Source organism: Lissotriton helveticus, chromosome 2_2, assembly GCF_964261635.1.
Source record: "Lissotriton helveticus chromosome 2_2, aLisHel1.1, whole genome shotgun sequence".
Lineage (NCBI taxonomy): Eukaryota > Metazoa > Chordata > Amphibia > Caudata > Salamandridae > Lissotriton > Lissotriton helveticus.
In genome coordinates, this window is record NC_136060.1 from 330,134,178 (window position 1) to 330,422,535 (window position 288,358).

The window sequence follows — 288,358 nt, forward strand, 5'->3', positions numbered from 1 at the left end:
CTCATATTACCACATGCTATCAACGCACCACAGTGCATACAAGTATGTTTCATGTGGCCAAAATTCTCTTGTATGTTTGGCACAGTTTCCCGTGCCTCTGCTGGTGTCAATGAAATTGACGATCTTGATCTGGCCACAGGAGTTGATGTTGGATTTTCCTCCAAATCCCGTATTTCCGCCCGGCTGTAATTAAGTGGATGCTTCCTGGTCATGTGCCTATGCATAGTATAGTTCCCATAACTATACTTCTTATCCGTCCCTCTTGATAATTTATCTTTGCAGATGAGGCAGGTGACATACCTCGCATTCACTTTTTTTTGGCCAGGAGGGATTGAATAAAACTGCCAGATGAAACTGGGTTTCTTATGGGAAACCCGGGGCAACTCTTCTAAGAACTGTGGTTCTTCTCCCTCCTCTTCCTCCATTTCTTCCTCTTCCTCCTCTGTGTTGGTCATGACCTGGGGAGGTGGTCCTCTCTTCCCATGAGGAGGTGGAGTTGGTGGTGGAGGTGCACCAGCTGAAGCAACTACTGAAGCCATTTCTGAAGTATTAATAAAGGTCTTCCTCTCACAATGATGAAAGTCAGAGTGAGGAAAGAAGGAGGGGTTTTCATCATTTGGGAAAAACAATAGTTCTCAACCAATGAAAAGTGTTATTTTTAGGTCACCTGACCTAGCCTTACATGATTATGAAACCAAAAGTGAAATGAACCAATGAAAAGTTTTATTAACAAGTCACATGACCTCTCACGCTCATGTTACGCTCTGCGGAACGCGCCCCGGTTAGCTTCCGGGTCGCTGCGCTTTGCACCTCGGTCCGCGCCCCGGAGCACTTCCGGGTGCGCTAACGCGGTACGTCACAAGACGCATTACGCGGCAACGCGATACGTCGCGCTTTCGCGACGCGCCGCAGATCGCTTCCGGGGAGCTGCGTTTCGCGCCTCGGTCCGCGCCCCGGGGCACTTCCGGGTGCGCTAACGCGGTACGTCATAAGACGCATTACGCGGCAACGCGATACGTCGCGCTTTCGCGACGCGTCACGATGTTGATTTCTTACCGGTTCGCGGACCGGGTCGCGGCATCAATTTGAGCTAACGGAAAGCTTTCCGGTTCGCGGACCGGGAGCGAAACAAAAAAAATATATAAAAAAAAAATTATTAATAAACATATAAAATATATTTTTGGATTTAAAGAAGAATTAATTTTACAGCTATAGATATTAGCTTTTAAAAAACCAATGAAATTCACTGAAAAAACCATAGGTTATAGACCATATATAGTTAGGAATTAGCATTTACAAAACCTTGAAAATTCACTGAAAAAACCATAGGTTATACACCATATATAGTTAGGAATTAGCATTTAAAAAACCTTATTTTACTCACACAAAACCATTGAAATTCCATATATAGTTAGTTGTACTAACTATATATCGCGCACCCGCAATCCACTGCTGATCATGTCACTTATTACATCATTCATGACATGGTCAGTGACATCACTGATGACATCACTGATGACATCTCAAATGACATCACTGATGACATCACTGATGACATCTCAAATGACATCACTGATGACATCACTGATGACATCTCATTTGACATTACTGATCACATCACTGATGACATCATTCATGTGATAATACGATGAAGCTCTTCAGACTCTAATATAACCTTAGATACACTCAGTGTAAACAGACACTCACAGACTGTCACTCATCCATGGAGTTACTCACACACCTAGTCAGTCATGCAAAGAATCAATCACACCTCCATTTCCTCAACTATACAGTTATACACACCTTACTTATTCAAACATATACTAACACATATTTACTCTCTTATACAATCCCTGATACAAGTTCACAATGATCCATACAGCCACTCACACATTCACTGGCTCTTTTGCACAGTTATTTATATATGTCAACTCTCACATGTACTGTGTTTTACATATGTACTTACTTTGACATGTAGCACTGAGATATCCATTCACTCACCAATACACTCATGCACACAGTCAACCGCCCATACAGCTGTTTCCACATGCACTTTTGAACCCATACATCTAGTGAATCAACTGCTCACACATCTATGCACAGAGTCATACACCTCCCAGCCACCCATACACACTCTCAGTCTCCCATACAAATACTTGGGCAACCAATCAATAACCCATATAGTTAATCATATAGCTAATGATCAACACATGCAGCAGTTTATAGAACAACAGACATAATGATGCACAAATTGAGACAGTTTAGTCACTAATCCATGCACTCAGTGAGACACATTTAATCACTCACTCATACAGTCAGTCATGCACCTACTAAATCCTTCATCCAGACATTTATACATCCACTCATTCTTAAATATGTAAGACATATTTTAACTTTACAGAAAAATACAGTCACTGGATGTTGTCATCAGTGATGTCATCAGTGATGTCATTTGAGATGTCATCAGTGATGTCATCAGTGATGTCATTTGAGATGTCATCAGTGATGTCATCAGTGATGTCACTGACCATGTCATGAATGATGTAATATGTGACATGATCAGCAGTGGATTGCGGGTGCGCGATATATAGTTAGTACAACTAACTATATATGGAATTTCAATGGTTTTGTGCGAGTAAAATAAGGTTTTTTAAATGCTAATTCCTAACTATATATGGTGTATAACCTATGGTTTTTTCAGTGAATTTTCAAGGTTTTGTAAATGCTAATTCCTAACTATATATGGTCTATAACCTATGGTTTTTTCAGTGAATATATATATAGATAAAAACAAAACCCTTTCAGGCATAGAGTGACGCATAAATTATGTAAAAAAGAAGGAGAGAACTCTGGGTAGTTCTCAAGTTTAGGTGGAAAGCAGCCCCTGTTAGAGCACTCTCAACACCAGCGACACTCTAGATCTGCTCACCTCAAATGTCTGTTTTTCTATCAAAGTTTTTAAGCATAGGATTAGCACAGTGCTATCTTTTTTGCATAATTTATGCGTCACTCTATGCCTGAAAGGGTTTTGTTTTGACTTAATACTGGGTGCTCCCTTGTGTCTGGACAAAGCTATACCTCTCTGAAGAGCTCTAATTAGAGCGAAACACTGTGTCAGGGGTTGCTTTTACTCATTTCAGGTTGGCGGCTTGAGTTGGTATTTTACTAATTCAAAGCTGTAATATTGTGCCTGGAGTGATGAGTGGCTTTTGTAATTTTACAGCTCGGCAAGGACAGCACTGTACTAGTCCTATGCTTAAAGACTTTGCTGTATAAATTTCAAAAGACTTTGTCATTTTCTATCTCGGTGTGGATAGCACTGTGCTAATCCTATGCTTAAAAACTTTGATAGGAAAACAGACATTTGAGGTGAGCAGGTCTAGAGTGTCGCTGGTGTTGAGAGTGCTCTAACAGGGGCTGCTTTCCACCTAAACTTGAGAACTACCCAGAGTTCTCTCCTTTTTTGCATAATTTATGCATCACTCTATGCCTGAAAGGGTTTGTTTTGACTTAATACTAGGTGCTCCCTTGTGTCTGGACAAAGCTATACCTCTCTGAAGAGCTCTAATTAGAGCGAAACACTGTGTCAGGGGTTGCTTTTACTCATTTCAGGTTGGCTTGAGTTGGTATTTTACTAATTCAAAGCTTTAATATTGTGCCTGGAGTGATGAATGGCTTTTGTAATTTTACAGCTTGCAAGGACAGCACTGTACTAGTCCTATGCTTAAAGACTTTGCTGTATAAATTTCAAAAGACTTTGTCATTTTCTATCTCGGCGTGGATAGCACTGTGCTAATCCTATGATTAAAAACTTTGATAGAAAAACAGACATTTGAGGTGAGCAGATCTAGAGTGTCGCTGGTGTTGAGAGTGCTCTAACAGGGGCTGCTTTCCACCTAAACTTGAGAACTACCCAGAGTTCTCTCCTTCTTTATATATATATATATATATATATATATTACCTACTGGCGGTCGCCAGTAGGTAGTTATAGTTAGGACCTAGTTTCCATAGGAAATCGTCAACATTCTATTTGGATTAACTTTGGCCCTGGTGGATGAATCTTTGCGAATTTCTCAAAGAAGATGGCTCGGTCCGCTGCGCTCCTTCCCTCAAAATTTGGGGGGGATTGGTGAAGTGGGGGCTGAGATAAAAGGGGGTCCCAAAACGTGTTTTCTCCATGTTATTTTCCATAGGACGTTTAGACACGGCTACAGGTCGAACGGCTGAATGGATTCATAAGAAATTTGGCAAAACTGTAGAGTCCGGCTCGCAGATTACGCTTTTTATGGAATGGTGTAAATCCGTTCAGTAGTTGCTGAGAAAATTAAAGTTAAAGTCAATTATATATCTATAAGCGCGGACGGGTGCGCGCACTCAAGCGGCTGCGCGCGAGCGCAATTTTTGTTGTTGCTGCGTGACGTCTGTTAACGTTCGATTCGAAGGAAATCAGGAAGTGTTGACCGCCATTTTGTCACTGCGAGTAAATATATTGTCATTTCAAAGCGTTGGAACATGGAAAGGGGAGAAGGTAGAGATTGTTTTGCTGTGTAGGTTCTCTCAGGGTGTGCAGTAAGGCCCTTAAAGGCGAAAATATATATATATATTTTTTTTTTAAGTTGCGGGGTGCGCGCATTCGGGCGCGCACACCTATTTACAAGAGTGTGAAAATGGAGATAAATCAGAAGTTTGAGTACTTTGATATAAGGTGGCTCTGAAAAGAGCCCTTGTGTTAATTGAGTTGTTTCTGCATTTATAAGTAAGTACCGATGCAGAGTCTGATGTTGCAGAGGAAGATTCTGTTTCCCTCATCCGTGAAATGAACACCATCTGTCCTATAGATGTCTTGCATGTGGTAACGCAAGTTGTTGTGGTAAATAGAACCCATGCTATAATCTCTGAGGAAAGCAGAAACAGATTTATTTACATGTCTCCTTGCTTTCTCAATTTGTGCACAATGTTGATTGGACCAATTCCATTTCTGTCTTTGGCATATATTGGAATATACCAAGGCAGTTCGAGGAAAAAGTGTCATCAATTGTCGAAAGGTGTCTTTTAGAAGCATTTCCAGACCTACCCCAGTCAATGTGCCTAGATCGTTCCCACCACAGTGCACAATTATAAGGTCTGGTTCTGGGAGATGCATAAAAGTTTTCACCAATGGTATTAATTGGTGACATCTTAATCCTCTTTGCCCAATCCACGTTATCTGCACATTTGGTAAATCAAGGTTGGAAATTCGTCTGCTTGCTGCATATTTTCCACTCCAGTGAATTTAGCTGTGTCCTAAAAGCCAAACCTTCATTTTCAAGGCAGATGCACTCGTACTCCGATGGGTTCTGGAAGTGGAATGGCAGTTAGAAGCTGAAAGTCAGGATAAAAAAATGGATGAGGCTTGGTGTGGTTGAAAAACAAAAGATGATTGGTTGATTCTAATACGTGAAGATTGAAGACTACGTTGCATGTTAATGTTATGTAAAAGAAAAAGTAGTATTGGGTGTGAAAAAAATGACATGTAACAGAGCTGTGGATAGGCAGGTGTTTCTGGAGGGAAAACAGTGTTGTTAGTTTGCTGTAGAACGTTGAGATATGAACTTTTGACCTGTGCCTTCAGCCAGGTGCAGAATGAGGTGTTACCATGGAAACAGCCAGAGATGGCAGTGGGTGATGGGTGACTTTTATGTGACATTGAAAATATTGTGAGGGACAACGAACTGAAATGTATATTTGAATACAAAATTTTGCGGGAGGAAATATGATTGGCTGAAGAGACATATATGAGTCTGTATTGACTGGATATCTGTGCCATTGAATTTTGGTTGCAGTGATAGCAGCATAATTGAGACTTCCGTCAAACGAATATCTATGTTGTGACTGTCACTGTTGTACATCGTACAAAGCATTGGTAAAGATAAGACTGTAATTGTTTGTTTTGTCATGTACCGTAAAAGAAAGGGTTCACGGGCTGTTATAGGTCTGTGGGTTCTAGTATGAGTAAATCAGGTCGACAAAAGAAAATATTAAGTTAGTACAGCTGAAGTTACGTGGAACACATGAATACTGTTTCAATATACAATCATTTTAGTTGAGATTATGGATTAAAAGAGAGAACGTGTATATTCGAAATGTTTATTCAGAAATGCACTGTTTTCAAGGCAAGTTTCTTATCTAATACGAGTGCAGACATTGCAAAAAACAAAGTAATCGGTATAGTCACTAGTACATGAAATACAAACGGTATAGTTGATGAAAAATGAATATGGTTTAGAAAAATTAATTATACACTCTTATGAGGAAGTATATTGGGGCAGATTTATGAAGGCCTTGCGCCGCCGGTGCGTTACTTTTAACATAAATAAGGCTCATTATATGTTAATAAATGGATGAAGGTCTCTGGCCTTTCAGTTTAGGAATGATACATGAAAATGCTAGTGGTTAGATCAGTGTTTCCCAAACTGTGGTCCGCGGACCCCCAGGGGTCCTTGACCCATTCCCAGGGGGTCCGCAGGCAGCAGTTTTAAAAGCACGTCAAAGTTTTTTTCAGAATTATCAGTTTTGGAGCAACAATAAAAGTGTCAAGATAACACCAGTGATTAATGTACCTGCTGGAGAGAGGAGAGTTTTGTCCAGTGGCAACTTCAACTTATCTAATGTAGCACAGAGGGTTACTGCAAAGAATATGTACCATGTATTTAATTTAAAAAATTTTTATATGCATAGGTCAGTGGGTTACTTACTGCTTTTGTAAGTAACTTATTTTTCTTCCCAGATTGTCGTATCCTTGTGCATAATAAGGTCTTCATTTACTATTCTTTGAAAGCTAATAACATTCAATCTGTAATGATAACTGTGTTGTAGACTGCACCATTGTTTCCAAAAAACCTTTGGGGGAGAGCATTCCAAAGCCCCCTCTGTAGTGGTCAGGCTCACTCATTGCACTTGGTATGCACCGTATGGGGACTGGTCTGAAAACATTTTCTAGGGCTGCTTTTGGTTTCCAGACTAGCCCTTGCAGGAGCAGGAGCCTCCAACAGCAAAATAAAACCAGCCATGTAAAGGTTTGTCACTGGGATGCAGCACCAATCTTCCCATTAAATTATTTAGTTTTTTGTAAATTCACAGAAGTGGAGGAGCGTGTCGTTATCCTCCTTGGCTTAATGACACGGTCCACCACTTCGGAAACGAGGGTTTGCGCCATATTTACAAGAATATGGTGCAGCCCTGTGTTTCCCCCTGCGCTTGCGCTACACTTAGCAGGGTAGCGGTAATGCAGGCACCCTTGCACCATAGTGCAAGTGTGACTGCGTGCAGGGGAAGATTGTTTATGTACAGGAAGATCCTCCTTCCTGAACATAAAAAATCCAAGGCGTTTTGCTTTTTCCATGTGTACTGCATAAGGCAGCACACATGAAAAAAGCAAAATCGAGGAGAAATAAAGCATTTATCCTCGTTTCGTCAAGTTAAGTCCAGGTGTTTCCTGGTTTTAATTATGGCGCAGTCTCCTATTTACGCTGCCCTTGTAAATAGGAGGCAGCGTTAAAAAATCAATTGCTGTTGCAGTGGAACGCCCATCGCAACACCCACTGCCCACCTCTTTCACGTTAAGTATTGCATGAAAGTGGGTCTTATTTGCAAAGCAGCGTTAAGCCATAGTAAGTGGCTCAACGGTGCCTTGTACATAGGGCGAAGCCCATATCGCCACAGGAATATCGCAAAAAGTGACGTTCCCATGGAGATAGGGGTTTGTAAATCTGCCCCAAAAATTGTTAGTAATTCGAGTTTTTCTTTTGTGTACACCTGAAACAATTTCCCTGAGATATGTGGCATACAAGGTAAAACAGAACACCGGGACCTTTATCGATTGCCTTATGTTGCACAAAAGAAAAAAATACACGTAACAGACTTGGATCATTTACATTTTCACTATTTCTGGGCACTTTGCTTTTTGACCTTTCAGTAACCGACTTGCTTTATTTCGCCTGTATTTTACGTAGATCGGCAACAATGGCTATGTATTCGAACTTACCAATTCAAGAGCTACTATTATATTTGGTTTTCACAAAATCTTTATTAAAAAATGATGACGTACAAATGCAGGCATACAACCACGTAAGTGATGACGCACAAATGCAGGCCTAAAACCACGTGGGCCAGCCACGGAGCAGACTGGGGCTGTACATGAGGGCATATTTATCTGAGGAAAACATAACTGAGTCGGTGGTCATTTTATTTCATCAAGGTACGATAAGTGCAATAGAATCATATCAAAAATTCATTGTGGGCAAGTACCATCAGTGTTGAAAAATCGCCCTTTCAATAATACTGTAATTAATGATGCGTCAGAACTTAATATCAATTCATTGTCCGAATGTTCAAGCAATACTCATCCCCTCCCGCCATGTGCTTCAGGAACTGCATCCATATTTCATGATCTGAAGTCTGAGCATCCGGAACACAACGGGGAATTGCGAGTTTCGTTTATACCGGCGCCATTTTGGGTGGGGTCAGGCGGGCCCAAGTATAGTCAAAATGTCTCCACCAACTCGGGGTTGGACCAGAATCTCTTTCGGTAGTACAGAAGTTCCGTTAAGGGGCAACAGAAGGGACCGGTGACATGAACCATCAATCAAAGAAAAGGGAGGGGCAACAATCTTTCCTACCGGGTCATACTGATGTTCCACCGGAACCGATCGAATCAGTAGTCTGCAGGATTTTTGGTCATTGAAACTGAGGCTGGCGTCAGCATGAGAGCGCCAACGTCTCATGGCTACGCTTTGGTCGTTCTGCGGGCAATCATGGCAGTCCTTTTCCATCGGGGGCGGTCGGAGGCCCGCAGAGGCCGAGGGCCCTCCGCAGCTCTCGTAGAATCTTCAAAGTTGAAGAGAACGCCTCTGGACAGGTCTCTTCCATTCAGAAAATATTGGTGGCAGCATTTTGAAAGGAAAGACAGGGGCTCATTTTCTGGTTAACAGGCGACCAGGCCAACTTTTCACGCCAGGCCCATTCCTGCAAAGTCGACCGCCATTTTTAGGAGATCTGCAACCACCGGCAGTCACTGGGTTGCAGGAGCAGATGGACTCAAGCCTGTCGGGGGAAGCATCGTTGCACCGCCACAGTGGACGAGACCCTGCTGGGTGAGTGGAGCGTCGCTGTACCGCAACAGTGGGCGAGTCCTTTGCCAGGTGCGTGGAGCGTCGCTGCACCGCAACAGTGGACGAGTCCTTTGCCGGGTGCGTGGAGCGTCCCTATACCGCCACAGTGGACGAACCCTTTGCTGGGCTCGTGGAGCGTCGCTGCACCGCAAGAGTGGAGGAACCCTTTGCCGGGTGCGTGGAGCGTTGGGGGTGCAGCTGAGGGGCCTCCACCTGGGGAGGCGGGAGAGGCTCGTCCGCACCGCCTCTCCCTCCCAGTGCACCCCACGGCGTCTTGCTGACATTTGTTATGGCCGGACCAGGCGATGAAGAGAGGGGGGGGTCGGAGGCATATGCAAGACATCCCCCCCTCGTGGCCTGCAAGGCGCTGAAAGAGGAAGAGAAGGGGAAGACAACTACATCTCGGGTCGGGCCCATGCCTTCTCCGGCCGATGGCGGCCGGCTGCTCTTTGCCACGGCCCCAGGAACGGATCCCTTGGTTCATCCTGGGGACAGGCCTTGGCGCGTGGTGTCACCTCCGGACTATTCGCGTAATTGTTCTCCACCCCAGGCCGTTGCCGACGGCTTTTGTAGACTTTCTGACGCTCAAAAACCCTACTAGAAAGCAGCCCAAAAGTAGGCCAACATTGCTACTTTGGGGAAGGAGGGACAGGGACGGCGTCAAGTAGACGGCGAAATGCATTGTGGGTTTGTTGCTGCGGCCGTTTGTCATGTAAATAGTTGTTTTAATATATTTTTGTTCAAGAATAAAAACGTTTTAACCTGTTATTTTGCTGTTGTGTGGTATATTTCTAATATTTGTCGCACTGATGTCGTTTCCCCTCCCAAATGTAACATGTGATTGTAATCTACAGCCGGACATTCCGACAGGACATGAGAGCAAAAGGGGGGGGGTCAGATCTGAAGTTGGGCAGGCGATAAGATCACGTTTTGCTATGTGGGGCTATCTATGTTCGTGATGGGGCCTAAAAGGGGGCAAGATGGCGTCGAGCTCGGTTTCTCTCACTAGTTTCATATTTCTCATGAGGGGTTGTTCCTAATGTTTCTATTTTAGCGAGGTCAAAAAGAGATCCTATCAGTGGCCTACTGATTTTGTTCGATTCCTTTTGTTTTCTCTAACGATTTTTAAGTTAAAGTTTGCTAGTACGATACAGCCGCTAGTCCGCATTTTATATATATGTCTTTTTTATTAGGGGTGTCCTCCGGTGGAGTCGGAGGATCTACCTCTAATAAACGGTAAGTGTTCCTCTGAAGGAATGCGTCTTGAAAGTGGCTGACTGTAATGTATGATATTTCACTCAGTGACTTTCACGCCCATGCTGTTTCAAAACTGTGCATGTGTTTGAAGCAGGCGTAGGTATTGACGCAGCATAGAAACTACTAAGAACCAATTGGAAGTGTTGTTTTCAAGTCACATGACTTCACATGCGCGTCTCAGGACGTGTACGCGGTGATAGTATCTAGTCACATACGCCATTTGGAAGTAGCGGTCTAATTCAGCGAAGTTTCAAAACGTGAAAAGGAGTAAATCCAAACACATCCGGATTGAATATATCTTCTGAGCTCGATTCAAGCATACAATTGTTAAAGTATAAAACCTTTTATATATTTTTTTTAAAATACCAAGGTGTGTACATTCGGTCATGCACGAAAGTTTATAAAGACATTCGGCTCCATTTAATGAAAATTTTCATAATATTAAAAAAGAAGCCTAGGTTTAGTCTCTTTGAGGTATTATAAGTTCTTTGATGGGTCTATGAAGAAATTCAATAAGTTCAGATTGCAAAGTTTTTACGATATATATAGGCGGGTGCGCGCAGTCGGTCGCGCACGAAAGCCTGGAAATGCGCTATCCATTTTATTGAGAACTGTTGCCGAGAGTGCGCACACCAGGTCATGCACGAAAGTTTAGAAAGGCTATTTTTATTTATAGACAAATTTTAATGCGTTGAAAAAAGGCAAGGTATTCCCAGTCAGTACCCTTCCCCCGCCCGCAATGTGCACAAAGACCGCATACATCCCCCATAACGTCAAGGCTAAGTAACTAGAACGTCATAAGGAGTTGCAAGTCACTCCCATACTGGCGCCATTTTGGACGAGGCCAGGCAGGTCCAGAGTATAGTTCAATGTCTCCAATAAGTAGCGGCAGGACCAGAATCCCTTTCGGCAGTTCTGGCTTCGTCATTACGAGCACTAGAAAACAAGACATTCTGGGCAATACCACCCTTGACGCAGTCCTTTATTCTACAAGATGGTGTCTTTCAAAAGCCAGGGGTATAGGAGTATGTCACAAGCGAGCCATTTCATTGAAAAAACTAAACGTGACAAACGGTTGCAGGATCAGTGAAGGTTGATTTTATAATTGAAAGTATAACAGGATCAGTTACAATAAAATCGTCCATACGCACACCATGGGCGAGTATCATGGGTAACATTACTTCGAAGCTTTAATAATACAATAATCAATAATGAAAAATTGACATCAATAGGGTTGTCCGTATTCCTAGTCAGTACCCTTCTCCGCCCGCCATGTGCACAAAGTCCGCATACATCACCCATAACGTCAAGGCTAAGTAACTAGAACGTCATAAGGAGTTGGAAGTCGCTCCCATACTGGCGCCATTTTGGTCGAGGCCAGGCAGGTCCAGAGTATAGTTCAATGTCTCCAATAAGTAGCGGCAGGACCAGAATCCCTTTCGGCAGTTCTGGCTTCGTTAGAAAACAAGACATTCTGGGCAATACCATCCTTGACGCAGCCGTTTATTCTACAAGATGGTGTCTTTCAAAAGCCAGGGGTATAGGAGTATGTAACAAGCGAGCCATTTAATTGAAAAAAATAAACGTGACAAACGGTTGCAGGATCAGTGAAGGTTGTTTTTTTAATTGAAAGTATAACAGGATCAGTTACAATAAAATCGTCACTACGCATACCATGGGTGAGTATCATGGGTAACATTATTTCGAAGGTTTATTAATACAATAATCAATAATGAAAAATCAACATCAATAGGGTTGTCCGTATTCCTAGTCAGTACCCTTCTCCGCCCGCCATGTGCACAAAGTCCGCATACATCCCCCATAACGTCAAGGCTAAGTAACTAGAACGTCATAAGGAGTTGCAAGTCGGTCCCATACTGGCGCCATTTTGGTCGAGGCCAGGCAGGTCCAGAGTATAGTTCAATGTCTCGTTGGCGCTGTGGTTGCGGCCGGAGGTCCCGCCTAGTCAACGCCTCGGCCTCTCCATGTCGTAGGCCGCAAGAGTGGTCGGAACTCAGCTGGCCAAGCGAGACTTGGGGACGGGGCAGGAGCCAAGCGCCCCCTCCCAGTCCGCGCCACCACACCGCCCCTCGGGGGCCTCCATCAAGCGGTTCTGTGAGGCACCGCAGGCAGCGGTTCTTCACATCACAACAGAGTCTCATGCTCGATTTTTGTCTGCATAGCTTCAGCAGCAATACTTGAGTCAGCTTTGTGTGAAGCAGCCATCTTGATGCAATCAATACCGTCCCTCTGCACACATTCAGGGACCAGGCCGCATTGCGAGGGCACCGCAGGATGTGTGTTCAGGTCAAACGGATTGTGGGACAAGGTCCAGAAGACAAGAGTCACCAAAAGGCTAAAAGTCCCGCCGGACCCCGGGAGCCGGCCGCCTATGTCGGGGGCGATCTCAGATGGTGTCTTCCATTCAGAAAATATTGTTGGCAGCATTTTGAAAGGAAAGATAAACGGCCGTTCTCCTAGTGAGTCTCACATTGTTATATTTATGAAGAAAAAGCCTGAAGAATGTACAAACTGAAAACCAGTTTTTGTCTGCATAGCATCAGCAGCAACACTTGAGTCAGCTTTGTGTGAAGCTGCCATCTTGATCCAATCAATACCGTCCCTCTGCACACATTCAGGGACCAGGCCGCATTGCGAGGGCACCGCAGGACGTGTGTTCAGGTCAAACGGATTGTGGGACAAGGTCCAGAAGACAAGAGTCACCAAAAGGCTAAAAGTCCCACCGGACCCCGGGAGCCGGCCGCCTATGTCGGGGGCGATCTCAGATGGTGTCTTCCATTCAGAAAATATTGTTGGCAGCATTTTGAAAGGAAAGATAAACGTCCGTTCTCCTAGTGAGTCTCACATTGTTACATTTATGAAGAAAAAGCCTGAAGAATGTACAAACTGAAAACCAGTTTTTGTCTGCATAGCATCAGCAGCAACACTTGAGTCAGCTTTGTGTGAAGCCGCCATCTTGATCCAATCAATACCGTCCCTCTGCACACATTCAGGGACCAGGCCGCATTGCGAGGGCACCGCAGGACGTGTGTTCAGGTCAAACGGATTGTGGGACAAGGTCCAGAAGACAAGAGTCACCAAAAGGCTAAAAGTTCTGCCGGACCCCGGGAGCCGGCCGCTTATGTCGGGGCCGATCTCAGGCCACAACAGGGCAACAAGACTGAGATCAATTTGCTCATACTGATCCATAACGCCCCGGCCTCTCCATGTCGTAGGCTGCAAGAGTGGGCGAAACTCAGCTGGCCGAGCGAGACTTGGGGAGGGTGCAGGAGCCAAGCGCCCCCTCCCAGTCTTCGCCACCACATCGCCCCTCGGGGGTCTCCATCAAGCGGTTCTGTGAGGCATCGCAGGCAGCGGTTCTTCAGATCACAACAGAGTTTTATGCTCGATCGATTGAGCTGACCGAATCAGGCAACATGAAGGTGGGGAGGGGGGGCACCTCTTGCTCAACTACCACCTGAGGAGGTGTGGTTTAGTTCTAAACCAATGAAAAGTGTCACTTTTAGGTCACATGACCTAGCCTTCCATCATTAGGAAAGCAAAAGTGAAATGAACCAATGAAAAGTTTTATTAACAAGTCACATGACTTGTTATGCTTAAGTTACGCGCTTCGCGCCGTGCCCCGGATCGCTTCCGGGAAGCTGCGGTTCGCGCCTCGCGCCTCGCTTCGCGCACCGGATGCGCTAACACGGCGCGTCATATGACGCATTACGCGACAACGCGATACTACAGTGTTTCTGGATGTTTCAGACTGAAGCTGGCGTCAGCATGAGAGCACCCCGTGGCTACGTCGCGGCCATTCCGCGAGCAATCATGGCAATCGCTCCCCACCGGAAGTCTGCGAGAGTCGGGGGCCCCGGTGACTCTTGTAGTATCTTCAAGGCTGAGGGGACGCTTTTGGGAATGGGGCCCATGCCCTAGGAGTCAAGCGTCCGAGTTCCAGGGTTGTCCAGAGCCATCCTTGCAGGCCAGGCCCAAGTCTGTGGAGACGACCGCCATTTCGTGAGCTCCGTGGCAGCCGCCTGTCGCTGTACCGCAAGAGTGGGTGCAATTCAGCCGGATGGCGGGTGAGACGCTGTAATAGCAAGAGCAGGCGCAACTCAGCTGGCCGAGCGAGGCAATGTGCCGCAGGAGCGGGCGCAACTCAGCTTGTCGAGTGAAGCGCTGGGGTGCAGCTGAGAAACCTCCACCTGGGAAGGTGGGGGAGGCTCGTTCGCGCCGCCTCTCCCTTCCAGTGCACCCCACGCCGTCTCCTGGCGCAGGTATATGTGATGGTCGGACCAGGGCACCGCAGGACGTGTCTTCAGGTCAAACGGATTGTGGGACAAGGTCCAGAATGGAAGAGTTACCAAAAGGCTAAAAGTTCTACCGGACCCCGGGAGCCGGCCGCCTATGTCGAGTGAAGCGCTGGGGTGCTGCTGAGAAACCTCCACCTGGGGAGGTGGGGGAGGCTCGTTCGCGCCGCCTCTCCCTTCCAGTGCACCCCACGTCGTCTCCTGGCGCAAGAGCGGGCACAATTCAGCTGGCCAAGTGAAGCGCTGGGGTGCAGCTGAGAAACCTCCACCTGGGGAGGTGGGGGAGGCTCGTTCGCGCCGCCTCTCCCTTTGGACGAGACCCTGCTGGGTGAGTGGAGCGTCGCTGTACCGCAAGAGTGGACGAGTCCTTTGCCGGGCGCGTGGAGCGTCCGTATACCGCCACAGTGGACAAACCCTTTGTCGAGTGCGTGGAGTGTTGAGGGTGCAGCTGAGGGGCCTCCACCTGGGGAGGCGGGAGAGGCTCGTCCGCGCCGCCTCTCCCTCCCAGTGCACCCCACGGCGTCTTGCAGACATTTGTTATGGCCGGACCAGGCGATGAAGAGTGTTGAACGTTGTTCTCTTTTGAGAATAGAAAAGATAGTGAGAGAAGTGGGTGGAGTGCTGCGTGTAAATTCCAGAATAGAAACTAGTAAGAACCAATTGGAAGTGTTGTTTTCATGTTGCAGCAGGCTGCCATGTAAATAGTTATTTAATAAAACGTTTTACCCTGTTACTTTGCTGGTGTGTTGTATTTATTTATAATATTTGCATAGGGTTTGTCGTTATTTTGGGCGGGGTGGGCGGCGGCGCCGAGCTATGTTGCAGCAATCATGGCGTCGAGCTCGGTTTCTCTCACTAGTTTCATATTTCTCATGAGGGGTTGTTCCTAATGTTTCTATTTTAGCGAGGTCAAAAAGAGATCCTATCATTGGCCTAATGATTTTGCTCGATTCCTTTTGTTTTCTCGAACGATTTTTAAGTTATAGTTTGCTAGCACGATACAGCGGATAGTCCGCATTTTATATATATGTCTTTTTTATTAGGGGTGTTCTCCGTTGGAGTCGGACGATCTACCTCTAATAAACGGTAAGTGTTCCTCTGAAGGAATGCGTCTTGAAAGTGGCTGACTGTAATGTATGATATTTCACTCAGTGACTTTCAGGCCCATGATGTTTCAAAACTGCGCATGCGGTTGAAGCAGGCGTAGGTATTGACGCAGCATAGAAACTACTAAGAACCAATTGGAAGTGTTGTTTTCAAGTCACATGACTTCACATGCGCGTCTCAGGACGTGTACGCGGTGATAGTATCTGGTCACGTACGCCATTTGGAAGTAGCGGTCTAATTCAGCGAAGTTTCAAAACGTGAAAAGGAGTAAATCCAAACACATCTGGATTTAATATATCTTCTGAGCTCGATTCAAGCATACAATTGTTAAAGTATAAAACCTTTTATATTTTTTTTTAAAATACCAAAGTGTGTACATTCGGTCACACACAAAAGTTTAAAAAGATATTCGGTTCCATTTTCCACAAATTCAATAAGTTCACATTGCAAAGTTTTCACGAAATATATAGGCGGGTGCGTGCACACGGTCGCGCACGAAAGCCTGGAAATGCGATATCCATTTTATTGAGAACTGTAGCCGAGAGTGCGCACACCGGGTCGTGCACGAAAGTTTAGAAAGGCTATTTTTATTTACAGACAAATTTTAATGCGTTCAAAAAAAGGCAAGATACAGACTTTCTAATTCTGTATCGCTTTACAAGGAGTCTCTATGCAACTTGAACAGTGAAGAAAACGGCTTGTTTCCGAAAAAAATATTGCCAAAAATGTATTGACAAAAGTATAGGTTGTATACACAAGATATTTATGAATTAGCATTTTAAAAACCAATGAAATTCACTGAAAAAACCATAGGTTTTACACACGTTATAGTTAGGAAGTAGCATTTACAAAACCTATGAAATTCACTGAAAAAAACATAGGTTTGACACCAGTTATAGTTAGCTGGAAATTTTACTGATATAAAACCAATGAAATTCCACATTATAGTTAGTTGGACTCACTATAACTTGCGCGTGTAATGCACTGCTGATGACGTCACATATGACACCCTGCCACCCTTGTAGGTCTTCCCCCTCTTACCTATTTGGCATTTACTGATTCGGTAATTCCCATTTATTCCTAGTTCGGGCTGGACTGTTCCCATGAGGCACAGGGTCAGACTGATTTGCATATAGCCATGTCTGAACTGGGGTGGCAGAGTGGGCTAAAGAACGGTGATGGATTAAACCCAGATCTTTTGACTGGGTGTGAGTGTTTGATTGGTTCAGATGCTCCGTCCATTACCACCCCCTTTTGTACCGCTTTTGGCGCCCATAAGTGTGGCAGGGTTTGCTAAGACGTGAGTCCCTTGCTCACTTTGCCACTGGATTCAAGCAAGCTGGGCTGAAGAAGGCTGTAATGCCAGAAACCGGTCCTCGGAAGCTTGTTTCCGGTCCACGGAAGGCATGGCTTGGCAGTTCAGGCTGGACTGTTCCCATGAGGTACAGGGTCAGACTGATTTGCATAGAGCCATGTCTGAACTGGGGTGGCAGAGTGGGCTAAAGAACGGTGATGGATTAAACCCAGATCTTTTGACTGGGTGTGAGTGTTTGATTGGTTCAGATGCTCCGTCCATTACCACCCCCTTTTGTACCGCTTTTGGCACGCCATAAGTGTGGCAGGGTATGCTCAGACATGAGTCCCTTTCTCACTTTGCAACTGGATTCAAGCAAGCCGGGCTGAAGAAGGCTGTAATGCCAGAAACCGGTCCTCGGAAGCTTGTTTCCGGTCCAGGGAAGGCATGGCTTTGCAGTTCGGGCTGGACTGTTCCCATGAGGCACAGGGTCAGACTGATTTGCATATAGCCATGTCTGAACTGGGGTGGCAGAGTGGGCTAAAGAACGGTGATGGATTAAACCCAGATCTTTTGACTGGGTGTGAGTGTTTGATTGGTTCAGATGCTCCGTCCATTACCACCCCCTTTTGTACCGCATTCATTCCTATGGGCAGGCCCATAGGAATGAATGGGGAAACCGAATCAGTAAATAACGAATCGGTATTTACCGAATTTTACTGATTCGGTAAAAATTACAGAGTGAATACCTACATCCCATTTATCCATTCTAAAATACTGAATCGGTAAAATTCGATATTTTAGATTCAGTAAATGGTATTTACCTAATGGTTCTTCTTTGCTTGAAGTTGATATGGCAGTTAAGGCTAGGGATGAACCTTGAATTTTTACTAATAGGTCTGTTACCTTATCTTAACCAAAGCTCAAATATTTCTGGTAGTACTACACAAGCATGGCAAAATAGGTGACATAATTCTCTGAGGATCACTGGAAGACTGACACCCTGGCAGTCAAACTTAGTAGCAACTTTCCTTGCTAAGAGAATGCATACTGCTTATGAGGGAGCTTTTCATGTTCACAGGGCCTTTTTAAAAGGACAGCAGGGCAAAGGGCCATTTTCAGTAAAGTAACTTTGCATTTTCTTCTGTGCACTGCAAGGTCGTGAGCAGACAGTGTCATATGCCAGGGCTCACATCAGAGCCGTAGGGTTGTTTTGAAAAACTGCCAGAGGCAGTGGTTGTCTACCATGCCAATAAGAGGGATTACAAGAAGTATGCAGCTCAATGTATGAGATGACACTGATCTATGCTGCCTTTATGGGGCCTTTCATATTGGTAATCTAGTGCAGTAGACTAAGCAGAACAAGTTGGCGTTGGTGCAGTAGCAAAGATGTGAAGGTGTCTGATAAGAAGTTGATCATGAAGTTGCTTATTTACAAGCCCCTTGAACCACTGATGTGTCACTTTTTATATGGGAAAATGTGATGGACTAGCGGTGCAAAGAGCTTGTTCATAAGCCCCCAAGTTATCATGGTCAAACGCTGATCATTTGAGAAAGGGTGCCCTCAATGAATTGCAAGTTGCTCCCTCAGCCCTTATTTGCCTGCTTTGATTCATAAAGGTATGGCCTTGCAACCTGAATGGTGAGTTTTTCTCGCAATATCAGTTTTCTGTGGTCTTCACCATAGCCCTTAAGGTGGCTGGTATTTTTCTAAACAGTTATTGCTCACACACCTTTAGGAAAGGAGAAACCATGCTTTCCTGAAAGGTAGGGCAAGAATGTTGGTCAGTGATTTTCTTCCTGATACAATAGTGCTAAATCGTTATAGGTGCTTATTTTGTGCCTTTAAGGAACTGGTTATTAATTTCAGGTGGACGACTACCTACATCAAGGAATAATCACAACCCCTGTCATAGTGACCTCTAAAAGTCCCTAAATTAATGCAACTCTCTGTCAGCTATGGCTCAAAGCAGACAGGCTTAACTTGGGGCAATGTGTAAGGTATTCATGCCGAACCCAAACAGTAATAAGGTGAAAATGCAAAACAATAAAAATTTCAAACCATTACACCAATAGAGAATACTTTAATAGACCAAGTGACAAAAAACAACAACAATCCAACAAGGTGAACCGTAGATATGAGTTTTCAAGGATTTAAGGGAAAGTAGCATCAAAAGCACAAAGTGCCAATGATATTCATGGTAGAGTGGGACCTAGGCATAATTTGAAGCTGACAATGATGGAACGTGGGCTAGATACACCAACCTAGTCACAGATACTTGCTGACTCAGTCCTTTAAGTCCTAGTCCACCTCAGGAGCACACTTCTAAAGCCCTCCATGAACTCAGGGAACTTATAGACTCAGTGAGTGCCAGGCAGAGGCCAACAGTAGGGTCCAGGTCCATTTGCCACTGGTCAGCTGGCCAGTTGCAGGAAAGGCCTCTTGCAGCTTGCTGTAATCCTGTATCGTGAACCGGATTCCTATGATGTCACAGACAGCCGGTCTAGTATTCGTTTTGTTCTTCCTCAGATACAAAAAAGGGATCTTGAAATCGTCTGCCTGTAAATGCCACATTTAGGCCTGACTCGAGCTAGTGGTTGGGAGTGACTCCCGGCCATGCCCTAATCAATGGGGTATAAGTTCAGGAGGCCAACCCTAGCCACTTTGTGCATTTTCAAGATGGCAAAAGTCTTTGACCACACTAAACCTGGGCTCTGAGCTCTGTGGGTGTACTGTGGTAATCCTAGTGTCCTCTCAATTCTAACAGCAAAATCCAGTTTGAAGAAGGTACTGCAACTCCGATATATCCAGAGATAGAAGTCTGAGAACGAAAGCAGGGGTTTCCAGCAACGGGACAGTGAATACACAATAAAAGTCTTGGCATCATGCTCTGATCCTTTCTAGTGTGCCCCCAGTATTATATGTTAACTCAACAGACCTGCCAATCAGGATGTGACTCTCTGGCAGGATTTGGAACTGCAGAGTCAAAAAGATTGCTCATAGTCCCCATCCTTCTGCTGAGCTCAAAGAAGTCTTCCCTGCACATTCAGGTTGATCTGTCGCAGTGATCTATGATGTACCGCCTGAGATGTTTTTCAGCCTTATCCAAATGCTAATTACTTGCGGGGAGGAGTTGGAGATCAAATGCAAATGAGTCTCTAGGAACTTGAGGCAGGGAAATGGTAACATTCTAAAGGTTACTTCTCTTAAATCTTTATTATTATTTTCCTACCTGGGCCCATTACCACAATATTGGGATCACAGAAATTAAGATGTTTAATCTGAATCCTGGGTTTCGACATAGGACAGCTATGCCTGCCTCAGCAAAAAATAGCTTTGGGGTCTATGCATTGTGGGGAAATGTTAACATTACATTTCTACATGACCTACTTTTAAATACCATGCACCTACTCTTATGGGTGATAATGCCTATATACCCATGACGTATACATATGTAAAAAGAAAGGTTTTGACAGGTTAAAAGGGTTTATTTTGACCGGTCTAATTTAAGTTTTTACACTGCTACAGCCAGGCTACAAAGATAGACCTGAAGCCACATTTTCACTGCCACTGTAATACTGCAGTCCACTAGTGGCATTTCTTCCTGGCCCTGGGTACATCTTGTAACATATACAAGGGACTCATAGGTAAGTTAAATATACCAATTAGGAATAAGCCAATTCAACCATGTATAACGGGGGAGCACAGGCACTTTGCTACTGATTAGCAGGGGTAAAGTGCACAGAGTTTTAAAGCCAGCAAAAATATGGGATTAAAAAACGGTGAATATTCAGGGATGACCACGCAGAAAAGGAAGATTCCCTACAGTGCCTCGCCCTGTTTACTTTCTCTAAGTGATGATGGGCCCGATTCACAAAATCCTAACTTTACTACTCCTAAATGCCCTTTGTGAAAACCGAAAGTCATAAAGTTAGGATTTTGTCTCAGTTAAACTTAAGTTTTGGTCTTAACTTAAGACCAAAACTTACGTTTAACTGAGACAAAATACTAGCTTTACTACTCCTAAATGCCCTTTGTGAATACCGAAAGTAGTAAACTTAGGATTTTGTCTCAGATTACTTTTGTGAATCGTGCCAGTTGTCTTTCAAGATCGAGTAGGTCATTTGTCATTGCGCCATTTGGTGGGTGGAATACCGGGTGGTTGGATTTTGGTGATTTGAAATTGTTGTAACTGTGCATGATGTGGAATGTGGTAATGGCTTGGTGAAAATGAGTCAGAAATATTTGCAGGAATATATTCTGTGGGAGTTTTCTTTGCTAGGGTAGGCATCCCAGAAGGTCTATGTAGCTTAATCACATATGATACTGAGGCAAATGTGGGGCAGAGTCACAAAGTCAAGGCCAATTAATGCCTGAGGCAGGTGCCTCAATTCAGAGATAGCCAAGTTCTGTATGCAGACAGGAATAGCTTAGAACACATTCTCCATAAGTTGCTGGCAGGTTGAGCAACGGTTCCATCAGAATAGGGTTCAATAGCCAGACACAGGAACATATTTGTTTATTGTTACTATTTGGGCCTTTGCTGCCTTCCTGTTGGTTGGGGAAGGGTGAAGGACCTTTAAACATTGGTCGTCCTTGTGGTGGAATAGCAGGTGATAACAGTAACTCATTTTTTATGACATTTTTCCTTTACCCTGTTGCCTTTGGAATAAAGTTCAGAGACAGCAATCTTCATTGTGCTAGGACAGTCACACTGGGCTGAGATTAAGACTGACAGTTCAGACAACAGTGTTGGGCATGGGGCTGATGAGCCTGCTTTGACGTCATGGGATAGCCTCCTGTTGCTTAGGAGGAGCAAAGTCATGGCAGGTGGTCAGTTGGACAGAGGTTGTGGATCACCCCTCAGAGAAACAGGTTGATTCACTTGTATGGTCCAGGTAGAATGAAAGTTAATTCTGTACCTGAGCATTTTCTAAATGATCATGCAGACGAAGATTGTAGATGTACAATATATTTAAACATTTGACTGTACTTTTTAAGGAAGATTGTAACTGTTAGTTAGAGATGCACCATGTGAATAGAGATTTTTTAAGGCACTTTATGGTTTATTGAAAAGATTAAGCAATTTGGCCCTTGCTGATATATTTTTAAAGTAAAAGAAAGTGGATCTGTGTGTTCCCAAAAAATGTAGACAATTGTGTTCTGTCATTGTTTCGGTTGACTTAGAAGGGGTGGGGGCTCCTGACTGGGTACCTCCCTGGCCTATCTCCTTTTGCCTCTAAGATACATATATCAACTGCCAAAATTATTCCTGTAATGAATACATAACTTTGGGTTTACAAACTGTGATTAATTAATAGGCTATGAACCAGATGTATTATTCCCATACCATACCAGGGATGTGCAATTTGTGTACTGAATGATTTGTGAATTGGAATGCAATTTGTGATTTAACCTATGTATAAATAAGTGTGATTGCAAATGGCCAATGCACAATGGCGTCACAAACCGAGCTACTGCATGAATATTAATCAGGCAGGTCACCATTGCAATCCCAAGATTGACTGTCAGTGTAGGGATGGGGGTCTAACTTGCCCAGTAGACTTTAGTCCCGACATTTGCTTGCTAAAATTGGATTTTTTGTTAAAAAGCTGCCTGTGTCTATTAATGACACACGTGCTGCGCTTAAAAAAATGTTTCCCACTTGGATAGACATCGGGGATTGTGGCAGTGTTCCTCGGGTACACTGCCTGTTCTCTCCTAAATCATCAACATGATTAAAAAAAGAGAACGTGTTCCATGGAAACACCTTCCCCTTTGTGAATCAGTTATCACCCCATTCTGGGGTCGGTAACTCATCAATGGTGTGCGAAAGCACATGTAGTCTCAAACTATTGACACATTTCTTTCAGAATCAGAAATAGGAGGGGATGCCCCTTTCATGTCCCCTTCTATTTTTGATTCGGAAAGATTCACAAAAGCATTTTTACAAGTTGGGAAAAAAAGTCTGACTTGTAAAAACCTTTTATACATTTAGCATAGCCCTTTTGTGATTGTAAACCCTGTAATTTTGTTAGTCATATGGTTTACAAAAGGGCTTTGTACATCTGGCCTTAAGTGAGAAGGTGTGACTGATCCATTGTGTTTCAAGTTATCGTTGAACCCTCAGGCATGGACTATCCATATGGGTCACATGCAAAACCAGTGGTTAGGATGAGGATCAGGGTAGCTATTTTCAGGGTTCAATGGACAGAAGAATCCCCAGCTAAATACGCCAGTAAGCTGCGTTGAGATAAAAAAATATTTTTTTATAGACAAGTATATAATGTACCCTTCACACTACAAATACTTCTGGAGACTATCTAACTCACTTAGTAGACCATATGGATGGCATAACCATATTTCCTCGGAGTCGTTATATCTCCCCCGTAGTTTTACAAGCAATTCTACCATCACGGGTGTTTGAACTACAATACCATGGACGTAAACAACAGAACAATATATTTTTTTTAAATTATCGGTTCAATCCATAGATAAGTAGATGCCCAGATTCATTTTTAGAAAATTACTGTTTGGCTTATTATAGTGCTCATTATTTTAGGTTTAACTCTTTTAATTTGAGTGCTCATTATTTTAAAGCCTTTAAATATTCAAGCCTCACATATCATTATCATACAATGTTTTGTATATCCCAAGTGGGTAGTCAAACAATGCTGTGTAATTCATGTCCATAAATATTCAAACGTCACATATCATTGTTGTGCATTATTTTGTGTAAAGCCCGAGTGACCTGTCACATAGTGCTGAGTAATTAACGTCCAGTACCAGTGTAAAAAAGAAACAAAGCGCTGCATTTTTAAAACGCTGCATTTTTCATTTATACATATATATATATTTATGTATATTACCTACTGGCGGTCGCCAGTAGGTAGTCATAGTTAGGATATAGTTTCCATAGGAAAAGCGTTTTTTCTTTTGCCAATATCTTTGTTGTCGTTTGACGAATCGTCGCGAAATTTTCAAAACTAATGGGGTGCTCCGGTCAGCTCCTGTCTTGAAAGTTTCGGGTTGGTTCGTCAAGCAGTGGCTGAGAAAAAAAGGGAGTCCCAAAACATGTTTTCCCCATGTTAATTTCCATAGTAAAAATTGGAACAGGCTACAGCCTGAACTGCTGTATGGAATTACACCCCGTGATGGCCCTGGGGACCGCCATCCCCCAGGGCCAGCTCCTGCAATGTCCCGGGTGCCCACCCCAGGGACATTGATAAATTATGGTGAGTAGTGGCCCACCTAATCATGCACTGTTCACTTAATGCTATGCACTTTAAATCATTCTCAAAATGTTTTACCACAATAAAATTTGTTTATAGTAGTAATTGTCACATTTATTCAACAATTTTTCAAGATGAATTCTCAGTAATTCAAATATTTGTTATTGTGTCATCATAACAATTCACATGTATATGTACAAATCAATTGTAGAAGCATGACAGTTATACATCATATTAACTGCATTTTACATTTCAAATAATTGACATGAAGCTGTACGAATTCCTGCAGGTGGTAATCAATATATTGTCCGAGGGGGTCAAAAATTGACCCACATCCCGAAACAATAGGTCTAAAAGGTGGGTTAATAGGGTGTTTGTGGATCTTTGGGATCATGTATATTAATGGCCGTCTTGGGTGTTTTTGAGTCAAAAATGCAGATGTCTGCTCATCTATCCATTCATTCTGTGTGGCTGTTGTTAAAATGGTGTGCAGCATTTGTTGTAACGTAGTTGTGGGATCAGATGGTAATTTGAAGTAAATATTTATGTCATTCACATGCTCATTGACTTTGAGTTCATAATAAGATGTGTCCATAAGAACCAAGGCACCGCCTTTATCTGCCGGTTGTATAGTGATATTTGGATCGGTGGCCAGGTTGTTGATGATATTCAATTCATTTTTAGTCAAATTGTTGTGGTGAGTACTTGTGTATTTTAGTGCTCGTAAATCTCTTTTGACTAACAATTCAAAGGTGTCCAGCATCTTGTGTGAGACCGGAGCTTGGAAAACACTTTTGGGTTTAAATTGCCTTTGTGAGATATCCTGGTTAGAATCTGTAGGTTCCACCACATTTTCAAAATAGTGCCTGAGTTTCAATGTCCTCATGAATCTGAAAAATGCTCCTTCTGTTTCAATCTCGTTGGTGGTGATTGTTGGAACAAATGTAAGTCCTGAGCTACATTCAATGTTTATCATTACAGCTAACAGAAATCAGACCACCAGGTATGTCATTTAAATATCACTATTGCTCATCATTTATTTAATGAGTATACAACAGCATCACCGACCACATATATTTTCTTGGTTGTAGAATCGGCATTCATCAATATTAGACCACCTGCAGTCGAATATTAAGGTACGCCAACTTTCATAACATTCAAACACCCCCATGTCTCCTTTTACACGCAGATACTGACATACATCACTTTCTTATTTCTTTTAGAACTGCCCCTGATGAAGGCACCGCCTGCGTGCCGAAATGCATTGGGCTTCATGTCAATTATTTGAAATGTAAAATGCAGTTAATATGATGTATAACTGTCATGCTTTTACAATTGATTTGTACATATACATGTGAATTGTTATGATGACACAATAACAAATATTTGAATTACTGAGAATTCATCTTGAAAAATTGTTGAATAAATGTGACAATTACTACTATAAACAAATTTTATTGTGGTAAAACATTTTGAGAATGATTTAAAGTGCATAGCACTAAGTGAACAGTGCATGATTAGGTGGGCCACTACTCACCATAATTTATCAATTTAGCACCCAGGATTGACTCCCCTGAGTAATCATAGCACCAGTTGAATAACTTGTATGATTGGTAATAATTATTTTGCTCAAATCGGAGTGCTCCCCACAACCCCAATTACTATTACACCCCAGGGACATTGCCATTTGCTATGACACGGTGGGAGCACGCCTCCGGCCCTGTCATAGCAAACTCCTGCTTTGCTTCATTGAAGCGAGAGCAAGAGACCTGCTCTTGCTTCAATGAAGCAAAGCAGGATTGATTTTGAGCAAGGGGAGCTGCATGTTACCCTGCTCAAAAGCAATGCTGGCTCCCGCAGGTGGCGGGGAGCCAGCAGAACCCTGGGGCTCCCCCCATGGTCCCCAACAGTGAGGCCAGGCCCCAGGGGTTGGGGTCCCTGGGGCCAAAAGTGGCCCAGAGGGGTGCCACGTGCCTGGGGGATGGGGAGCCCCGAGCCCCAAAAATAGTAAAAGAAGGGGGGGGCCACACTGCCCCCTTCTAATTTTTTTTTAAAGCTGGCAAATCACCAGAGGCCCTGCCCCCTCCCTGCACCATTCTGCAAATGCACCCCCTGGCGCGTTGTAAGTTGGGAAATTAAGTCACCATGAATACTGAGGGTCCCTGGGGGCCAACTATCCCACCTGGTAACTTTTGTAAACACCACCTAGCTTGTTTGCAGAGAGGTGGTCCGAGGCCATGCCCCTTTTTACATCACACTGCAAACGCCCCTCCTGGCGCACTGCTGGTGGGGCGATAAGGTCCTCTTGGTTGTTTTTTTTTTCAAATCTTTATTTCGGCTTTACGCCATAAAAGACCAGTTTAAACATTACAATTGATAAAAGTTATATAAAATACATTCTATATAACTATGCAACACATATTGGAAAACACTTGGAGCATAACAATAAAAATCATATGAGACAGGAGGACACCTCAATAATTCTATGAGCAAATTCAGTTAAATAGTGCTATTTGTGCCAATATGACAATTTCAACTCTTACATCAAAGTCAAGGCTGTCGGGAACTCGATTCACAGCTGATGGCCCAGTTTCTTCCTACAGTAGCAAATAGAAAGTAAAAATCTACTAACACTAAAAACTATCTGTAGTGAAGTGTTTGTAGTCAAAATTCTCAATGCCTGAGGGCAGGACCTTAACCCCAATAATAGGCATATTGGTTTAATCCATCTTTTTCTTTCATGGGCGTAGATAGGACAGAAGAAAAGAATGTGCAGCTCATTCTCTGTTTGATTATTTTCACAAAGTGAGCAAGCTTCGTCCAATACCTCAGCGGATGGATCACGACTCCTTGCCCAACGAGCCAAAGTTGATTTTAATAAAAGATTGCCATATCTAAACTTTAGAAATAGTGTTTTGGCAAGTGGAGGCTCTATTTCGTCCATAAAGGGCTCATATAAAGGTTCGTCCTTAAAGCTGAAGAATTTTGAAACTAATGAGCCATTAGTACAAGTATTTGTGTTTACAATCATATTGGCTATATAGGACCAAAAAGCTTTTTTCAGGGCTAATTTGGGATTGGGTGGTAACAGCTCAGGATGCTCCCAAAAATGTTTCAGGCCTATGATGTTGAGCCAAGTCCTAACATGTGTGAGCCATAGGATTTTTTTGTGACTGTCCAACGCCATAATCTCTATCAGCCCTTCTCTATATGCTTGAAGCTCAGGAACATGCCACAATCTTACCCAGAGCATAAGCGGTCTAATTAGAACGTGATGATCTGTTCTTTTAAGATCAAGGTCCAATTGCAGAGGTACTAATGGGGTTCCTCGCGGGACTCTTACCAAACTTCGCATAAAGTTGTTATCGTTGATACTAAAGGTCTCCTTGGACCCTGGCCCCCACAGTTCAGCTCCATATAGCACTGATGATTGAACCTTAAATTTAAAAAGTTCCATAACTGGACGCACCGCTTTACTGGTGCTTAAGCTTTGCTCTCTAAGTATTGGTTTGACATTCTGAGCATATAGCAATTTGCTTTTTTCCAATTGAGCTTTCCAGGTAAAGTTGCAATCTAGCGTCACCCCTAAATAAGAAAAGTGAGGCACTGATTCCAACTTTATCCCATTTAAAGTTAGACAACCCTTGTCTGGTTTGGTTGGATTAAGGGCCATGTATTTCGTTTTCTTTACGTTAATCTCTAGCCCCTTTTGACTACAATAATCGTTAAAAGTATTCAATAAAGTCTGCAAGCCGTTTTTTGTTTGGGATATCAGAATAGTATCGTCAGCAAACAATAGAGATGCTACCCTCTCGCCGTTCAATTTAGGTGCATCATTTTTGCATCTTTCTAAATATGAGGGAATATCATTCACGAAAATAGAGAAAAGAGTGGGGGCCAGGACGCATCCTTGGCGAACTCCACGCTCAATTGGAATTTTCCGTGATAATTCGCCATTTTGTCACCATCTAATTCTCGCAAAGTTCCCATCGTGTAATTTTATAATCTGTGCTACTATATTGTTTGGCATACCCGCTGCACTCAACGACTTCCACAGAAGATCACGTGGGACCAGATCAAATGCTGCCCTTAAATCAACAAAGGCAACATATAAGTGGGCCTTCTTTATCTTTATGTACTTCCAATAGAGGCAGCAGAATCTAAAGCACTGATCTATAGTGCTGACTTTTGTTCTGAACCCGGCTTGAAATTTAGTCAAGAATAAGTTTTCATCCAACCAATTACTCACTCTTACTAAAATATGACGTGAGTACATTTTCTGAAGGATGTCCATTAAGCTTATCGGACGATAATTACAGGGATCCTTCCTGTCTCCTTTTTTATATATTAAAACAATTTCAGCTCCTTTCCAGCTTTCAGGAAAATCTAAGCTTTGAGACAGTTTGTTGCATAGATGATTGATGTATGGTGCCCATATTTTCAAGTCATGCTTGTAAAGATCCCCGGGGATTTTATCCAAACCTGGGGCTTTCCCAGTTTTTACTTGGCTTATAGCCAGCTCTGTTTCTCCCAGGGTAAAAACAAGCGGATCTGCTGGAATTTCTAAACTTGCTGCATTGGATGTTATATAAGGGTCATCATATTTCCTGTACAAATTGGTAAAATGGGTTACCCAGGTTTGCTCGTCTAAAAAAGTATCTTTGACCACCCTACCTACTTTATTCCCATTTGCTATCAACTTCCAGAAGGCCACTGTATCGTGTGATTTTGCGGCTGACAACAATTCAGCCCACTTCTCTTCCTCCCACGCAATTTTTGATGTCCTTTGGGCAGTTTTGTAGTTGCTTCTTGCTATTTTTACATCTAATTGCGACCTGGATTTGATAGCATTTAACAGTTCCCTTTTGGACTCTCTACAGGATCTGTCATACCACGGCTTACTGTGAGACAGATTCTGAGTCGTCTGCTGAAGTTTTTTAGGCATTTTGGTTACCAGTAATTTTAATTTTAGAAAGAACTCCTGATGTTTGGTCAGAAAAGGAGTTTTTGCTTCCTCCTCTGGAGTTAAACTTAGGTATGTAGCAAAAGTCCCAGCAAAAAGTGAATATATTTCGCTGAGAATATCGCCACGATCCAAAATAAATGGCCATTTTAGCGATCTCCTGTTATTACTAATATGAATATCATTACCATCTCCAACGCTTTCCTCGGAGGGGAGTGGTAAAAAAGGATCGCTAAATAATACAGCATTTAATGACAAGTTTAATGGAAAGTGGTCACTTTCGGCCCTCTCCATTATTTCAAGATCTATAAGATACGACCAAAGGGGGATAGAAACCATCACAAAATCCAAGTTACTCCTATATGTATTCCTTCCAAAGGTTGTTTTTTTTAAGGTGTCAGACGGTAACCGACCGTTACAAGCCCTAAGGTGATGCTCTGTACATAATTTGATCAATTGGAGAGCCAGAGTGGAACATTTCACCGATTTGATGTTCCCGAGGAGGGGGATGTTATTTGCCTGATCTTCCTCCTCGAAAATCTCACTTATACCCAAAACAGGTTCGTAGTTACAATTCAGATCCCCAGCCAAGATGACAAAATCCTCCCCAGGGTCCAACCCTCTCAGAAAGCAATCCAATTTAAAAACAGTCGGAGATTCCTTTGATGAGGGCGTTGGCCTATTATAAATATTTATTAGGAATAATTTATTCCCATTGGAGGTTGTTATTTTTAATGCTAGGATATCTAAAGAATTTGTGTCTATCACCTCAATGTTAACCCTTAGGTTGATTTTTGCCCAGATCAAGAGACCCCCAGATGACCTTCCACTCCTAGATGGGATTGCTCCAATACCAAAAGTCTTGTTGGCCACCCTATGGGGAGTATCAACTGCCCATGTCTCCTGGAGTAAGCAAAAGTCAAAAGATTCCATAAAAACAGCCCACTCAGGATCCCTCAAATTGCTGGCAACCCCGGCTACATTCCAACTAACCAGCTTAACCGTAGCCCCTAGTACAGAAGACGTAACAGTGTTAACCCTTGGCATCTCATCACCAGCATATATCACTTGTTCGGTTGCCAAGGGTATTCCCTCAGAAGGTAAGTGTCTTAAAATACATGTTGGTTCTAACAGTTCTTCAGGAATGTTATCGCTACATATTACATTTTCTGCCAGAGATCGAAGTACAGCAGTTGGCAATAAATTACACTCAGTTACAACTCCCATAGCAGTAAGGTTCCTTATGTCTCTTCCCTCATCCCCCCCCACTCAAAAAACTTCAATCGCAGTTATCGAGACCACTGAAAACATCAAATCGATTTGACGTTTCAAGTGGTGTGAAGGGTTTTAGATAATCCATCCTTCTATCTTGAGCGTTTTGGAAGTTTTGATGTCTAACTGGGACAAAGTTCCATCCCAAGGGGTCTAGGGCTGTTACAGGGCAAGGGACGCAAGACATATTTCTCATATTCTGTTGAATCGGGGGGCACTGAGCATATTGACTACTCCCAACATTCTGTACAATTGAATAATTAGGTGGCTGGGTTTGGGATATACAGTGAGAAGGGGGAAACTGAGATGGGAACACCACTGACCTTGGATAGAAATACGTTAGAGGTCTTGGGATTATAGTATTATTAGAGTTGCCCATCTGCCAATTCAATATAAAGTGAACAGCATTTGGATCCCTGAAATTAACAACCACTATGTCACCTTCGATATCTTTAGTTCTGCCTCCCAACCATTCGAGGCGTCGGACATGAACTATTTCCCCATTGATATAATTTGCAATAGGCCTATGTGTTCTCAACCAATGCGTTATTTTGTTTTTCAGTTGGAAAAAACCCTCCCTCTTATTTTGTTCAAGGACCGGCACACCTGTTAGGACTACCACATAGGGTAATGCCTCTGGTGGAAGTTCAGGCAATGGAACTCTTTTTGGTTTCCCCCAGGTGCGTCTACTTTCCCTTGCCTCCCTTGTTAAATCTGACAAACCCAAATTGGTTGCATTACCAGTACTTTTAGATGTATTACCACTGGTTTTACTAACAACAGTACCCAGCAGTTGATCACCAGTTTTGGCTTGAGATGGTTTAGTAGCTGCATGGTGATGAACAGTAGCTGATACTGTATTCCCCAAGGATTTGGGTACAGATACAATTGAGGAAGGAGTAGGAACAACATAAGGAGAAGTAGGTGGAGGAGGATGGACAGTAGATAACAAAACCTGTGATGCACAGTTAGATGTCTGACTGTCTACGTTGTTAACATCTTTATGGCCAACAAGATCTTTTTTGGGCAATGCATTTTCAATATTAGACAATCTACACTCCACCTCCATTAACCTCTCCAGAATAGATGCAGAGTATGATCTAATCAGATTCTCAATATCGAGTAGGGATACAGGACCCTTATTCTCAACATGAACATCGCCTCTTGCACTAGTATCCATACAGTCCTCCTTATCTACAGATGTGTTCAATGGGAGTGGGGGTGCAGGTATGGTATCAATCCTCACGGAACCAGATTGAACAACACAGGGATTCTTGGCAATTGTGGTCAACTTTTTACCAAAATCAGAACAGCTCAATTTGGGTTGCAATGGATCCCTCCTTTTCCGTCGTTTTTTGTTCGGCGGTGGGCCATAAATTTTCCCTGTAGATGGTAATTTTTTAGCCTTATTGCGAGCTGCATGCAATTGTGACAAAGCGTCTCCCTTTGATGACATTAAGCTACTTCCAATAGATGTTACGGACAGATCGATCATATCCGCTCTAGATACGGTTTCTGGTGAAAGGACAGCCGTATTTACATCCAGGAGTATACTATCTAATAAAGGGATCGACTCGTTGACTATTATCCCAGTTGCATTAGCAGGGGGTCCAATCACAGGAGATAAAGGTGGTAAACCGGACCCATTCTTCATACTTTCCACTGAACGTCGGCGGTCTGCACGCCGCTCCGCCAAAACAATCTCCCTAGAGATATCAGGCGATGATTTGGAGAAGTAACTGTCCAGAGTCCCATTGAGCAACAAACCCTGTTTGTCCTGCACATGCAGCTCAACATTAACAGTTGCCATGTATGAATAACAGGGGTCGGTTAGTATATCAATTGATGAAGGTGATACAAAGATTCAATAAATAAACTGTCAGTACCTGTAGACAAATGTAGATAAAATGGCTATGCCCAGTCCGGTCTCCTCGGCTCTCGGAGGGTCTCAGAGGGTCCGCCCTTAGTCCGGGCTTTGTCCCGGGATATGTCCCGCACACGCGTCCCGCTAACGCGTTGTGAATCCAAGATACATATGGGGCTGTAATTAGGGGGCGGAGACACGGGAAGAGGCGGCAGGTGTGCTGGCTGTTACATGCACAGCCTGACGAGCCTCGCAGTCCCGTCCTCCTGCAGCCCTTTCACCCTCCAAACAGCTTCTGTGCCCTACGGGGCTCCTGGCAGCAAACGAGCGAGCACAAAACACACAGAGCGCAAAGTCCAACACTCCTTAACGAGCGGCACCCGCGGAGCGGGGGCCGCCAGGAGTTTTCAAGGCTCAGGCAGGGGGGGCGGAGACACGGGAAGAGGCGGCAGGTGTGCTGGCTGTTACATGCACAGCCTGACGAGCCTCGCAGTCCCGTCCTCCTGCAGCCCTTTCACCCTCCAAACAGCTTCTGTGCCCTACGGGGCTCCTGGCAGCAAACGAGCGAGCACAAAACACACAGAGCGCAAAGTCCAACACTCCTTAACGAGCGGCACCCTTGTGTCCTGAGGAACTCAGATCACAAGTGGCCTACATCCCCCGAGCAGCAGTGCAAGGCATGTTTGCAGAGTGGTGTAACAAGGGGGCATGGCTTCATACCATCTCTCTGCAATCCAACTGTGTGGCGCTTACTTAAGGTACCTGGTGGGCTAATTGGCCCCCAGGGACCCTCAGTATTCAAGAGGACTTAATCCCCAACTTAGAATACGTCAGGGGGCCCGTTTACAGAGTGGTGGAGAAAGGGGGCATGGCCTGTGTCCACCTCTCAGCAATCCCACTGTGTGGGGCTTACTGGAGGTAAGAGGTAGGCTAGTTGGTCCCTAAATGACCCCCAGCAGCGAAGGGGACTTCATTCCCCATCCAAGAGAGTGCCAGGGAGCGCGTTTGCAGGGTGGTGGGCAAAGGGGGCGTGCCCTTTTATGAGAACTTAGCAATTCTGCTGTGTGGTACTTACTGGAGGTAATAGGAGGGGTAGTTGGCCCCCAAGGATGTCTTTGGGGGCCAAGTACCCCTCTTGTTACCTCCAGGAAGTCCCACACAGTAGGATTGCTAAGACATCTTCGGGGGCCATGCCCCCTTTCTCCAACATTCTGCAAACGTGCCTCCTGGCACACTACGGGATGGGGGATGAAGTCCACTTTACTCCTGAGGGACTTTAGGGGCCAAGAAGCCCTTCGGGTACCTCCTGTAACTCATACGCAGCGGAATTCCTGAGCGTTGATCAGAGGCCCAGCACCCTTTCTCCACCACTCTGCAAGCGCGACTACTAGTTAAAGAAGTGCTTGCAATGTAATAGGTTTTGCATTTGCGAGAGTTTGAGCTATTGGCTTTGTAAATGTAAACGTTTTTTACTAATATTTTTTTTAGTGGAGTGGATGTATGTTGTGTGTAGTGAAATAATGTGGTAAGTTTTGCAGTGAAATTATGGGGATAGAAAGTATGTGGTATTTAGTGTATAGGAATTTTGTAGAGTGGGATTATGTGTTATGGAGAGTAATTATGTGGTATGGTAGTCTGTGTTGTAGAGTGGTAACCTCAGGTTTAGTCTTCCTCATTTCCATAGAAGCTTCACTATAAACTCAGTGAGAGAAAAAAAGAAGGAATCACTGAGGAACACTTGTGGACCTAGTCAGAGGTCTGAGCAGGGCTACTGGAATTATGCTACTGTTTGGCTGCACCGACTTTCGCACAGTTATACAATTTCTGCATTAGCCACATAATTCATCATCTGCTCCCTAATATGCAGATTTAAACAAAAAAGCCTTTTTTCTTGCTCGAATGGCTCAAATGTTACCAAAAATGCAGTGACAAGTGTTACAGCATGGTGGAAGGCCCTTTGCAAACCTACAATGGTCACCTGTTACTTATTGCTAAATGTGGGTGTTAAATTGGTACAAATGATTTGCAAGCCACTCTTGCTTCCTTCTGCGCATCTCTTGCCTCTTTCTACATTTCTGTTGCTTCTTTCTGCACGTCTTTCATTTTTCTGCATTTCTCTTGCCTTTTCTGCAAATCTCTTCTACTTTCTGCACCTCTTCCCTCTTTCTGCACGTCTGTTGCCTCTTTCTGTACCTCATTTGCTTATTTCTGTTACCCTCTTGCCTCTTTCTGCACCCTTCCTACCTCTTTCTGCACCTCTCTAGCCTCTTTCTGTATCACTCTTACTTCTTTCTGCACCCTTTTTTTCCTATTTTTGTACCTGTGTTACTTCTTTCTGCACCTCCCTTGTTTCGTTCTGCACCTCACTTGCCTCTTTCAGCACCTCTGTTGCTTTTTTTCTGCAGATCTCTGGCCTCTTTCTGCACCTCATTTGCCTCTTTAAGCACCTCTGATAGTTCTTACTGCAATGCTATTGCTTCTTTCTGCTCCTCACTTGCCCCTTTCTGCACTTCTCTTGCTTCTTTCTATACTTCTCTTGCTTCTTTCAGCAAGTCTCTTGCCTCTTTGTGCACTTCTATTCCTTTTTTTACACCCCTCCTGCCTCTTTCTGTACCTCTCTTGCCTCTTTATGCACCTCTCCAACCTCTTTCTGCACCCTCCTTGCCTCTTTTTGTACTTCTATTAGTTCTTTCTGCATTGGTCTTGCGGCTGTCTGCACCTCACTTGCCTCTTTCTGCACTTCTATTGCTTCTTTCTAAACCTCTGTTGCTTCTTTCAGAATTCTCTTGCCTCTTTCTACACTTCTCTTGCTTGTTTCTGCACCTCTCTTGCGTCTTTCTGCACCTCTGTTGCCTTTTTCTTTTCTGCACCTCTGTTGCTTCTTTCTGCACCCCTCCAGCCTCTTTCTGCACTCCTCTTCCCTATTTGTGCAACTCTCTTGCCCTTTTCTACACCTCTCTTCCCTCTTTCTGCACCATTCTCTCTGTACCTATGTTGCTTCTTTCTGCCCTTCTCTTGCCTCTTTATGTACCCTTCGTGCCTCTTTCAGCACCTCTGTTGCTTTTTTCTGCAGATCTCTTGCCCCCTTGTGCACTCCTCTTTTCTCTTTCTGCACCTCTCTTGCCTCTATATGCACTTCATTTCCCTCTTTTTGTACCTTTCCTGCCTGTTTCTGCACATCTCTAGCCTATTTCTGTACCTCTGCTACCTCTTTCTGCACTTCTCTTGCTCTTTCTGCACCCTTCACGCCTCTTTCAGCACCTCTATTGGTTCTTTCTGCACTGTTCTTCGTTTTATCTGCACCTCCCTTGCTTCTTTCTACACCTCTGTTGGTTCTTTCAGCAATTCTCCTGCCTCTTCCGGCACTTCTCTTCCTTTTTTTGCACCCCTCCTGCCTCTTTATGTACCTTTCTTGCCTCTTTGTGTACCTTTCCAACCTCTTTCTGCACCCCTCTTGCTTCTTATTGTACCACTGTTGGTTCTTGCTTATTTCTGCACCTCACTAACCTCTTTCTGCACTTTGCCTGCTTCTTTCTAAACCTCTGTTGCTTCTTTCAGCAATTCGCTTGCCTCTTTATATACTTCCCATGCTTGTTTCTGCACCCCTCTTGCATCTTTCTGAACCTCTGTTGCCTCTTTCTGCACTTCACTTGCTTATTTCTATACCTCTCTTGCCTTTTTTGGCACATCTGTTGCTTCTTTCTGCACACCTCCTGCCTTTTTCTGCACCCCTCCTCCCTATTTGTGCAACTCTATTACATCATTCTATACCTCACTTCCCTCTTTCTGCACGACTCTTGCCTCTTTCTGTACCTCTGTGGCTTCTTTCTGTACTTCTCTTGCCTCTTTCTGCACCCTTCGTGCCTCTTTCAGCACTTCTGTTGCTTTTTTTATGCAGATCTTGTGCCCTTTTCTGCACTCCTCTTTTCTCTTTCTGCATCTCTCTTGCTTCTATCTACACTCCCGTTCTCTCTTTTTGCACCTTTCCTGCCTGTTACGACACAACTCTAGCCTCATTCTGTACCTCTGTTACTTCTTTCTGCACTTCTCTTGCTCTTTCTGCACTCTTCGCGCCTCTTTCAACACCTTTGTTGGATCTTTCTGCACTGCCCTTGCTTTTTTCTGTACCTCTCTTGCCTCTTTCTGCACTTCTCCTGCTTCTTTCTACAACTCTGTTGGATCTTTCAGCAATTCTCTTGGCTCTTTCTGTACTTCTCTACCTTCTTTCAGAACCCTTCCGGCCTCTTTCTGTACCTCTTTTGCCTCTTTGTACACTCCTCTTACCTTTATTTGAACAGCTCTTTTTGCACCTTAGTTGGTTCTTTCTGCACTCTCTTGCCTCTTTCTGTACTTCTTTTCCTTCTTTTTGCGCCCCTCCAGCCTCTTTCTGTACCTCTCTTGACTCTCTGTACACCCCTCTTACCTCTCTGTATACCCCTCTTACCTCTTTCTGCATCCCTCTTGCCTCTTTTTGCACCCCTTGCCTCTTTTTGCACCTCTGTTGCTTCTTTCTGCACCTCACTTGCTTATTTCTGCACTTCTCTTGCTTCTTTTTAAACCTCTGTTGCTTCTTTCAGCATTTCTCTTAGCTCTTTTTGCACTTCTCATGCTTGTTTCTGCACCTCTCTTGCGTCGTTCTGCACCTTTGTTGCCTCTTTCTGTACTTTACTTGCTTCTTTCTGCCCCTCTCTTTTCTCTTTCGCCACCTCTGTTAATTATTTCTGTAACCTTTCTGCCTCTTTCTGTTCCCCTCTTCCCTGTTTGTGCCTCTCTCTTACCACTTTCCATACCTCTCTTCCCTCTTTCTGCACCACTCTTGCCTCTTTCTGTACCTCTGTTACTTCTTTCTGCACTTCTCTTGCTTGTTTCTGCACCCTTTGTGCCTCTTTCAGCACCTCTGTTGCGTCTTTCTGCCCTTCTCTTCTTTCTTTCTGCATCCCTCGTGACTCTTTAAGCACCTGTTGCTTCTTTCTGCACTCGTCTTCCTTCTTTCTGTACCTCTCATGCCTCCTTCTGCACCTCTTTTGCGTCTTTCAGCACATCTGTTGGTTCCTTCTGCACTGCTCTTCCTTCTTTCAGCACCCTTCCTGCCACTTTCTGTAACACTCTTGCGTCTTTGTACACCCCTCTTATCTTTTTCTGCACCCCATTTGCCTATTTTTGCACCTCTGTTGGTTCTTTCTGCACTGCTTTTACTTCTTTCTGCACCTCACTTGCCTCTTTCTGTACCTCTGTTCCCTGTTTCTGCACCTTTACTGCCTGTTTCTGTACCTCTCTTGCCTCTTTCTGCACCTCTAAGTTAGAGGTACTTTTAACCCCCTGCCCTATTATGTACTAGGGCCTTACAGGGGAGGTCAAGCCAATCACAGGAATACCCCAACCCGTAGTGTACCCTAGAGCAGCGTTTCCCAAACTGTGGTCCGCGGACCCCCAGGGGTCCGTGACACATTCCCAGGGGGTCCGCCGGACTGGAGTGCCTTCCGTCATCAACACTGAAGCGTTAAGTGAATCCTGTTGATTCAGGTGCAAGCTTTCAAATGAAATAAAAGGTACTTCACCTTTAAATCTGCACATCTCCTCTTCATAATTTCTTCAAAAACACACGCACCTTTCAAGCGCCCATGCGCTGCTACAAGCCCTGTGAATGACAGCGCAGGAGCGGCTGGACCACAATAAAATCAGGAAAATCACCCTTCAGCTTTAGGTGCAAGCTGAAGGGTGATTGGCTTTTTTTTATAGTTGTGCGTGCACGCACGGGAGTGCGTGTTCCCTCGTGTTGCGGCCCGCACAGGAGCATTTTGCCGCCCAATGTCGTCTTCACTTCCTGCCCTGCATACAGTACTGCTGTGCCTCTTGTTTCAAGGCCACACACCCTGCCCGCTCCTCTCGGGTGCGCGCAGATGCCTCGAGAGGCAGTGTACTGGTTGTTGGCAGGGGCTTTGGCTGCACAGTGCGCAGAGGCTGGGTGTGGGACGGACTGTAGCAGGCAGCTCAGATTTAGAGCTCCGGTCTCAGGAATTCAAGCATAGCGAACCGGTAAGTTTCTTAGAAGTTGCTAAAAAAACCTTCCTGAAACTTTGGATTGCAGAGGCTGCAAGCAGTGTTTGTCTCGTTGACGCACGGTGATGCGTCTGCCAGTAAAAGCGATACCAGACCAAGTTATTGGCGGACGTGGCTATTACAAGTATAACATAACGGTGTTTGCAGCATTACACCGGGAAACCGCCCTATCACAGGCCGAGCCTTCCTCGCCACTCTTACGTGTTTGAGAATAAAAGTGCATTTCCCAAACTCTCCTGCTCTGTTTATTTCCAGACTTGCAGCTCCTCATCCCCAGAGAGCACCGGTAGAACGAGTCTACCCCGCCATAGGGCAGTGCTTCTGATTATGTTATGTTTGGTTTTGTCTTACAGTGGACGGTATTTATGTTCCACACATTAGTAAAGCCATCTAAGGAGCGTACGGGGCCGCTGCCAGCGCTCTCTGCTCGAGGTAGCCCAGATTCTTGAGGCCTTCATTGGTGACACATTAACCCTTTTCATAGCGTGTAGAGAACATTCTTGGAAAGGGGCCCTTGCAGCTAGGCAGGCGTTTAGTGTCAATCCTTATCTCTGGTTTCTATCACAGTTAGTCCTTATTGGACAGCATAATCGGGTAGTATTGTCGCACCACTCGTGGCCTGAGGCTTGTGGATTTATTTCACTCCAAGTTATGTTCTCTGCGTGCTTGACTTTACAAGGTTATTGAGGAAGTGTAGTCAAGACTTGCACTCCGGGGATGTACAGTATTTGGAACTCTGATAAGGTGTGACAGAAATAATTACACTCTATAGTCTCTATGTACAGCCAGGGCTGTATCTTTGAAAAAGGGTAGGGATTTTATTTACAGGTAGGAAAGTCCTGCAGTTAAAATAACTTCACAAAATCAACAGTTAGTAAAACACAATAATATCACTTATCTGGTACATTTTTCACCTGGGCACCATATCGAATGTCATCTAATGAGTGTGTTAGCTTTTCTTGGAAACGCAATTTTTTGCTGCAGTCTGTTTCTACAACTGTTCAAAGGGGGCATAGGTGGGTGATTCAATGTTTCCTAGTTTGCTGTCCCAGAATATTACCTCGGCTTCTTAGACCAGTCTGAAGTTGGATCATCAGTTCTGGGTGGCAAGTACCCTGTGGGTTCTGGATGGCTCATTTATTTGTGACAATCTCATGCAGGCTGCAGTCCACAAGCCTTCCTTTCTAGATCTTGGCAGACAGGGCCCTCTGTTTTTTCACACTGGTCCATAGAGCTACCTCCTTCAAGGTTACTGTAGAGGCGATATAACCAGTATTTATGTCTGATCCTTGCAGATAAAATCCCTTTGAAACATCTCTCTGGGCACAGCTTTCTTCTAAGTCCAGATGACGTACATCTATTGGCTGGATCGGGCTTGGGAGACTGGTTGGATCTTGGGGCCAGACAGAACCCAGGCAGTCTTTAAAATATGTACACTTTCCTTATCAGGGCCCAGTGCATGTTTCCGTACTTGCTTCCAAGACTCTCTGGAAGGCAGGTTGTGAGGCTGGTATTGATTCCTAAAGTTAGGTGAGTTAGATTGACCTAAACCGGATACCCTCAGCCATAGACTCTGGATGCTAGATTATGGCCAACACTAAACAAAGTGCACAGTTTGTTTGGTGCAGCAACAGAGATGCTTCTGTGCAGGGTCTGGATTGTATTTGCACTTAGCTCAACAAAGACTACAAGGCCCCAGAGCTTAGATTTTGTGGACTATTTGGTAAGCAATTTGTTATGTCAGCAAGATTAATAAAGATATCCTGAAAGGGAAAAGGATGTGTGTGCTGCTTCATCCTGTTTTCCATATTACACTTATCATCTTGTATACACAGACTTCCTGCAGTATCACAACAGTCGTATGAGATCACTGATTTTATTGTCACTGACATGAACAAAAATGAATGTTTGTCCCCATGTAACGTAACTGGTGCTATGTAAAGCGCTCTGATACCCGATTCGGATCAAGTTTGCGCTACATAAAACTCTGCAAAAAAAAGGAAAAACACCAGCATTCCGGCACCTCGGACCGGGAGGAGCACGTGAGTGTTTAATTAACATTGAAAAGTTAGTCGCCGAGATGCAACACCATCCTTGCCATTAAAATGTTTTTAATTTTGCATACTTTTCAAGATAAAATAATAAAAGCTTTAGTAATGCAAGTATTTGTTTGGTGTGTACTTGTTTGTGTATTTTTTGCAAATTACGGTTTTAATTTTTTGAAATTTAAATTGTAAAAATTGCCTGGGGGTCCCCGGCTTCCAGTAGTGATTCAGTGGGGGTCCTCAGGAGTCAAAAGTTTGGGAACCACTGCCCTAGAGTATGTAGGTGTTTTCACTGTATTCTAAGTGTCTTTTTGCATCGCATTGGCTCCGAGCCTGGTTACTCAGAGTCAGTTACAACCAGTACCAGTCAGTAGAAATTAGGGGGCACAGGATGACTTTGAAACAAGGCCTCTTTCTGCACCTCTGTCGGTTTTTTCAGCATATCTCTTACTTTTGTCTGCACTTTTCTTCATCTTTCTGGACTTCTGTTTCCTCTTTCTGCTTTTCTCTTGCTTCTTTCTGCGCCTTTCTTCCATTTTCTTCTCATGTCCCACCTCTATAGTCATAGTTAGAAATTAGCATTTAAAAACCCTTTGAAATTCGCAAAAAAAACATAGGTTTCAGGGATGTTATAGTTAGAAGTTATCATTAAAAAAAACTTTGAAATTCACTGAAAAAAACATAGGTTTCAGGGACGTTATAGTTAGAAATTAGCCTTTAAAAAAAACATAGAAATTTACTGAAACAAACATAGGTTTCAGGGAAGTCATAGTTAGTTGGACATTTTATTCGTACAAATCCAAAGAAATTCGTCCATTATAGTTAGTTGAGCTAACTATATCTCGCGACCCCTCAATGCACTGCTGATGATGTCACATATTACATCATTCATAACATGATCAGTGACATCACTGATGACATCTCAAATGACATCACTGATTACATCACATGAATGGTTTTTTCTGTGAATTTCTCTTTTTTTTAAAGGCTAATTTCTAACTATAACGTCCATGAAACCTATGGTTTTTTCAGTGAATTCCAAAGTTTTTTAAATTATAATTTCTAACTATAACTATATATATCCAAATCCTTCCCGGTGCATGCAAAGGTAAATCACGGCTCGGGCACAGACTCCAGATTATGTGAAAAGTTTTATTTCAACGACATCATCCACATGGTGCGTTTCGGCTAATGACCTGTGTCCTTGCTCACATAACATGCTACATACAAATGGCAAGTTTAAATAGGATACAGTCTTTTTACCATTTCATCATTCTATTCGTGAAGTGCACAAGTGAGAGAACTTTTCCCTACCCGTAGGTTATGGAAATGACAAGTTAGTCATAGACAGCGTGAACAGACTCAACTAACGACCAGGAAAATTAAACATAGAAGACATCTTCATTATTAAGTTTTGTAAACACAGGGTGGCAGATTTACAAGCCCTGTGCGCCACTTTTGCACCGCCGTTGCATCAGTTATGTGATTTACAACGTGACGCATCTGGGGAGATGTGTCACGTTGTAAAGCCCTACACCACATGAAACCTGCATCAGGTTTCATGTGGGCGTTCCGGCGCAGGGTGCCGTTCTGGCACAGAAACGCCTCAGAAAAGTGCCTGAGTGAAATCTACATGATTTCACCCAGTCACTTTTCCGACGCCGCTGCGTCAAAACCGTGTACCTGTTTGAGGCAGGCGTAAGGCTTGACGCACCACGTTGTATATGGGCAGGCCACGAGCATTGCTGGAGTTCCATCGCGCTTGTGACACGACTCCAGCAATGTGCCACCCTTCCGTAGGGAGATGCGTCACGCATCCGTTTATCCTTGTGCCATGATGCGCCACATTGTAAATGTGGCGTATCTGTGGTGGCGCAAGGGTAAACTTGCATGACGCATCTTATCGGGTGCCTCTCTGCTGATTTGCAGGGATGCGGCAGTCATCATAAATCTGCCCCTGGGCCGTATTATTAACTCTAACTGACTCAGATTGAAGAAATGTGGTTAGATAACTAAAACAATATGATAAACATAGCTAAATGAAAAACATTATGTCTAGAATGCCCACAGTAATACATTTCTGCATAGTGCACAGTATCTGAGGACCACAGATTTATGAGACAAATGACAGTGTAATACAAATTTGCTACCTGAATTGTCGCTCAGGATAACTAGAAGATCTACACCCAATGAATCACACATCATGTAGAGTTCAGTCCAAGCATCTGGATATAAACCGTCAGGTGGTAAAAAAATAAAAAGAGAGCGCACATCACCCACAACATGTAAATCAGACAAAAAAGCTATGAAGCTCAATTGAGTGTGGTGATATGCAACTAGGGTGGCAACACCGTACGAGGTGTTGGTGCATCAAATACAAATTGACCATCCCACTATTTGAGAATTATCCCGGGTAGGTATGGGAGTGCTACATATGCAGAGTGTAGAATAAAAGGAGCAAGTGCTGCTATAACTCTCAACGCACTTACAACAAAACAAGTGTTCACGTGTGACACAGGTTTAGAAAAGGTAACCAAGTAATAATGTATACTGTGCAAAGTTAAAAAGCTGCAAATGCACTAATCTGGTCATCCAGAGATGGGTAAAATGGAAGCCGGAAACCATCCTCACCACAGAAGATGGGAACTGTGTAGTAACTGAGTCAGAGTTTTACCAGACATTATTATAACATGTAAGAATTGCCTTTCATAGAGTCCTAGACAGTGATTTGGTGGCATTTAAGTAAATGTAACTTACAAGAACTATAACCTTGCCTAAGTATAAAATGGTGATGCTCAATACAAAAAATATCCCATAGTAACAAGATGCTGTATCATTCAGCTAGCTGTACTACCTAAGACACACACTCATCACTCGTGTAACAATGAGAGGAAAGTAAATGATTAGGAAAAAGAATGTGATTGCGGAAATGTACAACTGTCAGATACACAGTTGGGTTTGATAAAACTTTTTTGTAGATATCAGTACAGTGTGGTAAATAAATAAATAATACCCTATTTTTGAGTGCATGAATGAATAACAGATAGCTCAATAAATAAGAGTCAAGATTCGAGGTAGTGGGAGTGTTGCAGGTTTAATACAGCATAAAGGACAGGAACAGGACAACCTGCAGGGACAGAATGGCAGCTGCCGGGGGGCAGAATCGGGCAAGAGCTCTCCAACAGGATCAGGACTGGGACAGGACTGGACTAGACACACTTTTTAATAACAATACATGAGCATATATACATAATGCAAACACATAGCATTACATTGCAATAGGCGTAGCAGTGGGTGGAGCAAAGGGTGTGACGCGTAGCAGTCGCGAAAGATAAGGGTAAAAAGAAGGTGTAACAGGGCGTATACATAGACATGTGATGCAAACGTAACAGAATATGTCATGAATGGGGCGGAAACCATAGAGGGGGCTACCTGAGGAGCCGGGACCTCTAACCTAATGGTGCGCGCAAACTGGCAATGACGTATTACTAGGAGAAGCTGGGGGCTATGAACTCTGTGCTAGAAGCAGAGACTGAAGTCTGGAGGGTCGGAGCGACATGTACCTAAACCCTATCTAGTATCTGATGTTTAGGGAACATGTTGATATAAACTAGAAGTCAAGAGGGGAAAGGCTAACAGACTCTAAGACTGGAGCATGCATTATTCTACATGTAGTGCGTGATGAAGAATATTAAATGACCATTAAATGCAGTATTTCTCTTAACATGGAGCCCTAAAGGCTAGACAATGACGGAAACTATTGATGCGATTCAGTAGCTTTAGGAATGCAGAGAAGGAGGGCTGGACTGATAACTGGACTCATAACATAGTCTTGGCAGACTCAGAGGCAGAGCCAGGCTGCACCGGGCACTGAGAGGCAGGAAGTAAGTGAAGGGTCGAGGATACAGGTGGGGGCTGCATCGCTCCTCAGCGAGGGCTTCAGGAGACAGGAGCTGAATCTGGTGTCCGGGCCCTTTTGAGGCCTAGAAACGGGGACTTTCAATGTATTAACGTGCACACTGAGAAACGTGGCAACATAACTTTACATAGGCCTGATACTCGTATTATTCACGAGAACTGGAAACTGACATACTAGAGGTGGACACAACTATAATTGCGTCTTTAATCAAACATGGGGAATAACATATGCATATTAATCATGCACACATAACATATGATGGAGCGTAGGGACACAGAACATGGCAAAATTTACTTTTCCACATTCCCTCCTTGTCACTACGTTTCCATCAGGAAACATCAATATTCATGATACCATCTATCACTTCATACAGTATCATTTGCTCATCTCGAATCCTCTTGGAACGGGATTTAGAACGGGACTTGGGACTAGGAGTTATACTAGGAATACAGGATGTAGCACACATGCCGCAAATCGCAGGGCCACATTGTATACAGAGGCAGCAGCTGAATATGATCGCTACTGCTATACCTAGAAAGGACAAGACTTTCCATCCCCAGGCGGAAATTATACCCCAGAGCCAACCGGACCATGTCCAGGTGCCTGGATTTTGGTGGATCAGATGGGCAATTTTATGGAGTCTGGTTATAGCGGAATAGACAGACGGCGCGTTATTTGGAATGAAAATGCAGCAACTAGATCCGATGATTCTACAAGCTCCGCCCCTATCGGCCAGTATGACGTCAAGGACGAGACGATTCTGCAAAACGACAAATCTCATAGCAGATTGCTCTTCAGTTAGGTTACCTAGAGCAGAGGCAGTCTCATTCACTACAGCTTCAAGGGTTCTGGTTAATCTACGGATTAACTTACTATTCTGGACAGGGCCTATAAAGAAGAAGAAACCTTTATTGAAGTCTGTATACTGTTCTAGAGTGGTTTCAGTATAATCGACAATTGGGGACTCGATTTCCCTTCTATGTCTAATGTGTACTAGATGTGTGTTTCTATGATAATCAGATGGGGCTAGAAAAACTGGTGGCAGTAGGAAGGCAATGTAACAGGTTCCCTCCCAATTGAGGGGCAGACGAACATATGCGGTCTGACCACAAATAAAATATGAATGACGTGAAGCTTTGAAAATAGATTTCCCATTGTCACTATACTTGACAATAGTAGTACAATCACTATGTCCTACATGTACGGAACCATTATTTCGAACACATAATTCACCTTTGACTGGTAGTACTGAAATAGCGGGTAAGTCTGGAGTAGTATCAGACTGAACATTCAGGACCATAAAATTCGAAGAATAATTACCTAAATTGTAAACTTCATTCTCTAGATCTAACCCGGTTCTGTGGGGAAGACCTTGCTTGTCTGGGAAACATGTACTGTTAAGAAAAGACATATCTGTTGAGGATGACGTTAACGTGGACCATGCTCCACACGAACCATTATGTGAAAAAGGATAAGGAAAAAGTGGCAGAACTCCCTTCGGTGTCTGGAAAGGGGGGAGTCGACCACACACCCAACAATTAGTGGCATTGCTGGTCTGGTGTGAGTAATGTAACATGCGGATAAAGGAATTATTACGCATAGCGAGGCGGTAAGAGAGTTCATGAGGAGGCAGATCACTAAACGTGTGCTCTGCTGTAACATCGGAAGACATATTTACATGAGAAACTGGAAAGCACAGGTAAAATGCATAACTGGTGCAGGAAATCAGAATGCTGAGAAATAATATGAAACTTAGAAAAATGATACTTCGGATTGAGTTTCGACTGACTCTCTCACTATGGGGGTCTATTTTATACATGTCAGAAACAGTCTAACCGTTTCACCTAGGGGAGGACTTAGACAATCAAACTGGCTGACTTATTTTACTAGACCTGAGTTTCTGTTTATACTCCTGCTGCGGAGTTTTCTCTAACAGGGAGGGTTTTGAATCAATGTCATTTGCGGGACAGTCCTTAAGAATAGTACTTTGGCAATCCTTCAAATCCTGGGAAATGTTCTTGGAGATGGGTTTCAATCCATAAAACTTTTTCACGTGCGAAAGGTGTACCCAGCCTTTGCGACCTTCTAACTTCACGGCTGTACGGGTGGTGAGGAGGACTTGTCGGGGCTCCTTCCAGCGTGGCTCCAGCGGACTTGAGCGGTCGAAGTTGCGGACAAGAACCATTGATCCTGGAACGATTTCATGCGGTGCCACCTCGGTATTGTCTGGAAATGCGGCGGCAACCTGTGAACGACAAGAGTTGAGGGCAGACATCAAGGAAGCTAGGTAATCTGTCAGCATATTACTTGAAACATCGGTAATACTTCGGGGTCTAGGTGTACCCCACATGTTAGGGGGGCGGCCGAAAACGACCTCGTACGGGGACAGACCTGATCTGGAATGTGCGACCATGCGCATGTAAAATAGAGCAACTGGCAGAGCTACTAGCCAGTCCACACCTTTCTCTTGACAAACTTTGGCGATGCGGATTTTCAGGGTCTGATTATGTCTCTCAACGAGACCGGCTGCTTCAGGATGGCGTACACAATGGAACTTCCACTGGTACCCTAACAAAAGGGAAACGTGCTTCATTAACTCTGAGGAGAATGGCTGGCCGTTATCAGAATATACGACCCTAGGGAGTCCATAACGAGGGAAGAATTCACGAACCAGCTGCTTGGCAGTGGTCGCGGCTGTGTAATCTGGGACTGGATATGCTTCTGTCCACCTGGACAAAGCGCATACAACTACAAGAACATACTTGAAACCTCGACATCGCTCCATCTGAATATAATCCATCTGGAGGACTTCAAAAGGGTGGTCAGGAGGCTGGAATCCCCCTTGTTCCACCGGGACACTTTTACCTGGATTAAACTGACAACATATCATACAGGTACGGACTTTCTGCTTAGCTGCAGCTCGTAAATGCTTGTTGAACCAAATGTTTTGGATACTGTCTAACATAGCTTTTTCTCCTAAATGTGCTGGACTGTGTGCGGTATTGATAATGACTTGAACCATAGAGTCGGGGAGAAACCATGCGGTTCTACCCTTCGTTACCCATCCTTGATCTGTCTGGACCCCTCCTTGTTCGGACCATTTCTTGATTTCATCGGGAGTAGCATGTAACTGGATATCTATGACATCTTGAGTAGGGTCCTTAACAGTCATACATGTAGTCGGATCTGGAGTGTGTGTCATGTTAACTGGAATGTCTGGAGTCTGGGCTGTAAGCTTGGCTGTGCGATCTGCTAGATCGTTACCCTGGGAAATAATGTCAGTGACTTTCGTGTGTGCCTTGCATTTCATGATGGCAATGGATGTCGGTAAATGTATTGCATCTAATAGAGCTTGAATAAGGAGACCATGCTGAATCTTGGTTCCATGAGAAGTCATGAAACCTCTCTCCTGCCAGAGCACTCCAAAGTCGTGTACGACTCCAAATGCGTAGCGTGAATCTGTGTAAACATTAACTTTCAGGTTCTTGGCGTGTATGCAGGCTTGTGTCAGAGCAACTAGCTCTGCTGCTTGAGCGGACAGAGTGTCAATACGGTGTGTCTCAATAACTTCAGTGTCAGTAGTCACTGCATATGCGGCGACTAGATCTCCTGTACTTGTTCTCATGCATGAACCATCCACATAAAGTGTCAGGTCAGGGTCTGGTAACGGAATATCTGTCAGATCTTGTCTTGGCTTTGTCGTAATGTTAATTACTTCCACACAGTCATGTGTGTCAGGATTTAAGTTAGCTGATGGTAACAGTGTAGCAGGGTTCAGAATGTTGCAGCGTCTGATTTCTATGTGTGGCTGGAACAGTGTCAATTCTTAACCTGTTAAACGTGCAATTGTCAAGTGCTGAGTTTGTGTTCGGTTCAAAAGAACCTCCACAGAGTGTGGAACTTGTACTGTCAGGGAGTGTCCTAAAACTATGGAATCACTTTGTCTGATGGCTAGTGCTGTGGCTGCAACTGACTTGAGGCACGCAGGCAAAGCCTGGGCGACTGGATCTAATGTGCTCGAAAAATAAGCACAAGGCTTGTATTGTCCTGCTTGATCTTGTGTGAGAACAGATAATGCTGTACCTTCACGTTCTGTGACGAAAAGTGTAAAAGACTTACTGTAGTTCGGTGTTGCTAGAACTGGAGCTTGGCATAAAGCTTTCTTTAACTCATTGAAACTAAGTGTATGTTCAGATGTCCAAGGGAGGACAGTCGATACAGCTGCCTCCTGTGTGGTTAACTGTATCAGTGGCTTGGCTAGAAATGCATACTGAGGAATCCATTGTCTACAATAAGAAGTAAGGCCGATAAAGGCACGTACCTCCTTCTGGGTCTTGGGCTGTGGAAGACTCGCTATCAACTGGATACGGTCTGGTGTCAACTGCCTACCCCTCTTGGACAGTAAGTGTCCTAAGTATACCACTTGCTGGACACAGAATTGAAGCTTCGAAGGGGACACCTTGTGCCCCATCTCGGCCAGGAAATACAGAACCGTCAGTGATGCTCGCTCGCAATCACGTTCAGAACGGGCTGTGATCAGTAGATCATCGACATACTGGAGCAGGGCAGTGTCAGTTGGCATGTGCACGTTATCAAGTTGTCTCTTAAGTGCTTGACTGTAAATACTAGGACTTTCTGTGAAACCTTGAGGAGCGCGTGTGAACATATAGCTCCTTCCATTTAAACAGAATCCGAAAAGAAACTGGCTGTCTGGATGAATTGGAACACTAAAAAATGCGTTCTTGAGGTCGATTACTGTAAAGAACGTGGCTTCGGAATCAATGGCTGTCAATAGGGAAGAGATGTCTGGGACAACTGGGTACTGAGGAATAATACATTTATTAAGTTCTCGTAGGTCGATCACTAATCGATATACTGGGGGTGCATTTGGATCAGTACGTTTCATGACTGGAATGATCGGGGAATTACATACGTTGGAGTCAGTTTCTACAACTACTCCTTGAGCGATGAGCTCGTCAATAATTTTGGATAAGGCTGCTACAGCCTCAGGTGGCAATCTGTACTGTCTGATTCGTGGTAACACTACACCTGGTTTGAGAGTCACACAATGGGGTGTGATTTGCATGTACCCTACATCAGTTGGACCTTGCGCCCATAAATGCTGCGGAACATTAGACAATCTTGGATCAAAATCACGTAAAACATAGTGACCCTTAAAGTCACGTAGGAACAGACGTATTCCCTCTGGGGAACAACATATAACTGCACCTAACTCTTTCAGTGTTTTAATGCCTAATACATTTTCTGGACATGACTTAGTAAGTAACAGATCAGTAGTACGGGACAATGGACCTACTTCTAGAGTGACTGGCTTTGATATTTCATTTACAATGGGTTTTCCTGAAAATCCAAGGGAAACATTTCTAGAGCCTGAGAGCGGAGCCCCTGGAACTTCGGCGTGACTAATTGTGGTCCTACTTGCCCCTGTATCAATCAAAAATTTCCTGTCTTTCCCTAATACTTGACTATGAACATAGGGACCATCTTGATCTACAGGTATCTCGATGAGAGGCAAGCCTACCTCCCTCTCTAGGCTGTTTCATGAATATGGCTGATACTCTGGATACTCGGACTGTGCATACTGGTACATCTGCTGTGTAACATGCTGTGTTGCAGCAATAGGCTGCGGCACTGTAACTGTCTGTGGTACATTCTGTGGCTGAGGAGTCTGTGGAACTTGTCCTTGTCTAGGCGGACGTGGTCTTTCTTTTGTTTTACCGGTAGCTATGTTGTGTTTCAGAACTGCACACTCGTTTATAAAATGACCTGGCTGTTTACAATAGTTGCAGTTCCCTTTAACGGGAGCCGCAGGATGATTGGCTTGATTCGGACCCCTCTTCTGACTGTCTTGAGGAACGGATTGTGCAACTAGCACTTTCATTTTCGTGTCTTTCATACGTTTTCTCTCGTGTTCTTGCTCTTCCCTGATTCTATTCTGGTGGTACTGGAGCATCTGTAACATTTGGGACGGGGTATTAGCTTGCCAGGTACTTTCGACTTTTAAAACTCGATTTTTAACTTGTGGACTTGAATTCTCGACTAATTTAGTAACAAAGAGATGAGGGTATGACTCGCTACTTGTCTTGAGGCCACTGTTGATGCTAAAACATTTTTCAAATCTAGAATAAAAATCACTAATATCTTCCTCTTGTTTCTGTTTACAGGCTGAGATTGCATCCCAGTCTTCCTTTTTCGTTATTAACAATCTGGGTAAAACTTGAATCAATAATTCTGGTAATTCTTTACATTTCTCTCCTAGACCGGTACCTGGTACACGTGACTTATCTTCAGCTTCTAGAACTGCCCAATCTATCTTTTTCTCTCCCACCTCCCATTCTTTTTCCTTGAGCTTTTCATACACCCCTGCGGGCAACAGAACTTTTAACATTTTAATTATATCTGGATAAGTGTATTCTCCCATACGGAGCATGTCTTTTAATTCTCTATGGAACCCTGCTGGATCTTTGTCATGACAGGGAATTAATTTCTTCATCTCAAGGAGTTCCATCTTTGTAATCGGGGTGTAAACAAACACTCGTTGCATTTCACCATCCTCTGTCTTAACTGGATGCACTTCTCGTAACGGGTTCTGTCTTTCTATGTAAAATGGTTTACTTTCTGGGGGTGAGACATGAACGAAATGCGGGTTCAGAAACGTTCTATATTTGTGGCGCTGTTCTAGAATGACACTAATTAAATCGGTACCTAGACCTCTCCATCTATACTGGAGTAACTCGTTCAGGATATCATGTAACGGACCTGGATCAGAGTGCTGACCCTCATACAGAGTAATGAGGTGCTGGATCATATACATACCCACCAGTCGCTGCTCGGCTGGGGGCAATTTCAGAAACATTTGTGCCACTATTTCGTCTGGAAAAGTGGTAGAATCAGTAATCCATCGGACTGCTGATCGGGCTAGTTCCTGTTCATGCATGGTACTTAACTCACTGTAACCGATTCGTGATTTTAAAATGTGATCGGTAGCTTGAAATACTTGTTCTAGGGAACCTTGTTCTGGTGCTGAATGATGGGAAATTGACTTGTGTTCTAGGCGTAAATGGCGATCTGGAAATCTAGATTTTCCTACATACGCTATTCTGGCGGTATTCTCGTCGTCTTCCTCTTCAGGATCAGAGTTACTTTCTTTCTCGCTTACTTGTGCTGCTTTACGTTGTTCGTGTATCTTTATTATTTCTCTACGGATTTTCTTGTACATACTCTCCATAGCACTGATGGTATTATGTTTACCCTCGGCTATATTATCACTCCACTTTGTCAGGATTTTCATTTCGGCCTGATCTTTAGACGGGTAATCTTGTTCTCTTATTAGACAGTTAATTAAAAACTTTAATATCATACGCTGGATCTCAGCTTTCCTTTGAGACATGGCATCACTAATACTTTCTGGATCATCCCCTGTACGGATGAAACGATATATTCTGTCTAGATCTTCTTTCATGTTTGGTAGGGTGACTAGATACTCGGTCACCCTCCTTACGCGTACTGAATATAAAACCATATTATTCTCGCCTGGGACTGGGTCATAGGCACATTCGCCAAGGGCTTGCCTGATTTCTGCAACAGACTTATTACTCTTGGGAGTACGCTGTGATGCTTGAGCATGTAATTCGACTGCTGATAAACGCTTGCGTGGCGGCGGGGTTTGAGGAGGACCTCCTCCTGCGGCCCCTAAACTAGAATCGTCGACTGATATTCTTCGTGGCAGAGGGGGAAATTGGAATGTTGGCTGGACCGGGGGTACCGTAGCAGGTACTGCAAGGGGTGCCCCGGTGTCTGGAGGTGCAGGAAGTGCCTGATTTACAGGGACTGGCGGAGCGCGAACAGGATTTGCATATTCAGGGACTGTGTCGTCCAAATAGGACGAAATAAAAATATCAGCTGCGGTCGGTTTGTGACGTAGCTTGATCGGAACTAATGGTGGCGGGAAATTACTGGATGCCTCCGGGGTTGCTTTTGGCAAGCCCTCGGCGAGAAGAGGGTACATACCCTTAATAAGGGCATTCCTCTGTCTGTCTCTCTGTTCAGTTTTGACTTGTTCACCTATCTCGATTAGTTCTTTTTCTTGGGCTCGCTCTTGGGATTCTCTACTTAATTCTGACTTTCTGATTTCTTTTTCGGTTCTTTTATGAGATTCTTTGCGCCATAACTCGATTGCATCTTTCTGTGATTGTCTGGCTTTCTTTTTCCATAATGCCTCTTCTACTCTCATGATGCACTCGGCATCCCACGTACCTGATACGGGCCATCTATACTTTTCTTCCAACTCCTTGGTATACTCTACCCATAAATCTAGATATAATATGGCACTTATGCCATGTTTCTGATACATAAAGTGACCTGGACTGTCCCTGGGCGGGACGGGAACTGCTGCTTCCAGCAGACCCTTTCTAGTTTTTAACTGACGTAACTTGGAAAATATGGGCATGACTGAACTGTAATCTAGACACAATACAATACACAATGAACACGATACTTATTCCCCATTCATACCACGACATTAAAATACATGAAAAACATTTAAAATAACAGTTCGAACAGAATACTACCTGGAATACTGAGAACAGAACACATGAATTTTCTCGAGAACAGAACTGACTAGAACAGAAACTAGATGCACTGCTGGAACAGTACGAAACTTACCGGTCTCATAAAGAGACACGTCAGGACCCGTATCCACCGAAGTGGACACTTCGTTTGTGGGACTGTGTACCACCAACCCACAGACCAGAGTCAATTAAATTGACCCTGTCTAGATACCACCCCAGTAACGGTACTCACCGGGCAGCAAGAACGGAAGGCCTCGGACTGGACTGGACTGCTACGACGACGGACGACGAACTTCGGACTTCGGACTTCAGTTACGGGCGGACCTCCGGATACCTCGGACCTTGGACTCTTGGCTTGGGCTCTGGTCGGGACTCGCCGCGTTCCTCCACCGTCTCGTCTGGATGCTGGACCGCCTCCTCCGTGGGCCTGAGGGATACTTGAGCAGAAATATCTGCCACTGCGCAGAAGAGTTCCGTCACGACTGCAGAGGGTCAGGGGGTCGGCGTGGCTTCACCGACGCGTGGGGAAAGGGCAAGTCCCTATTCGGGCGCCATTATGTGGTAAATAAATAAATAATACCCTATTTTTGAGTGCATGAATGAATAACAGATAGCTCAATAAATAAGAGTCAAGATTCGAGGTAGTGGGAGTGTTGCAGGTTTAATACAGCATAAAGGACAGGAACAGGACAACCTGCAGGGACAGAATGGCAGCTGCCGGGGGGCAGAATCGGGCAAGAGCTCTCCAACAGGATCAGGACTGGGACAGGACTGGACTAGACACACTTTTTAATAACAATACATGAGCATATATACATAATGCAAACACATAGCATTACATTGCAATAGGCGTAGCAGTGGGTGGAGCAAAGGGTGTGACGCGTAGCAGTCGCGAAAGATAAGGGTAAAAAGAAGGTGTAACAGGGCGTATACATAGACATGTGATGCAAACGTAACAGAATATGTCATGAATGGGGCGGAAACCATAGAGGGGGCTACCTGAGGAGCCGGGACCTCTAACCTAATGGTGCGCGCAAACTGGCAATGACGTATTACTAGGAGAAGCTGGGGGCTATGAACTCTGTGCTAGAAGCAGAGACTGAAGTCTGGAGGGTCGGAGCGACATGTACCTAAACCCTATCTAGTATCTGATGTTTAGGGAACATGTTGATATAAACTAGAAGTCAAGAGGGGAAAGGCTAACAGACTCTAAGACTGGAGCATGCATTATTCTACATGTAGTGCGTGATGAAGAATATTAAATGACCATTAAATGCAGTATTTCTCTTAACATGGAGCCCTAAAGGCTAGACAATGACGGAAACTATTGATGCGATTCAGTAGCTTTAGGAATGCAGAGAAGGAGGGCTGGACTGATAACTGGACTCATAACATAGTCTTGGCAGACTCAGAGGCAGAGCCAGGCTGCACCGGGCACTGAGAGGCAGGAAGTAAGTGAAGGGTCGAGGATACAGGTGGGGGCTGCATCGCTCCTCAGCGAGGGCTTCAGGAGACAGGAGCTGAATCTGGTGTCCGGGCCCTTTTGAGGCCTAGAAACGGGGACTTTCAATGTATTAACGTGCACACTGAGAAACGTGGCAACATAACTTTACATAGGCCTGATACTCGTATTATTCACGAGAACTGGAAACTGACATACTAGAGGTGGACACAACTATAATTGCGTCTTTAATCAAACATGGGGAATAACATATGCATATTAATCATGCACACATAACATATGATGGAGCACGCGTAGGGACACAGAACATGGCAAAATTTACTTTTCCACAACAGAGACAACTCTTTATAAGAAATTGTAGAGATCCTCACTCATGTTGAGGCTTCACAGTGTCTTGGTGTTAAGGTCTAGTATATATTGTGACTCCAATTGTCTAAGAGGTTTCTCATGATTACAACCTCTTCTTGATATTATTGGCACATTATCGATGAAAAAATATTTAAGGTGTTGAAGGTTGTTATTATGAACCTCTTTGAAGTGCTTTGCTACTGGATAGATTTGGTCATTTTTGACAATGGCCCTGAGATGTTGTAGAATTCTCACATGGATCTGAAGTTTGGTGCTACCCACATACATCAAGCCACATGTACATTGGAGTATGTAGACCACAAACTCAGTTCTGTAGGTATACTTCCTCTTGATAATGATAGGTTCAGACCGAAAAGTGGCATTAACCTGAGTGGTGTTAATCCCAAAATGGCAGGCTTTACATGTGCTGCATTTGAAAAAACTTGTTATGTTAGTGAGCCAGTTAGTGGTGCAAGTTACCTCTGGGCTGCTTTTAACTAGAGCATCCCTCATGGAGTATGCTTGACAGTAGGTAATAGTGGGTTGTTTAGGAACAACGGGACCTAAAATAGGGTAATTTAGGATAATACGCCATTGCCTGTTCATGATTGATCTGATAGCTCTCTCTTCTTTGCTATAGGTGATTACTATGCGAGTATCAGCAGCATCAATATTCCTGTTTCCAGTGGTAGCAGTAGCCCCCACCTGAGACTGATCAAGGTTAGTGCAGCCCTTGAGAAGCTGTTCTTTCGGTATAGCATTAGCTCTCTTAATGGCTTTAGAGACAGTCAGATTGGCGTAACGCCATGCCAAAAATCTCCTGTATGCATCATGTTGACACTTAGTAGGGTCATACTCAAGGCTGCAAATTCTACTGAGCCATAGCATTTCACCATAGGAGATACTTGCCACGAGATGCCTTGGGTGAAAGCTTGATGCGTGTAATGTAGAATGGCCTGCTGTGGTTTTGTGGTGTAGCCTAGATTGCAGTGAATTATTATCAGTGTATGCAGTGACATTGAGATACTCAATGGTAGTGGCACTGATAGTAGCATTGAAGGCACTTTCTTTTGTGCCCTTCCAGATAACGAAGACATTGTCGATATAACGAAGCCAGGTGATCACATTGGTACTAATTGCCTGTTAGGGTTGGTACTAAGAACATAGCCCAGCCTCATACTGTGTAATGAGGATTGGCCCTGTGTGTCTTTTGTTTTTACTTTGTCATGAATAATGTTCCTTGTTTTATATTTTACTATGAGGGGTTTTCAAGTTGGCTCCTTTTGCACAAGCATAGACCAAAGTGACATTTTTGTACAACCTGATGCAGGAATAAACTGGATATTCAGTTTGAGCTCAGGGGCTCATTTGAATACTCATTGTACAACCTAATGCAGGAATAAACTGGATATTAAGTTTGAGCTCAAGGGCCCCTTTGCATACTCAGCACATTGCCTTAATGGCAGTTGAAGCATGCTTCCCATGTTTATCTAACCACATCCTAACTGGAGAACCCCGCCCAAAGAAACAGTATATAAAGCCTCACATTACAACAGAACTCTGTTGTGCTCATTGAATCCTCTTCCTCACCTGATTTCCAGGGCAGCTCCAGTCCCGTGTGTTCCTCTGCAGTCTTCAAGGCACCTTCCCAACACGAGAAGTGTTTCGGTGGTGATTCAGCTTCGGCAGGGTTTCCATGCTGACACCAACGTGGGGAATCATCCTTTCCGGCGCCGAGGGGAAACCTGTCCGATCTGCAACAAAAGAAATAGAAATCATAAATCAAGTAAGATCTTAGAAAAAGCTTGCATAGAGAGAAGCGCGCATAAAGGAAAAAAGGTAATTACCAACTCCATTTGTTTTTGCGAGTGTGTATTCTTTGATTTTCAGAACATTGTTTACAGAATCAAGACTTTGGTAATAACAAAGGAGCTACAAAACTGAAAGAACAGATATTTGTGCTTAATGAAACTTCCGATGACTTACCTTGGAATCCCTGAGCATAATCCAGGACTCTTCTGTCACCACAATCACAAATCTGAGCATAAAAAGAAAACACAAGAGGAGAGAAAGAACTTTATTGAGAGCATATTAAGACTCAGTGAACATTGTGAATATTATTTGTATGTTTTTGGAAGTTAATATTTAGTAAGTTAGTGCGAAGGTCATACTATATAGTGTACTGGAATAACAGTGCAGGTCAGTGATTGTTGTCATTTTATTTCCAGAGATTTAAAGATAAGGATAATAGCATTTGTCATAAAAACTCCTTATGGTCAATCAGAATCACGTTTTATACAAAGGTATCTTCTTGACTAATGTTATAAACATATAAAGAAAAAGACAAGACATTGTTTTTATATGAGAAGTGTGATAACATATTTGCTTATGTTTTAGATGTACTTGTCAACTCCCAGAAGTAAGACTTGCTGAAGACTTTAAGTTAGAAAGGAGTGACGTCTAATCAACATGAGCTGTAACCAGAGGAGTGTTTCTTTTTTGTTTATTATTTTTTCCCATTTTTCCCCCTTCCCCTGGGAATCTATTCTTGCCAAACTGAGTTGTACACCAGTTGGGCTAGTATAGGTTTTAAGGGGCGGAAGAGAATTAGCGTCTCATCTCTCAAGTTGAACAACCTGGGGCAAGAAGTGGCCAGGGAGGGGGCCACATGGCCCTACCCCCCTTTAAAAAAAAAAATGTAGATGTGGGCATCACTCAGGGGATGGGGTCCCCGAGGCGAATGCAAATTAATGAAAGTGATTTTTTTTTCAAAAAAGATTGGAGTCACGACCCTAGCGTGGCCCTCTAGTGTGAACACGAAGGTTGCACGGCCCCCTAGTGTGACTATGAAGGGTGCACCGCGCTCAGCGCAGCCCCCTAGTGTGAACGCGCTGGGTGTGCCGCTCTCAGCGCAGCACTTGAGTACTTCTTAAGTCTTTAAAACACCTAGGGGCATATTCTCAAGGACACATCGCTGAGTTAACAGCATTTTATCATAGCCAAAATGATGATACATTTAATGCACCATTCACAAGCTGGTGCTAATAGCCCATATCACCAGTTTACCAGCGATAGCAGCCTCAAAAACATCATTCCGGATGACCCCGGCAAATATTGATAATGAGTAGGCATTCCCGTGCAAAAAGCAGCGAACACACCACTTCACAACATTCTCAACGACCAGCAAGATCGGCGAAGAGAACACAAGACAGGCGATAAGGTGCGTTAGCACCAGGAAGTTTACACCTGCTCTGACCTGGTGTAAAGTCAGAATACAACCTGCAACATGAAAGGGAGCCCAGCCCACAGCCATACCCGAATGACAACAGATGCTATGGAGCCAACGATCATGCAACTCGGACACCCAACAGTGCCCCGACACCCCTCGCCACCACCCCCTTGTCCGCCATCCCCCCGACAAACAAATGTGACAGAAACCTTCCGAAATCTGGAACGTAACAGATCAGCTGATGTCGCACAATTATAACAATCAAGATGCATGTGAGGTTGGACAAATGAGAATCACAGTCATCTATGGATTTACATATAAAACATTTTATTTAAACAAAAACAACAAAATAAAAGTAGGTACAGCCATGGCGTGTCATCCCTCGACAATCTGTGAATCGCAGCCTGCAAGACAAAAAGCAAGATAAGATTGTGCGTCATGTGCCCATCAAAGGAGAAAGAGAGAGGCAGAGAAAGAGAGAACGAGTGAGAGAGAGAGAGAAAGACAGAGAAAGAGTGAGAGAGATAGGAAGAGAGAGAGAAAGAGTGAGAAAGAGCGGAAGAGAGCGAGACAGAGAGAAAAAGTGAGAGAGAGAGATAGAGAGAAAGAGGGAAAGAGTGAGAGAGAGAGAGGAAGAGAAAGAGAAAGAGAGAAAGATTGTGAGAGAGAGAAAAGAAGAGATGGAGAGGGAGAGTGAGTGTCGACACTGCGGACAAAACCCTCACAGCTCTCCTTTCTGCCACCGGTGTCAACCAACCACGTGCCGGGACATACTGCAGCCCTCAAGCTCACTCATCTGAAACATAGTATAGAATCAGTAATGTAGAGTACATACAACTGCACACGCCTTCATAGCTGTCCCGCCCCTATGTACCCAGGCTGCTGCACCCCAACCGCCCAGAGGTGTCTGCCTGCCCCTGTGCACCCAGCCTGCTGTATCCCATCTACTCCCGCTGCCCAGAGGTGTCTGACTGCCCCTGCACACCCAGGCTGCTGCACACCATCCACTCCCACTGACCAAAGGTGTCTACCCGCCCCTTCACACCAAGGCTGCTGCACACCCTCCACTCCCACCGCCCAGAGGTGACTGTCCGCCCCTGCGCACCCAGGCTGCTACACACCATCCACTCCCACCGCCCAGAGGTGACTGCCTGCCACTGAACAAACAAGCCTCTCTGCTCACCTTCTGCCACCGGTGTGTGTCCAAGAGAACTCACCACCTGGTGAAGCGAGCTCCAAGGCTGGGGACCGCGTCCTTGGCAGCCAGAAGGTCGCACATTTGATTCTGGGTCTTGATATCGCAATGGGCGAGAACATATTAATGCACCGCGCTGAGAAACAATCTTTGTGTGGAGTACACCAGGGATTTATTTTTGCGTATTTGTTTTTAGGGTGGGGGTTGCCCGAAATGGGCATGCCAATGCCCCCACTTTGTCACCATTACAGCCTTTCTGCCCCCCCTGGGGGGCAGAAAGCCCACTAAATACCAGGGATTTTTTTGTGAAATTTTTTTTAGGGTGGGGGTTGCCTGAAATGGGCACACAAATGCCCCCCACAAAAATGACAGTCTTTCAGGCCCCCCCATGAGGCAGATGGGAGCTTTGCCCCAAATCTGGCCACCGGGGGGCAGAAAGCCCACTAGAAACCAGTTTTTTTTTGTTTTATTCATGTAGGGGCTGCCCAAAATGGGCATGACAATACTCCCACCACACCCCCGGAGAAATGTCAGTCTTTCTGCCCCCCGAGAGGGCAGATGGGGCAATGGCCCTGGGGGGGGGTAGAACGCCCACTAGGCGCCAGCGATTACGCAAGCTTTTTTTATGTGTGGGGGTTGTGGCTGCCAAATTGTCATACCAATGTCCCCTACCCCTACAAAAAATATTCACAGTCTTTCTGCCCCCTTTGGGGGCTTATCGAGGTTAACCCCCTCCCCCAATTCCCCCCCAGGGCGGCAGAAAGCCCACTAGGCTCCGACCTTTTTGTAGCAATGTGCCTAGCGCAGCTGGCACGTAGGGAAACCTAGCAAACCGGTACATTTTTGAAAACTAGACACCAAGGGGAATCCAGGATGGGGTGAATTGTCAGGCTCTCACCAGGTTCTCTTACCCAGAATGCCTTGCAAGCCTCAAACTTTGTAAAAAAAAGATTTTCCTCACATTTATGTGGTGGAAAGTGCAGAAATCTTCATGGATCCACAAAATTCCACCCACCTTGCATACCCCAAAGTCTTCCATGAAAAATGGTACCTCAGTTGCATGGATAGACCTAGTGCCCGTGACAGGAAACAGCCCAAAACGCAACGTGGACACACATTTGCACAGTGAAAACTGACCCTTTTTTTTGCAAAGTGCTTAGTTTTAGATTTTTTACCCTAGCTCCTCCGGCACCTAGGGAAACCTAGCAAACCTATACATTTTTGAAAAGTAGACACCCAGGGGAATCCAGGATGGGGTGACGTGGCTGGCTCTCACCAGGTTCTGTTACCCAGAATCCCTTGCAAACCTACAAAATTGTAAAAAAAAAACATTTTCATCACATTTCTGTGGTGAAAAGTTCTGGAATCTGCGTGGATCCACAAATTTCCACTCACCCCGCGTTCCCCAAAGTCTTCAGAGAAAAATCACCTACAAATGATCCGTGGGGGGATATAGTCTTCCAGATGCCATTATCAGATTCAGGATGTCCGACCTTAAGATAGAAAAAAGTAGGAATAACAGCACATGTGCAGTCAGAGGCAATGGGAAAACTCCTGATTACTTCACATAACTCAATTCAATTCAATTCAAGAATCTTTATTCGGTGATTAAAAAACACCATAAAAGCACACTCAAATATACATAGTAAAAAATCATTAAACATTTCAAGATTCTTTGTGCAGTAAATTTGCAAAACATAATACAACAATATATCCATAATTCACACTTAAAAGTTAGAATTAAAACATTTCAATCTTCTCCTCTAGTAAGCCTTAAACGAAGTGCTACCTTGATAAAATTCATAATGCTACACAGTATTAATGGTTCCGCAGCTTTCTGTAAGAATACTAGTGCCTCCCTAACGTGGACCAGATTAGCTTTTTTCAAGAGGTTTACAAGGTATCTGCGTCTGGGCATTGAGTAAAAGGGACAGAGTAAAACAAAGTGAAGGGAGTCCTGCGGAGACCTATTGTCGCAGCCGCAGGACCCCTTCTGTTCTATTGATGTAGCAAATCCCGCTGGTGATGCCAGCATAAATGGGAGTAGGTTCAATCTGAAACGGCACATCAAGAACCTGTCCTGTGCATTATGCATGAGGTACAAGTATGGCTCCATACCTTCCACACTCTTCACTAGGTGATGGGCCCTCACTGTCTTTTTGCACCCTTCAGCCTCATCTCTGCGTAGGTTATTCCGCTCTAGAAAAATTCTCCCTACCTGCAGTTTGTTCTGGGCTACAATAGTTGCAGGATGAGTAAACAGGTTCCCAAAGCCTAGCTCCTCTAGGGTATTCTTCACATAAAGGAGCCAGGGGATGCGCATACACTTGTCCCTCTCTAGGCAGTCCGATAAAATTTCTCTACTTAGTGTCGCATCAGGGTTGACCCAGATTTTTAACCAAGCAATAATGGGCCTCAATTTTATCAGATCTTCTATATATGGTCTCCCTAACTCCCTATGGGCAATCAAACCGGCAGTACTTTGTGGTGCCCTTAAGAGTGATTTCAAATATTTATTTTCTTCTCGTTGGATACTAGTGGTATTGACAAAGCCCCATACTTCTGCCCCATAGATTACCTTGGAGCATGATACAGAGCTGTACAGGTTTATCACCTGTTCCGGGGACCATCTTCCTAGCCTCCTGCCATAGCCAGCAATTGCCCCGTTAGAAGCAATCATTTTACCACAACGTTCCTCCACCAAGGTATCAAACCGCAGGGCACCATCAAATGTTACACCAAGATAGGGGAACGTTTTAACCTCTTCCACGATGTGACTACCTATTGTGTATGTAAATTTAGAGGTGGTTTTTTTTCCCGCCTGGAGCACATACGATTTGCTCAAATTAACATAAAGGTCCAGGGCGCCCATGAACCTAACAAATCCATCTATCAAGATTTGTAGGCTCCTTGGTGTGCGTGCGATCAGAACCGCGTCATCTGCATAAAGCAGAACAGGGATATGACGCGACCCAACCCTTGGGCAATCTGCCTTTAGACCTAACAGAAACTGCTCCAAATTATTAATGTAAAGGGAAAACAAAAAGGGAGCAAGAATGCAGCCTTGTCGGACTCCACTCATACAAGGAAAAGAACTAGTCAGTCCCCCCTCCCTGTTAAAGCGAACCTTAGCGGTGGTGTCACTGTGCAGTTCCCTCAATATATTAATTAAACCACTCTCTATCCCCATACTAAGCATCATACCCCACAATTTTTCCCTATTGACGTGATCGAATGCTGCTGCCAGATCCATGAAACCCATATAAACGGATTCGTCACTAGCCATAGTATACTTGGCAGTCAGCATATAAAGGTTCAGGCACTGGTCGCTAGTGGACCTCCCTGCCCTAAATCCGTATTGAGTGTCCGAGAAGATGTTATTTTCCTCGGTCCACTCGGACAGTCTATTAAGAATTGCCCTCCCCAAAAGTTTTGCTGACACATCGATCAGGGAAATCGGGCGGTAACACTTTGGGTCATCCCTGTTGCCCTTTTTGAAGATCGCCACAATTACTGCCGTGGACCAAGACGGGGGCAGGCCACAGGTAATGGCAGTATTAATAACCCGTGTCATTAGAGGGGCCCAGAGTTCGATATTGCTCAGGAACAGATCTGGGGGAATTCCGTCAGGCCCCGGGGCTTTATTTTTGGTCAGGCCCTCAATCCCTGCAGTGATCTCCTTAATGGAGAATTCTACCAGTGGAGCCTCAGTTGGAATGGCCGATAGCTCTACAATAGAACCAGGCTCATGGTTGTACAGGCTCCTATAGTGGGTGACCCACTGCTCTGGGAGAATATTAGCCCCTATATCCGGGGTATCTTTTTCCTGGAAAGTTGGATTATTAATTATTTTCCAGAAACCTGCTAAATCCTTTCTTTCCCCTGCTTCTCGTAAATCTGCCCACGCTTCCTCCTGCAAAGCAAGTTTCCTCCTCTTAATCTCCTTTTTGTAAGTATCCCTACACTTCTTAACTTTATGGGGAACCCTTGGTTTAGTTTTAAGGCAGCTTTTCAGCTCCCTCAAAGCTTTAGAGCAATCTGGTCGAAAGCTTCCAATATCCTCGACCCGTGGACCTCTGTGTCCAGACAATCATTGATAGCAAGTTTCCCTGCGTCCACCAGGCCCTTGTAAAACTTTTCCCCATCTATTTTAGCCCATTTTAGTCTCCTGCCCTGGTCTGTTACTCTCTCAATAAAGGTGCGTTGGACTCTAATGCTTAGACCCACCCTGTACAGCAGCTACAGGACAAGAGGGTTATGGTCACTGAAGCCACTCCATTCAATCCCTGCACTGGTTGTCTTATTAATTAGGGACCTTGAGACCAGAATGTAATCTATAAAGGAAGAGCATCCTCTACCCTTAAATGTGGGGGGGAGTGTGCCATCCTCCTGCGTCTCTACCATGTTAATGGTGTGTTCTAGGTCATACTTAAGCCGTAATGTTCTAAAAGCTGAGCCCAACAGCGTGTGAGAGAAGTGTGGTCCCTTCTCCATGGGGCATCGGGACCAATCTGTGTTTGTTTGGACCAGAACCGGGCACAAGTGGCAATTATAATCTCCCATGACCACCAACCCATATGACTGCCCCTTTTTTTGGCTTGTTATAACCTGGCCCAACCTGTTATCTAGTTCAGAGACGAGAGAGATGTTAGATCCCGCTGTCTCGTTGTTATAGAGATTAACTGCAACAAATCTAAGACCTTTCCCAGAGAACATAACTGCCTGAATCCTGTGGGAATTCCAATCGAGACAGGTATAACTTCCCGGAAGGCACAGATCTATATAAATAGTTAAACCTCCCATGGCTCTCCCTGATCTTGATTTTAGAGCGGGTACAAAGAAACACTTGTACCCTTGCAAATGGTAGTTATTCTCCTGGGCCCAGGTTTCCTGCAGACAGATCACATGGAATTTTCTGACATAGTCAAGCCACTCTTCATTATTAAATTTTCCAGCCAAGCCAGCTATATTCCATGAAATTATTCTTAGTGCCTCGCCCCCTTGAGACACTCCTCCCTGGGGCCCTCCTAATGCTTCGTGCTCTTTTTTTCTGTTTCCAACCCCTGTGCCCCTCCAATACATGCAATATCTACAGCCCTAGGTTCATCCAGCACATGCGTCCGGGCAGAGCTCATTGACGTTTGCTTTGCCTCAGAGCTTTGCTTTTCCGGATCACCCTTCAGAACCACTATACCCCCTACTCCCCGTGTACCATTATCTGTTTGTCAATCTACCCCCTCAAGACCATCCAGACAATGAAACCGATTAGATGTATGGAAGAGTGGCTCTGGGCGGCTAAATAATGGTCTGGGGTTGGGCTCGTAGTAAACACCCCTCCGACCCACCCTTTCCCAGTTGCCATGTGGTCGTGTCACGTGTACAGGGGCAGGGATGGGGGGAAAGAAAAAGGACACAAGAAGAGTTTGGATGGTTGACTCCTGCGATCTGTTCTTTCCCTGACATATGTAAGAAACAGTTCTAACATCCCTACAGCTCACTAATATGCAGTCCCCTAATATAGATTTACGCGTTCTCCCCACCCATGGGACCCTTCTAACCATTATAATTTCGTTATTTAAGTGCGCTGGTAAGGGTCTATTGAAGTTTAGCCACTTAATTACCCTACTTTTTAAGGCACAAAAGTCCTCAGCTTCACCTGCCTCTAGTGGGGGAACACCCGCCATCACTACGGTGAAGTCATTTGCCTCTGGGGGTAAATTGGGTCTACGTGGCCTGGGGGGAGGCTTCATTAGGGGTATTGGCACAGCACTATCTATGGGCTGTGCTGGTGAAACAGAGTTTACAGAATGAATAGGCCCAGTAGAGTTAGATGTTTTCATTCGGGCGGGGCTGTTCCTCTGGGGATGTGATGGGGCAGCCACAGTCGCAGCCTGCGTCGGGGCTAAGGTCACTCCTTTTTTTGGGAGTTGTTTGTGTGGGGCTGTTGGGGTGGCAATGGACTCTGGCACTCTTCCTTGCGAATTAGCTGGGAGTTTTAAGCTATTTAGTGTGGCCTCAAGGATGGTTAATCTAATTTCCACCTTTTTAATGCTTTCACTAATTGGAAGCAATAGGGACCTTAAGAGAAATTCCAAGTTGCCTAATGGGACGACAGAAATGGGGACGTTGACAATATTATTTACTGTGTTTCCCAATAAACCAGGGGCCGAACCGGTCTGTGCAGCAGATTTTAACTGTGGCGCCTCCACTGCTGACACAGTCGGTGTGGTGGGTTTAGATAGCTTCCCAAACTCAAAAATTAGGGGTTTGGGTCTATTTTTCCCCTGTGCCCCCTTCACCTTTCTCCTACGTTTAGGTGGAGGCCCAGAGGCTGCATATGCAGCAGCTGGCTTGGATTTGGCTTTCCTAGGTTGCAAAGCTGGGGAGGGTTGGGAAATTAGATCAATAGTCACCTTGCTTGAGCATATGCTGCTCACTGGGGTAGAGCTCATGGGAGAGGTTACGGGAGTTTTAGTGCCATCTCTCAACAGGATTGGGACATCATCTATTGGGGTTAATTCTACATTAGGCGTGATACGATCGTCACCCAGAGGTCTATTTTTCAAATTGTCCATAGAGCGTCTCCGTTCAACCCTGAGCCGGTTTAAGGTGCTCTCTTTGTCCCCCTCGCCCACAGCCCGAGGAAAATAATTCTCTAAAGTTTTATTTTTAGCACCACACTGTTTCGTGGGGGTGTTATCCCTATTCGGGGATGGCATGGCGTCTACGGTTTAGTGACGAGTATGGGGCACTATATCATTTACTGGGATCAAACACTTACTAATACAACCAAGAGAGTAGGCCCAGCCCGGCCTACTCCGGCCTAGGACGGTCCCGCCCTTGTCCCGGGCTTCTCCCGGTGTGCTCCTGCGCGCTCCCGCGCAGCGGGTCTTCCCAGCACTGAAATAAGGTCTATGGGAAAAGAGGAGGGGCCGTCAGGGAGAGCAGCCCAGGTGGTGGCAATTCGGGCAGGCAGCGCTCCTGGGAGATGTAGTCCCCAGAGGTAGCGCTTGCACCTACTCGCAGCCCTTGACGTCGCCGCGCCTCCTAAGTCACCGGCAAGGTCCACTCCTCAACAACAAGGTCTCCCCACGCAGCGGGACCCGCGGAGCGGGTACCGCAAGGAGTAGAGAGAAGCGGGAGGAAAACAGCACACACCCCGTGTAAGGTTCCAAACTGCAGCAAAGCGTCCCGTTGGAGCACCGGCGCTCGTGAAATTTAACTGGTCCAGGTGAGATGGGGCCGTCAGGGAGAGCAGCCCAGGTGGTGGCAATCCGGGCAGGCAGCGCTCCTGGGAGATGTAGTCCCCAGAGGTAGCGCTTGCACCTACTTGCAGCCCTTGACGTCGCCGCGCCTCCTAAGTCACCGGCAAGGTCCACTCCTCAACAAGGTCTCCCCACGCAGCGGGACACGCGGAGCGGGTACCGCAAGGAGTAGAGAGAAGCGGGAGGAAAACAGCACGCACCCCGTGTAAGGTTCCAAACTGCAACAAAGCATCCCGTTGGAGCACCAGCGCTCGTGAAATTTAACTGGTCCAGGTGAGGAGGGGCCGTCAGGGAGAGCAGCCCAGGTGGTGGCAATCCGGGCAGGCAGCGCTCCTGTGAGATGTAGTCCCCAGAGGTAGCGCTTGCACCTACTCGCAGCCCTGACGTCGCCGCGCCTCCTAAGTCACCGGCAAGGTCCACCCCTCAACAACAAGGTCTCCCCACGCAGCGGGACCCGCGGAGCGGGTACCGCAAGGAGTAGAGAGAAGCGGAAGGAAAACAGCACGCACCCCGTGTAAGGTTCCAAACTGCAGCAAAGCGTCCCGTTGGAGCACCAGCGCTCGTGAAATTTAACTGGTCCAGGTGAGATGGGGCCGTCAGGGAGAGCAGCCCAGGTGGTGGCAATCCGGGCAGGCAGCGCTCCTGGGAGATGTAGTCCCCAGAGGTAGCGCTTGCACCTACTCGCAGCCCTTGACGTCGCCGCGCCTCCTAAGTCACCGGCAAGGTCCACTCCTCAACAACAAGGTCTCCCCACGCAGCGGGACCCGCGGAGCGGGTACCGCAAGGAGTAGAGAGAAGCGGGAGGAAAACAGCACGCACCCCGTGTAAGGTTCCAAACTGCAGCAAATTCGCTCCATTTTCACCTTCTGCACGTGTGCATTTAAAATGTGCCAACTCATATCCTGTAGATTGGTGTTTTTTCAATTAAATCCTGAGTTTGACTTCCATGAGTTCTTAATGCCAGTTCAAGCACTTTGTCTGCTTATATGATGCCAATGGGGAGCTTAAACCAAATTAAAGGCTACTTGGTTTCCAGTAAATATGTCTCTTTGCTCAATTGCCTCTTAGTGTGTACATGTATCCCTGCATAATTTCAGTTTTAGTTTTTTCTACTCATCAAGTTATTATATCATGTGAGACTTGGCTTGAGCACTAAAGTTCTTGGGGCCGTAAAATCAGATGTGCGCCAGAGGTGCTGCACTGGCAGCCTTCACTGCTTGCATACAGGAACAGGATTAGGTGTGTATGCTTATTTTGTCTTCTCACAATTGTATTATTTAGTACATCTTATTTTTCAGTGAATGTATAGCCCACAGGCACAATTGGTGAACTTTATCATGCAAATTCTGTGTTTTTGTTTTGGAGTGGGTGTGCCTTAGAGACTACTGTACATACAGTAAAAATGTCCTCCTGTCCGCCACACTTGTGCATGGTGTTTGTTGACTGATAGGTCGTTTTGATTGAGATACAGGAAGCAGGGCATTACTCATCATCGTTGTCTGCAACATACCTTATATTATTGCTGATCATCTTTTGGATAATTATTTTGCTTTGGTGCAAGGGGACCTGGAAAATAGGGATGCAGGTCCAGGGCAGGCATTTGAGGGGAGTAAACAACAAGAGGGACTGGTGCACATCAAAAGCAATAGACATTTTTTGCACCGTGCTTGGATAGAGCACTGATCTGTGATGATGGTGATACGGTGATATACCCTATTTTGTCTAGAGTAATTGACATTGTGTAGCATCTCCCACATTAATGAAGAAGTGGCTCATTGAATGATTAGATAGGACATTTAGAAAAAGCTCACTCCAGTTTATTTATTTATTTTATTTATTTTTGTTTTAGATGCTTGAAATAGGTGGAGCTGGGTGTTACTGAGACCCAGACAAATTGCAATAATCTAATAACGATCCTATCATTGTGGCAATAGCTGTGTGCCATGGGTTCATGGCCTATAAAGGTGAGATCTTATGCATTTTAAAAAGTTGGAAACTGAAGATAGCTGCTACAACAGACACCTGGGAGGTCAGATATTATTTGTTATCTAGTTCAACTCCTAAGCTCTTCACTACCGTTGGTGGAAAGGGAGGCTTTCTCAGTTCTGTAGGCCTGAAATAAGGACCAGAACATAGGGGCATATTACCAAGGGCCTTATGCCCGCTTTAGCAGGAATTTTTCCCGCTAAAGCGGCGATATTTTAATCGCCCTTTTTACCTAGCTGTCGCTAACACCAGTTAGCGACAGCTAGTAGGAGATAGCGAGCTTCTGGGGGCCCACTTTGCATGGCAGCGATATATATCGCTAATGACATGCAAAGTGGGCGTGCCAAGATGTTAGCGACTGGAAACAGTCGCTAACATCGCTAACTCCTATTACCAACTTTTAGAAATAATCGCGCTAAGCGCGATTATCTCCAAAAGCTAACGCCTGCCCAGAGCAGTTCTTAGCCATGTTATCCAATGGGGAACAACCTTTACAACAAAGGTTTTACAACGCGGTACTGTTACCACGCAACTTTTACAACGCATAACGACTTGCGCTGGGGGGAGCTCCAGGATAGTAAATAGTTTAATTTACTATCCAACTCCTTCCCTACTATCCACGGGGACTGGAGTTGGAATAGTAAATTAAAATATTTACTATCCAGCGCCCCCCAATGCAAGTCGTTGTAACGACTTGCATTGTAAAAGTTGCGTAGTAACGGCACGCGTTGTAAAAGTACACGTTGTAACGTCGTACATCCTATCCAATGGTAGGTGGATAACATGGCTAAGAGCATTTGCTCTGTAATGCATGAATATCACTGGCTTTCCAGCGATATTCATGCATTTCGGCCGATTTTTATCGCTTAGGAGATAAACCTTGATAATAGCAAGGCTCCCAAGCGATAAAAATAGGCACAGCATGGCGATATACATGTAGCCGCTAACCAAGCTTAGCGATATTTTTCGCTTAAGCTTGGTAATATGCCCCACGGTACTTAAACCCACTACCAAAATATTTGTCTTGTCCGAGTTGAGTTTAACCCAATAATTGTTCATCCAGAACTTAATGTGACAGAGGCATTGATGAAGCTCTGATGCAGTGTGGAGCACAGTTAGAATGAAATAGGAGCTGACTTTTATCCACGTAGGTGAAGAAATTACACAGAAATAAAAGAATTAAGAGGGCACATAGATGAACCTAGATATAAAAGAGGTAAGGTGGCATAAGAGATCCCTGTGGCACCATGTACTTCACAGGATAGATAAAATACCAAAGAGAGGCTTTTGGGTTTGGTTGCTTAGGAAGGATGAGAACCAGGTCAGGACTGGGCCTAACAGACCAATGTCATATAGTCTCTTGCAGTAATAGTGTCAAACGCTGTTGATAAGCCCAACAGAATTAGTGTGTTGTAACTTCTGACATCCGTCCTTTCCAAACATAGTCTGAGAGCTCAAACATTGCCAGCTCTTTGTGAGTGTGTGTGTGTACCATTAAGGCTTTTAGATCCTGTGCACAAATCCTAGTCTGAAGGCATCCTTCCTAACAGTGCAATGACACTCTGGGCTGTGCGTTTGCACAGCCTCAAAGAATGTGGGAATTTATGAAACATTTATCCCTAGGCACTTGAATTAGGGATTGCTGGATATCAGGAAGTGAAGGTGCAATAAAGACACCTTTAAATCTTTCTTTTATCTTGTCACAATGGTCAGTTATTAGGCTCTGACTTTTAACGTGAAGATTGGTGTTTACTTTTCTTTCTATGACTGCAAAGTGAGAGGATTTTGTAATGTGAAGTATGTGACAATCTTGCTAAGTGTGAAAGGAAAGGCTGTTTATTTTGTCCTTAATTGAGCTGTACAAATATTTAAAAATATATCAACTCTTATGAGAGTGCACATGAAGCACTTCCTGTTGTAATTCAGAAATGTAATGGAAACAAATATTCTAAGAAGAACAAACCAAATTAGGACACTTTAATGGTTGATGCGCTAATGAGAAATATTTAATGAATCCTTATTCTCAGATATTATCATTTGTGTACTGTATAGTTGCATCAGCAAAACTACAAAGCTGTGCAAATATAGTGGCCTTTTCAATGGAGAATATGCTGTCTGTAAATGACATCGTGCTGCCACACCCTGCCTTAGTATTACATTTGAGACAGTGTGCTACAGAATTCACCACCAGCTAAATACCAAACCCATACCACTCTACTGCTGAATGGCTGGGCTCATCTTTTCAGAATCCCCTTGACTTCAGTGACATAACACTGAGAGCAGCACCACTGCGCTGACATTTATTCTAGCACCACTGCATTTACCCCTAAAATGCACTTTTATCAATCATGTGAACCATAATTTCATCAGTTTAAAGCTACCTCCTGTGAAGATGAATAATCACGAAGATAGAACACTTCAGTTATATTTATTCTTCATGGACAGCATGTAAGTAGAAGTAACGGGTCCCTACTCCTCACCCATACCTTGTGGTCTCTGCGTATCGTGCCAACAACGCCCATTGAATTCCTCTTAACCTAACATATGCGGAAATCGCTCCTCCAAAACCTCTTCCTTTATCTGTCAGCCAGTAGTAGGACTCTGCATGGAGAGGTGAGAGGTAATGCGGGATCATTGGAAAGGGTGATGGGGGATGGCAGTTCGTGCAACGTTAGATGCTGTTTTGCCATTGCGGCCCTGCTTTTGAAATAGGCAGGCGTACCCAGACAATGTTATCCCCTGGTGCGCAAATTTGAAACCCAACACTCATCCCTTGAAAAGGGAAAGTCATGTTGAAAGCAAGCAAGGCTGGCTACAGAACTGGGGGGCATATTATCAAGGGGGTTTATCTCTGCTTTTTTGGCTTTAAAAGCCAAGAAAGCGGAGCTAAAATTATCTCCCTATTACCTAGCTGTCGCTAACACCAGTTAGCGACAGCTAGTAGGAGATAGCGACCATCTTGGGCCCCACTTTGCATGTCAGTGATATTTATCACTAATGACATGCAAAGTGGGCGTGCCAAGATGTTAGCGACTGGAAACAGTCGCTAACATCGCTATCTCCTATTATCAACTTTTGGAGATATTCGCACTAAGCGCGAATATCTCCAAAAGCTAACACCTGCCCTGAGCAGTTCTTAGCCATGTTATCCAATGGGAGGTGGATAAAATGGCTAAGAGCATTAGCTCGGTAATGCATGAATATCGCTGACTTTTCAGCGATATTCATGCATTGCGGCCGTTTTTTATCGCATTTGCGATAAACCTTGGTAATACCAAGGTTCATCTGCGATAAAAATCGCCGCAGCGCAGCGGTAAATTTTTGTCTCTAACCAAGCAATAGCGATAATTATCGCTATTGCTTGGTAATATGCCCCTGGGTCTTTATGTTTTGTATATGGGTGTGACTGGGAGCAAGTGAGGGAGAGAGCTCATATTAAGGCATTGAGGGGAGACCAGGCAAAGAATATGACAAGAAGAACTGAGAAAGACGAACAACATGGACGAAACCGAGACAGTGTTGGATAAGGGGAGGTAGCTGGAAATAAATCGTGAGGAATTGTTTTAGACAAACAGGCGTGTTGTAGGTATACCAATATTGGGGCTTTATGTTAAAGAAAAGGAGGGAGATTATAGAGTTGGAGAGGGCAATATTAGCAGTGGAGGATTGGTTAGAGAAGTGCTTCCTAAACATTTGAGAACCACAAGCCAATTTTTGGAACAACAAACTTTTGTGACCCCCCTAGCTTTAATGCACATCAGGTGGGCCATTTTTTAATTTAACTAAAGCATGGTGTGGTAGCTCACCATCATTTTCAATTGAAATGGCCACTAAATTTGCTCAGACAGTTTTACTGAAAAAAACTATATTGTACACAAATAATAAAGTGAGTAAATCATGTTTCATATTTATCATTTGTGCATTGTCAAGTAAAATGTCTTGATTTCTTTTGATTCTATTGAAATGTTCTTTTCCATCACTCTTCAGAAAGTATGAAAAATGTGCTTCATTTTTGCTTTTCCTACTGCTGAATGTGTACAGTTAGTTTACAGGTATTTACATTTTGTTGTGTTACAAAATATGAACTCCTACAAACTTTCCCTTCACAATCACTTACTGAAGCAAGATTGTCACATGATTCACTTATCTTTCTCTGACTGTGAAGTGAAAAGAGTTTGTAAACACCAATCTCCATGTTAAAAGAAGCATTGGCAAGACAATAAGTCTCGCCTATGAATGATCTATCTGTATTGTCTTTCGGTGGAGTTAGTGAATTGTTAATGAATGGGAGGGCAGGTGGGGTGGTGAATGGGAAAGCAGGATGGTAAAAAAAAGTGCCAGCACTAGCTGCATCATAGCTCTTTTGTATATTGAAAGGGGAGAAGAAACGGGCAGGGCAGGTGGTGGAGAGGAGATGAAACAGGGATGGGGTGAGTGAAGGGGGAGAAGAAGCAACATGGATGGGGCAGGTGGGACAGAAAAGAAGCAACATAGACTGTGGAAAAGAAACAACCTGGACGGTGGCCATGGGGATAGAAAAGAAGCAACATGGTCGAGCAGGGGGAGGAAAATAAGCAACTTGGGTGGGATGAGGGAAAAGATGCAATATGATTGAAACGGAGGGAAAATAAGCACATGTGGTGGTGTTTGAGAAACCAATAAGTGAGACGGATGGAAAACACAAGCACTCACATGTAGTGATTTAACATAATAAAGTAGATTCAAAAACAGGAGCAGTGGACGGACACAAGTACTTGGTCCATGCTCCAGGAGAGAGCCAAACATAAGAAGAGGACATGATGCAGGAATGTCGTGACAAATGTGAATGAAGCAAATGAGAGTCATGCTGAAGCTAACCAATGGTAAGCTATGGATGGGTTCTAATCCCACTGTGAATGAACAAAATGTCTCGCAGAGACAGTGTGTTGTGCCCTGTTACACAAGTAGACGCTGGTAGCCAAGTAGAGTTCATATGTACCTTTATTCAGTAGTTGGTCCAAGTACATCCAGAAGGTATACAAGTACATCAGATAGGTAGTCCAGGAATAGACAGGTGATGGAGATGTAGGTCAGCTTGAAGTCAGCCCTTAGTCCCATGTAACAGCAAACTCCACTAGGAGCAGCCTGCCTGCTGCTCCGCCTATCTCTAACTGTCATTCCTCACTCACACAAACAGCCAACATTCCGTGCATCACAGAATTCCCAACATTCTACAGTAAACATACACACTGGCTGAGCAGCAGGAAGAATGATAAACTACAAGATATGAGTAAAGTATGCAGGGCATAACACATCTCCCTCCTTTTAAAATGAAAAACAAAAATTGCAAATAAAGAAAAATATTGAGAGATAAACTACACACATAAGTTACAAATGCAATATACAGTTCAAAACCCAGGTATGTGCAATAATGTAAACATCACGATAGGGTCAGAGCCATTAGAAACAGAAAGAATTGATAACTTACAACCAATAAATTGAGTAAAATAACCCATCCTCTCCCAATAAATATAATGAAAAAACTTTGTTGCGAATTGCAGAGGGCAAAAAACACACCTGCAACTCCGATCCCTACTGCAAGGGAACAAATGAATAGACAAGATTCCTCACGTAAGGAAACTAACATACACTGTGAAGATGGAGCTAAAACTAATCTTTCACCCCCTCATATATGGTACAAACACTTGGGATTGCGACCTATAAAGTCCACCCACCTCTAAGGGTCTAAGACTTTAACCATATATATGGGACCATAAAGCATGAAAATACACCCATTGTAGGGGAACCATACCCATGAACCAAAACCAACCCATTGTAAGGGTTACATGTAATGTAAATTGGAGAAATCTCCATAAACATACCCCACGTAATGGTTACCACTCGAATAACTGTTAATGGGAATTGTACCCATGACCCAAAACCAACCCAGTGTAAGGGTTGAAAGTTATGTTAATTGGTGGAGCCCCAATAAACATACCCTGTGTCAGGGTTACCAAATAGAACAAATAAAACAACTATGAATGGGAATCATGCCCATGAACCCAGCCCTGTGTAGGGGATGCGTGTAACGCTTAATGTGAAAGGAACTCCTATTAACCCACCCCTGTGTAGGGGGTGCGTGTAACACTTTATGAGAAAAGGACTCGTTCCCAAACCCATGCCCTTCCCTAATGTAAGGGAGAATGTAGTTCAGCTACCCACTGAAACAAACTAGATAAGGACGTCCTTTGGACAAGAAAACCTAAACTGTGGAAGCTGATACATGTGAACTGTAGACTTAAATCCCTCAAGCATGGTTACTAAACAATACAACCACTTTGTACTAACAATGAAAAACCATTACTGTAGGAAAAAGTAAAACCAGTAACGCCGGTGAGCGACTTCTCACCCAAGTTATGTGTACACTCCCAACTTGTGTACACCACAATACAAAAATGAGTCTTGGCTAAAAAGGTAGTGGAAGATGTATTCATATGGGAAGACAGTCAAATAACATGCACTTGTGAGCAAAAGAAATGGAACTAAAAGCAGCTCCAAGTATTGTAAATTTACCTTATAAGTGTTGTTGAGCGTCCGGTCAAGAATAACTCCATGAAGATTCATAATATAGCTCTTCAAATCTTGCAGCAGACCGTTGTACTTCGAGTATACCAAGTACACAATACTCACTACACTAGCAGAGACAGACTCAGAAAAATCAGAGCCAAAACAAAACCTTCAGCAATGGCAGCATGACAATGAAAGAAAAACGTGGCATAGAGTCCTGGCAGGAACTGCTGTTGCCACCAAAACTCTGCAGAAGCATTCCGACGAGGATAAAAGCAAAGGAAGAAAAGTACCTTGAAAAATCTTCCACTGACAAAAACATACTGGAGGCACACAAACAAGAAGCGAAGAAGCAGCGGGCTCAATCCTCAACACGATATGCTTGTCAGTCTTTTGCAAACCATACGACACACATGAGAAGAAAACGTGGTTGGCAAATTGACGTGCAGAGAACCAACAATTCACATGGGCGATTGCCAACCCAGCGATGGCGCCATGCTGTCTCATGCCGTGCCGGGTGGTTCACGGCACGCTCTATGTGCAGAGCGTCCATTGGCAGGCAGTGAAGACTCCGGGGGACGTCACACAAGACACCACAGCTCCACGTGACACCCACAGACCAGGCAAGGTGCGCGCGCTGTAATTTGAACTTGACAGTGGCAGTTGCAGAGATCAGGTCTCAACGTAGACCAAAAATCAAAGCTAAATACCTTCTCACTTGACTCTGCCCCTAGTGACATCGCATCAGTGAAACGCCAAGCATGCACCACAACTTGGCCCCGCGCCGCAAGCCACTGGCAGGGAGAATCCTACAAATGCACAAAGATCGTCAGTGGGGCTCTGTGTCAAGTCCACAGCTCTCCCTCGTGTGAAGTCCCAATGCTGAGAATGTCCAAAACAGCCATTACACCCCCACAAATCGAAATCCTAATGTGAGATCAACTGTAGAAATCTCCACACACATTGTAGACATGTAGCACAAAAACATTTCCTTGCACCTCCAAAGTAGTGTCCACATCTGGCAGCTGACAGACTTCGTGCAGGACAGATGCCCATGAAAATCTTGACATGTGCTGCATTCAAGCACAATTTGTAATTGTTTAAAGTCATATCCAAGGAACAATCTTCCCTTGATTGTGCAGGTCTTGTGGCAAACGCACAGTACAGCATGCTTTTGTTGGGGGTGTCTGATGTACAGGACACTGGTGGGGTTGCAGAGTATGCTGTAGCAGATTATTTTGCACCTTTTTGTGGCAAGTTGAGTTGCGATTATTCCTCTTGTATTGCTTGTTGTGCTGCTTCTTGTATGCTTGATGTATCGAAATTTCATAGTGGTCTGCGCTAGTAAGACTTGTGGCTCCTTCTCACCTTCTGGACTGATTAAAGATGTCATCTTCTGCTTCTTTGACCAATTGTGGAGATGTAGGCAAGTGGGAAAGTCCCCAACTCTCGCTCGTTGCCAAAATATGTTGTGCCCTGTGACACAAGTAGACGCTGGTTGCCAAGTAGAGTTCATATGTACCTTCATTCAATAGCTGGTCCAAGTACATCCAGAAGGTATACAAGTACATCAGATAGGTAGTCCGGGTAGGCAGGTGATGGAGATGTAGGTCAGCTTGTAGTCAGCCCTTAGTCCCATGTAACAGCAAACCCCACCAGGAGCAGCCTGCCTGCTGCTCAGCCCATCTCTAACTGTCATTCCTCACTCACACAGACACCCAACATTCCGTACATCACAGAATTCCCAACATTCTACAGTAAACATACACACTGGCTGAACAGCGGGAAGAATGCTAAACTACAAGATATAAGTAAACTATGCAGGGCATAACACAGCACATGCATTTTTTAGGTGAGACCTAAAACTACAGAGCAATCAGTCAGAAGACACAGGCTGACATTTGAGCTCTGTTTTTGAATCTCAGCAAATGTGGCATGATAAATATAGTGTTTAAAGGCATCTTTATTTATTGCTTGAACTTTCGCTACCCACCAAAAATCGGCTTGTGACCCACTAGTGAGTTGTGACCCACAGTTTGGGAAACTCTGGGTAAGGAACCTAGTATGTGTGGTTTGGCTGAAAGTTGTGTTTGTGTGAGCGCTGCTTGCTTCCAAATAAAGCAGCCTTTTCCAAACTAACACGAAAGTCAGGAGTCAGCCATTTCCCTATGACTTCAGTGTCACATTTTGAATATTGTTGTACATATTTTCCGATGCTTACTTTATTGCATTTTGAATGTCAGATAATTGGAGCTCCAAAGTACTGAAAGGTATTTGAATATGAATATCTCTATTCATTTCCCATGCTAATATAAAATGCAGTTATGGCTACACAGTCATACAACTCCTTTCATCTATCCAATGCCCTTTTTGTGTTACAAGCTTGCCTTCATATTTAAAATATCACAAACAGTGTTCGGTGTAATGAACACTTACAGAATGCTTAATTTGTTTAAATATTTAACAGGAATGTGGTTTGCCATTCATGACTGCAGGCTGGTTTGCATACGAAACTGCTTTAAATTGCACAGTGATTATAGTTCCATAAAAACCAAACCACAGTTTCCACATGCCCCATCATGCTTTCTGTTTCCTTTACTGAATATTTGCCATTGAGTTCTGTTTGCATTTATGTTTTTATTCTGAACTACAAGAGGTAAAACAATCTTTTTCAATAAGTCCTACTTAAAACAACTAACGTTCTGCCTTCTTGTTTTTTACACTTGACAGTAATTTTTTTTCTAATAGGACTGCTCCACTTTGTTATTTCAAATAACCGTGTTTATTGTATTTGTGTTTTTGGTTTTCCTGAATTCCCAAAAGGATAAGGCGGTCTTAAGGTGCAGCGGAAGGTCGTTCCAAACTTTGGTTGCCAAGGTGTGAGAAGGAGCATCCTCTGCTGTTGCTTCGGTTGACTCAGGGGATGTCTGCGACGAGGAGGGAGGCAGATCATAATTGTCTGGTCAGTTGGTGGAAGGTAATGCCTTTGTTTGTGTATGCTGATCTTTCATTGTGTAGGGCTTTGTAGACATGTATCAACATCTTGAACTGGCATCTCTTCTTGATTGGAAGACAGTGCTGCTTCTTGACGTGTAATGTGATGTGGGTCAATCTGGCGAGGTCACGTATTAGTCTTACCAGTGAGGAATGTATTGTCTGTTGTCTCTTCAGGAGGTGTGCTGTGACTCCTATGTAGAGTGTGTTCCCATAGCCCTGTCTGCTGGTAACGAGGGTCTGTGTGATAGTCCTTCTGGTGTTGGTTGTGAACCACCTGAAGATCTTGCGAAGCATGCGCAGGTTGTGGAAGCAGGTGGATGAGACTGCATTTATCTATTTCGTCATAGATTTCCTGCTGTCCAAGATGATGCTGAGGTTCTGGGTGTGGTCTGTCGAGGCAGGGAATGGGCTGAGTTCATCAGGCCACTAAGCGTTGTTCTATGACGAGTTTTTTTTCCTAAAGATGAGGACTTCTGTCTTGTCCAAGTTGAGCTTGAGACAGTTGTTCTTCATCCAGTCAGCGACGTTCAACATACATCTATATAAGATGCTCTGGTAGTGGAGGGGTCTTCTGACAGCAAGAGGATGAGATGGGTGTCATCGGCGTAGGAGATGATGTTGAGTTTGTGAGATCTGACGGACAATCCTTGGGGTTCAGAAAAGGGGGTGGTGATGAACAGAGTGTCTGAATTAAGCAGACCACTCTTACCCAGTCCAAAGATCAGGGCTTGATCCATCACCGTTATTTATCTCACTGCTCCATCCCAGCTCAGAACCTGGCTATATGCAAATTAGTCTGTCCCTGGCCCAGTGCATCACGGGAACAGGGCAGACCAAACTACCAAGCCAATTCTTCACCAGAAAGGAGACAAGCTACCGGGGACCGGTTTCTGGCATTTCAGCCTCTTCGGCCCGGCTTGCTTGAATCCTAATGGAGCAGTGAGAAAGGGACTCATGTCTGAGTATACCCTGCCACACCTATAGTGGCCAAAAACGATTCAGAAAAGGGGGTGGTGATGAACAGAGTGTCTGAATTAAGCAGACCACTCTTACCCAGTCCAAAGATCAGGGCTTGATCCATCACCGTTATTTATCTCACTGCTCCATCCCAGCTCAGAACCGGGCTATATGCAAATTAGTCCGTCCCTGGCCCAGTGCATCATGGGAACAGGGCAGACCAAACTACCAAGCCAATTCTTCACCAGAAAGGAGACAAGCTACCGGGGACCGGTTTCTGGCATTTCAGCCTCTTCGGCCCGGCTTGCTTGAATCCTAATGGAGCAGTGAGAAAGGGACTCATGTCTGAGTATACCCTGCCACACCTATAGTGGCCAAAAACGATTCAGAAAAGGGGGTGGTGATGAACAGAGTGTCTGAATTAAGCAGACCACTCTTACCCAGTCCAAAGATCAGGGCTTGATCCATCACCGTTATTTATCTCACTGCTCCATCCCAGCTCAGAACCTGGCTATATGCAAATTAGTCTGTCCCTGGCCCAGTGCATCATGGGAACAGGGCAGACCAAACTACCAAGCCAATTCTTCACCAGAAAGGAGACAAGCTACCGGGGACCGGTTTCTGGCATTTCAGCCTCTTCGGCCCGGCTTGCTTGAATCCTAATGGAGCAGTGAGAAAGGGACTCATGTCTGAGTATACCCTGCCACACCTATAGTGGCCAAAAACGATTCAGAAAAGGGGGTGGTGATGAACAGAGTGTCTGAATTAAGCAGACCACTCTTACCCAGTCCAAAGATCAGGGCTTGATCCATCACCGTTATTTATCTCACTGCTCCATCCCAGCTCAGAACCTGGCTATATGCAAATTAGTCTGTCCCTGGCCCAGAGCATCATGGGAACAGGGCAGACCAAACGCTCCGGTAAGCTCCTATCTTGCAAGTTTTGGGGTGACCCGTCAAGCGGGGGCTGAGAAAAAAGGGGGACCCAAAATGCGTGTTCTCCATGTTAATTTCCATAGGACACTTTGTTAGCGGCTATAGCCCGAAGTGCTGAATGTAATTACACCAAATTTGGCAAGAATGTAGCTCTTTTGGTCCAGAAAGCACTCTTTTTGTTAAATGGTCTAAATCCATTCAGTAGTTCCTAAGAAATTCATATATTTACAAACATAGATATCTGGTGGCCACGATAGATCTGCGAACCCTCCCGATCTTGAGCCTGACTCTGATTGGCTGTCATCATTTCAAACCAGGAAGTGTTGCCAGCCATCTTGTGACTTGGTCAAACTCAGTCACAAGAAACAATGAGAAAAGGGGGCAAGGTAGAAACACCTTGACCCCTAGGCCTGCTCACGGGGGTGCTCCAGGGACCCGCCAGGCCCAAGAATGCATTAAAAAAGAATTTCGGCTGGATTCGCATGGGGCCTGTGAATCTGGCAGCACATTTTTAAAAAACAAATCACAGGCTCCCGCCCTTCGTTTATTTTAAGCCCCTGGGTGGGCCAGGTCCCTGGGGCAATGCTTTAATGTGAAGCCCCTCTACTTCCCCTGGGTGATGTTAATGATATGCAGTGGGCTCACAGCCCCCTGCAGCCCTAAGGACTGCCACCTCCCTGGGGCCTTTTATGTAAAGAAAAATGCATGGGTGGCCCCTGCCCACCCCCATGCTGCGCTGGGGACCGCCACCTCCCTGTAGCTGTAATTATTAATTGGCGAGGGCCTCGCAGGCCCCCAACCCCCTGGGACTGCCACCTCCCTGGGGCTTATTTTGAAAATAAAAGATATGGGGGGCTCCTTACCCGCACACTGCCATTGGGACCACCACCTCCCTAGGGCATACATTATGTAAATGCGGGATCTGTTGCGGACCCCCAGCCCTGGGGGCCACGACCTCCCCAAGGCTTAAAATATGTTGGAGGGGGGCCGTGTGGCCCACTCATGGAGCCCTTCATGGCCCTAAGGACTGCCACAGCCCAGGGACAGCTCCAGCAATGTCCCTTGGTGCCTACTCCCGGGACATTGCAGTTTGCTATGGCTGGGTAGGAGTGCTTCCGCCCTGCCAAGCAAACTTCTACTGGAAGCAAGAGTATGAAAACTGCTCTCGCTTCCATGAAGCAAAGCAGATTTGCTTTTGGGCAAAGGGAGCTGCATGTCAGCAGCTCCCTTTGTGCAAAAGCAATGCCGGCTCCCGCAGGATGCAGGGAGCTGGCAGGGACTGCAGGGACATTAGGGCTACCCCATAGTCCCCAACAAGTAGCCAAGCCTGAGGGCATGGGTACCACAAGGCTGAAAATGGACCAGGTACGGGGGCTGTGCAGACCCCCATATTCTTTGGGGGAAAAAAAGAATTGGGCAGGCCACGGGGGATGGGGTCCCCGGGGTATAAAATGACCCTGGAGGGTGGGGGCCAAGCGGCCACCTCTCCCTTTTTCAGTTTTTTTTTAAGTTGCCGGGCTTCGGGGGACAGGGTCCCCGGGGCAGATATCAGGTAAAGGACCTGGGTGGACATTCATTATTTTTTTTCTCTTGTGACCCTATCATGGCTCTCAGCACGGCCCCCCATGTAACGGCGCAGTGGATTCGCGGATCCGTCTTAAATAATAATAATTTAATAGTATATAATTCATAAGGTAGCTGTGAACTTTTTTATAGAGCTAGTGAGATTGAAGTTAATAATCACATTACATTTGATAGTGTTACAAATAATATAAAAAAATGAAAATTAAAAGTTACATTTGAATAGTGTATTGTGTTGTAGTACATTGAATTTGTGCTGTTGTTTTGCAAATTCACAACGGGTTCACGAATCCGGAAAATATTTAAAAAGAGTATGATAAGATTCACTGTTGGGCTATAGGGTGGTTCTAAAAAGAGTTGTTGTTTTCATTAGGACTTTGTTGGAGCTACATGTAAGTGTGAATGCACAGCTTAAGGTTTTTAAGAAACACTCTGTTTCCTTCATCTGTGAAATGAACTGCAGTAATTCTGCAGATGTCATGCATATCAAAACGTAAATTGTTGCTATAGATGAAGCCCATCCTATGGTCTCTGAGGTAAGCAGAAGCAGCTTTATTGACATTCTTCCTAGCTTTCCCAATCGGTGGACAGAATTGATTTGGCCACTTCCATTTCTGTCTTTGGCATATATTAGAGTATACAAAGACAGTTTGAGGGAAAAGCAACATTAAATGTGCAAAGGTATCCTTCATTAGCATTTCCAGCCCTACCCCAGTCAATGTGTCTAGGCCATTGACACCGCAGTGCACAATTATGAGGTCAGGGGAATGGAGATGCCAAAAGGTTTTAACAAAAGGGATCGATTGGTGCCACTTTAATCCTCTCTGTGTAAACCATTTAATATGCACATTTTGCAAATCTATGGGACATATTATCAAGACAGGCGATAAAATTTTCGCCGTTTTATCGGCAGAAACCTGTCTCTAAAACGGCGATAATGGGCATGATAACATGCTCTATGGAATTCCTATTGAAGCCCATGTTAAATGTCCTTCACATTTAACATGGGCTTCAATTGGAATTCCATAGAGCATATTATCAAGCACATTATCGCCGTTTTAGCGGCAGTTTTCTGCCGCTAAAACGGCGATAATTTTATCGCCTGTCTTGATAATATGCCCCCTAGTTCTTTGTCAATATATCTGTGTTCAGCATACCTTTTGCACCAGAAAACATATGTGTGCCCTAAAATCCATACTGTAGGCATTTTGAAGGGATATCTATAAGGAATCAAAAGATGTCTGTAGCTGAGGTAGTCAGTTGGTAGAATGAGAGGTATCTAAAATGGTGGAGAACATGCTGTTTTTGAGAAAAACGATAACTGAGTGGCTGGTCATCAACAGTGTGCACTTAAAAATAGGATGTATGTTACTTTCCTGAAGAAGTATGCTTTTGGAGGGTTATTAAAAAATGTTTGAAAGGTACAGTAGATAGGATAAGGTAATATTTTTGCAAACGTCAACAACACTGGCTTGTGCATTTGTAAGCTACTGTGCTGAACTTGAAAATTTGGTGAACTTGTGACCTGCCAATACAGTTGAATGTTACAGAAACTGTTACTATGGAAACTGGGATTAAGCAGAATGGGGGAAGGGTTCAAAATTAACTGTGGTTTTAAAATATGAAATGCTAATTTAAATATAAGTGATATGCTATTATAGTTAGCTTTTCCAATTCAGTAGTATATTTAGAAGTAGTGTGTTGTTAAAAAATAATACTAGTATTATTGGAAATAGGTTTTTAAACTCCCGGTTTTAAACCACAGTACAGAAGCCGCCCTCCTCGCCACAACAGATGACATCCATACCCTACTGAACAAAGGAGAAACAGCAGCCCTCATCCTCCTCGGACTCTCAGCGGTGTTTGCCACAGTCTTTCACTCCACCCTAATACACAGGGTCCACGACGCCGGGATCCAAGATAAGGCCCTCGACTGGATCCGCTCCATCCTCTCTAGCAAAACGCAGTGGGTCAGACTCCTCCTTTAAACTCGGACCCCACACCAACCACCTGCAGAGTCCCCTGGGGTTCCTCCATCAGCCCTACGCTCTTCAACGTCTACATGGCTCCACTCGCCCCCAACATCAGAACCTACAGACTCAACATCCTGTTATACGCAGATGACACCCAACTCATCCTCTCCCTATCCAAAGAACCCAACACAGCCAGACACAACTTTTGAGAAGGCATTGAAGCCATCGCCAAATGGATGAAAAACAGCTGCCTACACCTAAACACCAAAAAAACGGAAGTACTCGTCATGGGCCCAAAACCCGATGCTTGGAACGACACATGGTGGCCCCTCCCCACCCTTGGAAGCCCGCCCACCCCCACGGACCACGCACGCAACCTGGGAATCATCCTGGACTCAGAGCTCAAAATGGACCACCAGATCAACTTTGTCTCGTCCTCCAGCTTCCACACCCTCAGCCTCCTATGTAAGACCTTTAAATTGATCCCCTTCGAACACAGAAAGACCGGCACTCACGCCCTGGTCACCAGCAGACTCAACTACGGCAATTCACTCTATGCCGAAATAAACAAAAAACCTCACCTGCAAGCTACAGAACATCCAAAAAGCCACCACAAGACTGGTCCTCAACCTGTGAAGACACTGACACATCTCCCAGCACCTGCGCACACTCCACTGGCTCCCCACCGAAGCTAGAGTCACCTTCAAGATGCTCACCCACGCTCACAAGGCCCTTCACGACACAAGACCAGCATACCTGAACAGCTGACCCAAATTCCACACACCCCAAAGGACCCTACGATCCGACCAGCTCTCCTACACTGCAGTCCCCTGCACCAGAAAGACCAGATCGGGAGGCCGCTCCTTCTCCTTCCTCGTGGCTAGAGCCTGGACCGACCGTCCGGTCCACCTCAGACAGACAACATCGCTCCCCATCTTCGCAAGAAACCTCAAAACCTGGCTCTTCGACAAACCCCCCTCCTTAATGGACTGGAAACTGCGAAACCCCCCATGCCTTGAGACCCTTACCGGGGAGTAGTCATACTTAACAAACACCTTGATTGATTGATTGGTAGGGTTCGCAGCTCCATCTTGACACTACACTGCGACTCCGTGGTGGAGTCACGACTCCAGTAAATTGTAGAACCAGTTTAGGCACTTTAAGAAGACACTAAGAAAGGGTTAATATGTCTAAACAATAGAAATGTGTTTCAGAATTTGAAATAATGAAGGAAGCATTTTGATTTGTTAATTACATTTATTTGTGTGCAGAAAGAGAAGGAAAGTTTGCCATTACTGGTTTTATCTTGTTGAGAGTGGTGCATTACATTTATTGTGTGAGAAAGAAAATCTTTTGAGTTTCTGATATTTCATATTCTGCAATAGCATTTCAGTGGTGAGTTGTAAATTTGTAAGCTGTGTTATGTATTGTGTAGTGCGGTGCCTGTCACGTTGTGCATGCAAATGCACAACATGCTGTTTTACATTGCTGTGGATGCTGCTTGCATCACCGCCTGCCGCAATGTAAATTATGCGTGATGCGCCCGCCACTGTGGCGGGCACCTCGTAATCGGCACAACGGAACTGCCGCACCCCTGGCGGGCAGCACGCATACCGTTACGGTGGTGGGTGGACTTTGTCCGCCCTCCATCGTAATAGTGCCCAATGTTTGTATTTGTTGTCGACGTACTCACTATAGAAGTCAAACTAGGAATGTTGATTTATATTTGAAAAGGGAAAAGGAAAATACTGATAAGTGGCAGCAATTTAGTGCTTATTTGTTGATAGGTCAGTTTGAGTTGGCTACTGATCAAGTTATTTGTAAATATTCCTACGACAAATTAGAAGAGAACAGAATGCCAGCTGGAGCAGTACATAACAACCTAGATTTGGTAGCTATTCCTCAGGAACTGGCATATTTGAATGCACACAAGTCCATTCTTATTCAATCTGTACACCCATTCCAAGCCATAATTCGCATGGAGCCTAAAACATATAAGCTGCCACTAACAGATTTACAAAGAGGTCTGAATGGAAGAGTTGTGTACTTACCTTTAGATTTTAAGAAAAATATTGAAACTCTTAGTGTAGACATGGAGGAAAATACACCAGTAGTTATTCTAGTAAATTGTGTACCAACAAAGAGTTGAAAAATATGGCAAGTGTTTGTAGACGTTAATAAACTTCAAAAGGCTACCTTTTAGTCCAGGAGTGAGGAGATTTATGAACATTATACTATACATCCTCTACATTCAAAAGAAGGTGAGGAAACAGCATTGAATTATTTCAAATGAAGGAAGCAAAGGGAACTCCCATGAGTTTATGGTAAAAAAGTTTAGAAGCTCTTTGTTTTTCACAGTTGTTCCCCACTGGAGAAGGTTGATGATTTGATGAGTGAGCTGTATGGATTCCAGCTCCAGAACACCGCTCAACAAGATTGTACTCTGAAGATCCAAGATTTCGACAGTGCATTCCATATATCTATATATATATATATATATATATATATACATATATATATATATATATATCAACTTCTATTTAAAAGTGATTTGTCTGCACTTTCATATGCAGTGAACCACATATTAAAAACAGGAGTTCATCTTCCACAGGTTTCTGCAAAAGAATTAATGGACAAAGTTCAACAAAGAGATGAAAATTTAGAATCTCAGTTAATTATTTATTTTTTATTTTGGGAAATCTTTTTATTAACATTGATCACAGACTCGCAAAATAGATCACAGTGTTCAATTATCTGAGAAACTTTAGCAATATATTGCGCAGTCAAGGGCACAACATACATTAACGGATTGTTATCACACTTGGCACTCCTCTCCGGCCTCCCCCCGGCACTTCTATACTTCCGCCAGGGACCCCAGATCTTCTTCCATTTCTTCACGCTTCACGCTGCCCTTGGCCTTGTAAACTGTCTCCTCCGCCCTCTGACACCAGTCCAAGTCCCTGCGCCACTGGAACCATTGCAGTGCCTCCTGCGCCCCCCAGCTCCTGGCCACATTTACTTTCGCCACCCCACTGCCAAGGCCATACAGATTTCGTTGTACCTTCACCAGTCCGCCGGGCCTTTGATCATTAATAAAAACCATAGTGGTTCCACCGGGACTGGCAAACCCACAACTTGCTCCATAGTGCGAGCCACCCTGGTCCAGAAAGGAGATACATTTGGACAGTCCTAAAGAATATGAAAGAACGTTCCCTCTTCCTGACAACCCCTTGCACACAGAGGGGACAGGGCTCTGCCCCATGAGAACAGGTGCGAGCAGGGGTAGTACACCCGGTGCAAGATTTTGAATTGAACCAATCGGAACCAAACTCGCACCACAATTTCACGTGGGCTCTGCAGGGCGTCCTGCCAGTCATCGTCTTCTAGGCCACCTATGTCACCCTCCCATTTCACCCGCAGGGACAGCAGTGGTCAGGCATGTTAGAGTATAGGAGAGGTTCGCAGTTGCCATCTGGCCTGGCGTACCTGTCCACCCTGTAGGCTGGCTCCGAGGCCTCTTCCTAGACCCAGTCATTAATGACCTGGAGCTGTGACGCCCAATAGTACAGCCGCACATCCGGTAGGGCCAGCCCTCCATCGTGCACCCCCTAATGAGTTTGTTAAGTGTGATTCTCGGGTTGCCCCCATCCCAGAGCAGCTTCCGCAGGGTCTGTGATATACACCTGAACACACCGTCTGGCACCGGTTAAGGGGAGTTCTGCAGGACGTACAGGAGGCGCGGTAACGCCAGCATTTTGAAGAGCACAGCGCACCCCATCAGTGTGAGAGGCAAAGAGCGCCAATGAGCAACATCCGACGTCAACCGAGCCAGGTGTGGCTCCAGGTTTTTGTCGAAGAACTCTGCCCCGTCCCTAGTGACATACACTGCGAGGTATTTAAATCCCTCGGTGACTACCAGGCCCGGGCAGCGTGACGGGACCCTCGGGGGACCCCAGAGAGAAAGGGTAGATCAATGATTTGGTCCAATTAATCCTGTAGCCGGAGTAACTGCCAAATAGCCCAAAGAGGGGAAGCGCCTGCGCCATAGACTGGTGGGGTTCAGTCATGTAGAGGACGATATCATCGGCGTAGAGGGATATACACTCCTCCCAGTCATGGGATCTATTACAACATTTGCCTGCTGTTTGTATATCTCTACTCGGAGCCCGTTGGGCCCCTGCGCCTTGCCAGCCTGGAGCGCGTGCAGGGTGTCCCCCAATTCTGAGGCCGTTAGGTCTGCCTCTAAACTGTCGATCTGTTCCTGAGACAGCGTGTGAAATGCAAAGTCCCAAGGAACTCCGTACAATCTGATTCGGATCTGGTTCATACCGGGGTGTACACCGCTTCATAGTAGGACGCAAAGGCCTCCACAATGTTGACGCTCGCTGAAACCAAGGTTCCCTCCTTGTTTCTCACCTCCACAACCCAGGAGCGCTCCCGATCTCTTCGTTCCAACCAGGCCAGCAATTTCATGCTTTTATCCCCTGCATTGTAAATCCGATGTTGCGTTGCCAGGGAGTAGGCACGCGCCTCACCCTCCGCCAATGAACGAAGTTCTCGCTGCTTAAGGGTTAGCCTGTGTCTGTGCTCTGCCGATGGGGCCCCCCTCCCGCTCCCGCTCCAGCGCCTCCACCTCTTTCTCCAGCTGCGCCACCTGGAGCACCTCCTCCTTCTTCGGCGCCCATATCAACGCCTGGACCTGACCCCGCAAGACGGTCTTGGAAAACCTCCCACAAGATGACCTGGGAATCAACCAAGCCCTGGTTTTCTGCAAAGTACAACTGGGAGCCCTCCCTCAACTTGTCTGCAATGGAATTGTCCTTGAGACGCCATGGGTCAATCCGCGGGAAGGCCGGCTTAGCGGTCACCGCCCCTCTGATGGTGACACCCACCAGCGAGTGGTCCGATATCCCATGGGCTAATATACAGGAGTCCACAAAGTCACCCAATTGGTCCACCCTGGCTAGTATGTGGTCTATTCTGGAGAAAGACCCGTGTAGAGCTGAGTAAAACATGTATTGCCTTTGTGTAAGGTGGTGAGCTCGCCATATGTCGCAGAGGCCCAACGCTGAGGTGAAACTTCGCAAGCCTGCCTCCCCCCTGTAGCCCTGCTTCTCCCCTGAGTGGTCCATATCCGTGTCCATTACTGCGTTAGTGTCCCCTCCCAAGATCAAAGTACACCACGGTAGATCCGCCAGGTGTGACCCAAGCTTCGTGTAGGTCGGGGCGTGTAGCCCGGTGGAATATAACAAGAGCTGAACACTAACGTGCGACTCACCTATTTGGCCGCAACCGCCACCAAGCATCCCAAGTCCTTGTTCCACTTACCAGTTACAATCAGCGGTAGCGCTGTATGGACCAGAATCCCCACCCCCTGGAGCCAGATGTCAACCCCGAGTGGGCCAGCAGCTTATAGCCGAACTTGTCCAGCGTCCGGCATGTATTGCCTCGTAAGTGAGTCTCTTGGAGGAGGACTACATCCGGGCTGTGGCGCTTCACGTACTGCAAAACCAATGTGCGCTTAACTTTATTGCCCAACCATTTGACATTCCACGACCAGATCCTCAACCGTGACTGATCACCCATTGTAGTACAACATTCTAGAGTGTCCCGGATCCCCTTCACACCACTGCTTGTTGCTCAGAGCAGAGCCATGTACCTGCGAGGTTAAAACACTGAATCAAACAAAAAACGTACTACAACACCCATTCCCCCCCACTACTCACCCCCCTCCCTGCCTCCCTGCTAGGTGGGTCCCCAACCTCCCACCACTGAACCATGCAGAGTGCCTGTCGCCCCTTCAACCCCATACCAACAAATCGAGGGAACATATGCCTGCATCCGCAGAAGAAGTCATACTGGGATGGCAGAGGTCACACCCCATGGGGAAATCTCATAACACAACCTCCCCCTCCCCGCATCCCCGCCCCACTGTAGCAACCCAAAGAGGCCATAGTTAAAAACCCAGAAACTCCATTAAGGCCAAAACAATCCCCCCAACCGGGAAGCAGCAAACCCGGAGCCTCCCGCCCACCCTTCATCGAGAACCAGAGTCTAAGAGGTGCACCGACTCCCCTACTTTCTTCCAGCACAGTGACACGTGACCACCTTAGCCCAGCCATCACTTGATCCATGCCTGTCCCACCTGCTCAGGCTCTCGAGTGTGACTGTCGTTGATCCGTGCCCCCAGAACCCAACGGCCGTGCGGGGGGCGCTGCGACCCATTCTGGCAGCCCACGGTCCGCCATCCCTCCAGCCACTCACTTGCCTCCAATGGTGAGTCAAAGAAAAAAGATTTTTCCCCGTCGAGGAATTTGAGACACGCCGGATACAGCATCATGTATTTGATACCTTTTTCTCTGAGAGCTCTCTTGACCCCCTCAAAGGATCGCTGCTGCCGCTGGACGTTAAACGTAAAGTCCGGAAAGAAACGAATTGTGGCATTGTCCAAATGGAGGTCCCCCGACACCCTTGAGGCCTGCAGGATAGCGTTTCGCTCTCTATAGTTCAAAATACGAATGATGATGGTGCGCAGAGGGGCCCCAGGCCTGCCCCCCAGCGCGTGGTGCACTCTCTTCATGGAGAAGAAATTTGACAGGCGCCTCGACTGGAGGTTCTTAGTTATAAGTTCCTGTACGAACCAGTCCGTGGACGGGCCTTCCATGCCCTCCGGCACGCCCATAATTCAGATGTTATTACACCGCGCCCGGCCTTCCTGATCCTCCAGGTGGGCGGCCATCTCCTCCTGGTTCTTCGTGAGCTTGACCACTTGCTCCTCAAGCCTCTTTGTCTTGGACTGTAGAGTACCTACTCCACTCTCCACCTCTGCGACCTTGTCCGACATTTTACCCAGGTCCGCACGAATAAGGTTAACCTCCTCAGTCACGAGTCGAGCTTGGGCTACATGGTGCCCCTCATCTCTTTGATGACACCCCGCATCTCCATGATGGGCACCATAATGTCCTTTAATGCAGGGTCTGCCCAGTCGGTTGCCCCCTCTCTCTGCTGGCTCCCTCCAGGAGGGCCGTCTTCCTTCCCCACACTGACCATGTATCTATCGATCTGCCCCTGCGTTGAAGGTTTATTGCGGCCCATGGTCCTGAACCCCACCCCGAACCAAGCTTCTGCCCGCTGTTCCAAACATTCTGGTGGACCTCCGGACTCGATCGCAGTCACAGAACGCTACACGGCACCTGCTAGCCATTTCGGTCATACCCACGTGATCTGTCCCACCACTTCACTGGGTCGCACGCCCAGCGAAATACTGCTTGTCACCGGCTGAGGTCTGCGCACTGATTCCACTCTGGGTTCTGCCAAATAGTGACAGAGGGAAGTACTTTTGTAGAGCAGTGGGGCCCTCCCCTCGTGTTGCTGCTCGTCTGCCTAGTGCTCACCAGGTTTCAGGCCAGTGCCCACTTAGGAGTGCCTCAATTATCGTTGAGCCATCTCTGTCCCCCTGCCGTCCGCCCAGGACCCTGTAGCGACAGCCCCACTGCTCACGCCAGGCCAAATGTCTTTGGGTGCTCCCCCAGGTCACTTCACACCAAGCCAGTCTCTGTAAGTATTGTGCTGATCAACATGCACCGTGATCTGCTCGTCCACCCCTCCGGTCAGTGAGGGCCAGGCCAACTATCACTGTCACAGCAGGCACAGTGCTCCAGTGCCGGCAAAAGTTCTTGCTGCCATTTTGACACGGCCGGCGCCGCCTCACACGCTGCCAAGTGCCCAACACTTGTGTCGTCCCGATGCTGCCTTCTCACCTCCCCACCGCACTCGGTTTTGCCTCGGTGCTAATGGTTCTCTCTTCTGCGGGGCCTCCACATGCCCCCCCGCCAATGGAAAAAGGCTGAGTTGCAGTATAGGCATTGGAGACTCGCAGTAAGTCTGCCTTGGAATTAAATCTTCCTTTCAAATATTTTTAAGAAGTCTCCTTATTGTGCACTTCATCCATCAATATTCATCCCCTTGCACACTTTTGGGCGTTAAAATCTTAAATCAGATGGACCCTTTTTGGCAGTTATGCAAATCTCGCTCCTGTTGCTCTCCTGGCCCGCCAGCTCCCGGGCCAGCTAGGCTCCTCCCGCCCGGGCCTCTCCTGCCAGCCGCGCTGTGACAGCCGTGCCACGACTCACCAGGCGCTACCCCGAGCACCGCTTAGAGACTCCGCTCTACTGCTCAGGCATGTCCAGCCGCAGCAGCCACAACGGCAGCACCATTATGCCACCAGTCTCCAGTAGTGCGGCCGGAACCGCCGCCTCCACCTCCGGCCGCGGACACACTGGGCACAGGGCGGGGAGCTTCCGTCCCACAGGATTCTCTGCTCCAGTACCAGTCCTCCAGGGTCAAGTGCTGTCACACTGCTTCTGTCGCTGCCCCACGGCTGCTCCCCCAGGTTGCTCCCCCAGGCCCTCCACCAGCACCCGGTATCAGCGACGGGCCAGGCAGCAACGTGCGCCATTTCCCGATAGCTGGACTCGCGGCCCGGGCCCAAGAGCAGCCGCCAGAGAAACTGCCAAATGGATCAACTACGGATCAGAAAAGCTGCCGGCTGCCTCTCTGCAGCTTCAGCACACTGTAGATTTCCTTCAAGTAGACGAATTATGCCGGATGGTAGGCAGTGGCGGTGCATCCATAGGGGGCGTTGGGGCGTTGCCCCACAAGCCATGGACGACCGTCACTGTACCAACATGCATAATAAGAAAAGTTTTAGACACATATTTTTTAAAATAAATCTAAGCGCACTGACTCGGCGCTGGCCCGGGACAAGCCCGACAGAATCAGGCATTGCTTAGGAAGTGGGCCGTGGGGGGCGGGGCTGCGGCAGAGTGAGTGACAGCGCAGAGGCAGGCAGCCAGAGCACTGAGATGAGAGCGGGGTGACTGCGCATGTGACAGCCAGGAGTAGTGATAATGTAGACTGGCCTGCGCATGCGTAGTACCTATTGACCCCCCCCCCACTCCCCTACAGCCCTGGGACACAGGCAGGGACCCGGGGCCCCGGTGTCATTATGGGCAGATGTTAGCCTGCTCGAGGCCAATCCTGGCGCAGTGGCGCTGTTAAGGCTGCGCCATAATTGGCTAAGTAGACACACTGCAGCAGGGTCAGGGATGGTGCCGCGCGTGGGTGTTGGCTGCTCAGCTCAGAGTATGGCCAATCACATATGAGCCATGTCGAGGTGATTGGCCATTCCTGTAAGTTTCAGTGACGTCACCGCGCGTGGCGCACCAGTGCCACAACAACACGAAAAGTGATAGTGAAAGTACTGTAGTATCCATCCATCTGAGTCGGTCAGAGGGGAGCGCGTGACTCCTGACTCGTCCTCATCGTGACTTTTGTGCCTACAGCCTACGGACGGACAGACCCGGACGGTTGCACTGGCCTGGGTAATAATTTTATGCTTCTCTTAGTCTTTAGATTTTCTTTAGCGGGAAAATAATTTTAGCAATGCCAATTCCCTCCTTTTCTATGTGTCGTGCACTCGTGCCTCTCGTTCTCTCCCTGCGGCCCTGCCCACTCTTCAAGCTCTCCTCTCATTCCATTTACAGATGTACCCAGCCCCCCCCCCGCCTCACCCACTCTGCAGAGGAGACATGTACTAAGAAGGTGGTTTGGAGACAGAGGGGGAGATGCACCCCCGTTTCCGGGAGGGGAGGGGCGAGCTCAGAGACACAATCCACTTCAAGTTGTGTTGTGCTCACGTTTTATGGCACATGTGAGGCATAGCTAGGTCACGCAGTGTGATCTAGGGCAGCATTACGCTGGTGGCGGTGCTGTTTTGTTTTGTTTCTGTCTGTTATAATGCTATGCTCCAGCTCGTCAATGCCGTATAACTAGATGCCATCTTGTACTTACTATTAAGACCTGCTATGCGATGCTGCTATATATATTATGCATGTCTTTTTCGGTAAAAAACTGTAAACTGGCTGCAGACTATGGGCGGGCCTCCCTGAATAGAAGTGCACATCAACACTGGTGGGCCAAAACTTTAATTTGCCAATGCTTTTTTTCGTTTCAGTCTAACATTTTTTGAGCATTCTGATGTTTTTAAGCTAGGTCTTCAGGATACAGTAATGTCTTTTGTCTGCACCATTAGATTTCTATTTTCTTATGATGTGCGTTAAAGCTGAAAAGGGTTTCTAAACATGTGGTGCTAAGAAGCGCATGTACCATTCTATTAAAATGCAGAGTTTATTTCTTTCTTTTATTTAAAATGTTTATTGCAAGCATGTGGCTGGCATGATTAAGGGGTGATATGTTTCTTCCTTCTTGTGTGTGTGGCATAGGCTTGAAATAAAAGCAATCTAACTATTGCCCCACCTTGCCAAGGCCAGGCCTTTTGACTTTGCCAAACCCTTGTTCAGGTTGGACCTTTGTGAAGCAAGTGAGTAGGAAAGAGGAGAAGCAATTGGACAGCAAACAGAGGAGGAAGGTGGAGAGTCCAGACAGAAAAGAGTAAGTGACAGGGGAGAAAGGTTAAATGCGGCGAGCTGTGAAGAAAACTAGAGGGCGGTGGGGGGAAGAGCAGAAAGGAGAAAGAAAAGTGGTAAGGAACAGAACGTATATATAAAATAAAAAAAATAAGTTTGAGATAAATCTATGGAAGCAAAGCGAGAGACAGGCTGGGTGAAGAAAGAGGGTGGAGAGATGCAAGAGGAGAGAGGGCGAGAGTGCAGAGACAGGAGGAGGGGAAGTGACATGCCCAGCGCTTCCTGGGGGAGGGCCCGTCCTGTACACAGCGAAGCTCACAAGTTGCAGCCTGACTTCAGTTTTAACTCTGTCCCAAGACCAGGGGGCGGGAAAAGAAAGCACTGCATGAAAAACAGTCACTGCAGGAGAGAGACACCCAGCGCTGCCGCATGAGCTAGTGAGAGTGAAGCATCAACGAAAGAATTGACAGAGCAGGACTCTGGCAGCCCGGGGCCTGTAATCAGATGATCCCGCGCCAGCGCCTTTCCCTTTATTAATAATGACAACACACATGGTTGTCAGTGAAAAATCTTCTGACAGCCTGCCTCTAGTTCTGGGGTGAGCTACGCAAGGTCGACCACACTCCTTACGTGGTGATGTTTATTACCAATTGCCCATGACTAACATTTGTTTCTGCAATTAGGGCTTTGAAACCAGGGCAAGGCGGGAGCTGGTGATCAAGAGCATGGCAGGACAATGATAGGCCTAGAATTCAATCCTGGCAAATCCAGTGGCGAAAATAGTGGGAGCCTAGGATTCCAGAGGCAGTTACCAGCACAAATAAATTATGATAATATTCAGTTGATGGTGATTGGTGATAGTGCTGACCCGTGGGGTACTCCTTCTGGCTGATGGTAATGGAAAGCTGAACACACCAGTCATGATAATACAGAACCTCAGGATCACATCAGATGCTGTATCCCATAAAGGGAGAAAGAAACCAGTGTAAGCATTTCCGCAAATAACATTGCAAGATACATTTCGAGCATTTCGGAGGTTGGCCCTCCCCTATCTCATGCCCCTGAAACAATGCCTAAACATTTGCTGTGCAAGTTTTATTTTAAAGCAAATACTGGTAAGAAATACTTCAGTATAGGCCCAGATCTGTGTACTGGGGCGAATGCAAGACATTTTTCTGCATTCTGTCCATCAATTGTTATTTTTGCATTTGTCACCCCGAGTGGGACGGGTATGCCCAGAGACCTTGGTCCCATGTTCTCCATGCCACTGGAAGAGTTTGACCGATGCCTGGAGAGCTTGTAACCTGTAGAAGCTGGAATATGTGTTTATTTCTGCTGCACACGCTCTATCGCTCGCAAAAACTACTTTATGTTAGCATCACTTGACTTGTACATTGCCTCTGGGGCAAGGATGTGACAATTTTCTTCTTTTTTTTACATTGTCTTTTTAAATCATGTATAGGCGATGCACGAAGTGTTTAGAAGGATTTGATGCTTCAACATCTGGTGACTTACTGTAATACTGACATGTTTTGCTGAATATGTACGGGTTGAAATTGACTTTTGTATTCATGTATTGTAATATTAATAGTGGTTCACAGATTCCCAGCAGGCCCAATGGGAGGCGCATAGATCAGCTTCATGAGGGAAAGGCGTGCTTGGTATATTTGAAAACCAAGGCAGGGAGGGGGGCAGAGGTGGTGGGCCATTAGACTCTGAGGGTGGGACAGGGGGGTTCATTTGTTCATATGCATTAGTGGGACCTTCTTTTGTATGTTATCACATTAGCAGCACAGACCTGTATCATTAAAGCTGCCTTTTCTCACTTAGCCTGGCACTGTCTTGCCCGAGGAAAGCGTTGGCACAGAGATCACTTTCCAATTTTGGAGAGCAAACACACTGCACGTCATGTGTCTATTTCTGCTTCCACTGGCACACCACCAGCACTTGGGCAGAAAACGAAACAGGGAATCCCGTTTCCTGTGGTAGAACGGGCACGCTCCTCCTTGCTGTAAGGAAAAAAGGCAAGCCGCCACTGTGCACTGGTGCGGAAACCTCAAACAGCGCGTGCAGAGCAGAGTTGCTCCTCACGGCGTCTAGCTCAATGTGTCTTCTCTTTATGAATTTCGACTTCATTACCAGCTGGGCCGAGGGCTATGTTTACACCTATTAAATTCACAGAAATTCTTGGGGGTACATCAAGGGCTGCTGCCTAACACTAAGGCTGCCAGTGAACAACTGAGTGCTTATGGTGCAGCCTTCCTCGAGATGAACGGATCCCTCGACCCCTCGCAGTCCGGTTTCCGAGCCAACCACAGCACCGAGACCGCCCTCAACGCAGCCACCGACGACATCCGAGCCCTGCTCGACAACGGGGAAACAGCAGCCCTCATCCTCCTGGACCTCTCCGCAGCGTTCGATATTGTCTGCCACCGCACCCTAGTTCAATGCCTCAGCAACATCGGTTTCCAAGAAAAGGCACTGGAGTGGATCATCTCGTTCCTCGCCGGAAGAACACAAAGAGTCCGCCTCCCACCGTCCGATCCGAGGCCACCGAAGTCATCTGCGGTGTACCGCAAGGATCATCACTCAGCCCCACCCTCTTCAACGTCTACATGAGACCTCTTGCAGCCATCGCACGCCAACACAACCTCAACATCATCTCCTACGCCGACGACACCCAACTGATCCTCTCCCTCACCAGAGACCCCGCCACCGCCAGAACGAGCCTACACGAAGGGATGAAAGACGTTGCCGAGTGGATGAAGAACAGCCGCCTGAAACTGAACTCAGACAAGACGGAAGTCCTCATCCTGGGACCATCGCCCTCCGCCTGGGATGACTCCTGGTGGCCTCCCGCCCTGGGCACCGCTCCCAAGCCAACGGACCACGCACGCAACCTGGGCTTCATCCTGGACTCTTCCCTCTCAATGACCAGACAAGTCAACGCCGTCTCCTCATCGTGCTTCAACACCCTGCGTATGCTCCGAAAGATCTTCCGATGGATCCCGACCGAAACCAGAAAGACGATCACCCAGGCACTCGTCGCCAGCCTATTGGACTACGGGATCACCCTCTACGCGGGAACCGCAGCCAAACTACAGAAAAGACTCCAGCGCATACAGAATGCCTCCGCCCGACTCATCTTGGACATCCCCCGACGCAGCCACATCTCCGGCCACCTGAGGGACCTGCACTGGCTCCCCGTCAGCAAAAGGATCACGTTCAGGCTCCTCACCCACGCACACAAGTCTCTCCACGACCTGGGCCCCAAGTACCTCAACGACCGCCTGACCTTCTACACGCCCACCCGCCAGCTACGTTCTACGAGCCTCGCCCTCGCCGCTGTACCACGCATCAGAAGAGCCACTGCCGGAGGAAGCTCCTTCTCCTACCTGGCAGCCAAGACATGGAACTCCCTCCCCACCCACCGCCGGCTGACACAGGACCATCTCGCCTTCTGGAAACAACTCAAGACCTGGCTGTTCGAGCAGTAGCGGACCCCTCCCCCAAGCGCCTTGAGACCCTTCCGGGTGAGTAGCGTGCTATACAAATGGTATGATTGATTGATTGATTGATAAGCAGTTGCCCAGCAATACTGTTTCACTGATGTAGGCTATTTGAACTGAATGTTTTAGCTTTCAAGCCAGGTTGTAGTTTCGGGTAGCCACTTACTCTGACAGGACTTGGAGGAATGTGGCCCGGATGTGCTTCTGGTGCTCTCCCTGGGTGCTTTCACTTAATGATTCACTAACCACTTCCTCAGCACAGCACTTATCGGCCCTGGAGGTATGTGCTCGATAAAATGTACCTGCATGTGACTCCTTTGATCTCGGTTACCCTCTGAGGCTTCGGTCCTCGTTTATGGTTGGACACACTGTACTTTCACAATTGCTTTATTAACCTTCCTGCTTTCTCAAATGTGCTTGAAAATGCACCATTTTCCCACAGTTTTTTCAAAATTTTCTCGGGGGGAAATACCCCCGAACCCTCCTTAGGGGGTTCGGGCTCGCTCGCTACGCTCGCTCGCTACGGTGCAGTATGATTATCAGTTTCTGCCTCACCACTTTCAAATGTCACCAGCCGCCACTGATGGTAGGTATAGTTTATGTCTGCTACCGGAGCTAGACTAGTGTGCGGCCACCTTCTTTGGCTGCAGGCCACGCCCCCTCAGTTAAATATTTTGATGGCATGTCAATGTGGCACCAATCATTATTGGTTTCATCGTCACAGTGAACTACATGGTTTGTAATACTTAGCTGTGCTGAATATGCACGGGAAGGTTTACTTGAATTTCGACGAGTAGCAAATTCAAACGTAAAAAATATTGAATTGAACACACCTGGAGAACTCTATTCCTTGGATACTGGAAGTTTATTTGCGCTAATTGATATTGCATTTGAAAAAATGTGTTTAAAAGGAAATAGTTTATATATTTGTTGTCTATTTTGTACCAGATGTAAATGAGAGTCTACATCTGACAAATGTATTTGAGGTAAATAATATAGGTAATGTAGATGAAGGAAGTAATTATCAAAGTGTATTTAGAAAAACACATAGCTACGCTGATTTGTTTATTTTTTCTACAATCAAATTGATTGTTTTTTTCCCTGCTGTTCAATGATGGTACTACATTGAAATCACTGTGCATAGCAGTTTTTCTTCTTCTTCTTTATAGTAGCTACTGTTGAAGTTTGAAAATAGTTTTAATGCTGTTTAGGACTATACTACTATAAAATACATCTACTGAGTGATGTATCTAAATGAGTTGAATGGTAAGAATATATAATATAATATGCATGATAAATTGAAAGAAATGGCACTACCCATTGTTGTAATGACAAGTTGTTCTTGTCACTTTAAGAACAACTTGTCGTTCCCGTGCGCCTGTCCTCGAGCACAGTATTCATTCAATGTCCACTCCTCATTCTGACTTTGTCATCTGCCCTGCTGAAACTGTTTACTTTGGCAGTTACAACAAGATCACCAGAATGGCCAGTTGTGGGTTGCTTGTTCTCCCACGCTTGCTACATAAATAAACACTTTTAAAAGTGCAACTGTCTCTATTACCTTCAGAAACAAATTACAGCACAATTGACTGTACCTGGGCAGTAGGGAAATTTAAGACCTTTCTTTGGGGAACAAACTTTAAAATGTTCACTGACCATAAGCCCCTTATTTACATGCATGCTTAGCTGTAATGGCACAGGTAAAGCCTCAGCCAGGTTGGTGTGCATCCTTTCCAAATTACATGAGTATAATTTCTCAATTAAATACTTACCTGGAGGCAAAAATAAAAGCGTGGATTGCCTTTCAAGAATGCCCATCAATGATCCATCCTCACCTGAACCTGATGAGTAGCTCTCATTAGTGACATTTTTTATGAGAATTCTTCGTTATTTAAAGAGTCATGGTTGTCTGCACTTAGCGAGGATCATCTTCTTCAAACAGTTATTTCTTACATTAAGTTAGGTTGGCCTCATGAAAGAAACCTTTCTTCTAATGTCAAACCCTTGGCACAGGTTTCTGACGAATTATCAATTGTGAATGGATGTTTACTTCGTCATGACTCATTAGTTGCTCCCACTAATCTTAGAAATTTGTTGTTCAAAAAGAGTCATGAGGGTCACATGGGCGTGTCAGCCGGTAGGGTGTTGAAATATCGATTACAAAAATATAGTTGACAAAAATATAGTTGTAAAAATATCGTTTACAAAAATATCGACACCCTATACCTAAACAGGTAAGTACATAAATATCTACTCAAAAATATCGTTGTAATAAATATCGATGTAAAAAATATCGACTTTTTAAATTAATTAAAATTACATTAAATAATAAATAAATATAAGTACTATTAACAAAATACATTACATTACTTTTATTTTTTGACTATTGAAAACAAATTAACTACACTTTTTCATTATAAACTTAATAAATGTGTACATATACATATATTTAACACATTACTTTATATAACAACAATAATACATACATATAATTAAAATATAAAATATATTATTAATTAAAACATTTGATAGCGAAGGGGTAAAACTTACTATTCCCACTCCAGAGGGTGCAACAGTAGGGAAAGCGTTGGATAGCGTAGGGGTGAAAATGACTATTCCCACTCCAGAGGGTGCAACAGTAGGGAAAGCGTTGGATAGCGTAGGGGTAAAAATTACTATTCCCACTCCAGAGGGTGCAACAGTAGGGAAAGCGTTGGATAGCGTAGGGGTAAAAATTACTATTCCCACTCCAGAGGGTGCAACAGTAGGGAAAGCGTTGGATAGCGTAGGGGTAAAAATTACTATTCCCACTCCAGACGGTGCAACAGTAGGGAAAGCGTTGGATAGCGTAGGGGTAAAAATTACTATTCCCACTCCAGAGGGTGCAACAGTAGGGAGAGCGTTGGATAGCGTAGGGGTAAAAATTACTATTCCCACTCCAGAGGGTGCAACAGTAGGGAAAGCGTTGGATAGCGTAGGGGTAAAAATTACTATTCACACTCCAGAGGGTGCAACAGTAGGGAAAGCGTTGGATAGCGTAGGGGTAAAAATTACTATTCCCACTCCAGAGGGTGCAACAGTAGGGAAGGTGTTGGATAGTGTAGGGGTAAAAATTACTAAATGTATTTACAATGTTTAAAAATTAACAAATCTTTATTTGTATTTAATTAATCATTAATTAAATAATTATTCAATTAAAATGTAATTAATTCACTACTTTTTCACTTAAAAATTCCACTACACACACCTAAAATTAATTAAACAATTAACATAATTAATTTACATAATTATTAATCAATTAACTAATTGAAATTAATTAACTATTATTTATTACACTATTTATATTCAATTAACACATTAATTAATCAATTATTTTATTATATTTAAATTACTTCCCACCCTACTCCCCTATAAACCCACAACCCGCTACGGAACTAATAACACTAAATTCAACATAAAATACATTATTAACTAATAAAATACTACAAAAAATACTACTTTGACAACCAATACTCATTAAAACACTTAATTCCTTATTATTATTTAAAAAACGATATTTTTGTAAACTATGTTTTTGTAAACGTTATTTATTACAACTATATTAATGTTAACGATATTACTTACCTGTCTGTCGATATTCTGGTCAAACTATATTTTTGACATCGATATTTCTTCTTGTCGATATTTCTGCGGCGATATTAAGGTTAGTCGATATTTTTACGACGATATTCCCGCTCTGCACCGTGTCAGCCACCATTCGAAATTTAAAACAATTCTACTGGTGGCCTGGTCTTGATTCCCAAGTGAAAATGTGGATTTCTGACTGCAGCACATTTCCGATAAGCATTGAAGAACTTTTGAACCAAATATTCACATGGTTTCCTTACCTGATACCCCTTGGGACAAAATCGCCCTGGACTTGGCGGGCCCCTTTGAACTTCTCCCCGCAAGCAAAAGACACCTTTTAGTTTTGATTGATTATTTATCCAAGTGGGTATACTTTGATTTTGTCTCATCACCTGACACCAATGCTGTTATCAAATTTTTGAAAGGTATTTTTGAAATTGAAGGTCCGCCTAGACAACTCGTGACAGATAATGGCACACAATTTAAATCACATCAGATGATGATATTTGTTCAAGACCTGGGCATCAAACATCTTACTGTTGCACTCTACTCCGCTTCTTCAAATGGTCTTGTTGAACGCATCAACAGACTTTTGAAGGAGTGGATTCAGACTGCTTTGTCTGGTTGTTTTCAGGTGGAGGAATTCTTAAAACCAACATTGTGGACTTACCATACCACTCCTCATAGCACCACTGGCGTTTCTCCCTTCAAACCACTGCGCAACAGGGTTGCCAGTTCACATTTATGCCCTCATTGGGTTAGAGACATAACCACTCCCGCTGTAAGTTCCCAGGATGATTTGCAGTCAATAAAAGATGCTGTGAAATGCAAACTTGCAGCAATTTCTTTTTACCATCAAAACTATAGGAACACCAAAGATATTTCATTTTTTGTTAGTGATTGGGTTTTAATCAAAAAAACGGATTAAGAAAGGAGAATCCAAATTTACCCTACCTGTCAGCATCCTCCAAGTTGTTAAGAGTGCAATTCTACTAAACAGAAGGGGGTGGTAGAACAAAAGAAATCTTGTAAAAATGACTCACGGTCAAGCCTTAAAAATCACTTCTGCAAAACAAGGAGGTCTTTGCATCTCGGAGTTAGATGGAGAAAACTCTGGTAAGGACTTCTTTTGTGACAAATAATCTTCTGCTTTGTTGGTTAGAGGCCCTCACTTCTACGAGGATTCTGTTTCCAATGATTTTTCCAGTGTCATTTCTCCAGCCACCTCATCCAGCCAAAGTCCTTCAGTCACCTTGCGATCATTACCAAATAAATGCTCCATTCCTGTTTCTTCTCACAAATCGCATCGCAATGTTTCTGTTCCTCCGAAATTTAAAGAGTTTTATTCGGTGTGATTATGCATGCTGGTATGTATACTGTTTCTCGCATTGTTACATTTTTCCTTATGTTGTATTATGTTTCACATTTATTGTAGTTTTATTTTATCTTTTTCTTTTTTGTCAAAACAAAGGGGATGATGTTGTAATTAAGATCAACTTGTCTTCCCCGTGCACATGTCCTCGGGCACTTTATTCATTCAATGTCCACTCCCCATTCTGGCGTTCTCGTCTGCCCTGCTGAAACTGTTTACTTTGGCAGCTACGACGAGAGCACCAGAATGACCGGTTGTGGGCTGCTTGTTCTCCCAAGCTTGCTACATAAATAAACACTTTTAAAAGTGAAATGTTTCCTGGATTATTTGTACCTCCACACCCATGCATTCATCCATTTAATCAGGCTCTACCCATGCTCTCATCCAATGACCAAGCCATTACTCTTGCACTCATTCTTTCACCCCTGCACTGATCTAGGAACCCAGACATTACACTTACACTCATGCAATCACCTAGGCACTACCTATACTCTCATGCAATCACTCAGGCACTAGTCTTGCACTCAACAATTCACTCAGGTACTAGCCATGCACTCATCCACTAATCCATCCACTATCCATACATTCATCCACAAACATATTTATCCAAGCAATCAGTTTCACTACATACAATTCTTCTATTTTTAACCAGTTTAGGTGGTTTCATAAGAATCTTGTTTTTTTATAACTATTTTGATTTTTTTTGTATTTTCAAACTTTTTTTGTTGTTTTCTTGACTTTTAAAAAACCAAAAAAAATCTTGAAGAGTCCAACATGGCTGGTTCAAAAAAACAAAGAAAGACAAGATTGTCAAAACAAAAAAGAAATTAACATTTGTGTGCATTAACAAGTTAATTATGGCATCAATGGATTGCTCTCCAACACACAGGATTGTTTGACATTTCCTGTAGCGTATGCCAGCATCTGCAAGCTCAGGGTAGATCTGTGGCTGAGGTGTGGTGAGAACTGCTGCACCCGATGTAGATTGGGCAGTTTGCTCCCTCTTTTCATGTGCTATCACTTCTCAGGCCAATCGAGTAGGCTGCATCGTTTCTAGGTGCTTTTTCATCGATGACATCCCACAAGAATATTTTTTGTCTGATCCCAGTGAATGCACTTTTGGCACAGAGAGCACGTAACTTTTTGTGCACTAACGTTCTTCTCCCCCTCTGGCACTCTGAAAAAAACCCACACTATACTCTCTTTTCTTTTCTTCACAGCCTCCTCAACTTCCCCTGGATCGTCCAGCAGTCCTTCTTCTGGATGGCTGGATGCCCTTGCAATGAAAGCTAGTCAAAATACCCCAAAAAATAGAAGAGCCTACAAAAAAGATGTCCTGACAGGCAGATACACCCAAAATAAGAGGAATAAAACATTGGATCCTCCCGCAAACAGAATGAAAAGCTTTTGAACCAAACAAAAGCTTTTTTTTCATGTCACATTGATTTGCGTACGGGATGCGCACCCATCACATATACGCCGCAGACCCGTAAAATCTGCTACACTTAATTCTAAAGTATAAATTGTTGTTTATAAATAGTTTTTTTAAAGTACGTTAGTGAAAGTCTTTAAGCAAAACTGATATTTAAAGTTTCCACAGTGATATTTCATACTTTTTAAAATAATGTTGAAGTCACGACCCCTACGTGATCTCGGAAACATGTGCCCGGCAGGTTTCGCGACTCCTATGCGAAAGTGTCACGTAGCTGAAATTGTGCTCTAATGGTGTTAAAGGTATTTTACAACTACACTAATACTATTTTTTTTATATGCAGTAATAAACCTCTTTCTTAAAAATATATATTATTTCGGACTAAATAAGTATTTTACACTTACATTCACATTTGTGGACCAAACGTGTAGATTCGCGATCGATGTGCGATACCATCATGTCCCCAAAAATCTAGTTGAGAATATATATTTTACACTTATATTCATATAATGGATTCTCACACCATGCGTGTAGGTTCTCAAGCGCTGTGCAACCTTTTTTTTAAAAAACAAAAAGGACATTTTTCCTAAAACCATGCAACAATACATATTATATGATATCAAAAGTATTCATACATAACTTAACTTAGTAAAAAAACATAAAAAGATTTCTCCAAAGTATTAAAAAGAAATTGTTTTTCTAGTCATATTTCTCTCATATAATAACATACTCTACAAAATTATGAATAATGGAGCAAAATTTCAAGTTACTAAAAATTGTAATCGTTCAAATAAATAACACTATAAATCTTTAATAGTCTATGATATATATATTTTTAAAAAGTGATTATAATTTTTAAGGAAGAATTTTGAAATCTATGCAAAATGTTTGAAAGAAAACTTCAAAAAAACACTTACAAACATTTTTTAATAAAAGAAACTCTTTAAAAAAACTTAGCAATTCTCTCTAAAAATACATACGTTTCAGTGACATTATACTTAGAGATTAGCATTTAAAAACCTTAGAATTGCACTGAAAAAACACAGGTTAGAGTGACGTTGCAGTTAGGAATTTGCTTTTTAAAAACCTTAGAAATTCACTGAAAAAACAGAGGTTTCAGGGACGTTATAGTTAGGATTTAGCATTTTAAAAAAACCTTAGAAATTCACTGCAAAAACCAAAGGTTACATAGACATCATAGTTAGGCTCACATTTCAATTGTACAAACCCTGTACAATTCAGCAGTTATAGTTACCTGAGATAACTATAACTTACGCCCCACAATGCACTGCTTCTGACCTCACATATTACATCACTGTTGACATCAACATGGCATCTCAAATTACATCACTGATAATATCATCTAGATACCACTCACACCCCAATACAATCTCTCATATGCCCTGTTGCACACTCATGCAAACACTCACATACCCTTTCAGAGATCGATTCCAGTTCTCACACAAGCACTCACTCCTCCATAGACCCACTTACACTTACTCTTAATCATCAACTCACTCTCCACTCACATATTAGCTCAGTTGTTTCTTCCTGTTTTTTTTCCTTACGGACTATCAGGAAAATCTCCCGTTTTTTTTCTGTTCCCGCCCTCAAATTGATCGTAATGGCCATGGTGCTGTCAAAAATTGACTACGGGAACATCGTTCTCAATGGTGCTCCCGCGTATGCCCTCCATCGTCTTCAGCTGGTCCAGAACCAGGCAGCTCGCCTGGTTTATGGCCTGGCTAAGTCACATCACTCCACCCCCCTTTTAAAAGCCCTCCACTGGCTCCCTATTAAGCAGTGGGCACTGTTTAAATTGGGATGCCTTACATTTCAAGCCCGAGCGGGCACTGCCCCGGCATTCATCAACTCTGCCATTACAAACTACTGCCCGCCGAGAGCTCTCCGTTCCTCTTCTTTGGGCTTGGTGGCAGTACCACGCTTTAAGAAGAAAAGAGCTGGTGGTCAGAAATTCTCAGTTCTGGCCCCCACCTTTTGGAATGCCCTTCCCCCTTCAATAAGACTTCTACCGTCTTACATGGAATACCGCAGGGCCTTAAAAACCCTTCTGTTCCAGCAAGCGTTTACTGGTTAGCCACTTTTCTCTGTCTGCTTGTTTTTACCACTGTTGCTCCCAGCGCCAAGAAACTGTTTAGTATATGAGCGCTTTACAAATGCTTTTAAATTCAAATTAAAAAATTACACAACCATTCACTCACCCATACAGCCCCTCATATAACCAGTCACTCACCCATACAGCCAATCAAGTAGCCACACACTCACCCATACAGCTACTCCCACTCCCACTTATTTACCTACACAGTTACCCACATACCCACTCACTCACCCATACAGCCTCTCATCGCAGCCACTCACTCACTCATACAAACAATCACACACTCACTCACACACCCACACAACCACTTACATACCCATGGGTTGGCAGAGAGGTGTGGAAAGGGGGCAAGCATCCGATGATCTCTCAGCAATCCCAGTGTGTGAGACTTACTGGAGGTAATAGGAGGCCTTGTTGGCCCCCAAGGACCATCAGGATGAAAGGGGACTTCATTCTCCAACTAGTAGTATGCCAAGAGAAGCATTTAAAAGTTGGTGGGCCGATTTAATCCCCTTGGACCCCATCCCTGGGGCTAAGCCTTTTTGGAATGGGCCAAGTGCCCCCTCTCCTTTCTAATGTTTAGGGCCTTCCCAGAGAGATTGTAGTCTCTGGGGCTGAGAACAGTGTGGGAGGGGGACCCCTCCCAATTTTTTTTCAAAAGAACATGTCCCCGGGGACATGGCGGTCCCTGAGGCCCCCCACTGCAAATTGATCATGTCCCCTGGGATCACCACCTCCCCTGGTCAGAGGGGGGTCAAATAGGATACCCCTATAACAAAGAGGGAAGGTCGGAGAGGATACCCCTATAACAAAGAAGAGCCCCTGGGAGTTCGTGGTCCTTGGGGCGTGGAGAGTCCAAGAGGCACCAATTTTGTTTTTGGCATGTTGCACCAGGGAGGTGGTGGTCCCCGGTGGCAGGGGGTGGCAGAGTGACCCCTATAACAAAGAACTAGCCCCTTGTCGGTGGTGATCTCTGGGGGTGGCCCAGGAGGCCTCCTATTTGTTTTTGACATGTGGCTCTAGGGAGGTTGTGGTGCCCAGGACCCAGGGGGATCCTAGAGTCCCTCAGTTTTAAAATTAATAAGCCCTGTGGAAGTGGTTGTCCCTGGGGCCTAAATAAGCCCCAGAAGGAGGGGTCTGTGCACCCCGCCCCTTTGATATTAAAATTCTCTGAGACCTGGCAAACCTGGCAAACCCAGGGGCTGATTATTAGTGAAGCGGGGAGGTTGCAGGTCTCCTTCCTAGGCTGATTTAGGCCCCGGAGATCCCAATCCATAGCAAACTGCAATGTCCTTGGGGGGTGGAAGTCGTCAGGTCCATCTGCAGCACCCCTCCTTTCTTTAAATTTTCCCCGGGAGGTGGTGGTCCCTGGGCCAGCGAGGAAGCTGCGTGGTTCCCCTGCAAATATGTTATTTGAGCAAAATGATATTTGAACTGGTGGTCCTCTGGGCTGCGGGGGAGGCTTGCTGGCCTCTGCTGCATTCTAAATAATAAATTGTTTATGTGCCATGGGGATTATGTGCCCCTGGCAGTGGGGGGGGGGAGTGGGCTCCCTGCATATGTATACTACAGGGCCCTGGGGAGGTGGTTGTCCCGAGGCAATTACTGCCCCAGTGAGGTGGCGGTACTCAGGGCTGCTGGGGATACCCTAGGGCCTCCCCCGCATTGTTTTTCTATCAAATAATGTATGTGCCCGGTGCGGTGGTGGTCGCCAGGGCAATGGGGGGGCTGAGGGCCCCCCTGTATTTATAGTGTTTAGTGCACCGGGAAGGTGGCGGTCGCTGGGGCTTAAGAAAATCCTCGGAGGTGGGCCCCATGAGTCTCCACCTTGAATTCCCAAAATGCCACTGGGAATAGTGACAAATTTGAGAAAACTCGCAGAACGGACACCAAATAAAAAAAATGGAAAAATGCTTTCAAACCAGGGTGGATCTGAAACAAATCAGGTTACATTATTGCACTTCATATGTAACCTACTGGAGTTGTGTGCCAGCATGAATACATTTCAGCTTGTTGAGGAGTGCATCTTCGTTTGGGGCAACTGTTTTGAAAATGTGAAATGGCATCCCAGCCGTGAAGAAGCACCACCTCTGGAAGATGAGTTGGTCTGTGGTGTAAGCTAGGTTGCAAGCACACCGCATATGCAGCGAAGGGTGTGGCAGGAATCATTTTAACAACTCTGGTAGATGACATGGGTAGACCCCCTGAAGGGTATGAAAAACATAATTGATGTGTGGCACTGTCCACCCACTGTGGGGACTGTATTGAACATTATACTGAACTACTAATCCCATAATGCAACCTTCCACTTCGAAAAACCCACCTGGAGACAATGTTGTCATTTTGGCGAATTGTTAGCGTTCGCAAAGCTGTGGTGCTTCACGTGCAGCCTATGATTAAGGAATGTTGTTCAAAACACATCAGGCTTCATTGCTGCATTTTGTGTGTAACTAAACAGAGTTGTGTGCCAGCATGAATAAATTTCAGCTTATTGAGGAGTGCATCATCGTTTGGGACAACTCTTTTTGAAAATGTGAAACAGCGGCCCAGCCATGCAGAAGCCACCACAGGAGGATGGGCAGGTCCATGGTGTAAGCTTGGTCACAAGCACACTGCATACGGAGCAATGGTTGTAATTTTAATAACTCTGGCAGATGACATGGGGAGGCCCACTGAAGAGTATAAAAAACCTAATAGATGTGTGGCACCATCTTCCCACTGTGCGGATTGTATTGAACTTTTCACCAAACTACTAATCCCATGATGCAACCTTTCATGTGAAAAAGCCCACCTGGGGACAATTTCGTCATTTGGGGATGTATTAGAGTCCACAAAGATGTGGTGCTTCATGTGCAGCTTAGAATTAAGGACTATTGTCTGAAAAGCGTCAGGATTCATTACTGCATTTCATGTCTAACTTACCGAAGTTTTGTGCCAGCATGAATACAATTCAGCCTGTTGAGGAGTGCATCTTTGTTTGTTTGGGGCATCTCTTTTTGAAAGTGTGAAACGGCAGCCCAGCCATGAAGAAGCACCATCACTGGAAGATGAGCGAGTCTGTGGTGTAAACTTGGTCACCAGCACACTGGATACGGAGCGACAGATGTGGCACGCTAATTTTAACAACTCTCGCAGATGACATGGGCAGGCCATTAAAGGGTAGGAAAAACGTAATTGATGTGTGGCACTGTCCACTCACTGTGGGGACATTAAAGAACCACACAACAGGATTGTTCAGAGGTATTTGGAGGACACCCCCCCTTTCTCCACCACTCTGCAAACACGCCTCCTGGCACACTACTGGTTGAGGGTGAGAGGGTGAAGACCCCTTTACAGCTGAGGGTCTTTGGAGGCCACAAACCCCTCCTGTTACCTCCAGTTAGACCCACACAGTGCAATTGCTGAGAACTGCTCAGAGGCCCCATCCTTTTTCTCCACCACTTTGCAAATGCGCCACCTGGCTCACTGCTGGTTGAGGGATGAAGTTCTCTTGGATGCGGAGGGTCCTTGGGGCCCCTTAAGCGCTCCTGTTACCTCCAGGAAGTCTGCCACAGCAGGATTGTTAAAAGCTGGTCAGAGTCTACGCCTCCTTTCTCCACCATTCTGATAATGCAACTACTTGTTTAAAAAAACATAGAAATTCACTCAAAAAACCAAAGGTTTACAGGGAGGAAATGAAACCCGCAGACAGGTTCTGAGACTGTGAGCCGCTGCCGGAGCTTTGCGCATGTGCCCTTCCACCCGGTTCCTTTCACGTTCCCATTAAACAACGCAGGAACCGAGGAGACAGGTGACCGGTGGCCGGTGACCGGGTGAGGAGAGTGCCACAGTCGGGATGGAACACAAAGAGGTAGAAAACGCCAAATTTTCTGGATAATAGTAGAAATAAAACATTACACACTAGTGCTTAAGGTGGTGGGTGGTAAACTTCACTACGGGGTGGTGGGATGCATTTCAAATGAAAAGAGTGATGAAAACGGCAAACTCCGCCGGCAGAGCGAAGTTTACAGCACACCCTTAATCTAAATCGGGCCCTAAAGTCGCTGATTATGATGCCAGTTGAATGAGCGTCCTGTTATGTTATGTTATGTTATGTTAATGGCATTTGTAATGCGCGCAGCTGCTCCAGCCAAGGAGCGTCCCGGCGCCCGACAAGGTAGCCACACAACATAACTAAGAAACAGAGAGTATTGTTAAAAAGGATTAAAATTTAACAGTGCTGGAGAAACAAGAAAGTTTTAACGGCCTTGCGAAAGGAAAGCAAGTCACCAAGGGTCCGGATTTTCAAAGGGAGAGCGTTCCATAGTGCGCGCACTCTATAGGAGCGACCCCCAGCCCAACTGAGTTTAAATCGTGGGGCTACTGCTAATTCCTGGTCCAAAGAACGCAGGGAGCGGCCCGGAATGTAGGGGCGCAGAAGTTGGTGCAGTAGCGGGGGCGATAAGTCCTTTAGAATCTTAAAGGACATGCACAGCACTTTAAAATGGATCCGCTGCCTAACGCGTAGCCAATGCAAAGCTCGCAGAGTGTGGCCGACCGAGCAAAACCTAGGCAGGCCTACAATTTCTCTGGCCGCTGCATTCTGCACTCTTTGGAGACGGGTAAGCTCGGCCTGGTTTAACCCTATGAAAAGGGAGCTAGCATAGTCTAGCCGAGCCAAAACCGTCGCTTGAACCACAAGTTGACGGGTTGCGGCATCAAAGTACTTAAGTGCGGGTCTCAAATTGCGCAAGATGCCGAAACAGCAAGCCGCCGTCCTTTTAGTGTGGCCAACGAAGTTGAGTGAAGGGTCTAACCAAACCCCCAGATTTTTGATCTCCGAAACCGGAGTGGGGGTGGGGCCCAGCTCAGGAGGCCACCAGGTGTCTCCCCATAGTTCCGTCCGTTTACCAAAGACCATAACCTCAGTTTTTTTGGCATTCAGTTGGAGACAGTTGGACGTCATCCAACTGGCCACCGCCCGGAGTCCTTCTCTGAATCTTGGGGCATCCACCCCGGAGTCCCCGCTGATCGTGACCGCTAGCTGGGTGTCATCTGCGTACGACACCATGGTCATACCGCAGAGCTTCACAAGCTCAGCCAGCGGCCTCACGTAGAGGTTGAACAACGTGGGACTCAGCGAGGACCCCTGCGGGACCCCAAGAGACAGAGGATGTCGTTTGGACTGATAGGGCGGGGCAGCCACACAGAAGGAACGGTCCGCGAGAAACGAACGAAACCACTGGTGTGCAATGCCGGTCACCCCTATCTCCTCAAGACGCTGCAGGAGGATTTCGTGCGAGACCGTGTCAAAGGCGGCGCTCAGATCTAACAAAACAAGCGCCGCCGTTTGACCTGCATCCAGAACTGCCCGCAAATGCTCGACCATTAATAACAGTGCTGTCTCCGTACTGTGGCCAGCTCGGAAACCGTTCTGTGTATCGTCCAGAACGTTAGTACGCAACAGATGATCAGTGAGGGCGGTGTTCACATGCACCTCCGCGAGTTTGGCTGGCCACGGGAAAAGCGAAATCGGACGATAATTCTCCGATTTACTAGGGTCGAGAGATGGCTTTTTCAAAATGGGCATCACTACCGCCTGCTTCCATTTCAAAGGCACCTGGCCGGATGAAAGCGACATATTAATTAAGTCGCAAACCGGGCGAGCGAATGTCTGATCTCTAAACATTAATGGCTTAAGCGGGTCTACCGGCGACCCAGACTTGACTCGAAGAGCCAAGGCCGTGTAGGTCTCCGGAGAGAGACAGGGGAAAGAGTCTAACACCACCTGTCCCGGCAAGATGGATGTCCCCGCACTGGTTTGCGCAGCAGTAGGGAAGGCTCTGTAGATGGTCTGGACCTTCTCCAGAAAAAAGGCTGTCAATATTTCACAGTGGGTGTTAGAACTGATGGTATAAATGGCAGGCTTCTTTGCCACAAGGTCCTTGAGAGCCTTAAAGATGGATTTAACACGATTCCCACTGCTGCGAAACTCCAGAGCATAGAATGCAGCCCGGGCTCTACAAACCGCACGGTGGTAGGACTTGACAGTAGCCATATAAAAGATTTTTTTGCTGCTGTCATACTTTCTCCTCCAGTCTCTCTCTGCACGTCTGCACACACTTTTCAGAGCCCGCAGGTTGCCATTGTACCAGGGACTGGGGTCGCGGAGGCCACACTTACTCGTAACCATCGGGATAAGGGAATCGAGAGCTCTGGTTACCCATTCGCAAAAATGGTCATACCCAGATTCCACATTCTCCACTACACCCAATGGATCGTCAGTAAGAAGGCGTTAAAGATCTTCCGCCTTTAGTTTGCTCCAACGCCGTCTGGGCAGAGCTCGCAGCGACGCCTTAAATGGGGCCTCTATCAGAGGGCAGTGAATAGTCACTAGCGAGTGGTCTGACCAGGTCAGAGGGAGGGGGGAGGCCACTGTAACCCCCTCTAGATTGGAAAAGAAGGGGTCCAAAATGTGACCACCGCTATGGGTGGGGTCCGAGACCAGCTGGAACAATTGAAGGGCCTCAAGGTCCGCCACCATCCCACCCACTGAGGATAAAGACAAGGTGTCAAAATGGAGATTCAAATCTCCTATGATGGAAAAATTGGCAGACCCTACTGCCAGTGAACTGACTGCCTCAGGGAGGGCCTCCCGGAATGCCACGGCACTGCCCGGTGGGCGATAAATTAGCAGCCCTGACAAAGTAAAATGAGGTGTAACCGCAACTTTGAACAGGGCGCTTTCGCAGCCCGCAATGTTTTGTACTCTCCAGGAACAGGAATAGCAGGATTTTACTGCAAGAGCGACTCCGCCTCCTCTAGAAGAGCGATTGAGCGTGTTGATGAAATACTCAGCAGGAAAAGCCAGATTCAAAACAGTAGAATCGGTATCCTGCAGCCACGTCTCAGTCAGACAAAAAATGTCGGGGGAGTCGTTGTCCATAAGGTCAGCAATATCCTGATGGTGCTTGACCGCCGATCTTACGTTCAAGTTCCAGATGGTAATATGTCGCGGGGGAGCATTACTACATATAGCGGACTGCGCTGCACTGGACCCCAGATAAGAGGGTGCTTCAAGTAGCCATCCACCACAGGCACATCGGTGAGGGCCACACAGAGGGTAAACGCGGGCTCCATCACAGGGTGGCAGACGATTATTGATCGACAGGAGGGTTTCCCTGGTGAAGATGGGCATAGTCGGGGCAGTGCCTGATGGTAGAGTCACCACCGAACCAGCGCGACCGAGCGCGGACGGGCGCAGACGGGCATCATGTTGGAATGGAAATCAACGACTAGTAGTCCACGATTCCATCTGACGAATTAGAATGTGACTGCCCTTAAGGCAGTTGGAAACATCCATTTTTAGGTTGCTGCTTGTGCAGCGGCCAGAAAAGGGCAACAGCACAAGCCGCATTGGAAAAATGGGCTGTTGGTTGCAGTCCGACCAACATCATAATGAGGGCCCAGGTCTCTTTTTCAGAGCTCAAAATTCTCCAGTAGGGCAAGGCTGCGGGCTGAGTTGGATTTGAGTTCAAACATTCTAAGTTACAGGTTTCCAGCAGTTGTAAGTGAAGTCATGTTAGACACAGCCAAAGGTCTTAAGAGCTCAGAATCAGAACTTCAGGGTCATAACTCATTCAAGCAGAGGAACCAGTAGGGTCCACATCAGATTCAGATGGTAGTGGGGAGCTGGCAACTGTAGAAAATGTCATCTTACTAATTTTGGTGGCTCTGTTGCCATATAGATGGTCTGCCAACAGAACCTTGGACTCCACACCTTTGCGTTGGGTACAAGAGGGGCAGGTCCAGTCCTTGAGGGCTCCTCTCAGGAACATCCTTTTTGGCTCTTCTACAGGACCAGAAAACGTTCTGTAGTAAGTGCCTGGGGATGCCACATTTATGACTGGCACTAGCTTGTGGGTGGGGATGGCTCCTGGTCCCTACCTAACCAATGTGGTAAAAGTTCCCAGGGAGATCCTCACCCAAGGCTGTAGTAGTATTGTTTGCCCTATTGCACTAATCCCACCATGCACCCACTCACTAAGTCCAAAATGGAGAGACACTTCTCCCCTTGTGCAGAGCCTGTTTGCTTATCAAGAGGTGTGGTCAGGGTAATGGACAGCGCCTCCCATGTGATCTCTCCAAACCAGCTCTGGGAGCAGTTCTTCCTTCATTGGGTTCAGTGCCTGCCTGTCTGGGAGGACAAAAGCTGGTGCCTCACCAGGTGTCACCTAACATTTGCTTTTGATAGGGGAGGCCCTTGTGAGGTACATTAATGTCATTGGTACACTCCCCAATCTGGCCTTCCTGCCAACGGAAGAGATAATACCCCCCATCATTCAAGACATTGTCTCTTCTCTGGGAACAGTTTCACACCTCATCAATACTAAGCAGTACTAACCACTGCTAGAGAACTAATGAAAATTAGCATCCAAATGCTTAGGCAGGGAAAGGTAATTTTCTAAAAGGTGCTTTACCTTAATATTTATTAAATATTTGACTTTTGTATTAAGTAGGCTTTCACTACATATGAGAAATAGTGGTTTCGTCATATTTCCATCTGGTCCCAATCCACTGACAGCAGAATGCATATTTAATATTACTTCCCAGTGATTCTACTGGGGCCAGTCAGCTTGCCACAGTGTAAATAACTTGCTCCCTGACTTGTGGGCTGCAAGGCCTACATAGGTGTGACTTATTAATATTTACAAGGAAGGTTTTCTCCTGCCAAAAAGGCTTTGTTTTGACAGGCCAGACTGCAGGTTTAAAACTGCTGCAGCCAGACTACAGTGGTAGGTCTGGAGTCTTGTTTGTCTGGTCAGACTAGTGGATGGCACACTAATAATATTTCATCCGATGGGTGTTTTTGGCACACAATATACTATAGCCTTATAGGAAAATAGAATTTGCCAATTTGGTGTTAGCCAATTTTTTACATGTTTTAAGGTTTGAAAGACAACTGTGCCCCAGTGGTAAGTTGCTAAAAACCAGTAAAATAATTCAGCAAAAAAATAGGGGTGATCACTAAAAAAGGGGCACTTTCTCAGTTTCTATGACAGAGTTATTTCCTTTGCCGATATGTAAATCAACAACTTTAATTTAATTTTTGATGTGACATCAACTTGCTCAATTACATGCTTTTTATTGTGAGTGAAAAAGGGTAGCTTTACTACGCAGAAATTAATTTAGTCAGAAGAGAATCTCAAAAAACTCAAAACTCATCCTTTCAAACCAGTTGACAAAATGTCGTATACTCAATTTGATAAACAGTCCTATATATTACCATTTCTCTGACCTTCTCCAGCAAACTCTGAATTTAAATTTAGATACTAATGCTACTTCATTGACATGTTATGGACAGCTGTCAGAATAATGTGCTTCTGCAATCTCCCGCAATTTAGGGTATCTTCCAAAATCCAGCAACATATGTTTTTTTGTTGACTAGCTGTTTTTAGGCAATAACTAATAAACAAAACAACCTTTATTCAACGTCGCTAAAGATGTTCAGGCAGTACAAGCTTAACTTTAGGAACGCCTTCTTAGTATTCCTTGTGGAGAAGTGTGGCTCAGGGGTTAGAGGCGGCAGACCTGGAGCCTGAGTTCGGCCCTGGACCAGGGTTCAATTCCCCGCCTCGGCGGGTCTTGGGCTCAATAATTCCACGGACTCGTTAATTCTCGCTCCGGTGCCTTCTCGACTCACGGGTTCACACTCTGCGACTCTGGGAAATAGCTTGCTTAATCTCCACATCGGCCCCTCGCGGTGGGATGCCTGGCTTTCACCTTGTGGATACCCTGCCAGGGTTATCTCACAGGGGAATACCAGGACGGGTTCCCTAAGCAAGCGCGGAGATGCCCCAGGGTAAGTCATGCGCTATATAAGCTTCATACATTTACATTTACATTTGCAATTTCTGTGAGGTTCTTGTTTTCACTTATCTTATTTTCTGGCATGTTTTGTGTTTCTCCTATCTCTTCTATGCATATTCAAATGACTTTTATATTTTCACTTTGCATAATCATTCACATTTTGGTTTGAGATAAAACATTGGTGTTCTCCACTACTAATTTTAAGTAATACTTAATTATTCCATGTAGCTAACATAGTTGTTTATGAGGCACCCCTCCTCCAATTTCTTACCTTTCTCAAGAAAATGTTAATATTTGCATTGCTAGAAACAAAAAGAGGAGTACCACCAACGTGGAATCAAGTATTCCTAATGGGGTGTGTGGTTGTACAAAAGTGAGAAAATTCTCCTTTTGTTTAAAAACCCCTCACTCACCACCTAGTGGTGACATGCTTCATCATCGGGGTCCACCCTAATGACCTAGCGCCATCAGGGTGTGCTTCAACACCTGTTTACAGTGGAGCAGGTTGTGAGTGAGGGTGCATAAACAAAAATAAGTGTGTTAAAAATTGTCCTGGTTTAACTTGGGAGAAACAAATTTTTTATTTTCAAGCAACTGGACAATGTTAAAAACAATGACGAGATAAAGTGAGGGTGATTATGACCCGTGTATCTCTATGTGTGTCTGGTCTACATGTTTCAACCGTAAAGGTATTATACACCAGCATACCACAGGATGCCACCATCAATGTACTCAAAACCACCCTGGAAGGGAGCACCTGGGACCACCAAACACCGAAATCATTCATCCTACAATGTGCTACTCTTGCTTTAAAAAGGAACTATTTTGAGTATGAAGGCTCACTGTACCTCCAAACTGGAGGTACCTCTATGGGCAGTGTTTTTGCCCCCAGTGTGGCTGGACTACACGTCCACGACTTTGAAGAAAATTCATCTTGGCAGAGACAAACCCTTCCGCGGATCACATCAAATTTTGGCAACGATACATTGATGACGTCCTAGCCATCTGGCAAGGACCGGAACAAACACTCAAAGAATTTATCACATGGATCAACACCTGTGACCCACATCTAAAATTTACCCACTGTTATGACAAACAAAAAATGGTCTTCTTGGAAATCTCGAAGGAGGAAATTGGGTTGATATCCAAAACCTACTTCAAACCCACTGCCAAGAACAATCTACTCAGGTATGAAAGCTTCCATCCCCGCCCACTAAGAGAAAACCTGCCTTACGGGCAATACCTAAGGTTACGCAGAAACTGTAGCAAACTAACAGACTACAAAGCCCAAGCAAAGGACCTAACCAGCAAACTCAAACAACGTGGGTATCCCTCCAGGATCATTGATAAATGCCAAAAAAGAGCCAGAAACCAGCCTAGAGACGTGCTCCTGGAAGACAAAACAGTTCACAATGACCCTGTTCCACTCACCTGTGTCACCACATATAATACAATATCGAACCAAGTGAGTAGGAGCATCAGCAAGCACTGGTCAATACTAAATACAGGCATGCTACAATGGGAAAAAACACTCTTCTCTTATAAAAAGGCACCTAGTCTAAAAGACAGTCTAGTCAACACCAGACCAAAAGTGAAACCACCTAACCTGAATCCAAGTGTCACAGAGGCATGGAACCTCCCACCAGTAACAGGACATTTCAAATGCGGGGATTGCAGTGTGTGTCACCTCACGGAAAACACAAAGACTCTCAATTTGGAAGAAGGAAAAGTCTGGGAACAACGATCACATACGAATTGCAATAGTGCAAACGTTGTGTATTTGATCAAGTGCACATGCGGAAAACCCTACATCGGCATGACTACATGCAAAGTCAAGCGACGCATTTGTGAGCACCGCAGCACCATACGCTGCAAAAAGAATGCAACCAAACTGACAGATCATTTTCTAGAAGCACACCACACCCCCAATGATATGAGATGGACCATCATTGAACAGATCCCATCTGGACCCAACACACAACAGCTCTTATATGAGAAAGAGCAACGTTGGGTCTATAGACTGTCGACCCACAAGACAGGCCTTAATGACAATATCCCGTGGGCATCAGTACTTAAATGAACCAGACCTTATGTGTATTCCCCATACCATCCCAAGTATATCCCTGTGAATAGCGCCATACAATAGGTTCACACCACAGGGTAACCAACCGGATTATTTACCAGTCTCAAGATGAAAGGCCCCCCCCCCTTTTTTACACTTTTTTCATGACATTTAATGCAATGTCTGCATCTAAGTAGCGCGCCATCGGACATGCCTCCCTGTAACTATAGACAGCCATGGAATGTCTATTCACCCATTCCCTTACTCCTTTTCCAACCGGGAACCTAGCCGGAGCCATCACCTAAACATTAACGAACTTTGTACCCTAAAGAACGAATGGTAACCCTAATTTAGAGAATGTCAGTGTACCTAATTGACATATAGCGTGAATATACCTATTTCCTTTTCCTTATTGTTAATTTGAATCAAGTGTCCTAAGTTAGCGCTTCTTCCCTACCCGGGATCGAACCCCATCCGTACGAGCCAGTGTCTCCCTGCACGGCCTTCGTAGCCGATGCAGCCTCGCTGGCTCCCCTGGTAACGCCCCACGTGACCGGCACGTAGCCCCGCCCAACACGGAAGCCGATTTCCTTCATTTCAGTCCCCAGGCGCCCGGTCTCATTGTAGCAGGGCAACGGACCGAAGTAGGTTTACGGCCTCAAACCTCTCATAGAAACTGTAAGTAATGAACTTGCCAGATCTGCCCACAGTCATACTACGGGCACCGCTTATCAACTACGCTCCTTAGCACCCTTTTTCCAGATACGGCTCAGAGTCTGGTTTCCCCAAAAAGCGATTCGTGAAACGATATACCAATTTCGTTTCAGAATACGTTTCAAACAGAGGATAACCTTTCCCTGCCCTATGATGTCTATCAATACCCCACTGAGAGTAAGCCTCATATTATCAACTATATGTCTGTTTGTCCAACACGTTTAATGTCAGTGTGTTTATGTCAAGTTTGTGAAGTATGGCAGCTCATGCACTATCTAGTAGATACAGCCTCGCCCTCACAATTCTGAATGCGAGATATGATCACGCCAGCAAACAAATAGGTCAGGAGAGCACAATCCTATAAAGTAGCTGCGTACAAACTGATATAATATACAGTCCGAGTAACATGTAGCTGTGAATAGGGTCAGAAACTTCTCAGGCGTAATAAGACGAAAGGAAGAATAAAGTTCAAGTTTTGGATCTTCTTATTCTTTATTAATTATCAACGTGATTCTCAAGTTCATAAAACAACAGCCGACACGTGTTTCGTCTGTACTCAGAGTAAGTACAAAGACTTTTTCAAGGCTGTAAAGACATGATAAAAAATATATACATTGAAAGGTGTACTTAATTAAAACTAAGTCAAAATACAACAGTCGGAAGGGCCTAAAACGACACAAATGTGAATACTAATGAGGAAAAGGTGTGTAGTAATACACCCAGAGAAGTGAAAATGAACCAATAAGAAATCAAGTGATTTAATAACTTGACTTGTAGAGACAGCTTAAAAGACTAGTGAAGCAAGAAGTGACAATAGAAATGACAGGAGAGAAAACAAACCCAAATGAACAGGTGACTCAAAAATTAGCCCCCAGTATAGACGACGAGGAATGTGAAACCAGTCAACACCCCAGAAGTGAACTATATAGTTGTGCATATAGGAACCATATCCACCAAGCATGAAAAGCAACATATGTCTGAAAGTAGACTGACCAAAATAGGGTAGCGTGATTCGACGCAGATAATGTCAGTCAGTCTGAAAGACACAATATATTACAAGATCCTGGAGAGAAGGGAGAAATAGTATATGCATAAAGGTTATTACACAGTCAAACGATATAAAAAGGACTAATTTGTATTAGAAGGGGAGTCAGTGCAAAGATATCAAAAAAATCAAAAGCTTCCGTATAGTATTGAACAAATATACAAAAACAATGATTGAAACACTCCTAAAACAATAATAGACCGGTACGGGAGAGATAGTTGTCTAATTCAAATTCTCACCAGCAGAAGACCGAAAAGAACCCCAGTCCACAGTGTCCGTATGCGTGGACCGAATAGTTGGACAGCAAGGTAGGTACCGGAATGGGGTTAATCTCACAAGGTTTCTGTGACACAAAAGAAATACCACATAAATAAAGTCCATAATAGTAGAAAAGATAGGGTTCCTAGATCCAATTGCCGTTTCCAAAACTCACTGTTTGACATAATGGGAACCTGGATAGAATTAACGAGTCTTACCTAGTGCATAGCAACGTGGAAATATCCATACAGTACAACCATACACAATATCACAGTAAATGGTGATGGGAGCAAATAAAGTATCTCTGAAACAAAATGTGAGAAATAGCTATGTAAGACAGTGATATGGATACAAAGCTATTGGCTGATGTAGCATGCGATCAGCCTAAAAAAACAGACACTCACCCCTGACCAGACAAATGAAATCACAGCTGGTCACAAGTATTGTCAATAGTGGAAACCTGTGCTGCCTGTATAAAACGAAAATGAATAAAATAAGAGGACAGAACTAAAGTCCAAGGGGAATCATACACATGCATGTATCAAACAATGGATGACGGTGTCCACAAAATACTATAAACTCCTAGGTAAGCGTGCTACATACGTAGAACCTGCCCTGTTATTGAAAGTGGGAGCAACATTCACATCATGTTGAAAACCTAATGTTGTCACAATAATCGAGAATCAAACAGAGGGAGCCTAATTTTAAGAAAATTAAAATATGCATACCCCACACGTCCTGGATTAAGTCATTATAAAAAACCACATCTGATAATGGTTGCTCCGGACCGGGGTGGTCGTATCTCTCAAAATTAAATTAGTATCACCGGCGTGCTAAAACAGAATGGGAAATAACAGCGGGTCAAAAAATAGAAATAAATTGATTACTCCACACGTGGAACTAAAAGCCTCATTGTAGGCATCTCTTTCTTACCTATACGATCACTTGTGAGCTGGATCAGACTATATAAAGTAGAGACAGGGTAAAGTATCAGTAAAAAATGTTGGTAGGCACACTCACTAGGAAACAATAATGCATACAAACACACCTACCAACTACATTTATAGCGATATGTGTGTAACACTACCATGTACACACTAACTCCGCGCTTACCGTATTGAAGAAACAGGCACCACATAGTAATGGCACTTCATAAGCGGCAGGGTCCCGTAAAGCACCCGAATATATACTGGGTTATAGTGGGACGCCATTCGGAAGACCGGCGTTAACCCACAGCGTGGTAGAAATAAAAATAAAAATGGGACTACAGGCTCCTACTTGTAACGAACCATGCGCTGTTAATGACAGATGTATCTGCCATCTTGGAGTGTCCAAATCGGTATATACACGCTGGCGTCTGAGTATGTTGAATGGAGCAATCCTGACAGGTGAAATTCAAGATTGTAAAATAACTGGATACCACAAGCGAACACCCTGCCAAGCAGGGTATGTATAATAGTACTGCCGCTGACCAAAGAGCAAACCTATCATGGATCGTTAATAAAAAAACAATATCTCGGAAACACTCCCATAAATAAAGCGAAACGTCAAAAATAAATGAAACAACATGTCGAGTAAAGAGAGAAAATTGAAAGACAGAATAGGTTAGAAAAAACGTAAAGCCAAGGTAGTATAGCCCAAGTAGAACAAAGCCGAGTAAGTGATGCAGTGGTTTGCCCATCATGAGACCTGTATTACAATAGTAATATTGTAAACAAAATAATTAAAAGTTCAAAAGATACAATATACATCACATGGTAATACATTTTGTTCATAGTTTACATCATTTGCAATGAAGGTCATAGGGTGTACTATAAATTGTACAAGACCTTTAAAACAGTAATTACATGATATTTGACACAATTTCCGAACGTGTATGTGTACACTTATATCTGTGACGCCAAGACTTTAAACAAAATATATAGATTCATTATAAAGATATTGACACGTCCAATTTGATTCTTAATGGATTATCGTGCCACAAAGTTTACCCAATTAAAAATTGGAAAAGATAATTTTTTCTGAATAAACTTGTTCCATGAATACAGAACATTACTGGGTAGATAGTGGATAACACAAGGGAAAAACAGATTTTGTAATACAACAGCATGTAGATATATGCATAGTCAGGTGTCTATACAAAGACATGCATCTCTCTATCAACATTTAACCCCTGGTCTACTGCTCTCAATCTAATGAGCCATTGCGTTTCAAGTTTTCTGAGGGCAGCTACCAAATCAAATTGGACGTGTGAATATCTTTATAATGAATCTATATATTTTGTTTAAAGTCTTGGCGTCACAGATATAAGTGTACACATACACATTCGGAAATTGTGTCAAATATCATGTAATTACTGTTTTAAAGGTCTTTTACAATTTATAGTACACCCTATGACCTTCATTGCAAATGATGTAAACTATGAACAAAATGTATTACCATGTGATTTATATTGTATCTTTTGAACTTTTAATTATTTTGTTTACAATATTACTATTGTAATACAGGTCTCATGATGGGCAAACCACTGCATCACTTACTCGGCTTTGTTCTACTTGGGCTATACTACCTTGGCTTTACGTTTTTTCTAACCTATTCTGTCTTTAAATTTTCTCTCTTTACTCGACATGTTGTTTCATTTATTTTTGACGTTTCGCTTTATTTATGGGAGTGTTTTCGAGATATTGTTTTTTTATTAAAGATCCATGATAGGTTTGCTCTTTGGTCAGCGGCAGTACTATTATACATACCCTGCTTGGCAGGGTGTTCGCTTGTGGTATCCAGTTATTTTACAATCTTGTATTTCACCTGTCTGGATTGCTCCATTCAACATACTCAGACGCCAGCGTGTATATACCGATTTGGACACTCCAAGATGGCAGATACATCTGTCATTAACAGCGCATGGTTCGTTACAAGTAGGAGCCTGTAGTCCCATTTTTATTTTTATTTCTACCACGCTGTGGGTTAACGCCGGTCTTCCGAAGGGCGTCCCACTATAACCCAGTATATATTCGGGTGCTTTACGGGACCCTGCCGCTTATGAAGTGCCATTACTATGTGGTGCCTGTTTCTTCAATACGGTAAGCGCGGAGTTAGTGTGTACATGGTAGTGTTACACACATATCGCTATAAATGTAGTTGGTAGGTGTGTTTGTATGCATTATTGTTTCCTAGTGAGTGTGCCTACCAAAATTTTTTACTGATACTTTACCCTGTCTCTACTTTATATATTCTGATCCAGCTCACAAGTGATCGTATAGGTAAGATAGAGATGCCTACAATGAGGCTTTTAGTTCCACGTGTGGAGTAATCAATTTATTTCTATTTTTTGACCCGCTGTTATTTTCCATTCTGTTTTAGCACGCCGGTGATACTAATTTAATTTTGAGAGATACGACCACCCCGGTCCGGAGCAACCATTATCAGATGTGGTTTTTTATAATGACTTAATCCAGGACGTGTGGGGTATGCATATTTTAATTTTCTTAAAATTAGGCTCTCTCTGTTTGATTCTCGATTATTGTGACAACATTAGGTTTTCAACATGATGTTAATATTGCTCCCACTTTCAATAACAGGGCATGTTCTACATATGTAGCACGCTTACCTAGGAGTTTATAGTATTTTGTGGACACCGTCATCCATTGTTTGATACATGCATGTGTATGATTCCCCTTGGACTTTAGTTCTGTCCTCTTATTTTATTCATTTTCGTTTTATACAGGCAGCACAGTTTCCACTATTGACAATACCTGTGACCAGCTGTGATTTCATTTGTCTGGTCAGGGGTGAGTGTCTGGTTTTTTAGGCTGATCGCATGCTACATCAGCCAATAGCTTTGTATACATATCACTGTCTTACATAGCTATTTCTCACATTTTGTTTCAGAGATACTTTATTTGCTCCCTTCACCATTTACTGTGATACTGTGTATGGTTGTACTGTATGGACATTTCCACGTTGCTATGCACTAGGTAAGACTCGTTAATTCTATCCAGGTTCCCATTATGTCAAACAGTGAGTTTTGGAAACGCCAATTGGATCTAGGAACCCTATCTTTTCTACTATTATGGACTTCATTTATGTGGTATTTCTTTTGTGTCACAGAAACCTTGTGAGATTAACCCCATTCCGGTACCTACCTTGCTGTCCAACTATTCGGTCCACGCATACGGACACTGTGGACTGGGGTTCTTTTCGGTCTTCTGCTGGTGAGAATTTGAATTAGACAACTATCTCTCCCGTACCGGTCTATTATTGTTTTAGGAGTGTTTCAATCATTGTTTCTGTATATTTGTTCAATACTATACGGAAGCTTTTGATTTTTTTTATATCTTTGCACTGACTCCCCTTCTAATACAAATTAGTCCTTTTTATATCGTTTGACTGTGTAATAACCTTTATGCATATACTATTTCTCCCTTCTCTCCAGGATCTTGTAATATATTGTGCCTTTCAGACTGACTGACACTATCTGCGTCGAATCACGCTACCCTATTTTGGTCAGTCTACTTTCAGACATATGTTGCTTTTCATGCTTGGTGGATATGGTTCCTATATGCACAACTATTCTAGTTCACTTCTGGGGTGTTGACTGGTTTCACATTCCTCGTCGTCTATGCTGGGGGCTCATTTTTGAGTCACCTGTTCATTTGGGTTTGTTTTCTCTCCTGTCATTTCTATTGTCACTTCTTGCTTCACTAGTCTTTTAAGCTGTCTCTACAAGTCAAGTTATTAAATCACTTGATTTCTTATTGGTTCATTTTCACTTCTCTGGGTGTATTACTACACACCTTTTCCTCATTAGTATTCACATTTGTGTCGTTTTAGGCCCTTCCGACTGTTGTATTTTGACTTACTTTTAATTAAGTACACCTTTTAATGTATATATTTTTTATCATGTCTTTACAGCCTTGAAAAAGTCTTTGTACTTACTCTGAGTACAGACGAAACACGTGTCGGCTGTTGTTTTATGAACTTGAGAATCACGTTGATAATTAATAAAGAATAAGAAGATCCAAAACTTGAACTTTATTCTTCCTTTCGTCTTATTACGCCTGAGAAGTTTCTGACCCTATTCACAGCTACATGTTACTCGGACTGTATATTATATCAGTTTGTACGCAGCTACTTTATAGGATTGTGCTCTCCTGACCTATTTGTTTGCTTATGTACATACTCGTTAATCCTTTGGATTAAGAGTTCTTGGTCCTTCCTGGTAGTGGGGGATATAGGTCTTTGCAGCACTCCGTCTCTAACCCTTGTAGAGATTCTTTTGACTATTTAATCCAGCATTGTTTTCTTATATGCATTAAGTAGTGTATGTGCGGTTTATTCCAATTTTTTTTGGAACACCACTACCAATTCTTTTGTATACAAATATGATCACGCCACTTAAACTGATGAGAAGAGCGTGAGTGTTTTAAGAAACATAGTTACCACCTAGCACGCACAATTGATAAGCTTGCAAGGTGTGGTAAATATTGACAGCCCAACCACTGCCATGTACAAGCACGTCCTCTCACTGAAAAGGCACACCCAATAGCCCTTTGCGCCCTGACTTTTTGCGACGCCGAGCAATAAAATTATCCTAATGGGAGTGACAGCATGCAGGCACGATTTTGAGACACTGCACAACGTTACAGGCATGTATAAGTTTAAAATTTTTACGTTTGTCTTTACCTTCTTTTCAGGTATTTTGATTATTTTTACGCTTACCCATCGTGGTATAAGCTGACACCACAGGCACACTTTTGCCCATCTGTGGATCCAGAGAGTAGGATTGGGTGCGTCTTTTAGGGGACGCAGACCGTCCACTCCCCTGGTTTTTTGGTCCTGAAGAAAACCTGGTTAATCAATACCTTTACGGTTGAAACATGTAGACCAGCCACACATAGAGATACACGGGTCATAATCACCCTCACTTTATCTCGTCATTGTTTTTAACATTGTCCAGTTGCTTGAAAATAAATATTTTGTTTCTCCCAAGTTAAACCAGGACAATTTTTAAAACACTTATTTTTGTTTATGCACCCTCACTCACAACCTGCTCCACTGTAAACAGGTGTTGAAGCACACCCTGATGGCGCTAGGTCATTAGGGTGGACCCCGATGATGAAGCATGTCACCACTAGGTGGTGAGTGAGGGGTTTTTAAGCAAAAGGAGAATTTTCTCACTTTTGTACAACCACACACCCCATTAGGAATCCTTGATTCCACGTTGGTGGTACTCCTCTTTTTGTTTCTATTGATAAACCCAGGGGTACAGGAGTATCCCCCGTTCACGCAATGTGAACAGAATCCCTTGCTCTCCCTTTTGTTTTTCCACAATATTTGCATTGCACCAAGAGGGGTCCTTTCTAGGGTTTGTAATATAACTGAATATATTTTTCAAGGCAGGAGAGATTATAGCTAAAATATGTGGGTTAGTAGCTTTCCCATAGGTTAATTTATTGATAATATCCACCCCTCCTCCTTTTTTCATAAGACTTTGCAGAAGCCTGCTCATTATCATTCACTGAAGTTTTAACAGTGTCTCTGAGCCTCCATTTTTTAAATGTACTCTGCTTCCAATGTCAACACTGTTGCGCTACCATCTTATCGCCTCATTTGCATACGTATTGTATCTCCATTACGTTTCATTACTTTTGTACACCCCTGAAACATTCAAAGACAACGTGTGATATATAAAAACCTCCTAAATGTGGAAGTAAGCAAAGCGTGCTAGAGGATTATGTGCTCTGAGTTTACCTTTCCTAAAGGTACTCTTCAAAGAGTAACTGTGTTATGGAGCCTCTCTACTGAAGGACCACTGTCCAGTGCTGAAACTGAGTGTATTGAGCTTGTACTGTTATTGAGCTTAAGTACCAGCAAAGCAGGGCTGTAATGGGAATGTCCCTGATAGTATGGCACTACATAAACCCATTGTAGCCTGGGTATTCTGTAGTGACTGGTACTCAAAGAAAGTAAAGTAAAGTTCACAAGGGCAATGTACAGATTGTTACTAATGGGCACCATACTGAACCAGCATTTTACCTCTGATCAAATTCCTCCCATTGTTTATCACTTTTATTAGGCAGTCAATAAAAGACTATCATAGCTGCAACTTAGGGGCTAACTTGTTAGTCAACACACTATACACTATGGTGTCATTTGGAATTTGGTACAGAAGAAGAACTGGTATACATTGGCACTTCACTGACATACCAAACTTCTGGTTTTACGTCTCATTTGGAGGTGGGGGAACCACATTACTTCCACTGATAGAGACACAACTGGCCTTGAAACCCTTGTCTGGCAGTCCATCTACCACTAAGTCAACAGAATATTTTAATGGTTGCTAGAGCACTAGATTGCTCTGCAGAGGACTGCCAACCAAGACATGGTGGCCCTGGGCAAGGAAATGTCAGGGTACCTGTGTGAAGTCTGCCAGATTCTGATCACAATCCACCCCACTCCCTAGAATGTAGGATTGCTGGAACTAAAGTAAACGTTCTAAACATCACTAAATACTGGATTGAAAGGGTAATGAGATGTTGAGAGAGAGAAACAAATAACATGTCAAGGCATTCTGCAACACTACTCTCTCATGTCTCAGGCCATGCACGCAACGATGTTAACAATCAATACTTTCTGGTAAAATACTGTCTCTATATACAAGGAGAGAGCATGTAAGACTTTAGCATCAATGGTTGGCGTATGGAACTTGCTAAGATCTTAGCATGTCAAAATCACTTATCATGTTCAAGATGAAGCGCAACAGTGTACCTAAGCCGAACTGGATTTAGCCAGTAAAACAGAGGAATGCAATCCAAGGAAACTGAAAGGCTAAAGAGAACACAGGAATATAAACAAAGGTGAATCAAAGTTCAGGAGTTAAAGTGAGGTAAAAGGCAAAAGGGTTAGAAATACCATAAGAAATTAAAATGAGGAAAACTCTTCGGTAAGAGGAGAGCCTATGCAATACGGAAAGTTGCCCGGTAGCATCCTTTTGCTTAGCTGGTGTTTAAATAGTGTCACTGCTAGTCATATCCTCGAAGCACCGCCCCTTGACCTCAGTGGTCCTCAGCCTCCTAAGTCTGATCCACCACATTCTTCAAGGAGAATACCACCATGAGAGTCCGACTTCAGGTGTGAAGCTCGTAATCCCCTGCTGTTTCCTGACAGTAAATCAAAAAATAAACCTGAGTCACATGGAGTAAACTTCCAATGTGCTCTTCTGGTCATTGTTTTTTTTTCTGTTTTTAGGGAGAAAAGGAAACCTCCCACTTTTGGTGTTTGTTTTTGTATATCAAAACGATTTGCTAAACAGGACTAAACCAACTTATGCACCTAGTTTGTCTAAAAGAAGTGAGATCAGTGCCAAGAAGAAGGCTATCATAAAATACAGCAGGCGGTCTTCAGTCAGGGGAGCAGAGTCGGATTTCTTCTTGCCTGAAGTGCTGGCAGGCAACAATGGGCCTTATTTATGAGAAGTGTTGCATCGCTGTGACAAAGCAACGATGCAACACTTCTCAGTGCATGCTCCTTGCGACACCATGGATGCGCCACATTTACAGAACGGCGCATCTTGTCGCAAGGAGTTACAGATAAGGCAGATTTTATGACATATCTGTAGGGGCAAAAGTAGCACATTGCTGGGGTGTATCTGAAAACTGACGCAACTCCAGTAATGTTTCCTTTCACATGGGGCAAGCCCCATCTGAAAGGGCTTGTGTCACCCTTCCGCTTGCCATGAGGCAGGCGTAAGGTTTTGACGCAATGGTGTCCTTGAAGTAGGGCATTGAAATCTTATAGATTTCAATGTGCCACTTCGACGAGGCATTGATGCGGGGGAACGCCCACCCTAGATACATTATACCTGATGCAGGTATAATGTACCACCGGGGGTTTACGAAGTGACGCATCTGAATAGATACGTAACTTCGTGAATATGGCCCAACGTGGCGCATTATTTACGCTGCTGTAGTGTTACAAAAAGTGACACAACGGCGGCTTAAATGGGACACAAGGGCTCATAAATAAGGACCTATGTGTCTAGATGTTCGATCATACCATGTGTACCTTTGTTTGTGTATCAACAGGTAGCACTCTGCGCCTTTCAAGCTGATCATAACATGACACTTCTGCGTCTTCAAGCCTTGGTGCTAAAAATGCAGTCACTGCATATGTCGTAATCCTTATCCCTGATATGCCTAAGCAGTCATTTGAAAATGAAATATTTTCCTGAAATAACTCAGGTCAAGTCGTCCCATAAGAATGTAAACTATACAGATTCATGTACACCTAATTAGCACTGTTGATTTTGTAAATATAACACACATAACCATAAAGCTGACTTTAAGTTTGTGAATTTCCAATAAAAATAAAGGAGCTAGTCTCTGGCTTTAAAAACACTGGCCAACGTCTGAGTGCAGAAACAAAGATATAATCAACTCATGCATGAGGAGGGCAACTTTCAAAAATCAGTGCAATCGGGTGTAGCCTCAACATTCCAATATGACTGATGGACATTTCCTCTCCTTTGTGTGGCTGCTGTGAGACACCATGCAGGCACTGAGTTGGGCAGTGGGTCACCTCCAGCTAGTCTGCTACTGTACTTCAAGAGCATCTCACTATCTCATTGGTAGGCTCAACAGCATTTCACAGTCACAGCTGTAAAGCACAATAGTGTGCTTCCTCCATCACACTTTGCAAGAAACTGAAGATCTCTTGACGAATGTACAATGCATCTCTGTAACAATATATCCACCATTAAGTGGTGCACTGTCAGTGCTCCTCCTGACAGCTTCTTTGCCTTTGCGCCTGCATACATAATACTGCCCGGGCACAGAGGCAAAGAGATATTTCCTCATGTTCATGGGGCCATGCTCCCATGCAAATGAGGGAACGCCCTCTCTTAATAGCGATGGCGCTACTTGTGTGCCATCGCTATCTGTATCGCAGAAAGGGTTGCGCAAGCATCTGCAGCCCTTCTGTAATGCCAAAGAGCCCCCTTGGATGCATAAAGTGGGCACAAATGCCTGCTGCGCCCCCGGAGCACTTCTGTAATACAGGCCCAAAAAATCCTACAGCTTGACTAGAATGAATTACCATGACATGCTGAATCTGTTCATATCGCTTGGTGGCATGAGTTCTGCTTGAGGGCTCTGGAAATATCCAAATCATGGGATACACACTCATGTATCAATACCTCCAGACATGCCGTCCACATCAAGTACTATTGTCCTCTCACAAGGAAATGTTAGGTAGGATAACCAAGTCCGAAATTGAATTGACTGACCACAAAGTGACATGCCATACAAGCACCCTCCAGGTTATGCTCAGCTTAAGTGCCATGGCCAAATGTGTGACCCTTAGTATGGGCCACAGTTTTTGGACAAGTGGGTTTCTCTCAGGAAACTAAGGATGGCATAACACCAGATTCTAGCAGCCAGCAAACAGCCAAGGATGCCCCCAAAACTAGCCCCACACAGAGAGTTGCTCCCTTCTTTGTGGAAGCTGATAAATATTTCCCATTATCTATTACACTTCTCAATAATTTATCATTAATGGAATTCCCCCAGTGGGTAAACATCACTCACCCCGCATCTGTGACCCCCCATGTTATTACAATGCCGTTGTTGCAACGACCGCATTGTAACAATGCAATACCATTACCCCGCAAGTTGAAACCACGACTTGCGGAGGGGGGAGAAGGTGTTGGATTTTAAATCTAACATCTTCCCTACTGTCCGCACAGACTGGAGTTGGAATAGTAAATCATACTATTCCAACATGCAGCGCCCCCCTCCGCAAGTCGTGGTAATGACATGCGGGGTAATGGTATTGCGTTGTTACAACGTGGTCGTTGTAACGACCGCATTGTAATAACATGCGGGGTGAGGGAAAAAGGGGAAAGAAGTGTTATTCCCCCCAGGGCCATGCACCAGAGGCTCAAGTTCCCACTAGTCTATTTCTTCAACGTCCTGGAGCCTGTCTGAGCCATGGGACACCGAGAGAAAGCACACCCTGTGTGAAATGCAACAACAACAGAGAAAAATTAGGACTATATATTGGCATATAACATCTTGAAGTGTAAATACATAATGCAGTTCTAAGTTCTAGGGCTCCAAGAAGATGAGGGACACGTGACTGTGGTGATCATGATGCCAGAAGTGAGGGCTTAATTTAAGGTCTAGGGCCAGATGTAGGTAGGACTTATTTACCGATTTTTAATTACCGAATTTTACCGATTCGGTAATTAAAAATCGGTAAATAAGAAGGGGGGACATGTAGGAACATCCAGATGTTCCTTTTACCGAATCGGTAAAAATCTGTATTTACCGATTCGGTAAATACCGACCGGTAATGCCCATTCATTCCTATGGGCTTTGCAGCCCATAGAAATGAATGGGCATTACCGATTTGGTATTTACCGAATCGGTAAATACCGAATTCCACAAGGGTGCAGGGGGTGTCACTTTGACACCCTCTGGCACCCCCAAAAGAGGCTCGGGTGCCATGTGGCAGGCATACCTGCCCTAAGGGCAGGTCTGCCTGTCATATGGCACAGGTGTGCATGCACACATGTGCATGCACACCGGAATCGGTATTTTACCATCAAATATATTTGATGGTAAAATACAGATTCGGTAAGGGTTGTGGGACTCAGAAGAGTCCCACCTACATATCAAATTAAACGAATAGGTAAAAATACTGATTCGGTATTTTACAGATTCGGTAAATTTACCGATCGGTAAATTTACAGAATCTGTAAAATATGTGGCCCTACATACCATTCCTGCAATACCGGTCGGTTACGGCCGAAAATACCGATTTTCGGCCGTTACCGACCGACCTACATCCGGCCCCTACTGAGGGATGAGCGCCTTAATTATTTTTCAAACTCCCAAAGGTGTCGTGGGTAAATTGGAAAAATGAACGAGTTCAAAACAAAAGGCTCCTGTTCATCTAGAATGTTTGGGTCTGTGCTAAGCTGTGAAAAAACACGACACGCCGACTTCCAAAATGGAAAACTGAAGGAAATATGCGCCCTCGATACTCATGGTGTACTGGTGGCAGCCACAGGCTGCCCCGAGTATTTGTGCAAAATTAGATGAAAACTGCAGTTAGTCAGGGAGTCAGAAAACACAGATTCCCATAGAACATGCACCTAAAATAACTTGTGTACAAGACTGAAATTCACGCACCGTTAAAATAAATTAGCAAAAATGTGTTAGCCAGCAGGTAATTTACTGAATTCAAAGTGGAAATAATTTGTCCTTTTCCTCAAACAAGCGAACATTGATGACAGGTATAAAATAAACACGGGCCAGTCACGCCAAATTTAGGAGAATAAAGCGTTAGAAGAAATGGACTCTGAAACTTCTGTTACGCTGTGAGGCTGCTCAAGAAACTGCACAAGACAGAAAGAAAGAGGGAAATAGGTTTGGGATCATCAACAACTCCTCAGCAAAGCGCGCGGTAATATTTAGTGAAGTTTAGCCTGAAAATCTATTAGACAGAGAAAAACACACACTGGAGCACATATATTGACAGTCATTGATTACAAAAATAAAATGAGATATAAAGTACGGCTTTAGACTGTGGTTAGTTGAGGTCTAGACAAAGCCCAATGTTTGCTCACGGCCTAGTCTCCAGTCTACTCCGAGTTTGAAAAGGTAATTGAGCTCGCTCTATAATTACTGGATTAGACACAGATGGGCTCTGTACGTTTCAGGGGAAAAGGAACTGTTTTGATTCGTTTTATGATTGCCTGTAAGGTCAGACATTTCAAATGTTGCTTTCATCTGTTAAATGGTTTCTGAAGCTCCCTGGGGTATAGCCTAAATAGCTGTGATGTTTTAAACAATTTTGGCCTATCAGATCCTGTCTTTGAATGTAATGCGTTACCTATTTTCTAACATTATAAATGTGCAGAAGGGTTAATTGCTACATTTGAGGCACATTTTATAAATGGTATTTTTTTATCAAAGATTACATGGAACATGTGGAAAGGCTGCGTGAAAATTACAAGCTATGCTTTTCATTTAGTAAAGAGTGCTACATAATCATAAAAACAAAGAATTTGCAAAAGAATCGATGACCTATGGGTGCATATTAGTGGTTATATATGTTTACATATATACATCCACTAATATGTGTATTATGGTTCTGTAGTTCTATACTGCATAACTCACACTGCCTGCAATTTTGATATATTGCAACTGTTTTTTATTTTTTGGGTAAATTAGTATTTTGAGCATGTAGGTGGTGCCTGGTGTCTGTTTTGTGTGTTAAAAACTGGTGAATTTCAGTGATTTTGTGTGTTTGAGCTAGAACCATAACTCAGGTTCTAACTATGTTTTTTCAGTTAATTTCACTGCTTTTCCTGATGTTCTTAATTTCCCAACCCCCACTGTGCAGTGCCTTTTCACCCGTGCAACAGCGATTGAGAGAAGGGCCTGACCTAAGTCCATAAGCAGCATGCGTTGGGTGCAGGATTTGGCCTGCTGTGAAGACCTATGCCCAACTTGCTGTAGTGTTCAGCCCCAAGGAATGCAGGCAGACACAGTATGGTGTAAACACGAACCTCTTTATTACGCGTCCTCACTCTTCTATTACCAACGGCTGGGGCTGGGGGCCTGTTTGGTCCCCCAGCTCCTCCCTTTCCGCCCGCCCTCGTTCCTCACTCGGGTAGGTCCTAGTGCCTGACCAGTTTGGTCACTGGTCACTTGCATCGACACCATTACATCTCCCCCCTCTGTGAATAAATGAAAACACGATAATGTACGCCACAGCAAAACAGTAAACTATTGTCTTTAAAATTCTTCGATAAAGCGAGACGGTTTCGTGATCCCACGTCTGGGGCGGGACTGGAGGTTGGGACTGTCGCCCTCATTCTCATCTGCAATCTCCATCAGTAGCTGGCTGTGAGTTGGCAGTGTCTCTGGGTCTCCCGGCTCCAGTTTTGGTTCGGTCAGTAGCTCCTTGACATGTGGGCTGCACCTTTTGAAGTACGTCACATTCCTAGTGAGTCTTTTTCCATCAGTCTCTGCAGTGATCATGGTTCCCTTTTGGTGGATCACTTTGAGTGGAACCTCATGGTATCGGCAGTCGGTCTTCCTGTGCTGCTCTTGTCGTGCCAGCACCCAGTCTCCCTCTTGGATTTGAGGGGGAGTAGCATGGCGTCGCTCATCGGCATAGTTCTTCATCTTTTCCTTCTTTATCTTGTCTCTGACCGCGATTTCCTCATGGTCAGAGTCAAGATCCAGTTTGTGTGCTGTCATACTCATCATGGGTATTCTGGTGCGCACTGGTCGTCCTAGCATGAGAGTGGCAGGACATTTGCCTGTGGTGGAATGAGGCGTATTGCGATACGATCGCAATACTTCGTCGAGTGCTGTCTGAAGGCTCTTCCTGGTGAGTTCTGCTTGCTGGATGGTCTTCTTGATCGTGGCCATGAAGCGTTCGATCATTCCGTTGGCTTGCGGCCATAGTGGTGTGATCTTGCGGTGTGTGAAGTTGAGGTGCCTAGCAAAGTCAGCAAAGTCATGGCTGTTGAATGGAGGCCCATTGTCTGACTTCACCACTAGGGGGTTGCCCCATGCGGCAAAGACCTCCTCTAGGATCGGTATGACACTTGAGGCTTTCGTGGATGTGCACAGTTGTGCGATGGGGAATCGGGAGTATTCGTCCATGATGGCTAGGACATATTGGCCTGATTTGATTGGCCCAAAGAAGTCAATGGCAATGTGTTGCCAGACGCCCTCCGGTAGTGGAGACATTTGTAGTGGTGCAGGGGGATCCGGACGACTTACCAGTTGACATTGCGGACAGTCTTTCAGGGTCGTTTCCACCATCAGGTCTAGTGTTGGGAACCAGACTCTTTCACGGAGTGCTCTTTTTGTGGCTACTATGCCCCTGTGTCCCTCATGTGCCAGGTTGATGACCCCTTGTCTGAGTTGTTGTGGGATCACTATTCTGGTGTCCCGTAAGATGAGACCATTGTTGGCTATTGACAGTTCTTCATGTACGTGCTTGAATGCTGCCATCTCGTGGTTGTCTTGTTCATTGCTTTTTGTGTGTCTCCAGCTGTTCCTTTGGATCAGACGTTTCACTTCTTGTAGGGTGACATCCGTTTGCGTCGCTTCACAGATGGCCTCCAGCGGAATGGCCGGAGGCCTCGCTTGATTATCAACACCATTACACTTGCCTTGAGTGCTCAACCTCTGCTTTGCACAGCCATCATCTGTGCCCTGTGGGTTTCAGGTCCAGGGACTGTCCTGTAGCCAGGCTCTCTGCACAACCTGCCATGAGTGGGCAAATGCCGCTCCACATAGTGTCTGGCCATGTACAGCCTGTGGTGGGTACAGGGCCTGTGGCCAGGGCTTGCACCCCATCCCACCGCGGCTTGGGTGTTGTGGGCAGTGCGGAACATCAGCTGAGAATCCGAAACAAGATTTACAAATCTGAGGCAAGCATCCCAACTTGCTTCTGGATCATGAGTTGTTTCTTTCTAGTGAATCAGTAACAACTACAGAGAAAGGTACCTTGGCTGTCATTTTAGGTGTAAGGTATAATGGGGTCCTCTTTATGGCCTGGGGGTGGGGTGTCAGGGTGTGCCTACCCTTTGTTTATATATGCATCTTTTTCCCAGCAGGATACTGGGACATTGCCGTGCATCTTGTAATTGCTGCCGCAAGATCATTTTTTAGTTCTCGCCTAGGCAGCGCTTGCGCTGTCTCTTCAGAACATGCTGTATTCAGGATATGGGCAGAAAGCTCTGCCTACTTCCTGCCCATCTTTGTAATTGGCTCCCGTCCCTGTCCTTTGTAAATGGTGGCTTTTCATTGGTTGATAGGCTTATTTGTCCCTCCTTAGTACCGCCTTGTCTCTTCTTGTAACCTCCTATGAGGACAACCCCTATTACATGTGTTGTTGCTCCCTAGGTTTTAATTACAGCCTCAAGGCACTATTTTCTTTAAAAGCTTCCGGCAGGACACACACTCGTCCTAAGCTAGGCTGGCAGTGGTTACTTCACTCACTAGAACAACTCACATTTTTATGAGACCATCTATGCATTTCCCTTCATCAGCTCCACACAGAGTGCAATCTAATACGAAATTAATGTAATAATTATTTTGTCACATCTCAAAGCTACTAATTGTATATATGAACATAGCTATTGAATGTACTCATAGTACTGTCTTGGGTAGGGTGGATTTACCATATCTTCTGCAGGGTGCAGTACCATATGTGACCAAAAGAGATCCCCTTTTGGCCACATATGGTACTGCACCCTGCAACATGGCTAGGCAAAAAACATTTCCATTTATAATGCCAATACCTCCAACTTTGTAGACAACCAGTGCTGGTGCCTTGCTCACTGGGGACATCTAGGATCAGCTTGTGGTACTGCACCTAGACATGCAGTGCTGGTGCCTTGCTCACTAGGGACCTCTAGGAGCAGTTTGCAGTACTGCACTGAGACATGCTGTGCTGGTGCTTTGCTCACTAGGGAGCTATAGGAGCAGCTTGCGGTACTGCACCTAGACAAGCAGTGCTGGTGCCTTGCTCACTAGGGACCTCTAGGAGCAGCTTGAGGTACTGCACTGAGACAAACAATGCTGGTTCTTGGCTCACTATGCAAGCATTTTCAATGCACTTTGCCTCGCATTACTGAAAGCATGAGGTATTGGTTTTGCATTATTATTTGCAACGACAATGGGAGAAAAGAGTCCATTTTAAATGACTTGCGAATTAATCACAAATCCCAAAGGGCAGAGATACAGAAAGGTGAAGAACCTTTCAAACCAGATCGACAATGATTTTAAATGCTTATATGTCAAAAACTACTGAACCTAATTATACAAACCAAAAGACTTACACCTTCTTAGTAAAGGTCTACTTTCACCCCAAGTTTGGCGTAAATTCTGACAAGCGTTCAGTCCTATTTCAGGAACATTTCCCTTGGGAGTTAAATTTGAAAATCTCTTGTTTTTGTACCCCCACCCTTAAACTTTTTTTTCTGTATATGGGTCTTCACAAAACTGACATGCTGAAATGTAGCAGATTGAATAAGTAGATTACCAAATTCAGTATAAATCTGTTTTCAGGTCAAAAGTTATAGGTAAATCGAAACATTTGTTTTCATCGGGAACACCCCTATATATGCATGTGTGTGTGCATCATTATCTATATAAATAAAAATTTAAATGTTCGTTTGTTCAAAATTGCAAATCTCTGAAAGTTCTTCACCTTTTCTTTTCTTTGAAATTTTCACACAACGTTGGATTCGAATAACCGCGTGTTTTTACATACACAACGTTCGATCGCATAGAGACAATAGTCTACATATACAATATTAGGATGGGCAGTTGGTGTCAGGATGGCAGACCGGGAAGTGGACGCATAGAGACAGTAGTCCACATATATTAGGATGGACAGTTGGTGTCAGGATGGCAGACCGGGAAGTGGGTGGAGGGAGGGGGAAGGATTTGGTTCACTTTGCAACATTAAGAAAGGACGCATAGAGATGCTGTGCATGGAGGGAGGGGGAGGAGTTGGTTCCCTTTGCAACATTAAGAAAGGACGCATAGAGATGCTGCGCAACAACTACAAGGGACGCATAGAGACAATAGTCTACATATATTAGGATGGACAGTTGGTGTCAGGATGGCAGATCGGGAAGTGGACGCATAGACACAATAGTACACATATATTAGGATGTACAATTGGTGTCAGGATGGCAGACTGGGAAGTGGGTGGAGGGAGGGGGGATGAGTTGGTTCACTTTGCAACATTAAGAAAGGATGCTTAGAGATGCTGCGCAACAACTACAAGGGACGCATAGAGACAATAGTCACAAAAACATATTGTATACCCACAAGCATTGACAAATTAAACATATTAGAAATGTGCGCTTACTCTTTTCTTTCTCTTCCATTTAACCAGACTGAGCCACAGCAACGCGTGGCCGGGTAGAGTTAGTTTCCAATAAACAGCAAGAATGGACTATACCAAATATTTTAAATGATAAAGAATCGATTAACATAATGATCCATAACTACTAGGTATTCAATGATTTGAATCGATTATCATAAATACCATGATGTGAAATCATTTCATCATACTTTGCATGAAGCTCACGCCATATTTTGCTGTTCAGAGGTATCACAAATACATAAAATTAATAACATACAATTTAAAATCATGTCTTTGGGATCATTAGAAAAATATTACTAATTTAATGGGACAAAGTATACAAGAGTATACATTTTTCAAACATCTATGTTTCTTTAATTTCATGATCAACAGTAAATAAATACATCCAAAAATAAAATTCTAATAAGGTACATGGTCCAGAGTACTGAATTTATCAAAGTCCTTAATTTCCTTACTAAGCCACACAGAGCTAGACTCAATCTCGTCAAAAATGCATGCATCAAATCAATATTATATTTAATCTTTCATTCTATCCATTCAATCTTTACTGATGCCTCTGTAATAAAAACATAACAATCATGTATTAAAATGAAAAAACAATGATTATGAGAGCATAATACAGGCTATGCAGGGGATAAGTTTGATTGCTATTAACCACCGCACCCAAGCATGCCCACTGTTTCACCCACAGATGCTGGAACAAGGTCACCGAGGACCAGCTTATCACCACCCTACACAGCACCTCACCACCTCAGACGCCAACAACGCAGCACACAACCTTTACCAATAGATCAAAACTGAGCCAATACCCTGGCCTCTCTCAAGAAATCCACTGGAAAACACATCAAGAAACAGGCTGGTTCATACCTGCCCTCCAGGAATCCAGACGCTCTTGCAGATGACTCGAAAAAACATGGAGGAATAACAAAACCCCAGAAGCCCTAACCACCCCACCTCATCAAAACACAAGGAAGAAGGCCCTCAAAGACAGAATGGACACCAACACACACAACAGCAAGGAACTCTTCACCATCATCAAGGAATTCGTTAAACCCAACTGCGAAACCACAGACGTCCCACCGTCTCAAGAACTCAGCAACAGACTCAGCTCTTTCTTCCACCACAAGTTCAAGACGTTCTACAATACCTTTTTACAATCAGGACCTCCTCACCTCACCAGCAACCTCCTAAACCGACAGGCACCCTATTGACCATGAAAAGCATCCACTCTGGAGCACAATTGGACCCCTACCCACACTGCATCTTCCACAGAGCCTCCCCCGCCGTCTCACCCAAGCTATGCTGATCTATAAGCTGCTTCCTCAAGAACGCCTCCTACCCTGATGACTGGAAACATGCCAAAATCAACCCACTCCTGAAGAAACCCCCTGCAGACCAGACAGACCTTAAGAACGTCAGGCCTATCTCACTGCTTCCCTTCCCAGCCAAAGTCATAGAAAAACCCGCCAACAACCAAGTAGCCAACTTAATTGAGACAAACAACATCCTGGACATCTCCCAATCTGGTTTCTGAAGCAATCACAGCACCAAGACCCCCCTCCTCGCTGGCACTGACGACATCCGCTCCCTCCTCGACCTGACCCTCATCCTTCTGGACTTCTTTGCATCATTTAACATCGTCTCCCACCGCACATATCCCCTAGACTCCATGATGCTGGGCTTCCATGATAAGGCCTTTGATTGGATCCGATCCTTCCTCTCAGGCAGAACACAAAAAGTCAGACATCCGTCCATACCCCTCAGAACTGACAGAGACCAAATGCTGAGTGCCCAAAGGCTCCTCTCTCAGCCCCAACCTCTTCAACGTCTATATGGCCCCCGTCGCAACAATCGTCTGGAACCACAGACTCAACATCATCTCCTATGCCGACGACTCATAGCTGATCCTCTCCCTCACCATTGAACCCAAAGTCACCAGGCAAAACTTCCAAGGTGGGATAAAAGCCGCTGACATCTGGATGAAGAACAGCTGCTTTCATCTCAGCTCTGACAAGACAGAAGTCCTCATCCTGGGATCCACCCCCTCCGCATGGAAGAACACCTAGTGGCCTTCTGTGCAAGGAACTCCCCCTACCTCGACGGACCATGCATGAAACCTCGGCATCATACTAGATGCCCTCCGCAATACCCACCAGCAGACTCAACTACACACTCTATGCCGGCGTTACCCAGAAAAACTTCTGCAAAGTTCCAGAATCTCCAGAACACTGCAGCCAGACTGGTCCTCGACCTGCCCCGGGACAACCACATCACTCAACACCTCCATGATCTCCACAGAAGACAGAGGAATAACCTTCAAACTCCTCACCTAGGCTTACAGGGCCCTCCACAATGCTGGACCCGCATATTTGAACAGATACCTCTCATTCCACACATGCAAAAGACACCTTAGCTCCAACCAGCTCACCCTGGCCACCATCCCATTGATTCGCAAGACCAGTACTGGAGGAAAGTCCTTCTCCTTCTTTTTGCCAAGACCCGTAACACCCTACCCCTCTCCCACGCAACCCCAGTTCAGGAAGGACCTTAAGACCTGGCTCTTCAAATGATCCCAGTTATTAGATGCATCTACTCCACACCTCTCCCCAGCACCTTGAGACCCCCACAGGTGAGTAGCTGAGCTTTACTAACCCTTGATTGATTACCAAACCTTGATTGATTGATTGGCTCTTCTAGAATCAGTGCTTAATTTGAGCAGGTGGTTTCCGGTGTCCAGCACCAGCATTTGCTTGTCAGCACTGGCACTGCCACATGGTAGCAATGTTTGACTAATTTAGGAACAAAAACAGTTGTTTGTTAATTCAATATACCTTAAAAATGACTAATACTTTGCTCACAAGCCACTCTTCCACAGGAGGGAGGCTGTGGGCCCCACGCATAAATGATGCTCGGCCCTGAAGAATGGAGTCCCTGGCCTCGAAATAAGCCTTTAGAGATGGCTGCATGCCCCCTTCCCCCTAAACATAACACTGGGCCCAAGGAGATGGGACTGCAGGAGCCCAGGAGCTGACGTGTCCCAGGGAGGTGCATTCCCCTCCCCTTACAAAAATACACAACCCTAAGGGATGGGTTTCCAGGGCCTATCAAGGTTCAGGGTGGAGGGCCATGCATCCCACTCCTTTAATTAAAAAACACACACACATATATATATATATTCACTGAAAAAACCATAGGTTATAGACCATATATAGTTAGGAATTAGCATTTACAAAACCTTGAAAATTCACTGAAAAAACCATAGGTTAGAGACCATATATAGTTAGCTGGACATTTTATTGACATAAAACCAATGAAATTCCATATATAGTTAGTTGCACTAACTATATATCGCGCACCCGCAATCCACTGCTGATGATGTCACATATTACATCATTCATGACATGGTCAGTGACATCACTGATGACATCACTGATGACATCTCAAATGACATCACTGATGACATCACTGATGACATCACTGATGACAACATCCAGTGACTGTATGTTTCTGTAAAGTTAAAATGTGTCTTACATATTGAAGAATGAGTGGAAGTATAAGTGTCTGGACAAAGGATTTAGTAGGTGCATGACTGAATGTATGAGTGAGTGATTAAATGTGTCTCACTGAGTGCATGGGTTAGTGACTAAACTGTCTTAATTTGTGCATCATTATGTCTGTTGTTCTGTAAACTGCTGCATGTGTTGATCAGTAGCTATATGATTAACTATATGGGTTACTGATTGATTGTCCAAGTATTTGTATGGGAGACTGAGTGTGTGTGTGGCTGGCTGGGAGGTGTGTGACTCTGTACAGATCAATGTGTACTTGTATCAATGATTGTATAAGAAGGTAAGTATGTGTTAGTATATGTTTGAAAATGTAAGGTGCTCTATGTTTAACTGTATAGACAAGAAAATGGAAGTGTCATTGATTCTTTACAGGACTGACTAGGTGTGTGAGTAACTCCATGGATGAGTGGCAGACTGTGAGTGTCTGTATAGGTGTATGAGTGCATATGATAGTGTTGTAAAGATGAGTGATTGTATGTATGAATGATTGTATGGGTGAATGAGTGAATGTGTGTGTAGACATAGGAATCAGTGAGTGCGTATGTAGTAACTAGTATTGGTGTGTCAATGGTTTCAAAAATTATACTCTGTATTTAACACTGGGTGAAACAGAGGTTATATTAAAATGTGAGGAGATGCATTGTATTGTCACATGAATGATATCATCAGTGATGTGGTCATTGATGTCAAATGAGATGTCATCAGTGATGTCATCAGTGATGTCATTTGAGATGTCATCAGTGATGTCATCAGTGATGTCACTGACCATGTCATGAATGATGTAATATCATCAGCAGTGGATTGCGGGTGCGCGATATATAGTTAGTGCAACTAACTATATATGGAAATTCATTGGTTTTATGTCAATAAAATGTCCAGCTAACTATATATGGTCTCTAACCTATGGTTTTTTCAGTGAATTGTCAAGGTTTTGTAAATGCTAATTCCTAACTATATATGGTCTATAACCTATGGTTTTTTCAGTGAATTTCATTGGTTTTTTAACAGCTAATATCTGTAGCTGTAAAATGTATTCTTCTTTAAATCCAAAAATATATTTTATATGTTTATGAATAATTTTTTTTTTAAATATTTTTTTTTCTTCGTTCCCGCTTCGCGAATCGGGAAGCTTCCCGTTAGCTGACCTTGATGCCGCGAAATAGACCGCGAGCCGGTAAACGTTTCTTTACCGCAACTGCCGCGTTAGAAAACAACATCGTGACGCCTCCCGTCCGCATGACGTTTCACGTTGTCGCGTGATACGTCATATGACGTGCTACGTTAGCGAACTGGTACGCGAAGCGAGTCGCAAAGCGCAGGTTTCTGGAAGCAAACCGGGAGGCCCTGCAAAGCGCTTAACGTAAACACAGCAGGTCATGTGACTTGGTAATAACACTTTTCATTGGTTCATTTCACTTTTGGTTTCCTAATGATGTAAGACTAGGTCATATAATCTAAAATGAACACTTTTCATTGGTTGAGAACTCTTGTTTTTCCCAAATGATGAAAATCCCTCCTTCTTTCCTCACTCTGACTTTCATCGTTGTGAGAGAAAGACCCTTTGTTACCAGTGAGCAATGGCTTCTTTAGTAGCTTCAGCTGGTGCTTCCCCACCACCTCCACCACATCCAAGGAAGAGTGGACCACCTGCTCAAGTTATAATTCAACAAGAAGAGGAAGAAGAGGAACAGGACGACGAGCACGAAGAGAGGCAGTTTTTGCCTGAGGAGCCCAGGACGTCTCACCGGAAAGAAAACTTCATTTGGCAATTTTTTAAAATTCCCAAAGGTCAGAAAAAAGTAAATGCAAGATACGTAACTTGCCTTATATGTCAAGATAGACTGTCCAGAGGGACCGAGAAAAAATACAGTTTTGGAAACTACACAATGCATCGCCATATGACTAGGTGGCATCCTAACAACTACAGTGCTGCACAGTTTCGGAACGACCTAGATAGTCTCCCTATTATGGCCAGAAGATCTGTTGTACCGGAAGTAACGGGACCAGAGGGCAGGGAGATGGTGCCAAATATACAAATGAGATTTGGTGAAGTAAAACACGTCTGCGTACATTGCAGTGGATTCATTTGCTACGGAGAAAGAAGCATCACTCTGATCAACAGAGCTATTGACTATCATATGCAAGTTTGTACGAAACGCCCAAAATAATAAATACTTTTTTTTTGTTTTGTTGCTCCTGTTGAGCCCTTTACAATGAATCGTTTTCATTGCCCCCTCCAAGAAAAACCCAAAAAAATATAAAACTTCAGAAAAATTCAAAAAAAGTAAAAAAATGTTCAGATAAATAATAAAAAAAATATAAAACAACAAAAACAATTAAAAAAAAGTTCTTTTCAGAACTACCTCCCCGTTATTAAAAAATTGGTACAGTATTTGGAACTGTGCCAACCTCTATTTCTCGTAGTTCGCTTCCCAGTTCGCTCGCCGGTACGCGAACCGGAAGTGAACCAAAAATTTTTTTTTTAAAAAGAACAGTAAGTATAAGGGAAGGAAACAGACACTTATGTTAAAAGAAAGACAGCTATAAGGGAGTAAACTAGAGATACTATTACCCGTAATCCACTGCTGATGATGTCATATATTACATCATTCATGACATGCTCAGTGACATCATCAGCAGAGGATTGCGGGTTTTTTGGCAACGTGCCTTATCCACGGTTTAATAACGCTGCCTTTTGCTTTATATAAGTTTTCAAATTGTATGAAATATATACCAATAGGTCGTTATGAACCTTTAGGTAGTGCTTTTCTTCATGAGGTCTGGTCGCTTCCATACACATACAGATGTTTCAAAGATGATCAAGAAGTTTATCTGAATGGAGAGGAATGCACTGAGACGCCACATCATTCACTAATGTGTAGGCACATACAGTTACACGGTTCATGCAACAAACACCGACCAAATATGGCTTGCGTGTTGCAAGGCACGCCAGTTCCTGCTATCAGCCCCACGTTCAAGTTGTTGGAAAATGGTAGTTATTTGATGCTCAATAATGAAGATTGTTCTGGGTTAATTAAAAGTATTCGTTTTATCGTAACAGTAAGTGAACGGGTTATTTGCTGCAGAAATGTTCTATTTCCTCCCACACATGAACATAGGGAGTTTTCAATCTCGCCACAAATACCAACCTTGGGAGCAGATTTCAACGGCATGGCAAGAATAAGAGCTCTTTTGTCTCAGAGAGAGGTGGCCTTGAGTTCGGCCCGTGAAACTTTCGTGCTTCACATAGCGAACACCCGTACAGAGGTGCAGACCCTTTTCAATACAGATTTGCCTTTCCATTTCAGCAAGATGGTTCGGACTATCTTTAACGCGTCCTCCACAAAGGCCCTGGCGCACTTTTTTAAAGTTGTTACCAGTGGTCTTGTGACTTCATTTGAGAAAATCTTTGGAGTCATCCCTGCTTTCTTTCATTCTATTTTCTCCACTCTGCTTCGTGGATTGCCATTTTTACTTGCATTACCAGCGGACGCTCTTGTGCTTTTTTACATTTTTAAATATGGATGTCCCTCCTGTGCAAGCTCCCGCCCTGCAGCTGCTGACACTGTTCCGCAATCGCATGCTAGAATATTATGGCACAATGCCGTTGGCGATATTAAGCACGGCATATGGATTATCTTTTCGATTCTCCTACTTCACCTGTGTCCAGCCTGTATTTCACTGCCTGACCTGTGATTTCGATTGGGCCATTGATTTGTGTCTCTGCGGACCGGTTTCTCCTGACGTCGACTTTAATCAGCTGATGACTCCTATCATTACTCACGAGTTGGTTTGTCCTGGCGAAAGGATTATGGCTGTGGCATTGATGCATGGACTAATTGGTCCCTGGAATTTACTGGCGGCAACACAGTCTTTCTTGGAACAGAGCTTTCTTGAAAACCCACCGAGCTGTCCTCTGATGGTGATAGAGGATCCGGTGCTGGGAGAGCACGTATGTTCTTTTCCGCTTTTAAATTGGATGGCTGAACTCTTTTCGGATGAAGACGGTGACTTCCGATTGGATGCTGTTGCAGCTTATTTTGCATACACAGTTATGTCATAGACCTTTTTCATGTTTGATATGCTGAGTACTAGCATTTCATTGACAATTCATTGACTTATTTGTCAAGTTTTTATTATTTAGCTTGCCTATTGGCTTAAGACTCGATAAAATACTTGGCTGTTTTATTTTTCTTTAGCATTAAATTTTCCTAGTTTTTAATGTTTTACCTTGCGGACCGTCCACATATAAAGATGCAATCTGCTCTCATGAGATGGCACTTCTATTATCTTATTCAGTTCGTTTCCGGATCATGGGGAGGTGTCATCTAGGTCCTGGATATCTTTACACCGTGTTAAGTTAGCATGGGCTCATTACCGGTTTAAACGCCATTTTTCCTTTTTTGCAACTTCTGCACACGACACTTAGTTGTTGCTTTAGCTTTCAACCTAGTAGTTCATCGTGGTTTACATGAGAATAATATGTTATTGCTCTACTATCTGCTTTGCTTGTTAAACTATATCTGTACAGCGAGTGCTGAAGTTTCAAGAACAACACGATACAGAATTGTTATGAGGTCTGATCTCCACGACTTCATACTCATAACATAAGTGCAACTTCTGCCAATTCTGGGCATGAGGCGGGTTTTATATTGCTTTGCCGAACACACATACACAACAGTTGATGCGGTTCACATGAAGAGACAGCTGGTGTATGCTGATGTGATTCCTTCAAATCTAAGACACTAAAGTATGGGCACGCCCTAAACCAACACAAAGAGACCTTCTTAGCAAATAATATAATATGTGTATTAGGGAGGGTGAGATATAAGCAGCCGCGGGCCGTGGAGGGAGTTACGATGGGGCAGGGAGGTGGGGAGGGGGAGGAGCAGGGTGGAGCCCTCTCCACCCTGCCCCTCCCCCTCCCCGCCTCCCTGCCCCACCTTAACTCCCTCCACGGCCCGCGGCTGCTTATAAGTGTTGCTAACTCTTATTCATTTACAGCATGTTAACATACTGTCACCATTCGCTTTTTATGTACTAGTAACTATGCTGGTAATTTTGCTACTGATAATATGTGTACTTGTATTATCTAAGATACTACGCCTGAGAAGACGGCATTAGTAAATAAACATTTCAAATACACATGTGTTCTTCTTAACTCCATGTTCTGGTTTCTAAGAAATATATAACGACCGACTGTTCATGAGTTCCACGTATCCTGAGGTACTATAAGTTCATATTCTGGATTGTCTAAACATTGAGAGTTTGTTATATCCAATGTGACACTGTACCTAGCTTGCTAAGGGGTTTTTGATTACTAAGATGAGTTTTGGGACACCCTAATTCGCGGAGGTTCCAATCCTCTGTCCACAGTTCTGTGTGAGAACAGAAACCCTGCGACAGGGGCACCCCCGACCCTTGCTGGAGCTTCATCACACTTGCGATACAACTCCAGCAATGCGCCACCTTTACGGCACAGATACATCACGCATCTGTGCTGTTTTTGCCCCATGATGCGCCGCATTGTAAATGCAGCACACCATAGGTGACGGAACAGCGGCACAGAATGACTAACACATCCCTGGTGATGCGCCAGTCATCATAAATCTATCCCTATGCTTCTTATCTTGTTAGAGATGAACCGCCATATGTATCATCAAAGTTTTTTGCATTTCCTAAATAGCGAACTTTAAGGAATAAATAGCGATTCTTTACCATTCCTAGTTTGCGATGAGCTATTTGCTAATTACAAATTACCCATTCATTTCCTTCATTTCCATAGGGCGGTTGGACTCACTTTTAGCTCGAACGGCTGAATGGATTTCCACGAAACTTGGCAAAATTGTTCGGACTGGTAGCCCGATGTGCCTTTGCTATGTCTCAAGATATATGCTCCAGTGGTTTTTACGAAAATTAACTTTGAAAAATATATATTGGGCTACATTGGCCTATATATATGTTGGAGCCCAAATGTAGCCCAATGTAGCCCAATGAAGCCCAATGAAGCCCAATGTAGCCCAATGTAGCCCAAAGATGGCCGCCAGAGACAAAAAAAACAAATGTAGCCCAAATATCAGCCAGATGTAGCCCAACTATAGCCCAGTGACAGAATGACCAATCAGCTTCGCAAACCTCCGTTACGCGAAGCGGAGCGCTGTTACAGATATATATCTTTTTTTGAACGTTAATTTCTCAAAATCCACTGGAGCACATATATTGAGACCTAGCAAAGGCACATCGGGCTACCAGTCCCTAATATTTTACCAAGTTTCGTGCAAATCCATTCAGCCGTTCGATTATTATTATTATTTTTTTTTTTTTGCCCCGCGGGCCCTTTTAAAACCTCCACATCAAACCTAGGGGGTCAGCGAGGATCTACTATTCCCCCTTATGGTCATTTGCCCCTTCGCTTTGGCCTCCTCTTGTCTCTCGATCCTACCGAGAGACAAGATGGCGGCCGCTACGGACTGTTTGGAATGTTGACAGACGCCGGAGAACCAATCAGCATCGCTTCACAAAGCTCCGTTGCGCGAAAAGTACGCGTCCTGGAGCGCTGCCAGGTCCGCTGTTACAGATATATATCTTTTTTTAAACGTTAATTTCTCAAAATCCACTGTAGCACATATATTGAGACCTACAAAAGGCACATCGGGCTACCAGTCCCTACAATTTTGCCAAGTTTCGTGCAAATCCATTCAGCCGTTCGGGCTAAAAGTGAGGCCAACCGCCCTATGGAAAACTCAATGTTAAAAACACGTTTTGGGACCCCCCTTTTTTCTTGGCCCCCCCTTGACGAACCCCCCCCAAATTTTCAAGGGCTGCTCAGAAACAAAATGTGCCATTTTCCTGAAAATGTCAGCCAATTCCGTCCACAAACACCAAAGTTATTAGACATAGAATTTTCAAAAATCCCATAGAGAAAAAATCCTAACTATATATACCTACTGGCGACCGCCAGTAGGTAATACCAAGGCAGAATGACTATTAACCGTGAGTAATAAAATATTTGCACTTCAAGACAAGAGGAGTTTGTGGTCTTTATTCGCTCCAAGGAAGTGGAAGGGCGTTTTTCTTGAATCTGACATATATATATATAATCTATTGGAAGTCACCAGTAGATAGGTATAGTTAGGACCTAGTTTCCATAGGATTTTTTTTTTCTTTTCCAAATAACTTTGGCGCCGGTTGACGAATCTTCGTGAAATTGTAAAAACTTGTGGCCCGCTCTGGTCAGCTTCTATCCTAAAAGTTTCAGGGTGATTCGCCAAGCGGGAACCTGAGAAAAAAGGGGGGTCCCAAAACATGTGTTCTCCATGTTATTTTCCATAGAAACCTTTGACACAGCTGCAGCCCGAACTGCTGAATGTAATTACACCAGATTTGACAAAAAGGTAGCCCTTGTTTCAGAAAAAGACCTTTTTTTGAACGGTGTAAATCCGTTCAGTAGTTCCTGAGAAATTAAAAAAAAGAGGTTGATAAATGAATTTCCCATAGGAAAGTTTAGACACAGCTACAGCTCGAACTGCTAAACGGAATTACAGCAAATTTGGCAAAAAGGTAGTGCATGGTTCCAAAAGCGCCCTTTTTTTAAATGGTGTAAATCCGTTTAGTAGTTGCTGAGAAAATCAAAAAATAAAACCCCCAGGGGTTTAAAAATAAATAATGCACCTGTGTGGGGGGTTGAACCCTCCAGCACGCCCTGGGGACCGCCACCTCCCCGGGGCACTAATATTTAAATGCGGGGTCCACAATGGACCCCGGACCTCCGAGCCCCAGGGACCACCAGCTCCCCGAGGCTGTGCAGATGTTGGGAGGGGGCAGCGCGGCCCCCCTCCTGGAGCCAGTTATGGCCCTGATGACCAACACCCCCCAGGGCCATCACTGTCCAGCAGCTCCCCATGTGGAAAAGCAATGCAGGCTCCCGCAGAAGGAGGGGAGCCGACAGGGACCATGGGGGCATTGGGGCTCCCCCCATGGTCTCCACTGAAGTGGCCAGGCCCCGGGGAATGGGGTCCCCGTGGCCATAATTGGCCTGTGGAGGGGGGCCACACGGCCCCCCTGAAAATAAATAAAAAAGCAATGGCCAGGCCCCGGGGAATAGGGTCCTTGGGGCCAGAAGTGGCCCGGGAGGGGGGCTATGCGGCCCCCCTCCCAAAAAGAAATAAATAAAAAATAAAAAAGGCCGGCCCCGGGGGATGGGGTCCCATGGTCCAATAGAGGCCTCAGGAGGATGGTCACACAGCCCCCCCCATAAAAAAAAAAAAAATGTTGCCATGCCCTGGGGATGAGGTCCCCAGGGCTGGATTGGCCACGGGAGGGGGCCCACACGGCCCCCTTCCCGTTCCAATTTTTTTTTTTTCAAAGGGGTTAGGCCCTGGGGGATGGGGTCCCCAGGGCCCAAAAAAACAAAAAGAAGGGGGAGCCACACAGCCACCTTCTAAAAAAAAAAAAAAAAAAAAAAGACCGGCATCGTGCCGAAGGACCGCACCCTCCCAGCAACACTCTGAAAAGGCACCCTGTGGCGCGTTTTAAGTTGGGGAATTAATTCCCCTTCAAAACTGGGGGTCCCTGGGGGCCAACTAGCTCACCAGGTATCTCCAGTATGAGCTGCAGTGCTGCATTGTAGAGAGGTGGTCCGAGGCCATGCCCCTTTTTACACCTCACTGCAATGCAGCTCTGTGGCGCTTACTGGAGGTACCTGGTGGGCTAGTTGGACCCCAGGGACCCTGAGGATTCAAGGGGACTTAATACCCCAACTTACAATGGGCCAGGGTGTGGATTTGCAGAGTGGTGGAGAAAGGGGGGCATGGCCTTTGTCTACCTCTTACTAATCCCACTGCATGGGGCTTACTGGAGGTAAAACGTAGGCTAGTTGGCCCCTAAAGGATCCCCAGCAGTGAAGGGGACTTCAATCCCCATCCAAGAGCGCGCCAGGTAGAGCGTTTGTAGAGTGGTGTGCAAAGTGGGCATGGCCTGGTACAAGTACTTACCAGTGCTGCTGTGTTGGACTGACTGGAGGTAATAGTTTGGGAAGTTGGCCCCCAAGGATGTCCTTGGGGGCCAACTACCCCTCTTCTTACCTCCAGTAAGTCCCACACAGTGGGATTGCTAAGACGTCCTTGGAGGCCATGGTCCCCTTTCTCTACCAGTCTGCAAACGTGCCTCGTGGATGGGGGATGAAGTCCAATTTAGTCCTGAGGAAGTTTGGGGGCCAGGAATCCCTCCCGTAAGTCCTATGCAGTGGATTTCCTGAGCGTTGGTTGGCCGCCCAGCACCATTTCTCCACCACTCTGCAAACATGACTACTAGATTAAGTAGCATAGTTCTGCTCCTCTGAATTAGAGGTAGTTTTAATCCCCCTGCCCTATTATGTACTAGGGCCTTGCAGAGGAGGTCATGCTAATCACAGGGGTACCACAACGCATAGTGTTCCCTAGTGTATGTAGGTGTTTTCACTGTATTTTAAGTGTCTTTTAGCATAGCACTGGCTCTAGGCCTGATTAGTCAGAGTCAGTTACCACCAGTACCCGTCTGAAAAAGATGTGAGCACAGGATGATTTTGCAGCAAGGCCTCTTTCTGCTCCTCTGTTGGTTCTTTCAGCACATGTCTTGCTTCTTCCTGCACTTTTCTTTGTCTTTGTGGAGTTCTGTTGCTTCTTTTTGCTTTTATTTTGCTTCTTTCTGTGCGTTTTCTCTTCTTTCTTCACATGTCCTACCTTTGTAGGCATAGTTAGAAACTAGCATTTAAAAAACCTTAGAAATTCACTTAAAAAAACATAGGTTTCAGGTACGTTAAAGTTGGAAATTAGCATTTAAAAAACCTTTGAAATTCACTGAAAAAAACATAGGTTTCAGGCATGTTATAGTTAGAAATTAGCATTTAAAAAACCTTAGAAATTGACTGAAAAAAACATAGGTTTTAGGGACAGTTATAGGTAGTTGGACATTTCACTCGTGCAAAACCAGAGAAATTCCACTGTTATAGTTAGTTCAGCTAACTAGAATTCGCGCCCCCGCAATGCACTGCTGATGATGTCACATATTACATCATTAATGACATCACTGATTACATCATCCACGCGATAATACGATGCATCTCCTTACACTCTAAAATAACCTTTGATACACCCACTATAAAATACATACTACCATTCTCGAAACCATCGACTCACCAATACCAGTTTCTACATAAGCACTCACTCACTGACACAGTGGAGGAGTGTGGCTCACTGATTAGAGCGGCAGACCCTGATGCAGAGGTCTGGCCCGGGACCAGGGTTCAATTCCCGACGCGGCAGGGTCCTGAGCCCAAAATGTCCACGGACTCGATAATTCTCGCCTCGTGCCTATTCTAATCATGGGGTCCCACGCTGCAACTCTGGGCAATAGTTGCTTAATCTCCACGACGGCGGCCCACCCGCTGCGGGATGCCTGGCTTTCACCCTGGGGATACCCAGTAGGGGTTATCTCACAGGGAAAAAAAGCCAGGACGGGTTCCCAAGGCAAGCGCCTTGATGCCTTCGGGTGATACGTGCGCTATATAAGTCGCAAGAGAATTCATTAGTTAATGCCACAGTTTTATAAAGTTTTCCCATTTTATGTTTGAGAAGTAATTTGTTTGAGATTTAATAATTATGTTTTGAATGTTTCTTTTTCTGATTCTATTGATTTGATTATGAAAAAATGTCTTCTCCCTTTTTAAAGTCTTTTTGATATATATGAATTGTATTATTGTATGTGTTTTCCTTTTTAATCGAAATAGTAATAAAATTTGTCTTCAGACCTACTTACATTCCTTCACCTTTTGTGTAATCCTTGATCAATATTATCAATTCGTTACTCAAGTGCCTTGGTTGTTACTTTTCGCTCTATATAAGTCGCAATACATTTACATTTACTGATTCCTAGGTCTACACCCATATCCACTCATTCACCCATAGAATCACTCATATATACAGTCGCTCATCAATCCAACACTATCATATACACCCATGCAGACACTCACATACCGCCACTGATCCATCGACTTACTCACACACCTAGTCAGTCATGCAAAGAATCAATCACACTCCCATTTCCTCACCTATACAGTTATACACATACCATCTCACTTATTCAAACATATACTAACACATCCTTACTCTCTTATACAATCACTGATACAAGTACACAGTCATCCATACAGCCACTCTCACAATCACTGACTGTCATGTATAGTCATTTATATACTCCAACTCTAACATACATTGCCTTTTCCATATGTAGTTCCTGGGACATGTACACTGAGACATCCAATCTCTCAACAACACACCCATACACACACTCACCCGCCCATACAGCTGTTTACACATGCACTCTTGAACCCATACACCCAGTGAATCAACCACTCACATATCTATGCACATAGTCACACACCTCCCAGCCACTCACACACACACTCAGTCTCCCATGCAAATACTCAGGCAACCAATCAATAACCCATATAGACACTTGTGTAGCTACTGACCAACACATGCGGCAGCTTACACAACAACAGACATACTGATACACACATTCAGACTGTTTAGTCACTAACCCAATGCATTCAGTAAGACACATTTAATCACTCACTTATACAGTCAGTCACGCACCTACTAAATCCTTCATCCAAACACTTATACATCCACTCATTCTTCAATACACCATGGCATATATTTGAAACATATTTAAACTTTACAGAAACACACAGTCACTGGATGGTGTCATCAGTGATGTCATTTGAGATGTCATCAGTGATGTCCCTGACCATGACATGAATGATGTAATGTTTGACGTCATCAGCAGTGCATTGAGGACCCGAGTTAGAGTTAGCTGAACTAACTGTAACAGAGGAATTTCTCTGCTTTTGTACGAGTGAAATGTCCAACTAACTATAACTTTCCCTAAAACCCATGTTTTTTTCAGTAAATTTCAGAGGTTTTTTAAATGCTAATTTCTGACTATAACGTGCCTGAAACCTATGGTTTTTTCAGTGAATATAAATATGTATGTATGTATATATGTATGTATGTATATATGTATTTATACATTTACTGAAAAAAACATAGGTTTCAGGGGCGTTATAGATAGTTGGACATTTCACTCGTACAAAACCATAGAACTTCCCCACTGCTGATGATGTCACATATTATATCACTCATGGCATCACTGATGACATCTCAAATGACATCACTGATGACATCATCCAGTGAATGTGTGTTTTTCTGAAAATTAAAAATGCTTTATATATGTACTTGTCAAGTTCGATGAAAGAATAAATGGGTATATACGTGTCTAAATGGATGATTTTTTTGTAAAATTGATTGTATAACTGACTAATTAAGTGTATCTTAGTGAATACATGGGTTATTGAGTAATGTTTAAATATGTAAATATCTGTATCAGTCTCTCACTTTGTGTATAAGTGGCTGCATGGGTCGATGAGTAGCTACATGAGTGTATATATGGGTTATTAGTTGGTTTTTGAGTATCAGTTTGAGTGTCTGAGTGTCTGTATGGTTCGGTGGGGGTATTACTTAGTGCATAGATGCATGAATGAGTGACTCACTGTTTGTATGTGTTGAAGACAGCATGTATACAGGACTATATGGGTGGATGAGTGTGTGTATGGGTGTGTTAGTGAGTGAATGATTGTCTCAATAGTGTCTTTATGAGTAACTAGCAGCCTGTCCCGACGTTGTCCGGGTATGAATTGCTGCCGGCCAGTAGTATATTGTTTTGTAGGATTTCGTTTTCAGGCCTGTGAAACGCTCCGATTCACAGTACACTGCTGATGCACTTAAGAGTGCGCGTTCAGTAGTGTGTGAACTCGAGTTTCCCTACTTTATTTTTCCTTGCAATATTATATAGCGCGAACTCGACAACATGGCATTAGCACAATTTACATTACAGAAGAACACATTCATTTGTGGTAGGCACGGGGAGACAAAGCGATTTGCCTGGAATCACAGGATGTTGAGCTGATGCCGAGATTCGAACGTAGCTCCCCAGCTCTAAAGTTCGCAATTCTAGAACTTGTGGCGGGAGGTGTGTCTAAAAGTGTATGTCGGTGCTGGCCATCAATGAGAGAGACCTGTGCATTTTTCAAATCGGTGGTGAAAAAATATGAGTACGTTGCTGGAGATGTGGGCCGCGGTGCCTCCAATGTACTTACCGGGGGAGGGTAAACACCCATTATTCCGCAACTTTCTTTCCGTATACCATCACTCCGCACACTTTCATGGGATGTATTGTGTAATTGTTGAACTTTTTCTGTTACATTGTTGATTCTCATGTAAAGCGCTCTGATACCTCCGGGTCTAGCCAGCGCTATATAAAACTTTTTAAATAAAATGAATAAAAGTAAAAATAAAAATACCATGACTCCGCAATGCCATTATAACGCATGGCATTACATTTTATATGCTTTTACCATGCATACATTTACAACGAAATTCGTTGTAAATGCATGAATGGTAAAAGCATGTTTTTTTTAATGTTTGGATAAGGTAAGTATGGGTATAGGGGTATATGTTTTGGGGTACTGAGGTATATGTTTTGGGGTGTATGGGTATTTTAAGGGTTCAGATATAGTTTTGGGGTTCAGGGCTAGGTTTGGGTTTTGGGGTATAGGTTTTTTTTTAGGGTTATGGGGTAGGTTTGGGTTTGGGGTACAGGGGTATTTTAAGGGTTCAGGGCTAGGTTTGGGTTTTGGGGTACAGGGGTATTTTTAGGGTTCAGGGCTAGGTTTGGGTTTTGGGGTACCGGGGTATTTTAGGGTTCAGGGGTAGGTTTGGGTTTTGGGGTACAGGGTTATTTTTATGGTTCAGGGCTAGGTTTGGGTTTTGGGGTACAGGGGTATTTTTAGGGTTCAGGGGTAGGTTTGGGTTTCGGGGTACAGGGGTATTTTAAGGGTTCAGGGCTAGGTTTGGGTTTTGGGGTACAGGGATATTTTAGGGTTCAGGGGTAGGTTTGGGTTTTGGGGTACAGTGGTATTTTTAGGGTTCAGGGCTAGGTTTGGGTTTTGGCGTACAGGGGTATTTTTAGGGTTCAGGGGTAGGTTTGGGTTTTGAGGTACAGGTTTTTTTTATAGGGTTCAGGGCTAGGTTTGGGTTTTGGGGTACAGGGGTATTTTTAGGGTTTAGGGATAGGTTTGGATTTTGGGGTACAGGGTATATTTATAGGGTTAAGATGGGTTAGTGTTTAAGGGTGTTGGGGTATTTTAAGGAGTAAGGGTGGGTTATGATTATGGGGTGCAGGGGTATTTAAAGGGAGCAGGGTGGACACCCGGAGCTGGAATGTACAGAAACTGGGAAGAAAAAACAATGAAATATTGGGCACAATGCTCGCTTTTTTATTCCGTAATCCCGCGCCCCGCACATGCCCACGCCCCAGCACGCGCCCACAGCACACGATATGAGACATGGCATGAAGGGCGGAACGTACCACACGCCCCCAGCGTTTGTCACGCCCCCAGCACACGCCCACAGCACAACTCAGACACGCCCACAAGGGATTACTTTGCTGGCACGGTTCTTTTACCTTTTAAATGTATATGGTGGGCGTCTGCATAGCCTATGTCCTTCTGCTGCAACTGCCCTTTCCAACGCTGTATTGGGTGTTGTGATTGGTGCTGTGGTTCCTGAGATTACCCGCCTCAAAGGTTTGGACTCTCTCTTTATTATATTAATATAGACTACATATATTTTAAACTAGTATATGTGAGTATTGGTGTATGTGAGAGTGAAAGATTGGAAGAGTTCCTGTATAAATAAGTGTGTGTTTCTATAAGTGATTGTTTAAGAGAGTAAGTATATGTAAGTTTCTGTAGAAGTAAGTGTGGTGGTGCGTGTATAACTGCATATGCAAGTAAATGGATGTTTGAGACTTTGCATATGTGGCTATGTGTGTGACTAACTCTATGGATGAGTGTTGGTGTTTAACAGGATGTATAGGGGTATGAGTACATATGATGAGGGAGTACATGTATGAGTGACTGTATAGGACTATTGGTGAATGTGGATGTGTGTGCAGATCTTGGAATTACTGAATAGGTTTTTGTAACTAGTATTGGTATGTCGAATGTTTTGAAAATGTTAATTTCTATTTTTGAGTGTGTGTATCAAAGGTTATATTAGGGTGAGAGGAGATCTGCCACTATATCACAAAAATTATGTCATCAGTGATGTCATGAGTGATGTCATTTGAGATGAAGGCAGTGATGTCATAAGTGATATCACTGACCATGTCATGAGTGATGTAATATGTGACGTCATCAGCAGTGTGTTGCGGGCACGCGAGTTATAGTTAGCTGAACTAACTATAGCGGGGGAATTCCTATGGTTTTGTACGAGTGAAATGTCCAACTAACTATAACGCCCCTGAAACCTATGGTTTTTTCAGTGAATTTCTAAGGGTTTTTAAATGCTAATTTCTAACTATAACGTGCCTGAAACCTATTGGTTTTTCAGTGCATTTCAAAGGTTTTTTAAATGCTAGTTTCTAACTATGCCTACAGAGGTAGGACATGTGATGAAAGAAGAAACAACGCACTGAAAGAAAAAAATGAAATGCAGAAAGAAGAAACAGAAGTCCACAAAAACAAAGAAAAGTGCAGGAAGAAGAAGAGATGCACAGAAAGAACGAACAGAGGAGCAGAAAGCCCTCCTGTTCCCACAACTTTTTCAGATGGGTACTGGTGGTACCTGAATCTGACTAACCAGGCCACAGCCAGTGCTATGCTAATAGACACTTAGTTTACAGTGAAAACACCTACATACACTAGGGAACCCTATGCTTTGGGGTACCCCTGTCATTACCATGACCTCCTCTGTAAGACCCTAGTACATAATAGGCCAGGGGGATTAAAACTACCTTTTAAAGCGCACCACAGGGCGCGTTTGCACACTGGTGAAGGGAGGGAGGCCTTAGGTGACGTGTGGAAACACGCCCTGTGGGCATTTTAATTTGGGGGATAAAGTCCCCTTGAATTCTGAGTGTCCCTTGGGTCCAACTAGCCCACCAGGTATCTCCAGTAAGCACCACAGAGCTGCGTTGTAGAGAGGTGTAAAAAGGGGCACGGCCTGGACCACCTCTCTGCAATGCAGTGCAGTGGCGCTTACTGGAAGCACCTGGTGGGCTAGTTGGCCTCCCGGGACCCTCAGGATTGAAGGGGAATTATTTCCCCAACTTAAAATGCGCCATAAGGCGTGTTCACACATGTCACCTCAGGCCATGTCCCCTCCCTTCACAACTGTGTAAACACGCCCTGTGGCCGTTATAAGTTGGGGGATAAAGTCCCGTTGAATTCTGAGGGCCACTAGGGTCCAACTCGCTTACTAGGTACCTCCATTAAGCGCTACAGAGCTGTGTTTCAGAGAGGTGTAAAAGGGGCACGGCCTGGACCACCTCTCCGCAACGCAGCACAGTGGCACTTGTTGGAAGAATCTGGTGGGCTAGTTGGCCCCCAAGCACCCTCAGGATTGAAGGGGAAGTATTTCCCCAACTTAAAATGCGCCACAGGGCGTGTTTGCACACGTCACCTCAGGCCCCGTCCCCTCCATTCACCACTGTGTAAACCCGCCCCTGTGGCTGTTTTAAATTGGGAGATTAAGTCCCCTTGAATCCTGAGGCTCCCTAGGGTCCAACTAGCCCAGTAGGTACCTCCAGTAAGCGCCACAGAGCTGCGTTGCAGAGAGGTGTAAAAAGGGGCGTGGCCTCTGAACACCTCAATGCAGCTCCCTGGCGCATACTGGAGGTACCTGGTGGGCTAGTTGGCCCCCAGGGGACCCTCATTATTGAAGGGGAATTAAGTCCCCAACTTACAACTCGCCAGAGGGCACGTTTGCACAGTGGTGAAGGAAGGGGACGGGGCCTAAGGTGACATTTATTTATTTTATTTATTTTATTTTAAGGGTTTTATGTAGCGCTGGCTAGACCTGGAGGTATCAGAGCACTTTGCATGAGCATCAGATCATAGTTACAGGTTACATCGTTACAAAGGTTACAGCATGGCAACATAGTTACTTGTAAGGTCAGGATAAACAATAAGCACAAATACGTAAGGGGAAAAGCAGGCAAGGTGAAAGATTCAGGGGAGGGGTGAAGGAGCTGGGGAAGTAGACAGGTAATGAAGGCGGGAAAGAGGAGGGGAGGGTGAAGGACACCGCAAGGAAAGAGGAGGGAAGGGTGACTGGGACACAAACCGGTAGACGAGTCAAAGCAACGTCCAAAGTCCAGTATGCTGTGATCCCAGGGGAAGTGGTATCACTCTCTGTTGCGGGAGGCTCCCTTTACGCAGTGGACTTCTCAGAGGGGACTCTGAGACTCCAAGGCCTACACACTGGATCCTTCCCCAAAAAGGGGAGAGGGAGTGCTTTGGCAAGGGGTGCCATACCATACCTCAGCTGTGAGTGGCTCCCTTGGTGCAGTGGACTCTCTCAGCGGTACGCTGAGACTCTAGAGTATAAATATTGGATCTTTCCCCAACAAGGGGAGAAGGAGTGCTTAGTCAAAGGGCACAAAGGACAGGGGGCTAGGCAGACTAGCAGACAAGGTGAGAGATTCAGGGGAGAGTGGATAGGAGCTAGGAGCTAGGGAGGAAGACAAAGAGAGAAAGAGTACTAAATGGGAACAAAATTAATTATTGAGTTATTATATAGCGCTGGCTAGACCAGATGAAATCAGAGCACTTTGCATGAGGGACAATAGTGTTGCAATTTACATCAGTTAAAAGTTACATAAGTATTAAGAAAATCATTTAAAGAACATAGGGGACAAGGTGAGCGGAGCAAGGAAGGGTAAGGGGATAGGGTAAAGGGGCAGGAGGAAGATAGGACATAGAGACGAGGGGAAAATTTGCCCAAGGTCCGGCTGGCTGGGTGACAGCAGGGAGGGGGAGTCCACAACCCATCTCCTCTTTAGCTATATGGTTTCTCCTCTGGGCATCAGCCAAATCACTAGGTCTCCACAGTCCAGAGTAAGTTCCGCAGGTTCCTAGTCCTGATGTGTAGGCAGGTTAGGGGATAGGTTCAAGGTCTGGTCAATGTTCAATTGTTGTCCCAGGGAAGTAAAACAACGTGTAGGGGTCCACTATGGAAAGCAATCTTGGGGTCAGGCAGGGGACTGTACGGTACAATGGTACTCTGGTGGCCATCCTAAGGTCAGGCATCAGGCAGTTAAAGTCAATATCCAGGACAGCGGCCACCAGAAAATAACAAATCCAGTGTGCACACACCTTCACACGCACAGACATGCACAAGCACACACCAATGTGAGCACACACTCTCATATGCACACTGATGCACACAGACACACACATAGCCAGAAACCTCAAAGAACACAAGCACGCATAAAATCCCAAGCACTAATACAAAAACACCCAAATATATGCACACGCAAACACCATCACATGCACAGATATGCACAAGCACTCACGAATGCGCTCACTCTCATACACGCAGACACGCACAAACAAACAAGCACACAATACAGAAACTATCAAAAACACAAGCACACATACAATCACATGCTCCAGCACAAAAATACATACACACAAATACATACACACACACACCATCACATGCACAGATATGCACAAGCACAAAACAAATGTGCGCACACACTCTCATACGCAAACAGAGGGCGCACATACCTCCTAAATATGTGTTGGGATATGGAAAATTTACTTTAAAGGGAAGATTGTGCTAAGATTCCTGTTTATTTAACCTTTTATATGTCTATGGCTTTACGTGTATTCTAGACACTATGAGGAATCATTATTGGTGCCCTGGTTTGAACTAGAATCCTCTCAGTCGCAACATGGACAACAACAGCAGCAAAGCACCATGCAGGGATGCTTTTTCTTGTATTTAACAGCTAACTTAATTTGCTCTGTAGTTTTATGGACATAGTCTTCTGTATTCGCTGTGTTCATTTCAATGTTATTGATTACTTCTCCCTGTTCTTCCACCATCAGAGAAATTTGGAGAAAAAGGTCCCGTAACCGTAATTCCTTCATATGAGTTTCCAAGTCGGGAAGTTCCTTTTGTCTCTGCTCAATTGCAGAGAGTTGCATTCTTGTAATCTTTATATCCGTGAGCACGTTTTCATTGAAGACGTCCCATTTGCCTTGTTCTACCATTTTTTCCAGTTCTTCCTCTGACACTTCCTTTCCGGCAACCTCAAGCTGCCGGACAATGAACTTCTTACACGCATCTTGCTTGGTTGCAATTGTGTTGTTGTACAGGAACATGGTCTTCTGAAAATGCCTGAACAAGGCAGCATGCTGGAACTGAAGTATCCTCGCGAGACCAGAATAGGCCATATTTTCTCCTTCGGTCTTTTTTGCCTGTTTACTTAAAGCGTGGCTTGGACGACAGAAGCTAATGGCTGCCTGATCGAGCTGTCGCGCCAGACCGGAGCCAGCGACTGGATTTACTGAGCGAAAAACACTTCTTTGAAGGACGATAAACAAAGCAAAAGTGATCGGAACGATTCAACCACAAGATACAACTGAAAAGAGAGCGGGGGATGCACTGAGAGCAGCACTCGCCGCTTTCACACAATCAAGGAAGGTGGAGGAGAAGCAGACCCAAAATGACGCCTGCCTGAAGCAACTCTGCCGCACTCAAGGTACCAAACACTAGAAAACCCGTCTGACGGAGACGAGAATACAGGACAGAAGCCGGTCTCTGTAAATCACCGGCTGCAACACACCTGGCAAAGCCAAGGCATAAAAGTGCGAGAGGTGAGAAACAAAACCAAACCAGACCCAAAATGGCGCTCACCTGAGGTCGCGAACAAATTGGACAAACAAAGCAGCAGGCGCATGAACCAAAATAACTGGACACACGAGCTGGAACAAATCTGCCATATAAGCAAGTACCGGGCGCTAGAGCGCTAGAGTCGTTTCATTTTGCTAACAAAGGAAGTGAGAGGCGCGAGGGGCGAAAAATGAAACCGAAACCAGACCCAAAACCAAAATGACGCTCGCCTGAAGCCGCAAACAAACGTGCCACACAAAACAGCGGGCGCAAGAGTCAAAATAGAACCTAATGGGGGCGTGGCCAAGACGGCGAGCATGGCGGACGTAGCTTGAGCGAGCTCCGTCCCGCCGCCTGTGATCCTTCCACTTATCCTGCGTCGCCCCGACCTCTGTCCACCCTGCAGTGAGCGGCTGTCCGCGGGAGCAGGGGGAGACGGCTAGACGGTGATTTTGGGGCCCCGGAGGCGTGATCTCTGCCGCCTCCGGCAACGCAGACCCGGGACCGCGGTGCGGCCTACATCGGGCACTGGAGCCGGGACCTGGATTTGTGAGTGCCCCGCCCGGAAGTGAGGCGACGCCGGACCGGCTGGGGTGTGGGGAGTCGCCCCGCCCGAGCGACCTGTGGGGCCGCGGCGAAGCACAGCTGGAGTGGAGGGAGCGGTGTCGGCGACCCACTGGCGGTGAGACCAGCGTCCAACGGTGCGGTAAGGGGGAGCCGCGTGGTGCGCGGCCTGGAGGGGGAGGGGACGCTCCTGCGGAGGTGCCTGGCCCGATCGGCGGCCGAGTCGGACCGCAGGGTCTGTGGCCCTCGGAGCGTCGAGAGACGACAGTTACCCGTTCTCTCGCTACACCCCATTGCAGCGCCAACAACCCCCTCCAATCACCTCCAATCGATCCTGCTCCAGCCCTCTGTGCCAGGGGCACCGGCGGGGCATTACAGGTTACTCGGCGGTCAGGCCGGACCGCGGTGGGGGACATTGGCCTACTACGACGGCACTCTTGGGTGCTGGTAGATTTGCCGGGAGCCACGCAAAGGGGCCGGGGCTGGCTTCGGCATCTCCCGTGTTAGTGGGCACGGCCACTTTCAGTTATCCTGACTCCGCCACGGGGCCCTCCTAAAGTGGCCTGACTCTTGGTTGTACGGCGGCGTGGGTCACCTGCTGTCGGGCTGCGCGCTGGGCCTGCTTGGGGGGCTATTCATTGAACGCTACGAGGTCGGTTGGGGCGGTCTCTGTACCCCGCCATTCCCGGTAAACGGCCGTGAGCCCCACGAGAACTATGACTAGAGGGAACAACAGCGGTGGCTCTTCCAAGCAGGGCCCGATGGACATATTTGAGGGGCCGAGTGGGGGTGCGGGAGCCACAGGAGGACAGCAGAGCTCGGGACCGGATAATGCGGCGCTGATGACGGCCATCACGCAATCCAGAGATATGCTGGACGCGAAGATCGGTGCGGTCGGAGCGGATGTTACCCTGCTGCGACAGGATTTGCGCAACGCCGTCGCCCGCATCACAGAAACCGAGACCAGGATCACGGAGGTAGAGGACGACGTAGTGGTCCTCAAGAAGAAGGTAGCTGCCATGGAGGGAATCCAAAAGGGCCTGGCGATGCGAGTGGAGGATGCGGAAGGACGGGCCAGAAGAAATAACTTGCGCTTTGTGGGCTTTCCGGAAGACTGTGAGAAGGGAAATATGGAGGTCTTCTTGACTCAGTGGCTGGAGGGGTGGCTTCCACCGGAATCCCTTTCGCGCTGCTTCATCATCGAGCGGGCCCACCGGGCCTTGATGCCGAAGCCGCCCACTGGGGCCCGCCCCCGGGCTGTGATAGCCAAACTGCTCAACTATCACGACAGGGACACCATCCTACGTCAGGCCCGCGCTAAGGACCCCCTTATGTTTGAAAACCACAAAATCCTGATTTTCCCGGACTACACCAGGCTGGTCCAACAACAACGACAATCCTTCACGGCAGCGAAAGCGCGCCTTCGTGAGTTGAAAATCCCGTATGCCCTGCTCTACCCGGCCCGCTTGCGGGTGGTGTTTCAATCTCGCACTCAATTCTTCAACTCTCCGGAGGAGGTATTTGAATGGACGGACGAGACGGTGCGGGTCAAGGTGCACACCCTCCGAGGAGGGGCTCGGATTCGTCCTCCACATCGGAACCCAAGAAGGTGCCCCGTAGGTCACGCAGCAGGAGTAACTGGAGAGCGCGCTCCAAGAAGCGCCTGCCTTCCCAAGAGAAGACTGTGGAGGAAACTGAGGCGACGGATTCTTCCCCCTTGAAGTCTTGAGTCCCTGTGATGTACTGGCCCTAATAGATGTTTCTGGCTCCTGGGGCCGTGACGGTGCATAGAGGTGCAGGTCAGATGGATCCGGACTTCGGACTGGCCATCTAGACTACTGCTTAATACATAGTGATCCGTGGGTGGTTCATGGGTCAGGAGGCGCTCGAGAAAGAGCGGGTCTTCTCCCGGAGTTCGTTCCCACGTTGGGTAGAGGGTAGTTGGACACTTAGTGGGTAGTTGGGAGGGGTCCATTGGTGTTGTGTGTCTCCGACCTCCCGTTGGGGGTCTGGGATCGCCTACACCGCGACAGGTACTTCAATGTTGCTGAGGTATGGGGTGGGGGTTTGGAGGGGGGGTTGTTGGTATTGTTTGGGGCTCGGGGGTTGGCGGGGGGACGGGTAGGGGGTTGGGGGGTAGGGGGGGAGTTGTGGGAGTGGGTAGGCCTGGGGTGAGCACGGTGTATGTGAGTGTCTGGAGGATAGTAGGAGTCTGTATGTGGCCTCGTTTGGCCGACGAACCAAAGTTTTGGCCCCCTGATGGCGACTGACGGACAGGGGGCGGAACCCCCACGAGCTTCATTGCGAATTTTGAGCTGGAATGTAAGAGGGGTGCTCGACAGAATTAAGAGGGGAGCAGTTTTGCGCATGGGGAAGAAGGAGAAGGCGGATGTTCTACTCCTCCAAGAAACCCATCTCATGGGTACCAAAACCCTTAGCTTACGGAGATATGGTTATGATCAGGTGTTCCATGCAGGGTTTACGAGGGGCTCCAGAGGAGTTGCAATATTGATACACCGTCGTGTGAACTATTCGCATGAAACGCAGTGGCTGGATGCGCATGGCAGGTTTGCCTTGGTCAAAGGAAAAGTGGGGGAGGAGCCTGTGGTGTTTGGCAGTGTCTATGCGCCGCCCCCGCTGCAGGATGCCCTTTTGGAGCGGCTGTTTGATGTATGGGCCGAGATCCCGCATGTGTTAACTATCGTGGGAGGTGAATGGAATGACGTGATGAATGGGAGGCTGGATCGCTGTAGGCCCGGGAGTGATCAGCTGCCTGAGGCCTCGACAAAACTGAGCAGATTGGTGCGGGGGCTGGATTGGGTGGATGCCTGGCGGTATCAGCATGCATGTGGGCGTGAATACACGTATGTGTCAGCTGTTCACAAATCCTTTTCTCGTCTCGACTACCTTTTTGTCCCACAGCCCTGGATAGGACGAGTGGGTTCTACCGCAATACTCCCTAGGGGACTGTCGGATCACTCCCCGGTTTCCTTGACACTACTTTTAAGCACAAAGAGACAACCATTCCGTTGGCGCCTGGCTACGTGGCATTTACAGCGCGATGATTACCAATCGCACATGAGGGAGGCGATAGCGCACTACCTGACTGAAAACGACGGTCCTGATACGGACGCCATGACCTTGTGGGAGGCTCTAAAACCGGTGCTCAGAGGCGTAGATATAGCGTGGTGTACGGCGAATCGTAGGTCCCGCGGGCGGGCCATAGCGGAGGCGGCGACTCGGGTTAGTGACCAAGAGGCCGACTGCACGTCGGGAGAGAGTGGCGCGGCGGTGGGGCAATTGCTCTATCTCCAACAGATGTATCATTCCTTACTGTTCGATGAAGCCCACCACACCTGGCTGGCTATGCAGAGTAGAATCTGTCAATGGGGGGATAAGTCCGGCTCGATGCTCTACAGGTTGTGTCAGGGTTCCTTTCAAGCCCAGCCATTGCCTGGACTCCGGGACGATGCGGGGAGTCCTATCACTGACCCGGAGGTCCTGGCTGAGACCATTGCTCGTTACTATGAGACGCAGTACGCGCCGGGGGAGTCTTTAGCGGCGGAGGACATTGACAAGTTCCTGGCTGATCTCCCGCCTCGGGCGCTCTCGGATGAGGGCCGAGCCCGACTGGACCTCCCCTTGTCTGCGGAGGAACTGGGAGAGGCTCTGGGTGAACTGAACGCTGGAAAGGCCCCTGGGCCTAATGGTTTTCCCTGCGAATTTATGAAACTGTTTCATCTTCAACTGGGGATGCGCTATAGGAAGGCACTGGAGGCGGCTCGGGAATGCGGATGCCTTCGCAAAAGCCTTGGCGAAACGCCTTTCTCCCTATATATCGGACCTGGTCCATCCAGACCAGGCCGGCTTTATGCCCCACAGGGCGACTAGACATAATATTCGCAGGGCGCAGTTAGTGGTGGAGGCGGCGCGAGCGGCTGATATACCGGCGGCCCTATTACTGGCAGATATTGATAGAGCGTTTGATTCCCTGAGCTGGCCATACCTTCGGGCGTTGCTTCTACGTCTCAACCTAGGCCCCCGTTTTCTGTCCTATATTCACTTACTCTATACTGACTTGACAGCGGCGGTGCGGGTTGCGGGCGTGGTGTCCGGTCCCTTTCGGATAGGTCGGGGCACGCGGCAGGGGTGCCCCCTCTCGCCCTACCTGTTTGCATTAGCGATGGAGCCACTGGCGGCCTGGGTGAGGATGGATGCACAGTTACGTGGAGTGGAGTGGAATGGATGGGTGGACCAACTGACAGAATCGCGCTTTATGCCGATGATGTGCTTTTCTTTCTTACGGACCTGAACAGATCCGGTCCCAGAGTCCTAGACATAATGCGTATCTTTGGCGACGTGTCCGGCCTCACACTGAACGTACAGAAGTCCAAATTGTGGGTCCTGGGAGAAAGGAGTGACTTGGGTCCTTGGGCTTCGGCCCTGCAGGAGGCGGAGGGAGGCCTTAAATATCTAGGTGTCTTTCTGACGGACGTGCCGGGGGTGTCGTGGTCCCGCAATGTTCTACCCGTGTGGGATAGAATACGATCGGACATACAAATATGGTCCAGGATGCCGCTGAATGTCTATGGACGTTCGGCCATCTTTAAGATGGTGGCCCTACCTCGCCTCCTCTATCAGCTTCAAAATTATCCATACCCGATATCGCGGCTGTGGTTTCGGCAGGTGGATTCAGTGTTGGGCCGGTTGATATGGACGGGAGGGGCAGTGCGGGTGGCGCTCCGCACTTGTTTCCTCTCGACGTACTTTGGGGGTTTAGCAGCCTCCGACATTCTGTCGTACTACCAGGCGTCACACCTGCTGGTCCTCAATGAGTGGTGGTATGGGGATCGCGGCGACCCGGCTTACGCCCTGGAGAGGTACCTTATGGACCCGCACACGCTACATACGATCTTATACTCAGTGGCACTCCGCAAAAGACTCCCAGCAGTCACACAGACGGTATTCCGGGTGTGGCGCGACGCGCTCCGCCGTATGGGATGGTGGAACAGACTGACGGGGGAAACCCCGCTGTGGCATAATGGGAGGCTACCGGCTTTGGCTTCCCTGCGGGGCTTTGATGGCTGGGACGCGATCGGCATCTCGGCGCTGGGGCATGTTATGAAGGGCCCGGTCCTAAAGTCGTTTCAGGCTCTGCGAGATGAGTATGATATGCCCCAATCCCAATTCTTTCGATACTTGCAGCTCCGACATGCCCTGACCCCTACCTTAGCGAACTTGACTTCATTGCCAGAATTTAGTCCTCTTGAGGCTAAATTGTTCATGGGGGAATTAGACACAAAAAAAATCTCTAGTATATACCAGACACTCGTCACCCATTGTTCCCCCTCCCTGGACAAACTGCGGTTGGTGTGGGAAGGAGAGTTGGGGAGTTTGGAAGAGGAGGATTGGAGGGAGGCCCTGGAGGCCCCTAGAGGGGCTGCGATTGCAGTGCGCCTGCGCTTCATCCAGTTCAAGTACCTCCATAGGGCGTACTATACGAGGGAACGATTGTGGAAAGCGGGATTGGTTGCCTCCCCCGAATGTCTGAGGTGCGGCAGTGCTGTGGGATCCTTTCTTCATATGGTGTGGGAGTGTGTGAGACTGCGGAGATTTTGGTCAGGAGTGTGGGACTGCCTGGAAGAGGTGCTGGGCTGGGAGCTCCCCCGCTCGCCGAAGTTAGGCCTTCTTCATGTCATGGAACAGGTGGGGGGGAATTTGTACAAGCGGCACTTGCTCCTATTGGGCCTCATAGTGGCCAAGAGGGACATAGCTAGAGCATGGAAGGCTACTAGAGCCCCACTGCTGGAGGTGTGGAAACGAGGTTTGGACTTTAACATGGGACTAGAACGCCCGATATTTGAGGCGAGGGGGTGTCCTGCAAAACATTATAAGATCTGGAAGAAATGGGCTGATTACAGAGGCCTTCTGCTGGACCCCCCGGAGCCTCGGGTTGCCGACGTGGACCGCGTCTGAACTGGCTTAGGGCGACGTGGCTCACATGCAGCGTTTACGATTGCTAGGCTCCTCTAGATGGACAATACAGACACCGTGCAGGGTGGAGGGAGGGTTCCGGGTGGGTTAATGGTGGGTGGGTACTGGGGAAATGATAGCTGGTTGTATTTGATTATGCTGTTTTTGCTTTGCCCACTGCCTCTCTGCTACTAGGGGAACGGTGGATTATTTCTATTGTGCTGTCAACTGCCAAAACCTAATAAAATTTGTTTTGAAAAAAAAAAATAGAACCTAATATAAACAAATATCAAGCGCAAGAGTCCTCAGTCTCTATCGAGGGAGCGAAGAGCGTGGGATGCGAGAAACAAAATCAAGACCTAAAACAGAGCTCGCCTGAAGTCGCAGCGGGCGCAAGAGCCAAAATAACTGGACACACGGATAGAAACGGATGAGAGCAAATCCGCCACATAAGCAGGTGCAAGAGTGCAATAGTCTCTTATTATTGTTAACGAGGGGAGTGAGAGGTGCGAGAGGTGAGAAACGAAACCAAAACCGGACCCAAAACCAAAATGGCGCTTGCCTGAGGCCGCGAACAAATCGGATGAGAACAAATCGGCCGCATAGACAAGTACCGAGTGCAAGAGTCTTTTACTATTGTTAACGAGGGGATTAAGAGGTGCGAGAGGTGAGAAACCAAAACCAAAATGTGGATTGCCTGAGGCCGTGAACAAATCGGCCATACTAAATTATGGGGAGAAACGGAGAAAAACAAATCTGACATTTAAACAGCGTGTGCGAGTGTTAATTTCAGACCAAATCGGCCATATAAGCAGGAACTGGGCGAGAAACGAAATCAAGACCCGAAACAGCGCTCGCCTGAAGCCGCAGCAGGTGCAAGAGCCAAAATAACTGGACACACGGACAGAAACGGATGAGAGCAAATCTGCCACATAAGCAGGTACCGAGTTGCAAGAGTCTCTTATTATTGTTAACGAGGGGAGTGAGAGGTGCGAGAGGTGCGAGAGGTGAGAAACGAAACCAAAACCGCAACCAAAATCAAAATGGCGCTTGCCTGAGGCCGCGAACAAATCAGCCATACAAACCCATGGGTAGAAATGTGTAAAAACAAATCTGCCATATAAGTAGCGGGAGCAAGAGTTAATTTAAGACCAAATCAGCCATATAAGCAGGTACCGGGCGCAAGTCCTCGATTACAAACGTGGAGGTAGGAGGAGAGGAAGAGGAACAGAACTACCGAGCGCACGGACAAAAACGGATGAGGCAGTAGTAGAGTCCAGACATACGCCTCCCTCTGAGACCCCCACCCTGCCACTAACACCCCAGGAACACCTGTGACAGAAACAGATCACCAGAGATAGCAAGCCCAGATGTCCGGAACTCGAAGCAAAAGACCAAGAGAAAAGTGGCGAGAGACCAGACACACATCCAAAACAAAGAGCGGAGAGGGAAACATGGCAGACAGGGAGTCCAGGCTGCAGGCACAACTACAGAAAAAAAGGAAGGGCGAGCCACAAATATCAGACTCGCCGATAAAACAGAAACAGGATATATCCACCACGCTAGAGACCATCCTAAAGAAGCTGGCTGAGGTGCACGACCTAGCGAAATCCACTAAACTCAAAACCGAGTCCATTCAACTTGAACTAGCTGCTGTCAGAGCTGATCTAAACACAGTAAACACCAGACTCGCAGCGGCAGAGCAGCGCATCAGCGACACGGAGGACACCACTCAGCGCACCAAGAAAGAAGTGAAGGGTATGTGCATGAAAACGGACTCTTTGCAAAAGCAAGCAGCAGAATTAGAAGATAAAAGCCATAGGGGAAACATACGAATAATAGGAATCCCAGAAGGCGCAGAGGACGAGATGGGATCATGCGTCAAATTCCTAGAGGATCTCATCCCGAAGATCACAAACCTACAATTCGAACTCCAATTTGAACTAGATAAGGCCTTCAGAGTTCCAACCTCAAAAGAACTAGCAACAAACTTCACCAGACCAATCATCTGCAAGCCTCTGAGAGCCCAGCACATGGAAGAGATCTTTAACTACGCCAGAAAAAACAACCAGATCATCTGGAAAGGCCAAGAAATCATACTGACGCAAGACTACTCCAAAACAATAGTAGACATCAGGAAAGGCTTTCCCGGCCAACGGCAAGAGCTCAAGAGCAGACAAATCCTATTTACCTTCGTAGCGCCAACAAAGTTCAAAATAACCGATAAGGGGAAAAGCCATTTCTTCACCGACCCACAGTACCTGCACCAATATCCAAGGGGGCCCGCGACCGTAAAGAAGGAAACGTCCACCCATGGAACTGCCAAAAGAGGGCCCTTCCTGAGCCTGGGGGAGACTAAAAAACAAAAAGATAACAAGTAAGCATGGGCGGATTTTGCGAATTGGCAATCCGCGAACTTGCGTATTTACGGATTCGCAATCCGCTAAATCCGCGAACTCTCGCGAATTTGCTGATTTTTTTTTGTGCTCGCAAGGATTTCTGCCAGTTCGCGATGGTTCTGTACCAGTACGCAATTGCGAACTTACTTGTCAGCTCGCAACGGCCGCGACTATGTTGTTTCTACATCTGGTTCATCATCACAGGTTCACAGCACCCTCTGTTTCACCACTGCCACCCTCTGGTACACCCATGCCACCCTCTGGTACATTACTGCCACCCTCTGGTTGGTTTATCACTGTAGATTATGGGGGTGAAAAAAAGCAGGCACACCTGCCCTGCCTCAACTGACATGAATTAATTTGGGGTTGATTAATGTGTCACTGAATTTAAACTTCCAGTCTGGCTGGCACCTGCTTCCTTATCTGTAATTTGCTTTCTGTTGCAGTGCAAATTTTTTTCACAGGACCTTTGTGGTCTATAGTTGCATGTAGGCAACTGAACTCTGAAGGGGCCCCTCAGGAAGCACTACAGGGAATGGTTACTAATGATAAGATTGAACTTTTGCACTTGCTGAGTGCTTTCAGTTTTGTCTGTAATTGCTTTCTGTTGCAGTGTAATTTTTTTAACAGGACCTTTGTTGTATACTTGTAGCTATTCTCTGAGCCTGCTGTGAGGGTCAGAGCAGGGTCATAGAATAGTTGCAAGTAGGCAAATGAACTCTGAAGGGGCCCCTCAGGAAGCACTACAGGGAATGGTTACTAATGATAAGATTGAACTTTTGCACCTGCTGAGTGCTTTCAGTTTTGCAAAAATCCAAATATCCAGCAGCATCCACAAAAAGTAATCCTTCCAGGTCAAGATCCAAATCAAAGTGACCAGCACATGAAAAAAGCACTGGGAGGAGCCTGGTGGACAGGAACAGGAAGTTGGAGACTGTGGGGCACTTCCTTCCTCCCACCCCCCACCCCCCAAAATGGACTCCTTGCAAAGAAAAAGTGCAGGCAAATGTCAACCTGAGGAGTTATTCTGATAAAAAGCATAATTTTCAAGGTTTATGCTGCCTGCTGGTGGATTTCTCGTGCGAAATTGCAAATTTTGCGAGATTGTCGCTGCCCGCCGCATCTACGTGGTCGCAAGTGTTTACTCCCGCGAAATTGTATAGTATTCTAGTTGGCAAGTGCGACCAAGCAAAAAATCCGCTTCGCACGGATTTTACGAATTTTCGGCAAGTTCTTGAACCTTACCCACCTTATCTACCTCAGGGAAAACAGACTCCAACAACTATGACATTCTGGCATACCGAAGCACATAGTATCCTTTTCTTTTTAACCAGCTTTTAAGACTCCTAGACTATTGCTACATTGCTAGACTACTAGCCTTGATATGAGAGGAACACTGACCATACTACCCTGACAAATTTACCGATCGCAGTGTTGCTGAATCAGACATGGCTCCGGAAAAGAGCAATGGCGATCCTACCTCGCACTTTCCAGATCCTGGATGCCGGGGGTGGAGGGAGGGAGAGGGAGGCGGGGTAGGGGGGGACAAAGGGGGGAGGAGGAACGGGGGGGACACCAGGAACAGAGGAGGGAAATGGGGAGACAGTACTTCTTTCTAATCTTACTTTCGCACTTTCTAGACTTTACTTATTCATTCTACATTACTGCAAAATTCAGTCTTTGACTGCAAAGAATTTGCCAATGAGGGTCGGGCACACAGAGCGGCACAGAAAGCGGTACCCACACCACCTAGATAATGGTTATCACCACCCCTGTCGCGCAAGCGACTGACCTCAAAATAACATCACTGAACGTCAAAGGCCTGAACCACCCAATTAAGCGCAGGAAAATACTCGATTACCTAGCCAAATTCAAGAGTGACATAGTCCTACTACAAGAAACTAAACTCGATGAGGAAAGCTACAAACTACTAGTTAAAGCAAAGTGGATTGCCCACTCGATCTGCACCCCAGCTACTCGAAAGAGAGGGGGTGTCATGACGCTCATCTCCAAGAACTCCAAACTCACGATTAACTCACAAACACACAACAGCGAAGGCGGGCTACTGATAACAAACATCTCAAGAGGGAGTGAACAGTAACATATAGCGAATATATATGGCCCCAACTCAGACGACCTCCAATTCTGGGAGGAAACAGCCATCACCCTTGACAAAATCCCACAAAATGAACTACTGAAAGTTGCAGGGGATATCAACATGCCCTTAGACCCAATGTTAGACAGACAATCCCACTGCCATTACCACCCCAACAGCTTCCACAAAGCACTCCTCAACCTATGCGTAAGATTAAACCTCAAAGACACATGGCGACTCACCCAACCACGAGAGATTATACATTTTACTCGAATCCACACAAATCACACACAAGAATAGACTACATTCTAATATCAGGGACACACACACACATGATAGAAGAGGCCCTAATATAGCCAAGGCTAGTATCAGACCATTCAGCTGTCAGCCTGAAATTGGCTGGCCTACACAATGAGGCAAGAGCACGCAGATGGACGTACAGAAATAGCATTATCACAGATGCTGCCCACAGGAAAGAAGTCACAGACGCCCTCACCGAGTACATAGCCACAAATGACAATGACGAGGTAAACATAGATACACTGTGGGAGGCTCTGAAGGCCACAATTAGAGGGAAACTAATCGACATTTCGGCTAGGATCCAAAAGAAGCAAATCTAAGACTGACTGAGTTAGAGACAGAAATCAAAAGGCTAGAACTCGAATTCATTAGAGACAACCGGACAAGATCTCACTCTTCACAAACTAACAACCGCCAGATACGAATACACCAAAATCACTAGCGAAAGAGCCGGCCTCTGGTTCAACAGATGCAAGGCACTGAACCTATGCGAGGCCAACAAAGCAGGGAAACTCCTCGTCTCATATCTGAAATACAAAAGCAATCAGAGAGCAGTCACTTTGATCACTGACACTGACAGCAAAACACACACCAAACACAAAGACATTCTCAGAGTCTTTAGGTGATTCTACTCAGATCTCTACAAAAACGAGAAACAACTAGATAAAGACGCGTGCAAACAATACCTGGAAAAACTAGGGCTACCTAAATTAGATGACGCAGACAGCAAGAAACTAGGAGCAGAATTCTCTGCAACAGAGATAGAAAAGTCAGTTAAGTCCCTAAAAAAGAACAAAGCCCCCGGCCTGGACAATTTCACGGGAGACTTCTTCAAGTCCTTCCTTGCGCAACTCGCACCGCTCATGAAAAGAGTTTTCGACCACACAGCACACACAAGGAAAATACCAGCAACTATGACAGGGGCGACCATAACAGTTATACCAAAAGAAGACAAAGACCATCAACTACCAAAAAACTACAGACCAATCTCCCTCATCAACGTAGATTGAAAAATCTACGCTATGATCCTAGACAATAGATTAAACAAGATACTGTCCAAACTAATAAGTAACATCCAGGTGGGATACATATAGGGCAGAATGGCAAGTGACAACACATGCCTCCTATGCCACGTCCTAGAACATGCCTCAAAAAGCTACTCCCAAGACGTTGCCATAGCGCTTGACGCAGAAAAAGCCTTCGACAAAGTCTCCTGGGCTTTCCTAGAACAATGCATGGTAAACTTCAACGTAGGGGAGGATTGCATAAAAAAGATAATGGCCCTGTACCAAACACCCACGGCATGCGTCACAATAAACGGAGGTCTATCAGAACCACTGACCCTCCAACAAGGCACGAGACAGGGATGCCCGCTCTCACCCGCTCCCTTCCTACTAGCTCTAGAACCCCTAATCCAAAGCATCAAACAAAACAAAGATCTTCGTGGTATTTGCATAGGCGACATTTCGGTAAAAGTAGCAGCCTACGGCGATGATATACTAATTATGCAAGAACAACCAAAAACCTCGATAGAAGCCCTTATGTCCTCAATTAACGCACATGCGTCCCTTGCGGGTTACAAGCTCAACAATGATAAGTCTGAATGCATACCACTAAATATCCACTGTAACAGAGGGGTGCTAGGCTCATCGAGAATCAAGTGGCAGACTGAGCACGTCAGATACCTGGGTATCCACTTTAATAATGACCTGATCTCCACCCTTAGGCACAATGAGAAACTAGTACTAGACAAAATAAAGAAAAAACTTGAAGCATGGTCCCCCAAAATCATGTCCTGCTGGGGTCGAATCGAGACAATAAAAATGATGATTACCCCATTGGTGAACTACCTCTCAAGCATGCTCCCTATATTCCTCTCACAAGATTTCCACCAAAGACTAGATAAAATGTGCTCCAAATTCCTGTGGCGGGATCAAAGAGCCAAAATAAGCATGAAGAAACTAAGAAGGCCGAAAACCCAAAGGGGTGTGAACCTTGCAGATTTCAAGATCTTCCAACTAGCTTTCCTAGCCAAGCAAGGTACACACTGGGTAGAACCAGGGAAAGACTACACACCCACCTGGGTACAGCGGGAAAAAGCAATACTAAAAAACCTTAACCCACTGGCCCTTCTCACCGCCACCACACACCCACTAGCAAACAACCCAATACTGAAAAACACCAGGATAGCACTGCTGAAACTAGATAGTAAACTAGAGGTGAGCATCAAGGGCTCCAAGGCAGAATCCCTATGGTCGAATAGCGCCGTAAAATACAGGGGCAAAAAACTCTACTTCGACAACTGATAATGAAGGACATTTCACACCCTCAAAAGCTCGAAGTAAACTCCACACCACTAACCTTCGCCAACCTAAAATCTCCCCTTCAACTAGAAGACTCAGACCTATACAAGTTCCTAAAGATCAAAACAGCCATAACAAAGTCCAAAACAACAAACTTGATGCCATCTATATTCGAATACGTCACAAATATAAATAAGTTAGGACACCAGGTCTCCCGCATATATAAAACTCTCACCGTGCAAAAAAACAACACCAATGAAAAGACAGAGAAATACTGGAACTCGCACATACACCCACCACTAGAAGAGCAAGAATGGGACAATCTATGGGCATCAGCCACACAGGCCAAGATCACCCCTGTACTTGCGCAGACCAAACTGTGGCTCCTACACAAAACATTCTGGACCCCAGAGCGCCTGCACAAACTAGGACTAAGAGATAGTGATGCATGCTGGAACTGCAATGGGGCCAAAGGAGACCTAGAACACCTGATCTTCCTGTACCCGACTCTCACGGCATTCTGGGGGAGAGTCTTTGATTTCATAGACAAGATGTTCCAATGCAAAATGTCAAGGGGATTCCACTCGATCATCACAGCCTCTATCCGAACCAACCTCCCTACTAAGGGAGAGAGGGAACTCTTGGACCTTCTCCTACTCGCAGCAACAAAGCTAATACTCACAAACTGGAAGGACACATCGAAAGTGTCATATGGCGGGTGGCTCTCCTGGATAACCTACCTAAGGGGAGCTGACACTTTAGTGAGAAGATACTCACCCTGGAGATCCTACTCCAGAGACTTATGGAATTTACTAGACACCGCCCTGCCAACTTTTGACCCTCCTTGAGCGACAAACAACCTAAGCTCGACAACCAGCCAACAATAAATGTATGAAATCTTGCTACTAGCAGACCAATGCAATCTCTCTCTCTTCTCTCTTTACTTATTCACTTTTTCCCTCTTCCTTCTCCCTATATTACTCATCCGAACAAGGAGCCCGTCATTGACCAAACATAATTGATGTAATGATGCCAACAGGCGGGCTCCCACATTTAAGTCACCCTGTTCACTGTATGTATATATGCAAATACCATAAATATAATAAAAAAATATATATATATATTTTCGGCTTGAATCTTTATTTCTCTGGTATGTTACTCTCCGTTTTCATAACACTAAAACTTTTCATTGAAGACACTAGAGTTCTTTGCTGCTCACCAAATAGCCCGATTTCTTGTTTCAAACGATTAATGTCCTCTCGTAGTTTGTGAATTTCATGCATGTAGCTCTCAACAACTGGCTCTTTTTCAAATACAATTGCATGCTGTTGGAACTCTGTTTTAACATCTTCATTTGTACTGGGCTCGTTTTTTATCTCTCTGGATGCTTTCAATTCCTTAGCCCGGAGCGTAAGTTCTTGCAGGTGATCTTTCATGTTACCACGTCAGAGGGAACAGAAAGAAATGTTGAATTTTCTTTTCCAAACCTGGCAGCAGTATTGACAGGGAATTCATTCCCCAACTTCAAACGCACCACAGCGCGCGTTTGCAGAGTGTTGCTTAGAGGGGACGAGCCCTATGCACGATCACGTTAATTTTTTTAAATTTCTTTGTAAGGGGGGGCTGTGTGACCCCCCTTCTTTTTACTTTTTTGGGGCCCTGGGGAACCGATCCCCAAGGGCCTGCCCCCCTATTTAAAAAAAAGAAAATTTATTAACCGAAAGGGGCAGCATGGGCCCCCCTCCTGCAATCAATTCTGGGCCCCGGGGAGCCCATGCCCCGGGGCATGCCATGTTTTTTTTATTACTATGGAGGGGGGCTGCGTGGCCCCCTCCTTAGGCAATTTATGGTCCCGGGGACCCCATCCCCCGGGCCAGCCTTTGCGTTATTTAAAAAAAAAATATCATGGAGAGGAAGGCCACGTGGCCCCCCTCCCTGGCCACTTCTGGCCCTGGGGACCCCATACCCCAGGGCCTGGCCACCTCGTTGGGGACCGTGGGGGGAGCTCCAATTCCCCCATGGTCCCTGCCGGCTTCCTGCATCCTGCGGGAGCTGGCATTGCTTTTCCATATGGGGAGCTGCTGACATGCAGTTACCCGTGTGGAAAAGCAATGTGGTTTGGATTTTGGATGTCATTTGAGATGTCATCAGTGATGTCATCAGTGATGTCACTGACCATGTCATGAATGATGTAATATGTGACATCATCACCAGTGGATTGCGGGCACGAGAGTTATAGTTAGTACAACTAACTATAACGGAGTAATTTCAATGGTTTTGATTGAGTGAAATGTCCAGCTAACTATAACACCCCTGAAACCTATGGTTTTTTCAGTGAATTTCTAAGGTTTTTAAAATGCTAATTCCTAACTATAACATGTCTGAAATTTATGGTGTTTTCAGTGAATTTCAAAGGTTTTTTAAATGATAATTTTTAAGTATATTTCTTGCTCTTTTTTTATATTCTTTAACTACATTTTTTAATCTACTTTTTTTAGACATATTTTTATTAAATTACGCTGCACATTTTTTAAAAATATATATTTTTAAAAATAAATATATACATTTCCCTATTATTTTATATATTTTAAAATATACTTATATATTTTTTTTCTTTTTTTGGGAGTCGCGCAACCAAAGCGCACCCTATTTGTTCACTGCGCGGAATGTATCCGCCGTTTTAGGATTGATGTGTAGGGTCCGCGTACGGTGTACGACGAGTACAACTTTCCGACCGCGGACGGTATGCGACTGGTACGCGACTTGTGGCGCATACGCGAGATGTACGTATTACGCGACGTGACGGTCGTGCATTGCGCGTGACGTCATATGCATATCGGATGCGGTGGGTGCGCGACCCCGCGAAATTTTTTAATGTTCAAAAACCTACATATATTTATTTAATATAAATATTAACACAACACATTATCTGAGCTAATTATAAAAATAATATTCTTTAACTTTCAATATAGTTACATTACTTTTAAATGCAATTTCGCGAAGTCGCGCTCGGTGCGAGTTGGGGGCGAGCTGCATGCGCGTACCGTGCGTGGACAACATGTGACCAAAAAAAGAGATTTCATTGGTTCATTACACTTCCTATTGAAAGTATTGAAGGACCCCACCCATTTCAATCACTCTTGTTAGACCTTCCTTATGAGAAGACCTCTCCTAGCAAGAACTGCTGTTTTTGGTTATTATACACCTGGAGACATGGCAGCTAATGCACCATCATCATCTTCAGAACATTCTGATACTGACGAATTTGCGCCGAGGGCTAATTATAAAAGAAACCCCCGTTATATATATAGATATATTTTTTATGGCAGAATCCGCGCACCCTGTGCGCACCTACCGGGTTTAAAAAAAAAACATTTTGAGCTCTGGGGGTCCCTAAAACAGGTCTAGAGGATCAGGATATTTCTACCCCGCCCCTTTATACGTTTTGCACACTTGTTGCACTGACTTCTTCAGCCTCGCTTCTACTGAAGCACAAAGTGGCTGCCAACAGTTCCTGGTTTCGAATGTTGACAACCACTTGACAGCCAATTAGCATTCAGCACGTGTATATATATATATATATACATCTGTGGTTAATTGCTAGTGTGAACTATGCTAGCTATAAAGTCTATGGTATCGGATTGCACACATTCTACAGGAAGTTGTATCTGTGATAGCAGTAATGATGCCTGATATTCTCCTGGGCTACTTTGTACTTCCTTTCAGGCCTCCAATGCCGTACTAGTTCATAGAGTAATGTGTACAAACACAGTTTGGTTGATGTCATCAGTGATGTCATTAATGATGTCATTTGAGATGTCATTGGTGACGTCAGAAATTATGTCATAGAACAGGTCATGAGTGATGTCATATTTGAGGTCATAAGCAGTGCATGGTGGGGACACAAGTTATAGTTAGTGCTAGTAACTATAATTATAGTTGGGGCGGAGCTTGCCAGCGCTGATGGAGAAAGTGTAGAAGCAGAGCTCCGGGCTATCACCTAAATAATCCTGTTAAATATCCTCAATCAACGGTGGCTGAGAATTCCTAAAGCGAGGGTTTGCGCTCCGAAATCGGTGTCAATCGTTTAGAGTGCCGCCCGCGGCAATCCGACGACATACGGAGAAGTTTGAGCACACGTGGGCTTGCTGGCAGACCAGGCCCAAAGCAGCGGACTTGCCTGAGCGGCTAGCCGGCGTACGTGACCCTGCGTGCGCCGGTGTAGGAACAGTGACCCGGTGACCACAGAAGTTTCTCGGAGGCACGAAAAACGGACGGCGGCGCGGAGGGAGTTCACCGCGATCGGAGGTGAGATAATACGGGGCACGCACCGAGAGGCTGTGAGACATCAGACGATCCAGGGGTGCGGAGGAGGGGGAGGCAGAAAATGTATCCCGCATGTCGCTTTCTTCAAACGGCTGGCATAAGGCTCACAACTAAGGGTCGGAATCAGCCAGTGTGACCCGAGCCCCGAATACAACGTGTTGGAATCTGCCTCTGCCGCCGAAGGGACATGCAACGAGGCAGATTGTGAAGAACTGCACACTAGATAGATGGGTCGATGCCCCCCTTACCCCCCCCCCCACTGCCTACACAACCTGCTACGGCGGGACTGGAAACACGGGCCTGGTGACAAGCTACGGCCTCTAAAGGAGTGAGGGAATATTGAGCATCTCGGCGACCAGGCGGCTACAACGACCACCGCAATACCCCCGCTGCAGGCCATACGCTGAGGGAGGAATTGGGGTCCTCTCCCCCTGTCAGGTACTGGGAAAAAGTGAAGCCGGCCGGCGCGAACTGCAGTGTCGCAGCTAGACCTGGAACCTGCGCGCCAAATTGACGGCCTCTACCAGCTTACCCACCATGAAGCTAGTGTGATCGCAGTGAAGAGGACTGGCATTACGAGCGTCACACGATAGGAGAAGTGATCTGGAGCACCGGATTGAGGGACACGCCTGAGCTCAGCCCTTTGCAAGGTTGAATACTAGGACAGTGTCAGCGCTATTCCCTGGCGTCTCCGGGGAAGAGGTAGAAGGCTAGGCTGGGAGATTGTGGAGGACCACTTCTGCTGGAGAAAGACAAAGGGGAGGCCCGGCTACTTGCTGTGAAGTGAGAGAAGCTATACGGTCGCAAATACAGAGCTAAACTATTGGAAGCTACAAGCTTCAATATTCACTCCGGCGGGGCCGATACGGAACCAGCTAGGGCGGCTACGACATCCCACAGGAGGGCAGGATACCTGGGACCTTGGCTACTCACTATGGGCAAGAACGATAAAACTCAGACCAAGCTTGCGTTCGACCAACGCAGAACCAAGATGCCGGAAACACCAGCGCCTGACACATCACCGAAAAGCAGGGGCCCAGAGGGCTAAATGTATGCGGACATAAAAGATATGCTGGTGACAATGGAGAAAAGATTGCAGGACAGCATGGCTTCAATTGGCTCGAAGATAGACGCCCTCACTTACCGTATGGACCGCATGTCGGAGCGGGTGGACAAACATGTGGAGCGGCTCGACATGTCCGAGAGACGGCTCACCGAAGTGGGAGAAGCGCAGACAGAATGGGATAATGACCGCAAACAGTTCTTTAGACTACTCCAGGTCATACAAGATAAGTCGGAGAACTTGGAGGCTCGCTCGAGGCGCTCGAACATTCGCATTATGGGGATTGCGGAGACGACGCAAACTGGGAAGATGGAACTCTTTGTAGAAAAACTCCTGATCACTCTTTTGGGAGAGGACGTCTTCTCACCGATGTTTATTGTGGAAAGAGCTCACCGCATGCTGGGACCCCGCCCGTGCCCGGGTGCCCCCGAGACAGATAATAGCAAAATTGCTGAACTATAGAGACCGTGATGCGGCGCTGCGCGTGGCGAGGGAAAAAGGGAAGCTACAATTTGAGGGCATGGAAGTTTCCCTGTACCCTGACTTCACTGCGAAAGTTCAAGAGGAGCGACGGCACTTTGCCCCATATAAGAAACAAATGCGGGAACTTGGGTTAGACTATGCTATGCTGTACCCGGCAAAACTGCGGATAAATAGACGAGGGCACTCACATTTTTTCACGGACCCTAGAGAAATTCAGAAATCTTCAAAGGAGTGGTCCAAGGAGCAGCGAAGCAGCCCAAGAAGTCAAAATGGGGAGCAGGACGAGAACAGACATCTGGACGAGCAGGAATAGATTGGCTGGTGGTTTGCCGGCCGGCTTACAGTTTGACTCATCGGAAACTGAGCAGTGTAATGACAATGGGTCCTTGACTTGTGATGTACACTATGTGCGGAGAAGAGCCACAAAAAGAGAGACTGAAGAGGTTTATGAATGGACTCCGTCACTATGGCTGGGTGCGATCTTTACAAAATATATGTGCCCGAGAGCAGTCAGACGATATTATGTAGCCAATTTGCGGAAAAGGTATCAGAGCACAAGTAAATGCACACGGTTCTTGATCTTTGATATGCAGGGTGTGCTGTGGGCGGGGGGGGATGATGTAAGATGCCTCTAAATGACTCACTGAGTATAGATTTAGTCTCACGTTGATTGACACTCTGGAAGGTGATAGCGTTAGGGGCGACTGTGAAGTATATATGCTGAAGTATCATTATGTATTTATACTGGCGACCTCTGCCCTGGCGCTTATTGCAGTAATGGCCCCTAGGAGGCCCAGTTTTGGGGTTGTACAGGGATGTCACAAGGTGAGGAGGACAGAGGGTGGGATCGGGTACTGCCAGGCCAGGTTGGGGGCCGTCGGCTGTGGGAGGGAGAGAGTGGGGTGGGGGGAAGTTTTGTTCAAGGGTCGGGGAAGTTGTTTGTTTCGCCAGTGGATGTGCCTCCCAATTCCTATTGTTATAGACTAGTTTTGCTAGCCGTCACCCACAGGGGTACCCCATCCAAGGGTCGGAGTTTTGGGGTTGCTTATGTTGGATGACAATCATGCCCTGCTTAAGAGATGACTGATAATAGTGGAATGAATAAAGAGAGTGTTTTTGAAACTCTGAGAGCGTTAACGTGGAATGTGAGAGGGCTTAACGATCACCGCAAACTTAGAAAGGTGTTACATTATCTGCACGGACACCACATTGACTTAGCACTCATTCAGGAGACTCACCTGCCAACCACAAGCAGAATGCTCTCAGCTAGGGGGCTAATGGGTAATAGTGTGGCCGCGGGGTTTACTACACATTCCAGAGGAGTGATGGTATGGGTGAATCCTAGAACTAAGTTACAGTTGACGATGATTAAAGCGGACACAGCAGGCCGTTACTTGATCAGATGAAGTCGGAGCTGGTCAAACTGGACTTGGTAGATGTCTGGAGATATAGAAACTCAACAAGGGGCGGGTATACACACTACTCTGCGTACCATGATACCCATACAAGAATTGACTATTGGCTAGCATCACAACCCATTGTTAAAAGCATTAAGGGATGCACGACACTGCCACGCACCCTATCAGACCACTCCCCCCGACTCCTGGTTTTGCAAGCTCCGATGAGAAAAATCCCCCCATTCACATGGCGCTTCCCTCCTTACTCATTACTGGATGAGGTATTCAGAGGAGAACTGGCTGAGGAAATAGATAGCTTTTTTGAATTCAATGTGGGGTCAGTCGACAGTTTTCAGACGGTGTGGGAAGCATTTAAAGTGTATATACGTGGTGTGGCAATGTCTAAACATTCCAGTGTTCTCAAGGTGATAAGGCAAAGGCTGAAAAGTCTTGAAACTCAATTATCGACCCTAGAAAGGCAACAGCAGTGTGGATTTGAAACTGCTACAGCAGAGCAAATCAAAATACTCATATCTTACTATAATGAAGACGAGGACCGGGAGGTACAACACATGGGCAAATACGCCACGGCACGCACCTATGGTGAGGGGGAACGACCCGGCTCTCTTCTAGTTAGAATAATGCGGAATGAACTAAGACCTCTAGTGATAGAGGAACTGGTAGCGTCAACGGGGGGAAGTACTCACAGGGGAAATGGAAATTCTTGAGGAGTTCAGAGGCTATTATTCTGGACTTTATAAGTCCAGGTCCTCTAATGTGGAAGAGGAAATTGATGACTATCTTAGCTACATTAAAATGCCCCTATTGTCCAACTCTGACAGAGAATTCTTGATGATGCCAATACAACAGGATGAGATTCTGGAGGCGCTAGAGGGGATGCGATCTGGAAGTGCACCGGGAGCTGATGGGCTGACAGTGGGTTTTTATAAGGCTTTTAAAGATAAGCTTGTTCCACATCTGTCAACATTGTTTGATGATATCTGCATAGAGGGCAGCATGCCTACCTCAATGAGAGAGGCACTACTGGTCACGATCTTGAAACCTGGGAAACCTTCTAACACATGTGGTTCATACACACTACTCTCCCTGATAAATGTGGACGCGAAATTATATGCAAAAGTATTGGCCACATGTCTGGCGTTACTTGTACCGGACCTGGTTGCCCCGTAGCAGGCAGGATTTATCCCAGCCAGAAACCTCACTTATAATATCCGTACGGTACTAGGGACCATGCAGCATGTACGTCAGGAGAACAAAGCGTTAGCGATTTTTCTAGACATGGAGAAAGCATTTGACTCGGTGGAGTGGCCTTTCATGCTGAGAGTACTTCGTAAGCTTGGGCTAGGGGAACCCTTTTTACAGATGATAGGAGCATTATATTACCAGCCCACAGCGAGACTGCAACTAGGTGATCGGGTCACGGAAGCTTTTAACATAGGAAGAGGTACTAGGCAGGGCTGCCCTCTTTCACCATTATTGTATGCATTGGTAGCGGAACCATTGGCATGCGCGATCAGGGAATACAATAGGTTCGAAGGGATTAACTTTCCAACATATCAGATTGGTGTCTCTACATATGCGGACGACACATTGTTATATGTGCGAGACCCGGAAACAAACCTCTCCTCAGTGCTACGAGAAGTAGTTGATTTGGTGCCCTATCAGGCCTAAAAGTAAACTGGAATAAATCGGTGGCGTTCCCGTTAACACCAGTAACGCTACAATTCGAAATGGAATACCCATTGCAATGCACTACGGAACCGGTCAGGTACTTAGGGATACAGCTACATACAGATCCGGACCTCCTAATACGGGAAAATTACGGAGTTGCATTCACGAAACTGACCGAGGATGTGGAGGCGTGGTGCAGGCTGCCCTTGTCCTTAATGGGAAGGATTGCCATCATGAAAATGGTGGTATTACCAAGATTCCTATTCCTATTTAATAACATTCCAGTAGTCCTATCTAAGGCCTTTTTCAAAAGCCTGACTCAAGTACTAGTTAAACTGCCTGGGGCGGCAAACAACCTAGAGTCCAGTGGAAAATATTGACACTTCCCTATGAGATGTGAGGATTGGGTGCGCCGGACATGGAAAGGTATTACAGAATAGCCCAGGCGGCACACCTACACACGTGGATACACGGGAAAACGAATATCCCCCATGTGATACTTGAGCGCCTGTTCGCGGACCCCATCCCTTTACCAGCCACAGTGTTTTACCCGGCTGATCGCAATATTGGCAAACTGGACTCGCTTCAGGCCACTAATCATGCGTGGCATGCGCTAACACGGGAAAAGAACTATATGCTGCTATACTCCCCACTTATGTTGATAGACTGGGCGGTGTGGCTTGCCCCACTGAAAGAGAAAGGAGTCATACATTCGCTAAATAAAATAGGCATAGTAAGGATGGAGGACCTATTTAAATACGGGGTAGTAAAAAAATGGGAGCAGGTCCTCTCCTCAGGCACTGAGGCCACACTGTTACAACAATTTCAGTTTTACAGTGTGCGCAGCGCACTGTTGGGACTATTAGGTGCAGACCTGGTCGAGCCTCCGGAGATTCCGGAACTCACCTACGTGATTAAAACGGGCAGCCCCTCACAAGTTGGTTACGAACTTAATCAAGATAGGCGCCCAACAAGAGGAACAACAACACTCAAAGGCGAGGATTGCGTGGCAGCGCGATTTACAAATACAGATAGATGACAAAATGTGGAAATACTGTTGTACGAATACGAGGAAGATATCTCTTAATGGTAAACATAGGCTGATCCATTTCAAATTCTTGCAGCAAGTTTATTACACCCCAGAGAGGCTGCATAGATATGGGCTTCGACAAACTGCCGAATGTGAGCGTTGCCATGCTCAAGAGGCAGATTTCATGCACATGGCGTGGAGCTGCCCTGGTATCAATACATTTTGGGGAGAAGTTTTTTCAGAGATGAGTGTGATCTTGGACATAGAGATGCCGGCTAACCTGGCGCTGGCACTGCTAGGTTACTCCAAACCACTTCTGGTTGCGCTGCGGCGTCTGGCAGATATTGGCTTACTAGTTGCTAGGCGAGTAGTCGCCTTATGTTGGATGAGAGGCCCAGTGCCAACCAAAAGAAGAAAGGCAAGAGATATGCTGTATTGCTGCACGCAGTCGGAAACATACAGCGAACTGCTTCCGCCTAAGAGTCGACCCAAGAATTTTTGGAGCCTGTATCAGACACACTTTCACATGGGGGACAGTGAGGAGACGACACAGGGGGAGGCGAATGATGAACAGGAATTGCAAGTGGGAGACCGGGAGGGCACAGCACGGAGCGAGGCGCATAGCGTACAGGAGCTGATGGAGGAGGGGCCAGGGCAGACTTAATGGAGCAATTGACTGGGCTATGAAGAATAGGGAGCCAGGAGGTCCCTGGAAGGACCGGACCATCATATGAGGAGAGGGGAAGGAGTGAGACTTTAGTTTGGACCGATGGTCTGCATAGAGGCGCAGGACTGCAGAGCGAACTGAGTAGTACAGACTTGATCATCTCGAGAGGACAGGTTGAAGGCGGGTGTAGGTAGCCCCCTGGGTGGAGGAGGGTGGAACGGGAAGATAATATACGTCTTGGAAGATGGGACGGGAAGGTGACTATATGGCGAGTTTCGGGTGGGGGGATTGTTGGGGTTGAAAATTGTTTTCCCTTTTTTTTTTTTTTACAATTTTTTTTAGTATATAACGGACAGTATCAGGCCTGTAATTTACATGGGGCAGACACAGCAATATTGGCAAGAAACTAATCACCTATACGACAGAAGAGCGAGACAGGCTCGGATAGGCGAAACTACGGATATGTTGGAAGTTATTATACTGCATAATACTTGAATGCCGCCGGACCTCAGGGGTGTCGGCCATTTGGCTATGTATACTGTGAACAGATGTTGCAGCCTGGCTGCCATTACATTGCTGCCGGCCTCCGGGTTGTAGGCTATAAGCTGTGTGCTGTGTTTAAGCGATAAATAAAGGTTTTTCTAACTTTAAAAAAAAAAACTATAATTATAGTTAGTGCTACTAACTATAAATGCTGAATTTTTGTGTTTTTTTCTGTTCAAAACGTTTATGTTGTCACTGCAAAATTCACCTAACTATAACATTATTGTAATCTTTGTTTTTTAGGGGAAATGTTAGTTTTTTAAAGTAAGTTCTTTTTTAAGTGTATGTCTGGTAAAATCAATAAATAATACATACATTGTATGGACAATATTCTGAAAGGGAGATGCTTTTGTATTGTAACTTAACAGGAAAGGGTGCATACTTTGCAAAATGTTTCTAAAAATTATGTTTGAGTACAAAACAGAGTAATACAACAATATTTGTGTTGAGATTTGTTATCACCTCAGTTCTTTTGAATCTCATATTGAGACATTGTTTCCAGCAACTATTGTAATAACATACTTTTCATAGCCTTTGTAGGTCTTTTTGCATCAAAGTTTTAATTAAAATTCCGAAAGAGATTAATCCGTTGTTTAATGTTATATAGTATTAAATTACATTACATAAATCTATTTTTTTAAAGTGTGATTACTAACTAACTACTTATTATTTAATATTAATCTATAATAAGAGAGTCATTGATATGTGGTTATAATAATATTATTACTTTCTTTAAAGGTGTTGACTCTTGTGAGATGCTCGCAAGAGTCGAACACAAACCCCATGTGGACTCCGAAGAGGATGTACTCCCTGGAAGGCTCTCTCAACCCTCTTGTGAGATTGAACATTTGGATTAAGTTAAGAGCAGTGTTTTACTGTAATTCTGAACAAAGTAACAGCTTAGAGAAGTTGATCATCTTAGTAAAACTAATTATGATTTGTTCCATTGAACGCATAAAGCAATAAGACTTGTTTTTCTGGTGAGATGCTTACTGGAGTTGAACACACAATCACCTGCGTGCCATCTGAGGGTAATGTCCTTCCTGTTTGGCTCTTCCGTTCTACCCACCTCATTGTGCATTTTATATTAAGTTAATAACAGTGGTTTCTTGTAATTCTGAACATACTAAGACATTAGAGATGTTGATTAGTTCAGAAAATTTACTATGAATTGTTCCATGAAATATAAAAAGCAATAATATTTATTTGATCTTGCAAAATGGTCTTGGGTATCTTGCAAGAGGTGTGGGAGAGGAACCAAACCTTAAGGAAGGATTGTGATTGGTTCATGTGAATGTTTTTATTTTGAAGAAGTTTCCACCTGTTTTGCTTTATTTTACTATTGGACTTTGGTAAGGGTAGACATATTAGACTTCCTCTACTTTCCTTGGTGCTTCTCTTCAGAAAGATGTCTTCATCAGATTCAGATGAACAGCTAGGGGCTTCTGCACCAGCTCAGCCATCCCAGCCACTCAAGGAATCCTTGGGGTGGCAATTCTTTGAAATGAGGCCAGGTAGCAAGAATGTTTCTGCAAAGAAAGTTACTGTATGTTTTGCAGCAAAGTGTCCAGCTGTGGGACCAGTAATAAGCAATATAACATGAGTATCACACGGATCTGGAGACGTCTGAGGTCAATGCATCCACAAAGGCTTGCACAGGCAGAGTTGACTTGTGTTGAAGAGCTAGACATTTTTATAGGGGTGTCAACAACTTTTCCTCCAGGAGCTACTGTTCCTCCACAGGTTCTAACTGCACAGGTGGACAATAACCCTGCTTAAATTTGTAATAAAGTGTTATTTTAGTGCTTGTGAAAGCAGACAACTGTTTTTTATCAGAGACAATCAGGTCTGCCCAGGACAAGCATCCCCAAGAGCATACGTGCCACCTAGGTGGCAGTTAAAAAAAAATCATATTGTTTGAAGGTGTTTCTCTTCTTTATGTATAAGAAGATGCAGTTTGTGTTTGTTTAATACCTCAATGTTTATGTTTGTGAAAAAATTAAAAATACAATATAAAATGTTTAAAATGTTTAATAACACAACATGTTTTACAGTTGTTCAAAACTGTTAACAAAAACAGCTCTTTTCAGAGCTACCCTATATTTTCATGAGCTATGTTGTTCTGCAAAGCACTTGTGAGAGACTCTGAGGCAATCCCTCATGTGCAGTCTGAGGGGGCAGTTGTTCCTGGTTTGCTCTCACAACCCTCTTGTGACATCCTACTTTTTTATAATGGAGTTCATATTTACATTGAAAATAACCTGTTGTAGTATGTATAATTTATATACACCAGAAAAGTAATAGTGTGTTTACTTTAAAATAAGAGCAATCCATTATATTACGATCCCACAAGAGTCTTTCATGATTGTAAACCTCTTTTTTGCGGGAAGGATTTACACTTTCTTATATTACAGTGCTTATGCCTTATAGTACCCATTGGTATGGCATGGGGAGAAAGTAGAATCTCAAGTGAGACCTTTACACAGAATAATAACAGTGCACACTGGAGTGTAAGTAGACAGTTTTAGCTCAACAACACCTCTCCACAGCCTAACAACTGTGTATATTAGACTGGTGAGAGACTGGCCTCTCCAGAGAGGCTTTGAATGAAGGTAACCGGTGTATAGAATAGTGTGTAAAGAGAGATTGCCTCTCCACTGACACCTTTCCCCAGGCTCAGCAGTTCGTTTAATTACTTTATTCGGTTTTAAACAAAGAAAACCATAAAAGTATAAACATCTAAAAACAGTACATGTCACAGATAAGTTCATTAGTTATTTGATTAAAATCAACGGTGTGAATCATCTAGGAAGTTAAAATTTACATACAGAGTTTTTTCAGTTAGAATAACATATAACGAAGTTTTAAAAGTTCATCAAGTCAGATAATTACAAATTATTTCTCAGCAGTTCACTCCTCACATGTAAGGCCTTACTATTCCATAGTAAGTATAACAGGTTCTGGCCTCTCCACTGAGACCTCTTCCCAGGAAAATAACCATGGACCATATTTATCAACCTAATTTTTTGTCGCAAACGATGCGATTCACTAAAAACAGCGCTTGCGATTAAAAATTCGCTATTTCCTATGTATGAGGCACAATCGTATCGCAAAAGTAGAAATCACAAATATAATGATTCCTGACATTGCAAGAACCAGAATTCTGCGAATTCCCTAGTGATTTCATATCTTGCAATTTCCACAGTTTGCGAAATTCACAAACGGAATATCGCAAATTAAGAAATCGCTATGCAATGTATGAAAAAATCGCAATTACAGAATTCACGAAATTCGCAAATTAGAGAATAGCAATTACTACCAAGTATGAGCAGGTGGTAACCAGGTGCAAACTATTTAAGGAGTCCCACAATGCAACACTTTTTTCCACAATGGCTGGGCTGTATGTGATAGCCAATAGGCTGCGACTCAGAGCTGATGCACAGAGGAGGAGATGCCAGGAGAGGATATTCCGTGCGCGAATTACCCTGTTCTAGTGGACTGAGGAGGACATCCATACACACTACAGGCTGGATGAAGAGAGCCTCCTTGATTTAATTGAGAAACTCAAACCTATTCTTGTACACCCCACATGCAGGACACACACCATCCCCACCCACATCCAGGTCCTGTGCTCACTGCACCTCTTGGCATCAGGGAGTTTCCAGGGGTTGATAGTCTCAGCCGCTCAGCAGGAGGGGTGTCACAGAGTGCATTGTCGCGCTTTTTCCACGCGTTCCTTGATGCCATGGTACAGAGGCTGCATCACCACATCCACTTCCCAAGCACCCCACAGGGGTGCGGTGGTACAACAGCACCCCAGCATGCTGCAGCCAGATTGGTGTTGAGATGGCATAGGAGGACATCGGCTACAGCAGCAATGGACACCCTCCACTGGCTACCGATCCACAGAAGGGTGCTGTTTAAAGTCCTACTGATCACGTTCAGGGCCTATCACTCACGAGGGCCCTGTTACCTTCAGAGGATGTTTAAACGTTATCTACCCTCACGTAATCTGAGATCCTCAAACGCTAATCTGCTTACCATCCCCACTTTCAGGCTAAAAACTACGGGAGGAAAGGCACCGGCGGTCTTGGGTTCAAAGGCTTGGAACAAACTACCCCTGCACCTCCGCCAAATCACCTCCGAATCAGTATTTAGGAAGGCACTAAAAATTTGGGTATTTAGCCTACCTGACTCACTATGCAAAAGTCTAATCTGAAAAGTTAGGTCGTCCCAGATGAGTGGCTGTTCCTTCTGCTGGCTTTCTCGCAGCGCCAAGATGCTCCGTGGAGTGATAGCCGCGCTTTACAAGAACCATATTACGTTACATTACATTACATTACATTACATTGAGCGGACCTTCAGGATACTCAAGAGCAGATTCAGATGCCTACACAAGAGTGGAGGGCCACTATAATACAGCCCCCAGACCTGTTACAAGATAGTGGTAGCATGTGCCATGCTGCACAACATCGCCACCAGGAAAGGCACACCGGTGGAGCTCAGTGAATCGGATTAATCAGATGTGGAGGGGCCAGCTCCAGGACGCATGCCAGCTGGTGTAGTTGGTGCAGCTGCTGGGCGCCAGAGGTGAGATGAGATCACACGCAACTATTTCTAGGTAAGAAAATATGACACAATGATAGATATAATTTGTGAGACTGTGATTTATTTCCTGTATATCAGGATGAATGACGGCACACAGCCTGAGTGCCACACAATGTATCTCCCAATGTCCAGCACATGTTACTGTCACAGTGCAAGTCTCTAATCAGGAGCAAGTGTCCATGTAAAGTGCTTTGCTGCACCCATCCAGTGGTCCTAGTCAGTGCACCTCAATTGCGGCACTGTTGGGATGAGGCCCCTGTTTGGGGTTGCACAGTGCCCTCCTCATTTGGCCCACTATGCCTACTGTTACGCCCACTACGGTGCCTATCCATGGGGGCGGTGGGTGATGCTGCTCCTTCCTGATTGTGCATCCTCATCTGTGGGTGTTAGGACTCCTGGCCCAGTAGTGCGAGCTGCCCGCCGCTCATCAACAACAGATGTGACTTGCACCAGGGCCCTTGCGACGTCCTGGCTGTTGTGTGCCACCTCACGCTGGATTAAGATGCTGCACCTCAATAGCACATTTGTAGCTGAGGACAGGCGGTTTACCGCCTAAGTGTACAGATCTAGGTGCTGCCTCTCCCTGCGCCTAGCAGCATGGTCGGCCTTTAGTTCCGCACAGAGTGCCTACAGGGCACCCGTCATGCCCATGAAGCCTACTCTGATTTGCCTTTGAAGTGATTTTATGTTTTTGGCCTGCAGGAGCTGTACTTGCAACATGTGCATCTCCAGTCCACCGAACACTGTGTGATCTCCTGGTGCTGCAGAATTGGTCGATGCACGAGCCCTGCACCTGGTTGGAATTGTTTTTAAAAAAAAATGTGTTTATTGAGTTTACAACACTTGACGCATTGCATTCCAACAGTCCTCCCACCCCCTGATCTGACATTGATTACAAGTACTGTATAAGCAACCGTGTGACAATTACCTGTCAGGTGTATACACAGCCATTTAGCCAACAACCCTTAGATGGGCAGGCGGCAATCGTACCAAAACTGCAAGCATGTACGCCAATGATTGACACGTCCCCCCTTCCCCAGAGGGTGTCCCTTTCAGAGCTACGTCAATGCAGTCTCTGCCCGGCACTCCAGTATATGAATCCCCCCATAGCCACAGTCTAGGGTCCCTGGTCACCCTCCGTAGTAGGAGTTTCGCTACTGCTGGTAAGGTAGGTTTGGTATAACCCCCAGAAGTTTATCGGGCGACTGGTAGGAGGAAGCAGTTTGCTGTAGTTCTCAGACTGTGTACAGCAGTATAGCAGATCCTGTGCCCAGCGCTTGGGTGTAGGCGTTGGGCCTCTCATCCAGCAGCAGGCTACCACCCTCCTAGCCATGAGCAGCCCCATGTCCACTAATCGTCGTGCAGCCCTAGGAAGCTTCTTGGTATATCCCAGGAGCGCTAACGCAGGGTCAGGTGTAAGTTCAATTTCCACTATTCTACTAATCTCCGTAAAGACCTTATCCCAGAATTCCCATACTCCCGGGCATTGCCATGCCAGGTGCATGAAATCGGCGTCCGGGGCATGGCATCTCTCACAGTCCGTAGTGTCGCGGAGGCCGTACCTACGCAGCCGCACCGGTGTGTAGTATACCCTGTTGAGGAACTTGAAGTGCACCAGCCGGTGTCTGCCGTTAAGGGACAGCCTCCTAGTGTTGGTGCAGCAGTATCGCCACATGTCATCATCGATCATTATCTGTAGATCAGTCTGCCACGCTAGGCGCGCCTTTGTGTATGTGTGTTCCCTGTGCGCCTGTGAAATTTTATACATGTTGGACAACAATTTCTGAGGAGTCTCAGCCTTAATGATATACGTGAGTTCCGGCACCTCAGGTGGCTCAGCCATATCCTCACCCAGCAATTCTGTAAGCGCGTGCCGCACCCTATGGAACTGGAAGCGGGTCAGCAGTGGCGCATCTGCTCTGTTATTTGTTGCTTGCTCCCAAGTCTTGGCTATCCCATCTTGGAACAAATCTCCTGCCACTGTAATGCCTATATTGTATAGTGCAAGTACGACTGCTTTCTCTTTGACAGGGGACAGCCATCTGACCCAGTCTACCGGCATTATTGGGGTGTACAGTAGAGCGCCCCCCCCCGCAACTGTAGGAGGTTGTGCCATGCATGATTGGTAGCAGCGATTGAGTCCAAAACGCCAGTTCTACGATCCACCGTATTAAAGATCGTGGATGGGACGAGAGGGGGTTAGTAAAGAGTGTTTCCATTCGGACATGTGGAATAGTGCCATCGCCGACAGCCAGATATGCAGGTGTGCAGCCTGTGCCACTCTATAATATAGCTCCAAGTCCGGGGCACTGAGCCCCCCCATGCTATAAGGTAATGTGAGTAATCTCCACTTGGCCCGGGGTTGCTTCCCTGCCCAAGCCAGTTTGATCATGAGTTGAGTCAATTGTTTGAAAAAGGATTTAGGGAGTACTATCGGGAGTGTCATAAACAGAAACAGGAATCTGGGCAACACCACCATCTTCATGATGGATATTCGCCCCAATAGAGAGAGTGGAAGCCTGCACCATGCTTCAACGTCGTCCTCCAGTCTGCTGAAGGCTGTGCCATAGTTTGCCCTAAACAATATCTCAGCATCGGTGTGAAGTTGTATTCCTAGGTACCTGACTGTATTAGTGGTCCATTGCAGTGGATATTCAATTTCGATAATCTGCGTGATAGGAGTTAAGGGAAAAGCTAGTGATTTTGACCAGTTAACCTTCAGGCCCGATAAAGCGCCAAAGCGAACCACCTCTCTCAGCACAGAGGTCAAGTTGTTTTCAGGGTCACGGACGTACAGTAAGGTGTCGTCAGCGTACATAGACACCAATCTCTTATATGTGGGGAAACCTATGCCTTCATTGCCATGATACTCTCGGAGAGCGCAGGCTAACGGTTCGGCAACCAGGGCGTATAACAGGGGCGAAAGCGGGCACCCCTGTCTAGTGCCTCTACTGATGGGAAAATCACCGGTCACTAAATTACCCAGGCGGAGTCTAGCCCTCGGGGAGTTGTACAGCGCCCCTATCATCTGAAGGAATGGTAGCCCCAGGCCCATCCGCTGTAGCACCAAGCGCATGAATGGCCACTCCACTGAGTCAAAAGCTTTTTCCATGTCTAGGAATACAACTAATGCTTTCCTGTCCTGCCGTACGTGTTGCATCGTGCCCAGGACCGTGCGGATGTTATATGTTAAGTTCCTGCTGGGAATGAAACCGGCCTGTTTAGGGGCCACCAGCCGAGGCACCAGAAGCGCCAGACGATTAGCTAGTACTTTAGCAAACAGTTGGTGTCTACAGAGTGACATGCGGCGTTCCCCAGGGTTCTTCTTTGTCCCCCTTGTTATTTAATTTATACATCTCACCCCTCATTTTTGCTTTACAGCAGATGGAGGTCTCGGTGTTCAATTACGCCGATGACCTCCAACTTATTTTTAACCTTTCTCACTCCCCTTCTTCCGCCTGGAACTTTCAGAGGGTGATGCTCTTCATCCAAAACTGGATGAACTGCAACCACCTCAAGTTAAACCCCGACAAAACAGAGTTGGTTTTGACTGGGGGTGGTTGCAGCCCATGGTCCCCATCTTTCTGGCCCGACTCTCTTGGTTCCCCTCCCTCCCCGGTCCCCAAGGTCAAAACCCTCGGCATCTTTATCAACTCCCAGCTTTCGCTTCACACTCAGGTTCACTCGGTGGTGTCCTCCTGTTTCTTCTCCCTTCGCACTATCCGTAAGGTCTCCCGTTTTTTTTCCGTTCCTGCCCTTAAGCTCATCCTCATGGCCATGGTGCTATCGCGCCTTGACTATGGGAATGTGGTCTACAATGGCGCCCCAGACTATCTGATCCACCGACTTCAGCAGATTCAGAATCAGGCTGCTCGCATGATTTATGGACTCCCTAAATTTCACCACACCACTCCCCTGTTGCAATCATTGCATTGGTTACCGGTGAAGGAGAGGGCTCTCTTCAAGCTGGGCTGCATGACTTACCAGGCCAGATCTGGGACAGCCCCTGCCTTCCTCTGTGAGATTATATCTCCTTACCTCCCGGCCAGAGAGCTCCGTTCCTCCAACCAAGCTCTACTGACAGTTCCTCGCTTCAGGAAGCGGAGGTCTGGGGGGACGAGATTTGCGGTCCTAGCCCCCTCGTTCTGGAATTCCCTACCTTTTGCCCTCAGAGCTTCCACTTCCTACGTGGAATTCCGTAAACTCCTCAAAACTTTCCTGTTTCCCAGACCCCCAGCAGTCTAGCACCCGCCCTCGTCCCCTCCGGCTTACCGCTACTTAGCGCCAGGAAACCGCCCCGGTAACAGAGCGCTTTAGAAAACCATTAAAATTCAAAAAATTCAAATACATTTAGTAGGGAAAGCGGCCTATATGAGCTGCATTCGTCCCGAGGCTTGCCTGGTTTTGGTATCGCGACCAGCAGCGCCTCCCTTATGGATTGTGGCATACTGCCCTCCACGCAAATATCATTGAAGAGTGTGGAGTAATTTGTCCTTAAAGGCCTTGTAGAACCCTACAGTGATGCCGTCTGCCCCCGATGCACTGCCAGAACGCATATCTGTCAGAGCCTCCGTGATTTCATCTTTCTCTATCGGATGCATCAGGAATTCCCTGTGCGTGTTGGTCAGCGAGGGAATATCAATGTGGTCTAGGTAGTCTGCGATGTCTTCCTCAAGGTCTCCGCTTTTAGATTTATATAGTTCAGCATAATAGGCCGTAAAGACTCTAGGTATGTCTGCTTCCTCCGTCAGCACCTCTCCTCCCTCCGATTTAACCTCAGAAATATGTTGTCACCCCCTTTTCCCGCTGATAACCCTGGCTAGGACTGAGTTGGGTCTATCACCCTCCCCATATGTTCTCGCTATTGCGTACTTTCCCATATGCGTCACTTCTCTATCTGCTTCCTCATGATACTCAGCGAGGAGAATCTTGAGCTTCTCATCTACCGTACCGGTCGTTTGTCTACGCTGTGTATCCTCCAGGGCTGCAATACGTCGATCAAGGTCCGTCAGTCTCTGTCTAATGGACTTGAGTACTCCAGAGTGTTTGGCCATTGCTATGCCTTTTATACATACCTTAAATCTTTCCCAGACTACCTGGAAGCTGTCTACCGAACCCACGTTAGTCTCAAAGAATACGTCTATTGCTTCTGCAAGCTCCCCTCTAAATAACGGGTCCAGAAGAGAGTAGGGAGGGAACCTCCATGTGAAGGGCGGGATGGCCTTGCCTGGAGTGTCCAGCACCAAAAGTACTGGTGAGTGATCTGAGAGGGTCCTGGGAAGTACTTTGCAGTCCCTAATCTGTCCTAGCATGGATGCTGATGCCAGGGGGTAATCTATTCTGGTGTGTATCTCATGGTATGCGGAGTAATGGGTATACCCCCCTTGTTCTGGATGTCTGTGCCGCCACACGTCCTCAAGGCCCACACAAGTATTGATGCTTCTTAGCACCAAGGCAGCCATCGAGGGGCGACGGGAAGGGCCGGTAGATCTGTCCAGAGCAGGGTCAAGGACCAGATTGAAGTCCCCACCCCATATAACACTGTCAGTGTCGTACTGCTTGGCTAGGGCAGCTAGGGATTGAGAGAAATCTGGGGAATCAAAGTTGGGACCATAGGAGTTGATTACCACCACATCAACGTTAGGTCCTGTGCACCTAGAGACGACAAATCTACCCTCTGTGTCTGCACGCAGCGGGCGGAGGGAGAGGCCAGATTTCGGGTTAACCCAGGTGAGCACCCCCTGGCATGCGACGAGAATCCTGCCGCCGCAATGTTATCCTCCAGCCCTCTGCAGCGCAACATTCTGCTGGTCTTGGGGAGGTGAGTCTCCTGCACAGAGCGATGTCTATGTGGTGGCGTTGCAAATAGCTAATGACTTTCCTAACCTTGCGGTGGTCATTTAGGCCTCGCACATTCCAAGTGATAGCTCTGAGTTTAGGTGTGTGTACAGTGTTGCTTGCATTGGCCCTGTCAGCCATTAAGATATGGCAGGTGCATATTAAGAGCGATTGTCATTTTTGTGCCCAGTGTCCGTAGTATGTCTAGAGCCAGATACCGTAACGCCCCTGCGCTCCACAAACTTTCCCACCCCACGAACCGCACATCCCCCCTCCCACAGCAGACCAACACCAACAAGGCCTCCCATGAGTGTCCCCCTCCCCCCTCGTTCCCAACTGAGTCCCCAACTATTAAATCACCTTTTGGGCATTCAAGATGCATTGCGCGCGGGGGCCGAGTTTGCCAGGCAGCCATCAAATGTGTTGGTTTCAGTCCCTGCCGACTACCCCACTCCAAATCCCCGCTGCACACTGCAATCACATCAGCTTGCATGTATTTACCAACATTGATTGTCCTGAACATCAGTCGTGCCCTAATGGCACCGCCCAGCAAACGTCGCTCGCCTTCTGCGCGGCCCTAGCATCTGCCCGGGCCAACTAGCAAATAACAGCCCACCTGGGCCCTCCACCACCAGACTTACAGTTCAGTTGAGTCTCACCAATAAAAGGGCGATAGAGGCATCGAGGCTTCTTCAGAGGTGCCGCGCTGGCTCTCGGCTCGTAGGGCGTGGCACTCCAATGTAATGGCTCCATCGGGTTTGGCCCAGTCCATTGTAATCTTGCAGAGTTTAGCTTCATCGCATGTCAGTTGCGTTGCCGCCCTATTCTTGCTCATCAAGCTGACTTCGTCGGTCCTCGAAGTCCACCTGACCTTCGGAGTCCGTGCGACGTGTCTTGGACCATGCTTTCAGCGCTTGCTGGAGTGCTTGAGGGTCTGTAAAGATATGGGAGTGCCCCTGCCGGTTAACTCGTAGTTTTGTCGGGTAGAGCATGGCATAATCCAGTCCAAGATCTTGAAGCTGTTTTTTATAGGGGGCAAAGTGTTTACGTGCCTCTTGTACTCTCGCCGTGAAGTCAGGATAGAGGGAGATTTCAGAGCCCACAAACTGCAACGTCTTCTTGTCTCTAGCGGCCCGGAGAGCAGCGTCTCTATCTCTATAATTGAGGAGCTTGGCGATGATGGGACGCGGCGGAGCCCCTGGGCGAGGTCGTGGACCAAGCGAGCAGTGCCTGCGCTCCACTATGTACATTGGCGAAAAAATTGACTCTCCCAGCTATGTGACGGGGAGCTTTTCCACAAATGTTTCCATAACGCCGGTTTGCGTCGTCTCTGGAACTCCTGTGATGCGTATGTTAGAGCGTCTCGATCGCGCCTCCAAATCTTCCGTCTTCTCTTGAAGAGTTTGCAGGAGTTTCCCTAGTTTCTTGTGGTCGGTATCCAGTCCCGTTTGCGCCTCCTTGACCTCTGTTAGGCGTCGTTCGGACATATCCAGGCGCTCCGCGTGTTTGTCGACGCGCTCCGCCATGCGGTCCATCATGTAGGTGAGTGAGTCTATTTTGGAGCCGATCGACACCATACTGTCCTGTACGCCTCTTTCCATGGCCAGCAGCATATTTTTAATGTCCGAGTAGTCAGTATTTGCCACTCCGCCCACCGAGTGGGTTACCTCTGTCTCTGGGATGTCTCAGGACTTAGCGCGTCGCTGCTCAAATGGGAGTCTGGTCTGGGTTTTATCGCCTTTCCCCATGTCGATGACCTGCTGCGCAGTCTTCTCTAGCTGGCTGGGCCACAATATGGTGCTGGGGCAAATTTACTGTGGGAGTGCAACGCTGTCGCAGTGTTCAGCAAGTCGTCTGATGTAGAGTTCCCTCCAGAGTGTTCCCTGGTGTCTCGCTGGTTCGGGGCACCTAAACTCAATTGCTGTGCTACAGGTGATCCCCAAGAAGGTCAGGCCGCAGTGGCGTGGGTGTTGCGTCCGCTGTGCTGTCCGCTCGTCGCACCGCCAAGCCTGCCCGGTGGGGGGGCAGAGGGAGGAGGAGAACCGTCGCTCACTCTCCGCCTCAATACTGCACCTGCTATCAATGTCAGGCCGGCGACCTTAGGGATGTGCTGCTGTGGTCGCCGCCAATCTGTCGCGATATCGGCCTTCAGGCCTCCAGATTACCGTCTTTGGCCGTCTGTGGTAGCAATGCTGCAGCTGTGCCTCGCGGGAGAAGGGACGCTCCAAGGCAAGCGGCACCGGTCCCCTGCTGCTGCTGCCGCTGTTGTGCGAGAGCCCCCCTTACTGCAGGACTCTCTCCTGTGTCTCTCCCCAGTCTGTGCCCGCTTCAGAGGCCCGGGCAACACGTGCCGGAGCGCCCTACCGGCGGCGCGGCTGCGCCGTAGAGGAGGGCCCAGTATGTCCAGCAGCCGACCAGGCGTAATCGTCTGTGGGGCGTGGGAGGGAGAGGTCGGTGGGAGTGTATCTCTCCCCTCTTGATGTTCGGGCCCTAGAGTTCTTCGCGCCCGGGCCGCAGACGCCACCGGCCCAAGCCGCCTCTGTAGGGCCGCACGTCGCAGCACGCAGACCGGCCTCTAAATCACTCGAGGACGCGGTTCGCTGCCTTCCTAGCCGAAGTAGTTCACTCCGCTGCCAGAGCACTCAGCAGCATCTCCAAGCGTGGTCGAGGGCACCGGAGAGTGCCAGGGTGTCGTGGATGGCAGGAACTGTGTTCCGGAGTCCAGGCGCAAGCTGGTGTAGGATTTTTTAGGATTTTACTGGGGCAGCGACGCGGAGCTAAGAGATTACTCGTCCGCCATTGTCGTCGACAAGCTCCGCCCCCCACCTGGTTGGAATTGTTGGGATCGGATCAGCACGTGCACGGTGTTGTGGCTCTGGCTGTGTTGGGACAGGTTGGACATCGCCATCGGTGTCCTGGCCATTGTCCTCCAATGGGGATAGTGGTGGCACTACATTCCTCCTGCGGTGTTTTGGAGAGTTTACTGGGCTGTCCTCCTCCTCTATTTCCTCCTCTTGCCCTGCTGCTTATGGGTTAGGGGAATCGTCCTATCTTCCACTGCCTGTTGCCTGTGTTACAGATGGTGCTGTGGACGTAAAAGCACACATTAATTTGCTGTTCTGACTTGAACTTGTTATGTATTAAATATCACTGTTTGGTATGACATGTGTCTTGTATTTTCCTTTCCTGGTGTGCACATGCTATTGGAGACTGGCTGGGTGTAAATGTACCACTATAATGTGCATGTGACTACATCTCCCATAATGCATTGCTGTGTGTGCTTGTATACCTGCTCTGGACTTCTAGTTTTGTCCTGCCCTGGGTCGCTCCTGCGTGTGTGGGGGTAGTTGGGGGTTATGAGGCGTGTGATGGCATGCTTATTACCTTGTCCTAGTACCGGGGGGTCGGAGCTGTCCGGTCGGCCATGCCCATTACGCTCTCTGGAAGCAGGGTCCCCTCAACCAGTTCCTCTAGAGGTGTGGAGTCAGTGACAGTGGAGGTCCCTCCACCAGTCGTCCTGCCCTGCTCCAACCTAGCAGCCACCCTCTCCTTGGAGTACTGGTGCATATCGTACCAGCACTTTCTTAAGGCTTCCACGCGTCTTTGTGTGACACCAACAGGGTTCGCTTTGCACTGGATTTCAGACGAAATCCTCCGCTTGCATGTCTCAGGCACCCGGAGTGATTTTTTCCCAAAAAGGTGCTGATGGCTCATCACCATTTCTTGGATCAGGACCTCCAACTCAGCTTCAGAAAACTTTTGTTTTCTCTTCCTCTGTGTCTCCCCCTGCTGCTGTCTGTCCTGGCTGACCATGTCTTCAGTGTCTTCCATTGTTTGTAGCACTGCAGAGTTCCCTCTCCATCACTCCTTCTCTCTCACTGTGCTTCAGAAACACTTGTGGGACACCCCCGCGCCGCACGGCCACCAGCTGCTGCGTGTGCCCCTCTGCTGTGCCCTCTGCCTCGCTGCCTGCCTCGCTGCCGGCTGACCCTGCTGTTTTGCCATTCATTTGTGCTTGTTTCTGTTTTTCTTAGTCTTTGCCCGTGTTTAGCGTTTTTGACTGTAATTTGTGCTTGTTTCTGTTTTCTTAGTCTCTGCCCGTGTTTAGCGTTTTTGCCTGTAACTTGTGCTTGTTTCTGTTTTTCTTAGTCTTTGCCCGTGTTTAGCGTTTTTGCCTGTAACTTGTGCTTGTTTCTTAAGTTTCTGGCCGTCCTCCGTCCTGTTTCCCGCCTCCCTCGCCGCCCCCCGCTTCCCGCCACCACCGCCGACCCCGCCCCTTTTTTCCTTCTGTTCCCTCCCAGCTCCCGCCTCCCAGCTGCCCCGCCCACCCGCGCACTTGGCCTTAAATGGCGACCGTGCGACACAGGTGAGTGTGACCCACTTGCGGGACACCCCCGCGCCGCACGGCCACCAGCTGCTGCGTGTGCCCCTCTGCTGTGCCCTCTGCCTCGCTGCCTGCCTCGCTGCCGGCTGACCCTGCTGTTTTGCCATTCATTTGTGCTTGTTTCTGTTTTTCTTAGTCTTTGCCCGTGTTTAGCGTTTTTGACTGTAATTTGTGCTTGTTTCTGTTTTCTTAGTCTTTGCCCGTGTTTAGCGTTTTTGCCTGTAACTTGTGCTTGTTTCTTAAGTTTCTGGCCGTCCTCCGTCCTGTTTCCCGCCTCCCTCGCCGCCCCCCGCTTCCCGCCACCACCGCCGACCGCGCCCCTTTTTTCCTTCTGTTCCCTCCCCGCTCCCGCCTCCCAGCTGCCCCGCCCACCCGCGCACTTGGCCTTAAATGGCGACCGTGCGACACAGGTGAGTGTGACCCACTTGTGGGACACCCCCGCGCCGCACGGCCACCAGCTGCTGCGTGTGCCCCTCTGCTGTGCCCTCTGCCTCGCTGCCTGCCTCGCTGCCGGCTGACCCTGCTGTTTTGCCATTCATTTGTGCTTGTTTCTGTTTTTCTTAGTCTTTGCCCGTGTTTAGCATTTTTGACTGTAATTTGTGCTTGTTTCTGTTTTCTTAGTCTCTGCCCGTGTTTAGCGTTTTTGCCTGTAACTTGTGCTTGTTTCTGTTTTTCCTAGTCTTTGCCCGTGTTTAGCGTTTTTGCCTGTAACTTGTGCTTGTTTCTTAAGTTTCTGGCCGTCCTCCGTCCTGTTTCCCGCCTCCCTCGCCGCCCCCCGCTTCCCGCCACCACCGCCGACCCCGCCCCCCCTTTTTTCCTTCTGTTCCCTCCCCGCTCCCACCTCCCAGCTGCCCCGCCCACCCGCGCACTTCGCCTTAAATGGCGACCGTGCGAACGCGCAGCGGGCGCGCCGATTGTGAGCCGAAGGCGCCCAAAGGTAAGCCCGTCTGCGCCCGTCCGCGACCGGACCGCGACCAGCGCCAGGACCCCTGGCCCCCACCGACGGAAGCCGAACCGACGAACCTACAGCGCCGCCGATCTCATCGCACTCAACACCGGCCGCATCCCAGGATGTCATCGAGCCGCCCCGAAGCACACCCACGGACCCTTCAGCTGCCACGCCTGCAAGTTCACCTGCATCCGGACCTTCCCTGCACCCGCCAAGCCGAACACCAGCAGCAACCACCTCAGGTGCATCCTGCTCAACACCCGCTCCGTCCACAGACACGCCGTAGAACTCTGGAACCTCCTCGACACCACCGCCCCTGACGTTGCGTTCCTCACCGAGACCTGGATGAACGCCTCCTCAGCCCCCGACATCGCCATCGCCATCCCAGAGGGCTACAAGATCATCCGGAGGGACCGCACCGCCAACCAGACGGGAGGAGGCATCGCCATCATCCACAGAGACACCATCCGCATCACAACCAACACCGACGACACCCTAACCACCGCTGAACACCTGCACTTCCAGATCCACACCAACCCGAAGACCACCCTCAGAGGCACCCTGATCTACCGACCCCCGGGACCACGCACACGATTCAGCGAGGACATCGCCGACTTCGTCAGCCCGCATGCCCTCCCCTCCGCCGACTACATCCTCCTGGGGGACCTCAACTTCCACCTGGAGAACAACAGCGACCGCAACACCATCAGCCTGCTCGACAACCTCGCCAACCTCGGACTCAAGCAGCTGGTGTCCACCCCCACCCACCTCGCCGGACACACACTCAACGCCGTCTTCTCATCCAGCAAAGACGTCACCTTCAGCCACGCAACAGGACTCCACTGGACGGACCACAGCTGCGTCCACTTCACCTTCAGAAGAACGACGATCCACCACCACCAGCAACAGGTTGCCCGAAGAAGCTGGAACAAGATCACAGCCGACCAGCTCACTGCTTCCCTGAGCCAGCACCCTCCCGCCAGCTCAGCGAACCCCAGCCAGGCCGCCGACAACCTCACGAAGTGGATCAACAACTGCGCGGACGAACTCGCCCCTCTGCGAACCCCACCCAGCAGACCCTGCAGCAGAAAAACACCATGGTTCACCGACGAACTCAAGAGCTCCAAGAAGAACTGTCGAGCCCTCGAGAAAGTCTGGAGAAGGGAACCAACTACGGACAACATGACCACCCTCAAACTCGCCACCCGGAAACACCACCAACTGATCCGCGCCACCAAGAAAAATACATACAAGGACCGACTGGACAACAACGCACACAACTGCAAGGAACTCTTCAACATCGTGAAAGAGCTCTCCAACCCCAACGCCGGAAACAATGACATCACCCCGACGCAAGACCTCTGCAACTCCCTCGCGTCCTACTTCCACAACAAGATCACGGACATACACAACAGCTTCAGCAACCAACCAACGCAAGCCACAACCGCAACAACGCCACCCACCACCACCCTCCGCACCTGGATTCCGATCAGCACCGAAGACACCATCCGCACAATGAACTCCATCCACTCCGGATCTCCAACTGACCCCTGCCCTCACCACGTCTTCAACAAGGCCGACGCTGTCATCGCACCCCACCTGCGGGACATCATCAACACCTCCTTCGACACCGCCACCTTCCCTGAGAGCTGGAAGCACGCCGAACTCAGCGCTCTTCTCAAGAAACCCACAGCAGACCCCACCGACCTCAAGAACTACCGTCCCATCTCGCTCCTCCCGTTCCCGGCCAAAGTCATCGAGAAGACCGTCAACAAACAGCTGGCCGCCTTCCTCGAGACGAATGGATCCCTCGACCCCTCACAGTCGGGCTTCCGAGCGAACCACAGCACCGAGACCGCCCTCATCGCTGCCACCGACGACATTCGAACTCTGATGGACAACGGAGAAACAGCGGCCCTCATCCTCCTGGACCTCTCCGCGGCTTTCGACACTGTCTGCCACCGCACCCTAGTACAGCGCCTCGCAACATCGGAATCCAGGACAAGGCACTGGAATGGATCACCTCCTTCCTCGACGGAAGAACACAGAGAGTCCGCCTACCACCGTACAAGTCAGAGGCCACCAAAGTCATCTGCGGCGTCCCTCAAGGATCCTCACTGAGCCCCACCCTCTTCAACGTCTACATGAGCCCCCTCGCGGCCATCGCACGCCAACACAACCTCAACATAATCTCCTACGCCGACGACACCCAGCTGATCCTCTCCCTGACCAACGACCCCGCCACCGCCAGAGCCAACCTGCACGAAGGGATGAGAGATGTAGCCGAATGGATGACGACCAGCCGCCTGAAACTGAACTCGGACAAGAGGGAGGTCCTCATCCTGGGCTCCTCGCCCTCCGCCTGGGACGACTCCTGGTGGCCCCCCGCCCTGGGCACCGCACCCAAACCGACGGACCACGCACGCAACCTGGGCTTCATCCTGGACTTCTCCCTCTCCATGACCAGACAAGTAAACGCCGTCTCCTCGTCCTGCTTCAACATCCTGCGCATGCTACGTAAGATCTTCCGGTGGATCCCCACCGAGACGAGGCAGACGGTCACCCAGGCCCTCGTCACCAGCCGACTGGACTACGGCAACGCCCTCTACGCCGGAACCACCGCCAAGCTCCAGAAGAGACTGCAGAGGATCCAGAACGCCTCGGCCAGACTCATCCTCGACATTCCCCGACGCAGCCACATCTCCGGACACCTGAGAGATCTACACTGGCTCCCGATCAACAAGAGAATCACCTTCCGTCTCCTCACCCACGCGCACAAAGCCCTACACGACCAAGGCCCTAGCTACCTCAACAACCGGATCAACTTCTACACTCCCAAGCGCCTCCTCAGATCAACCAACCACGCCCTCGCCGCCGTCCCCCGCATCCGAAGAGCGACAACAGGAGGAAGGTCCTTCTCCTACCTGGCCGCCAAGACCTGGAACTCACTCCCGACTGACCTGCGCCTGACCCAAGACCACCTCTCCTTCAGGAAGAAGCTCAAGACCTGGCTGTTCGAGCAGTAACGGCACCCCCCTCCCACCCAGCGCCTTGAGACCCTAAGGGTGAGTAGTGCGCTATATAAATGACCTGATTGATTGATTGATAGGTGCAGCATGGGTAGTCACACTTCCTGGTTGTGATATCATCAAGCTGCACCTGAGTTTCAGAATCTCCGATTTGCGAAATTCGCAAAATTGGGATTTTTTAAATAAGGAATCGCTATTTGGGGTTTCGCAAAGAAAATAGGGATTTTTTCCGAATCGCTATTTTTTAGCGATTTTTTATATACATACCATTTTGCGATTCTCAAATTGCGATTCGCGAAAAATCGCAATTTGAGAATTGCAAAAGGGGAGCTTGATACATATGGCCTCATATATTTAACCAATATATATCAGACATATATAGTAGTGTGCCAGGAAACATTAGACTCTCTACTAACACCTGCATCCAAGACAACTTGTATGTGCAGTACTTTTTTGGTAAGTAGTGGCATCTCTGCTGACACCTCTCGCTACATCAAAAGGGATATGTAGTGCTGTCTTGGAAGGGAGTGACCTGCCTGCTAACACATCTTACCGGGATGAGATGTAGTTGGGTTTCAGAAAAAATATCTCTCTGCTCATACCTCTTCCCATGCTGTCAAGTATGCATAGTAGGATGTTGAGAGGAACTGCCCTGTTTGCTGACAGATCTCTCTTGCATGATAATTCTGCATTGTACCTTTTGGAAGGAGACTGACCCTCTCCTGTGACCTGAGTCTTGGATAATGGGAGTGCAAATTAGGGTGTGAAAAGAGGCATACCTCCAAGATTACATATTTACAAGTAAGGCATAGCGATGAAATAACATCTCTCCTTAGAAGTCTGCCTTGCAAAATAACGATAGACTATGGTATGGAAACTAACTGTCCTATCAGCTGAGCCATCTTCCCAGAAAAACATATGTGCAAAGTAGACTGTGGTTAGAGACTATTCTCTCTGTGCATAGTTCTCGCCATAATGATGAATGTGTAGTTTAAAATTAATTATCCTCTCAGTTGAAAACTGTGTCTTGCACAACTGGTGCCCATAGCTTGATTTTGGGGACATACTTGCCTCTATTTTAGACATGTTCCAATGGTGACCCTCACTGTAAATTCTGTGTGCACAGCAGCTGATAAGAGTGCATATTAGAGGAAGACGTTTCCCTGACTCTCTGCGGGACGGCACCAGGAACGGCTGCAACGACGGAGTAGAAGGAGCTTGCAACCTGCTTAAACTTGGTTTGCAGGCTCCTTTAAAATCAGTGATGATGTGTAAGTGTGTGTTTAGCATTTCAACACGCTGTAGGCCTGCAACTTTACCTTTTACATCGCAATCGACTCTGACGAGATGCCACCCGCCATCTTGAAGAGATACACACGAAAGGAAAACACAGCAATGCATGTACACCCTCCTCAGGAATTTTAGAAGCTGTAAATTTTCCTATGGGCTTCTATGGGAAATCATCATGTTGTCTTGCCTTTCCCCAGCAACTAAGAGGAAAATGTTATTCACTACCTCAATTGCTGCACTTTCTGAGGTAATATTTCACTGTTCTTAATCGGCTTGAACAGAAACTATTTTAATTTCCTGTTCTTTGTCTTCTTAAAATAAGACACAGAACTATATTTTACAGCACCTCAAATCAATGTAAATGCTGACATGGTGTTTCAGATACATATTTCTTACCAGTACCTGAGAGGAATACAGAAACACCAATTTTTTTGAGATGACAATTGATGGCCAAATAAGTGTCTTGAAAAAAACTGCTCTATATTCTGGTTATTTCATGAAATAGCAGTGCAACTATATCTTATGACACTTCCCCTTAAGTTAAGTGTTGTCATGATGCGGTGAGGCTTCATTGACATATTATTTAAATATATGTAGTGTCACTTCTAACAAGCTACTACTTAAAATTGGACATTTACATAAAAAGTTTTTCAAACTACTTCCTACTGCCTTCTCATATGGGCAGACTGCAAAAAACAAACACTTTACTGACACCTTCAACTCACAAGCTTATAAATCGATCACATTTTCTCACATAACTTGTCTCAATGGAGGGCTCTATGACCTCCTTACCTAAAGGTGCCTCATCACCCAATACTACCTCACCTTCTGCAGTTAGTAAAGCACTAACAAAGTTTTGAAGAAAGACCCTCCCTCCCCTCCAAAACATGTTTTGACCATCTCTATGGATCTCCTTTTAGAAGAGATGCACACTCTACACCCATTCATAGACAAGACAGACTCTAAACTACAAATTCTAACAGATAGGTGGACATAAATGGAAGAAAGAATCACTACAGCTGAACAAAATAATGAACCTCTAGGGTCATTCAGTCTTAAGGTAAATGCTCTTCAGCCCCAGGTTTTGTCTCTTCAGAAGCAGATCAAGAATCTTGAAAACAGGAACAGAAGGAACAATCTTCGACTATATGGTTTACCAGAAGGTTCTGACCCCATCGCCTTTTTCAAGTCATTTCTCCCAGCAGTTCTAAACTTGCCAGAAGGCACTCTTCTCAATATTCAGTATGCCCACAAATTGGGTCCTCCACATAGAGATACTCCAAATATGAGGAAACAGAAAGGTCTCATTATGTATTTATTGGAATGTACTGTCGTAAATTAGGATTTTGTCTTAAATTACCCTCAAGTTTAGCTTAAGTGTGTCTTTAGTTTAACTTAAGACAAAATCCTAACTTAAGACAAAATTCTAACTTAGGACAAAATCCTAATTTAAGACTACTAAATGCCTTCTGTGAATACCAAAAGTAGTAAGTTTAGGATTTTGTCGTAAGTTAGTTCTGTGAATTGGCCCCACAGAGTTTCTAGCTATGAGACCAGATCTCCACTCCATTTGGTGCACATTTTGGCCTCTTCCACACCTGCTTATTTAAAGTAACTCACAACAACAAGACAACAACATGACAACTACTTACAATGATCTTTTCAAGCTGAAAAGCGTCCTCAATCCTTATAACACAGTCCCTATGGACACCTCAATAGCACATACCAAGTATCTTGTCTAGTCTTAATGCCTATATTAGAGTTATACGTGCTATTTCTCATGTTTTCCTGTTTAGGAGTATGAAAACAGTTTTTGCTGAGCACAAGTTATTAGGTGATAATCATTTTTTTCTCTTGACAGGTTACAGGTCTCATCTCCTTGTCGTACGACCAACCTTTTTGCATGTCATTTGTTCTGCAATCCCTCCTGCCTTCCCTCATGGAGTCTGGACGTGTCATCTAGTCCATGTGGCCTCATCCCCCCCACCTCCTATGTGTTTCCAAATGTATGCAGGTATGCTCTTTTTTCCTTTAGTAATTCTAACATCAATCTTCCTTTTCTCTACGTCTTTCTTGTTTTCTCTCCTCAAATCTTCTTTCTATATCACTTTTTACAATCATTTCTATAGCTCTTATCCTCTTTCCTTTCCCTTCCTAAACCATTTTATTCTCAATGTCATTATATTCGTACTTTTAGTTTGGTTTATGATTCATACACTTTGTATGCTGTATCATTTAAGTGTTCACTTTGTATGCACATTTTTATGTCTTTAAAACTTGTGACATGGAATGTCAAAGGCCTAAATTCCCCCAGCATAAGATAACGAGTATTATCATATTTATCTAAACTAGATGTCAACATTACCTTATTACAAGAGTCCCACCTTACAAAGTCTGAATCACTAAAACTTAAAAGGAACTGGGTAGGAGAAGTCTTCTTCTCTCCTGGTGATGGCAAAAGAAAGGTGTTATGACCTTATATCACAAGGCACTTAATGCTAAGTGTATATATCACAAGATACAGATAATGAGGGCAGGTGGTTGTTCACCAATTTACTGATCGAAAGAAGTCTAATCTCCTTTTTAAATATATATGCCCCTACTAATGGAGATGCTTCTTTTTGGTCCCAGATTTTGGGTTGCTTACAAAATACCCTGCAGAGAACTTTATTTTTGCAGGTGATTGAAATCAGGTAGTTGACCCCTTTCTAGACCAAAAATCCAAAGTTTTTTTCATTACACACAAAGCGCATAATGCTTTTCTAGAAACCATAATACAACAAAATCTAACGGACGCATGGAGACTTTGTAATCCCTCTTCACAAGAGTACACCTATTTCTCCCCACCTCACCAGACTAAGTCCAGACTTGACTACATTTTACCATAATGTTTCTCAATCTGTACGTTCAGCTAAAATAGGCCCCATACTCATATCTGATCACGCTCCTGTTTGGATTCAACAGGATATTTTACCTGAACTTGCGAAACCCCAAAAGATGGCTATTCAATGGACCCAAATTTCAACTCTTCTTTTGTCTCCTTTTTTCATGAATATTTCCAAATCAATCCAACTGACAATATTCCCTTCCATACTATTTGGGATGCGTTTAAAGCTGCTGCACAGGATTTTATCATCAGATTTGTTTTCAGAAAACAAAATAAATCCCTAATACGAACTTCTAACTACGATAAAGAGACTGGCGCATTCCTTTTACACCTTCCAGTCAAAAGATTGTCTGGCAGAACTTATAAAGGATGAGATTGAGTTTAATAAGTAATCCACAGAGAACGCCTCCTTGTTTCTACGGAAAACTAGTGCAAACTTTTATGGGAGCCAAAACAAATCTGGTAAATTGTTAGCTAATTACCTCAAAATTAAGCAAAACAAATTATAAATTGAATCCATTCTCAATGCAAATCAAATATCAAAACATAAAGGGGGATATTATCAAGGAAATACGATAAATATTGCATTTCCCGCTTTGCGCGATTTTGGCCAATGCCGGCTATCGTTGGAGTTAATCGCAGAGTTATCGTGTTATTATCAACGCATATCTCCAAGGCGATTAAAAATGCGGCGATAGCGGTGAAATGCGGGATAATCGTTGGGAATCCAGCAATAAACCTGCATCGATAAGGGAATCCTTACTGATAGGGCGATGTGGACTTAGCCGTACCATCCACCTCCAATGATACAGATAGGCAGGTCAGGATATTTGCAGACGTTAATTACCGACGATAACTGGTGTTAGCGAGGCTTTTTTAATTGCTTTGCGGTTCTGGGGCCGCATTGATAATAGAGCGAAGTTGTGTCTCCAAGTGTTTTCATGATGTGTTATTCAGGAATGCCACTTTGCATGTCATTAGCGATATATATCGCTGACATGCAATGTTGAAAAAAAACGACAGCTGACGCCTGTAATCCTGAGCTAACGCCTGTTAGCGCAGGCTTGTTAATAGGGCGATTAAAATATCGCCGCTTCTAGTGAATGAGCCACTTTTGTGGTCTGACACCCTATGATGACCATCAACCACCTTTGTGTACTGGCTTTAGTGTGTTGTTACACTATCCTTAATGTAGGATCGGCTTGCATATGCCTGCTTCTCTTCTGCCTTGTAATCTTGCTGTCTTTCAGTAGAATAGTCTTGCCACGAATAGAAGGTGTGGAATGTCGTGGTGCAGTGTTGTGGGTGATGGTGCACACATGTGCTCCATGTTGGATACTGAGGGATTAAGTGTACAATGTTATTTGGGTTAGGTGAATTATGACTTTGGCCTATTGTCTTTGACGTGGTCATTCTGTTTTCTAAATCTGAATATATTAGTTTAGCTGCTTCAATTGTAGGGATTCCTGGACTGTCGAATTATAACGCTAGAGCTATTAGTAGATTGGCTTGTCTTATGTTTAAATCTATTACCCACACTTTAATAGCTTTATCTGAATTTTTTGCTTGACATGCGTGGTGAACAACAAGTTATTCTGCAGAATAGGGCTGCTATTGATTACTTGCTGTTGAAACATGATCATGGCTGTTCTGATTTTGATGGGTTATGTTGCTTTATTCTTTCTGACCACTCTAGATCCATCCGGTCTCATATTACTGCTTTGCATAAATTGTCATTTGAAGTTCGAAAGAACATTGATAAAGGGTGGTGGGACTGGTTTTTTTTGGGTGATTACCTGATTTTGGTATGCTTCGTTCTATCTTGGGTTCTGCACTCTTAGTCATTTGTTTTCTGATTGCATTATGCTGTTGTGCTCAATGTGTGCCTAGTCTTTTCAAAATGATCCGTCCTAGAATTGCTTTCGCCCATTCTGTAGGTTATGTTTCCTATTATTCCAGAGATGGTTTGCATACTGTTTAAAGTTTTTTTGTATGTTTGATGGTGTTGGACGATGTATGGGTGAAATGTAAGGAATGTGCCATTTATGTGGATAAATAGCTTGATAATGACTGTCGCCCATCACCATCTCAGTCTTATTTAGCATATTTTAGCATAATATAGTGATGTGCAGGCCTGCCTAGCAAGAATAAGTTACAAAGTAGGGCTTGATTATATCCCTTTCTGTTTCTGACTTTATTTTGCTTAACAGGAGTGCTTGCTGTTGCCTTTGAAATGATCTCATGTCATCTTGCATACTAATTTTGCTCTTTTGCGTGAATAGAGGCTCATGCTTGAGTGACTCCATTTTCTGAGCTGTCGCCATTTTCGGAGCTTCTCTAGGTGAAACGGGCATGTTTTGCTTTCCACTTGTTTTTTGCACTTTACTGACTAGAGAGAATTGGTTCTTGTCAGAGGAGTGTGCTCTCTCTGCTTTGAAGCCATAACAGACACCTGGCCAGCTGAAGCTGCGGCCTTGGTGTGAAGTGGTACGGACTCTGATAGGAAAAGGGGACGAGGCTCACAGGAGCTTCGTCTTATGTTTCCACTGGTACTAAAGGAGGTGTCTGGGTTCTGTTCGGTGGAAGCAGCCGCGGCCCGTGGAGGGAGTTCGGTGGGGCCGGGAGACTGTGCGGGGAGTGTAAGTAAACAATTTTTTAAATAAAATGAATTTCGGAGTGCACCCTGCATCGCAAAATGCGATGCAGCGAGCGCTACGAAATTCTTTTTATTTATTTAATTGTTTACTTACCTCCAATTATCCATATTCAGTTGTTTACCACCCCCACGCTGCCCCTCCCCCGCACCACCTCCCTGCCCCACCGAACTCCCTCCACGGGCCACGGCTGAGTGGAAGTTCATCACAGGGCAGATGTGCAGCTGTGGCGGTTCGGCCGGAGAACCGGACTCCCCTCTGGCGAAGTGGAAACAGGATGAACAGACAGTTGGTGAGGTGTTCCACTAATTATTGTATTCCTACTTGCTTATCTATTTCTTCTCTTTTTTGGTTCCATACATTTTTAGACATATATTTCTACATATGTTTTCCTGATTGCGTTTAGCAATTGCCTAATTGTTAGTTGATTGTTGGCTCGAAATGGTACAAATTGGCCTACCGTGTATCATGTACTAATAAATATATCTATATCCCAGATATATCAATTTGCCTTTTCCTTGTAGCAGGATGTGTGGACTCTTCTTGGCCAAGTATTGTGTTGTAGAAGGATGGGTGAATTCCCTTCTAGCAGGTAATTGTGTTATAGGAAGTTGTTCTACTCCTGGCAAGTGATGTGCAAATTCTAATTATTTATATAAAATTCACTTCCAGAATATACCAATTGGTTTCTTTTTCTTGTGGTGAGAGGTACTGTGCCTGTTGCATGTGGTTCTTCCTAGGCGAGTATTTTGTAGCAGAGAGGATCGGCTAATTGCCTCATGCACAGCGCCTGTCGCTAGGAAGATTGATATTGTATAAGTCCTCTCAGCAAGAGACAAGGTATAAGTAGTATTCCTGCCTTGGGTAAGTATTGTAGAGTATTGCAGAGTGTTGTATTTTTGGATCCCGAGGGGGATGTGTCTGCATGACCTGTTGTTAGCAAAAATTGGGTCATTACACTGCTTTTTCGGCCAAAAGTGCCACATAAGTGGCGATATTGCTCTTGATAACATGCCCCTCTAAGATTCTAGAGGAGTTTGTACAATTCTATATTTATTGATTTAAAGATATTGGAAGACTTTTGATATGATAAAAAACATTCATGTAAAGCCTATATTTGAAGGCTAATTGTAAAGTGAACACTGTTGCCCTCCAAAGACATTGGTCTGAACACATGCAAGAAAAACCCTGCAGAGATTCAGCTTGAAAAAGGTAACAGAACAAGAGTGAATTATTCTCATATAAGATCTATTTGAGTTATTACGGACTTTTCATTAATACCTTCCTTTTGGAACATAAGTAACTTTAATCATTCTTCCTTATTTGGAATATTAATGAAGAAGGTCCTTCCTTAATGAAATATTCACAACAGGATTCTTCTTTTATTTTCAGGTAATGCTATGCCTATGTTTCTACATGTGACTAATGTTTCATAAACATAAGCAGTGGTGCTAGTGCATAATAGTTAATTAATCACGTGCCTCATTTAATTCTAGGTCTCCCTCCCTGCAGTACCCTCCCTAATTCCCTTCCCCTCATCAGACCATTCTGATCCTCTGTAGTTTTACATCAAGTGTCGGAGCTGCCAGAAGGTCGGCAACCTGAAGATACTGCTCCTGAGAACTAAACTTTGACACCAACATAACATAGAGAGAAATGCTCAGCACAGTGAAGGTTCTCCAAAACGATAAAGCCCGTGGTCCAGATGGATTAACAGCTGAATTCTACTTGCATTTTGCCCCAATACTTCTTCCATACTTACACAGCCTTATATCCTCTTTTATTAATTTGCGCTCTTCCTCTGGTTCCTTTTTACAGGCCCTAATTTATCTCATCCCAAAAGAGGGCAAGGATTTACACTACTGCCAAAACTACAGACCCATTTCCCTAGTCAATGTTGACTACAATGTTTTCTCTAAGGCTTAATAGCCCTTCAACTCGAATCATATCTCTCCAACAACTCTGCAAGGAACAATCGGGCTTTGTCGAAGGGCATTATATTACTGACAACACACGTTTATTCTTTGATATATTATCTTAAACATCACAGTATTCGCAAACCCTTGCAGCGATTGCCTTAGATGCAAAAAAGGCATTTGACAGAGTGTATAGGCCTTTTATTTTTCATACACTTAAATGGTTTGGATTTGTCCCAAAACTCATTTCCCTCATCTCATTACTTTACTCTGCACCCAAAGCCGCTATTTTTGCTAAGGGCCTTACTTCCACATATTTTACTTTACATAGAAAATTGTATCAAGGCTGCCCTCTATCCCCTTTTCTTTTTAATTTGGCACTAGAACCATTTTTATCGAAAATAGGACAAAACCAGTCCATAACCAGATCCACTACTAATAAGTAATGGATCAAGCTACCAGCTTATGCAGACGATGTATTAATGTTTCTCACTCAACCACAACATACACTCCCAGCATTCTTGGAAGAGGTTGATTACCATAAAATGGTATCTGGTTACAAGCTAAACAATGAGAAATGTGAAATATTGCCTTTCACCAAATACACTTTTAAAGAGCAATTCTCAATCTCTAACTTTACATGGAGCCCCAAGCACATCAAGTATCTTGGCCTATGGTTCACCCCATCCAACAAAACATCAATTTCCCTAAGCTTAGATAAATGCTTAGATAAATTAACTACACTTACTACGAAATGGCATCCTCTTCACCTGTCCTGGTGTGGTCGTCTAGACACCATCAAAATGATGTTATCCCCTTTGATACTTTACATCATGTCCAATATTCCAGTACCCATACAAGCTAAGACTTTTCAGAAAATCAATTCCATACTTTTATCGTTTCTGCGGACCAACAAAAATTCTAGAATGTTGATACAAAAATTGTCACGTCCAAAATCAGAGGGGCGTGTAAACTTTCCTGATTTCTCTAAATATCATAAAGCGTTCCTATTAAGACAAATATCCAAGTGGGTACCTAATTCATCATCTGACTCCCCACTTTGGATTGATCTTGAGAAATCATTTATTTTACCCTTCTCATTTCCTGAACACCTATTCTTTACTTGGTAACCACAAAAGATATCCACACCAGTTATTAAACACTCCTGTAAGGTATTAAACACTGTCCTTCCGTCTATCGCAAATAAAGACACCTTTATCGCCTCCAGTATTTGGCATGACAAACATATACTGATATTCTGGGTTCATCAGCTATTTAACCAACACACATTTCTTACATTCTCAAGGGTATGCTCTCTTTTTCAACTACCCCTTTACTTCCAGCACAAGTTTTCAATTTTACAAAATGCAATACTTGAAGCATACACCTATTTTCAATCTCTAAGCCCTTCCTCCTCTTTGACTGGCTCTACATGGTATAACCTCCTCCACTTAAATCCCAAATCCTCTAATATTTACTCTTGCCTGACTCACTCTTCCACTGATAGAGATAAAACAAAAATAGAACTTTCCTGGGAAGCTGACCTTGATACAGAATGGCCCATCTCCCTGTGGAATAAGATATGGACAAAAATCAGAAAATCATACAGAGCAGCGAACACTACACACACTCTATTCTTCATTTCTAACTGGCTCTTTTTAACACCCATGACATTACACAGATTGCCACCAAACCTCTTGACATTTGCTGGTCATGCTCCCTTGAGCACGCTAATTTAAAAAAATGTAATTTTGGCATGTCCATATGTACTCAAATTTTGGAAACAAATCTGGAATCAGATCAACACTATTTTTCATACCACAGTCCCCTTCTCATTCAATAACATTTTTCGAGGAAGCTTATCTGAAGATTGGACTATGGGTCAATCACAAGTACATATCAAAAACTTGTTGTTAGCAGTCGCTTTTCAACAGAGAGTAAAGAATTGGAAGGATACATCTAAACTGTCATATTTAACCTTGTGATATGCTGTATGTCATAACCACAGATTAGATACAACCTTGGTATATCCCCTGTCTCTCACTGAGAAACGCTTACAGCTATGGTCTCCTGTCATGCAACTTTTAGATAATAGCACAAAAAAGTATTTTGCTCCTATTCTCCTGCTACAAGAAGTTTTTCAGCCTTCCTGACTTCCTTCCTGTTGATAACAACAATGTTTAGAATGACATTTTTTGGATTAGCCTTGCTATTGCATATTCCTACCATATTAAGTCTTTCTTTTTTTCCTTCTTCTTTTATTACCATTCTGACAAACCAGCTCTCTGTATTTCTTAAAATGCTTTATTTTTCTCCTTCAGACAGAATTGTAAATATTAATGTTATTTCCTATGTAATCTTTAATGTTTATCTGTACAAAGTGTTGATGTTTGTTAAATTTCTTCAGTAAACTTACTTTTAACCCCTTCCATGCTGATGACGGCCGAGAGCCGCCATGGCACACAGTGCTCGTGTGCTGATGACGTCTCCCGGACGTCATGACCGCACTCGCGATCAGAATGTGCCACACAGGCGCAGAATCGCGGCCGCGCACAAGGGGTTAAAACAAAAAAAAAGAGTGCATAATAGAATATGAAGATACACTGCTCTCTGAGCCAATACCTCTCGCTTTTATCCGAGGTCCCTATTCTACAGCATTGACAAGGACTGATCTCTCTATTGGCACATTCCGGTTGCATGGCAACTACCTGTAACTGCAAAACAAAAGACTTGGGTTCTCCATTACCAAGTGTCTATACCATAAAAGTTGTGCATACTATGATAGAAATACATATACATCCCACAGCATATTTACAGTCTCTGAAGATGGAACTGCCAGTTTTGATGATTATAGCAATGGTATAATAAAACAGAAATGTATAATAAGATTTAAGCAAAGAAATCAAAAGCAAATTTAAACTTGTTTATTACAACAAAACAATTTAACAACTACACAAAACTACAACAACTATATTAACCTATATGAACAGCTATCAAATAAAAAAATAAAAACTATATAATATAACTTATAACATTTTCTTTTTTATACTCATCATCAGGCTCCAATGTTTCACCCCTTTTTGCTTTATTTGTCTCCTGAATTTGGATTCCCGTAGCACTCCTTGTCCATTCTTTATGCCACCTTAGGCTGTTTCCTAGTATATATTAGCAGGCTAGGTGACAAGAAAGTGTCATCAAAGCAGCCTATTTATAAATTACAGTTCTCAAAGCCTAGCTCGTGCAGAATTACCTTTGGCTGCTGAATTGCATTACTGTTTAGTCCCTTCTACATCCTTTCAATCTGAAAACACTGTACTTCAAGATGTAGGGGCATATTACCAAGCAATAGAGATAATTATCGCTATTGCTTGGTTAGAGACAAAAATTTACTGCTGAGCTGCGGTGATTTTTATCGCAGATAAACCATGGTATTACCAAGGTTTATCGCAAATGCGATAAAAAACGGCCACAATGCATGAATATCGCTGAAAAGTCCGCGATATTCATGCATTACCGAGCTAATGCTCTTAGCCATGTTATCCACCTCCCATTAGATAACATGGCTAAGAACTGCTCAGGACAGGTGTTAGCTTTTGGAGATATTCGCACTTAGCGCGAATATCTCCAAAAATTGGTAATAGGAGATAGCGATGTTAGCGACTGTTTCCAGTCTCTAACATCTTGGCACGCCCACTTTGCATGTCATTAGTGATAAATATCACTGACATGCAAAGTGGGGCCCAAGATGGTCGCTATCTCCTACTAGCTTTCGCTAACTGGTGTTAGCGACAGCTAGGTAATAGGGAGATAATTTTATCTTCGCTTTCTTGGCTTTTAAAGCCAAAAAAGCGGAGATAAACCCCCTTGATAATATGCCCCTCACTTATTTCTGAACAGCACAATACTCCTGTTTGTTTCAATAAGGTTCTTTTTGCTGCTTATGTAAGCAGATAATTATTTCCTCAGAGACAAGTTTCCATTTTCTTTCTAAAAAAGACAAAATAACAAAAAAGATAAAAGTTACATACTGATCAATAATTCAAAACAGTGATACATCACTATATTGTCTAATCTTTACTAAATGTTTCACCAAGAATCAAATATTTACACCTAGTTCACCAGTAACATGTTATTCTTTTCTCCTGCAAACTATCACACCCTCGACCACTTTTTTTTCATATTTATGCAACTAAATTATAACATGCCATGAACTCTGCTTCCATAAAAGTTTATAAAGTAACACATTCATCTTCACACACCTTTGCTAATATTCCTCACGGTGTTTCACACGAAAAATAGCAATATCACCACTTAAACACCTCAAATGGCTAAAGTATATGTACAAAGAGGTTCATAAAAATACTAGAGCTTTTATAAACTCATTCCACAATTATAGTTTGAGAAACACTGCATCCTTTACTTACAAGTACATACAGATGGAACACATCATTTTTCAACACAATGTGCAATACTTGCTGATATATATATATATATTCAAGCTCCAAGTACCCACAGGTAAGGACGCACACGGCAGCAGGTGACCAGAAGGCATTTATTCGGGTAAAAGACAACTCCGCAGTCCCGCTTGATTACAGTTCTCGTGTCGAATAATAGCCTGACACGTTTCTGAGCTTCCTCTCTCTTCAGAGGCACGACAATGAGTTTGTGCTACTTAAGACACTCCCACATGGTTGGTGAATTAACCCTCCAATGGGCTTCTTAGATTGGTTGAATGCAATGCATGTTGGGTCTTATAGTCCGTGTCTTAGGTACTTGCTTCCATGCACATTAATTGTACTGTGGCATACGAAGCCCGGACACAGACTATAAGACCCAACATGCATTGCATTCAACCAATCTAAGAAGCCCATTGGAGGGTTAATTCACCAATCATGTGGGAGTGTCTTAAGTAGCACAAACTCATTGTTGTGCCTCTGAAGAGAGCGGAAGCTCAGAAACGCGTCAGGCTATTATTACCGACACGAGAACTGTAATCAAGCGGGACTGCGGAGTTGTCTTTTACCCGAATAAATGCCTTCTGGTCACCTGCTGCCGTGTGCGTCCTTACCTGTGGGTACTTGGAGCTTGAATGTAACCGCGGCAGCCCAGCCGCGAAGGATTGCATCACCCCATGAAGACAGGGGGCCACGCAGCCCGGAATCATGCCGAGCCCCAAATGTGGAACAGCACGTGAGGGATCTATGGACAACACACAGCCCGAAGCCCATCAGAGGGCTTCGTATGCCACAGTACAATTAATGTGCATGGAAGCAAGTACCTAGGACACGGACTATAAGACCCAACATGCATTGCATTCAACCAATCTAAGAAGCCCATTGGAGGGTTAATTCACCAATCATGTGGGGGTGTCTTAAGTAGCACAAACTCATTGTCGTGCCTCTGAAGAGAGCGGAAGCTCAGAAACGCGTCAGGCTTTTTATTATTACCAACACGAGAACTGTAATCAAGCAGGACTGTGGAGTTGTCTTTTACCCGAATAAATGCCTTCTGGTCACCTGCTGCCGTGTGCGTCCTTACCTGTGGGTACTTGGAGCTTGAATGTAACCGCGGCAGCCCAGCCGTGAAGGATTGCATCACCCCATGAAGACAGGGGGCCACGGAGCCCGGAATCTTGCCGAGCCCCAAATGTGGAACAGCACGTGAGGGATCTATGGACAACACGCAGCCCAAAGCCCATCAGAGGGCTTCGTATGCCACAGTACAATTAATGTGCATGGAAGCAAGTACCTAAGACACGGACTATAAGACCCAACATGCATTGCATTCAACCAATCAAAGAAGCCCATTGGAGGGTTAATTCACCAATCATGTGGGAGTGTCTTAAGTAGCACAAACTCATTGTCGTGCCTCTGAAGAGAGCGGAAGCTCAGTAACGCGTCAGGCTATTATTATCGACACGAGAACTGTAATCAAGCGGGACTGTGGAGTTGTCTTTTACCCGAATAAATGCCTTCTGGTCACCTGCTGCCGTGTGCGTCCTCACCTGTGGGTAGTTGGAACTTGAATGTAACCGCGGCAGCCCAGCCGCGAAGGATTGCATCACCCCATGAAGACAGGGGGCCACGGAGCCCGGAATCTTGCCGAGCCCCAAATGTGGAACAGCACGTGAGGGATCTATAGACAACACGCAGCCTGAAGCCCATCAGAGGGCTTCGTATGCTACAGTACAATTAATGTGCATGGAAGCAAGTACCTAAGACACGGACTATAAGACCCAACATGCATTGCATTCAACCAATCTAAGATGCCCATTGGAGGGTTAATTCACCAATCATGTGGGAGTGTCTTAAGTAGCACAAACTCATTGTCGTGCCTCTGAAGAGAGCGGAAGCTCAGAAACGCGTCAAGCTATTATTACCGACACGAGAACTGTAATCAAGCGGGACTGCGGAGTTGTCTTTTACCCGAATAAATGCCTTCTGGTCACCTGCTGCCGTGTGCGTCCTTACCTGTGGGTACTTGGAGCTTGAATGTAACCGCGGCAGCCCAGCCGCGAAGGATTGCATCACCCCATGAAGACAGGGGGCCACGGAGCCAGGAATCTTGCCGAGCCCCAAATGTGGAACAGCACATGAGGGATCTATGGACAACACGCAGCCCGAAGCCCATCAGAGGGCTTCGTATGCCACAGTACAATTAATGTGCATGGAAGCAAGTACCTAAGACACGGACTATAAGACCCAACATGCATTGCATTCAACCAATCTAAGAAGCCCATTGGAGGGTTAATTCACCAATCAGGTGGGAGTGTCTTAAGTAGCACAAACTCATTGTCGTGCCCCTGAAGAGAGCGGAAGCTCAGAAACGTGTCAGGCTATTATTACCGACACGAGAACTGTAATCAAGCGGGACTGCGGAGTTGTCTTTTACCCAAATAAATGCCTTCTGGTCACCTGCTGCCGTGTGCGTCCTTACCTGTGGGTACTAGGAGCTTGAATGTAACCGCGGCAGCCCAGCCGCGAAGGATTGCATCACCCCATCAAGACAGGGGGCCACGGAGCCCGGAATCTTGCAGAGCCCCAAATGTGGAACAGCACGTGAGGGATCTATGGACAACACGCAGCCCGAAGCCCATCAGAGGGCTTCGTATGCCACAGTACAATTAATGTGCATGGAAGCAAGTACCTAAGACACGGACTATAAGACCCAACATGCATTGCATTCAACCAATCTAAGAAGCCCATTGGAGGGTTAATTCACCAATCATGTGGGAGTGTCTTAAGTAGCACAAACTCATTGTCGTGCCTCTGAAGAGAGCGGAAGCTCAGAAAGGCGTCAGGCTATTATTACCGACACGAGAACTGTAATCAAGCGGGACTGCGGAGTTGTCTTTTACCCAAATAAATGCCTTCTGGTCACCTGCTGCGTAGTGCGTCCTTACCTGTGGGTACTTGGAGCTTGAATATATATATATATATATATGTACATTCTAATGTTTACCTCTCAAAAGCTATGCTAAGAGATCTGCACCTCCCCAAACAGCTTTTCACTCTGTAAACATGGTGTAGTTAAGTTTCCCAACATTAGTACAGTTACTGACACTTCACAACAAGTTTATAAAATGTATTATTAAATACCTTAACTTGATGTTCTTTCTGAAATGTGGATGAAGACTCCAGTGTCTTTCAGCTCTGGATAAATTTACTTCTGCTGAGCAGAACTGAAACATACTTCCTTCTCCTCCAAAGGACAAACTGAGCTATCTCTTCTTCGGCACCCCATCACATCACAGTATTTCATCAACCATGTAATAAGAATCATAAAAATTGTTTGAACTTTGGCCTTCTTTTGACTTCTCCCAATATGATCTCACAGGTCTCTTGTGGAAATGTAAAACACCTTGTGGCAGGTCCAATAATTTTCCATATGGGTCTTTCAAGAGGCTTTTGGGATCGTACAAGCCTTATGAAATAAGCCACACCCCCTGAAGCATGCACTCTTCTCGCACAATACTCTTGTGAAATTGCAATATACTTGTAGGGAAATAGTAGTATGTGGGCGCGACTAGTCTTTTTACTGAGACCCCTCTCTTGGAAAAATGGGTATGCGTACTAGGTTGTGAGAAGGGACTGCCCTCTCCTTTCAAACCTCTCTCTCAAATGACAAGTATGCATTATAGGGTGTGTGGAGGGACTGGCATCTCCAATGAGACCTCTTTCAGATCACAGATATGAATAGTAGGGTGTATGGTGGGACTGGCCTCTCTGCTGAGATCTCTTTCTGTAATGATGGGTGTGTATTGGAGGGTGAGGAGAGATACTGGCCTCTCCTGTCAGACCTCTCTCTCAGATGAAAGATGTGCATAGTAGGGATTGGGGAGGGACTGGCCTATACTTTAAGTCCTCTCTCTCAGAGGACAAGTGTGCATTTTAGGGTGTGTGATGAGAGACTGGCCTCTCCGCTGAGACCCCTCTTGTGAATGATGGGTGTGCATACTAGGGTGTGTGAATAAACTGGTCTTTACTATCAGACCGCTGTCTCAGATGATGGGTGTGCATGGGAGTGTATGGAAAATGACAGGCCTGTTTTCAGACATCTCGCTTAGATGTCGGGTGTGCATAGTAGTGTGTGGGGAACGAATTGCCTCTCCTGTCAGAGCTCTCTCTCTGATAACAGGTGTGCATAGTAGGGCGTGTTGAGAGATACTGGCTTCTCTGCTCACACCTTTCTCTCAGATGATGGGTATGTGTAGTAGTGAGTGGAGAGGGACTGTCCTCCCTGCTAACATCCCTCTCTCTGGTAATAGGTATACATAGTAGGGTTTGAAAAGAGACAGTATTCTACCCACAACTCTTACCAAGCAAAGGGGCGTATGTAATAGACTCTGATAAACACCATCTCCAGTAATACTCTTTCCTACAGTAACAAGTGTGCATACTACAGTGTATTTAAAGATTACCTACTCCTTTCTACTTTTCATGATCCCACAAGAGTATCCCCCCACAGTCCCCCATGAAGTGGTTAGGCACCGGGTGTGGGGTCTCAGGGGCCAAAGTTGACTAGGGGATGGGGGCCTTGCGGCATCCCTCCCCATTTAAAAAAAAATATAGAAGGCCTTGCCCCTGGGAATGGGGTCCCCTGGACGAAATCAGGTTTGGGAGGGGGGCTGCATGGCCCCCATCTTTTTAAAATATATGTATATTAAGGCCTGGCCCCAGGGAGTGGGGTCCCTGGGGCCAAAATTGGCCTGGGGAGTTGGTCTGCGTGGCCCTTCCCTTTTTCTCATAAAAAAATATATAAAGGCCTGGCCCTGGAGGGTGGGGTCCCTGGGGCTGAAATTGGTGGTATGGGTGTGTCAATGGTAGTGTGGAAGTTGGAGTGGGTGAATTATAGGTTATATAGGGTTGAGTGGGTGCATCAGAGATTCTGTGGATGATATAATCAGTAATGTCACTGACTATGTCATGAGTGATGTGATGTCATAAGCAGTGCATTGCAGTGCACAAGTTATAATTAGCTCAGCTAACCATTACTGCTGAATTTCTCTGGTTTTGTACGAGTTAAACCTCAGCCTAACTATAGCATCTCTGTATCTGAACTAACTATATTTATGCTCCCTGAAGGCACTCCTTATGACCTCACATATTACATCACTCATGACATGGTCAGTGACATCACTGATGGCATCACTGATGACATCTCAAATGACATCACTAATGACATCACTGATTACATCATCCAGTGAGTGTAAGTGTTTGCTAACAATTTTTGAGTGTTAATCATATGTACTAAGCTACTACAAAAGTTTCAGTAGTATACTAGGTAATAATAATAATAATACGGAGTTTTATAAAGCGCGATCAGCTACCTCACAAGGAGGTGTCCCGGCGCTGTAAGAACACTGTTGTAGCCCGAGGGGAGAAAGCTGGAGAGGATGACATCTAGCGTGGCTGTGCAAACAGCCAGGTTTTCAGCAAACGCTTGAAACCGGCTTCGGATGGGGCCTGTTGGAGAGTAGGGGGCAGTGAGTTCCATAATGTCGCCACATTGGCCGAAAAAGTTCGTCCACCTAACCTGGCTCTTTTTGTTCTGGGGACTGCAATACGGACGCAGTTGTTGGATCTAAGGGAACGGGCTTGAGTGTACCTTGGTAATCGGGCTTTCAGGTAGTTTGGGCAATTACCGAATAGAGATCTGAAGGCCAAAGTGAGTGCCTTAAATTTTATTCTGCTAGCAACTGGTAGCCAATGAAGAGAGAGGAGGTGCGGAGAGACTGAGTGCTTGAAGGGAATCCTCATTAAAAGTCTTGCAGCCGCATTTTGGTCCAGTTGCAATTGCTGAATAAGATACTTCGGTAAGCCCAAATACAAACCGTTAGCGTAATCCAGCCTAGATGTAACTGTGGCGTGGATTACAGTTTTACGGCAGCTGGCTGGTAAGAGTCGAAGAATCTTACGCAGATTCCTCAACTTACTCATGCAGCAACCAGCCACTTGCTGGATATGTGGTGCTAGGGACAGCTTATCGTCCCACCGTACCCCTAGATTTCTTGCTGAATGGCTAGGGGGCTTGTCCCATCTCTGCCGGCCACCACAGATCAGATGGTGGAGGAGGGCCTTTGCCGAAGAAGATCACCTCTGTCTTGCTAGCATTAAGCTTTAATTTATTGGTGTTCATCCAGCAGGCCACATCTTGTAGGCACCCCTTAAAGCTCAGAAAGGATGCCTCTGACACTTCTGAATATGGGAACACCAACTGGGTGTCATCGGCGTAAGAGATTGCCTTGATCCCCCAGTTGGCAATCAGCGTGAAGAGTGGAGCAAGATAAACATTAAATAAGAGTGGGCTCAGGGCCGAGCCCTGGGGGACACCACAGCTAAGGGCTTTAGGTTAAGAGGAGACATCCCTTAGCGCCACCTTCTGAGTCCTTTGGGTCAGGTATGATTGTAGCCATTCCAAAGCCTGTCCCTGGATGCCTATCTCCGCCAGTCGTAACAACAGTATAGCGTGGTCGACCGTATCAAAGGCGGCCGACAGATCCAAGAGCACCAGCATAGCTGAGTCTCCCGAGTCCATCGACCACCTCACTGACTCGGCCACCTCAATTAGTGCTGTTTCAGTGCTAAAGCCGGGTCTAAAGCCTGATTGCGTCTCGTGTAATATTTTATTGTGCTCGATAAATTGATTTAATTGGCGCTGGATAACTTTCTCAAGCATTTTGCCTGGTGCTGCCAAGAGAGAGATCGGACGGAGATTATTGAGGTCCTTGGGGTCCCCGTTAGGTTTTTTCTTTAAGGGGAGGAGAGTAGCATGCTTCCAGATGTTCGGGAACATCCCCGAGGAGATGGACAGATTCCATATATGTTGAATAGTGGGGGCCACGAAGTCAGCTATGCGACTCCAGAGTTTGGGAGGGCACGGATCGTCCGGCGAGCCCGATTTGCATCGACTGAGTTCTAACTTAACCATATTTAGGTCTATTGGTTCAAATTGTGTCAAGATAGCACGGTCCGATGATTTACCAGCTAGATCAGTTTTTACCGTGATCTCCACTGGACCAAAGGACTCGTAGACTTTCTTAATTTTTGCATCAATAAAGTCAGATATGCTGTTGCAAAATGAGATTGACGGGAGAACTTCCCTCTCGACACACATAGGTTTGAAAAAAGACTGTACTATTTTGAAGGTTTCTTTACTTGAGTGTTCAGCTTACTGAATGGAGTTTGCACAGAACTGTTTTTTTGCTTTCCTAATGGCTTTATGCAGTTTTTTGAATGCTTCCTTGTAACACGTTTTCTTTAAAGGTTCATAATTTTGCCTCCATAGTCGCTCCAGCCTTTTGCAATCTGATTTTTGCAATCTGAGCTCCTGAGAAAACCAAGGAGCAGATGGAGAGTCTCGTTTAGATATAGCGGCTGTTGCCGGGGCAATGGATGAGACCATGTTCCCGATCCAGTCATTCAGTAGCTGGGCATCAGTATCAACATTGGAGGTAAGGGTCGGAGGGTTCTGAGGAAGAGCTGGACCCATAATGTCGGGGACCAGCTTGCTCCATTGTCTTTTCATAAAAGAGCACTTGCTTGACACAGGTTTGTCAACCGTTACTTTAAGTAGAAATGGTATCAGAAAATGGTCTGATCATATCAGAGGTAGCGGTGTATCTGCCGACACATTAAAGATATTGGAAATTATTAGATCGAGCGTATGGCCCGCTCTATGTGTGGGGTCCTTGTTGATAAGTCTAAGGTTAGCTGAGTTCAGAGTCGTCCGCAGTAAATCTGCTGAGGAACAATCTACCCTGTCCATATGAATATTAAAGTCGCCGACGACAAGAAACTGAGGGTGAAGGAGGGAACTTTGAATGATGATATCCATCAAAGTGATCAGGTTGGGCTCTTTCCCCCCCGGAGGGCGGTAAATACCCAATCCCGCTAGGGATAGCTGGGAGCCCACCTGAAAACAGAAGTGTAGTCCCTCTAGACCCAGAATGCACGTGGGGGCAGAGGAGGTGAATGTGAGCTGTTCCCCCCCTCTTTTTACACCTAGCCGATTGGAGAAGCATATTTTATATCCAGAGGGGATAGCCAGTGCAATGGCGGTCATGTTATCATTGTTAAGCCACGTTTCTGTTAGAAACAGTATATCCCACTGGTGCCCTTCCAAAAGCAGCCAGATATCATCTGCATGCTTTGCAAGGGATCTACAATTCAATAGTCCCGCTCTAAGGTCTTTACTGATCGGTGGCTTGGGTTTAATAAACCCTACAGCCCTTATACCGACCGGTGTACCTAATAGTAGCCCACAGGACCTGCAGTTATATGGCAGAGTGGAGGGCCCAAGATTGATACTGTGAGCACAGGTGTCGGCCACGGTATTTAGAGACCATAGGTTTTCCCGCGACCAGACAATTCTATCTTTATGTGCAATCTCTCCGCCAGAGTGTCCGGCCCCGGTCGCGGTCTGGTCGCGGACGGGCGCAGACGGGCTTGCCTTAGGCGCGCCTTCGGCGCGCAAACGGCGCGCCCGCTGCGCTCGCCCGCTGTGCGACCGGAATATGCACATGATTTATACCGCTACGGGGGGTGGAGATGGTTAGGAGGCGTGGCCTCCGCTCGTGGCGAGGGCGCGAAGGAGTGATGGAGTTTGCCGTGCAGCGCTGGCTCCGCTGTGCCTGACAACTGGTTTCAAGTGAGTGAAGTTAAGAATGCACAAGTAATCTGTGACAGTCTGATTTTAAAAATAACACAAGTTAGTCTGTGACACTCAAAGTTTTAAAAGGAAATGCCCTGCTCCCGGCTTCCGCCTCAGGAGCACAACTCTAGGTTCTGCCTGGCACCCAGAATCGGCGTCTTTGTAGTAGTAGCCGGCTGGGGGCATGGCTTAAAAAGTGGCCGTGGCCTCCGCTCGTGGCGCGGGCGCGAAGGAGTGATGGAGTTTGCCGTGCAGCTCTGGCTGCGCTGTGCCTGACAACTGGTTTCAAGTGAGTGAAGTTAAGAATGCACAAGTAATCTGTGACAGTCTGATTTTAAAAATAACACAAGTTAGTCTGTGACACTCAAAGTTTTAAAAGGAAATGCCCTGCTCCCGGCTTCCGCCTCAGGAGCACAACTCTAGGTTCTGCCTAGGTGTTGATATATATTATGTGGGGGCTGTGAGCATCTGTGTGAGTAGCTATGTGTGTGTGTGAGTGGATGTGCGAGTGGCTGTATGGGTGAGTGAGTGGATGAGTAAGTACTTGTATGGATGAGTGAATTGGTATATAAGTGCTTGTGTGGTTATGTGAGTAAGGGTGGGATTGGTTGTATGTGTGAGTGAGTGGCTATGTTAAGAGGCTGTATGGGTGAGTGATTGGGCATGTAAGAGACTGTATAGTTGAATAAGTGGGTGTGTAGTATCTGTATGGGTAAGGGTGTGGCTGTATGAGTAGATTTAAGGGTGAGTGATTGGTTATGTGAGTGGCTGTATGACTGGGTGAGAGAATGTGTGAGTTGGTCTATGGAGGAGTAAGTGGATGTCTAAGTACTGGCTTGGGTCTGTGAATGGGCAGTGTGGTAAGGCATGTGGTTGTATGTGAGTAGGTATATCTGAGGTTGTATGGGGTGTGAGCGGGTTTGTCATTGGTTCTGTGGGTGATGTCATCAGTAATGTCATGAGGGATGTCATGAGTGATGTAACAGACCATGTCATGGCTGATGTAATATGCGAGATCATAAGCAGTGCATTGTGGGTGTGTGAGTTATAACTAACTCAGGTAACTGTAACTGCTGAATTTCTATGGTTTTATATGAGTGAAATCTGAGCGTAAATATAATGTCCCTGCAACCGTTGCTTCAGTAAATTTATAATGCTTTGTTTAAATCGATTTCCTACTTATAATGTCCATGTAAACTTTGATTTTTTAAGTGAATAGATATATATTTTTTGTAGTCGTTGTGGAACAGAGGCAGACCCACCCCCGACTACGGAGGTGCCCGCCACGTGTTCGACTGCCAGGATGAAGCCAGAGAGTTGGTGAAATATGCCGATCCACTGATCTTGCAGGTGAAAGGAGCTGACAGCACAATGGCTGATGTTGTCAGGGCATAATTGTGTGCACGGGCTAGTCACTGTATGATGCTCGCAAATTTGGACTGTTTTGTATCCTTGGTGGTACATGTGGCTTAATGGTAGGAGCCCTGGAGAAAACAAATTGAGGAGAGTACTTACTCGTGGAAATGTACTTGTCCTCTCTTTGTGTCTGCACCCACTGTCCAATGGGACCCCTCTTCAAAGTATTTAAACAAGCCCCGCAAAAACTCAATACAGAACTATCAAGCACAAGTTTGGCATTGAAGAAGGCATTCCCGAAACGTGTCTGCCAGGTGCTGAGATGAAGAAAAATGTGTTATTTTGCTAAGTGGGAGTGTTAAAACCTTGCTGGGAAGCGAAACAAGTTGTGGCAGACCCGTTTTATGGTAAAAAGCGGGAATGGTGTTTTATATATATAATTTTTTTCCACGGTGAGCAAGGCCTTTCCAGTTGAAACGTGTTGCTGGTGGTTATGGTGATAACTGTACTTGCTGAATAAACCGTGTTGTAGAAAACAGCCTTACTGGAGTCCTGCGTTTCTACAATTTAGTTGATGTATATATATATATATATACCTTGATGTGGGGAGAGTCCCTAGAGGGCTATGTATAATGCTGGCCCCCAATTACGAAGCGCCAAATCCCCTTATGATGGTAGCGTGGGGTGAGTGTAATCTTGACAACTCACGTCGTCTAATGCAGATTTTGGTGCAGTTTGCCGAAATTGATGGGGATGAATTACAAAAGAAAATAGATGCCCTTGAAGAAAACATAAAATTACAAATAGACGGAAAAGAGACCCCTGAGACCACCAAACTAAGGGATGAAATGACAGCAAGATTGGCTAAAGAAGAGGAAAAAATCAAAACCAGAAAAATTCAAAAATTCAAAAGGGACAGAGATGACTATGCCAATGGTCAGATATTTACATTTGCGCGTCGCTACGATAACCTAAGAGCAGTCACAGCAAGTAAACGTGGCACAACTGACACTCAAACAAATCAATCCACAGAAGAAGATTCGGTGGTGTACAGCTCTGCAGCAGAAAGTGGTTCAGAGAATGAGGGGCCAAGAACAAGAAGCAAGGTTGCGTTGACCTTGGGGGAAGAATTGGAAATTTTAAAAGAGAGCAGAAGAGATACCCTGAGGTCTCGCTTCCAAGGGAAAACTGTGCACCAAAAACCCAACGTAGGAGGGGCAGGCGTATTGCCGCAAAACAGAGGAGGTCAAAGCAAGCGAGGTAGGGGTGGGGTAGCAACCCGCAAACCACGACAGTAAGCCCGGTTGAGGAGCCACAAACAGAGACCAGCGGCATCATTCAGGATACACAGGTAACAGAATCTACTGTATCTAAATCTATAATTAACCTGAGCTCTGTAACACTAACCAGAGCAGAAGAGCAACTCCTCAGCCTTGGCCTCAGTTTTTGTCCTGAATCAAATTTCTGCTACACAAGAACAAGGGCGGACGTATATCAATATATACGAAAACTGAAAATAAAAAAACAGTTTGTGCACAAACAATCAAGTATAACCACTGAGCCCCCAAAATCAGGAGGGGGTGGTGCTGAGCTGACAGTGAGCGACATGGGCCTTTATCACGATATGTGCCAGTTGGAAAGTGAGGAGAGCATGGGGACACAAGAAAGAGTGACTCTAAGTGGTCAAAGAAAACCCAATACCCCATTTAAACCGAAATCAAAATATATTCCCCTGGCGGCCCGTGATGGGCTCGATGCATTCAGTGAAGCAGTGGTGAAGAAAATAAAGAGGCTGGCCCGCGTAAATAATGAAAATGAGAAAAAATGCACAAGCCAAGAGAGGAAACTGAACCAATTGGTGAAAAAACTACAGGATGCTGAGCTGGTAATCCGCAACTCAGATAAAGGAGGGAATATCGTCCTGTGGCCAATTAATAATTATCTCCAGGAAGCATATAGTCAGTTGAATGATATTAACTGTTACAGAAGAAGTAATCCGCAAAAATATAGAATGATGCTGGAACATCTGAACAAAAACCTGGTAGCCTGGAAGGGAATAGGGATGTTGAGTGGTGATGAATTTAAGTACATCAAAAAGGACCACCCACTAACCCCATACATATACTTTATACCGAAGGTCCATAAAAATCTTACCGAACCGCCAGGAAGACCAATTATTTCGGCGTGTGGGGGACCTTTGGAAAATCTATCAAAATACATTGATTATTTTTTACAGGCACACATGAAATCTTTGAACTCATATGTCCAGGATACAAGTGACTTTTTGAAGAAATTAAATGATATAGAGTGGAAATCAGACTATCTTCTGGTAACATTGGATGTAAGTTCCTTGTATACATGTATTAAACACAGAGATGGCCTCCGAGCTTGCGAATATTATCTTAGTAGGAGGCCAATGGAACTCTCCAACCACACAAAAATGCTTCTGGAAATGTTAACATTTTGTTTGGAAAACAATTATTTTATGTTTAATGATCAATTTTTCCAACAGGTTCAGGGTGTAGCCATGGGGGCCAGTTTCTTCCCAAGTTATGCGTGCCTCTTTATGGGGTGGTGGGAGGAACTGGTCCTCAGGCGGAAATACATGCACTATTGCACATCCAATATAGTCTCTTGGCTTCGTTTTATTGATGATCTTTTCATTGTGTGGCATGGATCTGAGGACAGTGTTTTAAATTTTATACAGGAAATAAATGTGAATGATCTTAACTTGAATTTTACTTCCAGCATTAGTAAGGAATCGGTGACATTCTTAGATGTGCAGGTTTTTTTAAATAACAATGTTCTTAGTACTACCCTTTTTAGAAAACCAACAGCTGGAAATACACTGTTGCACGCAACAAGTGCCCATCCGCAACACTTGATCAAATCAATCCCATACGGAGAAATGCTTCGCATTCACCGTATTTGTAGTGATGATAGTGATATGATCAAGAAGCAACAAGAGAGTTTAACTAGATCTGTGGAAAGAGGCTACAGCACTAGAATAGTGGAAACCGCTATTAGAAAGTCCCGACAGAAAGCTAGAAGTGATCTCCTCAAGTATCCCAAGGAGAAAAGAATCCAGAGTGCGGATACCAACACAGTCCGGTTAGTTCTGACCTATTCCAAACAAGAAAGGGAATTAAGAAGTATAGTCATACGAAACTGGCACTTTATACAGGATGGCCCTACCATTGGAGACTTGATGCCCGCCAACCCATCGATAACATATCGTAAAGGTATGAGCCTGGGCACAATTCTAACCAAGAAAAGCCAGGAATGTCTGAAAAAAGAGCCCTGTCGGCCCACAAGTAGGGGATTCTATAAATGTTTTTCATGTAAAGCATGCCAACATGGGGTGAACACCAAACAATATACCACGGTCATCCCAAAGGTAACTCGAGAAATCAAACAACTTCTTACATGTAAAACTGAATACTGTATATATATTTTGGAATGTGAATGTCATTTAAAGTATGTTGGCAGCACGAAGTTGCAGGTTCACAAAAGAATCCTGCAACATTTGCGTGCAATAACTAATAAAGATCAAAACTATCCAGTTGCTAGGCACTTTGAGGCATGTCATAATAGTAAGCCTCAAGGCCTAAAATATTATGCAATTGAGTCTATCCCAGTGACAAAAAGAGGAGGGGATAGGGAGGCCAACATGCGAAGAACTGAGACAAACTACATTCTGGAATTCGATTCCAAGTGGCCGGGAGGTCTGAACACCACAGAGGACCTCCACACATATTTATAATGTGAGGCCACTTTAGTGTCTATACAGGAACAGTAGGCATTTATCGTTCCACATTGTATCAAGGACAGGTTTAAAGATTAGGATAGTGAATTGCGAGATTTGCACATATTTTGTACTAAAAGTATATTTATTCTCTTTTAAAAACTATTGGAGGATTTAGGAAAAGTACATGTGCACAAAATTCACAATGGTTGACCTATAATTAATATTAGCCGACTTCTAAATATTAGGGTAGTTTTATCCATATGTATTTTAGACTGTTGGGTTTTATTATGTCACCGATATCCCTTTTTATATTTTGGGCTTGTTCCTACAATGTGGTTTTATTCTTTTATCTGTTTTTACCATTAACTATGGTTCTGTATAGATGAATTGAATAGTGATATTTAGCCAATCACACTAAGTACTGTATACATTTATCTGTCAAAAAAGCTGTCCCTGGATATGTATTATTATGAAACTGGTTCTCTTTCCCCAAAAGTCCCATAGCAACATTGAACAATGAACTGAAACATTATTATTGTTAGTAAAATACATTTGTGTGTTTTATTAATTTTCTAAAAGCATGAGTCACTTTACCTGTATTGCACTATTGCACTAAGGGGCACATGCATCATTGAGATATTTTGCACTTCTTAATTTGTGAAAAATAACGTATCGCAAATTAAGAATTGCAAAATGCTATGCATCATTATTTTCGGTATTCATTTGTGATTCGGTAAAAATCGCAATTTTTACCGAATCCCAAATAAATACCGAATTCTTAAGTTAATTTTCGCAATTCCCATTGATTCCTATGGGCCAAAAGGCCCATAGGAGTCAATTGGAAGGCATTAGCAAATTGCGAGTGGCACTTTGAAAATTTCATGGGTGCAGGGGGGGGTCCAAAGGACCACCCCATGCACCCCATAAATGTATTTTTCGCATCATGTTTCACACACACATGTCCTAAGGACATGTGTGTCCGTAACATGAATGTTGAAAAAAAAGCATTTTCAGCATTTTAAACACTTTTTCCAAATTTACCGAGTGGTTCAATCACTCGGTAAATTTGACACCCTAATTGCGATTTCACACTTTTAAAAGTAATGATGCATTGCTTTCAAGAAACCGCACATCTGCGACTTCTTAAAAGCAATCGCAATTTTAGAACTCGCAAAAATGTTACGAATTCTAAAATTGCTTCATGCATCCCAAAAAGCACTTTTGGAATCGCAAACGGCCGATTTTAAGGAATCGCACCGTTTGCGACTCCAAAAATGCTTGATGCATGTGGGCCTAAGCCACTTTAATTCGATCATAGAGGGGGATCCTTCTTTGTATACTACAAACTGTATGATTATCAATTGATATATTGTATATTTAGGTGTCTGATGAGCAATCACATATATTCTTTTGAGCAAAAATTGGCTCTGGTATCAAGTGACCTATATCATGCTCTTATAACCTCCTGTGCATTTTATAATGAGTAATTTTATAAGTTTTCTTTAGTATGAGTATATAATTTATGAACGTTATGGTGAGCACGTGTGTGTTTTTTAGATATCTTTTTCCAAACACATGTCAAATGGATCCAGTTCAAGATATTATGCTACGGAATATGGATTATATATGTAGACAATATAAGTGCCACTGGAACAACTGGTTGCTACTGTCCGTAACAGAAAGTTATCTTGATGGAAGTGAATTATTAACTGTCTTTTGAGCAAATTAATTACTGTATTCATACAGATAGAAAATGTGACAGTGACATTCAAATCTAGCAAATGGTATTTATACTGTTAGTATTTCTTCTATGTCTATTTTGACATGTGATGCACTAGCACTTTAAAATGGGCTGAGTATATTGTATCGTCATGTGACCAAGGCCGCAGGGACGGCCGAAACGCGTCATGACTGAGCTGTTTGTTGGGTGAATAAACAGTATACTGCGAAAAAAGTTGGTCCATGCCTTGTAATTCACTGGAATGGTGGAGCGCTGCGAGGTATTGCAGATATATATATATAGATCAGGTGATTAGAGGTAAATATGATTGCCGCACTGATCATGCAGTGTATGTCCTCACGTGTACCTGTGGGCTTAGGTACGTTGGCAGTACCAAGAACCAGGTGCACGTGAGGATATTGCAACACATTAGAGCAATCATAAATAGCGACCCAGCCTATCCAGTTGCTAGACATTTCAAGACAGTACATAATAAGGATGTGAAATGTCTCTCGTACTTTGTCATCGACACGGTACCAGAACAAAATAGAGGAGGAGATAGAGAAAAACTTTTAAGACAATTGGAGACCAAATACATTCTAAACTTAAACAGTAAGTCTCCACACGGTCTAAACGACAGAGAGGACAGGCATACATTCCTGTAAATCATTCAACCTCATTACCTGAATCAATAAATTATTAAGACTAACTGACTTGCAAAACAACAACTAGTAACTAGGAATGGTAGAGATGAAATAGGAGCCTCCAATTCCTAGTGCGGATATAAACATTCATTTAACATGTTTTTAATCACTACACATTTTTTTCTAGTTTTTTTATCACTTTACACAGGGACGAGGTTCCATATAGAATTATAATAAAGGTGGGCAAACATTCGGGACCGTATGCTGCCCAAGAACTTTTTTATATATCTATCTTCATATAGCACTAGTGGCTATATATTCTTACAATCGGCATATCACAGCGATATAAACTCATTTATGAGGATCTTCTCAGCATAGTATTGAGTGATGTCACTGACCATGTCATGAGTGATGTAATATGTGACGTCATCAGCAGTGCATTGCACGCGCAAGTTATAGTGAGTCCAACTAACTATAACGTGGGAATTTCAATGGTTTTATGCGAGTAAAACTTCCAGCTAACTATAAGTGGTGTAAAACCTATGTTTTTTTCAGTGAATTTAATAGGTTTTTTTAAATGCTAATTCCTAACTATAACTGGTGTGAAACCTATGATTTTTTTCAGTGAATTTCATAGGTTTTTTAATAGCAAATATCTATAGGTATGAAAAGTAATAATTTTTATAATAAATTTTAAATTGTGTAAATATATATATATATATTTTTTTTTATTGTTTGCCCCGGGGAGCTCCCGGGGCGCGTACCGGTGAACGTATGGGTAAGCGCAATGTTACGAAGCACCCCGGGGCGCGTACCGGTGAGCGCCCCGTTAGCGCTATTGCCGCGTACGAAAAACCACATCGTGACGCGTCGCGTAAGCGTGACGTATCGCGTAGCCGCGTGATGCGTCTTATGGCGCGTCGCGTAAGCGCGACGTATCGCGTTGCCGCACGATGTGTCTTATGACGCGCTGCGTAAATGCACCCGGAAGCGCTCCGCGGCGCGGCCCGGTGCGCATAGCGTAAGCGCGCCGGAGCGCGTAACGTAAGCGCATCGGGTCATGTGACCTGAAAATAACACTTTTCATTGGTTCTCATCATTTTTTTTCTCCAAATGATGAAAGCCCCCTCCTTTTTTCCTCATTCTAACTTTCTTCATTGAGAGAGCAAGAGCTATTTTTGATCAGTGCAATGGCATCACTTGTAGCTGCAGCTGGTGCACCCCCACCACCACCACCACCACCAAGAAAAGAAGGTCCATCACCACAGTTCCTTGGAGGAGAAGAAGAAGAGGAGGAAGAAGAAGAGGAGGAGGAGGAGGAACAATCAAGCCGCTTCCTGCATGAAGAACCAAGGAAAAGGCCCGTTAAAGTGCACTTTATTTGGCAATTCTTTTCAATCCCTGAAGACAAAAAAAAGGTGAACGCCCCCAAAGTCACCTGTCTAATTTGTGGCTCAGTCCTCTCCAGGGGCAATCCCCTAAAAAAATATTAATTTGGTAATTTTACCATGATCCGCCACATGGAGAGGTTGCATCCCAATAACTTAGCCCAGGCTGAAGTACAGGAACTTCAGAACAACCCACCCGCTGTGGCCAGCACCTCCTCTACTGAAGACTCACTTTCTGGTCCTAAAGGACGCCAAATGGTGCCAAATATACAACAAAAATTTGGCACCATAATAATTGTTTGCATTTTCTGTGGCAAAACGTTATGTTATGGTGAACTTAGTGTCACCTTCATAAATAATGCTGTGGACAACCACCAATGCAACAAGAAAAGGAAGCACTAATTCTTTTCTTTTTTTTTGCTCCTGTTGAGCCATTTCCAATTCCCTGTTTTTTGTTTGTTCCCTTAAAAAACACAAAAAAATAAAAAATTGTTCAAAAATACAAAAAAAAATAATAAAAAATATATAAAAAAACAAAAAGAATAAAAAAAAAGTTCTTTTCAGAACTACCTCACATTTATAAAATGTTGCTAAAAATTTTAAACTCTGGCATTCTTTCTTCTCTTTTGTGCGCTTTCCGGTGCGCTCCCCGGTGCGCGTACCGGGCGCTCCTCCCGCGAAAATCGAAAAAAAAAATGTTTTTGCCCCGCGGGGCCCTTTTATGGCCCCCACATCAAACCTAGGGGGTCAGGGGGGTTCTACCCTGCCCCCTTTTGGTCATTTCCCCCTTTGTTTTTTGCCACCTCTTGTGTCTCGATCCTACCGAGACACAAGATGGCGGCCGCTGCGGACTGTTTGGAATGTTTACAGACACCCGAGAGCCAATCAGCTTTCCGTACGCAAGTTGCGTGGCGCGCCCGGAGCGCTCCCCGGTGCGCGTACCGGGGCGCGCTTACAGATATATACATTTTTTTGAACCTAAATTACTCAAAATCCTCTGGAGCACATATCTTGAGACATAGCAAAGGCACATCGAGCTACCAGTCCCTACAATTTTGCCAAGTTTGGTGAAAATCCATTCAGCCGTTCGAGCTAAAAGTGCGACCGACCGCCCAATGGAAATTAACACGGGGAAAACACGTTTTGGGACCCCCCTTTTATCTAAGCCCCCGCTTGACGAATCCCCCCCAAACTTTCAGAGAAGGAGCGGAGCGCCGCGAGGCAAAGTTGCTGAAAAATTCAGGCAGATTCCTCAGCCGGCGCCAAAGTTATTCCCAATAGAATGTTGCGATTTCCCTATGGAAATCAATCCTAACTATAACTACCTACTGGCGACCGCCAGTAGGTAATATATATATATATATATATATATATATATATATATATATATATAGATCCCTTAACACAGTTTGCTCCTTCCGCTCTACCTCGCCATGGACGTAGTTGGAGAGCTATGGCCGGTGGAGCCTGCCGAACATCACATCATACAATTTCCAGAAAGTACGCTCTTACTCAGAGGATGTGTCTTCAGCGTTGTTTATTTCCAGTTACAAGCAGTCTTGTTCACACACCGGATTCATTACAGAGAATACGTTACTTACGAGTTTGAGAAGGGACAAAGATAAGGTTCCTTCTCAAAAGACAGTGCAACTGGCGTCCATTTTGAAGTGACTTAGTATACATTATGTTGTTCAGTGTTTCACCTGTGTATCCTTATAATGCATTCTTTTTATGAACATTTCTAAATAACTGTAGATGTATATATGTACCAAATTATATCCTTGCCAAGTGGTACAATTCTAGTAACCGCATGGAACAATTTCATTATAGAAATCATTACTAGATAGTTTGAGCCTTTCCACAATGTTATGGAGGTAGGTACAGTACGGGTATCGTAGTGCATGATAAAATGAACAATTAAATTAATGGCATAGTGACAAAATAACATGCTGGGCGAATAACCAATATGTTCCATGATTGCCAAGTTGACAAATCTAAAGCAGTTTCTCACCGTCTGAACACTGTGCTAGTCGCAGAGTAGCCTATAATTACTTTGCTTCTCCCTATCTCAATACCCATAAAACGACAAGGTGTCATACCAGAATAAATTTGAATGTACACACCCCTTGCCTCAAAAAACTGTTTTGAGAGTCTATCGCAAAATATTTGAAGAGCGAGCTGTTGGATAGATGGTATTCAGCAAAACATCTTGCTACAGGGTAGTGCGCGTCTTTGTTACTGATCGCCCTCATTTGTTCCATCACCCTATTCTTTACAGTAAGTGTAGTACCACCCACGTACTGCAAAATGCATGGTCATTCAAGTACGTAAATTACAACATTTTAACTGAATGTCAGAATTGATTAATAGTTTTCTCTGTGGTAGGTGTTTTGTATGTCTTTTTCATGTAGCTGTTTCGGCATGCCTTGCAGTGACCGCAAGGAAAAAACCCTTGCAAACTATGGGCCTGATTCTGATGTGGTTAGGAAGGCCTCCTAACGGCATTAGCTCCATCCAAATCGATTCAGGAATCTGTCTTTTCTGACCGACTCGGAAAGGGTTACGCCCAACCGAGTATGATACGGGTTAGGCATTAGGAATATCCCAATCCAAACCCAATGGCATTTGGAATGACGAGCCGTACGGAGCAGAATTTAGACTCAAATTGGCAGTTGTAATCAAACTTTGGAGGCACGTAGTGGGCCCCACTGCACCCGCCTTCCCAATTGGGCCCATGGGGGTAATCATGAGTCCCCCCTTACCAGCCGTGCACGGTGTAGCAGGCACTAGGGTGGGACAACCACAGGGTGCCCGATTTTCCCCAGCCACCCCTTTCTTCAATGGGAGACTATGCATTCGGTCGGAACAAAGGCTCTCATTGAAGTCAATGGTACTCCAACCAAATCGTATCTGGAAGCATCCGGACGCATTGTACTCATACCGTTGGACTCTCCCAATCCGATTCAGTTGGAAAACATTCCCAAACCCATAGCTCTGGAAACTTTCCAAACCGCATCAGAATCGGGCCCTATGTTGCGTTTTCAAATGTTTGCTTGTAATATCTCCCTTGACTAGAAGGTCTTTAAGGCTTCTCCCTTTTCTATATGTAATCATGGGACGTTCAGATAGATTCCCCTCTAAAATGTGGTTGCTTGCTAAGATGTTCCAATTCTGTGTGATAATTCTAGAGATTTTCTGTGATTCAGCGTTAAATGTAAGAATCACTCTCGTACTGTTTTCTTCAAATATTTCTTGTTTTTCCTTAAGTGTTTGTTCTCTACTGATCTTACTAGCTTTTTTCTGTGCTCTCTCCAGAACCCACCTGGGATCTCCCTGTTCCCTGAATCTGTTCATCATGTTGTTCAATTCACTGAGAAAGTCTTCCTGATTGCTACAGTTTCTCCTTGCTCTTATCAATGATGTAGTTTGAGGCAAAGATTCAATTGATTTCCAGCTCATCTTGTAAGAGAGGTGTAAGTTAAAATAATTTAAGTTTAAACTTTCAATGGCTTTTAGGTACTGTCCTCACTTCCCTTTAATATGACGAATAGATCTTCTATATACCGGAGTCACTTGATAACTTTTCCTCCCTCGCGGTGTATCCCCTGAGGGAGCGCGTACTTTCTTGAAATTGCGTAATATATATATCATCATATATATCAAGTCCGCGCTACCACAAGGTATGAAAAATACCCCCGCTATACCTACCTGGAAGTGAACTGAACTCTGGGACTTGCAGTTCACTAGAAATGTGTAACCTGCTTGGGGTGAGCGAAAACAGTGGGGGTGGGGCGAGTCATGTCCAATTAGCATGAGGAGGGACAGATATTAAGTGACGTTTTACTAAGCCTCCTAAACACCTTAGCGATGATGAAGGCCAACCAGGCTGAAATGCATTCGTCGCTGCTGAACTGAATAAAGGTGTCTCCGTGGTTCCCCTCATCGTGGCCTCTGCTTCTTCCTTGGGAGGAGTTTTGTGGTGATATTGTACGCGCAGGCCAAAAGCTTGTTTCAGAGGCCCCCGCATCACAAGCTGGTCTGGGTTTCACTGGCTTTTGCTTCAGCAAGGAATTGGTGTGCTCCGAGGGATTGGAACAACCCAGGCCCACCCCTGCGTTCGGAAGGAGATGGGGCGGTGTTGAGGTTATCAACCTCACACTGGGAGAGAGGGATTGCCACTCTTGCCCCCGCCGAAGGGATCTCCAAGCCTAGGGGTTGATGCGGTGTGGGGACCAGAGGAGGCGCTGGAATTCGAGCAATAACACTAGGAAAGGTTTTAAACGTCACGGACTGTCTTGCACAAATCCGCGCTACCACAAGGTATGAAACCCCCCCCGCTATACCTACCTGGAAGTGAACTGAACTCTGGGACTTGCAGTTCACTAGAAATGTGTGACCTGCTTGGGGTGAGCGAAAACACTGGGGGTGGGGCGAGTCATGTCCAATCAGCATGAGGCAGGACAGATATTAGGTGATGTTTTACTAAGCCTCCTAAACACCTTAGGCACTGATGAAGGCCGACCAGGCCGAAATGCATTCGCCGCTGCTGAACTGAATAAAGGTGTCTCTGTGGTTTCCCCCATCGTGGCCTCTCCTTCTTCCTTGGGAGGAGTTTTGTGGTGATGTATATATATATATATATATATTATTCCACAGAATTCTCTCAAGAAGGACGAACACTTGGGAAGTAAACCAGGAAGATTTGATCAGTTTGGTAACGCGTTTCAACAGACAAGCTGTCTTGTTCACACAGTGAAACACACAGTGAGGAGGCATTACATAGACGATAACATAACTTAAATGATGGACTGTACAGGGCAGTATACTCAGTAAAACTGTGGCAGACATTTCTGAATAGGCACATTGGTTACTTGCTTGTCATGCATTTAGTAGTTCTATGTATTTTCTGTTGTTATGTTAAAGTAGTACATGTAGTATGCAGTATAAACAACAAACTCAAGCCAATGTTAAGTCTGTCATCCTGTAACAAAATATAATTGCCCATGGTCGTAGGTGGTTACACTAGACATGACAGTGTATTCCGTGCATGTGTAAGCGTGTAAGCCTGTGGCGGCCATTAATAACTAGGCAAAATGGTTGCAAGTTTATCATGCGTCTTCTGTTATTAATAATACAGTGTACTTATTAAATGACAAGATGAGTCAGGCCTTGCTAAGTTTATGGTCAGTATCCTAACTGGTCAGTAGTGCACAGTTTCGCACACACAGGAGCAATACATAATAAGGTACCCTGAGGGAAGGATAATTCTATTTTTTGTCGAATACAAGTTAATTATGCGTTTTCAACAACATATTAGCCATACCAGAGAGGAGAATATGTACTCACCATATTGGTGAAGAATCATATATTGAGGCCAATACTTTTATACTATAAACGAGTGTCATTTTGTGTCTATGTGGTATAAACTTACCATATCGGTCATTTTTAATGTGACTGTTTTGTACTGTCAGGCAATAAAACAATATGCATGTTGATTTTCATTATGAATATACATGTTTAAGCGCTAAGTTATACCCTCCTCTAGAACAACGTGTCATAAGTGAAAAGCAGTGAAAAAATAGAATGAAAGAATAAAATACAGAATCTTAACTGAAGTAGACCCACAAGACTGGGAAGAAAAGGGTAGGGAGGCTGAAACGGATGAGACAGTCCGCAGACGGAGCGACCCTTCCTTTCCTCCCGTGAAAAGAGAAAATAGAAAGTGATGTTAAAATCAGATTTAGACATGGTTATTAAAATACAAGCATACAGCATGGTTCAGAAACAGTGGTAGCGAATTAAAACACTTGAAAGCATATAGCATTCATTTCGTAAGTGTGGGCTTAATTCCTCGTCTGGATTATGGCTTTTAGGATACTTGGTTTTGAGTTCTATTATCCACTTGGATTCGCGTTTGCGAGGTTGCAGAACTCTGTTTCCTCCTCTAGGGCCTATGAGTACTTGCTCGAGAACAAAATAACTGAGAAGGGAGCTATTTAAAAGATGGAATAGATCAAAGTGTCTGGCAATCGGGTAGTGGGTATTTTTTTGTTTATAGCACGGATGTGTTCGAGCACTCTCTTCGTGGCCATAAATGTGGTGCTCCCCACATACCATAGCTTACAAGGACATGCCAATACGTATACGCAATAAGTAGTGCTGCAGGTCTGAAATTGGTTGATGGTCTTAGGTGATCTCTGACCTGGGATAATGATGGACTTGGTCATGTAAGTGTTGCAGCAGGCTTTACAGTGTCCGCAAGGGTAAAAACCTTTCTGGCTGTGTTCACTTATTGGAGACTTTAGGGGTTATGTCGTAGTGTATGAGAATGACCCTGAGACTGCAGCCTTTTCTGTACGTGATTCTGGGTCTATGGTGGAAGGTTTGACCAATAATGGGGTTACTGGTAAGCATATCCCATTTGTCTGCAAGGATTTTTTGTATTTGTCTGGAGTTGCCATTATAGGTCAAGATTACTCTGTTTTCTTGCTGTTTGCACACGGGACTGTTGTTACTGTCTTCTATTCTAGTGCTGAGGGTTTGGACACGGTCAATTTGATTGGCCATATTTACTGCCTCTTTAAGAACCCACAACAGATAACCTCTGTCTAGAAACCTCTTGACCATGATGTCTTGTTCTTGGATAAATGCAGTAGTGGTGATATAATTGCTCCTCGCTCTCAGCAGTTCGCCGTAGGGATACTCCACTTGAGAGTATGTCGGTGACTGCTGAGAGCGTGAAGAAGAGTATTACCTGCTGTAGTCTTTCTAAATAAACTGGTCTGGAGAATGTTTCCTTGTGCAGTTAGTAGCAGGTCTAGGAACTCGATTGTAAGTCCACTCATGTTACTAGTGAGGTTGATGTTTAGCTATTGATGTTGAGTCTTTCTATGAATTTGGTGGCTTTTTCCTCTGTGTCAGTCCATATTAGGAAAAGAACGTCGATTTAGTGAAGCCAAAGTTTGACTTTGCTAAAGTGTGAGGTAAGGGCGGCATCAGTCATTATGTCTTCCTCCCACTTGCCCAGGAATAGGTTGGCAAAACTTGGGGCAACTCAAGTACCCATCGCTGCACCGAGGGTTTGTTTAAAGATGGTACCATTAAACATGAAGACGTTATTAGTTAGGCATAGGTGCATCATTTCTAGGACTTTTTGGTACTGTCCTCACTTCCCTTCCTTATGACGAATAGATCGTCTATGTACCGGAGTCACTTGATAACTTTTCCTGCCTCACGGTGTATCCCCTAAGGGAGCGCGTACTTTCTTGATATTGTGTCCTCCACCAGATCCGGTTACAGGATATGCCAGGCTGATTCATGGGCGAGTTAAGGCTACCGGAGGCCCCAAATTTCTTTTCCACAATTCTCTGCATTCACAGAAGAACACTCGGACTCTCAGATATGTTGTGGGATGTTTAATCGTACAAAAAACTACGCATTTCAGCTTCCGCCTTGCTCACGTTTCAATACATTATTCAAATCTTAGTTAATTTATCCAATGTCTGTCATCGACAAAGGACTAAACACCCATAGTGCATGAAAACAACTTGTCAACAATTGGCAGCCATTTTGAAACGGTCTTCTAGTTATATGTACAATACTCCAAATTCTAGTTAACACATGATTCAAGCAGATCATACCAATAATATCAAGTAATTCAACATTAATTCATGTGCATAAATAGCAGGCTTGCATGCAAATAGTTGATGTAACCTTATGGCAACTAATAATAAATACTGTGAAGCACATTTGCTATCCTTGTCATTATGGCACCAACACATCACGCTTATTCCTTGGGCAACATCGGTATACTGTCAATTCGAATTACAGAATACCCTCAATTACGCCCAAGTGGGCAGGTTTTTTAGTGAAATACATATACCCACAATTGTGCCCTAGTGGGCTGGTCTTCCACGCCTATAAACTGACCCATATGCTGTGAGCCTTTACAATTCGTTTTGCCTGTGAGAATAATTGAATCCTGCTCCAGTGAGCAAACCCAATAGACAACACATTTATTTTACAAAACAATATTTATAATCAAAAAAGTGACCTCAACATGCTTGAAACCCTACTTTAGACAGTGCAATATTTCTTCTTGCTTGTGCCAAAGTTGAATGTGATACCCATGCCTAATACATTAAAAAATAATTAAAATTACTAAAGGATCTGAAAACCGCATAAAATTTCTACATTCAATTAAGTCAATCAAGTGGACTGCCAACTCTTCACTTGAATTTAACCAATTTGGTGCCAACTTTCAAAGTCAATAATGTACTTGAACTCTAACTTGTGTAAAGATAATTCACCAGTCCCCCCTCTGACCCCCATCGCAACAGAATCAATCACAACCATCTCCAATAGTTTTTCATTTTTGGAAATGAAACTCGTGAAAGTAGCATGCTACTGGATACATTATGTCTGATAGCATGAAAGTGCTCTAGTACTCTTTTCTTGGCCTGATGTATGGTGCTTCCTACATGCCATTTGTTGCAGGGAAATATTAGAACATATATGCAGTACACAGAATTGCAGGTCAGGGGCTTACTAATACGGAATTCTCTTTCCGTATTAGGAATTGTCAATCTGGTACAGTCATGACTCTTACTGCAGGCTTTGCAGTTTTTACAGCATCTAAAGCCCACATGCTTCCAATCTTTACCATGATCAAGATTAGTAACATGATAGTGACAGAGAACATCTCTCAGAGACTGGCTCTTTCTAAATGTGATTTGTGGATTGCCAGCAATGTGGGGTTTGAGATGTGCATCTGTGGACAGCACATGCCAATGCTTGTTGAATATCCTCAGAATCTCCTGTCCCTGTCCTGAATAAATGGTTATAACCCTCACTGTTTCTTCAGTTGCATCCTGTTTGTTGGGATTGAGTAACTCATTACACTCAGTTTTTTGTGCTCTCTAACAGGCTTCTCTGATTGTTTTATCATTGTACCCCCTTTCTCTAAAGCGTCTACACATGATCTCTCTGTCTGCTTCTTATGCTATTGATGTGCTACAATTACGCTTAGCACGTAGTATTTCCCCATAGGGGATGCTGGCTATAAGATTGTGTGGATGTGAGCTCCTGGCACTCAAAATACTATTCCCTGATGTTTTCTTCCAGAACAGACTAGTTACCAGTTTTTCTCCTTTAATCTCAACCATGACGTCTAAGAATTCAATAGATGTTTTACTAATCTGTTCCATAAACTTGAGATTACAAGTACCAGAAAGATGTCATCGATGTACCGTAGCCACAGGACCACATTGTTTTCAAATTCCTCCATTTGCATGGACACCTGTTTCTCTCACCAGCCCATGAACAAGTTGGCATAGCTGCGGGCAAAACAGGTGCCCACGTAGTGCCCTGTGACTGCCTGTACACCGAATCATCAAAGATAAAGAAAATGTTGGTGAGACAGAATTGAATCATCTCAACCAACATTTCTCAGTGTTCCCCAGTAGGAAGATGGAGCGTGTTTTGAGGAAATGCCTGATAGCCTGTATGCCCAATTCATGTTCCATACGTGTGTACAGACTACACACATCTAGAGTAATAAGTGTGTACTTCTCATCCCAGTGTATCCCGTCAATAGTTGTTAAAAAATGTGTAGTATCTTTCAGATATGCTGGGAGTGCCACTACAAAAGGTCTTAAATAATGATCGATGTACCGAGATGTATTTTCCAAGAGAGATCCTATGGAAGAGACTATTGGTCTCCCTGGAGGGTTCATTGCATCTTTGGGTAGTTTTGGGAGTAAGAAGAGAATGGGGATTCCGGGATGGACACACCTGAGATAGTTGTACTCCTCCCATTCAAGTAAGCCCTTCTCTCTCCATTCACCCAGCATTTCACCAAACCTCTTGTTGGACTGCCCAATTGCTGCGGTGTTTGAGATGTTGTAACATGTGGTATCACCCAATTGCTTTGCACCTTCTGCTAGATATTGCTGTTTATCTAACACCACCACATTCCCGCCTTTGTCAGATTGGCGAATTAAAATCTTTTTCCAAATTATCAATTGCTTTTATCTGTTCAAATGTGAGATTATTTTTGTTAGTTGGTGTTTTCTTGGATTTGAGTTTTTTTTTAGATCTTTAAGAACTCCCTTCTCAAAGATTTCAACAGCTTCACAGTTGATATTAGGCAAAAATCTAGACTTGGCTTTAAACTTGCTCCCAGGGTTTATCCCCAAATCAATTTCACAATTTTGTAGTGCTTCCTCTCTAGACATTTCTCCTCCTCCCAAAATGGATAAAGTATGAAGAGCTTCTTCATCACAGATGTTAACAATACTCAATTAATTTGCCTCGCTAACAACAACATTCCTGCTATGTTTCGTCTCAAACCATTTTTTTTAAAGTTTAGTTTTCTAGAAAAGAAAAAAGATCAATTCTAGTTTGGCTATAGTTCCAATGCATTGATGGACAAAAGGTCAAACCTAATGCCAAGACCTCCATTTCCTGGGTGGAAAGAGGTCTTTGGGAGAGATTGATCACAGTCATGTTCTCGCCTTCCTGGCTCTTGTCTCCATTCCCACGGGCAAGTTTTCTTCACTTTTTCCTCCTCTCCTTACCTTGCTTGTTCCTCTTCCTCCTTGTCGCCTTCTCCTTTGTGCACCCTATTCTTGATAAAACTCTGTCCTACCCTGATTCATCATTTGGAACTGTAATAAAAAATTACTCTTCCTTCTTTTGGTCTCGTCCAATTTCCTGATCAAGACCCACTGTGGAAATGTCAGGGAGGCTTCCATTCGATACATCGTTCTCACTCACTTCTACCACTGTTTGCATCACCAGGGTTGTTGAAATGGCATCCCCAGTTTTATTATCAAATAAATTATCATATTTCCGTTGAAAAGTGACGATGCGGCCAGCCTGATAATCTTTAAAGTCTCGCAAAAGTTTCTTTGATGTTATTTCTTCCTCAAGTTTGGCCATCCGAGTACTCAAATGTTTCATGTACTCCTCCAATGCTTCCCTGGAAACTAATTGGGTTAATTCCTCCAAAATACCATAAATTTGAGCCAAAAGTTTGCTCCTATCTTTGAGGGTGTATTTAACCAGAATACGCATCATGGTGGTTGAACAGGCTGCTGTATTATTGGACCACTCTTCCAGCATCTCTGGGTCTGAATCTTCAAATGTAGGAATAGTAAATATCCTCAGACCCCGAGGTACTCGTCCAACATCGATGTATCACTGGAGTGATTCTGCCTCCCACCATTTGGAGAGTTCTTTCTTATGCAGCTTTTCCAGTTGGTTGTACAGGTTCTCTGTCTTCATTTCTTTATTCATACTGGGCACATGGTTCCGAGAACTGCCGTTAGTGCCCACTTGCGTAAAAATAATTTATCAGCGGCAGGGTGCATAGTTTAAAATTTGGACATGCACTTTTAAGTTTTACATATCCTGGTAGTGAAAAATAAATTCATCTTTCATTACTGTGAGTCCTACCTCTCCCACAGCATAATATTGGGTTACCTTAATACATTTAATAAGTGATAGAATTTGATTGGGAGCAGGTTGGAAAGACATGTTTGGCATCAGATGAAATGTAATTTAAAATCCTCTTTAAGGGTAAAGTCAGATTTTCAGTCACAATTCAGAAAATGCCACATTTGGAAAGTTAGCATTCTCTTGTCTTAACCATTTTGTACCTGCAGCCTGTTACTGGGTTAGATGACTAGTCTTAGTTGGCAGTTAGCCTTTGTGCATTCCTCCAGACAATATCAAAGTAGATGGCAGGACCAGCCATCTCTGGCAAGATGGGAAACAGAGTGGTCACTTATCACACTTGTACTTTAAAAGGAACTTGCTCAGCTCAAATAGAAATGACTTCACTCTGGCCTATTTTGCCCCCAGACAGACTGGAACCAGGGCAGGGAGGTAGGACATTTCAGACACTTCTGCAAAAGGAGTACTCTCGAAGCTTCTTTCACTTCATAGCGAGCACCAGGTAGAAAAAGTAAGTCTCAGACCTACTCTCTAGGTCACTCCTGGACCTGGGTATACTACAGAATAAGAACACCCTACTGCCCTCCTGCTTGAGGCCTGTCCTGCTTGCTAAGAAGGAGGACTAAAAATGCACACTTCATCCCAGGCTGAAGTGTCTCCAAGCATCGGCTGACTAACTTTTTGCTCTGAGCTACAGCAACATAACAGACTCCAGAAACTCATCCACAACTGCCCAGCTGACCTGCTGCAAAAATCCTGCTTGGATCTGCAACTGTACCTTCCTGAGCCCTGCTGCCTCTGCTGGAGTGAGTTCCTCATGATGTGACTCCCCAGGTTCTGGACCTTTGGGGTGGCATCAGGTGAGCTCCTGCTTGAAGAAAACGAGAAATCCTGAAGTTTTTGGCTCTTCGCGACTGTGAACGTCAACGTAAAGCTCCGGTGCATCTGACTTGTGGCACCACAGTGACCACCAGAGATGACCAGCAATTCATGATCTACACTTCATGCTACAGCATTGACAGCCCGTGGTTATCACTAATATGAAGCTTAGCAATGACCCTCTGCGACGCCTGAGGGATCTTCACAGTACAGCAACGACCATCGACGATACCCGGCCTGCTCTTTGTGCTACAGCGACCACCATCTGCGATGGTCGCACTGCTCTTTGCTGCCTCCTTCACCATGAACTGGACTCTATGCGCTGGACTTTGAGAACGTAACATTATCAGGTAGACTAACCTTGGTAAAGCCTGTTTTTCCTCTCTGTCATCCTGAACTTACTGACTTTTACCTAGTCTTTTACGAGTGGTTAACTGCAACTGAAGCTTTTATGTCTTTGGGAACTATACTTATCTTATATCTTTCGAATTGTATATATCTGATTCTACTGATTTTTTGTTTTGCTGTCAAATAATGTATTGAAATTGACTCTGTTTTTCTAAATTGGTGTGGGATTTTTCTTGTTTTCACTTTATTGCTGATTGAGGGCTGCATAAATACTTTAAACATTGCCTCTAAGTTAAGCCTGACTGCTTTTGTGCAAAGCTAACGGAGGGTTAAGCATAGTTAATTTAGTGACTTTTACGGTTCACCCTGACAAAGAATGTGGCTGTTGCTTGAGAAGGGGTTACACCCCCCTCAACCAATAACCTAATTTCTCACATTAGCTCTCTAGTTGTTCATTTGAACTCTGTGGTAGTGCAGCAGTTACTTACTAGGGTGTTAACTGGCAGACTTCTGCTGGTGTCGGAAGTACATATTTCCCTTTGAGGGTACAGGGGCATACACACAGACAACAAAGGGGAGGGTAGAGCGGGGTAAGGACACACAAAATGTAGGGTAGGTGGGTGGGGCAAGTGGGGGAAGGGGCATCAAGCTCACCACAGAGTGCAAGCCAACATTGGCAGCAAGATGACTATGAAGGGCAGGAGGAATGTGACAAGGGCACACAAACAGAGAACAGAAGGCAGGTAGGAGGGAGTCAGGGACAGCAACCTGATCACAGAGGGGCGGCTGCCATGGGTTGGCCACCGGCATCATGTAGGCCTGGGCCAACCCCCAACTGCACATGGTCAAAGGCTGTGAACAGTTGAAGTTGTGGCTAAATATGATGAAAAACCCTAGAAATGCAATAAAAAATATTAACAAGACATTATAGTTAGATACGGTAATATTATGTTCCCTTTCATTAAAAAAACCTACAACTTCATTGAAGAAAGCCCAGAGATGTTATGTGATAATTGGGTGTTGAAATGGTTTAAAAACTAATGTTACATTCCTGAAATGAGCAGAATGGTGATGTACAGTGTTAGAAATTGGGACTCTAGTTGGAAAGGTATGTACTCTGTCAAAGTAGGGACCACGTCCTGCTCACCTTCTGGTAGCTTGGCACATAGCAGTTAGGCTTAGCTAAAGAGGCAATGTGTAAAGTATTTGTGCAACACACACAACCAATAACACAATGAAAATACCACAAAAATACTCAACACAGGTTGAGAACAATAGAGCATAATTGTATGAGTAAACCAGGACCAAACTGACAAAAAACAAGTGGGACCAGAGTTATGAATTTTTAAACAATATCACAAAAATAGTGCTTAGAAGTCTATAGCGCTTGGTTACTTTAGGTCGCGCTAGACCGGGGTAAATCCAAAGTTCAGGCCAACCATGAGGGAGGCCAGGCCGGCTACAGGACTCACACAAATGATATACCCCCTTGTAATTACCAACCTTTCATTTGTGGGAATACTTAGAATTCTGCCTTCCATTTGGCACCACCCTTGACATAACACTTTCACTACGTGAGCAATTTAGTAACGATGCGCAGATTTTGGACTCTTATCAAATGCGCATGTAACAAGAGGCACTGTACCAATAACGGAACAATGGCGGGAGGTGCAATGTCCGGAAAATCCATAGATGGCATTGGGACGTGTCCGGGCTGTTCCTAATGATTTTCCAATTATTCAATTAAATAGGGTATTTAACGTGGCCCTGCCGCGCTCCACATACAACCATGGAGCCGTGGACGGGATAGTTGGGCACGGAAAATCTCCTGTTTCGTAAGTACGGCATAGACGAGATAAAAACGAGACTACAGATGCATCAAATCAAGTGAGTAAAACAATGAATGCCAAACTAATACTATATAGGTTCTCCGGTGGACTGTGCTCCGGCACGGATTCTCAAAACTCTCTTCCTCAGATGCCCTGTTCCTCCCCTTGCCCTTCTCAACGCTTCCCTGGCCTTGGGTTCTGTTCCTTCCTCCTTCAAAACTGCCATAGTCTTACCTATTCTTAAAAAACCTGGCCTTGACCCTTCTCTTCTCTCTAATTTCAGGCCCATCTCTCTTCTTCCTTACCTGGGTAAGATCCTTGAAAGCTACGTTACATCTTGCCTGTCCACTTATGTCGAGGAGAACCACCTTTTGGCCTCCCATCAGGCGGGTTTTCGCCCAGGACACTCCACGGAGACAGTGGTCATTGCGGTCCTGGACGAACTTAAGGGGAAAGCTGACATCAATCTTCCCCAAGCCCTGGTCCTCCTCGATTTGTCCGCTGCATTTGACACGGTCGATCATTCCATCCTTCTCGACCGTGTCAGTGCAGCGGGCATTCGAGGCGCTGCCTTTTCTTGGCTGGCGTCCTTTCTTCAGGGTAGGTCCCAAGCGGTCCACCTCTCGGGTTACTCCGCTCCCCCCCGTTTGGTCTCCTGTGGGGTCCCCCAAGGTTCCTCCCTTTCCCCTCTTCTTTTCAATCTTTATATTCACCCTCTTATCATCTCTCTTCGCGAGCTGGGGGTCTTGGTGTATAATTACGCGGATGACCTCCAGCTCGTCTTTGATCTTTCCTCCCCCTCTGACTCTCTTCCTAAGTTCTGTACTACCTTAGTCTTTATTTCTGAATGGATGAGCATCAACCATTTGAAGCTCAATCCGGACAAGACGGAGCTTGTCCTCACGGGTGGTCCCTTAAATTCATGGTCCACGGTTCACGGGCCCCCTTCCTTCGGTTCCCCCCCTTCACAGGTCTCCTCTGTTCGGACCCTGGGCATCAAGGTCAGTCATGACCTAACTATGCATGCCCAAGTTAGTTCCGTTGTATCTACTTGCTTTCTATCCCTTCGCCTCATTCGGAAGATCTCTCGATATTTTTCTGCGGACGCCCTCAAATCCATAGTCATGGCTCTTATTACCTCCCGCCTTGACTATGGGAATGGCCTGTACGTGGGCATACCTGCCTACGAAACCCGCCATCTTCAGGCCATCCAAAACCAAGCAGCCCGCCGTATTCTTCGTCTCCCCAAATCTTCCCACATCACCCCCGCACTCAAGTCCCTCATTGGCTCCCAGTGCATCTTAGATCTTTTTTCAAATTGGCCTGCCTGGCATTTTGGGCGCACACTCACTCAGCTCCCCTTTTTATCAGCTCTCTTATCACTTCCTATGCCCCTAGCCGCACTCTCCGCTCCTCCTCTCTGTCCCTTTTGAACGTCCCCCGCTTCCGCAAATCGAGAACGGGGGGCACCCGTTTCTCGGTTTCGGCCCCTCGGTTCTGGAACAGTCTTCCTCTTTCCATTCGTTCCATCCCCATCTACACCCACTTCCGTAAAGCCTTAAAAACATCCTGTTTTCTCAGGCATTCCCCGGTTAGTTCCCTCGGATCCCCTCATTGAGTCTGGTCTAGTCCCCAGTGCCAGGAAGCCGCTTGGCCGCAGTGCGCTTTATTAAGTTTCTTTTTCATTTCATTTCATTTCATGTTCTTTGCGCCTCATGTTGCAGATTGCTATTATGCACGCGATCCTTCCGTCTTTCGGTTTCATGATGCCATTCAACTAAATGGCAGCAAGTATGCATTTTCTTACATTCCTTTTACCTCAACAATTGAACTCATCTAAATTCTAGACCACCATGATAACCAGTGGAATTTGAATAGAGTGTGTGTTTTATGTTTTATGTTAGTCTGTCTTGTACTTGTCTGTTTTTTACAAGGCACTGCACTGAAATAGGATGACATAATATGTTTAGAGAGTGCTATCTTCACTTTTTTAGGTCACTGTCCGAACATGCTGGATATGACAACTAGCTTGTTGAAACCTCGTTTGGACCCCACCACACTTACCAAGGACTTTGCCCTGAGCCGCCACTGCCAAGAGTCTTTGCCGCATTTTGGGGTCATCGCGTGAGAGGGAGCCGCCACCGCCGAGAGTCATTGGGGGCCTTTGCTTTTGGAAGGGGACGCTGGAGGCAAAGGAGAACTACGTCTCCCAGTGTCCCTTGCGGCGCGTTCGTCGCTGATACACTCGGAGAGCGCCAGGAGGTGCCCAAAAGGACGGCCGGGCTCCCGCGGCGCGGGAGCTCATTGAAACCTTGTTTGGACCCTACCACACTTACCTGGGACTTTGCCCTAAGCCGCCACTGCCGAGAGTCTTTGGCGCATTGTGGAGGCATCGCGTGAGAGGGATCCGCCACCGCCGAGAGTCATCGGGGGCCATTGCTGTGGGAAGGGGACACCAGAGGCAAAGGAGAACTACGTCTCCCAGCGTCCCTTGTGGCTAGCTCGCCGCTGACACACTCGTAGAGCGCCAGGAGGCGTCCAAAAGGACGGTCGGGCTTCCGCGGTACGGGATGCGCGCGGGCGAAGCCCAAGGCAAGGGCGGGCCTCTCCGCGCCTGTCAGCGCCAGGCAGAGGCTGGGCTGGGCCATCCCCCTTAGCAACCCATTAAGGTGAGTCACATTAAGCAACATGGGGAAGCGTACAGTTATATCAGGTCCAAGGCCTACCACTACCATTGACAGTATGCTTGAAAGAGCCGTGAGCATCGTCTCATCAGAACTAACAGAGAGGAGGCCTATCAGTACCCCAGCTGCATTTGTCTGAAGGAGCTGAACGGGGTAATTTAAATGTCCCTCTCACCCTGACACCCAATGTACTAATTACCACTCCTTGCCATAGAGAAATGCGACCAGCAGGCCCCGAGTTTGATGAGGCAGATGTGGAGTCTCCTGATTGTCAATCCCTGACTCAAGCCAACGTCAGTATTGGGAATTTGGTCCCAAACACTAAAGCATTGGGGGCAAAAAGGAAGAGAACCACGTTAAAACCAACTACCAGCAAGAGGAAACAGGCGCCTCGCCTAAAATCCCAACCTACACCCTTGAGTTCGTGGATACAAGGGTCTAGCGCTGTGCCCTCGGGCTCTACTGAGCAAACAAATACCACTACTGCGGACTTGACTACATCAGAAGCCGCAGTTAACTCTATCCATACTCAGACTGAGTACACTATTTCCCCTAGTACCCGTGTTAGGCCGGGCGAAATCTCAATCGATACCATAGTGGACTCTGTTTATGGACGTTTAAAGGATCTAGTAGATAAACAATTTAATGCCCTGTTGAAACGGTTGGACAGACTTGAAAGTTTGGTAAAGAAATCTGATACTCAAAAAAATGCAGTTGCTATTATTGATAAAATTAGGGGGGAGCAGCAGTTAAAACCAATGGAAATAAATAATCGGAGTTCGTTACAGCAGACTGGTGAACGTATGTTACCCATTGTTAATACTGTTAATACTGTTAATACTGCTTGTGATATGTGTGGTAATCGTAAAACCAATCCCCTACCCAATTCTATTCCTAGCTTGTTGCCTTTGTCAAGTGCAGCATTTGGCAACAATACCTCCAGCAATAGTTTTCCTTGCAATTTAGCAACAGCAATCCCTGTGCCGTTGGCGCCCATACTCACAAGCACAGTAACTGCCCCAATTATGCTTCCTATTTTTGATAAATCTGAAAATAGTTTATCTACAGATGTTCTTCATTTACCCCCTGAAGCTTGTCCCTATGTTGTAATCCTAGCTGGTGTCCCCTATTTGAAGAAAGATCAATTTGAGTCTTGGGAACAACTCAGGAATAAGAGTATTGATTGGTTATCCAAGCACAAAGGCTTAAGGATGGCAAATGCCAGCGAAATATTAATGGTTCGAAGAGTGGGATGGGTGGGACCCTCTGATAAGAACATTATAGGGGATTGTATAGTTGTGAATTTTAGACGTCCTCCATTGGTGAAATGGTTATTGCAAACACAAACGAATTATAACAACTCCCCAACCCTCATACACTCACTACCCCTGGGTTTTTTATATAAACCTCCTCTGGTCCCACGTAACCTTACTATTCCGACATACATTTCACAGAATCGGGTCTCTGTTCTATCCAGCTTGGAGAGTCTGGACTGACTATCGAATCGATTACCGATTGCAGTACCTGAGCCCTTGGAACTTTCAATAACTTGTCCTGTTGTCACCGAACCCAGATCCCAAGATTCCAATCTAAGTGTACTCAGCTGGAACATCGCAGGTTTAGCAGCCAAGCTAAATTTAATAGAGTGGGTTGATCTGGTTACTAAATATGACATTCTAATGTTTCAGGAGACATGGTGCACAAAGGAACTGTTTCTAGAAGGGTTTGTGTGTCACAACAGTACCGTACCCAGTCCAAAAACAGGTCCTCGATGTAGGGGTTTATCGACATGGATAAAGATTTCAGCTGGCGGTAGTATAAAACCCCTGGTGAAAAATAACGAGAATTTCCAAGCTACGATTTATTCACGGGGGGCTTCGATATGCTTAATTAATTTTTATAATAATGCTTTTACATCCCTACCAAACAGGAATTTTATTAATTTGTTTGAGTTTATTGTTAAATTAGAACATGAATACACGTATGACAAATTGGATGGAATTTGCCTAGGTGGGGATTTCAATGCCCAACTCTTTAGTGGTTCTGATACTATCTCCACCGCCCTGGCTAGGGAATCTACATGTAAAAGAGGAGTGGAACTTCATAACCATTTATCCTCGCATAATTTAACGAATGTAATGGAAAGGGTCGGAGCACATTCTGAAAATTGCCCATTGCCCACTTATAGAGGACGTTGTTGCTCATCTACCATAGATTATGTTTTTACATCATCCTCATTGGTAAATCTTTTAGTAAAGGCGGAAGTTTTATGTACCAGTCAAGGAGATCACAATCCAATCTTGACAATTATTAGATTTCCTTCCAAGCCCACTACCCAAAAAGAAATAGGGGCTAAACATTTAGTGGCATCCACCGACAAACTTAGAGTGATCTGGAAGGGCATAGACAATAAAGCCTTATTTGCACGCATGATTAAATCGTATCCCTTACTTATAGAGACATGTCTATCAAGTAGCACTTTTGGCGCAGAGATCATTGAGGCGTTCAGTAGTTTATGTGTTGGTATCAAACAGATAATTTCAAGACCAGTCATCAACACCAGCAGGAATCCGAAATAGTTTGACGGTAGATGCTCACGGGCGAACTGCGTGTAGCATTAGCGACTACACCCAGGGACATAACCCTAGTTAGATCACTCAGAACCTGCTATAAGAAAGCAACCAAGCTACGCTCAGATGAGACATTGAAAGAACGCTGGGTTAATCTTGCTAGTGCGGCATCACTTAAGGATGTAACTGGATTTTGGAAAGCAGTTAAAGCCATGAGGTCAATGGGTCTGGATATCACTTCCATAAGTTGCAATATATCGAGCGAACTATGGGAGGCCCATTTTGCTAGAATTGATATGGTAACTATAACGACCTCTAATATTAACATCAGCCCACCAGCCTTAAAGGTTGCAATAACAATTACTGAAGTTGAGGATTCTATACATCAAAACATAGGGAACAAATCCCCAGGCTCAGACGGGCTACCAATTGACCTCATAAAACATGAATCGGATTTTTGGGCCCCTCTTTTATGTAATGTTTTTAATAATCTGACTACTACAGCTATTCCGAGCACTTGGGCGACTAGTATCATTGTGCCTATTTTAAAAAAAGGAGATAGATCTAATCCCAGCTGCTATCGCCCAATCTCCTTAATAGATAATACTCTGAAGATCTTGGGTAGGGTCATTTTTAACAAGCAAAAAACACAGTTGATGGACAGAATGTAGAACAATGTCATACATTCACCCCAGTACAAGGATCTGGGCCTAAATCCATTGTTTTTTTGAACTCCACACCACCCTGGGTTAGACACTGGCTACATGCAAATCAGCTCTGACCCTGTGCCTCATGGGAACAGTCCAGTCCGTACTACCAAGCCATGTCTTTCCCAGACCGGAATCAAGCATCCAAGGACCGGTTTCTGGCTATCAGACTTCATCAGCCTGGATAGCTTGACTCCAGTGGTGTGGAGAGCCTGGGACTCACGTATGAGCATACCCAGCCCACTCGGGGTGAAAATTGCAAAAAACAGAGTTGATGGACAGAATGTAGAACAATGTCATACATTCACACCAGTACAAGGATCTGGGCCTAAATCCATCGTTTTTTTACACTCCACACGGTCGCAGAGGGTTGCTCCTGGGGTGAACTGAAGTCATGTTGCGGGGGAAAATCAGTGCGGAGTGGTAAAGTAGTACCCAAAATAATGAGCAGTGTTGTTAATGCCAAAGTATCTAAGCACTATAGGATTGTATGATGCATTGCCTAGATACCCTGGAAGGGCTACAAATAACTGTTCAGACTTGTCGAACTTTTGCCCGCCACTGATCCTTGTGGGTAGCACTTGGGTGGGTGATACCGTGTGATGATGCTATAAACATCCATGGCTAACAGACGTAACTGTCAGAGAACTTAGCTATACCAGCTCTACACACGATACTCTGGCCACATCCACTATGTTGGATGCAGTCGTGTGACCCGAGCGGACCCCCCCATTGGGTGTCCCCCTACATTGGTACTCTTTTGTTTGAAGTTGATATAAGGGTGTGTCTTTGGCATGGTTGGGGTGCTGAAGTGGGTGGGGGGAGGCAGGGAAGAGTTGGGGAGAGTTGGTCCGAAGAACTGTATTTGAGAAACACTGCCAGATTCCAAGGGAAACATGTACAGTTTTATATGTTGTTTATGCTACAAATGTCACACGTCAACCACCAGACAACTGTTACTGTTATGCAAATGTTGACACTAGAAATAAGTTGTGATGGGGTAACACAAGCGAGTGATTTGAAGCTGATAACCTGGAACGTGCGTGGGCTGAAGAACCCCAAGAAAATTAGGCAGATACTGACATACCTAACACCTACGCACGTTGACATAGCCTATCTCCAGGAGACACATATTGACCCACAAGCACAGATACGCGTTGGTAATAGGTGGGCGGAAGCGACATATAGTGCGGCTTACTCCTCCTATTCCAGAGGGGTGCTCATATTGCTGCGCCGTGGGTTAAATTTCAAAATGGAACAAGTACACACAGACAGGTATGTAATTATCATGGGCATCCTAAGGGGCCATTGACTAAACTTACTGAACATCTATGCCCCAAATGTGGACGACCCTCAATTTTTTAACACCATCTGGATGACACTGACTGAACTGCCAGATGTCCCAGTGATTTGGGGAGGTGACTTCAACATGGCTTTACATGAAGATGTTGACAGATCGAGGGCATCGACAGAAACACATAAATAAGCGTTGCAAACTCTGCGAGACATACTGGTAGATAGGCAGCTTGTGGACCTATGGAGAACCAAAGATCCACTCAAACAGGAAGCTACACACACAACAGCGGCCTTTGGCAGCTGGTCACGGATTGACTACTGGATTGGGTCACCAGAAGTGTTTCAATGGATGGTGGATACAGTTCACCTTCCTAGGACACTATCAGACCACAACCCGGTACTGCTTACACTTATGCTGCCTAATTATATGCCCCCCCCCCCCATCGGGCTGGCGCTTCAACGCAAAAGCGCTACACGACCCATGTTATAGTAACATGATAAGTAAAGCGATAACTGACTATTTTGACCTAAATGAGGCTACTACAGAAGACCCGGGACTCTTATGGGAGGCCTTTAAAACCACAATTAGAGGGGTTTGTATTAGCACCAATGCGGGCATACTCAAAGACCTAAGGCGGCAGTTGGAGAAAAGAGAAGCTGACATAAGGAGACTAGAATTAGAATACGTTGAGACATAAGATCCAAGTATTTTGAAATCACCAGATGAGGGAGTTGATGGAGCGAGGTGCTGAATGATATTTTGTTCAAACTCGCAAAGTTAAACTTCCATAAAACTATAACTGTACTAACAGGCATGTGGTGAAATTATTAATCAACTTAGTTTTAAAATGCATCACACAGAAAACACGTGGGACTAATTTATGTGCTCTATGTTGCAAATGCGAAGAAAATAATAAACTAATTTTGTCTATTGTCTTTGTCAGTATTAAATGCGGCTGTTTAAATAATGGCATGTGCTTATTAATGTGCTTATGTTATGTCTTTGTGTGACGAAAATGCATAAAAGAGTTTCAGCAGTTCCTGAAGAAGAAGGTAGATATAAACGCTGCTTTGTGTGCTAAGCTAGGTAACATAAATTAACGGGTTTTTATTTAGCAATGGGGGTGGGTAACAGAATGGGTTTTAATTCTTTAATTAATTGGTGTCTTGTGTTTGCTTAAATATTAGTTTCCGAAGTGAGGCCGATTTAGGAAATGGCTGGCAGAACTGGAGATGTGAAAACTTGACCAGAGTGAAGACTTCACTCATGCGCAGAAAGAAGAGCTTTTTGCTGAACAGTTAACATTTAATGCAGAAGCAGTTTTGGTCGAGTTGAACGTGCTCTTGGAGAAAAAGGTCCAAGGACAGGAAGTTCGAATGTCTGCCAAGATTAGGAAGTAAAGTTCTGTGCTCGGCAGAATGTATAGTTTCCGAGGAAGCTAGAAGGATGGAGAATCTAAGGAACAATAAGGGCTTATGATGAGGCCCGGACTTGGTCAGAAGTGAATGACCTCATGGTGTACTGACATGGCTCAGCCAATGGCAAGCATGGATTTTTGGAAAAGAATGCAAAATATAGTTACTTTAGACTAGATAGAAAGGTATAAAACCTGTCCCCATGGGCAGGAGGGCGCCTCCTCTTCTCGCTTCTTCCCTGGATGACGTGACGTGCTGTTGGACTTTTCGGCGCACGTAAGCATAGCAGACTTAAATGATTTTTCCTTTTTAGGTGGAGAGAGTATTAGACAGGGAAATAAAATTAGGGAATGGAAACTGTTTTTCTACTAATAATTCTTGATGCTGAACTTGCCTTCTTAATGTCAGAATATTGATTTAATTCCTTAATAAAATGCTGCTTTGATTGCTTATGAAATAAAGTCTTTAAATCCTTAATGCTATTCTTCTTATGAATAAAGCTAATAAAATTAGATTTGAAATGACAAGCTGGTCTTGTTTATTCATGGTCTAGATACCATTAGTTGATTCATTTGCCTTAGTGGCCTAATTAAAGTGATAAATGTTAAAACCATGGTAAGAAAAGATAAACTGCAGTTGAATATAAATATGTAAATAGTTTGTGAATAGTTCTAATTAATTAGGTCATATGATTCAGTCGCTCAAAAATTGTCTCGTTGGTTTATGGGCCTTTGTTAATGATTCATGATTAATGGTGAGTATCGTGGTGATAGATAGCGTTGGTGAGACAGTTTTTCAGTCAGAGCGCTGGATTAGACTCCACATGAGATCATAGTTCTGGGAGCAGTAAACTGGATGGTACAAACTGCTCAGGAACAATTTTGAAGAAAGGAACTAATCCAGCCCAGTGCATGTCCCTGAATCCCAGCATCTCTTACACGGTCAACCAGTAGGCCATGGTCGAAAATGTCAAAGGCCGCGGAAAGATCGAGCAGGACAAGATCCTGCGAGGAGCCCTTATCTGCATCACTACGAAGATTGTCCAACACTGTCAATAGCACTGCCTCAGTAGAATGTGCTGGACGGAAACCAGCTTGGTGAGGATCAAGATATTCAAACTCGTCTAGAAACCCAGAAAGACATCTGGTTACATAGGCCTCCAAGACCTTAGCTAGGTATGGGAGGAGGGAAATAGGGTGGTAATTCGTCAAAATCTGGAGGTCTGACCCTAATGCTTCAGGGGGGGACAACAGTTGCCTCCTTGGAGGTATCGGGGACCATGCCCTGAGTCAATGAAGACTAAGAACCAGGCTAGGAAAAACAGTATTTACTTCTTTTAAAATGCTAGGCAGGACAACAGCCCCTAGGGGAGCCATATTTGACTTTGGATAGGAGCTCGACAAAGACATAATTCCTAATAATATGAAGTTGCGTGAAGATACAGGAGTTTTTAGTTGTGCTGGAGCTTGTTGAAAAGGTTAAACAGGCCGAGATGCCGGCCTTAATGTTAGTAATCTTGTCTATAAAGAAAGAGTTCAAAGATTTGCAGGCAGAATGTTTGAGAAGGAATGGGTTTAATTGCAACTCTTTCAGGATTAAATAATTAATTCACGATTGAAAAAATCTCCTTTGCTCTATTAGTTGCGGTCAGAATTTTGGAAGAGAAATTAGCCGCTTTGGCAGTCAAAATACACTTTTTGTATGCTTTCATAGTGTGTAGGTAGATCCTTTTATCTTCAACTAGATAATTGCGTCTCCACGTTCTTTCAAGTTGCTGCAGAGCCAATTTTTTACTTTTTTAAGTCGGCGGAAAACCGTAACAGTAACACAGTGAAAACACTGCAAGAGGACACCACATCAGTTTTAGAAAAACATCCAATACTTTTATTCTCAAAACAAGACCAAAACAATAAAAATCCACAATACAGTATTTGAAAATATATACTTTGCAAGAATACTTGAATAATATAGTTCCTTGAAGTCGGTAGCTCCGTCCGGGGCTACCGTGGTGTCGTGATTAACAAATCCAAACAGATCTGGCTGAACACGATGTTGCGGGCCAGCTATGATGGCAGTAAGACCCACAAAGCAATACCTTTAGATATGCAGGGCGTTGGTGACCTCTCGTTCAGCTCCGAAGAGCCGGTGTCGGTTCTGGAAGTCAGTGCAGGAGTCGTTGGACCCTTGAAGTCACACATGTTGCAAATCAAACGGCTCGTGGTTGAAGTCACCGGCATCGACAGCCGTCGGGCTGTGGTACGAAGTGCAGCAGTGCGGTGTGCCGTGCCCACCAGTCGTGGTGCAGGCAGAGCTCGGCATTGGTCATTCAGTGGCGTTGGTGAGACCAGGGCTGCTGTGTGAAGTGGTGCAATGCTCATCGCTGTGCTGTCCGCTCACGGTGCAAGCAGCTTCGTCATCGTTGCTGAAGCTCTGTCATCGGCTGACAAACTGAAGTTGATGGCATCGGTGTCGGTAGACCAAGGCTGCGGTGCAAAATGAGGACGGTGTGTCATGTAATTTACGAGCGGTGCCCTTGCACCACTGTGCAAGCAGAGGCATCAATGTCAGCATGGAGCATCATCGCCGGGGATACCAGGGAGGCAGCGTGAAGAGAGGCGGTGTGACGAACGGTGCCCACAGATCGCGGGGCAAGCAGCAGCGTGGTGGCGGCATAAGGTGGCATTGTCCGTCAGACCAAGGTTGCAGTGCAAATTGTGGTGGTGCCCTGTGCCGTGCCTTCAGGACATGGAATCGGCTGCAGCATCATGGATAGCTTTGCAGTGCTTTTTCTTCTGCTGCAACACAAAACACACAAACCCCAGTGCTGATAGCAGATGAACTTGAGGAATTTGATGTACCTGAAACTTTTTGAACAGGAGGCAAGCTCAATGTATAAAGCCCTTGGAGAAACTCACAGAAAAAAGCTGCAGAAAGTTCAGTCCAGTGTTTTCACTGCCCAAGTCAAAAGCAGCCACTGCTGGCAAACACAGCAAGGCACTCAGCAAAATGGTAGTTCCTCCTCACAGCTTATCCAGCTCTTCTTCTTGGCAGTCTTCTTTGTCCAAAAGAGTTCTAAAGTTCTGGGGTCTGGGCCCCAATGTTTATACTGAAAATGTATTTCTTCTCTCATGTAAATCTTTACTGGTGGAATATAAAAAGCTCATTTTGAAGGAAAAAATCACTGTATTTTATTAATCCTATTGAAAAAGCGAGCTGTACCTCCAAAGCTCTTTTTCAAGCTGTCTCCAAACTTTCATCCTTGGCGGTTACAAATCCAGATAATATTAACCTTGAATTCTGTGACTCGCTAGCCTCAATCTTTCTGAATAAATTAGAGTTGATTTTTAATAAGTTTTCATTGAATATAACAGCACCTCCCAGTAGGAGGGATTTTCATCTTAGGGATCGTGAGAAGGACTTCCTCGTTGAGTTTAACCCTCTTTCAGTAGATCAAAGCAGCTAGTATTGTCCACTAAGTCCGGCTCACCTCACGACCCTTGCCCTCCCAGAATTGTACAACTTATTCCTGACCAGATTGCTGTCTATCTGATTCCCATCTTTAATGCTGTCTTCAGGACTGGTCTTTTTCCTAAAGACTGGAAAGTTGCCTTAATTCTGCAGTTGCTTAAAAAAGTAAATTTGCTCAATCTCAATAGCTACCGATCTATCTCTAGGCTGCCCTTTCCAGCTAGAATACTGGAGAAGGAAATGAACTCTCCATTATCTGCCTTTATGGACTGCAATCAGCTACTGAAAAATTCCCAACTGGGTTCTGTATGGGGCATTCTGCTGAATCTGCCCTTGTTGTAGTGAGGTAACGGGTTTTTAGGAACCCGTTGGTGCCAGGGGATAACACCCGAAGACCTCTGAGTTCTCCCTTGTTCCGGACCACAGAAACACGGAATCTTCTAGTTACCGTCAGAGATCAAGTTTTATTGGCAGCTACCAAGTAACAGGTGTCCTAAAAACACGACAGCACGGGTCACGTGTCCTCAGGAGACTGTTCGTTTTTACAGAACCAGCCGTCTCCTTATATACAAAAATAATAGCTGCAAGCAAGAATTCCTGAGTTTATGATATGGCTATACACATATTTCTACAATAATATAAAAGCACGAAGTCATGTAGGCAAGCCCCTATTTTAGACGTCCAATTCGTGATAGATTACCCGGCCAGGCCTGGAACTCCCATCAGATATCGACGAAACCCCAATAAAGAAAGGCACCTCCTAGTCATAAAACTGGCCATAAACAGGGTGCGTGGACAGGTGTGTGTGTGTGTAAAAACATGATCTGGATGTAGTGAATGGTTTGTGGTATGTTGTGCATCGATGCTATCGTATTCGGCCACTGGGCGAGGAGCTGCCCAAACAGGTTTGGCTGGAGGCAATGGAGTCAGTTGGGACAGGTCAGGGGGAAGTCAAGGAAAGGTGGACGTGTCCTTTTAGATCAGACTCGGCCTTACTTAATTAACTTATCATGAGGGCAAGACACAAGATGGATGCCGTTCACAAAATGGAGTCTAAGGGTTCGGAACGGAAACTATGATTTAAGGGTGTTGGCATCCCCCAATCATGAGGCAAATGCATAGGGATGATGTCCTAATCATTATCGGTCTGTCGACACCAAATTCGTCATGGTACGTTGATGTTTCGGGACACGGGTATCGGACCTCGATACCGGGACAATAGCAGGGTCCAGAATTTCAGAACCACAGACCCTCCTTTTGCCCTTATGTAAGGCAATAACTCATGTTAATCTGAGTCCAAATCTGTATGAATAAATTCACGGAGATGCTGCTGTAACATCATTCTGTTGCTCAGTTCGTCCCTTGACACAGGCTTCCGTACACATGGGGTAGCACAGAGGCCACATAGTGCAGGAGCGCACTGTACACACAGGCAGAACCTAAACAGAAGCGCTAAGATCATCCCAATGAAGATCAGTGTTTTCCATCCCCAGGCAGTAATCAGTTCCCAGATCCACCCTAGCAAGGACCAGTCCCCTTTTTCTACGCGAAGGGAACCAGATATTTCATGTAGCTTAGAGATGGCCTGGTACACTGTCGGCGCATTATCAGGGATGAAAATGCAACAACTGGATTGGATCACTCTACACACACCACCACGATCGGCGAGTATGATATCTAGGGCAACTCGGTTCTGAAGGGTCATAAGTCGATCCGACTGAAGCTCGGTTGTTAAATTGCCAAGGGCTCCGGCCGTTTCAATCACAGCGGATTCAACTATCCTTGCTAATTGACGAATATTCCTGCTGTTCACCATAGGCCCCCAAAATGGCAGAAAACCCTTTGCAAAGTCAGTGAATTCCTGACCCGCGGTGTCGTCTTTACTCACGACATCCCTAGCTGTCCTTGTCCGATGGTAATCTGCTCTGGCTGTGTAGGTGGGAGGCAGCAGAAATTAGATAAAACATGTACCTGAGAAGTCAGGGGGCAACCATGTGTAGGCTTGGTCGTGGCAGACGAAATACGTGCCTTTGGCTGCTAAGAGTATAGGGGAAGTTCGGGAAGCGAACACATATGTTTCCGTGCATATGCTTTTTCCTAATTGTGCTTTGGGATCCCTACCGATACCTTGTAAACATAAGTGACCTCGGTGGGGTACTATCCACACTGGGCGGGATTTCTTTGCTGCCTGGCTCTTACTCAGGTAAACCCCATATTTAGTTACGTTCCAACGAGTGTAGGGACTGAGTTCATCTTTTGGGATCGCAACATAAGTGTCGAACTCCCTACTCATATTTCTTATCCCTGCCACTAGTGCCTTGTTACTGGAATCGCTCTCAGTGGAACGGGTCGGGTATGGTTCTAGGGTGAATAGGAACATGGTCTGGAAAGCCCACAGAGAACCATAATAACTGAATGGCAGGATAAAGTATGGGATACCCTTATCAGTTGTGTGTGGCATGAGTCCGCATATCCAACAGTTCGATGTGTTCATTATGGACTGGTGTTGGTGTAGAAGTTGAATGAATGAGTTATTTACAAATTCGAGTCTTCTGGCAGACTCGTGTTCAGGTAGAGGGTGAAAGGAGTGCGGAGAGAGAGTGGGAGGAGGCGTTGGCCGAGTGTCATTTGAAAACAAGGAAACTTGAAATACGAATAGAGCATAACCAGTCAAGAACATCGCTATGCTACACAGCATTAAAACACATATTATCAGGAATCTTCTTTTGGACAGTATCGTGCATAATTGTCTTTCAAAGTTCGTGAATCTGATAGGTCTCTTTACCCTAGGAAACTCCATCCTCTAGTTGCTGCCCGCGGTGGTAGATTGATTCTGCCAGGGAGTGCGCTCTGTTCAGTCCGGGGTAACTCCCGTGGACCAACCAGAACCGTTGACCTAAACGTCCCCAGTTGCACTCCCCAGACTTCAACCGCGACCCTAGCAGCAGAACCGGATGGCGGTTCGAAAATCAAAAATGAGCAAGTTCCCTGGGCGAGAGAGCTGAAAAATCAAAAATAGTTCTTAGGGGAAAAGGGAAATCACATTGGTTTGCTTTTTATTAGTCTCTTTGTCTAGACCTTAGATTGTATCGTCATTTCCTAGGTACGGTGTGGTCTTCAAACAATGTTTCAGGTTCGGTAGTGTCCAACTGAATAGACGGTGGCACAAGTCCTTGTAAAATATGATCACCCTCCTTTTCGGAACCAGTCTCTTTCAAACGTGCATCGCTGAAAGGGATGAAGCGAGGTACGGATTCTGTCTCAGAGTCGGCAAGTCCTTCATTGACCCACCGGTCGTATGGGAGGGGTAGAGGGACCCGTTTACAATGGGTCCCGTGCACCCAGTTCTTTTTGCCTTCCACCCGAACAGCTGATCTCGTGGAAAGAAGTACCAGGTGCGGTCCGGTCCACCTCGGTTGTCCGTTGTTTGTGCGCTGGAAATTCCGCACCAAGACCCACTTGCCGGGTTCGATGGAGTGACCTGGATCGTCAGAGGCTGGCGGAGAGGAACTGTGAACCTGTTGGTGTAAAACACGCAATTTAGTTGTTAATTCGCACAAATAGTCAAGCAGTACGGGGTGTTCTATTTCGCTGAGTTTCTTTGGCCTTGGCACGCCCCAGACGTTGGCTGGGCGGCCAAACACTATCTCATGGGGGCTAAGTCCTAATCTGGAATGGACGGTCGTTCTGGTTGACAAGAGTGCTAGAGGCAAGGCGTCAGGCCATTTAAGACCTGTACAGGCTTGGATCTTGGCTAATTTGAGCTTTAACGTGCCATTGTAGCACTCTACTAATCCAGCAGATTGGGGGTGGTTTGCAGAGTGGAACTTTTGGTGTATGCCTAGACACTCACACACTCTCTTCATCACGCGTCCTACGAATTCACTTCCGTTATCACTCCAGACAATTCTAGGCATACCAAATCTAGGGAAGAACTCTTTGACAAGGGCTTTGGCAGTTGACAAGGCGGTATTGTCCTTAAGGGGGTACGCTTCTATCCACCTGGAAAAAGCACAAACAACCCCAAGCACGTATTTTAAGTTGTTGCACCTCTCCATGTGTAGGAAATCTAGATGCAAAACCTCAAACGGATACGTAGGAGGTGCAAAATGACCAACTGGAGTTGAGGTTCCCCTACCGGGATTGTACTTCAAACACACCATACAGTTTCTGACCACATTCTCTGCATATTTTGGGATATTACTATTTTGCCATACTGGGGCCAATAGTTTACATATTCCTCTTGAACTGATGTGTGCAATTCCATGAGCCATTGTTACTACTGCAAGTACATATGCGTTAGGTAATAGCCATCGCTGGTGTTCCGACAGTTCGACCCAACAACCATTCGCATCTAATCTACCTGTACTTTCTCTCCATTCATTCACCTCTTTCTCAGTCGCCTCGGCTTGTATAGATTTCACGCTTTCAATGGTGTCCTCACACCTTCCTACATCAGTAATCCATCTAGCGGGACCTACAACATACATCCGACTCATCGTGTTCCGTGCAGTCTCTTTCACAACCTCGTCTGCAAATGCATTCCCGCGGCCAACATCATCCTGAATCTTTTTGTGTGCACTGCATTTCATAATTGCAACTTGTAGTGGCAAGGTCAATGACTCAAGGAGTTCATTAACTAGCTGACCATGTTGTATCTTTGCACCATGTGACGTAAGGAACCCACGTTCACGCCACAATCTCCCAAAACTGTGAGCCACGCCAAAGGCGTATTGGCTGTCAGTGTACACATTCACTCGCTTTCCTTTCGCTAACACACATGCTCTGGTGAGTGCAATTAGTTCTGCGGCTTGTGCAGAATTGTGGGAAATACGCGTGGTCTCTACAATGGTGTGTAATGTCGTTACGGCATACGCTGCAGTCGTATCACCATTCGGCAATTTGAAACATGAACCATCAACCCATAAAGTATCGTTGCATTCAGGAAGGGGAGTGTCCTGTAAGTCTACTCTCCCTTTTGTCTCTTCTTCTGTCCTAAAGCAGCAGTCATGGGTATCAATTTTGTCTGTTTCTGTCGGGATGGGTAATAGCGTAGCGGGGTTGAGTGTATTACACCTCTTTATGTGGATGTCACTCGCTAGCAGTGTAAGTTCGTAACTGGATAGTCGAGCGCTAGTGAGATGTTGTGTCTTCGTCCTGTTTAGCAAAATGTCTACTGCATGCGGAACCATAACGATCAGAGTATTATTCATGACTAATCCAGCGGACTGTCGAATGCAGACAGCTGCTGCGGCGGTGGCCCTCAGACAACTTGGTAGTGCCTTAGCCACAGGATCCAGAGTTGCGGAAAAATACGCGCATGGGCGCTGTTTGTTCCCAAAGTGTTGTGTTAAGACTGATAATGCACAATCTTCCTTCTCATGGACATATAATGTAAAAGGCTTACTGTAGTTGGGGTTTCCCAACACAGGAGCCGAACATAATGCATCGCGCAACTCGTGGAAACTCGTCTGGCAATCTTCAGACCAGGGCATAGGATTGGGCGTGTCTTTGCAGAGTAGTGCCAGCAAGGGTTTAGCTAGTAGTGAGAAATTCGGTATCCATTGTCTACAGTACGATGTAATGCCCAAGAAGGCTCGAACCTCTCTCTGTGTCCTTGGGGCACTCAGTTCTGCAATTGCCTGTATTCTTTCTGGTGTCAGTCTCCTTCCCTCCTTCGATAAGATGTGACCTAAGTAGGTTACTTCTTGTCGACAAAATTGTAGTTTGGAAAGAGAGACTTTGTGCTTCATGTCACATAAGTGACGTAATAATGATACCGTAGCTTTCTTGCAAATTTCTTCAGTGTCTGCAGCGATCAGCAGATCGTCTATATACTGAATCAAAGTTGAACCATCTGGTAGAATAATCGTGTCCAGTTGTGTTTTCAGAGCCTGACTGAATATTGATGGGCTTTCGCAGTTAGCCTTGAGGAGCGCACTTGAAGCGGAAGCTTCGTCCTCCTAAATTGAAGCCAAAAATGTCTCTACTCTCCTCAGCAATCGGGATGCTGAAGAAAGCGTTCTTCAGGTCAATCACCGAGAACCAAGCTGCTGAAGCTGGAACCATTGTCAATAAAGCAGTAATGTCGGGGACAACTGGAAACTGCGGGATAACTACCTTATTCACTTCTCTGAGATCAATCACGAACCTGTACACAGGCGGTTGTGAAGGATCAGTACGTTTTAAGACGGGCAAAACTGGACTGTTACAAACATTACCTGTTGTCTCTTCGATGAAATTTTTATCGATCAGATCATAAACGATCGTCAACAACACCTTTTCGCATTCGCTAGATATTTTGTATTGGGGAATACGTGGCAACCTAACCTTGGCTTTCAAAGTTATGACATACGGTGCTATCTCCAAACGACCTACATCATTAGAACCATTAGCCCAAAGTATATCAGGAAGTGATGACAATTCAGTTGGAATATTTTCCTTTGACAAATACATTGGAGAAATGACTTTCTTACCTAAAGTAAGTTGTACTCCCAAGGGGGAACAGTATAAAGTCGCATATAACCTTTTTAGCAAATCCAAACCTAACAAATTTTCACTGCAACCTGTTGTAAGAATGAGGGGTGCTTCTAATTCGCATGGGCCAACAGAAAGTGATATAGGACTAGAGATCGGGTTTCTAACAGGGGCGCCAGAGAAACCTACTGAGACATTCATTTCGCCAGACAAAGGTGCGCCAGGAAGTTTCGAGTGCATAATAGAACTTTTTGTAGCACCAGTATCCAGCAGAAATGGCTCTGACACTCCTGAGATAATTACCTCGACATAAGGTCCATTCTGATCTACTGGAACTGAAACGACTCCCTCTCTTTGTCCATGGCTGTCCTAGCAATCGTTACCCTCATTTTCGTGTTCGGTGTAATAGTCGTCAGCATAGTACTGAGCTGACCTAGATGATGCATTATTCTGTTGGTCAAAGCTGTTCATCGAATTCTGAGGCGGAAAAGAAGTTGTGTTCTGGGAGAAATTTCCACGGCCCCTACCTCTAGGGGCATGTTGAACACCTCTTCCCCTTACACCTGAAACGCCGTTTAAGCGTCGCGCAAGAGCCGGACAATTACTTTTGAAGTGACCCTCTTCCTTGCAATACGCACATTGATTCGGGCCATACGGAAGACGCTGATGGGAAAACTCGTTTCCTTGCGCGTTTCTCGAATACTGCTGTTGTTGTTGATAATTGGGCTGACTAGCCATACGAGGCGGATAGGCCTGCTGGAGAAGAACTTTAGTTTTTAAATCTTTCGTCTTTTTGTCTGCCTTATCTAGCTCGTCTTTGCGCCTATTTTCATAGTACTGGGCTGTTGCTAAAATGTGTGCTGACGTAGAGACAGCCCAAGCACTCTCTGAATCTTTCACTTTATTACACAGTTCAGGAAGTAAATTATGTACGAATTTGTCTACAAACAATCTTTGACCACCCTCGGTAGCCATATCCTGACCACTATGATCGGTGAAAGTTTCCTCAAATCTCGTGAAAAAGTCAGACACATTCTCATCTTTCTTCTGCTTGCACGCAGAGAGCTTGTCCCAGTTTACGCGTACTTCAGGCATTATTGTTTTCATGTACGCGATAATCCTACCGGGAAGTTCAGCTATTAACGGCTCAGGTTTAAAACCACCAATTTGTCTAGCATCTGTAGCGGTAATGTTTGCCCATGAGTCACCTAGTTCCTGGTCATGATCCGTATGACGGATTTTGCTCCATAAAGGATGTGGAACAACGTTCCCAAACAACATGTCTACATCCGCTAAATTCATTATACACGAGCTTGCAGTTTGCGCTAACTCCTTATAATACCCAGTCGGGCTTTTACGAGGATCAGGCAGTGTCTGCTTGAGTGCTAAAACTTCGGATCTTTTCCAGGGGACATGTACCCATACACGCTGGAAATGAGGCAGAATTGGTGGATTTGCATTCGCATCACCTTCCCTCCACACCGGAGGAACCCCTCTCATGGGGTACTGTCTCGCTCTTTTCCTACCTGATACGTCGTCTTGGTACAATGATCTAGAGACGTTTCCCTTACTCCTATAAGAGAGCAATAACTCTATCGCTTTCTCAACATCTGCACCTACAATCATACCTTCATGGAACTTAAAGCGTGTACGCCATAGTTCGTCCATTGTGCATTTGGGATCATTTGTCTTCACATCTTCGCACAGATATACACACATTTCTTCGAATACGTATCTCTGGGTGGGTGCATTCCATTGACGAAAGACGTCCATAACAGACTGAACATCATATCTAACAGTATCCGCAATCCTTTGGCGGGCTAGTTCATTCAGCACTTTTCTTTCCTCGTAATCAGGCAGTTGACTACGTGACTGTCTATGTTCTGTTTTAGGGGTCGTTTTAGGCGACCCAAAGAAAGGTGAAAACAGACTAGTGACGGTACCTGTCACTCTTTGTCTAGTAGAGGGAGAACCTTGCGGAAGGGCAAGTGCATCGGAAAAGACATGCTGAGGCAAAGAAGAAGTAGAGGCAATAGCAGAGGAAGTTGAAGCGGTAGGAGCTGTAGGCAAAGTCGTAGAAGTAGATGGAGTAGGTAGCAGAGACGGCGGCCTTTGAGAAGGCTGCGCCGGCGAAGTAGGAACCAGCTGAACAGTAGCTGGCGTTTGTGCAAGAGCTGTGTTACGTGCGCCGGGGCGCGGTATAGTAAAACGCTTTGGGGGTGCCGTAGCGTCTAACGCATATGGTGGAGGTGAGCTTAATAAGTGGGACATTAATGGATCTTTCTCGGATCTCTCCTCTTGACCTTGTCCCTTATGTGGTAACATCGGGTAGCATTTATCTACTGCTAGTTTCTTGCTCCTAAGCATTTGTTCGTTTTCTTGCTCTTCCTCGTTATCCCTGTATGAAATGGCAGCTTGCACCATTGACATTCCTCTTTTATTCTTTTTTGCTAATTTTATTTCTTTCTGTTTGGCTTCTTTGCGCCATAAACGAAAAGAGTCAAACATCGCCGGCCGGGCTTTTTTCTTGAACAATTTGACCTCTAGGTTATCTAATATTTCTGAATCAAAACTACCATATTGGGGCCATTTTAAAACACCATCCTTGCGGGTGTATTTTATCCATACTTCATTATATGTGATAGGACCTACGCCGTGCTTTACATAGAGCTCATATGTTGGAGTTCCAATTGGAGGAACCGGACAAGAATCCTCTAATCGGGAGTCCTTACTACAACCAAGACAAAACAAGTTTCCAAGTCTGCTAAAACCAGGCATCTTTGCTCACTAGTCTAGCTTCAAACTTCAAAGGATTATCTGTTACGATATTTCTCGTGAATACACGAGTCCTTCGGCTTTGGGGCTTGCAAGTACCAAATCAAAGCGTATCTCAAGGATACCAAAAACTAAGGACAAACTAAGGACTGGGAGACGCTCCACTTATACTTAACTGAAGTATTTGAAGATCTGTGACGTCGCTAGAAGACTCATCTATCGTTTCGCTCTACCAAAGATCACTGGGTCCAAAACAAGGCGATAGTCAGGGCAGCAGTCCTTCGTAGCCGTCGGGACGCGGGGAACCTCGCAGCAAAGACCTTTGGAACCACGTCGACATACAGGGGTCGCTGAAGTGGCTGGCCGTCCTCTGGAATTTTCACACGAAGCTCCTCACGAACATCTGGCTTGGACCGTCGCCGCTTGATACCGCCCCGAGTTGGGCGCCAACTGAGGTAACGGGTTTTTAGGAACCCGTTGGTGCCAGGGGATAACACCCGAAGACCTCTGAGTTCTCCCTTGTTCCGGACCACAGAAACACGGAGTCTTCTAGTTACCGTCGGAGATCAAGTTTTATTGGCAGCTACCAAGTAACAGGTGTCTTAAAAACACGACAGCACGGGTCACATGTTCTCAGGAGACTGTTCGTTTTTACCGAACCAGCCGTCTCCTTATATACAAAAATAATAGCTGCAAGCAAGAATTCCTGAGTTTATGATATGGCTATACACATATTTCTACAATAATACAAAAGAGCGAAGTCATGTAGGCAAGCCCCTATTTTAGACGTCCAATTCGTGATAGATTACCCGGCCAGGCCCGGAACTCCCATCAGATATCGACGAAACCCCAATAAACAAAGGCACCTCTAGTCATAAAACTGGCCATAAACAGGGTGCGTGGACAGGTGTGTGTGTGTGTAAAAACATGATCTGGATGTAGTGAATGGTTTGTGGTATGTTGTGCATCGATGCTATCGTATTCGGCCACTGGGCGAGGAGCTGCCCAAACAGGTTTGGCTGGAGGCCATGGAGTCAGTTGGGACAGGTCAGGGGGAAGTCAAGGAAAGGTGGACGTGTCCTTTTAGATCAGACTCGGCCTTACTTAATTGACTTATCATGAGGGCAAGACACAAGATGGATGCCGTTCACAAAATGAAGTCTAAGGGTTCGGAACGGAAACTATGATTTAAGGGTGTTGGCATCCCCCAATCATGACGCAAATGCATAGGGATGATGTCCTAATCATTATCGGTCTGTCAACACCAAATTCGTCATGGTACGTTGATGTTTCGGGACACGGGTATCAGACCTCGATACCGGGACAATAGCAGGGTCCAGAATTTCAGAACCACAGTAGTTATAGAGATAGTTAGGAACACTGTGGATGATAGGGCCTAGCTACCCTCATTCTTCCTTATCTCACTGTGCATTTTGACACAGCCAATCACGACCTGTTGCTGAAGCAGCTTAAGGAATTGGGTATAGCAGGGACAGTGTTAGCCCTTTTTAGATCATTTCTTACAAAGCATAGTCAGACTGTGTCCATAGGTATTTTTACATCTAAACATTTTTCCCTGCCATGTAGAGTACTTTTGGGCTTTCAGTGAGTCCTACTCTTTTTAATGTTTATGTTACCCCCCTGGCCACCCTGGTTAAATCATTTGGTTTGTCCATCATCTCGTACCCGGATGGCACTCAAATTGTGGTCTCCCTTTCAAGGAAGGGCTCTAATTTAATTGAATCTTTCCAGAACTGCATACGGGAGGTCTGTGTATTGATGGATGCAAACTGCCTTAAACTGAACTCTACTACAATAGAGGTTATTTTATTCTGGAAAAAGACCTCCTTTGGAATCAGTCATGGTGGGCAGTTGAATTGGGCTCACTCCCGGTCCCAGTGACAAGGGTGAAAATCTGGGGTTCCTATTTGACGACAAATTAACTGATAAAGAATAAGTCAATAAGGTTACCTATACAGCCTTTCTTATGCTGCGGAGTATTAGAACTTGCACTATTTCTCCCCCAAAACTTGCTGAAAACATTGATCCTCTGTCTTGTAATGTCCAAATTAGATTATTGCAATGGACTATATGTTAGTTTACTCAAAGCTCCTTTGAAAAGGCTGCTGACTCTGCAAAATATAGCGGCATGGTTGCTGCTGAAAATCCTGAGGCCTCAATGGGCCTCTCACGCTCTGGGGAACCTTATTGGCTTCCTGTGCACCAAAGGATTACGTTTAAAAAACTTTGTATTGCTTGAAAGGCGTTACTGGGACAAGGTCCTACTTTAAAAAAAAATTCCGATGGTACCAGAATCTGATTGTACCATCTTACAAGCTCTCCACGTGGGGGGGCAGGAGCTTAACGCGCTGCACAACTAACAACTGGAATCACATTCCCTTAGAGGTAAAATCTGCTCCTTCTCTTTAGTGCTTTCATAAGTTACTAAAAACTTTTCTAAAGCTTAACTGATTTCACTTCCCTGGTTCTTTTCAGCGCCGATATTCCATAGAGTAATTGTATGCACTTTATGAACTCAATTCAAATAAAAATCAAATCAAATTTAATACAAATTTACCATTAAGGAGAATTTGTTATTAGAATTCCAAAGATATGAAACATGAAGCAGTTACTCTTTTCTAATCAGGCATTACGGCCTAAAAGTGTATCAAGGAATTCCCAATACTAGCCTCTGAGAGGAGTAGGCTTCACAGAAGTGAAAAAGGAATTTAGCTGTTTGTCATAACAAGGACATGTAAATCTTTAAAGTACATGTCCTACCTTTTACTTACACAGCACCCTGTCCTTAGGGCTTCCTAGGGCCTATCTTAGGGGAGTTTAGGGCTTGGCAAGCGGATATAAATGCTTATCAAAGTGGTGGTAAACTGCATACGTACGCCCTGCAATGGCAGGCCTGAGACAGGTTTGAAAGGTGACTTGTATGGGTGGCAAAATCATTGCGGCATGTCTTCTAGTAGCATTTAGGTTACATGCCCTGGGTATATGCTATGCCACTTTACAAGGGACTTACAAGTACACTAAATATGCCAATTGTGTATACACCAATGTTACCATGTTTAGGGGAGAAGCCAAGTCACTTTAGCACTGGTCAGCAGTGGAAAAGTGGTCAGTGACCCAAAGCCAACAAAAACAAGTGCAGAAAAAGAAGAAGGCAAAACGTTTGGGGTGACCCATCGGAGAGGGCCATTTTTCAACTTACCTTTAGAACAACACTAACAATCATATTGTGACTTAAACTGTTTATAAGTAAGCTATCCATACACTATGCATTCTTCAACGATGTATAACGTTTCAGAAGTTTCACTTAACTTTTGGAAATAATTATTTGCACCTCATAATTCTCCAATTTGTAGAGAACTTATCAACAGCACTACATGATAACTCTTTAACATCTGCATGTGCATACAAATTTATAAATTCACAGGTGAATAAAGTATTGTAAAGTTGAGCTTTATTTTTTCTCACAGATTTTGGCAACTATACTTTGATTTAAGATGCAATATATTATATCTGTAACATATGTGTGCAACATACATTGGTTGCACTCAGTCTCTACCTTGTTTAAATGAAGAACTGTTTGCACTTTAAAGTTTACTAATAGTCAAACTGTTCACAGGTTTAATTTCCCTATAGTAAATCAGACTTGCCTCCAGTACTATACTATTTTTATTTTAAACATTCACACAAAACATAAAGCCAATCTATGCTGTATATTTTGGAAGACCATCAAAAACAATGGGGTTGCCTTATGTCCTTAAGAACCTGGGTATCTAATATTACAAACTACAATGCATTTCTTCGGGTGTTGCTATTTCTTTGCATGAAAAATAGTCATTGAATTCTCATACCTATTTAAGAAGATCAATGTATTTTCTTCAAAATACTGGGATAGACCATTATTCAGCACCCCTAAAGCACATCAACTAAATAAACAACACACAAATACAATTTTACTTTTTTTGTATATTCAAAGGTATATATCTAAATAATATGCACACACTGTTTTTCTTTTTCAGATAAAGCTATCAAAAATGAATCAAATGATGTGCATTTGTGATGAAGAGGCACACACTCAAAAAAAATAAGTTTGACATTACGTAATACGGACAAAGACAAATTTTAACATGATATACATAAATAAATAATTACAAAAATGCCTGTTCTTTCTCCTTTACATAGTTCAACAAACACCCTATATCATTATTAAATGAGGATGGTTAACAGAGAACATGAAATATAAGTACTGCTGTTGATGTTTCGACCCTATTTGTATGTGTTAGTAGTTAGACATCCCCTGGACTAGAAGGATGTGTGCAGCCTAAATGTTGTATGATTTTAGGGAAAAACAGAACTCCTCCAAGCCAGTCAGGGTGGAGTCCACAGCACGGATGCACAATGATATATGTAACCATATATTCAGAATCCAATACGGAGAGGCCCCCACTGGGGTTCACTTTCCAAATGTAAACACTTTGGGGCTCATTAGGACGGCGGACGGACTTGCGTCCGTCCGCCACCCTAGAGGAGGAGAGACCGTCCGCAGGGGCCGCGGCGGTCCCTCCAGTGCAATTAGGATGTGACCGCCAGGGTGGCGGTCACATCCTCTATCTTTAACATTGCAGCGGGTGCAGCTTCAAGCTGCACCCGCCGCAATGTTAAAAATGCATGCACCGCATTTGCGTGCACAAAGCGGCAGGCACCGCGCGGTGCTTGCTGCTTTGTTCACGCATATGCAGGGGGGTACCATAGGTACCCCCCATGTGCACCTCCCAACCCCCCTTCACCCAGGGGGCCCGCAACGGGCCCCCGAAGTGAAGGTCCGTATGCTTTTCCATGGCGGAAAAGCCGCCGCGGAAAAGCATACATTTTACACCATCCTAATATGGCTGGCGGTGTCTGATAGACACCGCCAGCCATGTTTGAGCTTTTCCGCCGCGGTTGTAAGCCAACCGCAGCGGAAAAGCGGCGGACTGAAACCAGGACCCACCAGCCATCCTAATTTGGCGGTGGGTCTTTGGTGGGTCCGCAGAGGATTTTCCGCATCCACCGGGCTGACGGTGGCTTCCGCCGGCCCGGAGGATGCGGAAAATCCTCCATCCTAATGAGCCCCTAAGTATTAAAACAGCAACTGGAACTGTCTTCCAGGTGCCCAAGTGACTCAAGGACAGCTTGCCTCAAAAACAAATTGTACCCATGGTGTGTGAATGCCAAATGCAGCTGGGCAGAATCACTTTGTCTTTTAAATAGGAGAGAGCATGACGGCCGCTGAGTAAGCGTGCACGTCTACTCAAGGAATTGACCAGGAAGAAAGTAATAATTGTTACCTTATTTAAACCTGCCAACAAAGGACTTTTTACTATAGCATACATCTTTACTAATCTTGTCAATGTCCCTCTTCATGGGGATAGTCTTGTAAACACTTAAGCATGCCAATATTACACCTACCCTAAAGAAGCACTGGCAAAGTCAATAGGTCTGGCATTGGCTACCAGCCTTTTGGCAATTCTTGTTTTGTTTTGACATGGTTTTTGCAAACCTTTATTGTTCAGGAAGCTGTTGGGCCCTCATTAAATTTGGGAAACGATTACTAACGGTAAAAGCGTTTTTCTGGTCTAAAAAATGTACACAATACCATGGTAAACACGGCATTGAAGGGAATTACCTTGTACATGGTTGTCCTCCTTGTTCAAGGGAAGCCACCATAATTCATAGTGAAGTCAGTCAGTGGCTGATGTGGGCAAACATTGATATCTGCTGGAGTGGGTGGAAGAGAAAATGTGAATGGCACAATTACAAACTAATGGATGAAGTCTGGCTGAAAACTCCAATAAGTAACTATGGTGCACATGCATCAAAACTAGAAAAAGCGATTCCTTATTTGCGATAAATAAGGAATGGCAAATAAAAAATCCCCAACCGGAATGCATCATGAGAATCACTAAAAAATTGCGATTCGCTATAAATCGCTAAATCAAGACCGAGTACACAATTTCAACTCGCTAACACAGGAAATCGCAAAAAGCTATTTCGGTAATACCGATTTCGGAATTAGCGAAATCGCTATTAGCGAAATCGCAAAAAACGGGTCGCACTTGAAGCAGGCTGATGACATCAAAACCAGGAATTCATTCAGTCCATGCTTCATTCAGTGCCCTTCGGAGCTCAGAGGAGGAGGCAGAGAGCTGAGCTGAGAAACATCACACTCTGTATCGAGCTACTGTTCCCAGACTCAGGATGGATAAAAACGATGCAGGGAAGAGCGCCAAGCCTAGGAAGAGGAAGCTGAAGTTCTCTGAGAGGCAACTTGAACACGATTGAGGGTGTAAGCAGTATTCATGATAAACTTTTTGGAAAATTGTCCCTGAAGGTGTCAGAGGCTGGAAAGCACAAAATATGGCTGCACATAAAGGAAAAAGTGAATGCTGTGGGATCACACACCGCAGGATTGAGGAATTGAAGAAAAGGTGGTATGACCTGAGGAAACATGCCTAGGAGCGCATAGCAGAAAGGGTGAAGGTAGCAGCTGGCACAGGAGGGGGTTCATTGAATGCACCCGCAAACACAGCCCCGGAGGACCTTGTTGAGGGGACAATCGAGCCTGAGGCAGTCATCGGAGTGACATAATTGACACATCCGGCGCAGCTGGAAAACCACAAGGTAAGATGCATGCAAGCACTAATCCTCTGCGTACTGTATAATCATGCACATTCCCCCAGGCAAATCACAGTGTACAGGTAAAACCTAATGCGACGTTTCACCTCATACACAAAATGCATCATGGGAGTTGTAGTCATGTCAGACAAGTGGGCATTCAAAAGCAAAAATGTTTCATTAAACATACCAATACCGCATGCCAGCCAGTGTGTTTAAAAAATTGATTTATTTTAAAATAAGTATGCCAAATGATAAACAGAATTAAGATCATACAAGACTAACACTGCACTGTTTCACATCACAGATGTAGCGGAGGCAGACTCCGAGGATAGTGACCAGCTCATCATCTCATATACACCTGCAGAGACCGATGCAGAGACTCCTGTGCTCCCAGAAAACAGACCACCCCCACCACCAAAATGCAGGCCACATGTACCCTCACTGCTAGAAATGGAATCCGATCAGACTCCAGCACCCACTACATCCTCCAGCCAGACACGTGTCCCTTTCCCAACTCCAACACAGGCACAGGTCCAAACAGGACAATGGCGCAGGTCCAGGGCTCGTATTGCGGCACATGATGAGCGGGTTCCAAATGTATATGGCAGCGTGGAGTCTCAGATGCTACGTGTGCAGTGCCTGCAGGGGAGACACTTGGGCACAATCAATATGCAGATCAAAAATCTGGCCAAAAATTTAAGCAGAATGGCAGAAAATGTGCGTGAACTTACAACAGTGGTAGCTGAGGGTAATCGGCAGACAAACTTGAGCCTATAGGAGCTTACCAGTGCAGTGCTTGCAGGACAACGCACTAAGCGGAGAAGGCATCACCAGAGCCTGATCCGCATGTCAGCAAATACAAGGGCCATCAACAAGCTGTGTCACACCACTGCGTTATTGGTCCAGCGCTCAATGTCAATGCAGATTGATCTTGGTCATTTTTGTGGGGAGGTTGCCAGGTCCTTAGGACAAGTGACCACTGCTGTGGAACACATCCAGTCCGGGACTGTGAGTGCCATCAACTTGGAAGGAGAGGGGGGAGTGAGGAGGTCTCTAGCCTGAATAGCCTATCGGTGCCAGTGACCACTAACAGGAGGCGCAGTTCGCGCAGCTCAACATCAATGGGATCACGTCAGGGTGATGTTGCAGAGGCAGGCTTGGGGGTACGTGGCAAGAGGCGCTAGCCAGGCATATACTCCTTTTTGGCCATGGTGGGGTAACCATGGTCAATTTCAACTTAGTGATTGCCCTCCAGTGCTGAGTACAATTTTGTTTAGACTTTATAGTAAGTATGGGTGAGTTTTGCGGGTCTGCGGTCCGCGAATTAGCGCGAAATTGCAAAAAAGTCAGCGAATTCGCGGATTTTCCCACGAAATCGCTGATTTTTTTGCGATTTCCATCTACTCAACTGGAGTACTTTCTAATGGCTAATCAGTAAGTGCTACCTCGTTGGGTAAATGATAGTGCTTTTCCTACACTGCAGCTGCGTAAAGGACCAGAAGATTTGTCTCCACTGACATGTGTGCTTGTAACTTTGCCACAGCGCCAAAATGCGCTGAGGTCCCGTGAGCTGTCCATCAATGTTGGGAAAGGGCGGGAAGACGTTTGATACCGCTAGTGTGTGGGGCGGGGCTTCTATGCATGTCAACATACCTCGTGTATAAAGAGTCAGAGAGCGAGCAGGGCAGCAGGAGAGGAGAAAGCAGCCTCCTGGTCGCAGAAACGGGGATTGTGCTCGAGAAACTCAAGGATGCAAAGACCTCCCTCGGGTATTACAGATCATTTTTGACGGCAGATATGGGGTTAAAGCACACTTGCCCAGCCTTGACCGTGCTCACTAATGTTTTGGGCTGATCGAAACGTTACTGAATTTGAGCTTCAACTCGGGCACCTGCTTTATTTATATCTGTAAGTGCTTCCTGTTGAGGTTTAATTTTTGGCCCACAGGAAGCAATTACAGCGTTAAGGCAGGTGCCCGAGTTGAAGCTAACTTTGTAACCATTTTAGAATGGCGCCGGCAAGCTGCCAGAGTTGCTTACTTGCAAGTTACAAAGTTAGCTTCAACTCGAGCACCTGCCTTAACTATGCTTCCTGTGGGCCCAAAATAAAATCCGCCCGCTCGCGAATTTTTCAGCAATTTCGTGAGATTTGCGGGTTGCGAAATTGCAGAAAATTCGCAAATTTCGCGAGCGGAGCAGAATTTGCCCCCATACTTAGGTATAACCTCAGGAATAGGGATAATTTGAGAAATCCTGACAGGTATCAAGATACTGATAGACATTCCTCTCGTGCCTTTCAGATATCATCACAGACATCCAAAAGAAGCTGACGTTCAGACAAAGAAGAAGGCGTGAAGTCCAAAGATGATCAACACGTTCAGAAAACAAACAAAAACCTCAATACACCAAGAAGAAGGTAGCAAGTCTAAAAATCAGACATGCCGAGGATCTTGAGGACACAACTCAAAAACGGAGAATGGGCACAGACAATGCTGGACAGCGCGGCAGAAGTAACAATAAGTCGCCAGAACCTGAAGGGACTTCTGGAGACAGTAGACTTGAATGAAGACATTGAAGTTGAAACTGCAGACTCCAGGGTTAGTTCTCAACATAGGTTATATGAAATAACACTCCGGACGTTGGAAGACATACCAAGAAAAGTGAAAGCACTCTTTTGGGAGCGTCTTTCAAAAGGCTATGATCTACTTCTAGCAGAACAAGACTGGCCACCAGAATTTGTCAGGGAGTGCCCACATGGCCAAGACATCATTATGCCAGCCTTCTCTAACCATATTCCAGTACATTTAAAATATATTTATGCAAGGAAATGGGCAGTTGTCCAATCCCTAGCATTATACAAAAATCATGTAGGATGGGATGGGGATTCTCCTCACCATAAAATCCAGTTAAAAAATCAACCGACTCCACAAAGGCAGTACCCACTTAAGCAAGAAGCTAAAAAACAGGTCAGGGAGATCTTAGATCAACTTGAATATCAAGGGGTGATTGAAATATGCACCTCATCAATGAGCAATCCTTTGTTTTCTGTTTCCAATCCGGACAATACATATCGTCTAGATTTGGATTACAGACACTTAAACTCTTGTTGCAAAACATTTGCAGTGCAAAATGCACACAGTACAGCATTAGTGAATAATATTGTGCGTAAAAAATCTAAAACCATATTAGACATATCAAATGGTTTCTTTTGTCAAAACATTGCCCCTGAAAGTAGGTATTTGACCGCTTTCTCAATAATGGGGACACAGGTTCACTTCTGTCGTCTTCCTCAAGGATTGAAGAATATTCCTGGGTTATTCTCAGCAAGAGTAACAGAGTTACTACAAACTTATGATGAAGAGGTATTGTCATATGTCGATGATATCTATCTGACAGACGATGACTTGAATAGGCACTTGAACAGGGTGAACACCATAATGCTGGGCTTCTCCTGTGAAGGGTATAAATTCAATTTTAAAAAATCAAGAATTGCCCATCTCAACGTCCTTTTTCTAGGATATGAACTATCAAGCGAAGGCAAAAGCCTGGCAGCATACTTTTTAGAAAAATGTGCGCTGCTCCAGCCACCAAAAAGTCTGAAATACTTACAGTTGATTCTAGGTTTCCTGAACTTCGGAAGAACTTACATTCTAAACTATGTAGAAAGGGTTAAACCTCTCTACGAATTAATCAAACATGATTTTAAAACAGTAAATTGACACAAAACACACAGAAATTTTGCGTTCACTTCGACAGACATGTTAGCAACAAAACATTTACAAACACGTGTAAATGTACGCAACTTAGTGATCCGAATCATTCAGGGGCAATACGGATTCACCTACTTATCCTTATTTGAAAACACAAGCATTCCTGCAATACGAACAAGAATGTCCTCTGCCTACTGAAATTCTACCTCTAGAAGAGTGTGAATGTATAATTTATACTGATGGATCCGCACAACCCGCTTCCGGGGTAAAGAAGCTTATAGTGCAACATGCGCGATAGTTAAAGGTCCTATGCGCGATGGCAAATTCAGACTTATGGTCACAAAAACGTGATCTCTAGGAGATTGTACAGCTCAGCAGGCTGAACTACAATCATTCATCATGGCACTTGAAAATACGGATTTCCAATTCCCCACACTTATAGTGTGCGATTCCTTCTATTGTGTACAATTTTACAAAGAATATTTACAGAATTGGCTTCAAAACGGTTTCAAAGATGCAAAAGGTGGCACAATCAAGCATAAAATGCTTTGGGAACAAGTAGTTTAGTTGCGAAAACGGACTCCAAATTACTCACGTGACACACATGCTGAGTCATCAACCTGATGGCGTTCATGTTGAAGGGAATTCATTGGCTGATGAAGCCACGAAGGGGGCTGTGCAATCACTCGTTCAAAAATGAAAATAGACAGTGAAATAATACTGGCTGTCAATGCAACAAGCAATGGCAGCGGTGCAGCGTTACCTAAAGGGTTTCCACTCCAATACTCATATATAACTGATACAAACAATGTTTAGTTTGCTCGAACCCTGGAGTGGGGGATGGGGTAATTCCAAACATGGAACATAGATTAGGACTAATCCTAGCAGCACATGAAGGGCTCGCCTCGGCTCATGCTGGTGTTTCCCCACAGTATCATTATTAAAACAGAGGTACTGGTGGCCAGGCATTAGGAAACAGACCCCGAACTACGTTTTGGACTGCGAAATGTGTCAAAAGATGAAAGTCTCTATTGTGAGTCGTCCTGGGCAAATGCCCTTTTAATCTCAGATAAACCATTAGCGTGTGTTTACCTGGACCACTGCGGTCCCTTACAAAGGGATGGTAACTTTGAATATATGATGGTCGCAGTGAATTTGTGCTCTAAGTTCCTTTGGATGTGGCCTTAGCGCTCGGCTGACGCTCGAACTGTTATAAAAGATTTGCGAGTCTTTATCGGCACATACGCAATTGGCACGCTACAATCTGACCAGGGTCATGCGTTTAGCTCTCGAGCTTACAAAGATGCCATGGCCAGTTTGGGCGTTGTATTGCAGTACTCTTCTCCATTCCATCCTGAGGGAAATTCGGTTGTGGAAAGAAAAAACCGGGACAAAAAGCAGTCTATAACAGCTAAGGTATTAGGTTCGGGTGACGGGTGGGTAAAACATCTAATTGGGGTACAACTTGCCAAGAAGTTCTCTGGGGGGTGTCACTCCATATGAGGTCCTATTTGGGACAAGAATGTTGATTCTGGCCCTTGATTGTCACACATTTTTGGTGGAAACTAAGAAATTTGATATCAAAGATCGTTTGGCTTTTTTACAGGACTTAAATGAAATAAGAACAAAACAAAGCAACGTGTTCCTGAAGCCAACCACCACTGGGGAAAAACCAACCATCCCAGCAAGGCCTGTCTGGATCCGAATGCTTGGAGATCTAGTCAGAGAAAAGATCGAGGACAAGAAGGAATTTGGGCTTTCTTACAGACAACCAGTACCTGTTCTAGCAATCCACAAATCAAGAACAGTGCTACTACCGGCCCTTGCTGGTAAAAAGGAGAAACGATTTGTGTCTCCCGACCTGATCAAACCACGCTATGTGGCCGATACAAAGCAGTAGGCCAAGTGGACTCCGACAATGTAGCAGACGCACTCCTCTAGCTACAATCCAAGAGGTTCAAACTGAAAGTCTTATCAACATTGAAGAATCTGCAGTAAGAAAAGAAGGACTATACAACAAAGCTATGGAACTTGTACCTCTTGAGCCCCTAATAACAGTTTGTCATGAAACACCTGACTACAACGAAGTAACACTTGTCTACAACGAAGTACAAAGTGATCAAGTGGTTCCAGCGATTTCAACAAATCCGGATGCAATCCCAACCATTGACAAAACTGCCTCTGGCTATTTCATTAACTTTGATATGTTTTCGGAGGATGCCAGCGAACCTGAAACGACGCCAGCAAAAACAACTTTCAAAGAACAAGCAACTGACTTTTTTCATCATCTGGAAAAAACGTATCTGGTTTCACGATGGAATGAACCATGGATTGTGTTGGGAATATTTTTTCTTCTACTTTGGTTAGCTCAAGTGGTAACTCTGGGTATGCTGATAAATGGAAGATATGTCAAAATGGACACAGCAAGTAAGAAAGTCAACTTACTCATCAAGCTACACAAATCATCTCATCGTGAACAGAGAGACTCATCAGCAGTAAACATCACAGCCGTTCCTATACTTGATGGTATAGATCGGGACAAAACAGAATATGAAATTTTTGGCCCCTCGGAGCTGTTGAAGATTCAACACTTATTCAAGAATTTCATTGGGTGACTTTATTACCTCTAGTACCTTCTCTGATGATTGGGACTTCGAGACTGTTACTAATATGATGACTGATCTCGAGATATCTGCAGTATTCACAAATCATGAATATTTAGAAGGTTCATCAGACTATGAACAAATGTATTGTTATAACCATTATGGTCATCTTTTCTTGCACAAATTGGCAATACCTAGAAATATATATATGTATAACCAATGGGAACATTGTCCTACACCTCCAAAGGGTAGCTCAAAAACTTTTGCAAATAAGTTTCCATATTTTTCAAGGTTCATTGTATTAAATGCTGAAACATTTTAATTTAGAAATGTAAACAGAACAGGAATGACAAGTGTGTTAACAAATACAAAACAGATTTATTCTGCAGGCTTTTATGCCCAACTATCTACACAGGGTTTCGACTTTTGGAAAGTCAACATTGAGACAACAACTGTCTGGGGTTTAAAAGATTGGCAAGTGCAGGGGATAGAAGTTTTGTTTAGAGCCTGTATCATCCCAGAGCAAATTATGTTTTATAATGACACTGTCTAACAAACGTCTTGCCTTAGGTTAGCCAAGATCAAGGACATGAACACACCGGCCATATCAATACCTTCGAGTAATAGCTCTACATGGGGGGAGGTTGATGTACATAATATTTTGCATCACAACAGATCAAATCCATATTGGAACAAATGGTTGCTCAGGCTCATGGACACAAACAACTGTCAAGATCGATTCCTGAACAAAACTCAAGGTTTCAAAGTCAATAGGCCGGACCCAAGGTATGTTTAAAGACAGCATCCTGGGGTAATAACAACATACAGTGTACGGAAACTATGCCTTGATTGGCTACAGAAATCTTTACTTGAGGATGTAAAACAACACTCATCTTTACTTAAAGATGGCACAGACATTAGGGAATTCTTGTTAGGACCAAGAAAACCGCGTCAAAAATGTTTCACATATGCCGGTATATATGCTGCATATAACGAAATATGGAAGATTACGCAAGTAGAGACTGCGAAGGAATACGAGAACTTGATCATAATAATTTTGAGAAATCTCTCTCTGTAGTAGACAATAGGGTAACAACTCTGTCGTCCAGGATATATTCATTGGACAGCATTGTGTCTTCTGCCATAGACATCATGGAACAAGACTTGGTCATGTTGCAACATGGTCAGTCTCAGCTACGTTCTATCACGCTATTAGGTTGGATGCTCCAAAACTTGCGTTCAGGGTATGTGCCTTGGCGTTTAACCAATACTACGTCACTGTTTTCGGGAATTCAATCTCACTACAAAACAGATCAAACTGGCACGAGGAGGAGTAGACTATACGGTGCTGAGCATTGAAAAATTGGAAAGATTACCATTCACAGTGGCAGAAAAACCAGCTACTGAGTGGATAATACATGGAACAATCACTCTGCCTGTTACAATTTTCCATTTTCAGTATTGCCTAAAACACATACTAGCAGGCAAATATGAAAGGTTGGGTAAAGAATACATCAAGACATCCTGGGATTTACCATACATTCACAGATGTTGGAGTGGGGGCGTGAAGTGATTTTTAGCAGTTCAAACTGTGAGAACGCGCTAATCGGTTCTCTCCTTTGCCAGGGTATTAATTTACATGGGGCCTGTGATGGTTCCTCTAACAACTTATCCTGTCACCTGCAATGTTCACCAGCTGCAGTGATTGATCCAATTTTTGGACAACTTTCAAATGGAAGTTACCTCATGTTGAACGATCGCAGCTGCTGTGGCATGTTGCGAGGTATTCCATATCTAATAACTGTGTCATCCAGGGTCACTTTGATGTATGCAAGTATTGTTTCCACAAACCAAGACAGCCAGGGAGTTTCCTTTATGGCCTTCACCGAACATCTATTCTATACAAATTGATACTCTAAGCAGAATGAAAGCCATTCTTTTGCAAAAAACTGTGCCACTGACCTCGGCCAAAGAAACCTATGATCTACAAGTCGCAAGGACTTCTGCCGAGATACATGCCGTTTTGAATACAAACTGCCTTATACATTTCACAGAAATGTTAAGTCATATCTTAAACATGTCTTATACGAGTGGTAGTGTACATCTATTTAAGACCGTGTTTTCCGGACTATTAGAACCTTTTCAAGCAGTCCTCGGAATCATTCCAAACTTCGTGCACTCTGTGTTTGGCGGACTGCCCCTCCTTTTGAGACTCATTGTAGGGATACTATTTTTGCTCCTACTACTACGATATGGCAAGCCAAATCACCAGCGACATCCAATTCACCATGGAGAGAGCTCCTCAGGAGATGAAGTGTCGTGAGCCCATCGTCCATATTTTTTGTTTACCTCGTCAACGAGAATTAAATACCACATGGTTTCTGTCATTCAGACCAATCTGGCAAGATTGCATCTTACCTGTTCTATGCTGCCTGCTTTGCGGGGAAGAATGCATGCTAGACATCTGTCTAACACTCCCATCAGTCATGCCAATGGATGTTGATACTCTGCTGGACCCCGTAACGGCCCATGCTCTGTGTTGTCCCCAGTGGCTACCAATTCTGATGACGGCATTCATTGAGATCTCACAGATGCAAATCGCAACTCCTGAGGTACGAGAGGAATCAAAAGGCGCGCAGGTAACATCCGATTCAAACATTGCTAATGCGACCAATGCTGAAGGAGATAGTTCACGTCTATGTGAGGTTATCTTCTAAATAAGGTATTCCAACTTCACCTACAACGGTAGATGAATTTTTGTCTACAGATATAGAAGATTTCATGTTTTTGTTCTCCAAGACCGAACACTGACTTTTGATTTTGGCACACAGTGTACTGAGAGACTTTGAATTTGACCTTCATTTTTCAAAGTAAGGTACTAACTTTGGAACTTTTTTCCTATGATACATTTTTTTTCGTCCAAATTTGTATTTTTCATTTTTGACATAAGTAATCTGCTTATAGTAAAACTATTCATAGATAATATAATTCTTTGAATACTTCTAGAGACAATATATGACCTTGTCCACACTAATTGATTTATGTATTCTGGCATGAAATGGTTTCGGCCATTCTTTCTGTATTTACGAGCCATTTCATAAATGTATATTTTCATGATTCATTCAGTTAGCATTGAAAGTGTCAATATATGCTTAGAATGAATACTTGCTTAAATGTGTACAGTACCAATGCATTTTTATGCTTACAACCAGTTCTAATGCATTTTCAATGTATTTTGGACATCTTTTTAGCACTTCATGTGCAGATATATTTTAGATATGTTTAAACATGTTTAGAATTTAGTAACGTTGTACATACGAAAGTGGAGTGGGTGTTGTGTATCGATTTAGATTCCGTATGAATTTCCAGATTCATGCCCTTATATAGGTACATTTCACATTGCCCTTATATAGGCATAGAACTCCAGTCCTTATTTAGGCATTGTCCATGCTAACCAAATACAGGTATGGCTACTTACATCCATTCATCTACGTCACAACGAGTTTCTGGAAAACCAGACTTTTAAGCCTTTAAGACTTCCCATTGCCAGGATATTAATTTCTCAAAGAACTCATTTATTATGCATGAACATCTGTTCCTTAGGGGTTCATTCATGACGTTCCTATGGCTGACTTTTACATCAATACTGGCATTCCTAAACACCTTCAAGGTATAAATATACCTTCACTTGCTATGGCAAGGCACTCTGTTGTTCGGCTACCTACTTGCATGACGCGGCTTGCCACAGCAAGTCCCGAAGGAAGTCATCTCCCCAACTGAGGCACTGACCAGATGCTGTCATCCTCCTTGCCGAGAATCCAGCT

The 288,358-nt window shown here is 45.1% G+C and overlaps 1 pseudogene; it reads right to left on the minus strand.

The window, feature by feature from the left end:
- Positions 1-160,288: 160,288 nt before the first annotated feature.
- Positions 160,289-176,313, minus strand: LOC144821823 (syntaxin-19-like; annotated as a pseudogene).
- Positions 176,314-288,358: the final 112,045 nt, after the last annotated feature.